This window comes from Rhinoraja longicauda, chromosome 17 (assembly GCF_053455715.1).
Source record: "Rhinoraja longicauda isolate Sanriku21f chromosome 17, sRhiLon1.1, whole genome shotgun sequence".
NCBI classification, from domain to species: domain Eukaryota; kingdom Metazoa; phylum Chordata; class Chondrichthyes; order Rajiformes; family Arhynchobatidae; genus Rhinoraja; species Rhinoraja longicauda.
The window spans coordinates 33,747,539-34,035,896 of record NC_135969.1 but is presented as its reverse complement, the minus strand read 5'-3'; the positions used below and the strand labels follow the sequence as shown (position 1 = coordinate 34,035,896).

The following is a 288,358-nucleotide window of genomic DNA, read 5'->3' as shown; positions in this document are numbered from 1 at the left end:
ACGGACAAACTCCGTACATACAGCTCCCGCAGTCAGGATTGAACCCAGGTCTCTGTCGAGGTAAGGCAGCAACTCACCCACTGCACCACCATTACGCCCCCAATATGTGGAAAAAATTGTGGGTTGAAAGGAACGGGGCAAGGAGAGAAAACTTAGGGACCTGGAGTAGGGAGGGGTGAATGATGAGTAGACATAGGAGGGGAAGAGAACTAGAGGAAGTTGGGAGAAAAGTGGGTGGACAAGCTGGGTAGCTGCCTTTCCATTTGCCAAACTTGAGGCAGCCTCGTTTACTGAGAACCACGCAACAGAAATAAAAGCCAAATAATAACTGGGAGTGCCAGGATCCCGAACACCACAGCAGTGCAAAGAATGTGACCCAGCCATCATACACATACCAATATTTAACAGCTTACTTTAGGGTAACATTAAATAACACCAAATAAATTGTGTGCGGCACGATGGCGCAGCGGTAGAGTTGCTGTCTTATGGCGCCCGAGACCCGGTTTCGATCTTGGCTACAGGTGCTCTCTGTACAGAGTTTGTACGTTCTCCCCGTGACCTGCGTGGGTTTTCTCCGAGATCTTCAGTTTTCTCCCACATTCCAAAGATGTACAGCTTTGTAGATTAATTGGCTTGGTATAAGTACAAATTGTCCCTAGTGTGTGTTAATGTGCGGGGATCATTGGTCGGTGCAGATTTCGTGGGCCGAAGGGGATGTATCTCTAAACTAAACTAACTAAAATTAACCAGTCATCAAGTTACAAAACTTGTATTTGTACCTTTCCCTGAGTGATACTTTAAAAGCTTCTTCAAATTATCATTTATATGAATTAGTCATATTATGCTGAATAATTAGATGTGTAATATTAACTGTTCACATCATTCAGTGCAGTTGTACAATAAATATGACCTTGTTAGTAAAATGTAAATGCTGTAATTCCAGCGGTAGGTTTGTTCAGCAGACAACTAGATAGATCATTAATTTTCTCCTAAATGGATGGGCTAAAACACAGCTTTAATGTTGTGGCAAGTGATTTAATAAATGAAGGGAAAAAATCCTAACAAATAACGCTGAATTCTATTCCATAATGAGGTCTCCAATGGTAGAAACAAGTTGAACACCTATTCCTTGAAGATAGCGCAAAATTAAGTGAGATAGATGAAAATTGAAAACTTGCTGACGTTAGAAATCTGAAATAAAGAGAAATAATGATTGAGCAGTGGCAAAGTTCAAAGTTGTGATGGTAGCTTTAGCGTTGGAAGTGATGAGAAATATGATGTTAGAGCTGCACTAGACTTCAAGAGGGATCCAACAGTGACAAGATAAAGAACATATCAGTCATAACATGAAGAAAATTGTAGGCTCTGCATTGTATGATGCCTGTGGTGAATTTTGCTCAGTTGGAAATCTTGTAGCATTTAAGTCACATCTAAATCGAGCATCATAAATAATTCTACTTGGAAAAACCCTTGGGAGATTCTTAATTGTTTAACGAGCTGATCAAAGCTTGCAATTATAATTAACAGGAATATTCCCTAATGGCACAAAGTAACGAAAGAGCTTTTCATTTGATTAAATAAAAGATGCTTCAGAAACTGGTGATTTGAACAAAAACACTTTATGTCATTGCAGTCATAATACTCAAGTTGCTTCCAAGCTTCAGAGGCTCAATTCACTGACATTAGAAACAATGATCGAATTTATTGTATTTTTAACTGACTGCTAGTACTTTGTCGCGATGATACTTTTAATTTTCAGCCGCATGTTTGCCTTAGAGTTGTACATCTCCCAATTGTTTGCTGCTTCATAAATCCTATGACTTAATTCACCGCATTTTGAATCTGTGCACTGCCATTTTTATTCCTTGTGCACTCAGTGTCATTTTGCTTCCAAGTTTAACCAGCAGCACGAAGGTATTTATTCACAAAGTGCTGGAGTAACTCAGCAGGTCGGGCAGCATCTCGGGAGAGAAGGAATGGGTGACGTTTCGGGTCGAGACCCTTCAGAAGAAGGGTCTCGACCCGAAACGTCACCCATTCCTTCTCTCCCGAGATGCTGCCCGACCTGCTGAGTTACTCCAGCACTTTGTGAATAAATACCTTCGATTTGTACCAGCATCTGCAGTTATTTTCTTATATTAACCAGCAGCACACTTTTCTTAGCTTGACTTGGAGCATTCATCATATTGGGTAGGATATGTGTTGCAAGGATGCAGTTTTAGCTGCAGAGTGATGCCAATTTAATGCTAACCTTGATGTTCCAGCTAACAACATCATAATCATGCATGTAACTACAAAGCTTTTGCCTTCCTAATTGTCTGCGACATGCATGTGCTAGCATCCAGTGACTTATGTACAAGGATGCCCAGATCCCTTTGAGTTTCAATATTTTCCATCTCACTATTTAAAATAAAAAAATAGCTCTGTTACTTTTTCTATTGATGTGACTCAAAGGGATGTACCAAGATGGTCAATTTTTCCTTTCAGGTTGACCAACAATTGGGAGAAAAAGGAAATCCTCTGGCATCCCAGCTCCGTACAACTGTTGACCTTCCAGTCAGAGTAGCAGAGCATTCACATAACAGAAGTATTGGAGATTGCCAAGAGGGCCCTGAAAGAGTCATTTGAAGATTAAAAGGAATCGGGAGGTGCACTGAATGAGGGGTAGAGAAGCAGGGGAGAGAGGGAAGCTAGGAAGTTAAATGCATAACTTCCCATAATGAAACGAAAAGCATGGGGGATGTGCAGGAGACCAGAAATGAAGGGCATTGAGAGGTGGATGTGTCAAACTGCTGAAAGCAGTGATAACAATAGGGAAGAATAAAGCCATGGACCATGACACCAAACAAGGTTAAGCTGTTACATTCATTCATTGCTGTTATAGGAATAAAATTGTTCCGCTTTGCAAAAACCATTCAGCATAATGATCCATGTAATTTGTCATAAAATTATCAATTACTTGTGCATTAATGTGCATCTTTTGGAGCATCTCTGTTCTGAGCTGCAATGTATCAAATGAGGTTTATTTCAGTCGAGAACCTGCAAATTTTTCATTTAGATACAAACATTTGAATTGGGAAGAGGGATAGATCCTCAAGTCTTCTCTGCCTCTTCATGTTATCATTGCTGGTCTTGTTATAGCCTCAACTCCACAATCCTGCCTGCCTTTGGTAATCTTAAGGGCAGGGCTGTTTTTACAGTATTATGGGCCTCCGGGCAAAGCAGTGTACTGGGGCCCCTACCGTTACTCTCCCCCATCCCCCTTTCCCTACCAGCCCCCCCCCCCTGTCGTGCCGGCGAAAAGCACTTACCGAAAAGCACTTAGCGATGGACTTAGGGTGCTACATTGTTGTGAAAAGCACTTACAGATCGCTGTGAGAAGCACTTAGGGACCGAAAATGTTGCGAAAAAAGCACTTTTTGAACCTACATTTTTAAAGTAGTATTTATTTAATGCAAGTCACTTAACATACACAGATCAGCATGGGGCCCCTATGCTCGTGGGGCCCCGGGCAAGTGCCCAGCAGGCCCATGCGTTAAGACGGCCCTGCTTAAGGGCCTGTCCCAGTTATGCGATTTTTAAGGCGACTGCAGATCGTAGCAGATCACCGAAATTTTCTATTACCCCACATCAATGACCACGACAATGCCGAGTCAGGCCGATACAAGTTCCCATGCTTACCTGACCGTCAAACTGTCGTCGCCAATCTACCTGTCAAATGTCCTGACGGTAAATAAATAAATTAAACAAAACTATCTTCTGGTATTTTCAAATGCCTTTTCTTAATTTAATATTACGTGCATCTGTGACAACCTAGCAAACCTGGGGACAGCATGCGACAGCGCCCGCAATAAGCTACGATACCTGGCGACAAGCCAGCTGTCGCCGGGAAATTTCTAGCAGGTACATTTTTTCGCGACTCGCCGAAATCTACCATTCATTGAAGACTCCTCACGATCATGCCCTCGACAACGTTCGGCGACAGCCTAGTCGCTGGCAATCGCCTTAAAATCGCCTAACTGGGACAGGCCCTTTATATCCCTTGCATATCAAGAATCTATTTGCCTCTTCCTTAAAATACTCAAAAATCATCTTCAGAGGTGGGGTAGAAGCAAGAGGTTTCAAGGATACCGAACAAACTGGGAGCAAAATCCTGGCCATTTTCTACCTTATGGGTAACTTATTTTTAAATATTGATCCTTATTTCTAGGTTTAGTTTAGTTTAATTTAGAGCAAAATTTCGTTTAGTTTTATTATTATAGTGCGGAAACATGCCCTTTTGGCCCACCGAGTCTGTGCCAACCAGTGATCCCCACACATTAACACTATCCTAAATAGGGACGTTTTTACATTCATACCAAGCCAATTAACCTACAAACCTGTATGCCTTTGGAGTATGGGAGGAAACCCAAGTTCTCGGAGAAAATTCGCGCAGGTCACGGGGAGAACGTACAAACTCCGTACAGACAAGCACCCTTAGCCAGGATCGAACCCGGGTCTCTGCCACTATAAGCACTGTAAAGCAACAACTCTATCGCTGTGCAACTGTGCCGCCCTCTTTCTCGTATAAGAAACCCCATTCTCTCCCCACTCACCTTGTCAAGGCCCCATGTTCATTCCGATGGCCATATGTCATGATCAATAAATCAAGAGAACAACACGCAATAACCAAAAATACTAAATTTAGTGAAATAGTGAGCACTCAAATCCATCAATTTTGAGCATGGAGCACCTCGGGTCATTGGGATTTTTATGCTGAGGTAATAGGGGAAGTAAATGAATAGTGCAGGTGGACGTGTTCTAATTCCAAACATGCAATTATAAGTCCAAGTTTAACCCAGAAAACACAAAACCATAATCATTATTTTACCGTCCAATTTTCACCAAGCACACTAATGTTTCTTCATGTGGAACAATTTTTATTAACAAGTCGCTCTAAGGGAGTTCTCTTGATTTGGTCATGTTGGGCTGTCAGTTCGGTCTACCATGTTCATTTCAACAAGTCAGTCGAAAAGGGAGCTCAAGCAACAAGGAACATTTCCTGAACATCCAGTTCCTGACTCCAGGCGGGATCCACAGCAAAAGTCACAGAACCAGTCAAAACCTTTTGGGGCAAGAGAGAGGGTGGCATTACAAATTTCAGAAATAGTTCTGGGTACGTTGACATTAAGGCAGAGTCATTCAGTGTGGAAAGAGATTGCTTCGACCCAACTTGCCCACACCAACAAACATATTCCATCTACACTAGTTCCACCTGCCTGCGTTTGGCCCATATTCCTCTAAATGTCCTATCCATGTACCTGTCTAAATGGTTCTTAAATGTTGCTACAGTACTTGCCTCAAGTACCTCCTCCAGCACCTCATTCCATACACCCACAACCCTTTGTGTGAAAAGATTACCCTTCATGTTCCTATTAAATCTTTCTCCTCGCCTTAAACCTATGACCTCTAGTTCCAATTCTCCTACTCTCTGCAATAGACTCTGCGTCTACCCCATCTATTCCTCTCATGATATTGTACAGATGGAGTGGAATAGGGAGATTCTCTGCATGTCGGACACATGGAGGCTGTCTAAGTAATTCACAAAGCATAAAAGTGAGGACGACTTTAATGGATGCAATGCAAGATCTGGCATGTGAACATAATGTTGAGAAATATGAGTGGCCATGCCAGCCCAATGGGCACGTCCAATACTGATGGGTTTGAATGCTTATGATTTCACCAAATGAGGCATTTTTGGTTATTATGTGGTGTTCTCTTGATTTAATGGTTGCGATATGTGACCATTGAAATGTATATGAATGTGAGGAGGATTGTAAAGGTGGGTGTGGAAAAGATGGCTCCACTTGTGAGAGGATCTGGGAGTACAATTTAAAAATAAGGGGCTGCCCATTTAAGGAACAGGCAAAGCTTTGTCATCTCAGAGTTGTGATAAAGCTCAGCAAAGAAATCCTCAAAAATCCACCTCCAACTAGTACACCAGTTGCCTCATAGGTTGGCCCATGCAAACACTCCAATCCTTCACCTCATAAATTTCTATCAATCGTGATTTTTCGGCAGAACTGGGCGAAGTTAAAGTTGGGAAGAAGGCAGGAGAATGGGGTTATGATGAAGGTATAGATCAGCCATGATTGAATGGCGGAGTAGACTTGATGGGCCGAATGGCCTAATTCTACACCTATCACCTATGAATTTATGACAAAGATATTTTAAGATGCAGTGGGATTGGTGGTTGATTGGGAAGAAAGAACAAATGAGAAGATGTTTGATGGTGTAATACACCTTCCACCCAGCCTACCATCTTACCATCAGATGAAGCATAACTATGATTAAGTATGGCGATTTGCTTTAGTCATGTGTTCATGATTTGTGTTCAAGGAGACACTGAAATATCTGTAACAAAAGGGACATAAAGCAACTTTGGTGTAATAGGCAATATTGTTTCTCTTTTCTTTATTCATGATGTGATATTATTGATAGGACAGCATTTATTGTCATTTGTAATTGTTCTTGTGAAGTGAGGAGGAGCATGTTGTTGACCTCAATGTTGTCTATGATAATGATAATGAATGAATGAATGAGTGATACTTTATTGTCACTGTAGTTGCACATTTTGGCCCGGCAACAAGAGAGAAAAACAAGCATATTTTTAAATCGGATTAAAGTGTGACCAGGATATAAACATGCAGATGGCGGTTGCCCTGTGCAATTATTGTCATTACCTTACCGGGTAGCAGAGTTTGCAGGTTCTCCAGAAATTGTCCAGAAATTCTTGATATGGTGCATTTTGTGAATGGAACAAACGGATCTCATTGTGTACTAGTTCTGAAAAGAGTGGAGACAAAGTGGTGGATGAGGTGCCGGTAAATTGGGCTGTTTTACCCTGCGTGCAGCCGAATGTTGCTGGACATGTGCTCGGAAACATCGGGTCATTTAGCACAGACCAGGCAAGTCAAGATGGATTCCTGTTCTTGACATAGCTGCTATGCTTGACTGCAGTATTCCCTCACTGGAGTCCAATGGGATAACAATAGAATAACGCGAACCAGCTAGAATTGGCCAAATAATTTCTTCATACAATCTGCACCAGCTGAAATGAGGAAACAAGGAATGGCAGATGGCATGGACTTGACGCGGCCTACAGTGGTAGAGCAGCGGCGGAGGACAACAACGGCTACGCCTGGCCAGGCCGACATTGCAACGCCGCCAGGACAATGAGCCTTCATGGTCAAGTTAAGATCCCTGCACTTACAACAACTGGGACTTGAAAATGGCACCAAACTGGAGACTCTGAATACTGTCTCAGTGTACTACTGCTATAAGCTTGTGCTGTATCTGAGATGCTTATCTAATATTTATCTAAGTGCTTATGTGTCGTGATACTTGTACTGAACTGTGTACAAAAATGAATTTCACTGTACCGCGGTACATGTGACCAATAAACTACCATACCATACCATGAGTGTCATAAGTTATGGGGATAAGGCAGGAGAATGGGGTTAGGAGGGAGAGATCTATCAGTCATGATTGAATGGTGGAGTAGACCTGATGAGCCGAATGGCCTAATTCTACCCCTATCACTTATGACCTTATGAGTCAGTTAAGAATATGGTAGAATGCGTTTTTAAAAATGTAAAGGATATTCAGAAATAATGAAGAAAAATGACAGATTTGACAGAGATCTTTGTGTATAAAAGATTTATTCTGCAATTTTGAGTGGTGTGTTTGAACTGATGCTCACCGGCCCAATTATGTCAAACCCTGATATGGCTCGCTAGTTAGGTGAGATTTCTTTATGGAGGTAATTGTGAGACCACTGCAGTGATAAAATCCGACCCATTAGTTCTCATAATTTAAACAAGAATTGGCCAAATCACCTTTTATTGATTTGCCGTTTCAGATACAATGACTGCAAGTTTGGCGCTGTCAAGAATGCTCAAAAAGCAATAGGTTTTAACAGATTTTTAAAAAAAGATCAAAATGCACTTTTAATTTAAGTCCGTCACTAAATGCCATGCTTCTGAAATCATGCAATAAATACAGCAGTTATTTATAAACTTAAACTATTTGCTTCACAGAAAAACAGATGACTGCATGTGAAAAAAAATATTGATCAGAAGAAATGGCAGGCTATCATTCAGCCACAAATCTCATCATGGAGACAGTTTTCTTGTCAACATAATTATTATTTCTTCTACCATATGAACTGGAAAAAACATTCCAATTATTTCCACTCAGAATCAGATTTTGAAAGCTAAAACTATCTTTGAGCGTTTTGAAAATGTATAATTTAGTTTTCACGATCTTTCACTTGGGCTGGATTACTCCAGTCTTGCTCTGCTGCCAGAAATCGGCACCTTCACTGTGTGAAGAAGGGTCTCGACCCGAAACGTCACCCATTCCTTCTCTCCAGAAATGTGAGTTCCTGCAGCTTTTTGTGTCTACCTGTGGTTGTGGTCTAATGTGGCTGCATTAAGAGAGAGTTAGGGAGAGCTCTTAATGATAGCGGAGTCAGGGGGTATGGAGAGAGGGCAGAAACGGGGTACTGATGGTGGACGATCAGCCATGATCACATTGAATGGCTCAAAGGGCCGAATGGCCTACTCCTGCACCTATTGTCTATTGTCTATTAACTGGTTGTGAAGGGCCTGTTTTATTGCCCATCTATATCCTTGAGCTCTGAATGGCAAGTAGACGTCAATGGTTCAGCGGTTCTTTATTGTCACGTATACACAACACAGCGAAATTCTTTTGCACGACCCACAAATGCACAGTCGCCATATTTTGGTGCCGTTTACAAAGCGAAAATCCAAAGTGCGGTCCACATGTTGGAAGTACTGGAGAGTCCCCGATCCAGGTCAGCCCAGATAAACCCCAGGCTGCTGCACCCACAACCCAACATTCCTCTCCTCACCCGACCACATTTTGTGTCCTGGGGGCGCCTCCTGCAGCCGGCCTTGGAAGCTCCCTCTCTTACCGGCCCACTGCTCGCGCCCATTGTGGCCAGCTGCCCCCTCCTCAACTCTCTGAGCTCACTGGGCCCTTCATGGTGAACCAGGCCTGCTGGGCCATGTGGCTGCCAGGCCTGCCAGATCTTCATTCTCAGCAGTCTTGTTCTCGTTCCTGTCGGCTGCCGGGTCCGTCCTTGTTCTCGTACCTGTCAGCTGCCGGGTCCGTCCTTGTTCTCGTTCCTGTTGGCACCTGGTCTGTCCTTGTTCTCGGCAGGATGCTGGATTTAGTTTTATAGTTTAGTTTAGAGATACAGCGTGGAAACAGGCCCTTCTGCTCACCGAGTACGCACCGACCAACGATCCCCACACATCAACACTGTTCCACACATACCAAGGACAATTTACACTTATACCAAGCCAATTTACCTTCATACCTGTACGTCTTTGGAGTGTGGGAGGAAATCGAAGATCTCGGAGAAAACCCATGCAGGTCACGGGGAGAACGTACAAACTCTGTACAGACGGCACCCTTAGTCAGGATCGAACCCAGATCTCCAGTGCTGCAAGTGCTGTAAGGCAGCAACTCTACCGCTGCGCCACCGTGCCACCCTGATTGTCAGATGTTGTTGTGCCGAGACCCCACCCATGAAACATTCTTGTTTGTGTGGCAAAGCTAATTGCCATCTCTTATTTTTACTTATATTTTGCAATGCTATTGTAGATAATTTATCATTTTTCAAATAAGATGATGCCAAGTGAAACAGGTTGTAGTTTAATTTAGTAATATATGTAATATATGTATTTATTATTTTTAAAACCATGTTAATGAAGGATTTGAATGCATTTTCTATTTTTGAAGTTTGCAGAAACTTCAGTCAAAATTAAACATAAGCATACTCTGATTCTAATTTTCTTATGCATTATGAATTAAGGAACCCATATTTAGCTGTGTTTTTTTCCCCTTTCATCTGTCGTGTTGGCTGAAGTGACAGATGTGAAAATGGACCCATCACATCTGTTACCAGACCACATGGTGTGCAATGTAATTTTGATAGTTTGATTTTGTAGGCGTCTTAAATTTGCTCAGTGGCGCAAACCAAAATCACTCATTTCTGTATTTACTTAAATGGATAATTCAGCACGACAGCTGGTAAATAACAGACTTGCAGCAGACAGTGAGTTCATTTTGCTGAAGAATGAGAATGTGCAAATGATGACAGCCACAAAATCAAAGTGAGGTAAAGAAATCAAACTGTTTTTCCCTTCTACATTTTACTGTCACAAGTGTAAACATACGCTTAATCTAATGTTATTCACATTTTCACAAATATTATTTGTAACATAGATATGCTGCAATATTCTTCATCATGGGCCACCCACTTCCTTGCACGCTGAACAAATATCTAACATATTGGAGGGGGAAAAAAAACTGACCATAAATTCAGGGTACAGGTTTATTCTGAGCTTTGCTTATTTCATGATAGTGTGCTGCAGTGAATATATTTCTTCTCACAGCTACATTCCAATCAAAAAATGCTGCCAAATTCATTCAATAAGTTGTGAAAATAATTGCCCCATGTAGCAAGCAACAACATGATTGTTATTTAGCTCAGATGTATCACTTTACTTTAGGAGGAAGTGGCAATTTTGTTTGGAATGTTAACACAATGCATCTCAAATTTTGTTTCACAGTTTAGGTTTGGTTGCTAGATTTATTAAACGATTGTATTGAAGATGGAACAAGAGAAAATAAAATTGATGAAACAAGTTTTGGGTGTTTCAGTCTCCGTGTGGTATTTTAGTTTAGTTTAGAGATACAGTGCGGAAACAGGCCCTTCAGCCCACCGAGACCGCGCCGACCAGCAATCCCCGCACACTAACCCTGTCCTACACACACTAGGGACAATTTTACACATACACCAAGCCAATTAACCTACAAACCTGTAAGTCTTTGGAGTGTGGGAGGAAACTGAAGATCTCGGAGAAAACCCACGCAGGGTCACGGGGAGAACATATAAACTCCGTACAGATGACACCCGTAGTCGGGATCGATCCCGGGTCTCTGGCACTGCAAGCGCTGTGAGGCAACAACTCTACCGCTGCACCACCATGCTACCGTTTATAAAGATGTTTTGTGTAATAGAACAAAATTTCTAATGCATACACAATTCACTTCACAGAGGGTGTAGGAAAATTCCCACAGTTCATTTATAGATTCAGTGAATCTGGATTATTTTCAGAAATGGAACCCCAAGTGTAGTGTTTCATTGAAGGTTATTGATAAAATGAAACATGAAGTGATTTATATGCACTCACGTGAATGATTGAGTCTCTCCAAAGAATACTGAATTTGAACCTATGCTCCCACTGGATATATAATGAAATTAGCTAGAATTGACCTAGATTACGCATGGGGAAAAAAAAAAAAAAGTGGTATAATGCTTTCTTTTTCTTTTTTTCAAATATTGTAATTCCAAAAGGCACCATTTGGAAAAACATTAGCTAACATAATTGAACGTAATTTCTAGTTGGTGTTAGTGCGATTCCAATGTGCAACTACTGAGTCAATGTTTTGGTTCTTAATTGAGCTGCGTAACTCTGACAGTTACATAAAAAAACAGCAAATAATGGTGTAAAACTACAGCAGAGTAAAAACTCCTACAATTTCAGAAGGAGTTTTGTAGAATATTAAACAGTGAATACTTCAATATTATTGATACTGATTATCAGCATGGTGTCCATGTTACTTTAGCAGAGGTATTAACCAATTGGAAATACTCCAACTATCAGTAGTTTTTGACTTGAGGACATGACTGCATATTACACACATTTCATCTATTTCTGGGGCTGCTATTTGCAGTTCCATGTCAATCACTTAAAAGTGCAACTATATGAATATGAAAAATAAAGAAAGTTGACGAGCCCTGGGCTCTTTGTGCTTCACACCAGGAGTTGTGACTGAATTGAACAGAACTTGTAAGGTTGGAGCACACATTTCCAAAAGTAGGAAGCTCTCTATTTGGTTAAAGTAACGAAAACAGATTTGAAACATATTACCTTCCTTGTACATAACATTCATTTTCATAAAAAGCTGGAGTAACTCAACGGATCAGATAGCATCTGTGGAGAAAAGGAATAGGTGACGTTTCAGGTCGTGACCCTTTATCAGACCTGTCTCGACTAGAAACGTCACCTATTCCTTTTCTCCACGGATGCTGGCTGACCCGCTGAGTTAAGGGCCTGTCCCACTTAGGCGATTTTAAGGCGACTGCCGGCGACTAGGCTGTTGCCGACAGTTCGCAGGGGTGTCGTGGGCATGATCGTGAGGAGTCTTCCAAGAATCCTAGTGGATCTCAGCGCGTCGCTGAGAAATCATCCGGAGTGAAATTTCTCGGCGACAGCTGGCTTGCCGCCAGGTATCGTTGCTTATTGCGGGCGCTGTTGCATGCTGTCCCCAAGTTTGCTAGGTTGTCTTAGATGCATTTAGAAGCATGTAATATTAAATTAAATAAAGTCATTTGAAGATACCATAAAATACTTGTGTTTAACCAATTTATTTATCGTCAGGATATTTGACAGGTAGATTGGAGGCGACAGTTTGACGGTCAGGTAAGCGTGGGAATTTTTGCGATGTTTATGGCCATCAGTGATCACATTTAAAGTAGACTCCCAACCCAGATATGCAACCCAGAAACCAGATATGCATCTCCCGTACATTTTCAAAGAATGCCCGCACTCCGCACAAAAATCCATTTAACCACTTTTTAAATTACATTTCTTAATACTGCTATTAGTAAACTGGAAGTAAATCCAGTTTATGCCTTGTTACCGTGAAGCTCGGTTTTCAAGTAACCCGGGCAAGATGCTCTCAAGTACTTACCGACTTGTCAGTGATTTCAGTGAAAATTAGGACGCCGGAGAAGAATTGACAGCGTGGGAATTTTCGCGATGTTTCCGAAGACGTTGACCTGACTCGGCATTGTCGTGGTCATTGTCGTAGGGTAAAAGAAAATTTCGCCGATCTGCTACGACTTTGACAGTCGCCTAAAAAATCGCCTAAGTGGGACAGGCCCTTTATTCCAGTTTTTTGTGTCTATCTTTGGGTAGACTAGAGATACCAGAATCTGCAGTAAACGAGCAGCTGCAGTTCCTTCCAACACATTCATTTTCATACTGTTGCTCAGACAGGAAATTGATGTTCAATTCACAATCCCCATGATAAAGGCCACAATTTAATAAATTACCAGCATTATCTCTTTTATTAGCATTCAATGCAACGGTTTTAAGTCTTCTCACATAACAAGATCTTGAAAAATTATTTTGTTTCAATTGATATTCTGGAACTAGTGGGCATCAGTGGACCAGGATTTTTGGCCTCGTCTCTCTGCTTTAAATTCATATGCCGCCTGCTTATTTGTCTAACACAGCATAGAAAATGGGCTAAAATGAATTATAATTGTCAACAATGACAACAGAAATGATTTTTCTTTGTAGTTGCTTTAATTGATATGTGTTGACTGCTATTGCAATAAAATGTAAACAATTGGTCGCATGTGAATATCAAAATCAAATGAATAATTTGAAGCTGTTCGGGTTTTGTCTGGTCACACAAACGATGAATATGAAAGCCTTAATACTGAATGAATTTTTGAACAAGGAGAAAATAAGCCAAGGAAAAAAATAACCCTCCATCAGGATTTGACCCTGTACAGATGACATTGTCCTAAGGCAAAAGATATGATGAGAAATTACTGATAAGAGCAAATGCAATTTCAGAACTGGGGAGATCAGCAGAGACTCCAAAACAGGACCTGTCACCTGAGATTGCACAAATGACAAGGCTGCCTGAATTGCTAAATCTGAATTGTATTGCTCAGGTAGAAAAATCACCCCTTCCCTCTTCTCCCCACCCATAAGAAGAAAGCAACTGCCCTTGAGGAACTTTCTTTGTTTCTTTTAAAATCCCCTTTCTGTCTTTCTTGTTTTGATCATGGAAAAAGACGTAATTAAATTATTTTCTCACCAACAATGGCCACAAGGTTCCAAATTTGCAATTAGTATTTGAGTGCCTGCAATGTTTTGTCAAAAATAGTGTTTTCTTAACATAAGGCAGATCTTAAATAATGGTATCTCACAGTCACCATTCTTGGTAACATTTTGTCTATTGTGAAGCCGAACAGCTTTTTTAGAGATATAATGTGGAAACAGGACTTTGGGCCCACCAAGTCTATGCCGACCATCGATCACCCACCCTACACACTAGGGGCCATTTACAAAAGCCAATTGACCTACAAACCTGCTCATCTTTGGAGTGTGGTAGGAAACCAGAGCACACGAAGAAATCCCACACCATAGGAAGAACTCCACGTCATAGGACGGACGTAAAAACCCCACACAGACACCACCAATAGTCAGGATCGAAGCTGGGTCTCTGACGCTGCAAGGCAGCGGGTTTACTGCTGTGCCACTGTGCTGCCATTTTTGCATTGCAGCTTGCTGGAAAGTTGAAATGGTGCAATTGTGATCGTGATGAATAAGAGGATCGATACTAGATCTTTCAAACCAGCGATTCAAGATTTGAGAAAGAAATAGAAGAAATGGGGGAAAAACATATTTTAGATTAAAAATAAAGTAAGGAAAGAATAAGCAAGAGAGTAGAAAAACAAAGGAAAATTGGGAAGAAAGAATATTTTAAATTTAACATTTTTTAAAATCTCTAACAACCTGCAGGATTGTGATAGAACAGTTAAAATTGTTCCCATTCTGGGTCAGAATGATTGATTGACATTACATTAACATTTATCACATCATTAAAGGGGTGCTTATGCTGTTAAATTCCGTGCTAACAGTCTGTCACGGGTTTAATGGGTAATCTATATGCAAATAACGAAAGTTCTTAAAATGATGGGAAGACTCAGGATGAGGTGAGTTTTTGCAAAGCAAATTGCAGAATGATGTAAATTAACCAATAAGTTCTGGATATTTGCAATTTGAGGTGCATCGCATAATCCTTCAAATTCGCTGATAAATTAACACATTAATAAGAATGTGCATCGTTGAATTGAATAAAATTTATTCAATTCATTAACGTGATGTTATTTTGCTGCAATTTCCAGATCATTATCTTACTTGGCAATCTTCTTGAAAATGCACTTCTTATCATATTGGAATATGCCATATTTTATTCCTGTTCTCTTCAAGCCTCATTTTATTCTTTGATGTGATATGTTTCTCGTCCAGGGATACATCCAGTAGACGAAGAAATCAGAAAACGAGAATGCAAATTTCACAGTGGTGGTTAGAATATTTGAAATTAGTTTAAACCTGGAGATAATCCAAGTGACCATGAAACTGTTCGACTGTATTAAGTCCGCTTGATCATCAATGTGATTTATTGAAGGAAATTTACCAATGAGGAAATCCGGCCATGATGCTGTTTTGCTAGCAATGCCAGTGTTGTAACAACAAACGTTGATTGAATGGAGGCTTTGGTTACCCCCAGTCGGTTTGACACAATTTATGGGTCATTACAGTTGTGCTTTAGTGACAAACATTGATATTGGATATTGTGCTGCAGTGTTGCCTCACACTGCACCATGATTATAAAGTAGGCGCCCCTGGGACACAAAGGTGGCCGGGCAAGGAGAGGAGAGGGACATCGTTTCGCCGGAGCTGCTGCAGTACATCACGCGCGCGGGCCGACCGGACTTTGAAGAATGGTGCCAAAAATGGCGGCGCCCGCTTGTGTAATATATGCAAAATGAATTTCACTGTGCAGTTGCACATGTGACGAATAAAGCACTTTTGACTATTTACTAAAATGAGGAAGGACTTTGCAGACCAAGGGAACAAGCAGCATAGGGTTAACTTACCCAAGACTCACGAGGCTCAAAATACAAGTGTTTATTTGTCTTATTCACCGGATATGAACTGGAACAATGAAATTCTTTGCTTCTGAAGGCTCACATGCACATTGGACTCAACAACAAAATTAAAATAATACCACGATGCATTATAGTTATTCTAAAATAGCAGCATATTCAGTTGCCTCCAGGTTTAGGGTGTGGGTCTGCCGAACCTAGAGAGCAAGAGGACTTTAGACTTTGGTGATACAGCGCATAACAGGCCCTTCGGCCCATCGAGACCGTGCCGACCAACAATCACCCTTACACTATCTTACGCACTAGGGACAATTTACAATTTTTCCGAAGCCTATCAACCTACAAACCTGCACATCTTTGGAATGTAGGAGGAAACCGGATCACACGGACAAAGCCCACGGAGTCACAGGGAAAATGTACAAACTCCAGACAGGATCAAACCCGGGTCTCTGGCACTGTAAGGCAACAACTCTACCGCTGTGCCACTGTGCCGCCCCAAATCAGGATTAACGAGAAACAGGCTGGACCAGAAAGGATGAAGAAAGTAATCTGCATGTAAAAGGTAGAAGACATGAGTGAAGTATCTCAATTAGTTTTTGATTGTCTTCACAAAAGTTGGGGCTGATGTTGATGTTAATGAGTATGAAATATTGGATAGGATTTTTAAAAATAGTTTAGAAGGACGTAGTAAGAGGTAATTTTTTTTCAAAAGGATAAATCACCTTTTAGGCCAAGATGAAGTATCATCACAAACCGTTAAAAGAAGCAATCGCAGAGACTACATCTACCATTTTTCATTCTGCTTGGCGGCAGAAGTGGCACCAGAGACTTGTGACCATTATACTGTTGGTTAAAAAGGAGGAGGCATAAACTGAGTAATTACAGAGTAGTTTGTTTAAATTTGAAAGTGCGTAAATTGTTGGATTCTATTCAAAGGAGCACATATTTTTATTTTGAAAGGCACAATTTAAATGGGGATAATAACTATGGGTTTGTTCAGGGAAGATTGTACATGACTGGTTCAATTGTAATTTTTGAAGTAACAAGGAGTGCCAGTGAGATCAGTACTGCAACCCACATTGAATTTAACCTACACGCTGAACAGGATCTGACATGACAAGCTGGTCAAAATTGCAAAATGCCCATGAGATCCGTGGGAGAGTAGGAAATTGGATCCATCATTAGCTTAATGGCAGGAAGCAAAGACCTATAAATGGACTGAAGCAGACACACTTGGCTGAATGTGTAGGAAGGAACTGCAGATGTTGGTTTACACCCAAAGATAGACACAAAATGCTGGAGTAACTCAACAGATCAGGCAGCATCTCTGGAGAAATGGAATAGGAAACTTTTCGGGTCAAAACCCTTCTTCAGACTGAGAGTCAGGGGAGAGAGAAACTAGAGGTATGGAAAAGTTCAGAACAAATCAGAGCCGGCACTAATGGCCAAGGAAAGATGGAGCCCACAATGGTTCATTGACGGCTGAGAAGAGGTGATAGTGAAGGGATATATGGATGCGAAGAGTGGAACTGGCAGGGCAACTATGGCGGGAGAGGGATAGATAGATGCGAAGATTGGAACTAGTACTCTGCCCTCCCCCACCCCTAACCGTCTGCTGGTACCACTGTTTGCATTCATATATCCCGTCCGACTTAAATCAGAGTTGGATAGGCTGGGACGTTTTTCTCATAGCGAAAGAGGCTAAGGGTGATCTTATTGAGGCCCACAAGATCAAAAGGTGCATGAATAAAGTGAACACTGACAGTTTTTTACCCCGGATTAGAGGATTCTAAAACTAGAGGCCACAGACAATATAAAGAGGGGAGATTTAAGTGGGACCTCGGGTACAACTTTCTCGCTCAGACTGTGGTCTTTATCTGGAACCAACTGTCTGAGGAAGTTCTAGGGGTGGATACAGTTACAATCTTTTAAATACTTCATTTTGGACAGATAGGAAGGGTTTAGAGCGATATAGGGTCAAAAACAGCGAGGAATCTTTGTGATGTTCAGGCTTCAATAGCAACATGTTCATTGAAATCTGTATTCTAAGGACAGAGCAAGAGATTACATGGCGACTGTCTGTAGAGGTGACCTTTTCTATGTTTGATTCCGTCCAGGCTGTAACTGAAGATATTTGTCACCTTTGACAATTTGCAGCCTCGCGCTCTGACAGCAAAGTCACAGAAGTCTTTCATGCCAGAGACACCAGGTGAGGGGAACATGTGCCTTTTCAAGGACTGTGGCCTTTCCTTGATTCTATTGAACTGCTGAAGTAAAAAAGATTTTCTCATGGTGCAAGGTGTCAAACTGCGTGTACGTGGAGTTTGCACATTCTCCCTGTGACTGCATGGGTTTCTTCTACGTGGTTCCGGTTTCCTCCCACATTCCAAAGATGTGCGGGTTTGTGGGTTGATTTGACTCAGTAAATTGTCTTTCGTGTGTAGGGAGTGGATGCGGACGTGGGATGACATAGAACCCATCTGAACAGGTGTTCAGAATGCAATGGATGGTGTGGATTCAGGCTGACGGGCCTGTTTCAACCAGTCAATCAATCCTAATATCATAATCATAAATCATAATCATGCTTTATTAGCCAAGTATATTTTGCAACATACGAGGAATATGCTGTATAAAATGACATTCAGGAGAAATAAGTCAAATGTGGGCAGGTGAGACGAGTGTCAATGGGGCATCTTGGTCAGCATGGACAAGTTGGGCAAAAGAGCCTGTTTCTGTGCTGCATGACTACAATTCTATGAAACACTTTCATCTCAGTCAAATGATTAATTCCAGCACTCTGTCCCTTGAAAAGTAATGTTAGCCGATCCTATCAGTGAACATACTACTGTTTCTGCATCAAAGTCCATTTTAAGTAGATTCATCTTAAATGATTGATGATTTACACGATGAGCATTTTTATCGACATTAGTATCAGATTGTCATAATTTCTGAATGAGATATCTGAGATGTACTTTCAATTTGCCATCATCCAAGTAAATAATTTATTCAGCCTGGAAGGTTATCAGTAATGTTTTTTTTATAAGCTTATTTATTCTTTTTAAAATGTATTTATCAATTTTAAAGGTATGTTTTGATGTTTTTATTAAATCTGTGATTACATGTAATTTTTGGTAGAATGATATTGGAAGGAAAATCATGAAGTGACAAGTCAAAAGCGTGGGAAGACACGGGAGATAAAAGAAACAAAGCTCTTTCTGGGCTTTTACTGTGGCATTTCCTGAGTTTAATTTATGACCTGATTTATTTCTTTGAAGTCAGGTCTTCAAATTCTCACCTGCAAGTGGGCTCTTGTGCCAATTATGAATTGAGTTATGGGGCGCAGTCAATAACATATTGAAATGAAGCTCACAAAATATCAATTTTGCCCATGTATAAATTGCTCATTTGCACATACAGCTTAGCTGCAAAATGGCTTTTACGCCTGGTTCTTTTCCAGATATATATATTAAAAAATGAATGTGGCCAGCAAGGCCAGCATATTTTGCCCATTTGGCGGTTGCTTTTCCAAAAATGTTTGTAAGTCTTCATCTTCATGATGAAGGGCGACACAGAAGAGCAGCGGTAGAGCTGCTGCCTTCCAGCGGCAGAGACTCGGGTTTGATCATGACTACGGGTGCCGTCTTTATGGAGTTTGTACATTCATTCTATGACGGCGTGGGTTTTTTGTGGGTGCTCTGGTTTCCTCCCACACTCCAAAGATGTACAGGTTTGTAGGTTAATTGGTTTGAGGAAAAATTGTCAATTGTCCCAAGTGTGTAATGTATGGGACGCTGGCTGGTTGGCACAGACACGGTGGGCCGAAGGGCCTGTTTCCACGCTGTATCTCTGAAGTCAAAAGTAATGTCTTCAATCAGATCAGTTCATCTAGTGAAGGTAGTCCCATGCAGCTATTAGGTTAGTTGCATGTTTTTTTACGCTCTCACGATGAAAATAGTTCAGTGTGGCGGCTCCCGAGGGTCAGCCTACTTGGCACACTACATCAGTCTATTTCTTTGTTGGAATCATGGGTGACAGGCAATAGAAACCGGTGTTGTTATTCACTCGTGGCTCTTGTCCTCCTTGATGGAGGTATTTACTGGTTCAGAATAGGCATTTGTTGAAGAGTCATAAATTCATAGAGTAACAAAGCAGGCCCTTCAGCCCATTGTGTCCATGCTAACCATCAAGTACCAGCACGTGGTCTATAGCCTTGTGTGTGTTGACATTTCATATAGTGAACTAGATATTCTTTAAATGTTGTGTGAGTCCCTACCTCTATAATCCACTCTGGCAGCGCATTCCAGTGTCAGGCCACCCACTGGTGAAAATGTTCTTCTCAGATCTCCTCTGAACCTTTTGCAGCTTAACCTCAACCTAAGCCCTGTAGTTTTAGACACAAAAGATTTAGTGCCTTGCTGCAGTTTATTTGGGATACAGTAAAAGCTGTTATCCAGCAAGTGTTGGTCTTTATATGGGAAATGATGTTGGGAGGAAGAAGGGAGTTATGGTTAAGAGGGGTATAAGGAATATGAAATGAGATTGTGGAGGCATAGAGTTGATCACAGTGTGAGGAATCTTATCTGGAAGGAAAGATAGGAAGAGATTGGGTGTTTCAACTCAGTAGAAACGTCTTGAGAACTGTTTTAACAAGGGATGCACAAAATAGTTAAGGGACTGAAAAGATAGATCGACATTTGATTGCATGGGAAGAACAAAGGGACAGAGTTTCAGACCTGGAAAAGGTATATTTAAAATTGACACTAAGCTTTACTACGTTAAGTTTTAAAACTGATTATGGAATGATTAGTGGCTCTAATAGGGGTGTGATGGACTGCTCTGCTGGTGACCTGGATTTTTAATTATAGCCTCTGTCATTTGAATTTGGTCGGTGCTTTGACCGCTTGTTGGAGTCACACTTGGGAATATGAATCTTCAGCATTGACTGAGCAAAATATTACTTCTGTCAGTTTTACGTAGCATCATTGCTGTAGATGACTTCTCTGCCAGCTGCAGACAAATCACACTTTGACCAAAGCACAGTGTAAATGAGGAAAATCACTTACTAAAACAAAAATCAATGGCCTTCACTTTTTCCTCGATAGAGCTAATTTTGTTTTGGAATTTCGCAGATTATTTTTGTTCTCTATCAATTGACATAACATTAAATGAAATAAGGTCTCCATAATTAAAAGCAAGTAATTTATAAAATGCACCAATCTATTTGAAAATAAATTCTTTAATGGTGAAATTCAGCATTAATGCCACATTGTACCAATCCCCAAGCAACAGAATCCTCACTTTGCAGCTCCCCACTGGAGATAGGAGAAGATGCCAAATGGTGAACGCTACCTCATCCTGTGCGTTTGTGCTGATTTTATCGGGATGTGTTCAGCAGGTTAATGGAGAGAATCACAAACAGATTTAATTTAGGATCCCGTCACAGAATATTACAGCCAATTTCAATATTCCAAATGTGTAGGAAGGAACTGCAAATGCTGGTTTACACCGAAGATAGACATAAATGTTGGAGTAACTCAACGGGACAGGCTGCATCTCTGGAGCGAAGGAATGGGTGACATTTCAGGTCGAGACCCTTCTTCAGACTTCAGTCTGAAAAAGGGTCTCGACCCGAAACGTCACCACCCATTCCCCTTCTCTCTAGAGATGCTGCCTGTCCTGCTGAGTTACTCCAGCATTTTGTGTCTATCTTTAATTTGCCAAATGCCGCCAAATGATTGAGAGAAGGAGCGAGGCTGTTGGAAAAGCCTTCTCCCCATAGAAGTGCTTCTTTGAACACCATCCATCTTAGCCCCTCTTGGTCTCTCCCTGTCATATGCAATTGATTCAAAACCCTCCAGCCTGGACTCCAACATGCCCTGAATTAGAATAAAGTTGAATGTATTCCTGGAGACACAAGAGACAGCGGATACTGGAATCTTGATCAAAATACAAAGTGCTGGTGGCAAACAAGTCAGGCAGCATCTGAGGAGGAAATGGACAGATGACATTTTGAGCCAGGGCCCTTCTTCAGAATGTGTAGGAAGGAAATGCAGATGCTGGTTTAAACCGAAAATAGATGCAAAAAAATTGGAGTAGCTCAGTGGGACAGGCAGCACCTCTGGAGAGAAGGAATGGGTGACGTTTCGTCTGAAGCAGAGTCTCGACCCGAAACGTCACCCATTCCTTCTCTCCAGAGATGCTGCCTGACCTGCTGAGTTACTCCAGCTTTTTGTGCCCTTCTTCAGAATGATAGGAGTGGCAGGGGAGAAAGCTGGAGAAGAGACAGGGTGCAGGACAGAGCATGGGAAATGATGGGTGAGCATAGATGAGGGGGTAGGTTGACTGATGGCTGGTGTAATTGATACTTGCTCAGTAAGTGGCGTGAGCTATATACCACCCTTATCGACACACTTGGTTACCTCTTTGTAAAATCAGTCAAATTGCACAGGACAAGATGCTGATATCTTTGATTAATTCATGGCTCTCCAAATACAGATCATCCTGTCTTGCAATTCTTTTTCTAAATAGTATCTCCCTGGTGTTAGACTCAACAATTGAACCCGAACCCGAGGGGAACCAATATCCTGGCGGGGAGATTTGCTAAAATAACTGCGGAGACTTTAAACTAGTACGGTTGGGGGGAGGGACTCAAACACAGATAGCTAATAGGCAGTGTGTGAGGCAGGAGGCAGAAAAGGGAAACACTCAGACCCAATATGTAGGAGAGAAAGAAGGGAAAAGAAATAAACTGAGAATAAGAAATGATGGGTCCCTTAAATGTGTATATTTTAATGCTAGGAGCATTGTAAGAAAGGTGGATGAGCTTAGAGCCTGGATTGACATCTGGAAGTATGATGTTGTGGCGATCAGTGAAACATGGTTGCAGGAGGGTTGCGATTGGCAATTAAATATTCCAGGATTTCATTGTTTCAGATGTGATAGAATCGGAGGGGCAAGAGGTGGGGGTGTTGCATTGCTTGTCAGGGAGGATATCACAGCAGTGCTTTGGCAGGACAGACTAGAAGGCTCGATTAAGGAGGCTGTTTGGGTGGAACTCAGAAATGAGAAAGGTTTAGCAACACTTATAGGGGTGTATTATAGACCGCCAAATAGGGAACGAGAATTGGAAGAGCAAATATGTAAGGAGATAGCAGATATTAGTAGTAAGCACAGAGTGGTGATTGTGGGTGATTTCAATTTTCCGTATATAGACTGGGAATCACATTCTGTTAAAGGGCTGGATGGTTTGGAGTTTGTAAAATGTGTGCAGGATAGTTTTTTGCAGCAATACGTAGAGGTGCCTACCAGAGAAGGGGCAGTGTTGGACCTCCTGTTAGGAAATGAGATGGGTCAGGTGACGGAGGTATGTGTTGAGGAGCACTTTGGGTCTAGTGATCATAATGCCATTAGTTTCAATATCATTATGGAGAAGGTCAAATCTGGACCAAGGGTTGAGATTTTGGATTGGAGAAAGGCTAATTTTGAGGAGATGAGAAAGGATTTAAAAGGAGTGAAATGGAAATTGTTGTTTTATGAAAAGGATATAATAGAGAAATGGAGGATATTTAAAGGTGAAATTTTGAGAGTACAGAGTCTTTATGTCCCTGTTCGGTGGAAAGGAAAGAATAATAATTTGAAAGAGCCATGGTTTTCCAGGGAAATTGGACACTTGGTTCGGAAAAAGAGGGAGATATACAATAAATATAAGCGGCAGGGAGTAAATGAGGTTCTTGAGGAATATAAAGAATGTAAAAGGAATCTTAAAAAGGAAATTAGAAAAGCGAAAAAAAGATATGAGGCTGCTTTGGCAAGTAATGTAAAAGTAAACCCCAAGGGGTTCTACAGATATGTCAATAGCAAAAGGATAGTGAGGGATAAAATTGGTCCATTAGAGAGTCAGAGTGGACAGCTATGTGCTGAGCCGGAAGAAATGGGGGAGATATTAAACAATTTCTTTTCTTCGGTATTTACCGAGGAGAAGGATATTGAATTATGTGAGGTAAGCGAAACAAGTAGAGTAGTGATGGAAATTAGGAGGATTAAAGAAGAGGAGGTACGGACACTTTTGAAGAATATAAAAGTGGATAAGTCTCCAGGTCCTGATAGGATATTCCCTAGGACATTGAGGGAAGTTAGTGCAGAAATAGCAGGGGCTATGACGGAAATATTTCAAACGTCATTAGAAACAGGGATGGTGCCGGAAGATTGGCGCATTGCGCATGTTGTGCCTTTGTTTAAAAAAGGTTCTAAAAGTAAACCTAGCAATTATAGACCTATTAGTTTGACGTCTGTGGTGGGAAAATTAATGGAAAAGATACTTAGGGACAATATATATAATTATTTGGATAATCAAGGCCTGATTAGAAACAGTCAACATGGATTTGTGCCTGGAAGGTCATGTTTGACTAATCTTCTTGAATTTTTTATTATTTTTTATTTTTATTTTTGAAAAGCATATGTACAAATCGAAATAAGAAAAAACACATTTGTTACAAAGTTCTTACATAGCTTCAATTTTTAAATTTTTGAAGAGAGAAAGTAAAAATAAAAATATAAAACTATAAACTTGGGGAGAGAGAGAGTAAGAGGGTTAAAAAAAAAGAAAAAAGGATCTAACAATAAAAATTAACGGGAGTAGATCCGGGAGACAAAAACCACAGCTGTACATCCAACCCCCAACTCAAGTTTCAACTTTTTATTTAAATTTTTTTTTTATTTTAGTCCTGTGCCAAGCCCATTTACTTTTCTAAAAATTCAATAAATGGAGACCATATTTTTAAAAATAACTCAGGTTTGTCGATTAAGGCAAACCTTATTTTTTCCAAATGCAGGGTCTCTGTCATTTCCATAGTCCACATTTTAATTGTGGGGGTTATTGGTTTTTTCCAAAATTTAAGTATTAGTTTTTTCGCAGTTATTAGACTGTAATCAAGAAAATGTACCTGACTTACTGTAAAATTTGTAGTATGTTCTGATAATCCTAATATAATTAATTTTGGGTCCATATCTAATTTTTTATTAATAACTTTAGAAACTATTTTAAAAATCTCCAACCAGAAGTTTTGCATTTTTATACAAGTTACGAAAATATGAGTTAAATTAGCTTCTTGAAATTGACATTTATCACACATAGGAGAGATACTAGGAAAAATCCTATTTAATTTCGTCTTCGAATAATGTAATCTATGTATTATTTTAAATTGTATTAGGGAATGTCTAGTATTCAATGAACATTGATGTATATGTTGTAAACTTTCATCCCATATATCTTGCATTATAACTTGATTCAATTCGTCCTCCCATGCTCGTCTATAAGATTCTGATGACGGAATGTCAATGTCAAGGAGAATATTGTAAATAAAAGATATTAATTTATTTGAGTTATAATGTCGATTCAGGCATACATCAAGTATTTCTGGACCTCTAAACTTATATTCTTGCATGTGTGATTTTACATAATCTCTAAGTTGTAAATATCTAAAATAATTATTAACATGTAATCCGTACTTCTGCTGTAACTCCTGAAACGAAAGAAAAGTTCCCTTATGATAAAGATCTCCCACCCTTTTGATTCCATAACTTTTCCATTGAGCAAAGCCTCTATCTAAGACAGACGGTTTAAAAGAAGGATTATTCGCAATAGGAAGGAAAACAGATAATTTACTCAATTTTAACGTAAGCTTTAATTGTTTCCAGGTACGGATAACACTATGTATAATGGAATTACCTCCATATGTTTTTTTATTTAAATTTATTGGAGCTAAGAGGATCGCACCAATATCGAATGGTAAACAATCCTCTTTCTCCATCTTTAACCAATCCGGTTGTTGATCAGAATCATCCAACCAGCAGGTTATATTTTTAATATTAACCGCCCAATAATAAAATAAAAAGTTAGGTAAAGCAATTCCTCCATTAATTTTAGACTTACATAAGTGTCTTTTATTTATTCTATGAGTCTTGTAGTCCCAAATAAAATTAGTAACAATTGAATCAATTTTTAAAAAAAACTTTTTTGGAAGGTAGATCGGAATTGCTTGAAATAAGTATAGTAGCTGTGGCAGAAAGATCATCTTTATAGCATTACTACGACCAACTAATGATATAGGAAGTGTTTTCCAAAATTGGATATTTCTGTGTAATTTAACAAGTAAAGGAGGAAAATTTGATTTAAATAAAGAAGTATATTTCCTAGTCACGTAAATTCCAAGATATTTAAACTTTTCATAGGCAATTTTGAAAGGAAATTGTTGAATTTTTTGAAGAGGTTACCAGGGAAATTGATAAGGGCAAGGCTGTGGATGTTGTCTATATGGACTTCAGTAAGGCATTTGACAAGGTTCCACATGGAAGGTTGATTAAGAAGGTTAAATCGTTGGGTATTAATAGTGAGGTTGCAAGATGGATTCAACAATGGCTGAATGGGAGATACCAGAGGATAACGGTTGACAATTGTATGTCAGGTTGGAGGCCAGTGTCTAGTGGAGTGCCCCAAGGATCTGTGTTGGGTCCACTGTTGGTTGTCATTTACATTAATGATCTGGATGATGGTGTGGCAAATTGGATTAGTAAATATGCAGATGATACTAAGATAGGTGGAGTAGTTGATAGTGAGGTAGATTTTCAAAGTCTACAGAGAGACTTGGGCCTTTTGGAAGGGTGGGCTGAAAGATGGCAGATGGAGTTTAATGCTGATACGTGTGAGGTGCTGCATTTTGGTAGGACAAATCAAAATAGGACGTACAGGGTAAATGGTAGGGAATTGAGGAATGCAGTGGAACAGAGGGATCTGGGAATAACTGTGCATTGTTCCCTGAAGGTGGAATCTCATGTGGATAGGGTGGTGAAGAAGGCGTTTGGTATGCTTGCCTTTATAAATCAGAGCATCGAGTATAGAAGTTGGGATGTAATGTTGAAATTGTACAGGGCATTGGTGAGGCCAAATCTGGAGTATGGTGTGCAGTTCTGGTCGCCAAATTATAGGAAGGATGTCGACAAAATGGAGAGGGTACAGAGGAGATTTACTAGAATGTTGCCTGGGTTTCAGCACTTAGGCTACAGAGAGAGGTTGAACAGGTTGGGTCTTTATTCTTTGGAGCGTAGAAGGTTGAGGGGGGACTTGATAGAGGTTTTTAAAATTTTGAGAGGGACGGACAGAGTTGACGTGGGTAGGCTTTTCCCTTTGAGAGTGGGGAAGATTCCAACAAGGGGACATAGCTTCAGAATTGAGGGACAAAGGTTTAGGGGTAACATGAGGGGGAACTTCTTTACTCAGAGGGTTGTGGCTGTATGGAATGGGTGGAAGTGGTGGAGGCTGGCTCGATTTTATTATTTAAGAGTAAATTGGATAGGTATATGGATAGGAGGGGATTGGAGGGTTATGGTCTGAGTGCAGTTAGATGAGACTAGGTCAGGGAGAATGGTCGGCGTGAACTGGTAGGGCCGGACAGGCCTGTTTCCATGCTGTAGTTGTTATATGTTATTTGTTATATATGTTATAAGCTCGCTAATTCCAGCTGAACTTGAATACAGGTTGTACAAGTGCCAACCTCCAGTTATCTGCCACCTCTTCTGTGGTCAGAGAGGATTTGATGCTTTCTGTCAGCATCTCACCAACTCACTCTCCCATAACAACCTGGTATGCATCTCGTTACACCTTAGAGAATCATCCTCCTTTAATTCAGTTTTGACAACTAATATCTACCCCATGTCATAGATAATTGTTCAAAGAATCTTCTTCCATTAGTCTTTCTAACAGATTGTGGACAACTTCTCGCTGTCTTTAGAATTCCTGAGGCATCTAGAATTTCCTTTCTGGTCACGTACCCTCTTTAGATCCATCCATCATTTACTTCCAACATGGTGTTGGGCACCGCAATTTTCCCATTTCACTTACTCTAATTTATTCTCCTCTGAGCCTGTCAAAATTCCCCATCAAAGTCGCTGAGAGGGGCATTGGTGTTGTTTAACAAACTGATTTGTACCTTGCAGTGGCTACTGTGATGACATTGAGTGTATCCCTTCAAGAGTCTGAAGCTTATATCAATACCTTCAGTCCAATCCATAACAGGGTTGGACAGGCAAATGCGGGAAGATTGTTCCCGAACTTGGGGAAGTCCAGAACAAGGGGTCACAGTTTAAGGATAAGGGGGAAGTCTTTTAGGACCGAGATGAGAAAGTTTTTTTTCACACAGAGAGTGGTGAATCTGTGGAATTCTCTGCCACAGAAGGTAGTTGAGGCCAGTTCATTGGCTATATTTAAGAGGGAGTTAGATGTGGCCCTTGTGGCTAAAGGGATCAGGGGGTATAGAGAGAAGGCAGGTACGGGATACTGAGTTGGATGATCAGCCATGATCATATTGAATGGCGGTGCATGCTCGAAGGGCCGAATGGCCTACTCCTGCACCTATTTTCTATGTTTCTATGTTTCTATTCTGAGGTTACGAGTAACTGTACTTCAGAATATACTACTACCAATACCCTCACTTGAGAGAGATTATCAGGTATCGAACTAGATTTCAAAGACCAATTTGCTTCACAACCTTAGTCTCTTTTCTGAATGGGTTTAACTGTTAATAATCAAGGTCTCACCACCTAACCAAGGAGGAGATACTTCCAGCCAAAGAAGCAAATTAAATACGTTTGAATTATTCTACTTTAAGCATATTTAATTCTGAGGAGCAAATTCCAACAGAGATTATAATCATAAAAGATATTTCCAAAACACAAATAGATTTCTTACAAACGAGAAAAACATATCAATAAGTAGGAAGGAACTGTAGATGCTGGTTTACACCGAAGATAGACACAAAATACTGGAGTAACTCAGCGAGACAGGCAGCATCTCTGGAGAGAATGGGTGATGTTTCAGGTCAAGATCCTTCTTCAAACTTGTATCACATCAATGAGTTGCAGACAAACAAGTCATCTATCAAAGAAAGAAAACTTTAGGGAGAAATCCGTCTGAGGTCGAGGAGTGCATTTTGTGAATTTGTCTCTGTAACTCCGAGCAATTCTTACTGCCGTGTAATATTTATAATATATTGACATCAACATCTCAGTTGACATCATCTGAATGTGACAGTTTGGAACTATCTTGATCCTATTCCTCATGATCAAGTTCAGAGGATGGGCAAGGATACCAGTTAGAGATATGAAATAAGTACCAAGTGGATGGAATGTCTTGATAGGTCTACCTGAACAATATTGTCTCACTTAACCAAGTTATATCTTATTTAAGTCAAGAAGTTGCAAAGGAAAGTCGTGTGAACAATTTAACAATAATCATCTTAAACCTCGGACAGTTTCTTCTACTATGCTGTAAAGCTAAGGTTAGCATGAAGCATTTTGGGCCTGGGCAGTGAATATCCAATCACACTACATCTTTACACGAATACCTATTGAGATCCCTGCGGCAAACTGGGTTTCCTTGACCATAGACAACACTTTTCTACGATCCCCAATTATGCCACAAACCCTTCTCCACCTCAAATCCTTGTTCTGATTCCGTGCTTGTGGCTGTTTCAAATGTCCAGCTTTCTCCTGATGTTTTATAAATTAATATTTCTGAAGAATTTTTGGAAAAAAATTAAATAAGGTGGTCTTTTATTAGACCAGGAGCGATTGGCAAACTGTACAGCAAATACATTGACGTGTGACCATTGTCTTTGTTTCCATTCTTTGGAAACTTCAATAACGGCAATTTTGCAAACCAATCCACACATATCCCAGAAAAACGACACCTCAAATGTGACACCAAATAGTGTGAAGAGTTTTGCAGGTCTAAAGTTGTGCAATATATCACTGGCTTGGAACATTTCAGGAGCACAAGCAACGTTGCAAATTAAATTAATAATAATGCTTGTCTTTGAGGAAAGCAATTTTGCAGGATTGCCAACGCTGTCAGACTGGTATTTTTATGTATCGGGAGTGCATGACCTGATGAAATTTACTTGTGCACATTCCAAACACATCTTTTGTTGCAATTCATCGGTGTGTACTTCAGTTACATGTCCTTTGAACCGTGTGATTTAAGGGGATTTTCCAGATTACGTGAGGCACTTTGAGCTCTAGAGACCAGTTCATGTTCAGCAGCTAACTTTGAAGAAGGTGGACTGTCGATGGATGATTAATTAGTTCTAGGAATGGATTAGAACAATTAGAAAAAATGACAAAACTGCAAACACTCATAGCTTTCACCCCGGGAAGTTGGATTTTAAAACTAGTTGAAAGGGGAGTTTGAAATGAGATCAGTTTAATACACTTGTACCTTCTTTGCATGGCCAAATTCTTTAAGATAAATAAATCAATTTGAGCTGCCCTTAAATAAAGTTTGCACAATTAGTTAGGTTACAGGCGTCTATGTCCTGTCATAACAACAAAGGACAATGAATCTGAAATATTGGTCACTTAGTTCTAGTTTGACAATAGTCATTTGTGGTTTCTGTTAACTGATAACACTTAAGTTTGGTTCCAGATGGGTTCTGACTCCAGAAGGCATTTGAGAATGCTTATCATACCTTACAGGAGGAATGTTTAACTTCACACTTGTTTGAGAACGTAGGAAATGTTCATCTAGTCATCTGAGGAGTGAGAAACAAGGTTAATTATTCATGTCAATGATCTTCCATTGGAACTGGGAAAAAGTAGAAATGAAACAAGTTATAAATTGCAGAGAAAGTGAGGGGGGATGAGAAAAGCAAAGGGAAGATGTGTGCAAAGGCCAAAAGAGAGTGAATGAAACATTGGATGGTGGTGCATCTGAAAGATGGTGATATAGGGGTCTGATGAAAAAGGGTCTCGACCCAAAACATCACCCATTCCTTCTCTCCAGAGATGCTGCCTGTCCCTCTGCGTTACTCCAGCTTTTTGTGTCAATCTTCGGTTTAAACCAGTATCATCAGTTCCTTCCTACACAACAGAGACGTTGTTAGTGTAGATAAAAGGAAACAAATCTGTGTTTAGCAGAAGAAAGAGGAAACAAACCTGAATGTTGAGAATGTGAACATGTCTTGGATGTTTTACGACTTGCATTGAGTCAATTTTTCATCATCTGTAGTCTTTATGCTGACGATGCCATCTCAATTCCTCGAATTTTTCTAAGCCGCTCTAATAGCTCTATAAATGATGCATTTAGTGTAATAGACTCTAATGGGAAAGACTGAAAACCTTTCATTTACTACAGTATGTTACTTCATCGGGGCAAAAGGACAGCACCACGCTGAAAGCTTAAAAATGATATTGGTTGCAGGTAATAGCTCAATTGCATTGATGCTATATTCAAAATGTCCATTACAATCACGAATAGAGATAAGATTCTGACATTTTTGTAATTAGTTTTCTTCATTTTCAAACTCAAACATTTTTTTTTAAACCCTGAAATTTGCATTTTCGAAAAGTGTTGTAAAAAAAATTTGAAACAATAGTTTGCTCCTTTTTAAAACCTTTCAATTTGGCAATAGCAGAATTGGATGGCAGAGTCTGAGAAGCTGCATAGATGATATGATAATATCATTCACATCACAGTCAGAGTCCCTTGTGCTTCAGGGATAGAAAGACAGACCTTTGACCAAATGGTTGCCTTTTATGTTCTTCCAACTAAATGCTGGAAGGGTTAATAGACAATAGATAATAGGTGCAGGACTAGGCCATTCGGCCCTTCGAGCCAGCACCACCATTCAATGTGATCATGGCTGATCATTCTCAATCAATACCCCGTTCCTGCCTTCTCCCCATACTCACTGACTTTGCTATCCTTAAGAACTCTATCTAGCTCTCTCTTAAATGCATTCAGAGAATTGGCCTCCACTGCCTTCTGAGGCAGAGAATTCCACGGTTTACAACTCTCTGACTGAAAAAGTTTTTCCTCATCTCCGTTCTAAATGGCCTACCCCTTACTCTTAAACTGTGGCCCCTGGTTCTGGGCTCCCCCAACATTGGGAACATGTTTCCTGCCTTTAACGTGTCCAACCCCTTAATAATCTTATATGTTTCGATAAGATCCCCTCTCATCCTTCTAAATTCCAGTGTATACAAGCCTAGCCGCTGCAATCTTTCAAGAGAGGACAGTCCTGCCATTCCGGGAATTAACCTAGTAAACCTACGCTGCACGCCCTTAATAGCAAGAATATCCTTCCTCAAATTTGGAGACCAAAACTGCACACAGTACTCCAGGTGCGGTCTCACTAGGGCCCTGTACAACTACAGAAGGACCTCTTTGCTCCTGTACTCAACTCCTCTTGTTATGAAGGCCAACATTCCATTGGCTTTCTTCACTGCCTGCTGTACCTGCATGCTTCCTTTCAGTGACTGATGCACTAGGACACCCAGATCTCGTTGTACGTCCCCTTTTCCTAACTTGACACCATTCAGATAATAACGGTATTGCTGCTGCTTCCTTTGTTGCTTTACTAAATTTACAAGGATTTCACGGTGATACAATTTGTCCAATTTAAAAGTAATGGTTGGCTTTGATCAAAAATTTAACAGATATTGATCAGAATGTACATTATATTGCATCAAAAAGGTTAATGAGGTTTGATTCTGGTACTGCTTGTGATGTAAAGGCTGGATGGTTCTTTGAAATAATCTGCCTGTCAGCCTTTCAACAAATAATGACACAGAACAGCTACACAACATAATGTTCATGATCACTGGCTGTAAATTCAATGCAGTCTGGTGTTCAATGACATCTTAAAATTATTTATTTCAATGAATATAACTATGCTTTCACTTGCAGTAAAATGAGATTTCAGTTTAAAGTAATAGAAAATATTAAATGCATATTATGATCAGCCATTTTGTTGTTTTTTTGTAATCTAAAACTTTGAATTAAATGATTGGTAAAGCAATCACCTCTTTAAATCTCTTAATAATGACATCTATTACTTTAATTTTCCTTCAGAGGAGAGTAGTGGTGAACTGTCCTCTGTATAATAATGTTGCAAAGTAGCAATCTAAACATAAAAGAAAGAAATTTGGTTTGTTCTTTCATCATTTTATCCAGCAAATGACTCCAGTTTATAACGGGCATGCGATGTTTCCATCAATTTCAATAGTGCAGCTGGGTAAGGAATGCATCTGTTACAGGATGAGGAGTAGGGAAATTGTGATACTAATTCTTCTGTAATGTTGTACCGATGGCTGTCCTAACGTTTGTGGCAAGCTCACATATGTGAATGCAAACATTAAGAAATGTCAGTGTGGGGTCTCCACCTTAGCTCTGAAATGGATCCTTAGTCACGAGCAAGTATTTTGGGGAAGAGTGTGTTGGTTGCCTTTGGTCCATATCCCTCCAAACCTGTCTATCCATGTACCTGTCTAACTGTTTCTTAAACGTTGGGATAGTCCCAGCCTCAACTACCTCATCAGGCAGCTTGTTCCATACACCCACCACCCTTTGTGTGAAAAAGTAACCCCTCAGATTCCTATTAAATCTTTTCCCCGTCACCTTAAACCTATGTCCTCTGGGTCCTCAATTCACCTGCTCTGGGCAAGAGACTTTGTGCATCTACCTAATCTATTCCTCTCAAGCTTTTATACACCTCTATAAGATCGCCCCTCATCATCATGCGCTTCAGGGAATAGAGTCCCAGCCTACTCAGCGTCTCCCTCACTTGTTGTTCATGACAGAGTAAACAGTATACACATTCACCAGCTGTCTATCTCCCACCCAGATGGAGGAGAAAGAGAATGTGGTTCTCTTTGCAGAAGGTATTTTGCTAGGAGCTTTTTGATGCAGTTCAAGCTTCATGTTCTCAATGGTGAGAATAATTAGGACCATCCATCTCTTTAGCAAAGAACGGTTTAAATGTAGGCACCAAGTACCAACTCTCCCAGTGGCATCTACGGCATCTGGAGTAGGTTTTTATAACCTCTAGTTTTTAAATTGTCCTCAAATATAATGCTAACAGAAATTGAGACAATGATAATAAACTATCGAAAAATCACCAGGTTCTTTGTTTATAATTGCTATTTGTTTACAGTGGAATTTGTTTTTAATGACTCATTAAAAGAATCAACATTTCTCCTACATCACTCACAGTGACATAACAGTAATGTTTCTATTAAGTTGTTTTATAATGGCACCTATTATAATATTCCAAATTATATTTTCAAGAACCAAGATCAGACTTATTTTTCATCTTTCAATTTGAAGGTAGTTGGTTTCTGAAATACATTTAGTGTTTCTTTGTTTTAATGCTAAAATGTTACATCTTGGCATGATTTGCACAATAAAGATGCCCTTTCTTCCTATTTTGAAAAGCTTATTTCAAACCATATCTGGAAATGCCTTACATTCAGGTGGTAGTTTCGTGATATAGCACGGAAACAGGCCTTTCGGCCCACCGAGCCCATGCTGATTAGCGATCCCCGTACAATAGCACTATCCGACACACTAGGGATAATCGACAAACCTGTACTTTTTTGGAGTGTAGGGGGAAACCGGAGCACTTGGGGAAAACCCACGTGGTAATGGTGAGAACATACAAACTCCACCTGTAGTCAGGATCAAACCTGGGTCTCTGGCGCTGTAAGGCAGCAACTCCACTGCTGCACCACTGTGGCATCCCGTAACTCAAGGACTCTTTTCTAATCTGAGATGCAACAAATGATTTACAATACAGTGGCTAATCCAGAAAGGTGTTATTTTGAACAAATTCTTATAACTGTACCAGTGCCTTGCATTTTTCTAAACCCAACTCAGAATCCTTCTGCAAATAATAATCAATTAGTTAACATTTCAGCCACTGAGGCACTTAAAATGGGAGATCACTTCCAACTGGGTAATTTGGTCTTGACCCCGACTGTAAAATGTACTATCTAAAGCACTATTAGCTTCAATAATAGTCTGCAATATGCACTCAATAGATTCAGAAATGTTCTCGATCAGACCAATAAATTTCAACCAGAATAACCCTGTTCCTTGCCAATTCTTATCTGCATTCCTTGCATTTTTTTAAAAATGACTCAATGTCTTCATTTAGAGTGTGTAAGAATTACACGTCAGTTATGCATCCCATGCAGGACACTCTCACCGCACTGAGTAGCTCCTTCAGTGACAGACTCCTTCACCCCAAGTGCGCGAAGGAGAGATATAGGAGGTCCTTCCTTCCCGCTGCTGTGAGACTGCACAACCAGCACTGCTCCCAGCAGACGAGTCAACAGTAACAGTTAAGGAATGCACAGTAAACTGATGACAGTTTATCCTTGTCTTTACTTTTATTTATAATGAATGATCTCTTGCTATCCACTTTGCTGCTGTAACACTGTAAATTTTCCCGGTTTGAGACGAATAAAGGAATATATTATTATTATTATTATTGATTTAATATGAAAAGTCAAAGCAGAAATTAAGAAGCTGTAATTTTGAGGTGAATAATTAAATTTACCTTGAGTCTGTTCAAAGAAACAGTCGATAACATGCCTTCATGCACACAGCACATTTGTGGAGAAAGTTGTCAGGCCAATTGAACAGTCAAATCCTTTTAAAAGATCATCTTCAAAGAGAAAATTTTAATTATTGGTAAAAAAGTTAGTGTTACCATGTGTTTAGATGCTGAATAAAAGTAATTGCCCAGTTTAATGTTGCCTGGGTAAGATGTAGGTAGCAGTATTAACCTTCGGGGAGAGCAATTTTTAAGAATATCATGCTATTTTATTATATTATTACAGCACACATTACACAGAAAAATTATGCATTATAGTGCATAATTAAGTTATGTTCAGTTTATTGTTAACATGTACCGAGATACAATGAAAATCTTTTGTTGCGTGCTAACTAGTCATCAGAAAGACAATACATGTTTACAATCGAGCCATCCACTGTGTACAGATACATGACAAAGAGAATAATGTGAATAAAGTTTAATACAAGTTAAAGCCAGCAATGTCCAATGAGGTAGATAGTAATTCTACTTCTAATGACACAAAATGAGTAAGCAGTTTAATTTGAGAAGCTGAGTATTAGTTCAAAGTCAGGAATCTGCCTTTTGAAACTTACTTTCAAATTGGGCTCATCTCCAAATAAATTGTATGTCAGTTTTAGATTTCAGAATATATTTGTGAAATGTATATATTGACATCATAATTCAATGTCATCAAAACAATTGCTAGAAAATCACCCAGGAAATGAATATTCACTTTGATGCCACTATAATCCAACATCAATCCTGTCACTTCATGTGAAACCAGACTAATTAATTATTTTTTGCAACGGTGTTAAACCAATGTGCGAGATGTAAAAATTGACATCATACATTTGCTGGTGACAGATTTTAATGTTCGCTATACGTGTTTTCATTTTGGATCATTTCCTTCAGTTCCCTTGGAACACTTGTAGGTCAAGTATACTTTAGCCTAATTGCCACAAATTTGATCACCAGACAAATCTTCACTTAAAACCTGTAAATAGCATCTTAAATTAAAGTGCATACTCATTTGTATTATTAACTATAATTGGTAATGGTTTCTGCATAATGTGTCCTGACTCTTAGTTTATAATATTATATCAGAAGTATAAACAGATATTTTAAATACTCTAAGTATCTTTTATATAGCTTTTTCACTGAATTGAAATACTGCACATTTATATTTCCTTCTATTTTCCCTCTGTTGCACCCTTCCATTGACAACTCAGATCAAGTCAAGTCAACCTTTTCCACAGCTCCAATCTCTTAACTATCTATTAACTGCTATTACAGAAATGCAACATTGAGACCAAGATTGAAATCTCATTTGGAGCCTCATTTTCCACTAGCTTTTACTCTGGATAGCAATAACGCTTCACAAGGATGCCCATTACGATGATATACGTTATTTACAACATAGAATGGGAGGGGTGAGGAGTAAATCAATTAACAATTCTTACTCATTTCATAGTCAGCAGAAATTGACCGCAATTGAATTCCCAGCCGCTGTTACGCTATGGACAGCTTTAGTTTTGACCTTGCACTCTACTTAATGGTGCTCCTCGTTATTAGCAGATATCCAGATATCCTGCATATTGGATATGTAGGGAATGTAGGAATATAGGTTATGTGCAGATAGATAAGTGATGATCTTGGCAACATGTCCGGCACATATATTATGGGCCAAAGGGCCTGTTCTTGTGCTGTGCTATGTTCTATCCATGGCTTGATTGATAAATAGGCACTTTGTTAAAAAAATTATACAATTTTTTTCTTTAAATGTTACAACACATCTAGTCCACCGGTTTCCAGTATTTTTTATCGTGTTCCTAATTGCATATATCTAAGGAAAATGTAAAAATATACTTAAATTGCACATAAATAATTTGGGGGGGGGGGGGGGGGGAATCATCCCAGAATAATTACCCACTCCCTACATTTCCCTTCTGCTTCTCAACAGTGGAGAGAAACCATATATAAAGCATGATTCAACTGCTGGCATGGAATACACTGCTCTGCTATCCTCTGCTAATGAGGAACTCACTCCTTCTTCAACACAGTGGTCCTGATGCAAAAGCAAGAAAATCTCCAAGTTTACGATTCAGTAGACAGTGAATTTGCGTCAATAATCTTGCTGTTTTATATGTATCTGGTGATGTTAAACTTGAGCCGGCTCTATTTTAATGGTTTGTTCTATTAAATTATGCCATGCAATGAGAAGATCTTGCAATAGCTTTATCTGTTCAGAAGCCTGAACAGTGCACAGGAGATAAAATAAATCTCCCTGGGGAAATTTTAAATTAAGGCACATCTTCAGAAGTTTGAACATGATGAATCTGCCATGTTAAAGAGACGAGACCATAAATTAGATTAACATTTGAAGTTTAAAACATATTCTAACTTTATGCATGATAGCTGTTTTTGTCATTTTTACAGAGAGCTCTCATATACTTTTAATTCATTTTCCGTGAAGGGAGAAGATTTAACCTTAAAATGCCACATTCTTCATCTGTACTTATAATTGGGAGAATAAATTATTAAGAAGAAGCACCCAGTTGGGAATCTCTTCTCCTCTGACTGTTGAAGATCTAGTGTGAGCAAAACATCACCCAGTGTTCCGTGGGCGAGTTCAATGGACAGTTAGGTTGCCTCAGCTCGCTGAGGGCAAAAGTAGCATCTGTTGCGTGATTAATTCCCAATTGTCTAATTTGTTGCCTTGTTTTACATTCAACTTAGTGTCACATTAGAATTGAATTCGGCAAATTCAGATGCATTTGGTGTTCGCACTTTGACAATTATCCCTATTGGAGGCCATCTGCTTGCTTCAGGTTGGCTCATTAAAACGTGGGTTTAAGCCTCATTAGTTGAAGCTCGACAATCAAAATAGGGAAGGGAGGCAAGAGAGAAAACCAGGTTCTTGCCTGAGTGAATGAATGGTGGATGGAATAACAAGAATGTGTACTTCTGACAAGTCCATTGACAGAAACGTACAATTTTTGTAATGCAATGAAAAGTGGAAGCCAATCGCAGTGCAACCATGAATCAGGCTTTTTAAACACTGTTCAAACACTCAACAAACCACTCAAATTGAGTAAATGTCAATATCCGTTAGCCTGGTTGTAGAGTGAGTTATTTGTAGCGAAAATTGCTGCATGACAACAAGAAGAAGAGAATAAAAGCAAAGTGATGCAAGTGTAGACAGGCCCCTGGTAAAAGATATTTTGACACTGCAGGTAGTGCTGAAGTCTCACAGCTGCAATGATCCAGGTTTGATCCTGACCTCAGGTGCAGTCAGTATGGAGTTTGCTCGATTTTCCTATGACCATGAGTGTCTTGAGTTTTCTCCAACCTCTCAGGGATGTTCAGGCTGGTAGATTAGATGGCAACGATAATCTACCGGTAAAGTGGGACAATCAGGATGAGTTGATTTGCACATGTGAAAGAATAGACTCCAGGGAAATGATTGGCGTAATCGGTTTCATGGAGGATTTCTCCAAGGAAAGATAACAATATGTAAGAATTCCGGGAAATGGTGTTATTTTTTCCCACATCATCCAAAAAGTTTCCAAATGTAGCAAAATAATGAATTAGTTAATTAAGTAATTGAAACAAAGGACTCATGTTCAAAAAAGGTTGCAAAAGAAAACACACACGTGTACAAAGCTGGAATATTTCAGTAAAATATTTAGCACAAAACAGAAAATGTGCAATTTAAAAGGTCACAATGATATGATGAAAAATTAGTGCGTTGGGACTAATAAGTGAAGGGAGGCCTTGGAGAAAATCTGAAATAAAAGATGATGCTTTATCGGGGGTCTAAGTGGATGAAATATAAAATGATCGAGAACCTCAGGATGTCGGGTGGCTTATGGAGGAGGGAAGTGGAAGGAGAAATGGCATCAATGTTACAGAACAAAGATCTTGCATCGGAACTGGAAAAATGATGCAAGGCCATTAACATGAGCCATCTCTATTTCTCCCTCCATGGGTACTGCATGAACTACTAACATCCCCATAGATTTACTGCTTTGACTTCAGATTTCCAGCAGCTATAGTTTTTGTTTTGCTTTTCAGTTATGAATATAAAGAGAATGACTGCACTCATCCAATATGTCCTTGGATATAAAGATCGTGACAGAGGACTGGAGATTGCAGATGTTACTTCCTTATTTGAGGAAGGACTATGGTGCAGCTGTGAAAAACAGGTAAGTCATTTTATTCTTTTTCACTGGGGTGACTTTTAGTAAATACAATGCGGGACAGAGCGTACAGCTGTTTGTACGAGCATGAAAGAGATTTGCTTGACAAGGAGATTAATAAACTGATTGAATAGTACCAGAATTATTTTTTTGCTGTCAACGTTAGCAAGACCAAAAAGTTGATTGTTGACTTCAGGTAGAGAAAGCTGGAGATCCATGAACCTGTCTTCATCAATGGTTCAGCATGGAGACAGTCAACCGCTTCACCCTCCTGCGCCTGTAAATCTCTGCAATCACCAAGAAAGCTCACTAACACCTCTACTTCCTTTGAAGATTAAGGGGATTTGGTTTGTTGCCAAATGTTCAAACTTCTACAGGGATACTGTAGAGAGCATACCGACAGATTGCATCCAAAGATTGTTCAGTAATCCAAAGGAGGCTAATGAGAGTGTTAGATATTCCTAGTCCATCACAGATGCTGACCTTTCCACCATTGAAGAGATCTATAGGAGGCATTGCCTCAAAATGCAGAAAATATTATTGGACTCACATCACCCTGGCTGCATTCTCATTTGTACCATTGGGAGGAAAGCACAGGAGTCTGAGGGCTGTAGCTACCAGGTTCAGGAACAGCTTCTTCCCAGGTCACTCAATTCCAGCAACTTTCTCTGGAAGTTGTATGACTTACCTATAATTCCCCTTATTCTTTGAACCATTTCACAGTTTTCTATGTTGAATTTAACCTGCTTTTTATGTAATCTTTCCATCAACCCACCTGTGCCCTCTTGGTCTATCAGACTTTTAATGGAATATGAATGGTTACTTTGAATGAGGAAACATGGCAGGGGTGAAGCATACAAAGGGATGAGAATTAGATTGGTTTTCAAAAGTGTTGCACTGTTTAAGTGGGCTAAATGACCTCCTGTACTGCGAGTTTTAATCATGCCGATGATATGCTCTCCTTCTCCATGGCGATATTGCAAAAGCAAAGTTTAGAAGATTCTTGAAATTTGAAAATACTCAGCAGGTGAGTGACGAACAATGTCTCCCATTAAGGCAGAAATGTGGTTATTTTTACCAGGCAAGCAATCACAAGCCAAGGCTAAAGATTTCTGAGATGTGAATTGTAATCCTACGATGGCAATGGATGAATTTAAATTGAGTAAATTAGATAATTTTGGAAAAGTGGTGATGAATAAAATTACTGGCATTACTTTAAAAACAAGCAATCTGTTCATTTGTGTTCATCAGGGAAAGAATCTGCAATCCTTGCCCAGTCGGGCACATGGGGGGGCACCAGGTGCACACCAAACTATTCAGGAAAAATGCAGGTTTGGTAATAAATATTAGACTTGCCAATGGCACCCACATCCTATGGAAAAATATATAAAGAATCATTGGTGTTGTGATACAGGATCATTAAGCTTAATTCACGCCTAGAATTTCAGCATTTTCTGTTTTTATTCCAAAGCGATGTTGTATTTAAAGACCAATCAAATGATGACAGACTCATAAATGCTCATTATAACATGAGCTTTGTAAAATTTCAATAACACAAAAGGTAATGCAGTGATCTTGGCGTCTTCAGATTAAACATGGATCCTGGCTCTCACCTCTCTTAATCAATTAATTATTTGCATGACTGGTCAGGATGCAAATATTGTACTTTGCTCAGGTGAAAAGCTATCACTCGAATTTTGCTGCTTGCATCTCAGTTTTTCACGGAATAGCTTTTGCGCAAGTTTTTGAAGTCAACGATCTTGATGTCAACCTTTTAGTTTAGTTTAGAGACACAGCAAGGAAACAGGTCCTTCGGCCCACCGAGTCCACGCCGACCAACGATTCCCACATGAATGAGTAATTCTATGACTCTATGACTAACACTATTACACACTAAGCAACAGTTTAAGAATTAGTTAGACAGGTACATGGATAGGACAGATATGGAGGGATACGGGCCAAATGCAGGCAGGTGGGACTAGTGTAGAGGGATATGTTGGCCAGTGTGGGCAAGTTGAGCCGAAGGGCCTGTTTCCACGCTGTATGACTCTATTTGTCTATGCCTAGAGATAATTTGCAATTATAACAAGCCAATTAGCCTACAAACCTTTCCGTCTTTGAAATGTGGGAGGAAACCGGAAATCCCGGAGAAAACCCACGCAGGTCACAGAGAGAACGTACAAACTCCATACAGATCCTACGAATCTGAGCAATACGTATTCACTACGTCTCCCAAGTTAACATTTCAAAGTGAAATAAGGTGGGCATTTAAAAGGTGAAAATACTCTGAAGATATCACTAGTTGAATTGGTATTAAGTCTGACATTTACATTTGAATTTCTTGCAAATGGCAAATTGGCACGCAAGATTGAGTCATAAATTCAGCAGAAACGCAGTGATGGGCTCAGGCCAATAAGCATGAGGTAATCACTGCAGGTTTCCTTATGAGTCACTTTATTACCTTTTACTGACTCATTAAAGGCTTTGGTGGAAGCAGCAGAAATTGCAGAACTGTTCAACTGGAGTTCAAAGATTGTCGAGTTAGGAAAGTGAGATACTTTGAATCCTCATTTTTCAAAGAATGCAATAACATTATTTCAGTTCACCTTTTCACTGTGATCATATCTTGAAGATTGTCGTACGGCTTGACTCAATTGAGAATGATGCCCCAGATCAAACTGATACAACTTGCTGGAGTAACTCAGTGGGTCAGGCAGCATCTCTGGAGAAAATGAACAGGTGATATTTTGGGTCTGGACCTTTAATTATCCTATCCATGTTCTCCAGAGATGTTGCCTGACCTGCTGAATTACTCCAGCACTTTGTTTTGTCAACCAGCATCTACAGTTCCTTGTTTCTCCATGTAGTGTGTAAGGAACATGAATTTTGCTTGATTTATTTTTTATATTGAAAGTAAAAGCTTGAAACAACTTTTTCCAAATTAGTCAAAGTAGTCTTTGATAAAATGTATTGTCTATGGTGTTTAAAAAGGAAGGAGTTCAATGGGCTAAATGGCTCTTGATCTATGCTTTCATGTTATATCGAATTTGTTTTTGGAAGTTGTGACAAATTTTACGCAAGTCGATTGCATGCAAAATGTTCTTCAAGATAGCAATTATTATTTTTCTCTGGAAATGTGATACAATATGTAGGTGTCCATTATATTGCTGTATTGTAGATACATAAAAGATAATTATTAGGTTGGGAGGCCCAAGTGCTAGAATTTCAATTAAAGCTTAACTGTCCAAACCTTTTGGCAAAGTGACTAAATTGTCAGCTCTTTAATAGACTGCAAACAGCATTGGACTTTAGAATTAGGAACAGTTGAAGTCTGTGGGAGGAAAATTCCTGGATGTGACAATGGTGGTGGTGCAATGGTACAGCAGTGGAGTTGCTGCCTTGCAGTGCCAGAGACCCGGGTTCTATCCTGACTACGGTTGCTGTCGGTACAAAGTTTGTACGCTCTCCCTGTGACCACATGGTTTTCTCTGGGTTCTCCGATTTCCACCCAGTGTGCCCAAGACATCCAAGTTTGTAGGTTAATTGGCTTTGGTAAAAATTGTAAATTGTCCTAGTGTGTAGGATAGTGCTCGTGTACGTTGATCGCTGGCCAGCACAGACTCAGTGGGCCGAAGGGCCTGTTTCTGCGTTGTGTCTCTAAAGACAGGAGCCCTGGAACTATGGCAGGGCTGCTGGACATTTAAGGACTGGACGTGACTGGTAAATCCCATCTACAAGTACATACCTCAGTGATGGACTGGCACAAACACTGCACACTTCATCTAACTATTCACTGACCTTCACACACCCCATACTTGTGGATCCTTCACTCACACATCTCATCATCTCTAAGGCACCAAACAAACATCATAACACTCTTTCGGGTCTCGACCTATCCATGTTCTCCAGAGATGCTGCCTGAGTTACTCCAGCACTTGTGTTCTTTTGTATATTAACCAGCACCTGCAGTTCCTTGTTCTTACATAGAACCACACTACCAATATATTCATAGGCTTCATTATTATTCTCCTTCCTGAATAAGACCACATGAAACAAAAGGCAACATAACATGGCAATGAGAGAGGAAATTCTCTGTTGTATAGGATTGCTGCCTGCCTGTCAGCATGATGGGGAGTGGAAATGTTGTGCATATGTATTGAATAGGGACTTGATGCCCAGAAAAGATAGAAGGAAGTGTGGGAAAGCTTGGCTTTAGACTTTCAACATACACCATGGAACCAGGTTCTTCAGCTCACCGAGTCTGCACCGATCAGCGATCACCCTGCAAACTAGCATTATCCTGAACAATAGGGATAATTTGCAATTTTTACCAAAGCTAATAAACTTGCAAACCTGCACGCCTTTAGAGTGTGGGAGAAAACCGGAGTACTTTGAGGAAGGACATTCTTGCTATTGAGGGAGTGCAGCGGAGGATCACCAGGTTAATTGTTAGGATGGTGGGACGGTCATATGATGAAGGAATTGAGCGACTGGGCTTGTATTCATTGGAATTTAGAAGGATGAGAGGGGATCTTATAGAAAGATACAATTATGAAGGGATTGGACATGCTAGATGCAGGAAACATGTTCCCGATGTTGGGGGAGTCCAGAACCAGGGGCCACAGTTTAAGAATAAGGGGTAGGCCATTTAGAACTGAAATGAGGAAAAATATTTTCACACTGAGAGTTGTGAATTTGTGGACTTCTCTGCTTCAGAAGGTAGTGGAGGCCGATCCACTGGATACATTCAAAATAGATATAGCTCTTAGGGCTTGTGGAATCCAGGAATATGGGTGGAAGGCAGGAACTGGGTACTGATTATGGATGATTAGCCATGATCGCATTGAATGCCGGTGCTGGTTCGAAGGGCCGAATGGCCTACTCCTGCACCTATTGTCTACTCCTGCACCTTTTGTCTATGTATTGGAAAAGACCATTTGGTCACAGGGAGAATGTACAAACTGTGTACGGACAGCGCTCGTAGTCAGGATCAAACCCGGGTCTTTGGCACGGAAAGGCAGCACTCTACCACTGGGCCACTGTGTTGCCTTAACATGAGCTACTTGTTTAGAAAAAGGTTCCAGAGCATATCTGATGCTTGCGGATCTGAGCTACAATAAATTACTGGGTTGGCTGAATAGGATCCCTGACGTGGTTGAATAGGAAGGTAGACACAAAACGCTGGGGTAACTCAGCGGAAGAGGCAGCATCTCTGGAGAGAAGGAATGGGTGACGTTTTGGTGGTTGAGTAGGAATCGGAGAGCAATGACCTTACTCAGAATGGGAGTTTGCTGCTCTTTTGACCATTAGTCCAACATTTCTCTTGCAGTTAGCCAGGCTGTCCAAATCACAGAAGCTCATGCTTGAGATGGTGTAAGAAAATAACTGCAGATGCTGGTACAAATCGAAGGTATTTATTCACAAAATGCTGGAGTAACTCAGCAGGTCAGGCAGCATTTCAGGAGAGAAGGAATGGGTGACGTTTCGGGTCGAGACCCTTCTTCAGACTTGAGATGGTACTACCTAAATTGGGCCATCACCACCCATTACTTTGTATGCTGCAGTGAACATTTCAGTGAAATCTTGAATAAAACTCAATCAATCTCCATCAAATCTTGTTGGTTGCTGCAAAATTACCCACCGCAATGCTGTAAAGGATCTTCAATGATGAGTACCAGCAGTCAGTTTTTGATCTTGAATAAGCTTTTTCTCTGCAACATGATCATTGGCCATTGTTGGCCCATGCCATCAAAGATTCAGTGATAAAGATATGAAGCTGTTTTCTCAGAAAGCAGCCAGAAGGAAGCTTCCCTAGTTGGTGCTAATGAAGAGTTACAAGATTGTTGTCTAGATGCTAGGTACTTGTGACAGAAAGGTTCTACACAATATTCAACAGATCAAAGTATTCAGAAGCAGATGGCTGAGACATTTGCCATCGTCAGCAAGTCTGCCATGATCACAGTTGATGGCATTTTCACAAGAAAAATGATGGGACACTTGTCATGCGACAAAGGATTTTGCTCTAAACCTATTTCAATTTTACTGCCACAAATGCAAGGACAGAATGTGCAGCAGATAGAACAGCTAGTTCTCAACAGAGGTTTGGTCATCTATTTAATCACTGCTGTATTTTTAAATTATTTGCATTTAAGACCTTGACTTACCCAGAGAAAGGCACCACACGTTTCCGCTTTGAACTTCTGGAGACTTCATGGTGATCTTACTCCACAAGTGTTCTTTTGTTGAGTTTATAAAAAAAAGTAAATCAAAACCTGCTTTCATTAACATCACCATTTAGATTAGTAGCAGCAGGTTTTAATTTGCACAAAAGAAATTTGTTGTGAGCAAGAATTTTTGAATATTCTCGACTCCTTTGATATAATTATGTAGGTATGCTTGTTTACAGTTATTTAATCTCTTAAGATGCATAAAACAAGTCGTTCAAATGCTTTACCCCACAGAAATTAGATCAGTAAACAATAATGTGATACCATTCATTGGTTGAGCAGAGAAATGGACAATAATTAGATGTATTTACAAAGGTGCTTTTGTAGGATAAACGAAAGAAAGAAACTACACAGTAATAGATTATGACTACGCCAATGTTGGTTCAATAAAATGTACTTTATACAACGCTTGCTTTGTTTAACTGATTTAACTAATTTTCTTAAAGACATTTTCAAGCAAAATATGTGTAGTTTATCAACACAATACATTTCTGGAATATATTAATAATAATATTAGTATATGATATACATAAAATAAAATAACTAATGTTGTTGCATTGTATCACTCATTCATATTTCCATTGACTTCTCTATTGGGTGTTAAGTGGAGGAACTTTTCCTTGCACAGACCATCCCTTTGCTAGACTGCTTTGAGGTAAACTACAGTATATCTACAATAATCTGTTTAGAAATCCCAATCTTCTGGCATCTGGTTCACCGGGTCCCCAGTTTCCATGTTCCATATCTCACTCTTCAGGGCCCTGTTCCTGAGCTCCTTGAAATTCGACTGATTCTGTTACCTGCGCTCCCTTTAAATTTATCTGGTTCCATCTTCCACATTTGCTTGAAATCCATTTGGGTCCATTTCCCGCACTCATAAAGTCATACAGCAGAGAAACAGGCCCTTCAGCCCCATTTTCCCATAGCGACCAAGATGCCCCCTCTACACTAGCCCTGCCTGCTTGTGCTTGGTCGATATCCATCTGAAATCTTTCTTATCCATTCTTTCATCCCTTTTCTCCCTTAAAATTCACCTGGCTCTGTTTCCCATCCACCCTTGAAACTCAATGGGCCTGGTTTCTACGTTACCTTTAAACTTACTGAGTTCTGAAAGTTTATTCTTTTATCGTGTAACAACTGAAGAAGAAATGAATTGGAAGTGTTTTGGAGTTTTAACAGGAATATTTTAAAGGAATGTATGGACAATCTGCTAGTCCAGGAACACTGAAGTTCTGAGTGGGCCAGATTAATCAATTTACTGTATTTTAAATTTCTGTGTGATTGGTTCCAACATATTTTAATCCCTACCATGTGTTTTCAACAATCTCACTCTCTTTTACTTAAAAAAAAAATTGGACAAAGCACTTGAGACGTGATGAGAAATTAATTTAATCTGATTTACCTAAACACAGCGACACCTGTTCTGAATGCATTCAAGAGAGAGCTGGCTAGAGCTCTTAAGGATAGCGGAGTCAGGGGGTATGGGGAGAAGGCAGGAACGGGGTACTGATTGAGAATGATCAGCCATGATCACATTGAATGGCGGTGCTGGCTCGAAGGGCCGAATGGCCTCCTCCTGCACCTATTGTCTATTGACAAACATACGTCTCCTCATTCTAATGACTTGGATGTGCACAACAACATTTTACAAATCTGTGTTAGCAAAATGAATTTTGGGAAATTCAAGATTCTGAATAACTTCCTATCTTTTCTCACTGTTCGTTGCTCACAAGAAATTAAATCTAGCAAGGTATTTCAATTAAATCTTTTCCATCAATAATTTAAGCAATAATTGGAATGAGCATTATTAATTATTGCCTATTAAAATTAAATTTACAGGCTTTTGTGTCATTTACAGAGGTAGAAAGTATGAAAGGCTGCCTCATTTTACAAAAAGGAGAATGCAGAGATCTGGTGAAACTCAGAACTATTTTTTTTGCAATGCTGCTAACCTCCATTAAATTGTCCTGCTTTTTATACTGCCCTGCATTCAGGGAAAAGCAGAAATTATTGAACAGAAATATTACCTGGTGAGCTGGGATCTGAACCCATTTGAAATTTTACAATGTCATTAAAGCGCTGACAGTTATATCAAGCTTGTTCAGATGTTGAAATATATTGTGATGGTAGCAGAACATCTTTAATATTAATGTCTAAACAGTTGGCTTTGCACTAGTTACAGTAATCTCTAGATGATCCCTTGCCCGATATTGATTCCCAATGCATGGAAATTCAACCAAATGATGCAGGTTTTATATGCACCTTTGGCATTCCATTTCGGTACAGTTCAATTCCATTTGCGGTTGTGGGATTATACGATTACATTGAGATGTTTCCTCAGCTGCAGGAAGAACTTAGCCATTGCTGCTTTGCCTGGGCTAGTCTGCCTGTGGAGATAATGGCCACAATCTCAATTAACCTATTGTCCTCTGGAGCCACGAGAGCGACTGTGGATACTGGAATCTGGAGTACAAACCGAATTGCTGGAGCAACTCAGCAGGTCAAGCAGCATCTGTGGAGGCAAAGAAATGGTCACCATTTTGGGTTGAGACCTTGTATTGTATCTGCAGGATTCCACACGCAGGGTCTCAACTTGAATCATCGACCATAGATGCTTATTTGAGTTTCTCCAACAGTTTATTATTATGCTCCAGATCATTTGAGGCAGAAGTGGTGGATATAAGCCGCATATTACTTAATGGAATTCTCAAAGGCAGTATTTTGGACCTTGGAATGATCAGGTAGCATCTAGCTGTACACTTGTCAAGGGTGTCTTCTTGGTCACTCACACTGTCCTCAATGCACCAGTACACACACGCATGTACATATGCATACCCGCAAGCACACAAGTACTCTTTGTCGATATCCTGATACAGTCCTCACCACATGTAAAACATCAGGAAGAAACAGAACAAAACAGATTATATGAGGGAGACTCCTTCTCTTTTGTTGCTGTTGATTCTGCTCAATCATCCTGGACTTCAGATGAGGAGGCCACATCATTGAAGGGGTTCAGAGATAGGAACAGCAGATGCTGCCACCCACATCTCACTAAACATTGCGATGGGAGGTTGCAGGTTACCAACATGCACACAACTGCTCCACTTATCACAGAGGAGTTTGGTCACGTGGTCTTGGCCTTCCAGATCATTACCATTTCACAGCTCCTCACTGGGAACATCGTGGGAATTGCCATTGATTGGAAACAGACCTGGATTCTGTCCATGAATTATGTTGACTTGGAAAAATTGCACTGTGCCTCAACTCATGACTTGGCAAAACTTTCCATCTTCTCAACATCTTAAAGTCACATCAGGAATTATGTAAGGTTATAATCTGCATTGTGAGGGCAGGTCCATACATGGTAAAAAATGTTCCCAACTCTAAAATATTTGATTTAGATCATTCAGAGCAGAATATTCTGCTTAGGACCAACCTATCCAGCACCTGGAACATTTATTAGTGTGCATACAGTATATGCACGGTACATCATCTATAACACGAATGTTAACAACTTCTCAAAACCGCCTGCTTGCATGTGGAAAAATCCTAACCTTTGCGATCTAGAAAGATAAGGGCAGCAATTGCTAGGATGTTATCCATTCAATCTGTTGCATGGAGTTAATAACAACAGCAGAGGAATCACACTTTCATGTATTCAAAAGATTCCAGCTTTCTTTGAGTGTGAACTCAATACAAAAGATTGGAGGGAGAGGACAAGTTTTCCACTGCTTTAATTTTGCAATAATTTCCTCGAGAAACTGTTTCTGAACTTACAATAACTTGACGGGTGACAATGTGTTAGTTTCTCACACTAGTGTCCACCCTAGCGTGATCCACCAATGTACTAGTTTACGATGACAGGTGGATGTTTTATATGAACATATGAAGTGGTTTGAGAGGTTTAATTGAGGGTTTCAAAACTTGGATTAAGTTCTGCTAAAAACTCCATCATTTATTTTCCGTTCCACATAGCCTGTTTATGTTTAAGCAGACAAGTCTCTTGGGATATGCGGAGAACGAACTCTCATCTACTTTCTGGTAAACCCTAAACCCAGTTGAGCTTCTGGAAATGAAAAAAGATTGGAGGGAAAGGACAGGTTTCCTCAAGAGACTATTTCTGAACTAACAATAACTTGACAGGTGATAATGTGCTAGTTTCTCACACTAGTGTCCAGTAGGCCTCTGTGAAATATGCAATTTTATGTTTAGGTTAATGTACTGCGACCAATGACAGTTCTATTCCTGATTTTGTGTTCCATTTAACCACAAATCTTAAACGTATTAATAGTCTGCTGTACTTATTGAAGGTATTTATTCACAAAATGCTGGAGTAACTCAGCAGGTCAGGCAGCATCTCGGGAGAGAAGGAATGGGTGACGTTTCGGGTCGAGACCCTTCTTCAGACTGCTGTACTTATTAATAGTCTGCCGTGTGATTCCTCTGATGCCGTTATTAACTCCATGTAATAGCAAATCAGATTGAATGTATAACATCCTAGCAATTGCTGCCCTTAAATTTAGTCACAATTTCAGTCTGAAATAAGATTTGGGTGGTTGGAAGTAGGTAAAATGTACTTTTTATATTTCTCGTATTTTTGCTTCTTTCTTTCAAAATTTGTCATCTCAAAAGTTGTCTTTTTGGTGTTCAAAAAATAACCAAGATGATCTGGGAAACATGCCGACCTTGCAACCAGGTGGGTGACCGGAAGCATCGATCTGCTTTCTCTTTGATGTCCATTGATCTCAACCTTCCCAGGGAGGGTTCAAATGTCCCCATGGTATCAAAGGCAGTGACTTCTTGTCAGCTATTCAGTTCTTGGACAATGTTTGGACACTATTTTACCAGCAGCCATTGCTGATCATTGAGTGTGGTCTGGTCGGATTACAATTAACTGGATTTGATCTGCTTTTGTGCATCAGTAACTTTGTCACTTTGTTAAATATTCAACTGAATCTTTCTCGCACACGAAAGATGATGTTGAAATAGTGTTAACGATGTTGCATTAGTGAATTGGAAACACAAGTGAGAATAGGATGAAGTTTTTCAGAATTCTATGTGGCGGATCAATTTCATTTCTTCACCCAAGGAGTTGATGTATTTAATCTGGAGCTCCAATGACAATCACTGCAATCGTTTGGTCAATTTTAAAATTATTTTTGTTTTATTTTATTTGTTTAAAAAAAATATTGCATTAATGCACTTTTGAATCAGCTTTAAGAAATTATTTTTGAAGACCTTAAAGAGTTTCTTTATCACAAAAAGCACTCCCCTGAAATATATATCTAAAGTTGATGTTGCAATACTGTATAATATACTTCTAGCATGTGGTGTGGATTGACACGTTTTAATACTCTTTCACTGAAGTAATAAGGAGAAATGAACCTGATTAGGCTTGAAATGACTGGCAGGTCTTCAAATACAATGACATTGTTTTGCACAGGCTTCTTTGTTAAAGTTCAGCCATGAGAATGATCAGCCATGATCACATTGAATGGCGGTGCTGGCTCGAAGGGCCGAATAGCCTCCTCCTGCACCTATTGTCTATTGTCTATTGTCTAAGTTAACCAAGCTCTTTGGACAGGTTGTTAATCTATTGTAACCTAGAATGTCAAACTTTAATGGGACCAAGTGTATTTTGGGCATTCTTGGGGACTGTGCAGAACTATGGTAAATTGGCCATGTTGAAAAGGAGGAAGAATTTCCACGCTCACATGATATGTTAGCTTTCTATCAATGGATAAAGGTCCAATCCAGTCTGAAGAAGGGTCTCGACCCGAAACGTCACCCATTCCTTCTCTCCCGAGATGCTGCCTGACCTGCTGAGTTACTCCAGCATTTTGTGAATAAATCGATTTGTACCAGCATCTGCAGTTATTTTCTTATACTACTGGTTGCTCCACTGCGATTTCTCTTCGAGGTATGTCCACTTTGAAGAAGTTCTCCTCCTCTCTTCGACGAGAGTTTAGCAACATGCTCTCTCGCTGCTCCCCCTCTGTGATTTCTCCTGCCTGAATCTGAAGAAGGGTCTCGACCCGAAACGTCACCAATTCCTTCTCTCCCGAGATGCTGCCTGACCTGCTGAGTTACTCCAGCATTTTGTGAATAAATAAAGGTCCAATCCATTATGGATCATCCCCCAAAATGTTTTCACGAACAGAAAAAAAAATCTGTAGCAAGAATTCCACAGTTTCACCACCCCCTGGCTCATAATAATTAAACATGCATTGAGTTGCTGCAAACTTACCATTGCTCACAGATTTCTCTGCTGTAGGATTGCATGCTGGATTTTGTTAACTTTTAATGAACATTTTGAAGTGTACTCACTGCACAAAAATTAAAATTGCACTGAAATTATTTTACTGATGGTGAATTACATTTGAATAGATTAGATATAACCATTAAGCCATGCACAAATTCCTAGGAATAATGAATTACATATTGAGTTTCCAGATGGTGAAAAGGGGATATGAGGTATCAATGCGTTCGTTAAAAAGTCGACAGAAGACTGTTCTTTTTAAGGCTTCAATTAATGTTTCGGAGATGTTGGCAATCACTTGAACAGTGTAATAATTAGGATAATACTTCCATCTGTTATGAATAAGTTGATGCTGAATTACTTTAAAAAAAAGATGTGAGCAGTTCTTTGCACAGCAGCTGTTTTTGCAAGTGTTTACGAAGAATTTTTTGCTTCTGCTCTGTTTTGATTAGGTGTTGATCATCTTTGAGGAATCAAAATAGAATTTTCACAGATTGAGCTGTGTACTCTCTCTGGCAGTTTCAACCTAAACATCCATTTGAAATTTAACAGATTGGTTCTTTGATATAGAAACTGTTCATATTTGAATTGATCAGTGTTGGCCAACACGTTCGTTCATTCGTGTTCTTTGTTCTCCAATTTTTAGTTTAGTTATACCGAGCGGAAACACGGAAACATGGCCTTCGGCCCACTGAGTCCGCACCGACCAGCGATCCCCGCACACTATCACTACCCTCTCCACACCAGGGACAATTTACAATCTTTACCGAAGCCAATTAACTGCAAACCTGTATGTCTTTGGAGTGTGGGGAGAAACCGGATCACCCGGAGAAAACCCACCCAGGTCATGAGGTGTAAATCCCGTAAAGACAGTACTCGTGGTCAGGATCAAACCTGGGTCTCTGGCGCTGTAGAGCAGCAGATCTACCGCTGCGCCACTGTACTGCCCCATATCCTCTCCAAACCTTAATTTCAGGACAATACGTTGACATGTAGAACTTTGTATATCTCACTATACTTTCAGTTTATTTCCCCTTGATTCTATTGTACAACGTACTTCCAAATAATTATTTTTTCATTGGTTTAACATCTACAGTGGATTTATTTAATGGTAAGATTAGGAATGAAGTTTGACAATAATACTATGAAATCAAACTCTTTAACACAACTTATTAAGATGATTGTCAATAGATTATGGAAAGCAACAGACAACATTGTTGGGAAATAATACAGTGAAGAAGCCAAATGATGTAACACTTGGATAAACTGTAGCCTGTGGATTTTGGACATCATATTCATATACTAAATTTTATTCCTTCTTTGTCAATTTAGATGTTTTCTTAACAGAAAATTGTCGCATCTAGAAATCTAACATTCTGAAAAGCAGTTTTGACTGTATAAAGTGAAAAGCATAGAACAAGAAAGGTGATGCAAATAAATATTAACAAATGTTTAAGATAAAATAAAATACTTCTCAATTGAAAGCTTCCTGTTAACTCATACTTGGATTGGTGTAAAAGAATGCTGGAAATACATAAACAAAACATAAATAAAACTGAGATGAGAAAAAACTTTTTCACCCAGAGAGTTGTGAATTTGTGGAATTCTCTGCCACAGAAGGCAATAAAGGTTAATTCACTGGATGAATTTAAAAGTGAGTTAGATAGAGATCTTGGGGCTAGTGGAATCAAGGGGTATGGGGAGAAGGCAGGCACGGGTTTGATTGTGGGTGATCAGCCATGATCACAATGAGTGGCTGTGCTGGATTGAAGGGTCTAATGGCCTCCTCCTGCACCTATTCTCTATGTTTCTATGTTTCTATGAAGGATCTCAACCCGAAATGTCAGCTATTCCTTTTCTCCAGAGATGCTGCCTGACCCACTGAGTTACTCCCGCATTTTGTGCCTATCTTATATTCCACATTTTCACATATTCCTCATGGCTGAAGTGTCTGACAGGAAGATGGGTTTAAGATGAAGAGTGAGGGGTTTACAGAGGTTCTGAAGATTTATTTTTCACCTACAAGGTGGTTGTAACCTGGAATGCTTGGCCCAAGAGGGTGGTGGAAGCAGATAGTTTCACAATATTAAAGAATCGGCTGGGCTAGCATTTGAATCACCAAGACGTTATAAGCTACAGACCAAATGGTGACAAACAAGATTAGTAGATATCACAAAATGCTGGAGTAACTCAGTAGGTCAGGCAGCATCTAGGAGAGAGGGAATGGGTGACGTTTCGGAACGAGACCCTTCTTCAGACAGGATTAGTAGCGATAGGTACTTTGTGGATGTCATGGATGTGGTGGGCTGAAGGGCCTGTCTCTGTGCTATCTGACTCTTCAGCTTCAAATAAAATGCTGGATCTGCTCAATATGTCAGGTAGCATATGTGGAGTGAGGGACAGTGTCTATATTTCAGGCCAAAGATCCATCATGAGAATCCTGGTTTGTTAACTCTGCCTCTCTTTCCACTGATGTTACCTGAATCTGAGTGTTTCCAGCATTTTCTGTACTTTATTTCTGACTTAACAACATTTGAAATTTCTTGGTTTTCCATTGAGCCAGGCTATTCCCAAATGTCAACATTTCAAATCATCCCATATTTATGAGTTGTTTATTACAAGATATTATTTGTTTTGAAGCAATTGACTTGGGGAATTTGCAGAGAGCAAAGGTGTTTGCATTGCACACAGTGCTGTTATACAGAATTGCAGGAGGAACTTGCTCCTCGTTCCTTAATCTCTTTTTAAAGTTGAAGAGATTTAAAGGCGCAAAAATAAACACCTCAATTGTTCAAAACCAAATTTGTACCCAAATAGTGAAAGGTGCATTACAAATGTGCGGTGTCATAATGATGGCTTGTACCTGTTGCAAGTTTGGAATATCCACTCTAAAGTGAGTTTATCTAATTTCCCAAATGACTAATTATTTTTCAGATCTGTGCATGTGCCAAAACATTGGGATTTACTACTTTTACAGCAACGTTCCAAGTCTTTTGATCTGGAAAATGCTAAATGATGAAATTCATGTGTTTAATCTGATATTATTTTATAACACACATGGGACTCATTTATGTTCGCTTCTGGGGGAGTCCCTATCTCAGAGTAAAATCGAGGCGCCAGCTAATTTATTGTATGTCTGGGATTGTAGTAGACTAATTCTTATCCAGCTCGGCATCTTTACCATAGAGAGACCAATTGTGGACAAACCTGATGTTTTAACAAAAATATTTATTTTTACCTTGATCTGTCCCAACTAAAACAAACAATAATATTCATCAGAAATTGAAAATGCAATTTATTGGATGTCTGATCTTAACATGGTTTTGATATGCTTTTTATATCTTTCCAGTCCTAAAAGTTATCCGTGCATGCAAATGCAGCGAACTGCTCCATGTATTGAAAAATAATTAATAAGGAAAAACCACTTAGAACTACCATTTACTTAAATATATCTGAAATTAATTAATATCATTAAGATTAATATCTGAAAAATAAATTAGAAACAATTAGCCGTACTTCAATCATGTTTGAAAACTCTTCCTCCTCAGCACATCAGGGTTTTGCCATGAACTTATTGTGAAGCATCAGCATTAGATTTCAAGCCTCTGTCCACATTGCAAGTTCAGTCTGAAGAAGGGTCTGTACCCATTCCTTCTCTCCTGAGATGCTGCCTGACCCGCTGAGTTACTCCAGCATTTTGTGATACCTTCGATTTGTACCAGCATCTGCAGTTATTTTCCTACACTACATTGCAAGTTTAATTGTAGAGGTACCGAAGTCAGACTTCAGCTGACCTTTAAGATGGGTGTTAGTGGCCAGAGTGTGTGTCAGCCTATTCTGCAGCTGAACATATAATTTGGACTGGAAAAAAAGTGACACTCAGATGTAGTGGGATGAAGGCATCAAAGCATAAATTGGCAGTAATGCACAGGAAGGCAGGTGGTATCTGTGGAGGTCAATGATTTGGTCAATCAATTGAAAACTTATTTTAAAATTGTAGATGCTGGAAATCTGAAATAAAAACAGAAAATGATTTTTTTAAATACTCAGCAGGCCGGGCCACATCTGTGGGAAGAGAAATAGACCTAACATTTCAAGTCATAGACATGTTTTGTTTCACATCATATCTGCTTCCATCATCGTCCACAGCAGTGCTAGACAGCACCCTGTGTGTCTATGCGGAGTTTGTACGTTCTCCCATGACCGGGAGGGTTTTGTCCAAGATCTTTGGTTTCCTCCCACGCTCCAAAGACGTACAGGTTTGTAAGTTAATTGGCTTGGTATAAATGTAAAAACGTGGCCCTAGTGTGTGTGTAGGATAGTGTTAGTGCGCAGAGATCAATGGTCGGTGCAAACTTGGTGGGCCGAAGGGCCTGCGTTCCTCGCTGTATCTCTAAACTAAAAAGAATAGGTGACGTTTTGGGACGCAACCCTTCTTTAGCCCTTCTTCTGCAAACTTTCCCATCATAATCTAGTAGGGATCATGAGAGAGGATAGCAAAAAAAAAATTTTAAATTTATTTCTTCTACACTGGTCAGATGTTTTCTGGAGTAGTCCCTCAACATCTGATATCATTGCTGCTAGTATTAAATATTTTGCTGATCTGTTATTTAGCAGTCAGAAAAGGTACCTCCCCCTCCCCCTCTCCCATCCCCGTCCCTCTCTCTCTCCCCCCTCTTCCTCTCCCATCCTCCTCTCTCTCTCCCTCCCCCTCCCTCGAATCCCTCCACCCACACTGCAGTAGTTTAAGAACATGGTTCACCACCATCTTCTCCAGGGCTGCTTTGGATGGGCAATAGATGTTGGTTTTGCAAGTCACATTCAGAACCTGAACAAACATAGATAGAAAGAATGGAATTAAACCATTGTTCACCCTGCTACAATTTGCAAGAACTTAGATCAGTAAATTTGCACCTCAGGAACATTGTGTAGTGTTGGTGTTTAAATGAGAAATCTAGCCTATGGAAAGAGAAGTATTAAGTTTTTCCCTTTAACAAGCATTTTGCAACATTGCTTCCATGGCAGTAAAGAGGCAGAGAAAATGAGTTGCATTTCAAATGCAAGTGAAAATAGTCAGATTTTATTTCAGGTAGGTAATCCAATCATGAAAAAGAATAAAAGTGCAGTCAGGTGGCTGCCCAAAGAGCCAAGGTACAAATCACTCCCATAATCTTTTACGATGAGGAGTAAGATCGATGGGAGATCTGGAAGCGTTGCATTTCTGTATCTTCTGTATCATGATTAAAGTTGTCTCTGATACTGGGTCACAAACACCTTCAGGATAAATTACGATTGCAGGATACACTAAATCATCAGAATGGCAAGCTTGACATTATCATTTAGATCCCACACCTTTTTGTTAATTAAACTTACCTTGTATCCATCTGGATATGCACATCACAGCAAAGGTAAAGCAAACAATGATGGTTTTAACACTTCCTTTGCTTTCTTGATATTTTTAAGAAGTGTAGGTTCTTGTGCATTGCTTTGTTTTATTTTCCCGAACAAACTATGTGCTTTTCACCTCTTTATCTGTAAATTCCCCTGTGAATTCACTTTATGGAGGAGGTCCCAGTGTTGTAAGGTAACAGTTCGGAGGGAATGGTGGAAGGATCTTGAAAATTCACTGTTTCCTAGCATGATGAATGTCTCAAATCTCTCTTATCTCACCGTAGATAAAATGTGATATCAGATAGCAAGTGTTGTTTAAATTCAATCATCCTGACTCTGCTAGAATCTATTTTAACATCAGTTTATCAAATGTTCCTGGCACTTCAGAATTTTTTGAACCTCTTGTTGTCTTATACCAGTTTTGTAATTTATAAAAGTTGACCTTGGAATACCTCTGAAAAATGTAGGAATTTAGACTTTTAAACAGTCCATTTATTTATTTTTTCTCCACCACCACTCATGTTTCAAGAATATTTCACTTTAAAATAGTGAATCAGATACATGCTCTAACAATGCAGCTGCTGCCTGTAAAAGGATCCAAGCCCTTTTATTTCTTTTGTGCCAATATATTAGATTACCTGCCATCAAAGTCATATTTATATTTCTTTCTCCATATTTGATATATCTTAAAATATTTATGATATGATTGCTGTTTCACGCGCCACATTACGAGTGTTATCATTGCTGAGGTCTCTTTCCTCTAACTTTGAGATGGTATATTCTCTTTGCTTAAATGTTTGAAGTTCTATGCTTAACTGTAATTGATTCTAATTAAAAATGGGGCCATTTTCCAAATGTAACACTTGGAAAGTTTAGATTAATATATAATTTTGTAACAAATAAAAAAATGGTGAGTCCGCTCTTGGAGTACTGTGTTCAGTTTTGGTCACCCTGCCGGAGGTAGAATGGCATCAAGCTGGAAAAAGTACTGAGAAGATATACACGGTTGTTGCCAGGACTTGAGGGGCAGAGCTGTAGGGAGAGGTTGGGCAGACTAGGACATTATTCCATGGAATGCAGGAGGCTGTGGGGTGATCTAATTGAGGTGTACACCATCACGAGGGGAAGAGATAGGATGAAGGCACAAAGTCCTTTACCCAAGGTACAGGAATCAAAAACAAGAGACATATATTTAAGGTGAGAGGTGCAAGATTTAACACAAACCCGAACAGCACCTTTTTCAGTCAGATGATGATGGATATATGGCATGAACTGCCAGAAGAACTAGTTGAGACTGATACCATAACAGCATTTAAAAGACACTTGGACAGGTACATAGATAGGAAACACTCAGAGGTGTATGGGCCCAATGTGGGCAAGTGAGACTAGCTCAGACGGGGCTCCTGGGATGGCATGGACAAATTGGGCTGAAGGGCTTCTTTATGTGCTCTGTGACTAAATGCTCAAATATTTGGTATTTTTGCCATTAAAATCTTTCCGATTGTAAATAGAAATATGTAACATAGTACAGCACAGGAACAGGCCCTTTGGCCCACACTGTGCATGCCAAACATGAAGTCAAGTCAAGATAATCGCCTCTGCCTGCATGTGATTCATATCCTTCCATTCCCTGTGTCATTTCCCATTTAAATGCCACAACTGTATCTTCCTCCATCGCATTCAAAGATGGATTATGTGTGTTGCCAATTAGAGATCGCATCTTCATGTTGCATTCATTGGTAAAAGGTATTAAAGCTGTAAATATCTGAAGACATAATGGACCTCCGCAATCTGTGCTAACTGTATATTTGCAAATTGCTTTCACACTATATGTTCACACATCTTATTATTTCTCTGAGTACTGAAATACATTTTCTTTCCATTCATTGCCAAAATAAATTTGGATTTATTTTCAAGAAGGGAATAAGAGAGTTGTTTTGCTTATTCCTGAACTTGCCCTTAATAATGACCACAATTAATGATCAGTCAGCTGTGGCAAATGTGGAGGATTTGTTTGGATAATTCAGTACAGGAGCAGAAATCAATATTATGCTCACAACTGCAGCTGGGAGATTAATGATTATTTGATAAAACTTCTTACATCTGGCTCAATTACTCTGACAACACATGAAGAAATCAAGGATGCCATTTTCTTCTACATTACATATTAACATGTGTTAATCAATCTGGAAACAAGATATACAGCTTTCATCTCTCCCATCTAACCTAGAGGCATTGGCACAGACTTAAACTCTTTCATAAACTAATTTAGAACTGTGTATTATTAGTTTTGGGGTAATCCCTATTTGTTACCATGTTAGAATAATCAAGTGAAGGCTGTAAGCCTGTGCTGGTTTTGAAATGTGTTTGTCACCAGAAATGCAATAATCTATAACAATAACACATATCAGCGTGTAATTTATGTGACGTCTTTACTGCAATAAAATGCCCCAAGTCACTTCACAAGCATGTTACCAAGACATCCGCGGGCTGGGCTATGTGGAAACGTGGATGATAGCTTATCTCTCCGTCAGACCTGTTTTGTGAGCTGCAGACAGCACCGTTAACTGGAGACCACTGTCTGTTGCTGAGGAAAATCTCAACCCTATCACAAAGGGTTCCAGGTGAAATGTGTAGGAAGGAACTGCAGATGTTGGTTTCAACCGAAGATAGACACAGATAGCTGAAGAAACTCAGCGGGTCAGACAGCATCTTTGGAAAAACAGGAATAGGTATGGCGAGTCTGAAGGCTTGTACTTTGTTAAAGAAGTTTATTGCGGTAGCAATATTCAGTTACAAAGGATAACAACCGGGATCGCAGACGACCATTAAACTCAAACTATTCACATCGAAGTCCTCTTCCCACTGACTGGTTTTGGGCGCCAAAACCACCACGTGACCTTGCTGGCCAATCCGAGGGTTCGACTCTCAGGACCAATCCCTATGGTCGCTACATGACCCCCCCCAGAACCCGAGGTACGGAATCTAGCAGGGAGCCGGATTTCGCGACCAGAACGAGTAAGGAGAGGGGCTGCAGGCACCACAGGAGCAGGGGGTCCCGGGTCAGAAGGAATTGCAGGTTGACCGACCAGGACCGGGCGGTCCTGATCCAAGTGGGAAGGTTTGAGCCTGGACACAGAGACGAGCTCACTCCTGCCCCCAACATCCAAGGTGAAGGTGACCGTCCCTTTACCTAACGGTAATGCCTAAAGTGGCGGACAGCTAAATAGAGAGCCAGAAGTTCCCGGTCAAAGGCGCTATATTTCAGCTCAGCCTGATTAAGCTGTCGGCTGAAAAACGCCAAGGGCTGCCAACTGCCATCAACATGCTGTTCCAAGACCCCTCCCACCGCCACGTCCGACGCATCGACCGTCAGGGCCGTGGGGGCGGAGGTGCTCGGGTGGACGAGCATGGTGGCGTCTGCCAGAGCCACTTTAGCTGCCTCAAAGGCCGTCTCGCCACAACGGACCACTCTAACTCGACAGGTTTGCCCGCGAGACACCGGAAGAGCGGACGCATGATCCGTGCTGCTGCCGGCAAGAACCTGTGGTAGAAATTCACAATCCCTACAAACTCCTGCAACCCCTTTACCGTGGTGGGCCGCAAAAGGCACGAACTGCATCCACTTTGTCCGGCAAAGGAGTGGCACCGGCCGAGGTGATCCGGTGACCTAGGAAATCAATAGAGGAGAGACCAAATTGACACTTTGAGGGGTGAATAATTAGCCCGTGGTCTTGAAGCCGCTGGAACACGGTCTGTAAATGGACCAGATGTTCTTGCTCCGAGCGACTGCCGACCAGGATATCATCCAAATAAATAAAAACAAAAGACAATTCCCGACCGACACGGTCCATAAGCCTCTGGAAAGCCTGCGCCGTGTTTTATAAACCGAAAGGCATACGCAACCATTCGAACAACCCAAACGGAGTGATCGTGGCAGTCTTTGGTACGTCTTCCGGATGCACAGGAATCTGGTGGTACCCCCGCACCAAATCAATTTTGGAGAACACCGTGGCACCTTCCAGACTAGATGAGAAGTCCTGGATGTGTGGTATGGTGTAGCGGTCTGCCGTGGTGACGGCGTTAAGACGCCGGTAATCTCCACATGGTCTCCACCCCCACAGATGCTTTGGAGACCATATGCAACGGAGAGGCCCACGGGCTGTTGGAACGACGGACAATGCCCATTTGTTCCATCTTCTGAAATTCTTCACGCACCACCATTAGTTTGCCCGGCGGCAATCTCCGGGCCCGAGCGAAAACGCGGGGCTCCTCGGTGGAAATATAATGGACAACACCGTGCTTTGCAGAAGGAGCGTCAAAACGCTGAATGAGCAGCTCCGGACCTCAGCATACGGGCCGGAGACCGCGACGACGGCCTGGACGGTCAGGCTGGGCGGGGTGGCAGGCGGTGGAGCAGCGGGCTCATCGCTGCTAGCGGAGGAACGAAGGCCTTTACCTCGGACATCGGCTACTAGCGAAAAGGCCCAGAGAAAATCTGCGCCCAGGATCGCATGACCGACTTCCGCGATGATAAACGACCATTCGTACGTGCAGGTACCGAAAGACAGAGACATTGCCCGCATACCATACGTGCGGATGGTGCTACCGTTGACCGCGATGAGGGTAGGCCCTCTCTTACCCGATCGGGCTTCGAGGTCGGTCGGCGGTACGATTCTGACTATGGCTCCCGTATCGACTAAGAACTCTGTGTCTGTGAATTGATCCACGATGTAGAGGCGTCGGTTCTGGCCAATCGCAACTGCCTCTATGTACGATCGGCCGAGGCATTTCCTGAGAAAGTGCAAGGTGAGCGGCAGTTGCGGGCTTCTCCGCCCCATCTCAGATGATAATAACACCAGCCGCGCTTGTGCGGATCCTTTTGGCGGGGTTTCGGAGAAATGGCGGGAGTCGCGGCACCATCTTGGTGTCGCGGCGGGCTGCTCAATGGTGCCGAGACTCCGTTGATCGAACTGTGCTTTCGCGATTTCGACGCCATGAGCGCATCGGCTTTCTCCGCGTATGCCAAGGGGTCCTCGAAAGAACAATCCGTGAGCATAAGCCTAACGTTTTCTGGAAGCTGCTCCCGGAATGCCTGCTCAAACATGAGGCAATCCTTGTGCCCGCCTGCCAGCGCCAACATTTCGGCCATGAGGACGGACGGCAGCCGATCTCCGAGATCTGGTAGATGCATAAGCCTCTCGGCTCGATCATGCCTACTAAATCCAAAGGTTCGAAGCACGATTACCTTCAGCACCTCGTACTTGCCGTCTGCAGGAGGGGAGATGATGAACTGCATCACCCGCGCGGACGTCTCAGGCGGTAGAGCGCTGACCAGGTAATAATATTTCGTCTCATCCACCGTGATGTTTCTCAGGTGGAACTGCGCTTCATGCGCAAACCAAAGGTGTGGTTGATGCGCCCAAAATGGGCGTTAGAACCGGAGCAGGGGCGTCTTGTCCCTGCATGGTAGGTGATCACGTCGGGGTCACCAATATGGCGAGTCTGAAGGCTTGTACTTTGTTAAAGAAGTTTATTGCGGTAGCAATGTTCAGTTACAAAGGATAACAACCGGGATCGCAGACGACCATTAACTCAAACTATTCACATCGAAGTCCTCTTCCCACTGACTGGTTTTGGGCGGCAAAACCACCACGTGACCTTGCTGGCCAATCCGAGGGTTCGACTCTCAGGACCAATCCCTATGGTCGCTACATAGGTGTCATTTTGGTTTGAGAACCTACTTCGGACTGAGTGTTAGGGGAGAGTCACTCGTTTCCCTCCTTTCCCTCTCGTTTATCTCTCATTTCCCTCTCTCCCGACTCTCTGTCTGAAGAAGGGTCTCGACCTGAAACGTCACCTATTCCTTTTCTCCAGAGATACTGTCTGACCCGCTGAGTTACTCCAGTATTTTGCGTCTATCTTCCTATTTCCTTCTCCATATCATCACCTAACTTTACCCCTGCTTCAGCTGATGTGTTGCTGAAACCCTCAGGGGTGGAGTTTGAATTGGAGAATGGATGCAAATCTTTGATCGTTCCCATATTAAGCAGGAGAACATTTCTTCTTCTTCTTTATTAAATGAGCGATCTGGCAATTAGAAACATTGGAGCCACGCGGTGGTGAGGAAGAGGTGGGTGTCTTATGTTGAAGACAATGGTGCTGTTGGACAATGTCAATGAAAAATAGCTTTGCAAAGTTAGTTTTTTGGGGGGCATCAGAGCAGTGAACAGAATAGGATGCATTTGCAGAGGAATCTCCAGTGATGACTGGATAGTCAAGAATGGCAAACAACAAACTGAAGATGCTGGAAGTTAGAAATAAAAATGCAAAATGTTGGAAATACTCTACAGGTCAGGCAGCATCTGTGGAAAGAGGAACACTGAATATTTTAGCTGGAAGATTTCAAGGGAAGAAAATAAAATCCCTCTTCCTTCTGACCACCACAATTGTTCTCGAGGGCAAATGGTGAAGGTATAGCTGGCTAGGGATGTTTTATTTAGAGATTTCATAATACCAAGAAGGTAATGAAGTGAAGTAGAAAATAAAAATGGATTCACCCTTTTAGAAATAATGGATGGAAATTATTTGTTGGCCGGCAGTTGGACCAAAAGTTTCTTTGTGGTTATTTAAATAATATTTTGTCCTTCAAAAATGCAACCATGGCTTGTCAGCAAATCATCGGTGACAATGCTCCTGTTTGTAGGCAATGCTCCTATTTGTATAACATATTGTGTCTGCCTTAAAAACATTTGTAACAGTATGTTTGCCATTGACAAAAAGGGCAACAATGTGAAAGTGTAGGAATATAATTTTAAACGCAAAACAGTTAAATCAAAATTCAGTTATTTGTGCAGGGAAAAAAACACATTTGCACGGTTTGTGTGTAATATAAAGTTGACTTGATTTTGCCACAATGTGGACAGCTAAAGTGACTTAATGATATAAATACATATATAGAATGTTAATAAGAATGCACTGCAGTCATAGCTGCTAATGTACATATAGTGTCAGTTATTAAACTGAGCATTATGGAGGATGTATTCCACCATCCTCTATTTCTCGAGTTAGAAAATTCCTTTTTCGGGCTTTTTGAAATCAAACTGAGAATAGGATTGGGACGTGGTGAGTGGATGAGAGGAAATGGACCCATGTTTGCTCTATCAGCAGCTCGCAATTCAGAAGGCATTGGTCGGCAAGGGAGAAATGGGGAGAGAGAAGGAAGGGGATGGTAATCATTAAGTGTCATATATCACCATTTCCCATAGCCTCAAAAATTCCTCCTGATGGCTGATGTAGTCTCCACTCCTTACAGATCATGCAACGAATGGGATGAAACAGAGTGCCTCCGGGGGCCATAGTGCAATACAAATGCAAAACATATAGACAGGGGATGACAGTGCAGTACAATACGATACAGTACAACACAATTAGACAGTGCAATGCAATACAATACATATAGACAGGGGATTAAAGATTAAGGACAACAGGCATTTTAGAAATAGAACCAAAGACGAAGAGCATTAATCAAATAATATTAGCAAAGAGAACTCAATGGAAAAATTCAGGGAGTTACAGCTTAAAAGTCCCTTAAAAGTCACCTGAAACCTAGCTGCTTTATTTTGGTGACACTGAGGGATATTTGCACCATGTTACTCAGCGCTCTTTCCTTCCTATGGTCTGTCTTATCATTGGTTGAGATCCGACCCCTGAGGTGGGTTCTCGCTTCAAACTTGTAAATGGAGCAGAATTTGTCAGCACAGTCGTAAGTGTATAGCGGGGATATAGTAAGGGGCTGAGAACACTTCTTTGTGGTGCGCCAGTGTGGAGGAATATCTGAAGGATATTCAGTCAGAAGAAGGGTCCCGACCCAAAACGTCACCTATCCATGTTCACCAGAGATGCTAGCTGAGCAGTTGAGTTACTCCAGGACTTTGTGTCCTTTTGTCAGCTGTTTTAAATGTAATACACTGAAACACAAATCAGCAACTTAGAAATTAGCCGGTCCAATCCAAGACCTGTTATTTCCCACCTAAATTCTCGATTTACTGAATAGTAAAACTCCATTGCAGCATTTTATCATCAATCCCATGCTCCTTTCAGTGCCAGAAATCAAAGTGCACAGTGAGTGAGGCTTTATTTCACATCTCTTTAGTTTACTTTGATCACAGAGAGCATTAACTGCCGTGAAGAAAATGAGTTATATTCAAGATTTTGAGACTTTATTTGTTCAGCATTGAACAGTGCAGTTTGAAGGCAAGATCTGAAGGCAATGCGGACCTCAAGTGGCTGCCTTTGTGATAAAATATCTTGTTTATAATTTGCACTATAAATAAATGGGACAATTTACAATCTCTTATTGAATGTTAAATTGCTTGGACTAAATGCTTACATTGCTAGCTTAACACATTCATTGATTGATATAGTCACAATCAAAGGAATTTGGTGTTGTCAATTTATTCCATCAGGAGAGTTTTGCTTCTAATTTCCTGATTCTCAGCTTTTTCTGAACTTTCAAATGGTGTTTAGTCCCAAATGAAATATACAATTCCAATTTAGTGGTTTTTTTTGCATTGAGTCCTGACATGTTTGGGCACTGCTGCCTTTTCATTGTCCAATGTCCATTATCCATGCCATCACTTAAAACCATGGAGTAGTGGCCATTTACAGAGAATAATTCCAATAATGACCCGCACTCTGCCCAAGTAAACGACTCATTATTGATAAATTTTAGTTACCATCACAGTACAACTGTCAAATCTACTTACTCCCCTTTTCCCTTTCATGTACCTCCAAGCATGTCCCCTCTTCTAAGCATGCAACTTGTCTTTGTGATAGCCATGGTGCCCATTTCTCTGGTATATTTTCCTTCTTTCAAAAACAATTTTTATCATCATTTAATTTTTAAATAAAGCACCCATAGCCTCCCTCCATCCATGCAAAGTACTATCCCTTCTTCCATTGCCTTTTCTCTCCAAAGTTCTCAAATATCTTATTGCCTTCCAAATCTGTCCTCATCTTTCTTGTGGAGCCATGTCCAGATCCCATCAGTTAGGATCATAGCCCCGACACCACTGAAACTTTATGAACCAAGCTCACAAATGGGGATCTTTGTTTACTTTGCTTACATTGAACTGTCTGTGCTGGTCTGTCCCGCACTGATCACGTTGCATTTTGCTCACTGGACAACAAAGTGTGACCGGGTAACAGCTGCTGTCCAGGTAGTGCCCAACACCAGCATTGTTTCTTTAATGTTACCTTACAGAAATAAATAGCAGATTTTGATTCATTGATCTCCATGACAGCAAGTCCCCAGATTTGTTCTTGCTTTTAATGTGTTCTTTTAAAGATCTATAACCATGCCAAGGCCACAGCATTTAGTTTTGTGTGTGTGCTGTGAGGCAGATCTGCTGCAGCTTTGTTGTCCGTTACAGGTACTACATTTCTACGTATTGGCTTAGGTGCCTGCAACTGCAATGCTGTTCCTTCCAGAAAACAAAATACCGAATATCAGTAGAATGCTTATTTTACACTGGCGCTGCCAAATGAAAGGTCTGCAAAATAACCAACCCCATGCACTGAGGAACACACACAGAATTGTCCTAATCACCCACCTCAATGTTCTTCTCCCCCCCCCCCCCCCCCTTAACTGCATTGCTTGAGTACCTGCAGGTCGGCTGATTACTGTTTTATTGCTTTAAATCAACTCGTAGGAAAGCTTCAGAATGTCTTTAAAGTGCTAAGGCAGTGGGCTACCAAAAGAAAACAAAGTCTTAAAATTTGGCAGATGCTAGTTTATAAAAAAAGAGACAAACTGCTGGAGTAACTCAGCGGGCCAGGCAACATTGTGTCAGGACCCTTCTTCAGAAGAATAGAACAGGGTATCATAATGGCATGCATTTAAAACAACATGTGCAGTTAAAACCTATGTAGATCTGTGCAAAACGCCATTTTAATTTCTGCCACAAATCCAATAGGATTATAGCAGAAGATCCTGACATAAAGATTTTAGATTTCTCTTACAATGCAGATTATTATGCTGAGCAGGCTGCTGCAAGAGGGGAGGGGGGGGGGGGGGGAGGGAGGGGCAGATGTAAAGCCATCACTAGGAAATTATCTTAGCTGAGGTCCGTCCTTAAAGAGCAACTTTCCTATGTGCTCCTGAAGGAGCTGTGGACTTAATATGGGTAAATAGGATTGGTGCAGATGGCTGCAGTAGTTAGTATGACCATGGTGGGCCGAAGGGCCTATTTCTGTGATGTGACACTGCGATACAACCAGGTCAATCTTACTAGTGTATATCGCATGTTGCAGCCATAGCTCTAAAAACAGATCAGGGGTAACCTCATCAACGGTTGTTAAGATTGCGGTAGTCATCAGCTTCTATACATCTGCCGAGGTCAACTGTGGTGGATGATTTAACTGCATCAGGGTGTCAGGGGTTATGGGGAGAAGGCATGTGAATGGGGTTAGGAGGGAGAGATAGATCAGCTATGATTAAATGATGGAGCAGTCTTGATGGGTCGGATGGCCTAATTCTGCTCCTATCACTTAAGAACTTGTGTATCTGCACAGTGGCACGCAGGAGAAGAAAAGCACTATTGATTCCACAAACTCTAGACAGAATCATTGCCAGAGACCGGATGAGGATCGCACATTCGCCCCCTCGTACAATGTTCATTTGCTGTTCCTGCACTGATCGCATGCCCGCTTCCCCAGCAAAATGAGGGAGGTTTATTCATGGCTGTCACACAATGTGCATGTGGGCTGCGTTTTTATTGTTAAATAATTGGCTGTGTATACAACTGCTGAAACATGACTGTGAGGCTTAGAGTGAGACGTTGTCACTGAGGGATAAGCATTTGAATGATAGGTCTTGAGTCTTGCTTGACAGATATTGTTGGCTGAATGAAGGAGATTCTGTGCATTAAGCAGTGTGCATGCTCAGTGATGCCTTGGACTGACTGACTGACATTTAAGGAAACATTCACTGAGTTTGTCTATGCATATGGCACCTCCAGCTGTTTGTGATGTTGCACCAAAATCCTTAATGCTTGAATTCACCTCACAACTCTTCTTCCAAAGCCGTTGCAACACATGTGGGGGACTTCATTGAAACTTACCGAATATTGAAAGGCCTAGAGTGAATGTGTAGAGGATGTTTCCACTAGTGTGAGAGTCCAGGACCAGAGGCTCAGAATAAAAGGACATACCTTTAGAAAGGAGATGAGGAAGAATTTCTTTAGTTAGAGGGTAGTGGATCTGGAATTTATTGCCACTGATGGCTGTGGAGGCCGTCAATGGATATTTCTAAGGCGGAGATTGATAGATTCTTAAGGGTGTGAGGGGTTATGGAGCAAAGGTGGGAAAATAGGGTTGAGAGGGAATGATAGATTAGCCATGATTGAATGGTGGAGTAGACTTGAAGGGCCAAATGGCCTAATTCTGCTTCTAGAATCTATGAACTTATGAACATGAATGGAAGATTAAAAGCATAGGATAGCTTCTAGCAGGGCAACTAAGCTTACAACTCTAAACACGCCTGCATTATGAGCCGAAACAATTAATAAAGTGCTAACTGAATGATAAAGTAATGTTAACTGGCATGCAGGTCGTATATGATTGTCTCATTAGGGATCGTGAAACGTGAGCTTGTTTTCCAGCCAGCCAAATTAATCTTAGAGAATGTAGAAAATCAAACCAATTTAGCAGCAGTTACAAATGCAATTTATATCCTTTTCCTTTTAATGGTAATTGGTCATTATAAAACAAGTTATTTATAATACTTAATTAGTGACTAGCTTTTGTTTTTAGAAATGCTTCATGTCTCAGTACTGTGTTGCCCCTCAAAACTTTCTTAACAGCAAAACTTTATTAAAAAGCTTTTGATTTGATTTGCCTCCACTTTCCAAAATGAGTTTGAGAAATTATGATGTTGCAAAGAATAATCTCTGGAATATATTTTACATTCCTCTGTTAATGAATATGTAATCACAATATTTTTCAACACAATTATAAACCGCATATCGTCTTTGCAAGCAGATAAATTATGATGCATAATTAATTATTTAAGTTCATTAAATCCGTGTACATGGAGAGGTTATATTTAGTTAACTGCTATTAATGGTTTCAATTTTAGCAAGTAATTCAATTTACTGTCCAAAGGCACATTGAAATTCATGATAATAATACCAAGCATTTTGAGTGAATTTATGTTGGTGTGAACTTCACAATGTAGTACAACTGTACACTCAATCATATTTTAGGAATAGGTATATTTAATTTATGGAAATGGCATGTATGTGTAGTAAAATCCCAATAATCTACTATCTGACTATTCAGAAATGCTAATGATTTGATATCTTGGTTTAGTTTAATTTATTATTGTCGTGTATTATTGACATGCATTTTTTGTTGCATGTTGTTAAGTCAGCAAAACGACTGTACATAATTACAATCAAGCAGTCCACAGTGTACACATACACAATAAAGGGAATATCGTTTAGCACAAGATAATGTCCTGTAAAGTCTGTTTAAAGATTATTTGAAGGTCTTAAATGAGGTGCATGGTAGGTCAGGACCGCTCTCCAGCTGGTGATAGGATGGTTCAATTTGCCTGACAACAGCTGGGCAGTAACTGTCCCTGAAGGTATGCATTGTCACACTTCTGTACCTCTTGCCTGATGGGAGAGGGGAGAAGAGGGAGTGAGGGGTGAAACTAATCCTTGATTATGCTGGTGGCCTTGCTAAGGCAGCGTGAAGTGTAGATGGAGTCAATGGATGGAAGGTTGGGTTGCGTGATGGCCTGGGCTGTGTCCACAACTCTCTGCAATTGCTTGCGGACTTGGATGGAGCTATTCCCAAACCATGCTGCAATGTATCCCAATAGAATGCGTTCTATGGCGCATCTGTAGAAGTTGGTGAGGATTGTTAGGTCTGGCTCATGAGATGATTGTCACACTCCCTTCCAACTCACCCAGACCCCCTTTCCCGCACTCCCTTCCAACTCATCTGGACCCTGCATCCCACATTCCCTTCCAACCCACTCAGCCCTGGTTCCTGCACTCCTTTCTAATTTACTTGAGCCCCAGTTCTGCTATCCTTTCCAACTCACTTGAGCGCCAGTTCCCACATTCCCTCCCAACTCATCCAGGGCCCCAGTTTCCATTATCTGTTGTGTAATATCTTAAAAATTTGAATTAAAATATGTTTTGGGCGATTAACATGTTTTGGCCTGTTAAGGAATAATCCTAATATTCCAATAAATCTGGTATCGCCAAAATCCTGAGTGGGTTGGATTATCTGAGGTTAAATCTCTCTTGCCAAGGAGAACTACAATTAAGACACCTGTCCATAACATGTATGTTGAATGTATGTGTTACATTTCACAGCATGGCGTATTGACAGAGGGTTTTTTAAAAGGAAGAATGAGAAGTGGGCAGTCACGATTTTGATTTTCTTTTCATTAAAACATTTTGGTAAATTGGTAATATTGAGTAAGGTTGAGCAGTAATGTGTTGGAAACACCCACCGATTTACTAATACACAGATGGAATTCCCAAAGCTGAATTGTCTTCTCTCGATGTGATTCTAGTTGTGCACTTTGTGATTAACCCTTGTTGTTTTTAAGGCTTGATTTATTACGTAGAAACATAGAAAATAGGCGCAGGAGGAGGCCTTTCAGCCCTTCGAGCCAGCACCGCCATTCATTGTGAACATGGCTGATCGTCCCCAATCAATAACCCGTGCCTGCCTTCTCCCCATATCCCTTGATTCCACTAGCCCCTAGAGCTCTATCTAGTTGCCTGAGATACATGGACAAATCTTGAAGAAATTAAAGAAAAAAACAAATTTCTCAAAGACTTTCTAGCAATTGCCAACATTTACAGAAAGAGTACAGCGATAGATTCTTCCCTGATATTAATGTAAGTTCACTGGTAATGTTCTCTGGAATTGGATTTGACTTACGGCAAAGCTTTTGATAGCTTGTGCATGTTGAATAGACCCCCAGATCATTCAAATGCTAATGCTGGGTGGTGTTGATTAATACTTCTGGATTTATTCTTTTGATAGATCACACCTTTACATGTCATTTTCTTGTGGTCTGCAATTGACAGACCTGTAATACAGATGTAATGTTCTAGGGTCGCTTGTGTATGTAATAATAGTCAGTTAATAAATGGAGCTGAAAGGTTGTTGGGGGATGCAGTTCTACATTCAATAAAATTGGAAAAGCTGCAATTAAAAATAATACAAATGGTAGAATTTACATTATTTGATGTAGTTTTATCATTTGCTTCATAAACCAGTCATTTAATGAATCGTGCTGCAAAATATCTGTTTCATACAATTTGTCTCAAGAAAGAAAGATCAAAAAGTTAACAGCAAAGCCAGCATTGTTCATAAATGATGTCTGGTCTGGTCTCAGTTATCAAATGTATGAAACTGGGATCTATCACTACTTCTGCTGTAATACACATTAAAGATTGACCTCATTTAACCTCTATTATGACTACCACTACTAATTGGACATAGGAGCTTATTCCAAGTTGTTTTCAGAAAGTGTCAGTGTCATTGCAAAATGTTTTGTCTTTACTGATATTTTATTTGATTCTGTGGAGCATCTCTCCAGAGTATAGATGACAATGTAAACTAGCACTTTGGGCAGTAAGTCAATATGTGTTGAACAGATGGCTATTGAATGTTACTGCCAAATTTAACATTTACGAACTGTGTTGAGGGATCTTTGTTATGCAGATTCAGATTTATGTTGCATGATATGTTAACAAGGCAACTGAGGCCTTTACTGATGCCGGACCAACATTGTGATGAACTGAACAATGTTTCCATTCATTGCAAAATTTCACGGTTAGATATTCAATATAGTTTATTGCATTTATAGAACTTTATTTTTCTTTTAAGTGATGATTAGTTTAGATAAGCGTGTTAATAATCTGTTGTAAATATTATGTAGAGAATAATGAATGGAAGGCTTGAATGATTATGAGATAATGATGCAAAATTATTGCATAATCTTCAGCAATGCATTGTCATGTAAAGCCAGGTATTAGATTGTGCATTTTGGAATTACTTCATATCCTTGCGCATAGAGAAATGTTATTGTGAAAAATATCTAGGTCAATAGATTTGCCATCCAGTTTGCCTGGGTTCATTAGGTTAAAATTACATTATTATAGAATTTATTCAGAAAATAGATGGGACATTGCATTGATTTTCAATGCAATATTATTCATACAAACTGTGCATCCACAAGCTGCAGTCTATTTAATTGATTTGAATAGAAAAGTGTCCGTGCACACAAATTTGAAGGATTGATTTTCTCAGTATATTGTTATGACAAATATTTGAAGAAATTGTGAAGCCACTTGAAAATGATGATTAACTTTCATTTTTACATGCAAAATTTGAACTGAAGGTTCAACTCAACTAAATTTGGAGAGAATTGTTTTTCCTCAGCACACTATAATTAAAATGAAGCAAATTTCACAAGTGGAGTTTGTGATGTATTTTGGCGTAATCCATGGGTTGAAGGCCTGGTTAATTCCAATCCCAATAAGAACTGTGCAGTCCCAGAAACCCCCAAAATATAAATGTTGTTAAAAGCATTGGTAGATCTTGAGCAATCTAAAATAATTGTGAATAATTCCCATAAAGGAAGAAAGCTCTTTTTCTCTGAATGCTTTGGCCTTCTTGATGAAATTAACACGGTTCAGCTCTGCCTTCAAATAGTAATGCATCACTTCTGCTTGAAAATGGTACACAGAGACTGTTGCAATTTCACACTGTGATGGTGGGGATGGTTCAATATTTCATCCAAAGTACATAGTTTATCTTTGGCACTTTATGTGGTGATAAAATCATCTAGATTGCAGTTATCAAAAGGCCTGAGATATTTTGCTAGTGGTTGATTGAAGGATCATTAGTTGTGGATTTATGTCAGAGTGCAAACCTTTATGCGTATTGATAGCCAAGTATTTACGACTGTTCTCATCCTTCGCTACCTGCACATGGTGACAAATTGAGTTTTATTAAAAATTTCTTGAGTTACTCTCCCTATTATATATGTAGTCCAAGCCATAAAGACAATTTTCCAACTCATAAGAATTGCAGTACGACCTCCAAATTACTGGAGTCACACAATTTGATTTATCTGGTCAATGTTATTAAAGCTGGTTCATCTTACACCTACATCGTACTACAAAATATCACAAATTAATATTATTTCAATAATGTGTTGATGCACTGTTGAAAATGACATCAGAGTTGTATTTTGTCAGATTGGTGGAAGTTATCACTACTGGTTAGTACATCTAACTGAGTCACCATTAACATAAAAACTATTAATCTTTGTGTAGCTTGGTTTAACTCAATACCTTTATACTGTGTAACCAGCATTATGATTTGACTGAGTTTGACTACAGTGTGTTGGCAACTTGCTGTAGAGCCTGTAAATTAGGCTTTCCCCAACTAAAGTGCTGGGTGCTGCATTGGTGGATTGGAGAAGATGTAAATGGCAGATTGTTATTTTTGCCTGTTGTGCTAAAAGTCTTAATTGAACGAGAAATGCATTGATAAAGCAGGGAGTTCTGAAATTCTGTTCTATCTCAAAGTTGTTTGTGGACTGCTGCTATACTTAAAGTAAGTTTTCAAGTTTTGTTGCAAAAAATCTGAAAGGTTAAGCATCTTGGAATGTATTATGGTGAAAGAGGCTTTGTAAAGGGACATTTATTCAGTTCTTTATTTTTTGTTATTAGATCTGATTTGTTACTTTTTACAATGCTGTGATCAATTCATGCAGTGACCTACCAAATAATTGCCAACATGTCAATTGATGATCTGAACATATGGCTGAAATTGTGATTAGCACTGTGAAGCATGTGGGATGATCCCATGGCTACTTAATCCAGTACAAACGGCACATAAAATTTGTGCTCCTGCTTCAAAGCACATTTGAGTCATCCATACAGCACCAATATTAGTGCTTATTGTATTAGTCCATGTGGTACAGTTTCAGAGCAATCAGCTCCAGCTGACACTGGGATATGTTCATTCAAAATTAGCCTTTCACCTTGGAAACCATGGTAGCAGAGGGAACATTGTGTCTGTGATTCACACTTGAAATTGGGCTTAGCAGCTCTTGTCAGGGAGACCATATCCAGACAAGGATTTGTTCAGATATTTGAATTGTGCAATGCAAATAGAGCCAATTCCATTTCGAGAAGGTTGGTTCTGATTTCATTCATGATCTTAAGGACAATCTATATACTAAAACTCTTGTTTGTTTGTTTGTTTGTTCCTGAATGACAACCAAAAGGGTACAGGATGGCGCGCCAATTTTAGGCCCGCCTTACTCAACGTCGTCCCTTTGGTGCTAATGGAAGAAGTTTCATTGAAATCGGTGTTATATTTTTTAAGTTATTCACATTTTAAAATTGAAATCTATCTCCTAGGGAGGGGGGGGGGGGGGGGGGGGGGGCGAGGAGGGAGGATAAGGGGGGGGGGGGGAGGGAGGAGGAGAGGGTGCTGCACCAATACAGGAGAGGTTTGGGCCCAACGGGTCCACTTGGTCTAGTAGCTTATGAAAAGTGAGGAACAGTTATTCATACACAGGATGTGTATGCTGTGATTGAGTTAACCACAATAGCGGAGGCAAATATAGCATGTACAAATACAGGAAATATCAACTTCCAAACGGCATTAGTGAAACAGAAGGGTTCTTACAACAAAACATTAGTTTGCAGTTACCGTTAATGATACAAAACATGAGTTTCCATTTTTTTTACACATACTTCTATGTAAATCCTACAACAGGTGTGGTGAAGCTCAAACTCACACCTGTGGATCAATGATGTAGGCCTGTAGTCCAATAACTCAACCATTGTACTTGCATAAGTGTGCATTAGCTGTTGCTATGTTGATTGAGTCATCTCAGTTATTGAGAGGAACTTCCATGATAAACATTCAGGCATCATGTTGGCCCCCAGAAATGCAAGCCCATCAGGGCGTTGATTTAATGCAATGTTATTTTCAGATACAAATCAAGCAAGACTGTGCAACATATAGTATATACTAACTGGGCTCCTTAGATCATATGACATAGCAGCAGAATTAGGCCATTCGGCCCATTGAGTCTGCTGCACCATTCAATCATGGCTGATCTATTTTTCCCGCTTCCCCTGCCCTTTTCCCCTGAAACCTTTGACATCCTTCCTAATCAGGAGCCTATCAATCTTTGCTTTAAATATACCACATTTACCAGATTTACCACATTTTGCTAAAGAAATTCCTGCTCATTTCCTTTCTAAAGGTACGTCCTTTTATTCTGAGGCTGTGCCGTTTAGTCTAAGACTCTTCCACTACTGGAAACATCCTCTACACATCCACTCTATCTAGGCCTTTCATTATTCGGTAGATTTCAATGAGATCGCCCCTTTATCCTTCTAAACTCCAGTAAGTACAGGCCCAGAGCTATTAAACACTTCTCATATGTTAACCCAAACATCCCCAAAATCATTCTATGAAACATTCTCTGGATCCTCTCCAATGCCAGCACATCCTTCCTCAGATATGGGGCTCAAAACTGCTCACAATATTCTAAATATTAGTGTGTAACAAATTAATAGATAATAGACACAAAATGCTGGAGTAACTCAGCGGGACAGGCAGCATCTCTGGAGAGAAGGAATGGGTGACGTTTCGGGTCGAGACCCTTCCTCAGATTAATAGATGAGATGGGAATGAAACGAGACCATAAAAATCTGGCCCGAAAATCCCGATGCTGTCAAAGACAAAATATGAAATACTGAATGGATAAATGCACAATAAAACTAAGAAAACACTTTAAACAATAATTTGTTACTGATTATGGGCAATTAAAATGTTATTAAATTATTATAACAAAGCAATAATCTTACAAATCATACATTTCAGGCGGTTGAGGTATAAATTTAATTTACTGATTTTAAATAGAAGTCAATGTACTTCATTGTCATTCAAGGTGTTCAGTAAGTCACAGAGCTTAGGTAATAGAAAATGTTCACTGTTGTTTTGAGATGTATCGGGAGAATTAAATCAAATTTTGCAGGGCTCTTCTTGTAATTGGAGCTAAATATTGAACATCTGTTTACGTGAATGCTTAATTTTCACTGAGTCTGAGTTGCAATTTCACATTGAACAATTGTACAAATTATGAAACAACGAAATAATAGATCTCCAATGTTATTGCTCATATCACTTGAAATTGGTAGCTTGTGATGCATTCTATTTCTGTTCCTATCCTTTTAAGTTTAAGCATCGAGTGAAAAATTGGAAAATAGACGGTTTGACTTGACAGTTGGTTCTTTTTGTTTTGTTAACAACATTATGGCAACATTTGGATGGTGGTTAATGTGCAACAGGTGCAGAAGTTCAATGAAACTATTTTTCTCCACATCCACTGTATCCCATAACATGTGCATTGACACTGGAGGCAATTATGTTTAATTGCACCCTGTCTGCTGTTGCAGGAACTTGTTAATGGTTCTTGAATTCATATAAAAATGACTACTGTATTTTATGACAATAAATAAAAAATTTAGACGAGTAATTGTAGTAGTAATCATTTCATCTATAACTCTCTTTCAGGATCTGCTATTAAAGTAGGAATGAGCGTGCACATACAGGTTTGAAGAATCTAGCAACTCAGTCGCGCAGGGATGAGGGGCAGTCCTATGTGAGTTCATGCTGCAGGTAAGATGCTTATAACGATCCTCACTCATTTGGATAGCAGCCTGTGTCCTTCAACCACTTTCTATCTTGCAGATAAGATTGCCTGCTGCTGGTGAAGATGCAGGAGTTTACAAGCAGGTCTTCAACGCCAGGGTTTGTGATTGTTCATGCATGCCTTTGGTTGGAAGTTTATACTTCCCATTATCTGAGGTTGGCTCCGGTAGGAACATCTGCTAGTGCAAATTATGATTGAGACCAACACTTAGATGATCTGTTGTAGTAAAACGAAACTATTTATGATCGATTCCATTTATGTTTTTGTTGTTGTAGCCCCATTTCTGCACCACCATTCAAAATGTGTGAAATGATAGATAGGAGTGTAAAGATCAGTCCTGATACAGCTGTTGCTTTGATAAATCTACACATCCATTTGCTAATGGAACTATTGCTGTTTCTTGCTCGACCAGTGCGGCTCTTGTGCTCCCACATGTGTCATCAGGACATCATGGAAAATTATAGAAATCATCTCAAAATCATTAAAAAAAACAAATCAGGTGTATTCTTCCCTAAATGGTGAAGAATTATTACAATTTGGCTTTCCCGGCCATGCTGGACTGGATTAGAATTCCGACACTAAGTCTACCTTGCTTTACTTTACCCTTCCCAATCTTTGAAGGTTCAGTGAATAAGAAATGAAACACATTTGATTTCTTAAACAGCGAGTGTTACTGGGAAAAGGAAGTCCTGAGAATTGTGCTAAATATGGAAATAATGGTGAATATTTCAGATCTAATTGCTGTAAAAGTGACAGGAGTAAAACTTGTGCAATTGATATTGTTTATTTTAAGTCATACAAGGCCCAGCTGAAATCTAAATATAAAAACAATAAATTATTTTCATTTTATACAAGACATGGAGTGTGTAACTAACTAAATGCTCATTTAGCTGTATTTGTTCAATACGCCAATGCCTACAAAGCACATATTAACTACAAAGTGTGTTCACAATCCCACAATCTTTTGCTATAAACATGAAATTTATATACATGCAAAAACCATCTCGAATTTACGACAGGTTGTAAGTCAGCAAAAAGTTAGGTTTTCATTGGGAAGATCCTGAAAAGTTTGAACAAGTTGCACAGTGAACAGGGGAAAAAAAAGTATAAAGAATGAGATATTTTTGTGTTGCAATTTAACTGCAAATTATGGCATGTAAGATTTCATATATAAAACAGTTGGAGTCTTAAGTTCATAAAAAATTGACAGTGACTAAAGTCTATTGGCACATGTATTTAAGGACCTATTAATGAATAGATCTTAAGCAAAGTGAAGAGCAATTACAGTATTAGGCCTGCTGTTGTTTGTTTTATTGTTGCCTTTGAAAAGGCACATATGGATTAACCTTGTTAGCATTGTTATTTACTGATGGATTCTCCAGTTACAGCTGGAGGAGTGATGTGTTTTATATATTTACAAGAAATGCCACTTTTAACGAGGCAAGATGGCTTCTACCTCAGATGGTAGTACTTAAATTACACCATTGAAAGCTTACTTATACGGTTGTTACTGACAAGAGTGAGTTATATATCCGTGTTCCATCGGGTGATTTAGCCCCATGAGTTAAAAGTTCCTGGATTGTCATCCAATTGTCAAAAATCTTCTTACTCCTTTTCTTCATCATTTTCTTGTGGCTAAGTTCAATGATGTTAACCTCTTTCTTCTCCTGCGTACTCTGCTGCTCCTTCAGACACTCCAACCTGCTCTGCATCATGAATTCACGCCGCTTTCTCTGCTCTTTTGCACGCACCAGATGCTGCTTTCGTTCTTCCTTACTCCAGTAGCGCCCCATTTTCATCTCACTTATGGCGTCGTCGTCAGTCGTCATACCACAACGTTCTTCTTTAATTTTCAGGGCACGTTCCTTCAGAATGCGGTCTCTGGCTGGACGTTTGGTGATGTACCTGGTCCCATCACTGCGGACCTTTACCTTCCACTCCATTTTGGATTGTAAGTGACTTGACGACTCATGATAGGAAGGTTCTTTGCACATACTAACAAGACTCATTTGGCTCTGTGCATACTCCACTGCTGACTTTTGCTGTATCAACTGCATGTAGCTTTGGTAGTGCTGAGCGTGTGCTGGGATATGAGCATGTCTATAGGGCGAGTTATGGTATGAGATTGGACAGGTTGAGCTCTGGGAGAAAGCTTGGCTTTTGTTGCATTGCACAGCTTGATTCTCGTCCTTTCCGTCAGATTGCTGGCAATGGTCGGGTTCTTTTGTAGCGGAGTTGGATTTTGCAAGGCTCACTGTATGGGATAGAAGTGGCATTTTGGCAGTGGTGCTTGGCACCACCTCATTAGTTTGACTGTTCAGATTCTCGACCGCCCTGCACAATGAGTTGTTTGGAGACAGATCTAATGTTAGCGGTGTGCTTCGACAACTCTCACCAGTGTTGTATGCGCTCGAGCTGTCCTTATCTGATTTTTCTGGTAGTTCTGTTATATCAGAGAGTTCACGGCTGCGGCTATCGATGCTGGTGTTGTAGTTGTGAAAACCGCTGTTGTGTAACATCCACGACTCCCTGTATTGCTCTTTCAATTGTTGCATTTTATGGGCTCGTGCAATGTTAAGACATTCGAGCTCAATGTTGTGCAATTCTTCATTCAGCATTTCCAGTTCTTTGTCAACAATTTCCTGGTCATTCTTACTGATACTCACAGCGCTGCCACTGCAGTGAAGACCATACTGATTGTCACTCTGCATCTGATATTTTAGCTCGAGCAGATCACGGAATCTTTCACAGCCATCAGAGGGAATGCAAAGAAAGTCTGGATCTGCGTAGTCCCGGGAAATGAAGGACGCATGGCTGAACTGCAAGTCACTGCTTTCAAGGGTGTCATAGTTGCACATGACTCTCAAGGCATGGGGGGTGGTGTGGTCATCCCCAAGGTTCTCTTGCTCAGAACTCTCATCGTTGCGTGTACTTTCATCTGTGCGTCCAACGCCGCTGTCTTTCTCATGCTGGTTGGACAAAATAGTGGCTGTATCAGTTGTCCCCTCATCATCATCTTGCTTTTTCTGGAAGAGAAAAGAATGGAACATGTAGTGTAAAGAGTAGGGATTAAAGTGATTTGGTGGAGTCTGAAACAGTGAAATGGTTAGAAAATCTCAAATATGTAGTGGTTACTGCATAAATTTTGCATGCTGCATGTCAAGTAAGTCACTAGTTACACTGCATGTGCAATAATACTTCCAATAGGAAGAACAAATAGTGTTTTTCTTTAAAACTGCCTGAATAGTTGTATAGAATCCATGTGTCAGCACAGCGGTAGAGTCGTGTTCGATCCCGACTAGGGGCGCTGTCTTATGGAGTTCGTACTTTCTCCCCGAGACCTGCGTGGGTTTTCTCTGCGTACTCTGGTTTCCTCTGACACGCCAAAGACATACAGGTTTGTACATTAATTGGCTTGGTAAAATTGTCCCTAGTGTGTGTAGGATAACGTTAGTGTGCATGGATCGCTATTCGGCATGGACTCAGTTTCTGCGCTGTATCTCTAAACTAAAGTGGTTACAACATGAATCTTGCGCGATGTGCGCGTCAAGTAAGTCACTAGTTACACTGAATGTGAAATACTGTCAATGGGAAACGGAAGAGCAAGTAGTGTTTTTCTTTAAGACTTTTTGAATGGTTGCATAGAATCCATGTGTCAGTACAGATGTGCAGCAGTAGAGTTGCTGCCTTACAGCGCCGCAACACCTGGGTTCGATCCTGACTACGGGTGCTGTCTGTATGTACTTTTGTACATTCTCCCCGTGACTGCGTGGGTTTTCTCTGGGTGCTCCAGTTTCCTCCCACACTCCAAAGATTTACAGATGTGTAGGTTAATTGACTTCGGTAAAATCGTAAATTGTCCCTAGTGTAACATAGTGTTAGTATACAGGGTGATTGATGCGGACCCGGTGGGCTGAAGGGTCTTTTCCTGTGCTGGACATTCTTACCTCTTGCAGCATGTTTGCTGTAAACTGCATAGCTTGACTATGTTGCTCTTCCAACATGTCCACATGCAAATCATTCAGCAAATCATTTCGATCATCATCCATCCAGCCTTCATCCAACTGCATTTAAGTAAAATAAGCAAGGCATTAAAACAAATTTCAGGTGGCTTCGTGACAGACATGCTATTTCTACAGCAGAGCTTGACGAGGCTCCAACCGATTTATAACACTGTTTTCAAACATGGGCAGTCAAACGCCATTGCACATGGATCTGCTGTCTAGGATTTGAGCCTAGTTGCGAATGTACTTCACATCAGCAGTACAAAGCAAACAAATCTCCGCTCGTATCCTCCTGTTTTCAAAAATGTTACCAGATGCTTTTATTCCCCCATAAATAAACCATTATAATGCCTTAGAATTTCAAACTATTCTCTTGTTTGTACCAACATTCTTTGCTCATGCTCTCTTTTATAGACAATAGGTGCAGGAGGAGGCCATTCGGCCCTTCGAGCCAGCACCGCCATTCAATGTGATCATGGCTGATCATTCTCAATCAGTACCCTGTGTTACTGTGTCAGTTGTTCAAATCTTTACTTTAAATCTGATTTCAGGTCACATGTGGTTTAGTTGGGGTCTGAAGATGCCACAATCAATTTGGCAATGACTCTCTCATTCAGTACAAGCAGGGTGCAGCAGTATCATGTACTTCCATTTCTAACTGAAAATGCGAAGAAGAATTTCACTACTGGTTAAAAATGCTCTTTTCACAAAAATAACAGACCCATGCCCCTATTTCAAAGGGGAGCCAGGAGAGTTTTGAGGCTTGCTATGAGCAAATTCACTGCAGCATTTCATATATTATGTAGACTACATTTTAAAATACTTAACTGATTGCAGCACAAAATGGATTATGTTCATATGTTCCTAAGTGATAGGAGCAGCATTCAGCCCATCAAGTCTACTCTGCCATTCAATCGTGGCTGATCGATCTCTCCCTCCTAACCCCATTCACCTGCCTTCTCCCCATAACCCCTGACACCCATACTAATCATGAATCTCTCTATCTCTGCCTTAAAAATATCCATTGACATGGCCTCTACAGCCTTCTGTGGCAATGAATTCCACAGATTCACCACCCTCTGACTGAAGAAATTCCTCCTCGTCTCCTTCCTTAAAGAACGTCCTTTAATTCAGAAGCTATGACCTCTGGTCTTGGACTCTCCCACTAGTGGAAACATCCTCTCCACATTCACGTTATCCAGACAACTTATGCAACTGTAAGTCCTATTTCTTGTCAATGTCAACACACAGGAATGTTCATCACCCATAGTATTCATTTCCCCATAATACTTTCTACATTTCCATCTTTCTGCCAAAAATTCATTACACATAATGTAACAATTCACAGGACTTTCTTGTTGGACTGCTAACAACTGCGAAACTTTATTTTGTAAACGCACGCTTGCATGCAAAGGTGACCCTGCACTTCCCTTCCACAGTATCATTGTACGTGAAAGAATTAATATTGATCAATACAATTGAACATTGGTCTGTTGTTACAGCTATAAACTTTGCTCTCAACACACATAATAGATCTTGCCCATAAGGGGGAAAAAAAGTTCAGTTACATGTTTACATACATTGGGGGTACACAACAGACCTGATGTTCTTCATCTATTCAATTCCACAGAAAAGAGTGAAATTTCAACATTATCACTACCATATATCAATGTTGTAAAACTATCAAATTCCATGTTTTGATTTTTCCTCCATGTCCCCCTGGTCCTATTTTGTGCTACCATGATAATACAATTGGTGCAATTTGTAATGGGTACATTATTACTATCATAACTTTTGAAGATTGAAAAAAAAAGCTCAATCAGACAATATCAGTTATTGCAATTCCACATTTATAGCCAGTGCCACATGCAGCACAACAGAACTTGATCACACATCTCTAAACCTCGATTCAGAATCAGAAAAGATGAACCATTACATTCTTAGCTTTGAGTACAATGAAAATTTTCAGCTGTCACATCATCCTTTACACCTTTCTTGATTGAAAAATCTGCCTGTTTATTTTTTTAGTAAATTCCAAACTTGATAAACGAAAGTGATCATGAATGTCAAATGTTTACAGCAGAGGAGTTAATCTGACACATGATTTCTGCAGCAACCACAAAAGGACTCATCAGACTATTAATCAGACTATTAATGCCATCATTTCTCCCTCCTCAGCCAATTCAGTGACAATACAGCTCATGTTCATCTACACACTCTTCAAACATGGCAAGCATTTCCACTGCTGTCATTCTTTTAACCGTTAACATCAACACTTCTAACATCTTGTGGCTGAAATGTCTGCTCCTTCAGTTCAGAAACTACTTAACTCTCTGACCAAAGAAAGGCAAAGTGCTGGAGTAACTCAGCGAGTCAGACAGCATCTCTGGAGAACATGGATAGGTGACGTTTTGGGTTGTGACTCTTCAGAATAAATCTGGCGGTCACGGTGCCACAGTGGCAGAGTTGCTGCCTTATAGCGAATGCAGCGCCGGAGACCCGGGTTCGATCCCGACTATGGGTGCTGTCAGTATGGAGTTTGGACGATCTCCCCGTGACCTGTGTGGGGTTTCTCCGAGATCTTTGGTTTCCTCCCACACTCCAAAGACGTACAGGTTTGTAGGTTAATTGGCTTGGTAAATGTAAAAATTGTCCATAGTGTGTGTAGGATAGTGTTAATGTGCGGGGATCGCTGGTCGATGCAGGCCGAAGGGCCTGTTTCTGTGCTGTACCTCTAAACTAAATCTCTGACCTGTAGTTCCTGGCTTGAAGGCACTTAATGACGAAGGGGCATATAACATTTTAAAAATATAATTGCAACGATTCATTGCCGAAGAAATTTCTTCTCCTCACAGCTGCACCCTTCATGCTGTGATCATCAAGACTACTTTTCCCATTTTTTAGCCCCCTAGAACAGCACACGGCCATCACCTCACATCTCCCTGGAGCCTTAACATCAACTTGCAGAAAAACAGCCACATCCCAGGATTCAACTTGTTCTATCGACATATTACAAAATTATTTTTTTTCTCCACACCGGTTAATTTGTGAAAATACTTTCTTACTCTTACATTACAAATCCCTTGCAAATCCCTTTCAAGTTTCCAATGGTGCCTGCACAATTACTTTCTATTTCTCATATTTGAAATAAGCCTTCTCACTATCTAACTATTCCATTGTTCTTATAACCTCAATTGTCCCACCTACTTTGACACACACTTTATTTAACTTGTTTTTGTCCTTGCACAATAAAATGTAGCCAAGATGTTGACACTGTTGGTAAGGCACAGCGTACCAGGGCATGACAGTGCCCAGCCATTTCCCACTGACATTCAATAGTATAACACTCACCAAGTTCCCCTAACACATAATGGCATCTGAACAGACAATCAGTTTCTACCAAGTGACCCAGCCAGTTTCAAGTACAGCAGCAGCAGGAATAGAAAATCTTGCAATTTTGCACTGCTTGGAAATATATTAAACCATCCTATGCAAGTAACTTCTTCACAAATACTAGATTTCAGCCACTGATTTATTTTACCATCATTATTCTCGTGACAATTTTTCTTCCAATTCCATTAAATGTTAATTATTGAAATCTATGAAATTCCTAATGTATCTTCAGTTTTACAGAATGTTAACTGATTTACTGCTGAACTTGGTTAATCAACATACAATGAGGTTCAAGTGACAACTTTAACATTTCCAAGTGAATGAATTATTAAACGACATTTTGAATAGCAAATAAACATTTTTTTACCTGCAGCTCAGGTCTGGCCAAAAGTAGGGAAATGTTCTTGCTTTCCTCACGAGTAAGTAATGCTACAGCTTCTTCTCGGTTTTGGATCTCAATGCCATTTATCTACATAACATAGACAAGCAGAGTGTAATTCACGGAAATATAGTGAACATACCCTAATTGATGTGGTGAGAGGTAATAATCAGCCACAAACTGCATGCTTCATTGTACATGCATTCCACTAATTAGTCTATTCCAAAAAGCAGGATTACAGAATGCCTTCATTAAATAAGAGACATGGACTAGTATCTGTTTTATTTTTCAGAGGATTAGAGTATCATGATATTCATAACACTATTTAATGTGCATGAAAATATAATCAAGAAAGATGTGTCCGGATAGCAGGGCACTCTCGTTGTTGCTCTGTGTTAAGTTACTACAATTTCTAAATCGGTTCCTGGTGATTTTCCCATGAGAAAGAAAAGCACAGGCAAGAATACTGAAGTGTAGAAACAATGAACTCAGATGCTGGTTTACAAAAGAAGACACAAAGTGCTGGCGTAACTCAGCGGGTCAGGCAGCATCATTGGAGAACATGGATAGGTGACGTTTCAGGTCGGGATCCTTCTGTACTGAAGTGGATGTAGTTTGGTGTTTAAAACAGGAAATCATACTTTATAAACACCGAGAATTTGCTGAAAAAGTTTTATTAAGTCACCGTACTCATGAAAGTGCCTCATCACAATTCTATAAATTTAATCAAATGCTGCATGTATTGAGCTAACGTTGGTGCTGACTACTTTGTAAAATACTGTACAGATTGATTTCTGATAAAGTATTGTCACAATTGAACTATGCAACTTAAGATCAATCTGTGAAAATATTAGCATACTGTTTTAAGTTTGTTGGTGCAATAAGCTTAACTTTACCTGAATTATCCGGTCTCCCTCCCGAATGCGGCCATCTTTTGCTGCAATACTGTTTGGATCAATCTGAAAAATCAACATTTTTTGGTTCAATAAATGATATGTTCAGTAACTACCTTTCTGCCTTCTTTGTCAACAATATTTATTCTGCACTGCTTAGATGATGCATGTATTCATATTTCACATATAGCTACTCTATGGCTAGTAAGATAGATTTATCTCTTATTTTCTCATTTTTTAAGTACAATGCTTTGCATCTCCTCATAAATAAATTGCTAAATCAATAAAATAAATTATAGATAGAAATCCAAGGTCTGTAATATTCAGCTGCCACTCAAATAAAGCCACCTCTTGTTTGCATAGAGCATCAGAAATAAAGTTTATGTTGAAGTTCTTGTGCAAACCATCCTATTGCCTCCTGCCAGAAAATGTAAATGTTTCTTCCAATAGCATTTCTTAAAGTCGACTTCATTTGTGAGAAACAATTTTATTTTTCCGGTTAAAATCTCGCAGCGTACGTCGAGGTTAAGAAATTTGCCTGAAACTCACCCATCCCTATTTGAATGTTGTGAAATGTCACTTAAATTCCAGCTTCTGAATATCAAACAATCACATGCAACGCAAGAAATACAGTGACAGCATTTTTACTCCCTTTGTTAAGTAGATAACCAGCAGCTACAAAGATGAGTGTGCAACAGCAATACTTGAAATTGTTCCATTTGATGTACCAGCTAAAAATTGACAACACCTTGGGTATGACATGAATAGCAATTTGTGCACCTGAACCAGGAATTATGACCCTGTAATTGATGTTGTAAAATTTACTCCAGAATTTACTCTCTCCGAAAAAATACAATGTGCTTCTTACCTCACTGACATATATTCCTGTGTCATCTTCATCATCTGTTCTGTAGCAAACTGTGAGACCAAGCTTGTCCTTCCCTGGCAGCCTGTACAGATCCACTTCCTAATCAGTCACAAAGCAGAGAAATTAGCAGGACTTGTTAAAACGTTTTCTTTCTCTCAAGATTTCTTATTTTCAACGTCACTTTACATTTGCATTTTTAACCAACGCACTCGGTAAAGTTTCTTTTAGCTGAGTTTTCAATACTTTTGTGATGTTAACAACACTCAGCAGGATCATTCTACTTAAAACCTTGAGAGCAGAATTTCAATCATTTTGTTCTTAAAGGGCAGTTTCACAGAACGGACAACTTCCATTGAGTTAATATTAAGTTGGCTGTGTGCCCATTTTTAGGAATGATTATGGCAGAACTGTCAGAAGTGCACAGAAGACGCATTTTCTATTAACCAGCTATGGTTGCTATCAGAACTTGACTAGAAATTGAATATTTTGTTCCATGAAAATACATTAATTTTTTTTCACTGGCTTTTCAGGCTCTATTAAAAGATAAGTATGTCATAAATGTTGTGGGAACCTCACAATTTTTGGAAAACTGACCGTGCTTCGACTGTGCGATAAGCTCTTTGAAATGGAATAGATTTCATTTGCTTAACCAGCTTATTCTACAACACACCTCAGGCTTCCAAATGCATTAACTTTGAAATGAAATTTAACTATAGGCAACTAACTCAAGTCTACTCTTTTTAAAAATAAATATTTAAGTATTATTACTAGATTTAATATATTCCCAACACTGTATGTCCAACAAACAACATTGTTGTTCAAATATTGTGACATTTAACTGTAGGCCTCATGACCAAAGGACATTACAAATGCTTGCTGATTCTCTACCTCCCATTCTCCACTACTAGCAATCTTTAAATCTATTTGGGATTCAAGATAATTGAACCTTTAAAAGAGAAGAATCTTTTACATTATTTTAATCCACAAACTGTCTAGTAAGCTCAAAAATCAGTAAAGGTTCATATATACTCTTGACGTTATTCTTACTATTTTAGTCCAAGACTGCAGATCACAATGACCAGACCTTTCACCAATAACTATGTCATTTTAATTCTAGGTCAATTCTGCCCCTAAATCCATGAATCAATATAGCCAGTCTTATATTTATCATCCATCTTTTGCACTACCAGGTCAGCTATTCAAACACAGGCACAGATTGTTAAAAATGTCTGCAGAACAGTCAAGGTGGTCTGGATATTTGTTTTTGGATGAAAACAAAAGTTCTGCTTTAAAGTACAAAAAGCCTTTCCTCAAATGGCTTTGTGTAACAAACCACAATGAGAAGGCAAAGCGAGGATTTCTAGTTAACACCTTTGAACGTATGGCACCTCAGAAGCCTTCCAGCAGTCTGAAGCAATAGAACGCCAGACATCTGATATAATTACATTTGACTGGGAGGCATGTACACAAACTATTGCACTGTGTTCTAATTCAAGTTGACTGAGAGGTACATATATCACTAAGTGCTGGAGAGGTGTTAAGAAAATTGAAAAATACATGATTAAATGAAAACAATGCAGGATAGTAGTTAGGCAGAGCAGACACACCAGCAACACTTGTTAAAAAATGACCAATATTTGTCGCACAGTGTGAGACTGACATTGCTGCTTGCTTTTATATAAGTGCAATTCAATTAATGTTATTTTTATCTAACAGCTCTTTTTACATCAAAATAACACAAAAACTACATGAAATTCAAAATTCAGATATGCAGCCTGTGATATCAACTGCAGAAAGTCAGGGCAGATGGAAGCCTATTAGATCAGATAGACGTTATTCCATTTGTGGTCATAAAATGGTAAATATTACCCATTGCTCGGGGCTGTGGAGTTGTGATTTAGTCATTAATCAATGTTAGGCAGGGTCATGGTGTCATTTGGGTCTCCACTCCGTGCTAAGACTGGTTTACAAAGAATCATGTTACCACCACAAAACAGCTTTAAGCCACTTTTGAGTTAATCGTGAAATAACCAATCACCAATATGCAGACTAACTATTAAGCTAACCAGCCAAAACCATTCCTTGGTTTTGTTATGCTCGTGTATTTTTTAGTACTGTCAGTTTTTGCTTTATATAGTCACTGCTGTGCTCTGGGCACTTTTAACCATAGTTAATGTCACAGCGTTTTCTTTGGAGAGTGCATTCAAGGTAGAGTTAATATCTCATGTCAATAACCAAGTTATTTATTGCCTCAATGCTTATACCAGAAGTGCAATTTCAGCTGATGCTTGTCATTCTTGTAAGTTGACTTACTGGCTCCTCGTAAGGAGAAGTAGTGATCGCCTACAGTTGCTGCTGAAAAAGATTGGGAAGGCTGGTGGAAACCAGAATGGAATAGGACACACAATGAGTATTTTAATTTTCCATTGTGACTGCACAATGGTGCAGGAGGAAGGAACAAGACAGGAGGTTATCTGTACCAACGGCTGCACAAGCCACCAAAGTCCACAATAATATGGCAATAGGAAGAGGTCACCACTCAGGCTAAATACCCAGGTTACCGATTCAGTGCTGGAAACTGGCAGAATATTAACTTCACATGTCTGTTCAACATCAATCAGGAAATCTACCATCCCCCCAAAACAAACAATATTGATCTCAAAGCAATATGTGAGCATTTAGCTGACGACAATCTCAATCAATCCAGATCCAGGACATCTGATCAGATCCTCAGCACACTCAGAAGTGCTGTACTATTCCAAGATCCCATCAAACCGATTAGATATATCTAGCCATTTGAGGTATGTTTTACAAAAGTACCAGTATACCCACTCTATTCTTTAGGGTGCCAATAAATAGCCACTGCTAACAATAGATCAGTGGAGAGACTAGTGGGGGTTGGAAGCATGTGTCCAATAGATCAGTGGTCTAAAGACAAAGGGCGACACGGTGGCGCAGTAGTAGAGTCACTACCTTACAGTGCCACCCTGATTCAATCCCGACTATCGGTGCTGTCTATATGGAATTTTGAATATTCTCCCCATGACCTGCTTAGGTTTTCTCCGAGATCTTCGGTTTCCTCCCGCACTCCAAAGATGTACAGATTTGTATGATAATTGGCTTGGTAAAAATGTAAATCGTCCCTAGTGTATGTGGGATAGTGTTAATGTGCGGGAATCGCTAGTCAGTGCGGACTCGGTGGGCCCGAGGGCCTGTTTCTGCGCTGTATCTCTAAACTAAACAAAGAGCTGGTCATCACTGGGATGCACATCAGAGATTCTATAGTCAGTACCAACCCAACCATTATTGATCTTGCCATTCTACTTGTTCCTTGGATTGAAATCTTCTTGTAACCGTGCATCTCATCTTTACTACCCCTCTCTCCCATTGCCATTTTCTTTTAGACATGAGCAAACCTGTAACTACAATTGCAGGGTTGAATGGAGAACAAAAGAGCAAAGGTGGTATCATGATCAGCCAAATGTAGATGCATCTACCAGCTCAAATGCTGATATTCCACGTATGAGAAAGTAGGGTTTAAATGTTATATTCCAATTTTACAGCTTAAATTTCACCATTTAAAAATTTTTCTTCAAACTAATGATGACTTTGATTAATATAGAAAACAAAATTCTTCTCATTAAATTATTTAAAGATTTAAATCACCATTTGTGAATGAGAATATATATATATCTATCTATATATATATATCTATATATATATATATATCTATATATATATATATATATTTGTGTGTGTGCATAAAATGTCTCTAGGTCTTTCTCCCTAATGGGTATACACACACTCATTAGAGAGAGACATTTTATACACACACATACGTGTATATATATATATAGAGAGAGAGAAAGAGAGTCATATATACAAACACACAAAGTGTGTGTGTGTGTGTGTGTGTGTGTGTGTGTGTATACACACACACACTTAAAACTTTTTGAGCAGCTAAGAGGTACAGAAAGTACAAAAGGGACTTTCTTTATATCCCTCTAACTTGCAATGAACTGGTGAATTGAGATAGTAATTTCACACAAAATAATAAGCGATCTTCAAGTTTGCAGCAATATTAAATTGCAAGCACATCCATTCGTGAAAAGCCCCACAAGACTAATTTGATATTTTTCTGGCACACTTCAACATTTCCATTACGGCAAATGGAACTAGTGTCTCTGTAGTCTGTTCAAATGCATTTATCATCAGACAACAAAAAGTAACTCAGAAAACTATTTCAACTCTCCTTTGTTAGCGCTTTGACCTTACCATTGATCTTAGTCTTCAAGATCTGAACAAGCTTCTTTTGTGGCTGGAGACAGTCAAACAGACCATTAAGGCTTTCCCAATGCCCAGCTGCCCGTGTCACTTTGCTGGTCACCTTTTGGCACCACACAGTACATCAAAGTCACTATTATTAATGGTTTCGCTCACATCACGGCAAAAGAGCCAACAGGAGAAAGCTTCACAATTACCAGCCAAATCTTTTTCATATCACATTCTTTTGTACTTTACTAGTTCATTATTGGAATTTATTTTTAATTTCAACTGGTGCATTGATGTTTGAAATAACTGTTTTGATGCAGTAAATCAAGACATTCATTACCCAAGAGTAGACACGTTTCACCAAATTATACAGTTAATGGCTTTGCAAGATTTAGTAGTTCACTACAAGGGCTGTAAACCACAGGGACTGGATCACAATACAGTGTAAGATGTTACAAAGAGTCAGGAGCAAAGGCCTAACCTCATACTAGAGGATTTGTTTCCACAAAAAGTATCCCAAGAGAAGACTGGAATTCATAAATACTCATCAATTGCCTAATGTGTTATCACTGAACCTATGAGAAAGCCGTGCACTTCAGTGTCAAATGCAATGAATTCCCTCAATTAAAATTCTAATTTCATATTTCTGTTTTTACATCACTTTATTTCAACACTTAAGTAGACCCTTCAACATACCACATCTAGTCCAGCTCTACGGCAATCCCAATTTATTTTCCTGTATCTATTCTTTATCAATGCCCATTCATAAACCCTGTTCTCCAGCCAATCACTCACACCGAGCATAATTTAGAATAGTGAACTAACTTCAGTCCCGGCACATTTTGGGGATACAGAGGGAAACAGCAAACCCCACGCAGAGAGCACCAGAGGTCGCAATCACCCTAAAGTCACTCTACCTACAAGAAAGCTGCTTAACTTGCAGCAAGATTGTGCCATCAACACTGCATTAAGCATTATAGATCAGGTAGAATTCTAGTGAGAACAAAGCAAATGGTATGCAGTGAAAGTGCCATCTAAAACACTGGTAACAAACAATCATAAGTACTCGGTGAAATACAGTGCCCTCCATAATGTTTGGGACAAAGACCCATCATTTATTTATTTGCCTCTGTACTCCACAATTTGAGATTTGTAATAGAAAAAAATCACATGAGATTAAAATGCACATTGTCAGATTTTAATAAAGGGTAATTTTTTTTAAATTTCGGTTTAACACAACTGTAATTTCTACATGGTGAAACCAAAATATATAAAAATACCCTTTATTAAAATCCGACAATGTGCACTTTAGCCACATGATTTTTTTCTATTACAAATCTCAAATTGTGGAGTACAGAGGCAAATAAATAAACGATGGGTCTTTGTCCCAAAAATAATGGAGGACACTGACAGAGCGAATTTGCCTGCAATCATTATTTAATATGTATATGCAAGAATATTCTTAATCTACCATGTGCATGACCACACATAAAATGTTAAGTACACCATATAAATACTTTATAACAAGTCATATAAAGAAGCAGCATTCTCGTGTTTTAAAAATATGCAACATTTAATAGGATTTCATTCTAAATGACCTCCACAAAATGAGCTCACCTCATATTCTAATTCTTCTCTGTCAATTTCAGTTTGTAATCCTTGAAAATAGTCATTTGAATCATAATAGTCCAGTCCTGATGGATGTCTATGCAAAAAAAAAGTTAAGATATTCAATGTATTGAGATGAAAAAACATCAAACACAAAAATAGCATGTAGACTACAGAGGATCCCAATGAAGATACAAATAAAGTATTTCCTGAGCTTGTTTCCTGAGCATCACTGTGCATTAAAAAAATCTGCACATGTGCAATACCGTCCAGTGTTTTAGTTTTGGAGGTACGGTGTGGAAACGAGTCCATGCCGACCATTGATCATCCATACACAGGTTCTGTCCTACACTCTCGGGTCAAATTACAGAAGCAAATTAATCTACAGACCTGCATGTCTTTGGTATGTGGGAGGAAACCGGAGCACCCGGAGAACACCCACAAGACCACAGGGAGAACGTACAAACTCTGTCCAGGCAGCACCCGCTGCCAGGATTGAACCCAGGTCACTGGCACTGTAAGGCAGCAACCCAACCGCAGCGCCAGTGCGTGGCCAGTGACACACAACTAACGTAAGAGTTCCACCGATAGAACTTCTACCTGCCTTGTAGCAGCATGCAAAGTGAATGGTCACTTAACACATGCACTCTTGTACTAAATAGAATGGTTCACAGTTAAAGAAACGGAATGCTGGAGTAACTCAGTGGTCAGGCAGCATCTCTGGAGAACATGAATAGGTGATGTTGTGGGTCGGGACTCTTCCGTCAGACTGGAAGACTTTGGTCTGAAGAAGGGGCCCAACCCGAAACATCACCTATCCATGTTCTCCAGAGATGCTGCCTGACCTTCTGAGTTATTCATGCACTTTATGTCTTTCCTTAGTAAACCAACATCTGTAGTTCCTTGCTTCTACTTGGCTCACAGCATCTGCATGACACTATGTCCATCCACCTCTGAATTTCAGGACTCAATCCACTAAAGCACTGAACACCCCACTAGAACTCTATCCTTAACCCACAATTACATGGTGTGTAACAATTTCTATTGATTTTTGGGAGATAAAACCCCCCCTATCAAAACCATTGAATCCTTAATCATTATAGTGGAATTAATCTAAAAAAATCAGCAATATTTTTGGATCTTCCTCAGATGAGATTTAGACGCAATAAGGTTACATTTACTATGTGCAACTGACACCAGAAGGCAAAAGTGGTTCCTTTTCTTCAAATGCCTTGGTGATTCCAAAGTGCCTGAATGGCATATCAGTTCCTTGGAAAGATGAGTGTAACGGATTAAAAAATATGAGGTTTTGAAATACCATCTACACTTTACAAGTCTACATTAGATATCCCTACATATCATCAACAGGGTTAATAGAAACATAAAAAAATAGGTGCAGGAGTAGGCCATTCGGCCATTCGAGCCAGCACTGCCATTCAATATGATCATGGCTGATCAACTAAAATCAGTACCCCGTTCCTGCTTTCTCCCCATATCCCTTGATTCCGTTAGCCCCAAGAGCTAAATCTAACCCTCTCTTGAAACATCCAGTGAATTGGCCTCCACTGCCTTCTGTGGCAGAGAATTCCACAGATTGACAAATCTAGGTGAAAAAAGATTTCTTCATCTCAGTCCTAAATGGCCTACCCCTTATTCTAAAACTGTGACCCCTGGTTCTGGACTCCCCCAACATCGGGAACATTTTTCCTGCATCTCGCCTGTCCAATCCTTTAAGAATTTTATATGTTTCTATAACATCCCCTCTCATCCTTCTAAATTCCAGTGAATACATTTACTATGTTTTCAATATTTGAACTCTGACAGCACTGACTACTTTTCTGCAATTTTGGCATGAAAATCCTTTACGTTATCTAGTTTTCGCATTCAGATTAATTTTACTTTCCACACTGAACAACAACAAAAAACCACACACAGGGATTTTATCGTATTTTCTCAACATCACCTCGTACAGCTAGAACATTATATACCAACTTCTATACTCAATACTCTGACTGATGAAGGCAATTGTACCAAAAGACTTCCTTATCAGTCCATCTATCTACCTGTGATGCCATTATCAGTGGCTGTCTACCTGCTCTTGGTCATCCCTCTGCTCTACAGCACTCACCAGGGCCCTACCCATTCACTGTGAAGATCCTGCCCTGGTTTGACTTCTCAAAATGCAACAACCTGCAGTTATCTACATTTAACTCCATTAACCACTCTTCAGACAACTTGCCAAGCTGATCAAGATCCTGCTGTAATTTTTGATAACAATCTTCACTGGTTTACAATACCACCTACTCTTGTGTTATTGGCAATCTTACTAATCATGCCTTAAATATTATCATCTAGATCATTGACATAAACCACAAACAGCAATGGGCTCAGACCCAGTCCCTGAGGCACATCATTAGTCACACGCCTCGAGTCCGAAAAATAATCTTCCACCAACATCATCCATTTCCATCCCTAAAGTCAATTCTGTATCCAGGCATAGACACAAAATGACGGAGTAACTCAGCGGGAAAGACAGCATCTCTGGAGAGAAGGAATAGGTGATGCTTTGGGTCGAGACCCTTCTTCAGACTAGAGTCAGGGGAAAGGGAAACAAGAAGTATAGAACAAATTAAAATTATGCAAAAAAAGCAACAATGATAAAGGAAACAGGCCATTTTTAGCCGTCTGCTCGGTGAGAATGAAAAGCTGGTGCGACTTAGGTGGGGGAGGTATGGAGGGAGAGGGAATGCTACTTGAACTTGAAGTTAGAGAAATCAATATTCATACCACTGGGTTGTAAGCCGCCCAAGCAAAATATGAGTTGCTGTTCCTCCAATTTGTGTTTGGCCTCACTCTGACAATGGAGGAGGCCAAGGACAGAAAGGTTAGTGTGGGAATGGGAAGGGGAATTAAAGTGTTTTGCAACCGGTAGATCAGGTAAGTCCAGGGGGACTGAGCGAAGGCCAGTCTACGTTTGGTCTCACCGATGTATAAGAGTATCCAGGCAGCTAGCTCTCCCTGGATGCCACGGGTTATAACCTTCCAGAGCTGCAAACCAAGTGGAATCTTATCCACAGCCTTAACTCCATTGTCTGTGGTTTTAATTCCTTCAGTGCAATGATCACTTTCAATGACATTGAGCCTCCCCTGAATGAGGACACAGTTGCAAAAGGGGAATAACAATGGCAGTGGGAGGTCAGTTCAGTTGCCTAAATACAGGAATTGCTGTGTTCCAAGTGATGTTAAGAAAGCGATGCATAATCTGATAGTGCTTTTTTTGTGTCACCCCTTTACAACATGACCTAACAGCCTTTCTCTGAAATTTAATTTGACTTCCATGCAGAAACTGCAATCCTCAATGTAGAGCCCAATAATGCTGTCACACATCATCCTTCCGTATATTGGAGTGACGTGGGCACGGCGTGCAGCAAATAAAGCAAAAGGCATGTTTCTCTACTAACTAGATTCTCAGCAGCATCATCCTTTCACACCGCTTGATGTTGCACATCTTCCTTTATACGTATGCTAAGTCTTCAACAGTGTGCTATCAACAGCAAGGATGCCCAAAACGTCCACTGGCACTCATGATGGCAAAAACTCACGATGCCCACTGCTGTGTTCCAGATGAGACTTGGAACATGTAATCATTCAGCACTCAATTCAAAAATCCTGAGGAGGCATCATAGTGATATGTGTAGCTTAACAGCATTGCAGGAGACCAATTCAGGCTTAATTACTTTTCTATAATCTGTGGCTTAATATCCAGCACCGTTTTGGACAAAAATATTTCATCATGTCAACACATTGGTTTTTTTTCCCCTCAGCAATAGCCTTGCCATTCACCAAAAACAAATTTTCACTCTCACTTCAAAAATGTGTTAAAAAGATGCAAACATGCATATCATTAAACAGTTCAATGTTAATCTATCATTTAAAACAAAACACATAATGAATTTAACTCATTAATTAGGAGTGTTTCCAAATTGTTAATGGGAAACCTACGGATGTTTTAACAAATCCTCTCCGTGCTGTGCTGGAGAATCCAACTTCTAGTTACTCCGTTTAGCCTTTTCTTACTTTAAGAGATGGACAGGTACGTCAAATAGAAATTGTCTGTTCTCTAAGCATTTAAAAGATTTTACACACGTCATATATATTGGCACTGTGAAATAAATCACATAATCAAGTTTGGCATTTCCTCAGTAACATCAATAGATGTTTGCCTATATCATATTTTAAAATATTTATACTTTTCACATTAGAGAGAGCTAGATAGAGCTCTTAAGGATAGCGGAGTCAGGAGGTATGGGGTGAAGGCAGGAACGGGGTACTGATTGAGAATGATCAGCCATGATCACATTGAATGGTGGTGCTGGCTCGAAGGGTCGAATGGCCTACTCCTGCACCTATTGTCTATTGTCTAAAAGCTAATTGCATAACATTTTAAAAAACAATATTCTATTTCATCAGTAAAGCTTTGACATGTGGCACATTGCAAATCATGCATCCTCACCAAATGAATTTGTTACAATTGGTTGAACATATTAATGTCAAGATCACAGCAGAGAAATTGAGTAATTTTTGTAGTGTAATGTCCAATTTGGAATAATTGGGGATATAATGCACTGTAGTGGAGACCTTTGTAAAATATTGGTCTTCAATTAAACAAATTTACCGGATACATCATGAGGTAGCAGAGATGGAGAAATTAACTCATTCTGCTCCTCTTGATTTTATGGACGTTTTTATTCATAAAACATGTGGGGTGTCGAGATGCTTTGGGGATATGGCCAGGCTACAGGAATGAATGAAGTCCTATCAAATGGACTATAATGTGGAAAAATGTGAGGTTATATCACTGGTGATTTAAGAGTCTTGCACATTGATAGGTGTGGAGTCACACATAGGATAGATATAGGACAGAGTAATGATATTATTTTACTAAGACAACCAGTGGTTGTGTGGTAATCATTACTAATGATTTTATTGTTATACCTGATAGAATTGTAACAACTGAATCTTAAACTTGACATCTGCCAATAGGTTTATTATATTGTCATATGTACTGAGGTAAAGTGAAAAGCTTTTGTTTGCGTGTTATCCAAACAAATCGGATAATACTTTATATGAATATAATCAAGCCCACTGCAAGAACAAAAAGGCAGAGTGAGGAGAAGTACAGCTAGAAATAGCGATACATTTAGATGTGGAAAAGAGTTTTAAAAGAGTGGGGCGATTGTTACGGACGATAGTAAATCCGCTACGATGCCAACTTTTGCACCATTTTGTCCAGGGCCAGGCTTCTGTTTTACAGGATTCTTCTCCTGTTTTACAGGAGGAAGGAATCGACAGGTCAGGTGTTTATGTTTCCGGAGCTACCTTTCACAATAACTTCCTGCAACAGAGGCTCCTAAGTTGTCTAGGTTTTGTACTAAGAAGTTATTTATTTCCACAAAAGTGCTTGTTTTTAAATTTCAATCTTGTCTTATCACTTAAAACCTGCACCATTGGTAAAACTCCAATATAACTTTGTGGAACTCTTCTCCCATATGCAAAAGACCAAAGCAAAGCAACGTAATATAACTATTGAAATTGCACTCTGATTACTTGGCATCCAAGTTAAAACTGTGAACGAGAGCAATTCCTGACCAGAATTCCTTGACTTCTGCACCGCACCACCAACGATAATCACATTAGCCGCTGGCTGTGAACGGAAAGAGGAGGTGGAAACCCCAGTGCTAAATAATTTTCAACTTGTGTTTTTAAAAAAACAAAATGATTAGCGAAGTCTGCAAATCTGAGATTCCCTTTGAAAAAAAAAAATCACATTGTGGACTCTCAAGCATTTGCTGTAAAAGAGGAAACCCTGAAGGCTTACAACATAAATTGTCCAAGTGCAATAAAATTTAATGTAACCAAATATCTGCAGGGCTCCCAAAATTAATTTAGATTTTTCCAACTTTTATGGGACTATTATGGCAGCTGACAACTGATTTAAATGACTTAGAGGTAACAATTAAAATACTGCTGCCCCTGGAAGTATACGTCAAATAAACAAGGGTTTTCTTTGTTTTTGGACTCCATTTTAAGTTTAGAAACAAAACAAAATATAGTGCGGGTCTTTATTTATGGAAAATGGAAGAATATACTTACTCTTCAGGTAAGAGGTATTGCTCCAGCACCACCACAGGTGGAGTAGGTGGTCTTATTTTAGCCAGTGCCATGATGTGTTCAAAGGTGATATCTGTCTGCGTGCCCATATCCACAAGTTGACACTCATGTGATGCATTAAGAACTTTGGCGCGCGGAGTTCTGCGTAGCACCTGCACTACAATGGGTTGTTTGGCTGTTCGAAAGGCTTCTACTGCTTGCTCGTGAGTGACTCTGGATAAGTCCTTGCCGTTAACCTGTCAAATAAAATTGGAAAATCATGAGAATGCAATAAAACCCTTTCTACAATAACACTTACAGTCTCTGTATCATACTATAGTCCCTGTACTATACTGATAGTCTCTGTACTATGCCAATAAGGGCACTCACTGTGTGTACTATTTTTATATGCTTGGTTAGAGATATAAATTATAAATGGTATAACATCTGTGCCCATGGGCACATAGGAATAATCTGACGTGTTACTACCAAAAAACAATTTTGCATCAATGCTTGTGATTTCATACGCTCTGCATAAGTACCCTCTAGCCACGCCAAGAAATAGCTACAAGACTAATTAATAATTTAATGCCAAAATACAGCGAGCAGATCTAACTGATAATACCAGTGGGCCAACAAATTAACTACGGTATAAATGGAGCTAAACATTTGCTTCAGATTAAAAAGGTATTGAAAGAAATAAATAGTGCAACCAAACAGCTGCATCATCACATTTCTTTAGTTTATCTGGAGCAATTCAACAGGCCAGGCAGCATCTCTGGAGAAAAGGAATAGGTGACCTTTCGGGTCGAGATCATTGTTGCTTTTTATATATCTTTCATTCATTTGTTCTATGTACCTTCGATATCTCTCGTTTCCCCTCTACCCTGACTTGCGACCCGAAACGTCACCTATTCCTTTTCTCCAGAGATGCTGCCTGACCCGCTGAGTTACTCCAGCTTTTTGTGTCTATCTTCAGTGTAAACCAGCACCTGCAGTTCCTTCCAACACTCGTTAGTTTATCTGTTGGTCAAAGTGTTGCTGAGTGGAGCTCACTGATGGTAACCTGCATTGAGACTCTTCGAAAATGTGTGGCTTCTCCACACATGCATAGTTATCTCAATGAAAAGGATCACTGTGGAGTTACCTGTTGACACTCAAACTGGTGGCACAGCCATAACCGAGGTCACTACATTGCACCAGTGGAGAAAAAACAAGCCCCATCTATTAAACCTCTCTGAAACATTTTACAAATTGAGACAATCCTAATATGACTTAAACCACAGCATTACTGTCTATTGGAAGTTATCAAAGTTTTGTCTTTAAAGACTACTAGGCGACCCGTTGGGTCCAAACCTCTCCTGTGGGCCCGGCAACCCTCCCCCAACTGACGACCCGTGGACCCACTGCCGGTCGCGGAGTCTCCCCCGGGGCCGGGGGCTGGCGATGGGGGGGAGGAAAGGGGAGAGGGAGCCTCTCACCCCGGCCCCGGGCGACCAGCACCAGGAGAGCATTAGACGACCAGTGGACTTTGGGTCCAAACCTCTCCTGCGGGCCCGGTAACCCTCCCCCTCCATGGGGATGATTCGTGGGCCCGTTGCCGGCCGGGAGTCTCCCCCGGGGCCGAGGGGGGAGAGGAAAGGGGAGAGGGAGCCACTTACCCTGGCCCCGGGCAGCCATTGCAGCAGCCAGCAGCAGGAGAGCGGCCGCAAGGTACTGCCGCATGTTCGTCATGCTGGCGGCCATCTTCATTGACACACTGCCACCGCGCTGCACCATGGGAGGAAGGGCACACTAGGACGGGCGCCGGTCCTCCTGGCGCTGCTGCGCGGGGGGGGGGGGGGGGAGAGTGCATTTATTATAATTTAAGTTAATTACTTTTAAAATGTATCAAAACTTGATCAATGCACACCGCAGGTGAGTAAGGTGAGCCTAAAATTCTTGCACCGTTTTGGCTGTATTTCGGGAACAAACATACATACAAATATATATACATTCATACAAGATGAGAGTTTAGGTAATATATATATATAGATTGCCACTGATGTAAACATTTACATCTATTTTGGCATTAAAAATGAATCATTCAAAACTCCCCAAAAAACACTTTTAAATAAAGAAATCCATTAATGCAAACATAAAGCGACAGGATTCTTACTTTCCTGCCTTATAGACCAAAATCCATCACCGTCTCCATTTAAAAGAATAGACGATGATCCCACCCCAGGTCCAATTTGGAGCTGGAATTGAGAGCAGATTCACCAGGGTAAATGCTGGGGAATTCTAGCAAGCCCTTGGTCGAACAGTGGATTTCATGCACAATCCAATGACATATCAGTCTTCTGGTTTCTGTGCAACACGCCATACCTTGGAAATAAACAATGATTTCACTGTTATGAACCAAATATACAGTAGTTTTTGGCACAAACCGTCTTTGTGTGCAGAACATCCAGAGCACCTGACTTTTCATCTCATCCATAGTTAGTCATTAAGTTTAGTCAATAGTCAATAGTCGTTTATTTGTCACATACACATAAATGTGTAGTGAAATGAAACATTACCCGCAGTTGGACAATAAGACCAATAAGAATAATCAATAAAAAATGCAATAACACATACAATCACAACTAACACCAAACAAAAAGAAACATCCATCACAGTGAGTCTCCTCCAGTCCCTCCTCACGGTGATGGAAGGCCAAAATGTATTTTTTCTCTTCCCTGGCGTCTTCTCCCGCGGTCAGGCTGTTGGAGTTGCCACGTCGGGGCGGTCGGGGCTCCCGATATCGAAGCCCCCGTTGGCCGCGCCGGACGGTGAAAGGTCCGCGGCGGGCTGACCCAAACCCCGCGATTCGGGGCGGGCGAACACGCTGCCTCTGCCGCTGCCGGAGCTCCCGATGTCGGCCCCCACCCAGGGGCCTGCGGGCTTCCGACGTCCACGTGGCCCGCGCCGGAGCCTCCGGAGACGAGTCGCAGCCGCTCCCGCAGCATCCGCAGGCAGCCAGCGCCGCAGGTGGTCCCAGGTGCATGGCCGGTGGTAGGCCGCAGCGGGAACGGAGACACGACACAGAAACAAAGGTCGCGTCTCCGTTCGGGAGAGAGAATTTTACAGTTCCCGTTCCCTCCCACCCCCCCCCAAACATAACATACAAACCCTACACCATATTAAAACTACAATTCAGACAAAAACAACAAAAAACACAAAAGACAGACGTACTGCAGGCAAGCCGCAGCTGCGACGGCAGCGCTGGCTCCTCCTTATAATTGTTCTTCATGGGTAATACTTTTCAGAAGAAGTAGGTTTAAGGTGAGAGGGGAAAAAATTCCCAGGAACCTGAAGGGCAACATTTCCCAAATAGAGGGTGATGGGTACATGGAACAAACTACTACAGCAGGTAGCCAAGGCTGGTACTACAATATCATTTAAAATACAGTTGGACAGGTATATGGATAGGAAAGGTTTAGATGGATATGAGCCTAACGCAGACGCGTGGGACAGGTGGCATGTGGTCATAAGGCTGAAGTCAACACAGAATAAGCCCCCTCTCCGGTAGGATACGGAGTTCAGTGGGATCAATGATCAAAAAGCTGGTCAAACTTGCAAACTTGTGGCTTTGCCAAATTAAATCAGTAAAATCAAGAGTATTGGATGAATAGGACAGAACAAATCAGGGAAAACCATGGACTTAATAAACTAAATAATATTGCTAATTGTGTTTCTTCCTGGGTAAGAACATGCACATCGTGCAGATCATTCCCCAAATACTGAAATTTTTGTTGTTGTTTAGTTTACTTTAGAGATACAACGTGGAAACAGGCCCTTTGGCCCACTGAGTCCATGGCGACGAGCTATCTCCGCACATTAACACTATCCTGCACACGGTAGGGACAATTTACATTTATACCAAGCCAATTAACCTACAAACCTGTCCGTTTTTGGAGTATGGGAGGAAACCGAAGATCTGGGAGAAAACCCACGCAGTCACAGGGAGAACGTACAAACTCCATACAGACAGCACCCGTAGTCGGGATCGAACCCAGGTCTTTGGAGTTGTAAGGCAGCAACTCTACCGCCACGCCACCGTGCTGCCCAAATTTTGTGAACATATTCTCAGTGACAATTTCATCTTAAATAATCGGGTACAATTTCTTCATTAAAGTAAGCCCTCCAATTTGTAAGGCACAGCATTTAATAACAAAGTCCTGAGAAATCTTCGCAATGCACCTCAAATAAATGTATTGTATTTGCAATGAAAGCAGTCCTAGTTATGTAAAACATTATGTTCTTATGAAATCCAAACTCAAACCTAATACTGAATGTTTGAAAAAAATAAAATGCACCGGAGGTATGTTGTGGATCATGTTCGCAATGTTGGCAGGGTCGCTTGCAATACATATTGCTTCCATGCAAGGTGACACCGTGTTGTTTTCTGATGTTAAGAACGCGTAACCCAAACTTGATAGCTGCTTGATGAACAGTACAATCAAATTACATACTCTTCACCTGAGTCGAAAACACCTTCTCATTGCAATCACAGCAGACAGATGACTTCTCTAATTTTGACAGTGTTTCAGAATGCAGTAATTATTGAAGGGGACAATTATCCTGTTCACAAATGCAACTGTTGGCATACCGTGTTCAATAAATGAATAAGAACAACAAAAAAAATACTCAGCCATTTCACATATTTGAGTACTTTCACAAAAAGGCAACCGTTCCATGCTGAAGCATTATTAAAGTGCACCCTCTCATCGGCAATCAATTCTACTAAAAATTATATTGTCAAGCCAGCAAATGTAGATAAAATCAAGTGATAACAAATTGATGCTTTGCCACAAAAGGTGATGGCATGGACATCACATTATTAAAATAAAGCTGGAATAAAAACTTTAAAGAATTAGACCATTCTGAAAACAAATTCTGAATGACAACGCTCACATTCTAGATGATGGCATTTTCTAATTAAACACACTGTATTCAGGGGGACGAATCACGCTAATTTTATTTTTAATTAAAATTTTCAGTTACTCAGTTGTATTTTAATCTTTTGTACCTATTATCTAAGAGTAGCATATAATTTAAAACAAAAATGTAATCTGATAATTTGTACAGGTATTAATATAATGATCATCTTTTCTGGAAATGTGTGATTAAAGCTTCCAGGACAGTAAATGAACAAATTTGAATATGTTATTTTGCCTAATGCTTTAGTAATTAAATATTTTAATTGTATTATGTTGTGCTAGAAATTAATTTGAAAAGAGGACAGAAAAAGGTAATAATTTGCAAATTTGAGAACGTGTTAGCTTTTTATTCCCTCCACATTCACACATTTCCCTCTCTTCTCCAGCTGTAGGAGACGTGGGCGGCACGTTGGCGCGGCAGTAGAGTTACCGTCTTATAGCGCCAGAGACACGGGTTCAATCCTGACAACGGGTGCAATATTAATTGATTCACACAAGTTGAATTTAGTTTCAACTGAATATATTCTCCATTGATATTCATTTCTAAAATGTATTAGGTAGATTCCCACCCTATCGAGTTTGTACGTTCTCCCGGTGACCTGTGTTGGTTTTCTCCAAGAGTTCCGGTTTCCTCCCACACTCCGAAGACATACAGATTTTCAGGCTAATTGGCTTTGTGAAAATTGTAAATTGTCCCGAGTGTGTGTTGCATTGTGTTAGCGTGCGTGGATTGCCGGTCAGCGCGGACTCGTTGGGTCGAAGGGACTGTATCTGTGTTGTATCTCTAAACTAAACTTTATTCAAATATGGCCAGTAGGTAACATGCACCTGTGCAATGCTACACATAACAATTAGAGAGTGATAAGGCACCAATGCTTCCTTTGCAAAATTAAATAGCGCTTGGTCACCTGGTGCCTGCTGCACTCTCCATGGGGTAATGGCCTTTAACTAAAAATACGAATGAATGCAAGTGCTTCATTTTACCTTTAACCTTGATTTATAATATAAATATTAATTGATTTACACAAGTTAAATTTCATTTTAACTGTATATATTTTCCATTGATTTTTTAAATGTATTACATAGATTCCCATATTTTATCGATGTCTCATTGCTACCTTTGTTCAGGAATATCTACAGCAATGGGGCTGACAAGCAATTGGGAGTTGTGAGGCTATGAAATGGAAAACGTTACTACAAGCATCCTGTATGAAGCCAACACCTGGTGCAATGATATCAACACAATTTGTTGCAATCTTTTTAAATCATCAAAAGCATTCAATAAATTGGATCAAATGATAGATTTCTGGTGTCCTGGTGAGTTTCATTGTCTGTATAACTCGTTTTCACTTAGCCCACAGCTAACAATGGACCTTATCATTGTTACTTTTTTGCATATCTTTAATTTCTTTGTTCTATATCTCTCTCTCTCTATAATCGCCTTCTATATCTCTCATTTCCATTTTCCTGACATTCAGTCAGAAGAAGGGTCTCGACCCGAAACATCACCCATCACTTCTCTCCAGAGATGCAGCCTGTCCCACTGAATTACTCCAGCATTTTGTTTCTATCTTCGATAATAAGTTTCTGTTTTGGTCAGCTGTATATATGTAACAAAATTATATTGCCAGAAATTACTGAAAAGAAATATGCTTCAGATAAAAATAATTCAACCGCATGGCTAACGTTAGAAAAAAATAGATCTTTACACAAACACAAATAATAACAACTTAAAAATTACATTTTTAATGTTGAACAGAGCAAAGCTTGGTTTAATTTAGAAATACAGCGTGGAAACAGGCCCTTCGGTCCACCGAGTCTGTGCCGACCAACAATCACCCGTACACCAGTTCTATCCTACACACAGCAGGGACAATTTACAGACGCCAATTAACCTACAAACCTGCACATTCTTGGAATGTGGGAAGAAACTGGAACACCTGGAGAAAGCCCACGCGATCACAGGGAATACGTAGAAACTCCACAGAGAGCACCCATTGTCAGCATCGAACCCGGATCTCTGGCGCTGTAAGGCAGCAACTCCACCGCTGTGCCACGTGTTCTTTCTGCACAATTTTTATTCTCCCAAATGGAAAAGCATTGCTAATTATTTACATTAAAACAATGGATTCTAACCAGCCCATTGGGTCATGCTAGCTCCGAGTATAGTGACCCCAACAGTCCCAATTCCTTTTCCTTGTTTCCCTGTAGCTTCACAGGTTATTCCCTATATACCCCCTTTGTTTATTTTACCACTTACCTACACTAACGGGAAATTTACAGCAGCTAATCAATCTACTAGCACAAAGTTAGGACATGAGAACAAACCAGAGCACCAAGCGGCATCCCAAGAACATTGCAGATGCATATAGAGTTAAACTGCATACAAAAAGGCTCTTTGGCCCAACTCATCCATGCCGACCAAGATGCCCATTCAAACTATCCATTTACCCGTTTGACCTTATCTCTCTAACCTTTCCTATTTGTGTTCCTGTCCAAATAACTTTTAAATGGTGTATAGTTTAGTTTTAGTTTAGTTCAGAGATACAGCATGGAAACAGGTCCTTTGGCCCACCGAGTCCGCACCGATAAGCGATTCCCACACATTAACACTATCCTACACATACTAGGGACAATTTATACATATACCAAGCCAATTAACTTACAAACCTGTACGTCTTTGGAGGAAACCGAAGATCTTGGAGAAAACCTACATGGTCACGGGGAGAACGTACAAGCTCCGTACAGACAGCACCCTTAGTCAGGATCGAACCCGGGTCTCGGGCGCTGCAAGCGCTGTGAGGCAGCAACTCTACTGCTGCGCCACCGTGCCGCCCCTCCCTGTTTCAAATACTGTCTCTGCCAGCTCATTCCACCCTCTGTGTGGAAATATCACCCCTCCGGATCCTATTAGATCTTTCTTTCTCATCTTGAACCTATGCTCTCTAGTTTATGACTCTGCTACCCTAGGGAAAAGACACTCACCCTATCATTCCCCTCATGATTTTATATGTGGGCAGCACAGAGGTGTAGCTTGTAGAGCTGCTGCCTCACAGCGCCTGAGACCTCGGGTGCTGTCTGCGCAGTTTGCACATTCTCCATGTGACCGGGGGAGTTTCTTCCGGGTGCCTCCCACATGCCAAAGACTTGTGGGTTTGTAGGCTAATTGGTCTCTGTAAACGGCGCAGAGTTTGTCGGGAGTGGGTGAGAAAGTGGGACACAATAGAACTAGACTGAATTGGTGGCTGATGGTTGGCTTGACTCGGTGGGCCGAAGGGCCAGTTTCCATGCTGCATCTGTAAACTAAACCAAACTAACCACCAAGTTTGCTGTTCAGGCCGGGATAGTGACAGAAATTCTTTTTGTGACACCCAGACAACATATAATTCAAGCAGATAGACATTTAATAAAAGCACACGCTTCCAAGTGTATCTACAATGATTTTCATTTATGTTCCAACTAAGATTTTTGCACAGCTTAAGGACATTTTGAGATATGTTGATGTCTTCAATGTTCATTTTTTTCCTGATGACATACATCAGATTTGTAATGATTTTGATAGGGGATAATATAAGAAAATAACTGCAGATGCTGGTACAAATCGAAGGTATTTATTCACAAAATGCTGGAGTAGCTCAGCAGGTCAGGCAGCATCTCAGGAGAGAAGGAATGGGTGACGTTTCGGGTCGAGACCCTTCTTCAGACTGAGTCTGTAGATAGGGGATAATGTAACTACTTATCAGAACATACTTTTTTTCTGTACTTTAAACTGTTGCTCTATAGCAATAAAAAAAAAGATTCTCAAGTTATGGTGCCATATTCCTTGAGGCGAAGAAAGCTATCTTTGGAAATAAGGACAGAGAGCCTTTGAGAGTGTATTATGATTGCAATGGTTCTTTAGCCCATAAGCAAGAGTTACACTTCTTTTATTGTTTGACCCTTTGCAATTCACTGAAAAATAAAAGCACAGCACCTTAGGAAAAGGAGGGACAGTCCATGTGACACCAAGATCGCAAATGAGCTATGGATCAGACTCAGCACCCTTTTATCAACAACGCTGAGAATCTTTCTCTGAAGGCAGGGGCTTGGAATTCACTTGAAAAAGCCTTTGGAACTCATTTACAGCAATTATTGAGCTGCAGACCACTTCTTGATCTTCAAGAAATTCTGTTTTACTCCATTTCTCGTTCAATGTTATTTTTTTGCTTCCCTCTCCATTTTGATTTCTGCTCTGGATTTTATTAAATATTACTTTCTTTCCGGTTCCACATCCAAATACCTCTATCAACGATTTATCAGTAGTGAGTACTGCCAGTGCAAATCCAGGGGCATTAGGAAACTTGTCCACTAGGGACAATTTACAGTTTACCAAGCCAATTCGGAGTGTGGAGGAAATCGGAGCTCCTGGAGAAAGCACACACAGGTCACGGGGAGAACGTACAAACTTCATACAGAGAGCACCTGTAGTCAGGATCAAACATGGGTCTCCGGTGCTGTAAGGCAGCAATTCTTCTGCTGCGCTACCCTGCCTTCTTGAGCAGTTAAGAATACATAATAAAAAATGTCTTGACAATAAATATGGCCTTATAAGCAAAGCTCACATCCAGAATAAAAAATAATGGGAACATTTGCGATTACTGCAATGAAGCACTTTCAGTTACTGTTTTCGTTTAGATTTCAGGTGATATCCAAATGATAGTGGAAACAAAGAGGAATTTTATATAAATTCAAACCACGTTCTTAACGCAATACTATCTCGATATCTATTCATTAGTTCTATCAAAAGAGTTAATTTAATGTGCCCTGGTTATCTAAGAATTCATGAGAATGTTTGCAATAATTAATTAAGGGTGTCGCACTGAAGCTTTGTATAAGGAAAGATAGCTGCATTGTTTCTGTGTTCCTCAGTGCTTTTTGGAATATACATTGTTAAGACAAAGTACATCCTTTAAAGAATTCTACAATCTTTAATCCATTTTATCACTTACATTTTAAGAATGTCTCATTTTAGTAGCTGGTCACCAAAATTCCTCCTCACAAAGTACATCTCTATTCTACATAAATGTTGCTTACTTTGTGACACACGTTTGGAGCGATTTCTATACCTTTGGTGCAATTTGTATTGTCTGTAAACTCATTACGGAACAATAAACTGCTTCATAACGTCAGAACCTTTTGTCTTGAGAGATGAATGAATATACAGGAGGAGAGAGAGAGAGAGAGAGAGAGCAGGACAGAAAGAAAAAATAGGAAGGAAGTTTCTTTATCTGCTACCATTGTATTTAACACGAGCTTTTAGTGGTAAGGGAAAAGATATATAATGCTTCATTGATATTTCTCATAAAAATGTCAACTTATTTGTGGGGATGTTTTGTTACTTTGGTCCTAAAACGTTCACTGATATGAATATTTCAATTTTAGTTTCATCTTGGAGGGTCTAAAACAATGAACATATCTGCTACCTGTAACTGCTGATGAAATATCATACTCCATTAGAGCATGGCTGTGTTTTTATTTTAACCTCCCATTAGAAACATTCCAGTCGTAAACCAACAATAAAGTCCATCTTCTCCACTCTCTGCAACCAAATTTATCTGTCAGTGCTCTTGAGGAGCTGATGGAGTTGATTGTTGAATGTAGGCTCGTTGATGCTCTCTATATGGATTTCAGTCAGGCATTTGAAAAGGTCCCCCCTCATGGTAGGCTATTCAAGATGATAAAGACACATGGGATCCATGGTGACTTGTTAGTTTGGATTCAGAACAGGCTTACCCATGCAATACAAAGGGTAGTGGTGGACGATTGATATCTTGCCAGGAATTCTGTGACCAGTGGTATTAGGCCGGGATCTGTGCTGGAACCTCTGTTGTCCGTGATATATATAGTTATTGACCAACCCGTTTACATATATGGCCTGTTTTTTTAATTTAAAAAATAAATAAATATATATATATAATTAAAATTTGGCCATATATGTAAACGGGTTGGTCAATATATATAATATATGATTTAACCATAAATGTAAACAGGTTGGTCAATAAGTTTGCTGATGACACAAGAATTGGTGAAGTTGGAGGCAGAGAAGATGGGCGTCGATGGATATGGCAGGATATGGATAGGTTACGGATATGGGTGGAGAAGTGGCAGATGGAATATTATCCCAGCGGGTATGAAGCATTGCACTTTAGGAAGTAAAATGAAAGGGGTAGAGAGTCAGAATCTTTTTCCCAGGGTGAAAATGTCAAACTCAAGGACATAGCTTTAAGGCTTTAAACTGAGAAGGACAAAGTTTAAAGGAGATGCGCTGAGCAATTATTTAACACAATATGCTGTCAGAGCGGGCGGTGGAAGGAGACATAATAGTGGCATTTAATTGGCTTTTAGGTGGGAACATGAATATGCAACGGATAGAGGGTTACTTCAGAGTGAAGAAGGGTCCCGACCCCAAACATCACCCATCCATGTTCGCCAGAGATGCTGCCTGACATGCCGAGTTACTTTAGCATAGTGTGCCTTTCCTTGGTGAACCAGAATCTGCCATTCCTTGTTTCTACTGTGTTGAAGGTCCTGTTCCTGTGGTATACCATTCAATGCAGTTGAAATATGATCAAGATGCTTGTGTTCCCTCCCATCTCCAATGGAAGAATAGAAAAAAATCTAACATAAAAAATCAGAATGTTACTGAAATATTTATAAATAACAAGATACATTATTGAACGCTGATAGGGTTCACAAAATTCAGATTTCACTGTCAATTAAAGATTAATAACCATGAAGAATTATTCACTTCTGGAATCAGACATATTTTATTTCTGCATGGCTATAACATTCTAATCTGTAAGGCTATGCATCTGATAATAATTGAACATTGGATCCATGAGCAGAGAGCCCATAAATAAGGTTGCAAGGGGGGCAAATATACTGAACCTGCCTGGATGATAAAACACCTGGTTGCATCGCAATGGGTTTGTAAGTCCAGGTGATGAGGAAATATATTCATGCAGCTACTGATTGTCCATAATGGAAATCAGAAAATATAGTAAATCAATAAATGGTCCCTGCGCCTGTAAAATGGCAGCAAGTAAGAATTTCACTGTTCTGTTTCCGCTGGATGTGAAAATTAAAAACACTTGACCTTCTCTTGACTCCCTCAGTATCCCTCCTGTTGACTCAGGTTTTTATTTTTGCATTTTGACCCCAGATTCCTTAAAATCCATGGTTTAACAACATTTTATTGATTTCAGATTTATACTGAAAATGCCCCCACATTTACATCTTTAGGAGAAAGGCATAAAGTCATGATAAATTTGATTTTTCAATGTATGGAACACCTCCCAACTTAAATACCACCTTCATAACTCATTGTTGCGTACTCTACTACCACAAAGTGCAATATATATTTCCTGGTTTGCCATTCGAAGTGGAATATTCAGGACTCCTTGTGGAGCTGATCAAATCTCTTTTGCATTCCAATTACTTGTGATAAAGGTCAACATGATATTGGCCTTTTTTGCACAAATGTATGATCATTCAACAACAATGAATGTAAATACCCAAATCCTTTAGCTTCTCCCACAATATCTCACTTATTAAAATTATCATTAAAGACCAAATGTTCTGCAAACTCATTTATATTTGTGTCATCTTTTATGTGATTCAGTTTGAGATGGAAAACCTGGCTTTTTATGACTTTTAAGGTATAAAATTTATAGCATGAGTTTGCAACCCGAAAACACAGTGCTCCACGTAAAATAAAGATATTTTTGATAGAACATCATAATTTTCTGTGATGCCATTTGCAGTTAAATGCATAATTAGATCAATAATTAGTAATTAAATTATACGTGCTATTGTGCCTCTGGATGGTAGGACTGAACTTATGTAGTGCTTTTATGACCCTCTGGATCGTACCCTCAGGGAAATCTACTTTAATTTCCCTCTTGCAGCATCGTATTGCAGGGCTAATCTCATGGTGCTATAAAAATATTTACCTCCCATAAATTAATATCACTACAATGCATACTTCAGAAAAATTCATTAAAATTGCAGAGTCCAGAAAAGATTTAGGTGGATGTTTCAGGGTCTGGAGGGGGCTTGAGTTATAAGAGGCAGAATAGGCTGGGTCTTTTTCTGGATGCGCAGAAGGCTGTGGGATTACCTTAGACGTATGTAAAATCATGAGGGGCAGAGATAAGGTGAATAGCCGCAGTCTTTTCCCAAAAGCAGGGGAGTCTGAAACTGGAGGGCACTAGTTTAAAGTGAGAGGGGAAAAGATGTTTAAGGGGCCCTGAGGGCAAATCTTTCTCACAGCTGGTTCTGTCAGGAAATGAACCACAAGAGGATGTGATAGAGACAGGTACAATTTGACATTTAAAAAACATTTAGACAGGTCACAGATTGAAAAGTTTTAGAGGGATATATTGGCTTGACTCAGGCAAGTGAGACTAGCTCAGCTAAGCAACTTGGTCACCATGGACAAGTTGGCCGAAGGGCCTGTTTCTGTGCTGTTTAGCTCTAAGATGATATGACTCCCAGCTGCGAGGTGATTTTGCTTCTGCAAACTGCCTTTCCAACAGAATTATTTGTTATATATCAAAAGATTTATTTGAACAATTTATAAATAGGTAAACACTTTTTGACGGCTGAGTATCTTGTATCATAAGACTTCAATAACATTGACTGCAAACCTGATCAAGCGACTGAATTTATTTAGAATTAGTATAAATCATTACATTTTGCTTCAAGGTTCAGCATAGTTATTGAAGATAATTAAAAGATAAACTGAAACACTTATCAAATATTACAATATGTGTTTCCTAACAGCCAAAGCAGCTCATTCTATCAAATTTTTGACTGACAGATTGCACAAAGAAATGATAACTGTGAGTAAACATTGTTTTATTAAACTGCTGACATTTGGCTTTGATGGGTTTTGCATCTGTGCATTTTATTGCTTAAAAGAATAATAATGAGGTTGGTAATAAATCAACAATAGTTCATTTATGCACTCATAAAATTTCACAATTGTCGCGGAAGTGTCAGGGGACTCTATTCACGCGTTGCCTGGTGTTCAGATCACCTCTGAACACACCACATTTAATTAAAGATCTCACTTGCACTACAGTGGTGGAAACAATATTTCCTCAAGTAATCCCCTTATTATTTTTGGAGATTTACATTTAACATTTAACGGAGTATGATATTTGCAGACTTCCTTAAATATATACACTGCCTAAGCATACACGATACCAAGGTTTTTTTCTCAGCGAATTTGAGATTGTTGCTGGTACATTTTCAATGCCTTGCCAGGCTTCCCAATAATACCCAGGAGCAATACCCAGGGCTGCAGCATCAGAGACCCGGGTTCGATCCCGACAATGGATGCTGTCTGTACGGATTTTGTACATACTCCCCGTGTCCTGCGTGGGTTTTCTCCGAGACCTTTGGTTTCCTCCCACACTCTAAAGACGTACAGGTTAGTAGGTTAAATGGTTTAAATTGTCCCTAGTGTGCATAGGGTAGTGTTAATGTGCAGGGATTGCTGGTCGGTGCGGATGTGGTGGGCCGAAGGGCCTATTTCCATGCTGTATCTCTAAACTAAACATACTGTGTAGCAACTGTCCCCTTACACACAAGATAAATGAGGGTTAATTGCTTAACTCAGCAGTGAATACTACTACCACCTTCAATCTCAGTTTAGTTTAAAGATTCAGCGTGGAAACAGGCCCTTTGGCCCACTGAGTCCGCACCGACCAGCGATCCTTGCACACTAACACTATCCTACACACAAAAGGATCAATTTACATTTATACCAAGCCAATTAGCCTACAAACCTGTATGGCTTTGGAGTGTGGGACGAAACCGGACCACTCAGAGAAAACCCATGAAGGTCACGGCGAGAACATACAAACTCCATACAGACAGCACCCGTAGTCAGGATCGAACCCGGGTCTCTGGCATTGTAAGGCAGCAACTCTACCGCTGGGCCACCATGCCACTGAGGTCTGTTGTATTTTACCTCAACTGTTAATTTGGAAGAGACCATTTGGTAGTCATTGCATTGGAATAGTTTTCTTTAGACAAAACTTAGTTGCATACAAATGCTGCCTGAGCTCTTAATTAAACAAAATTGGCTGGAACTACGCAACAATTAAGTGTGTTGATTTAAACACACAAGAGATATATTGACTGGCACTTTGTACAGTAATGCAAGTGAGACAAAGAGCATTCAGAGTACAATGCACAGCAACTTATGGCATGAATAAAGATGGGAATTCTGCAGCTGTTATCAAAACTAACCTGCCCCGCTGCAGGGTGTGTTGTAACATCATTCACTGATTGATTCAGTACTAAAATCAGCACAGTGCCTTGATGCTACGGTGCTCACCAAATCCAACACACCACATAAAGTTGAAGATGAGTGTGTACAAAAAATTTAAAGTAAATGCTTTGTTATATTTGCACATATGCTCCTTTCATCCATCTCTCTCAATTTCATGAGTATTTCCTAATGTTTAAATTTCAGATGTGCATGATTTAATTCTAATCTTTATTCCTGCTTTATTCTTTGTGATTTGGATTCTGCACCTGCCATCTGTATTCTTTAATCTCGCTGTTGAGGACTCCCTTTGACTGACTCCCACATGCACACACGCACCAGAATGATCCCTGAACAGCAGAGCACACTCAACATGAGGACAGTCATAGTCATACAGCGTGGAAACAGGCCCTTCAGCCCAACCTGCCCACACCGAACAACATGGCCTATCTACGGTAGTCCCACCTGCCTGTGTTTGGCACATGTCCCTCTAAATCTGTCCTATCCACGTACCCCATTGACGAACTGTACACTGCAAGGGCCAGGAAGCGAGCGGGTAAGATCATCTCTGACCCCACTCACTCTGGCCACAAACTCTTTGAAGCACTTCCCTCTGGAAGGCGACTCCAGACTGTCAAAGCAGCCACAGCCAGACATAAAAACAGCTTTTTTTCCGCGAGTAGTAGCTCTACTCAATAACCAAATGTCTGTAGTCTCCTTTTGCTCTGGTTCATTTCACTCACATGCTTAAACCGTAATGTTGTATTCTTAATGTTTTAATGTTTTATGCGTTATTCTTAATTGTTTACTGTATGTTCGTGTTGTTACTTGCGAGCGGAGCACCAAAGCACATTCCTTGTATGTGTACATACTTACCAATAAAGTTATTCATTCATTCATTCAATAGTACCTGTCTCAACTACCTCCACTGACAGCTCATTCCATTCACACACCACCCTTTGTGTGAAAGATTTACCCCTCAGATTCCTATTAAATCTTTCCCACCTCACCTTAAACCTATGTCCTCTGGCTCTCGATTCCCCTACTCTGGGCAAGAGACTCTGTGCATCTACCCGATCTTGTACCCCTCTATAAGATTACCCCTCGCCCTCCTGCACTCTAAAGAATAGAGTCCTAGCCTGCTCAACCCCTCCCTGTAGCTCAGGCCCTCAAGTCCTGGCAACATCTTCGTAAATCTTCACTGCATCCTTTCCAGCTTGACAACATTGCTGAGAGCAAATCTGTTCATGAACCTAGGACAATCTCATTCAGTGAGGTGAGTGATTTATTTATTTCTTTCTCAGCTGATTGTACACTGCAGGTCAAAATTTTCGTCTTGTAGTGCCAAGGGAGTTTTTTTTAAATACATTTGGGCCACTTATTTTCATTGCTTCCCCTACCAGCAATGGAGCAGGGCAAGTGATTGAAGTGACTGTGAGCGAGCCTTTTGGGACCTAGTTTTTAAATAGTTCTGGATAAAGACAGGGCGTGCCCAACAAGTTAAAATTGGGGTGAGGCTAACTTTGATGGTATTAGAGTTAGGATCTTGCTAAAAGTGGTTGGAGTCAGTTGTTTGTGGGCAAATAAATGTCTGGAAAGTGGGATGCTTTTAAAATTGCGATACCATGAGTTCAGGGCATGCATGCTCCTGTTAGAGCGAAGGGCAAGGCTGATGGCAATAAGGAAACTGGATGACGAGAAATTCAGTCTCCGATTAGGAAAAAGGCGGCAAGGGATACGCAAAGGCAGCTGGGATCGAGTGTATCCCTGGAAGAGTTTCAGGAAACGAGGAGCATATTAAGGAGGAAATAAGGAAGGCAAATAGGGGGCAGTAGACAGCTCTGGCAGGTAACATTAAGGAAAATCCAACGAGATTTTACATTACGGGAAAGAGAGTACATAATGGGTAACTAAAGAGAAAATAGGGCCCCTCAGAAACCAAAGTGGTCAAAGTGGTCTGTGTGGAGCCGCAAGAGGTGGGCAAGGTCCTCAATGAGTATTTATTCCCTGTTTTTACCGAGGAGAAAGATATGAAGACTGGGGAACTGCCGACAGTAAATGGAGAATTCTTAAGGGCAGTCCTTATTATGGTTGAGGAGGTGTTGGATGTCGTAGGTGTATGAAGGTAGATACATTTCCTGGGCCTTATCAGATATATCCAAAGACACAGTGGGAAGCTAGAGATGAAATTTCATGCACCCTGGTTGAGGTATATGAAGTGATCTAGGAGTGCAGGTGCACAGTTCCTTGAAAGTGGCATCATGGTTAGATGGGGTGGTTGGTGAAGGCGGCTTTCAGTGCATTAGCCTTCATCAGTCAGGGTATTGAGGCTGGAAGTTGGGATATGATGTTACAGTTCTACAAGACATTGATAAGGCCACATTTGGCGTATCGTGATCAGCTTTGGTTACCCTGCTATGGGAACGATTTTGCGAAGATGGAAATGTACAACTTTGAGCTTAGTTTATTGTCACACATACTGAGATAATGAAAGCTTTTGTCGCGTGCTAACCAGTCAGCCGAAAGACAGTACATGATTATAAATTGAGCCATCCACAATGTACAAATACATGATAAAAGGAATAACGCGAGTAACGTTTAGCACAAGTCCAGTAAAGTTCGATTCAAGGGTTATCAGAAGAAATTCCAGTCAAGAACACGCAGTGTAAGGGTTAAATCTGGTTGCTACAACAGCTAATTCCTCTTTTCTTTCACCGTCTAATCACTTGTCAAAAAGCATTTGCCTTTCCGCATGCTTGGTAATGGAATAGCATATATAAATTTATATATATTTTTTTCTTTTTTGGGCCTATTCAAAGTTATCCAGTTAAAACATTTTTTTTTGATGTAAACATAGAATTCTTTCTCAGTTCTGAATGTGCTATATTGTCAAGAACCGATAAACAATATAAAATAACAAGCCAGCAATTCACCAGAATGAATACACATACTGAAGTTTCGATGCACTTGCCTGCGATGGCATTCAGTGTGTGGGATTGAAGCTTAATTTCTGTAGGAATTAACAGCAGGCAAATCCATCAGACCAGATAGAGAATTAGCTTTCATCACAGAAAGAAATGTTGGTCCAAGTGTTAACCGTTACTAATGCAATGTGCACAATGTGGAAAATGACATTTAAATGGATTAAAAGGTTTCCATGACAGAAGAAGGGATCGTTACTTTCTCCCTTCTCTTAATTATTCTGGGAATCCAACTTTTTAGCGATAGGAAAAAGGTTGAGTGACTTAAAAGTTTGGTTTAGTTTAGTTTAGAGGTACAGCGCGGAAACAGGCCCTTCGGCCCACCGAGTCTGCACCGACCAGAGAGCCCCGCACACTAACACGATCCTACACACCCAAGGGACAATTTCACAATTTTACCAAGCCAATTAACCTACAAACCGGAACATCTTTGGAGTGTGGGAGGAAACCGAAGATCTCGGCGAAAACCCACGCAGGTCATGGGGAGAATATTCAAACTCTGTACAGACAGCAGCCGTAGTCGGGATCGAACCCGGGTCCCTGGCACTGCAAGCGCTGTAAGGCAGCAGCCCGACTGCTGCGCCACTGTGTTGCCCATAAAAATGGAGCGGCACGGTAGCGCAGCGGTAGAGTTGCTGCTTTACAGCGAATGCAGCGCCGGAGACTCGGGTTCGATCCTGACTACGGGTGCTGCACTGTAAGGAGTTTGTACGTTCTCCCCGTGACCTGCGTGGGTTTACTCCGAGATCTTCGGTTTCCTCCCACACTCCAAAGACGTACAGGTATGTAGGTTAATTGGCTGGGTAAATATAAAAATTGTCCCTAGTGGGTGTAGGATAGTGTTAATGTGCGGGGATCGCTGGGCGGCACGGACTTGGAGGGCCGAAAAAAGGCCTGTTTCCGGCTGTATGTATATGATATGATATGATAATGGTACAACAAAGTGATATGAATGGGAGAAATTACCTTTTTGCCAATGTTAAATGAAATCGATTGTGAATTTCATTGTAAGAATGTAAAAACTGTCCATAAGTCATTTTTAATCAAAAATGTAATGATGCCACCTACTACTTCTGATTAATTATGGCGGAACTTTTGCCTGAGAAGAATGTGCGGTATTTTGCCATTCATACTTATTCAAATATTGAATTAGATTTGTGAATTTTAACCGATCCCCTGACACTCCCGAAATCTAAAATGCAATTAATTGTATTTGAACAGTGATAATAACTGTCCTGGGGTAATCTCTTATAGAAGATGGGTATTAGAAATGGTTTAAATGGAAACTACTTCAAAAGAAAACTACACAATGAACAGCAATTACATTTCCTGTAAATCAGATGAAAAATCCTCAGTCGTTACAGTTTCCATTTATTCTCACATAACTTTACCCAGCTTTACATAAAGGGCATGATCATCTGTGGAAGAATGACATGCTAACAAAGGTTAACTGGTGCTACTCCAGAGAAATATTTTCTTCTTTGTCTATGCACAACTAATTGTTCCTTTTAAGTTCTTAAATATATTTAGATAACTGTGACATCCTCCGTCACTTCCAAAAGAACAAAGGGGAGAATTAGAATGATATGGATTTTAAAAAAATGTTCAGTTATGTAAAGGACACCAAATGAGAAACCACAATAGATTAAAAAGGAAATAGATTTGTTTTTAAAAGGGAGCATTTACCATGTCTTGGGCAGTAGACAGAGAAATTAAGCAAGTCATTTCACTTTTCTTTTGCAAACAGGCATGTTTCTCCCATTGCTGTCCTTGTATAATAAAATTTGATTACTTTGGAATTGAAATTCTGCAAGCCATTCTTCCTCTACAATGCCATCTTCCTGCACACGGCCCATGTACCTCTACTTACTGCAAAACACAAAGTGCAGGGGTAACTCAGCAGGCCAGGCAGCATCTGTGGAGGGAGTGAACAGGTGACGTTTCAATTTGGGACCGTTCTTCAGACTGAAGAATTGCATGCTGAAATGTTGCTAGCCATTCCCCCCACAAATGCTGCCTGACTCGCAGAGTTACTTTATACACTGTGTTTTGCTCGTGATTCCAGCATCTGCGGTTCCTTTGGCCTCCTACTTCTATTTACCACTCATTCTTGTGTCTATCTAAATGCCTCTCTAACATTAGTATTATATCTATTTCTACAAGCCACTCTTGCTGCGCTTCGCAGGAATGTACGTAGAAAACCTGCCTTATTCATTTTAATGAAGAAAACTTCCCTCTTGCACTATGGGTTTTGGTATTTTCACTCTGGGAAATAGTCTCTGGCTATCTACGCCTCTCATAATTTGATAGAGTTCCACCATCTCGCCTCACAGCCTTCGATGCCCAAGCAAAAACAATCCACGATGTGATTGTATTCATTTGTCATCACTAAACATTGTAGTAACAACATCATCATGGCCAGTTTTGAAGCAGCTGATAATTGTCCACTGTTTGCAATGAAGAAATTATGAGATCCATCAGACTCTTCCCAGCAATAAGCTATCACTCACTCAGGGCTACACAGTGGAGCTGCCAACTAGTAGAGCTGCCACCTCACAGCTCCAGCAACCCCAGTGTGATCCTCACTGACAGTGGATTTTGACTGCATGGGGTTTCTCCAGGTGCTTGGGTTTCTTTCCATATCAAATTCAATTGGCAACAATCGTGAATGTGGATGGAAGGATCCCGGGGGGGGGGGGTTTGATGGGATTGCAGTAAAGATTACAGAAAGGATTAACGTAGGATTAGTGTAAACCGGTGATTGATAGTTGGCACAGACTTTGTTCAGTTTATTGTCATGTGTACCGAGGTACAATGAAAAGCTTTTGTTGCGTGCTAACCAGTCAGCGGAAAGACTATACATGATTACAATCAAGCCATCCACAGTGTACAGATACATGATAAATGGAATAGTGTTTCGTGCAAGATTACGTCCAGTAAACTCCGATTGAAGATAGTTGACCAGTGAGGTAGATAGTAGCTCAGGACCGCTCTCTAGTTGCTGATAGGATGGTTCAGTTGCTTGAAAGCAACTGGGAAGAAATTGTCCCTGAATCTGGAAGCGCGCATTTTCACATTTCTGTTCCTCTTTTGTGATGGGAGAGGGGAGAAGAGGGCAAATTTCAAGCTGCATCAGCCTATAACTAAGATGAAATAAAAATTACTGAAAAGCTTAGAGATGGTTTGGTGGAAGGAAAGTGAAGCTGAACTTGGTTGGGAGTTCTTTGCCGAATTAAGTGAACAATGATGTTTGCAATGAGGTAATCAGGTTGGTGGTGTCGATGTATGTGATGATTCCTACAATGATATCCAGGTGGAAATGAGAAGTGACTTGGATTTGATAGACTAACACCAGAATCCACCTGCTGTCAAAGTAAACGTTTCTGCACCTGTTCTCCATGTTGTCGATCTGCCAATTTTTTACACCTCAATTTCAACCTACTCTTTAGTTTATTTGTGATTTTCTTGGGGTACTGTCCTTCACTGGATTGTAAGTGACACTATTCATCGCTGTGCCACAACCAACAAACATTGGTGAAGACGCGAGAGACTGCAGACGCTGGAATTTTGAGCAATACACTAAAGTGCTAGAGGAACTCAGCAAGTCAGGCAACTTCTAGGGATGGAATGGATTGCTGCCGCTTTGGATCGGGACCCTTCCTCAAACGTTGATGTCAGGTTGCACGAATTTTGTTGAAATGGACTGTGGGTCAAATTACAAATGGTCAAATTGTTCTGTGGGTTGCCTGAAGTTACTATTTGCAGAAAAAAGTGTCAAAATCTGGTGAAGGACAATATCCCCAAATCACCTAAAGAAACCTGACACCGATAGATCCATGAGTGCTACATTGGTCGTCAATTGGCACTGGAAGCCTTTCATAGGTGTCTAATGATGTCCTGATTTTGAACTTTTGTTTCGGCATATGCGTCAGCCCACGTTGCAGAGTTCTTTTTAACATAATTTTGTACCTTCAATTATGTCTCTGTCATCTCTGCTCATCTCCTGAGTAACATTTACAATATCACCAATCCTATCCTTTCAATAGACAATAGACAATAGGTGCAGGAGTAGGCCATTCGGCCTTTCGAGCCAGCACCGCCATTCAATGTGATCATGGCTGATCATTCTCAATCAGTACCCCGTTCCTGCTTTCTCCCCATACCCCGTGACTCCGCTATCCTTAAGAGCTCTATCTAGCTCTCTCTTGAATATATTCAGATAATTGGCCTCCACTGCCTTCTGAGGCAGAGAATTCCACAGATTCACAATTCTCTGACTGAAAAAGTTTTTCCTCATCTCTGTTCTAAATGGCCTACCCCTTATTCTTAAACTGTGGCCCCTGGTTCTGGACTCCCCCAACATTGGGAACACGTTTCCTGCCTCTAACGTGTCCTCTTTCCTGCTCTAAATCCTGCTCACTTGCAGTTGATAGTTCCCAAATTGAATTTATAATACATTGATGAAACACTGCAGCCTGCACTTGTAATCTTATATGCGGTCAGATGCTTGTCCTTTCCCAATTCAGCCATCTGCCTCCATATTCCAGATTTGGTGGTACATCTTAATCCATTCATGAATGAATGAATAAGTTTATTGGCCAAGTATGCATATACAAGAAATGTGCCTTGGTGCTCCGCTCACAAATGACAACACAAACATACAGTTAACAATTAACAATAAAGCATAAACACATCAAAACAATAAGGATACAGCATTACGGTCTAAACATGTGGGTGAAAATAAACCAGAGGAAAAAAGAGACCACAGACTTCATTCATCTTAATCCATATTTTCCACAACCTTTTCCATAAATCCCTTCACCTGACAACCCTCTTTCCCTGTTTCAGTGCATCAAATTGCTCATGTCCTTTTTAGAAATCAAAGATTTTGAGCTCAACTTCAGGATTTGATCACAAAATTTATGCAGAAGACATAGCACAGAACACACATAGAATGCTGCTTTATTGAAGGTACTGTTTTCCAGAGGCAGCTGCAAATTAACCTTTCTGGTGAAAAGGAATAGATGACGTTTCAGGTCGGAACCCTCCTTCAGAGTCTGAAGAAGAGGTTCTGCCCCAAACATCACCTGTTCCTTTACTCCAGAGATGCTGCCTGACCCGCTGAGTTACTCCAGCGTTTTGTGTCCATCTTCAGTATAAACCAGCATCTGCAATTCCTTCGTACACATGTAAATCAACATTGTCAGTCCACAGTTAATGAACCCACAGTAAGCTCTTCAAATATTCTTGTCAATATTTGCAAAATCTGATGATCATTCAACTCTTCCGTTGTTCTGGGACCAAACTGACAATACAGTCTTGGATTTGCCTTCATAACAATAGACTGGTTAATTCGTTTTGAAGCAATTGGGAAAATGTCCTGAATTTGAGACGAGGTACCTGCTAAATGGGGCCTCTATTCCTTACTTTTCTTATCTGGAAAACTCTCCCCAAAAACTCTCCACTTAATTTTCCAAAACAATCCGATGAAGTCCTTTAGGACATTCTGAATACAGTATTTAACTCCCAGTAGATGCATCCTTTCCCTGAATCTGACAGCACCATCTTGTTGCTCAAGCGACATTGTACTGAATATTAAAAATGGAAATGAATACTGGAAGAGCAATATCAGGTTATTGTAATTAAAAACCCAACAAGATGCTAAAAAGGACACATTAATAACATCTAGTGGAGTGTTAAATTGATTACTCATGGAAAGTACAAAATGCTCGCAGTAACATGTGTGGACACTAAAAACTGATCTAATTTGTCATTTTCCTGGCGATTGCCAAAAGACAGATCTAAATACAAGGCATATTATGCAAAGGTTAAGTTCAACACAAATATTTTGCCACGAACATTTCAGCTTCTGAACAACAAGTTCTAAACTATTTTGCATTGTACATTTTGCACATAACACAGCTGCATTAAAACATTATTTTTTCAGCTTCAAGCCATCTCTCAGCCTCCTCTGCTCAAGGTAAAGTAAATCAAACCTATTCAATCTCTTTGAATTAAATGCTCCAATCCAGGCAACATCCTAGTGAATCTCCTCTGCAACCTTTCAAGCACGATCCTTGTGTTTTAAATGCCATTTTGGTACGTCTCAAGTACATTATAAATATAATACACAAACATTGTGAGCCATGATTGCTGTGGCAAGATTGAACAGGAAGCTGTCTGATACATTATTTGAGGGGCCTGAAGATACCGAGCCGTGTTAAGACAATACAGCGGAGTGGATTCCAACAGGTACGTTCCTCCAGGTTGCTCTTTCTCCAGGTAACCTCAAGTCGTCTTCTTTTCCTGGGTGGGTACAAAGATGGTTGGGGTGCAACCATCGCCAATCATACGCCAGGTGCCTATCTCACAAGGTGCATGCCCCAATGGCCACAGCTAAATCTCCTCATGTCTATAACCCAGTAATGACTGAATCAGATGCAGCAAAGGTGTGGGACAAGCAAGTTAAGGCCTATTGTCTGAACTCTAAAACACGCCACACCACTAGCCGAACATGTCCAATACAGTTACATGACTGATATTGACCCAACAATGTAGAATGTTTTCCACACAAAAAAAAACTTAGGTCCTATCTGACTAATTACTGCCATAAAGTCAAAGCTAGCTTAAAGAGTACAGTACTGAAATACCCCTTCACCCCACCATGTCTGTGCTGATTATTATACTTATCTGTACATCCCAATTACCCACATTTGGTCTGGAGCCTTCTAATCCTTGACTATTCAAGTGATTGTCCAGATGCATCTTACACCATTTGAGAGTATTCTAGATTCCAGCTACTATGTATGAGAAAATTATCCCCAGATCCTCTCTAAACCTACTTCTCATGTTATATCTATGCCCTATCATTTTGAACCTCCTCACCATGGGAAAAATATTCTTATCATCTACCCTATTAATCCATCTCTTAATTTGTTTTTGTTTTTCAAGCCAACACTCAGGGTCCTCAGCTCAAGGGATAACAAAACCAATCAATTTAATCTCTTTGAATTGAAAACTTCCAATCCAGGCAACCTATATATCAGTGAGACCAAGCGCAGGCTTGGCGATCATTTCGCTGAACACCTCCGCTCAGTCCGCCTAAACCTACCTGATCTCCCAGTTGCTAAACGCTTTAACTCCCCCTCCCATTCCCACACTGACCTTTCTGTCTTGGGCCTCCTCCATTGTTAGAGTGAGGCCCAGTGCAAATTGGAGAAACAGTACCTCATATTTTGCATGGGCAGCTTACACCCCAGTATGAATATTGACTTCTCTAACTTTGTAACCCTTGCTTTCCCTCTCTCTCCATCCCTCCCCCTTCCCAGTTCTCCGACCAGTCTGACTGTCCCTGATTACATTTTATCTCTATTTGCATTGTTGTTACCTTCTCCAAGCTAACAATGATCTATTCTACATTTTTCTTGATCTCCACCCACTTTGATGTCTCGTTCTCACACCTTACACTTCCTTATCTCGGTATCTCTGCCTTCCCCTTCCCTGACTCTCAGTCTGAAGAAGCGTCGACCCGAAACGTCACCCATTCCTTCTCTCCAGAGATGCTGCCTGCGGGTTACTCCAACATTTTGTATCTATGCCAGTGTATCTCCTCTGTAACCTTTCCAGCATAATCACATCCTTACAGGATCCTCTCGGTTTAGCCCATTAGTCAACTTCCAAACATTAGCAAAGTGATGAAAGTTGTACAAGGCAGCACAATCAAGTGGTGTTTACACACCAGTAATCCGTTAATTGAAATGCACTTTGCGTTTCACCAACACCACTTGGCATGGGCATAAACCAAAGAGCTGAACGGTGAAATGAGAGTGGCTGCACTTGACATCATCACTGCCATCGCTCACCTTCACCTTCTCAAAAGCAATTAGGGGTGGGGAATAAAAGATTAGCAAAATCAAACTGCTGGAAGAATTTACAGGATCAGGCAGGATCTGAGGAGGGAAATGGATAGATGCCATGTTGGGTCAGGACCCTCTTCAGGAAATAAAAAATGGCTTTGTCAGTGATACCCAAAATATAAATAGGCAACTATTTAAAAAAAATCCCATCTCAGATAACATCAAGCTACGGCTGCAATGGTTGTGACAGCTACTCTTTTGTTATTAAGAAATAAAAATATAAATTAACCATAACAGCAAGGAAAACAGATGTCTAGTCACGTTTATTTGTCACATACACATACAAGATGTGCAGTGAAATGAAAGATCACCCACAGTCCAGCAATAGAGCAATAAAAATAAACAATTTCACACACAATCACAACCAACACACAAAAAAAGAAACATATTTCACAGTGAGTCTCCTCCAGTCACCTCCTCACTGTGATGGAAGGCCAGAATGTCTTCTCCCGCGGTCAGGCTGTTGAAGTTGCCACATTCCAGGCCACGCCAGACGGTGAAAGGTCCACAGTGGGCCGACCCAAGCCCCGCGATCCGGGGCGGGCGAAGACACTGCCACTGCATGTCGGGGCGGTCGGGGCTCCCGGCATTGAAGCCCCCGCCGGGCAGAGAAAATCCCGCGGCCTATTTCAGGCCGCGCCGGACGGTGAAAGGTCCGCGGCGGGCCGACCCAAGCCCTGCGATTCGGGGCGGGCGAAGACGCTGCCGCTGCCAGAGCTCCCGATGTCGGCCCCCACCCAGGGCAGGGCCTGCGAGCTTCCGACGTCCACGCGGCCCGCGCCGAAGCCTCCGGAGCCTCCGAAGGCGAGTCGCAGCCGCTCCTGCAGCGCCACCACAGCCTCCGAAGGCAGCCAGCTCCGCAGATGGCAAGTCCGGTCCGCGGGCTCTGCGAACCAGAGCCCCAGGTGGTCCCAGATGGAGGCCGCCAGCTCCAGGTTTTTGGCCGATGGTAGGCCGCAGCGTGAACAGAGACATGTTTCAGGAACAAATTACTGTTTGGTGAGACACTGCATGATAGTTTCCTGCTAAAGCTTCAACTGAAATTGAATAGTTCATCAAAGTATGATCTTTTAATAGAATATTTACTGTAAATGTAATTGAACATTCTGCTTTCTCTGGTTCATCAGATTAGAAACTGATAGCCCGCAGCTTTAAATGTACTTTGCATGGGATATATTTTTTATGGCAATGAAATAGATTCACTCTACAGGATTCTCCTGATGCCAATCTGTTTAATTAAACCTACTTATTCACAAACCAGCTTTAATTACAAAAAGATTTAATGTATGTTATATTTAATCCAAATTGTAAGTATTGATGGAAGTCAAATGCAAATATCATTAAAGGTCACACAAAAGTAGCAAGTTAAATAAGCTTTCACAAACTATTTTTTTTCATTCTTAAGGCTGCTGTGTGGCTGAGCAGAGTCGCCCAAGGACATAAAGATTTTTCAAACAGGAACGCAAGAGAAAAACTGACTTTATGTGAATTGCTCAATTAGATGAACATTTTCTTTTATATGGCTGGGGTGGAAAGCTGGTGGACACCAAATGTGGCAGCATAACATTCCAAAATAGACTCAATGGCATTGGAATTAGCAGGTTCATGGTTTTGTAACTTAATTCTTATGAATTTCAAAGTAAAACTAAGGGATCAGGATTGCCCTTGTGGAAATACATTATTACTTTTTTTTTTAAATTTTGGAATTTTATAAGGAAGTTACAAGGAAAGTGAAATGGGGTGAGATATTTCTAAATTTTAATCATCAGTAAATATGTTTCTCAATCTAACTGTGGCTTAATCCAAGTTTCATATGCCCCTTCCAGGCATTTGGTGGTTTCAGCATCCTTACCGATAGCATAGCAGACTTTGCCTGCTGTAATTTTTCATACAAGTTTACAATGGTCCCCTGAATTCCAAAGCTTTACTAATCAAATTTTGTTCAAACCCTTTTCAAGGAGTCAATTCTAACATGGCAATTATTTGCTTTTTTAAATGTCTGCCCAAATTAATCATGTGTTGTTTCCTATGAATGCAACTGCATTTCTGTGATTTACTTTTATTTGAATAACTAATCAATTTCAACATGGTTAAGTGTGAGATATTATAGTTTGGTCGGGAAAATAAGATCACGCATTATATATAAAAAGAAAAAAGGGAACAATTGGGGGATGTAAAAATGGTTAAAACTGGAGGAGGAGGTTAATAAGGCCATAAGTTTCGCACAACCCGAGCACTTGGTTTCATTTGTAGAGGAAGATAATTGAAAGGTAGGAAAGTTTTGCCAAAGTTAGTTTCGGAGCATCCTATACATTTATTGTTGCAATCATGTACAGGATATACAGGCACCCAGGAGGATGCCAACAAGATGGGCGTGGATGATATAAGAGCACGCACCAACCAGCAGTAGAGGGTTGTTTTTTCTGGTTGCGTTCTCATTCTGGGGTAGAGGGTTGTTGTTCTGATGCAGGAAGCAAAAAACACTTTGAGTCATACAATGTGGAAACAGGGCCTTTTGCCTAACTTGCCCACACCATCCAATATGCCGCACCTACGCCAGTCCCACCTGCATGCGTTTGACCCATGTATACCACTAAATCTACCCTATCCATATACCTGTTCAGATGAATTTTAAACATTGCGATAGTATATGCTTCAACTAGGTTAATTGGCTGGGTAAATGTAAAAAAAAAATGTAAAAAAATAAAAAATAAAATAAAAAAGAATTGTCCCTAGTGGGTGTAGGATAGTGTTAATGTACGGGGATCACTGGGCAGCACGGACTTGGAGGGCCGAAAAAAAAAAGGCCTGTTTCCGGCTGTATATATATGATATGATATGATGATACCTCCTCTGGCAACTCGTTCCATGTACCCACCACCCTTTGTGTAAAATGTTACCCCTTAAGTTCCTATTATATCTTTTCCCCTCTCACCTTAAACCAATGTTCTCGATCCCCCTACTTTGGGTAAAAAGACTCTGTGCATTTACGCTATCTATTCCTCTCATGATTTTGTAAATCTATAAGATCACCCCTCACCCTGCTCTTGAAGCAGTAAAGTCCTACCCTGCTCAACCTCTCCCTAAAACTCAGGCCCACGAATCCTGGCAACATCTTTCCTGCATCCTTTCCAGGTTAACAACATTTATCCTCTAACAGGGTGACTAACACTGAACACAATACTCTAAATGTGGACTCACCAATATTATCTACAACTGTAACATGATCTCTCAACTTCTATACTTGAATCAATGGGAGCAAGGCCTGCTGATATAACAGAATAGTATCATCTACAAATGGTCCTTCAAAATGCACATTGTGCTAACATGACGTACATCCTCCTTCATTTTCAATGGGTCAAAAATCCTGGAAAGCCACGCTTAAGATCACAATGGAAGTGTCTTCATTACAAGGATCTCTCTGCCCCAGTTCACCAAGGGCAATTTGAGATTCGCAAACATTTCTGCTTGTCCAAAACAACAATATCCGTTTTTTAAAGAAGGCGTTTGTGTTGCGGAGTCAACCCAACATAAGAGCCCAGCATTATAATATTAATGTGTAAAAAGTGAAACTTGAGATAAAAGAAAAGCGGTGACAGGAAAATATATGGTTTAAGACAGAATGGACTGAATGATAAAAAAAGAAAATAATCTGCGCAGAGATTTTAAAAAAACAAGGCAAGTGAAAGAAAAATGTGAAGGAAAAGTTATGTAGTCCAGAAAACATAAAGGTATCTTGGAGTTTTAATCACCATTCCAACTGAAAGTAATATTTTTTATGTTCCACTTACTACCCGAATGTGACACATCGTATGGGTTCATTGTTCAAATGGCTGCAGGCCACTGGTTTATAGATTAGAGCTTTATTTCAAGAGTTCGGCCTAAACTGTGAAACAATCAGTGTGCAATGTTCTATCTTTCTAATGTTCAGAGTTGATGAGTCAATAAACAGCTTTGGTCCGTAGTGAGATTCAGGAAAACCTCAAACAGCCATTAACTTAAAGTAGGTCTGTAACTCAATTGCTGCTGCAGCATGATGGCGATACCCGACTCTGAAATAAAACACATTTTGCAGCTATATTAACTATATTCAAGTGCTCAAGTGGAATCCTGAGAAATACCTGCTACATACTACCTGCTGCAGGGATCTGCACGGTGGCACAGCGGTAGAGTTGCTGCCTTACAGCGCCAGGGACCCAGGTTCAATCCTGACCACGGGTGCCGTCTGAGTTTGTGCATTCTCCCCAGGTTACAGAGTTTGTACATTCTCCCCGTGACCTGCGTGGGTTTTCTCCGGGAAGCTTCGGTTTCCTCCCACACTCCAAAGACATACAGGTTTGGAGGCAAATTGGCTTGTTATAAATGTAAATTGTCCCTATTGTGTGTAGGATAGTATCAGTGTGGGGGGATCGCTGATCAGCACAGACTCTATGGGCAGAAGGACCTGTTTCTGCGTTGTATCTCTAAACCTACAGGATATAAAGGGTTTATGTAACACTTTTTAATTTCAGTTCCTCAGGCATCACTTGATTTCTCAGGCGTCAAAACCACACTAATAGGCTTGCCTTAATGGGGAGCAATCTGATAAATGGATCTGTTTATTTTCTACCTGAACATCCTAATTAACGTATTTAACCAATGAAGCAGTCTTCAACCTAAGTCAGACAGTGCTATTATCGTAATTCACATTATATTCAAATCTTTTCATTATGGCAGGGATTTATTTTGTACAATGGAAATAAATATCAAAAAGATGAGATCTTATTTTGTGGATCATAAAAACTGTGTGGGCATGTGTGAATTATTGTGGTAAGATATGGCTTGTAAATTCATTCCCAAATTAAATTCAGTGCATTTGGCAGAAGGGAAGGATTGCTTCACTCCAAAAGCTGGCAGTTGAAGTAATTTATTCTTCATTGTATAATAATTCTATTTTTTGTACCTCCAACCTGTTGTGAAAGAAATAATTGTTCCGAAATCAAAGAGCTAACGATGCTAAATCGAACATTATGACATAATTTATTCGGCATTGTTGAGAATATACACATTTATATGCCAAGCTTCCGAAAAGCCACTTGCACACCTTGACTTCATAAATCCATCAAAACGTTAAAAAATGTACTTCTGATCTTAAACTGTCAATGGAATATTTTGCAAGTTTCTCCAATTTAAAATAATCCAATGTAATTTGAGCTATGGTATAAATTACACGGTTGTGGTTATTGCAAGTCTCATGCCCGGAAACTCAAGAAATTGAACATCACCCCAAACATTTCCTCTTCAGTCCTTTCGGCTCACACCTTTTCTTTCATCTCTGGCCATTGGCCAACTATCTGCCTATCAAAAGCTCTGCTCACCTGTGTTCACATATTACCTGCTACGCTTTGTCCTGCTCCTCCTCTCTTCTAGCTTTCATTCCCCGCAACCTCCCCTCCCCTCCCCCCAATCAGTCCGAGGAAGGGTCCACATCCAAAATGTTACCTATCCATTTTCTTCAGGGATGCCGCCTGACCTGCTGAGTTACTCCAACACCTCGGGTTATTTTATAAACCCAAACATTTACTCCTGCTTACATAGTCCACAACAGCTTCTCTATTGACCATCTACTGAATAAGTTGCAGCCAACCAGCAAGACGACTTTAGAAGCAGCCTACAAACACATGATTACTGTAACTAAGGACAAGGGCTACAGATGTTTGGGAATACTGAAATATAGGCCCTAAATCTCAAAACATCTTTAATGCATTTATTGTCACACACACCAGAGTAAGATGAAATTTGTTATTTGCATGAAACCCATAGAGTGAAGAGTATACATGGAAATGATAGATGCAACAATAAATGGAACGCAAAACAGAATTGTGCAAAGATTACAATACAATCTGAAATAGTGCAAACATTTTTTCTAAAAAGGTGGGCAAGGATTAGTTTTCTAGTGCCATTAAAAATGGGTGGTCTCAGTATTTGAGATGAAGGTGCCCCAGAGATGATGGATGAACAGCAGGTTTGTGAAACATTTGTAAACAGACTTCAAATAATACTTTGCTGAAAGAAGACACAGGTGACATTGTGACTGCTGACAAAGAGGATATTTGATTTTTCACTCAGACCAGTAGTTCCCTTTTTTCCTGTGGAAATTCCTTGTGATTACCATGATGTTTTCGGGGAATCATTTACAGCTCAATGTGGCTTTCCAATTATCACTAAACTGATAAGCCAGTGGCATCAGTACACAACGGCATTGTATATATACCAATCCCTGAATAATATCCACATTGGTCCTATCAAAACAAGACTTAAGGTGTTTTGAACAATATTTTACAATAATACTATTGTAAAAGACATTAATAGGACTCTAGCCAAAGACAATATTCAACTAATGAGGTTGTGTTCACAGGAACTAGCACATTGGTGAAATCCGCCCTTCAAGATGTCTAAAGTATTTAGATGGAAATGTGTGTTATGAACCTTTGTCCCACTGCTTGTTGTGATATCAGCCATCAGCTGGCACTCCCACAACAATGAAATAGTTGAAGATAGCTCATTGCCTCATAGCTCAGCATGGAGAGCCACTGAACCAATGTACAATGGTTGCCTGCGAGGGCTAGTGTCGGTCAAGGTAGAGTGAGCACTGTGTTTGCTCAGAGCTGAGATGCAGGACTCCAGGTGGCACCTGCCCAGTGTAGTACCCATGGGCATTGCTGGGGACTGGCACCAGCTGGTCCATATCTTGACAGGCTGCCCAGATTTTCGGGCTCGCTCCTTGTCTACTAAACCTACACGCCTGTCAATTTACTTTCAGTCTCAACAGAGGTGCCAATCTTGTTGTAAAACCCAGGAAACCAAGAGCCACTCATTCACTATCATAGCTGCTCTTCACAGTTAAGTAGGGACTGCCCAGTTAACTCTGTCATGGGGAGATCAACCCAAAATCATTCCAGTTTTCATTCACTGTCCACCTATGCCCCTCTGCTCTTTTGGGCTAACAAGGACGAGAATGCGAGCTATTTCTTACTCTGTCCCTGACCCGTGAACAATGCTACAGCTCGACGAGATTAACTCACAATTCAGGGTCAAAGCTAAGACGTTCATGAACTGCATAAGTCAGAAGTAGACATGGCGACACATTTAAATGTGTATTCCCAGAGATACAGAAAGTTTTCCCAGCTCACTCTACACTCAGGATACCACTATTCAAGATTCTATAGAAATAAAATCAGATTTCAAGAGTCTAGTGTTTTATGGTTGTATATCCCGAAACAGAACAATGTTTACTTGAAGCAGAATTAAATTTCTAGACAGAAATATAATTTCACAATGAAAACCCTTTTCAAAACACACACAGAATGTATATTTGGGATTTAATTTCCATGGGAAAATGGATGATATGGAATGCAGAAGAGTTAGTGAACCAAAGGAGTAAATGAAAAATTAAGGAGCTACATTATTTGAACATATGTAAGACACAAAATAGTAATTAGGTTCATGAACTGAGATAGTGTTAAATATACCAGCGCATAATGAATATCAAGCAAAAAAAAGGATCAAATCCTTTTTTCTTACTTTTCATGATCGAGTATCTGCCTTAATACTCACCAACTAAATAGATCAAATTGTTTCTTCTCATCATTTTCATCCATTCCTCATTTTTATTCCAATTCCTTTGGTCAATTATTTAAAATTCATGCCCTCTTGTGGTCTGTTTGCTAGAGTACCTTTTAACTGTCAAAACTCCTTATATTAGCATTAGGACCCCCATTTCAATTGGGGGGACCCCCATTTCAATTGGGGGAACCCCCCCTCCCCCTTTCCCCTTCATCCATTTCAGGTCTGAAGAGAATTGCAACTTGCATGCATGCCATTTATCTCCGCCTTTATGCAGTAACCTCCACTATTGAAAACAAATAAAATTGCAGATAATTGAGTCAGAAACAAAAACACAAAATGTTAGAAGAACTCTGATAGTTAAACAGTATGCATGGAAAGAGGCAAACTAATATTTTATAGACAATAGGTGCAGGAGGAGGCCATTCGGTCCTTCGAGCCAGCACCACCATTCAATGTGATCATGGCTGATCATTCTCAATCAGTACCCCGTTCCTGCCTTCTCCCCATACCCCCTGACTCCGCTATCCTTAAGAGCTCTATCCAGCTCTCTCTTGAATGCATTCAGAGAATTGGCCTCCACTGCCTTCTGAGGCAGAGAATTCCACCCAATTTTGGGTCATGCACCTTTCCTTAGAGTTTTGAGGAAGGGTTCCTGACATGAAACATAAAACAGTTTCTCTTTCCACAGACACTGCTTGAAAAGTTATGCTTCCAGAAGTTTGTGTTTTTGTTTCAATCTTCTCTGTGTCCTTGCCGAAACCTTGATATGCTCCTCTCAGTGCAACTCCCAGATGTTGACATAATGTTGAACCTGAGACCTAACCACTGATTTGCAACATTTCAGCATGACTTTGCTGCCTCCGTACACAATATCCTTATTTTCAAAATCAGGGATCTCATATAACTTTTCAAACCATTTTTACCTTGCCATCAAAAGGCTTTCAAGTATGCATCCAATACCCCTCATTCTGGGTACCTTGTAACATATAAAATAATACCAATTGAATTATGCTGTACCTCCCAAAGTGCAAAACGTCACTTCCACTTTCACTGAATTGTGCCAATCTGTGTGTCCTTGCTCAACTCACCAGTCTGTCTATCATCTCCCAGAATTTCTGCTGCCCTTTTTATCAACATAGCTATGAAGTGTAACATTAGCAACAATGAATATTGTACTCCGTTAGTGAAATCCAAAGGAGCAACGATCCTGGTACTGATCTTTGGGCGAGAGAGAATCTTTGTTTCCAGCCACCTGAGGTGTGATTCTGGGAATTACTGCTCTTCCTCTGATGTCACATGAATCTATTTTTGTACAAATAATTTTGGTGAAACTTCATCTCGTGCCCTTAGAAAGTATTTTCTGCATCCCTTCCAATGGCTACACAATTTACAAATCGTTATCCCTTTTGGACTTACACTCATTTTTTTCATCCCTGACCTTTGTCCAGCAATCTCCCGATCAACAAAAACCTTTGCCCGAGTTCACCCATTACCAGCCATGCTCTGCCCTGCCCCTCGTCTTTTCCAACTTTCTTTCCTGACCCCCTACAATCTGCCTGAAGGTGCCGACCCGAAATGTATCCGGAAATGCTGACAGTTACTCCAGAATTTTGTGCCTTTCTTTGGGATAAACCAGCATCTGCAATTCCTTGTTATTACATAGTGGGTTTTTTTGTGTTTAACTATGTATGCATATTCTAGAAGTGGAGGCATAAAGATTCACAGCTAGGAAACAGGCCACTGTTACAAAATCTGGGCCAATACCTCAGACAGTTTAAAGTTACCTTATATCGAAAATGCTAGAATAAAGCATTGTATTTTATGAACTTTGATGTATTGTTTAAAGTATCTTAGCGTGCCCACTTTGGGAGAAGAAAATAATCTCATAAAACAAATTAAAATTAGTGCTGAAACAAAAAGGTGCATGATTGCCTTGGCCTTGGTAACGCTCTGTGTGTTAAAGCTCACTTTGCTGTATACCTCTGGTAAAATAACCAGTCACAAGTAGGTCTTGAATTGTCATGGAGGTTCTGCTAGTCACCTGCAGAAGTTCTGGTGGGAAATTGACAGACTCTCCGGGGAATGAATGAACAGCCGGAGTTACAGAAGAGATTGGTGGAGGCCCCAAGAAATGTCAGATGCAGAGACTTTTCTTCAGTGCTCGGTTGATTTGCTTTTCTGGCAGTCTAATACTCAAGTAGCTGTGAGTGACAGGCTCCAATTTTCCCTCCCTCGTGACCTCTACCACCTGCTTCAGTACATTGGACAGATGTGTAGATGTACCAGCACCATTTAAAAGTGATTGAAATATGAGCCTGCCTATGAAAAAAAAATTAAGATTGATGCGAGGTGGAATTTTTTAATAATCCCATCGATAGTCATAAGCACTATATTTAAGAGAGGAATTAAAACAAGTCAATGCCTCTTAGGCATTGTCAGACAGTTAGGCTGCATTCTTATTCTGATATATTAAATTTAGATGACAATGTTAGTAGATCAATGGGGATTGGTATTTGTGTGTCTTTGTCTAACCTTTCATACAGTTCACAAAATATATCTTCATAAAGTGTGATATTTTAAGTTGCACGACTACAGCAAATAATAACTACATGCAATGTACATTAGGTTCTGTAAAGGTGGAATATTACAGTAATACTGAATAATTTTTGCCAGTGACAAAAACAATAAATTATTTGAAACGAGTGCACAGCAGACTGAAAAAGCCGGAGATTCATTCAAAATATCCAGCAAAATGTTATGATAGAAAATTTCAAACATTCATTCTTTATTAGTCACTAAGTTTCACAGAGTACGTGACACTGATCAAAAACTTGTGATAAACTCTTTCAATTGGTAGCTATCCAACTTCAAATACAGGAATTAATTTTCTTATGCACAACAACCCGAGTTTATGTATGTATGTCAACAGGATCATGACAATTTCTTGCCAATATTTAGCAAACAAAAATGAGATTCACTTCATTTCACTGCATATGTTGCTAAACTAATGAATGCCTTCCAATTAAATACAAACATTGCAGTATTAACCTGAATAGCAAGTTGGAATATATTTGAAGCCTTAAATGAAGTTAATAATCAAAACTAAGCACTTTATCTCTGTATGCCATTGGATCATATAAATTATTCATGGTCAATTCAGGTGGAAATTTTCAATTGCCAGTTTCTCAAAAATGTCCAATTAAGAAGGGGACTTCTGAGCTACAGACAGGCGCCACCATCATTAAAGGGCAGTTTCTGAAGATTACAGGTCTCCAGCCTGTCAAACTGAGTCCTTTCTGGAGCTTAAGTAAATCAGTGGCTGTAAAGTTGAAATTAAATACTCTTTGTAGAAGGAAAGCCCTTGTGAACTATCACCTTGTTTAAACAAATACCTGACTACTTTAAGGAATTGTGCTGCGCTCAAAGTAATACTGGTGGTAAAAGGCAGGATTGAAAATTTCACTTAGTCAATGGTGCTCAATGTATTAGCTCACACACAAAAAAAAAACACTGAATAGGGACACCAGCAAAGTTCCTTTGATTCATTGCAAACATTGAGACTCACTAGTGCCAGGTGAATTGACAAAGGCAACGCCGGAAAACAGAATGAAAACAAAGATGATCTGACAAATCTGTTACAATAACCATCTGTAAATTTAAGAACTTAATGAAGTGGAAATGCACCTGGCCATGTGTGCACCAATTAGGTAGGGCAGGTGGTAATAGCATTAGCCAGCCAACATAGTTAACCTGGCTGTTGATGTGTGTGAAATAAGAAAGATTCATCATTTCACACTTCAAGTATCATGTACATCCACCAGACATTTAAAAAAAAAACTACACTATGCCTAATCATTCTTGCAGCCTAATCCTTATAATGTGTTTTAGATTTGCTTATGCCCAATCGTACATGAAATATTTGATCAACATTACATCTAACGTGTACGGCTGTGCAGGTTTCTTGAGCAGATATACAAAACAACCTCACATGAATGAGATACTGGTGCTTTACAGAACCAGGTTAATGGACCTCACAGAAATCAATAAACAAGAGAATTTAGTACATAATTCAGCCCAGAAGCCAAGAATAATTGGGCAAGGCAACCATTGGAGTTTCAGAGGATAAAAGGTTTCAATGTTATGGCATAAACTGCACAAGGAGAGCAGAGGGCTATTATTTTTTATAAATCAATAGTATCACTAAATGTAAACATTTTCTACAAGATAGCCAACAGCTCTTAATAACTTTTCCTGTTAAAAGAAAGCTAATTTAGTGAGAGTTATGATTCTGTTTCCTGGAAGGACATGAAACGTTCAATTTAGAAAGTTGACACTGGGATCAAACTGGGCAAGAGGTTCACATTCTATTTCAGTTTGGTAGGTTAAAGTTATTTCAAACAGATCCCCAAATCACTCCAGGATGCCAAGCTAAATATTAAAATAGTCCCGAATATAAGAGGAGTCTGGTTGATCAGTGAGAACTAGGTAAAAATAAACTTGCCACTGGAGGTTTTCTGACAAAATACTAAAGCTTTTTTACTGGGAAAGAAATAGCAATGACAGTTCTGCTCGACGCACTGATCTTTAATTCTTCGGAATATGCCACACATAGAGGATCAAATATATAGATCATCAGACTTTGCCACTGCCTTATCCAAAAGTACAGCTGAAATTCTCTTCAATTTATCAGGGTAATTGGCCACTGTAAATTGTCTTTCATTGGTAGGTGGGTGCTTGGCGGGTTGCCTCCCATTTATTTTCAGGGCAATGTGAAGTTCATGGTGCGGAACTATAGTTTTTTTTTCTTGATGCAAGTCATTTGTTGCACTGTTAATCAAATAATACAATTCCAATTAAAACACAGCTGCCTAAATCGTTACAAAATCTTGGGCCCAGAATTGTGACTACAATGGAGACACAGGAACCGCAGATGTCGAGTCTGAAGAAGGTGCCTGGTCAGAAATGTCATCGATCCGTGTTCTCCTGTTTTGTTTCCCGACTTGTTTAGTTTGCTCCAGCACTTTAAAAAAAAAGTCTACGACCATGTTTGCATGCAATGCACATATAATTTCAAGAAACCCGATAGATAAACATCATCCTATACTTTGTTCATTTGAGTTTTGATCCAGGTTTTTGGTGCATATGGCACTCATGTTTTTGATACACAGGATGTCGTTGGCGCGTGTGTATTATGCACCAGACCCAATTGACTCCACAACATTTCCACTCCACAACCTTAACTCCAATGGCTTGCAAGCATATGCTTATCTCCTCTCTCTCAAATTCTGGCTTCCCGACAAATGATTCACTTTTCCCGACCCACGCACCTAAATGCCTCACTGGTACATGCCTCCACAGAAGCAGAGGAGTGGCACAGTGAAACTGTCGGTAGACCAGCTCCAGTGACCTGGGTGTAATCCTGACCTCAGGTGCATTCAGCACGAACATCTGCACATGCTCTGTGACCGTGTGGATTCCCCCAGGTGATGCGGTTTTCTCTTCCATCCCAAAGATGTTAGCAGGGTAATTGCCTTTCATTGGTAGCCGGGTGGTTGCATGCCATATGACTATGTAATTCCATTAAATAATACTTGATCACATTTGGATCTATTACACAGACTAAAACAAATGAGTAGGAAGGAACTGCAGATACTGGGGTACACATTAGATAGACCACAAAATGCTGAAGTAAATCAGCGGGGCAGGCAGCATTTCGGGAGAGAAGAAATTCCTTCCCTCCAGAGATGCTGCCTATGTTACCCCAGCATTTTGTGTCTATCTTTGCCGAGTATTGTTCCACTGCAGACCAATTTCCCAGTAATAAATTGTATCTAGGTGTTTACATTCTCATTCCCACAAATTATTTATACAATACTATTGTGCGAGATACACAACATGGAAACTAACCAGTCGTCACGGAGTTGAGTGTTTTCATTCAAATCTGTCAATGATTTTCTCTGTTCCCTGATGACATCTACAGTGTTCACCAGCCAACAAACCTTTTCTCATTTCGTTGTTAGTCTTGTTAATGATAATCAGCCTTTACATTCCTTAGCTCAATAATACTAAGCCGTACATCAATGCTTTGTACTACTGCTCAACAGGAAGTCAGTCTGTGGAGACACAAGGAACTGCAGACCCTGGAATCTTGAGCACCACGTAAAGAGCAGGAAGAACTCAGCAGATCAGGCAGCATCTATGGAAGGCAATGTTTCTGGTCAGGACTCTTCTTCGTCGACACACATATATCTTTCACACTTTGAATGAACATTATTAAGAGAATTGGTGTGTGGTTTTAAAAAGTGTGACAGGTAATTTCAAACACAAATACAAGATAGCACAATATTGATTTATATGTTGGATGTAACCAAATTTCCAGTTTGGGACATGAATCTCAAACTTCATTGTTTATGGCTATTTTAACCAATTCTTCTTTATGCAATATATTTGTAAACAGAAGTAGTGGTTAACATGGTCATACTCAATTAAGTTTACAACTATGAAGTTTATAAGAATTTGATCTATAAAAATAAAAAAAATCAAGGCTAAACTTTATATTTTGCAGAATGTAAAACCAACTTAACGGAGTTTGGTTCAGTGACGAGATTATCCTCTGAGAAACTATTCAGCAAATGAGGTATGAGGATGATTAGGGGCATGAACAACATATCCAGCAGTCCACCATTTAAAATTCTGGTTGCATGCAGAACTTATGTAATTAATGGATTATTACAAACATGCTTTAGATTAAGTGCAATTCAACGTGTTTTACCATCAAGAGCTTCACACTTCAATTTTTACATAAAAGCTTTGCAAGCTAATCCCAATGCAGAGGGAAATCTCCCTTTCATTAAAGATCAATCAATATTGTGAGCCTGTGTGTGGTATGCAGAGTGCGTTACCTCCATTTGCTGCCATGCATACCAAGAAAAAAATCTTAATTCATCAGTTAAATAGAAATCACTTGTAATAGGCACATACACGCCAGAAGGTAGTTCATGTCCTTATAAATAAGCGATTTTCTGTTATTATTTCTCAGACAATTTCTATGCTGGAACTGCAGTTCAAGTGAAGGATACAGCGCCCAAGTTTTACTCACTGACAAAACTATTTTCTTTTGTGTACCTGCGAAGCATTTGTTGGCAGAAAATGTTTAACAGCAATTCTAGACATCTTCTTGAAGTGAAGTTAGGCTGCAGATAGATCTAAATAAGCATGTTTAATTAAGAGTAGTGCACCTGCACCTGAGGAATACAATAAGCTAAAAAACTCTTAAAGAAAAAAGGACCGATTCATGGCTGCCATATCAGTCAATTTTGATAATTACAAAAGAGCTAGATCTGATTTGTTTCATGTTGCTTGTCTATGTACTGGAAGAGACTTCCATGAGGAAGTTAAACATGTTTCTTCCATTCTGCTCTCAAAACATGCTTAATGAACCTGTGAAACCACCTGAAGTCATATCAGTGGTAGTTTTATGCAGTACCTCTATATATATCAAGAAAAGGGCTGATATCCAAACTAAGCTGATGTGGGATCCATATAACAGCTGCTTATACTGGACTGGGTAAGTCCTCAGAAATTCTAACACATTACATTATCCAGATATCTATCAGAATATCGGTTTAAAACAATAATAGCTTACAGTACTGTTTCCTGAAATCTGATGCCTTTAAACTCTACCATTATCAATCTTGCTTCATGCAAAATGTGGATGCAAATGACTGAATGCAAGATTTGCAACTGCAGTATTACCAAAGGAATTGAAAACTACGTCAACATTGCAATGAGGTCATCTTCTTCCATTCAAATATATTGAAATTATCTTCCCCCCTATGGTCATTCAGACTGATGTTCCTGCTGGCAGTAATCCAATTTTCTGTCTGCCCATAATGTGAAATGGAATCAATGCCAGCTATTTAATTTACCACATTGTCTAACAACCAGAATCAGCAGGGAACTCTTAGAGAAAAAAAACACGTCAGTTGTTCTAATGAGCTTCTTTCTGATCTCCCTTTGTGGGGTTACAGTGCTAGTTTCAATCTTGCTTTCATCAAAATGTGGACATTTCTTTGAGTGACAAAGGTACCTCATCCAATCTCCTTTAGAATGAATGAGCAAAAAAGGCAGCATGTGGTGGCTCAGAGATTGTAAGGTGCATCTTATTTGTAAATTGTAAAAAAATAGATAAGGTGTCTGTCAGAAACTTGTTTGAAAACTTGCTGCAATCAGGGGGCCATTCTAAGCATTTAAATCATGACAGCAATTCCCCAGAGAGGTGATATGAAGGATGTCGTAAACATTGGTGTAATTGCAACACAATCGCTTCAGGATGGAATGGAAATGTTCGAGAAATAAGCATTTGAGAATTGTAAATTATCTTTGCCAACTCAGTCTTGAGGCTCTTTGACAAATTGTTTAACAGAGTAGTACTATGGCTCAGTGCTTTCAATGTCAGTGCTTGCAAATAAAGTGAGCAGAACAACCAGACAATTCATCTGGGAGATATTTTATACATAAACATAGAACAAAACACAAAAGAGGCCATGTAACCTTCAAGTCTTCGCTGGCTCCTCATAAGTGACGCCATTAGTTACCCTACCTCGTGTGTGGGAGAGAACTGCAGATGCTGGTTTAAATCGAAGATAGACACAAAATGCTGGAGTAACTCAGCGGGACAGGCAGCATCTCTGGATAGAAGGAATGGCCGACGTTTCGGGCAGAGACCCTTCTTCATACTGATGGGGTCTCGACCTGAAACGTCGCCCATTCCTTCTCTCCAGAGATGCTGCCTGTCCCGCTGAGTTACTCCAGCATTTTGTATCTCATTCCCCTACCTCACTCTTTTGCATTGGAAAGGCAGCAGAACTTTAGACCAGTGGATAACCCAAGACAGGAAAGCCCAACAGAGAAATATTGATTAAAGATAAAAAGGTACATAAGTTGGATGCCATGGAGAATGCAGAAAAGAAATGCAGATATTGTAAATTGTTGAGGATTTTGTCGCAAATTACAATTGTAGGAATGATCAACTCCGAGAAGCACAGAAAGCATCAGAGGCAAGGAAGACATCCTCCAATCCTAATATTATGCTGATGCCTTATAAGCCAAAGAGGATTCAGACATAGAATACAGAATAGCTTTATTTGTCATTCGTTTTACTGAACGAGATTAATTTGCCAGCAGTACAAAAAACACAAGACACACAACCCCAACACAAACATCCATGTCTAAAGACAAAGGTCTTTAGACTTTAGACATGCAGCATGCAAACAGGCCCTTCGGCAAACTGAGTCCACGCTAACAAGTGATCACCCCATACACTAGCAGTATCCTACACACTAGAGATAATTTACAATTTACAGAAGCCAATTAACCTACAAATCTGTACTCCTTTGGAATGTGGGAGGAAACCGGAGCCCCCAGAAAAAACCCCACGTGGTTACAGGGAGAACGTATAAACCCCGGTTCAGACAGCACCTGTAGGGTCTCTGGCGCGGGAGAGGACAGCAGGGGAAGGGAAAATACATTCTGGCCTTCCATCACAGTGAGGAGGGGACTGGAGGAGACTCACTGTGATGGATGTTTCTTTTTTTTTGTGTGTTGGTTGGGGTTGTGTAATTTGCTTATTTTATTGCTTTTATTGTTGGACTGTGGGTGACTAAATTTCGTCCAAAAAACTTGTTTTTTGGATGACAAATAAAGATATCTTGAATCTTGAAGAAAGCAGCAACCCTACAGTTGCACAATAGGTTATTTTACAGAATATACATCAGCAGATTTGATATGGAATACAGAATGACTGCATGACTTAACCATAGAGGAATACCTTGAGGAAGTGTGAAAAAGCTTTACATAAGTAACACATCCATTCTGCATATGACAAAAAAAAATGCACACTACAATGAAGGCAATTTGAACTTGAGGGAGGAGTCAATTAAGTCATAAATTTGCAAGAGGCAGAGGGCAGAAGTTATTAAATTAGCAAATAATATTTGCAAAAGTGGCAATTAACCAAATGAATATGCTTAAACATAGTAATCTCACTCATTTTTTTAGATTTAGAAATACGGCGTGGAAACAGGCCCTTCGGCCCACCGAGTCCGCGCCGCCCAGCGATCCCCGCACATTAACACTATCCTACACCCACTGGAGACAATTTTTACATTTACCCAGTCAATTAACCTACAAACCTGTACGTCTTTGGAGTGTGGGACGAAACCGAAGATCTCGGAGAAAACCCACGCAGGTCATGGGGAGAATGTACAAACTCCGTACAGACGGCGCCCATAGTCAGGATCGAACCTGAGTCTCCGGCGCTGCATTCACTGTAAGGCAGCAACTCTACCGCTGCGCCACCGTGCCGCAGCGGGAGGAGGGAGGTCTGGGGGTTGGGAGGAGGGGGTCTGGGGGTTGGGGGGGGAGGGTTTGGGGAAAGGGAGAGAGGGTTATCATCACAAGAAAGCTACCAAAAGGAACACATAGAAAATAGAAATTAGGTGCAGGAGGCGGCCATTTGGCCCTTCGAGCCAGCATGTCGTAGGGTGGATGCAGCTTTACTCTGCATCTCCAGAACCGTATTTAACATCAGGAGGTTGAATAGGATTACTGGAACCACAGATAACAGAATGTATGTCAAACAGGATTAGGAACAGGGAATTACATGATGACTGACTTTTGTTCAATACTGTGGTGTGAAGATACCAACAACATTACTCATTTTGAATTGCCAAAACCTCATATTGTGCCAACATTTTAAAATATTCATAGTTTCTTTTGTATTCTACACATCACATCATTTTCTCAATTGAATATAATGGAATATAACCTTAAAAATAGTAAATATTAAAAAAGGATTGCTTAAAACATAGGTATTATTGACAGGAGTCAATAAAATCAGCGAGTTGAATTATCAGTTCAGATCAGCAAAGCAGTTCGCCAAAGGAGGACATCAGAAACCAAACTACAAATGCAATATTCTTGTACAAAATAAAACTTTACACCACTTCAAACAAAGATAATGTCTTATCCACTTCACATTTTATTACTGAAACCTGCTCAATGTCAAAGCTTCAGGGAAAACCTCAATTAAACAAAATCCAACATCAACAGGATAGCTACTTGGGATGATCTGAAAATGATCAGCAGAATAACTCAATTGTCAATAAATCAATTATTGGAGCAGGAGTTCTTAATGAGATTTAATCTTGTCCTCAGAGTGTAGCTAAGGGTTTCCAGGAATCTGATGTCAACTGCAAAAAGGTGCAACATCATCTCACTAAAGGAGGAGGGAAAAGAGGACACTGCCTCTGTCTCCTCCATCTCTGTATTAATGGCAATTCTTGCCTTTTCCACTTCAAAATTGCACCAGACTTCTATTTATTTTGTAACCTTGGAAATATTGTTGGAATAGTAGAAGACTGGCTGAAACTGATCAGATAACTCATACACTTGCATCTATGCAGAATGTCACATTTTAATGTTTTTGTTCAATAAAAAAAGCAAGAAATATCATATTTTAATTACATCAGATGTATACTAACAAAACATTCCTTCTCGCCAGAGATGCTGCCTTTCCCGCTGAATTACTCCAGCTTTTTATGTCTATCTTCGAACAAAACATTATTTTCTCTAGCGCCACTCAATACAAATACGTGCATCATTTGGTGAACTTGCAAAGAAAATCGTGTTTCTGAAAAAGAATAAGGCGTTCAGAAGAGAACACACGTAAATACCTCTGTAATATTTTCAATGGGTTGAAAGCTTTAACCCAGACAATGCAATGCTTTGAACATTAAGTGCCATTGTCACCTACCTGCTTGAGTTGCAGTGCCACCCACCGCTTTTGAACAGACATTACACTTGGTTTGAGGCAGAATAAATTGTACAGATATCTGGAGTAATAACTGAAGACCAACCATTTCTCTCACCAGTTTAGAACTGGAAACAGTAAAGAATTAATCTGTTAAGAAACACACGCGCAAAAATTAAACAGCATTGAGAAATGCTTATTGAGAGTTGATTCAGATTTTATTATTCTCTTGGGATGCGCTCGTATTCTTGGTATGTTTGTAATTCTGCTGTTTCAATGCTTAATCCACATGACAAACTTCATAGACTCCCATACAAAAATATCAAAGCAATGAACCCCACAATGTATGCGTATGTATGTTGATACACTCCACTTAAAATACATTGATGATGTTACGATATACACTTATTAATAAAATCTCAACCAAATGTCACATTCTATTATTATAACACAAGGTCATGTTTCTCCTTCTACACACACAGACAAAAACAAAGGCAGGAGCTTTAAATGAACAGCAAAGACTATAAAAGTGATGAAAATCCTGCTTGTAAGTGCATAAACAAGATACAAGTTAAAATACGTCCAGACAGATTTTCTAGTTCAATTACCTGTTCAATGCATGGAAATTAAAATAATCAACATTACCTGGCAAACTTCATACAGCAGTTTGTACTGTTCTTTTTTCTGCAGTGAGCACAAGTTGCACCCCATGTTGGAAAAGTATTGGGAGAAAGCCTTCCTTGCCCAGTTCTTTTTCTTAAAATGGTTCAGTTAGCTGTCATTCATGTGGGTGTCACTTCAAGTAACCTAGGTGAATCACTTCTGCTGAGACAAATTACACTCGTAGCAGACAGCCCAGGTCACGGAACGCAACTGGCTCCTTCTCTCACTCTCTCAGTTGCTCACTCTAACGCTTCCTACTCTGCTCTAGTCAAGCTGCTGTATCGTGCATCAGCGCACACTATATAGACTGCCGCTCATGCATATTAATCAGCCCTCATTGATTATTCATGACAAGTCATGATACAGAAGGTCATAACTGTTGACTATGATGGACAAAATTTCCCTAATTAAGAATCAACTGCTCTATTTTGGCAAAACATCATGACAAATATTAACACCGTTTATCTATAAAGTCGAGCTTTCACTGGCTGTTAAAAAGAAATGACAGGCTCTTCACTTCCCATTCTTTACTGGCTTTATGATGTTTTAACTGTGCACAATTAAGAAAAGCAATTTACCTGAAAGCATATTTGCAATCAGAAAGTTAACTGCAATGCTGATTTGACTTCATACCATAAAAAAAACATTTTTGTCATGCATATTGTGCTCTACTGTTTTAAAATAAACCACTTGCTCACAAAATATTACGTGTACTGCTGTTAATACAGCAATTCCTGCTTGTAACTGAATGTCTTGCATCTTAGTTTAACTGACCAAGGATAAGTAAGGAAGTCCAGACCAAGTGAATCGCAATGAGGAGACCACCACTGCAGAAGTGCACACAATGAAATACCATTATATCTGTCTGCGTGTCAAAATCTAAGTGGATTTTTTGTATGTACTACTACAGTCCCAATTAACCTTTTTGTTCAAAGCTCAATGGATTTCATCTCGGAAATGGATTACATATAGACAAACCATTAGTTATCCCATTTGTGCTTATTGTATTAATTAACACATAACTTTATTTAGCTCATCATTTCCCGTGAATATCTATTATCATCTATAGTAGTCAACTTCTTAAATCATGCAATGGTGAGAAACTGTAACATGCACTGGTCGTGTGATTCTTGAACAGTCATCATCCAAAGCACACAGGAATGCTTTTGAGAAGGAAGAACAGATTCTCATCAGTCTTCTGCCAGGGAGGGATGCTTGTTCCAGAGTTGGGGGTAAAGCCGCTGCCTCACAGCGCCAGAGACATGGATTCCATCCTGACCTCGGCAGTTGTCAGTGTGGAGTTTGCACATTCACCCTGTGACTGCATCGGTTCCTGCAGGTGCTCCAGTTTCTTCCCACATACCAAAGACATGGTTTGTAGGTTAATTAGCCACTGTAATATTTTCCCCTTGTATGTAGAGAGTGGACGGGAAAGTGGGATAACATAGAACTTGTATGAACGGGTGAGGACACAAAGTGCTGGAGTAACTCAGCAGGTCAGGCTGAATCTCTGGAGAACATGGATAAGAGATGTTTCTGGTCGGGACCCTTCCTCAGACTGTATGGGGGGGGGGGGGGCGGAATTGAAGAAGGTTGGAAGCGAGGAGGGGCAGGACAAAGCCTGGCAGGTAATAGGTTAATACTGGTGAGGAAGTTTTTTTAATTGGCAAATGGTGAAGATGAAATTGAGATGAAATGACAGAAGGGGTGAGACAAAAGGATCGACGAGTTGCTAGTTGTGAAGCTAGGGAAAGTAATGTATGTGGAATGGGAGAAATAGGTGCAAGTTCAGATGGGGCACAGGGGAGAGGGAGAGAGGGGGGAAAGAAGATGGGGAGGGTTATGTAATTACCTAAAATTGGAAAATTAAATGTTTGTACCATTGGGTTGTAAGCTCACCAAGCAGAATATGAGGTGATCCTCCAGTTTGTGTGTGGCCTCACTCTGACAATGGTGGAGGTCCAGGACAAAAAAGTCAGTATGGGAATGGGAAGAGAAGTTAAAATGGTTAGCAACCGGGAGATCCAGTCGGCCTTGGCAAACTGAGTGTGAGTGTTCGGCGAAACGGTTGCTGAGTATATGCTTGGTCTAGTCAATGGACAGGAGGCCACATCGGGAACACCAGATGCAGTCGATTAATTTAGATAAGGTGCGCCTGAACCGGGATGGAGGTGACGGAGGAGATATAGGGACAGGTGTTACATTTCCTGCAGTTGCAGAGGAAAGTACTTGGGGTGGGGGTAGTTTGGGGGGAAGGAATGAGTGAAGCAGGGAGTCAATCTAATACCTGACAGGTTTTGTCCAGCCCCTCCTCTCTTGGTGCTTTCTTCATTCCCCCTCCCCATATCAGTCTGCAGAAAGGATCTGAAACGTCACCTGTCCATGTTCTCCTGAGGTGCTGCCTAACCCACTGAGTTACTCCAGCACTTTGGTCTCCTTTTGTAAACCAAGCATCTCCAGTTCCTTGTTTCTAGTATTAACACGTGATTGATGGACGGCATGGACTCAACTGGCCAAATGGCTTGTTTTTATGTTTATCTCTAAACCATACTAACCACGTATTCTTATTAGACTTTGTCATAAGCAAATACCGAAATTGATTTTTCAAGAAAAAAATTAAATTGTGTGGTACAGCTCCAAAAAAAAATTCATTGTTTATGTGCGGCCAGACACGTTATGGAGTTTGCCTCTGCCTTTTCTTGCAAAAATTTGGCATTTCATGATGTGCTATGTCTGTATGTGAAAGAGTAAGTGTGTCAGTTGATGAGCAGCAATTCATATGCTGTTTTAGTGTCACGTCTGCATTGTAAATCCTTTCAAAGACCATTGCTTTGCATAAGAAAGGCGGGTGTTGATTATGCTCATTAGTACTCTCTCAGGGGACCTAATAATCTGATCCCTTCCCTTTAATTTTACGCGATTGCCTGGATTTAAGCCAAATCAACAGGACACAGAGAAAAGAATGCGGTTGACCCATCAGCATTCCTCATTGATGTCAAACAAGGATATTTATTTTGTAAAAGCCACACAGCAGAAACGTGGGAAGGCTGCTCGAGATTAGGGTATCATAATATACTCATAATCCTTGAATTACAGGGTGTGACGAGAGTTTCAAATTTCCATCCTGTAAACCCACGTCACTGCTGATGGAAGCACTTGCTGTCAATAAAGGCATCCAGCAGAAATACCAATTAACGAACATGACTAATTAGTGCAGCACTTGCAAAGATCTTTCAGCCTTTTTATGACACGTCATAAAAGCACCGTCAACAGGAAACACCCACTGTAATTTCCTCGGGCCGGCCAAATCTTTTGGCCAACCATCTGACACAATTACCAACAACTCTTTCAGAAATATTTGTATTGTGCTCACAGTCACTCGAACTTGCGTCTTATTTTCACATTAGAAGCAAACGCTTTCTGGTCACGGACAACAAATGTATATCAACTGACCACTATTTGACGCAATATAACAAAAGGCAATCTTTCCATTCTTCCTCAAATTAAAATTGCACATTTTATAAATTATGTAAAACCACATTGCAATCATTCAAGGGATTTAATTGCATGAACATTTTCAATATTAATTTACAAGTTTAAAATAATGAAGCAGAGGATGGTTTATGTTTCGTCACTAAGGGACATTAAACAAAGCGATGTAATAAAAAAATATATGGGTTCATTGCTCATTAATGGAGCATAATTTAAACAATAATTGAAATTTTAAATGGAGGTTGGCAGATCATTGATATTAAGATCAAGATAACCTAAAGGGCCTGTCCCAGTTACGCGATTTTTAAGGCGACTGTCAAAGTCGTAGCAGATCGGCGAAATTTTCTTTTACCCTACGACAATGCCGAGTCAGGTCGATACAAGTTACTTTTTTTTGTGAAACTAGCACCTGTCTAAGAGATTACACCGTCTTGGGAAACATTGTGAAATTCCCATGCTTACCCGACCGTCAAACTGTCGCCTCCAATCTACCAGTCAAATAACCAGACGGTAAATAAATTGGTTAAACAAAGCTATCTTCTGGTATCTTCAAATGCCTTTTCTTAATTTAATATTACAACCTAGCAAACCTTGGGACAGCATGCGACAGCGCCCGCAATAAGCTACGATACCTGGCGCCAAGCCAGCGGTCGCCGAGAAATTTCTATCTGGAAAATTTTTCATCGACGCGCCAAGACCCGCTACAATTCTTTGAAGACTCCTCACGATCATGCCCGCGACACCCCGGCGAACGTTCGGTGACAGCCTAGTCGCCGGCAGTCGCCTTAAAATCGCCTAAGTGGGACAGGCCTTTAAAGCAATCTCCTAAGTAATGAGTCACTCCATGCCAAATCCACAAATCTAGTTGTAAACATTGCCGGTTTCTCTCTATTTGTGTCAATGTGGGTAATTTCCCACTTTGCTCTCTGTGACCTGACTGGAAGGGATTGTCCATCATGGTACCAAATGGTTTCAGTGAAATGCAACGGGGTGGCAAATCCTTCTACCAACTTATTGCTAGACAGCGAAATCTGAATAGGACTCTTATCACATCAGTGATCATGAATGCACTGCCAAATTAGAATCTGCCCAACAGCTCTACAGCTTAGCCAGTCAAATCCTGGCAACATCTTCGGACATCTTGGAAAAAATATAATATTAAGTCATTATTAAAGAGCGGCAACTTTTCCACATTGAGGGTATGGGCAAACTGAACGAGCTGATAGAGGAAGTAGTTGAAGCAGTTATAAACACATTTCAAAGACATTTGGACAAGTTCATAGAGCAGATTTGGAAGGATATGAGCCAAACATAGATAAATAGCACTCGCTTCAATGAGGAACCTTGGTTGGCATAGACATGTTGGTCTGAAGGGCCACTTTCCATGCTGTATGACTATATGATAAAAGTTAGGTAAACTGAGACAGAATGACTGGGCAACCCCAGATTCTAGAGATTGATATATTTCAACACCAGAGCAAGCATTTTGATTTTAACGACGCAATGGACACATTCTCACAAAAACTATACACAGTAAATGGCACGATTGTAATCATGTTTTGTCTTTCTGCTGACTGGATAGCACGCAACAAAAGCTTTTCACTGTACCTCGGTACACGTGACAATAATAAACTAAACTAAAGTGGCACTCAAAGCAGTAGGATGTCACTGCAAAAGGAAGCGCTAAAAATTTGGATGAGTTTAAGAGAAGGCAAGACAGAACATTCTTTCAGAAGCTTCTTTCCCTGACTCAGTTACCCACAGTTACGCACAAACTAATCATCATTCTCTTCCACTGTCTAGTGGATATGTTACCAGATGTGGCAGTGGACTGGTGGATGTTATAAATGTTGCAATATCGTGGATTATGGCATTTCCCCAAATTTCAACCATCCCCTCCAAATTGGGACCACAATGTTCTTCTTCTAACCCCCATTCTGTATCCTGTATTTTCTTGTGCAAATAAATGTAAATGAAAATATAAACAGAAGTAAATGCAAAATGATCAAAACCAGTGGTTAACGGTTCTGCAGTTATCTTTCTTTGCTTGTGCCATTCAATAGACAATAGACAATAGGTGCAGGAGTAGGCCATTCAGCCCTTCGAGCCAGCACCGCCATTCAATGCGATCATGGCTGATCACTCTCAATCAGTACCCCGTTCCTGCCTTCTCCCCATACCCCCTCACTCCCTTGACAAATAGTGTTAATGAAAGTTAGTTGGCAGACAGACATATCATACAGACTTTAAATAAAAGTCAAATTTGTGCATTTTGGTTTATGATGAAACATAGAAACATGGAAAATAGGTGCAGGAGTAGACCATTCGGGCCTTCGAGCCAGCACCGCCATTCAATATGATCATGGCTGATCATTCAAATCAGTACCCCGTTCCTGCTTTTTCACCATATCTCTTGATTCCGTTAGCCCTAAGAGTTAAATCTAACTCTCTTGAAAACATCCAGTGAATTGGCCTCCACTGCCTTCTGTGGCAGAGAATTCCACAGATTCACAACTCTCTGGGTGAAAATGTTTTTCCTCATCTCAGTCTTAAATGGCCTACCCCTTATTCTTAAACTGTGATCCCCTGGTTCTGGACTCCCCCCCCACCCCAACCAAATTCAACTATATGTTTCATTACTTTCAATTATAATTGTGAGTTCACTGTATGAATGAAGGTAAAACATTTCAAAAAATTCATTAGACCTCTCGCAGAAGTGTTTAACACTGTACAGGTTTCATGCCCAAATCGCAGGCACAGGTGTTAGCTACGACAAAGGACTGCAACAGCCCCAGTGAAGGAGCTCATAGTACTGAAACCATGTTCCATGACAGATGCACTTCCAATCTCCTCCAGGATAGAAAATACAGCAGCTGTGGAGGTCTCACGCAGCCACAAAGTACTGCGAGTCTCAGCTTCAATAAAATGGCCAGATTACTGCTGATGAAATTCCACAAGGGACACCCTATCATCTGCATTGCATGGGCAGACAGAATAAAAGGCTGCCATCCCCTTAACCTTCCATGCCACAGATTCATCTGTTCAAACACAGGGAGTATTGCAAGAATCAGCCAACTTGCCAAACATTTCTGCATTGAGGACACACTCAAAAAGGCATTTCATTATCAAACCACTTACGTACTCTTCTGCAAAAATTAAAATCAGCAATAAGAGAGGCCACTATATTTTTACCATTTTGCTTTTTTTATTCTCCAAGCGACTAGAAATATTGACTGCATAATCACACATATCTCTTGGTCCAGAATATGGATGATTTGGCAATGATAAATAAACTAGGACAATTTTCCATCAGCATGCAAATTGTGTGCAGTCAGGGCCAGAAAATTACACCTGTCAATGGCCACCTGACAGAGGCGATGTACGACGGTCGAGGCCCAAACTCATCAATTGTATCGTGGCTCTCACAAAAGGTGCAATGTCACTCCTCAAACACGATCCATGTCATGCGACACTGCCCACTGACTCTCTTGCATATGACACACAGCTTGGGTACAGGCACTATAAGAACTGGCCTCAACTACCTTCTGTGGCAGAGAATTCCACAGACTCACCACTCTCTGTGTGAAGAAATGTTTTCTCATCTCGGTCCTAAAAGACTTCCCCCTTATCCTTAAGCTGTGACCCCTGGTTCTGGACTCCCCCAACATCGGGAATAATCTTCCCGCATCTAGCCTCTCCAACCCCTTAAGAATTTTATATGTTTCTATAAGATCCCCCCTCAGTCTTCTAAATTCCAGCGAGTACAAGCCCAGTCTATCCAGTCTTTCCTCATATGAAAGTCCCGCCATCCCAGGGATCAATCTGGTGAACCTTCTCTGTACTCCCTCTAAGGCAAGAACGTATTTCCTCAGGTTAGGAGACCAAAACTGCACACAATACTCCAGGTGCGGTCTCACCAAGGCCCTGTACAACTGCAGCAGAACCTCCCTGCTCCTAAACTACATCCTCAAAAAATTCTAGAAGATTAGTCAAGCATGATTTCCCCTTCGTAAATCCATGCTGACTCGGAACGATCCTGTTACTGCTATCCAAATGCTCTGCAATCTCGTCTTTTATAATTGACTCCAGCATCTTCCCTACCACTGATGTCAGACTAACTGGTCTATAATTTCCTGTTTTCTCTCTCCCTACTTTCTTAAAAAGTGGGATAACATAAGCTACCCTCCAATCCACAGGAACTGATCCTGAATCTATAGAACATTGGAAAATGATTACCAATGCGTCTACAATTTCTAGAGCCACCTCCTTAAGTACCCTGGTATGCAGACCATCAGGCCCTGGGGATTTATCAGCCTTCAGTCCCATCAGTCTACCCAACACCATTTCCTGCCTAATGTGGATTTCCTTCAGTTCCTCCATCACCCTAGGATCTCTGGCCACTAGAACATCTGGGAGATTGCTTGTATCTTCCTTAGTGAAGACAGATCCAAAGTACTGGTTCAACTCGTCTGCCGTTTCCTTATTCCCCATAATAAATTCCCCTGCTTCTGTCTTCAAGGGACCCACATTTGCCTTGACTATTTTTTTCCTCTTCACATACCTAAAAAAGCTTTTACTATCCTCCTTGATATTATTGGCTAGCTTACCCTTGTATCTCATCTTTTCTCCCCGTATTGCCTTTTTAGTTATTTTCTGTTGCTCTTTAAAACAGTCCCAATCCTCTGGCTTCCCACTCTTCTTTGCTATGTTAACTTCTTCTCTTTTATTTTTATGCTGTCCTTGACTTCCCTTGTCAGCCACAGGTGCCTCTTACTCCCCTTAGAATCTTTCCTCCTCTTTGGGATAAATTGATCCTGCAACTTCTGCATTGTTCCCCGGAATACCTGCCATTGCTGTTCCACCGTCTTCCCTGCTATGGCCTCTTTCCAGTCAAATCTGGCCTCATGCCTTTGTAATCCCCTTTGCTATACTGTAATACTGACACTTCCGATTTTCCCTTCTCCCTCTCAATTTGTAGAGTAAAACTTATCATATTGTGATCACTGCCTCTTAATGGCTCTTTTACCCTGAGTCCACTTATCAGATCAGGTTCATTACACAACACTAAATCCAGAATTGCCTTCTCCCTGGTAGGCTCCAGTACAAGCTGTTCTCAGAATCCATCTTGGAGGCACTCCACAAACTCTCTTAAGTATAAGAAAATAACTGCAGATGCTGGTACAAATCGATTTATTCACAAAATGCTGGAGTAACTCAGCAGGTCAGGCAGCATCTCGGGAGAGAAGGAATGGGTGACGTTTCGGGTCGAGACCCTTCTTCAGACTGATGTCAGGAGGGAGGGACAAAGGAAGGATATAAGTGGAGACAGGAAGATAGAGGGAGATCTGGGAAGGAGGAGGGGAAGGGAGGGACAGAGGAGCTATCTGAAGTTGGAGAAGTCGACGTTCATACCACCGGGTTGCAAACTGCCCAGGCGAAATATGAGGTGCTGCTCCTCCAATTTCCGGCGGGCCTCACTATGGCACTGGAGGAGGCCCATGACAGAGAGGTCAGACTGGGAATGGGAGGGGGAGTTAAAGTGCTGGGCCACCGGGAGATCAGTTTTGTTAATGCGGACCGAGCGCAGGTGTTCAGCGAAGCGATCGCCGAGCCTGCGCTTGGTTTCGCCGATATAAATAAGTTGACATTTAGAGCAGCGGATGCAATAGATGAGGTTGGAGGAGGTGCAGGTGAACCTCTGTCTCACCTGGAAAGACTGTTTGGGTCCTTTGATGGAGTTGAGGGGGGAGGTAAAGGGACAGGTGTTGCATCTCGTGTGGTTGCAGGGGAAAGTGCCCGGGGATGGGGTGGTTTGGGTAACTCTCTTTCCTGGGGTCATTACCAACCTGATTTTCCCAGTCTACCTGCATGTTGAAATCTCCCATAACCACCGTAGCATTACATTTGCGACATGCCAATTTTAGCTCTTGATTCAACTTGCACCCTATGTCGAGGCTACTGTTTGGGGGCCTGTAGATAACTCCCATTCGGGTCTTTTTACCCTTACAATTCCTCATTTCTATCCATACTGATTCCACATCTCCTGATTCTATGTCACCCCTTGCAAGGGAGTGAATCGAGGCGCCGCGGTCTCAATGTCTCCCGGATTGCCATGTAGAAGCCCGGGTCGGGGCCCCGCGGGTCGGATGGAGGAGCAGGGCCTCGCGGATCGGAGTCAGGGTCGGCGGAGCGGCCAACGGAGCCTGCAGCTGGGGCCTGGGTCGGCACCACGGAGGCGTGAATTGGGGCCTCAGCGGCAGTGAAGCCGAGGGGGGGGGGGGGAGAGAGGAGAACAAAAGGAGGAGCCGGCGTGCTTTGTAACTTTGTCAGCGCCGTAGGTGGCAACTATTTGTAAACAGTGGATAAGCAAGCAAAACATTTCACTGTGCCTTGTCACATGTGACAATGAAGTATCGTATTCCATCCCAAAGTAACGATATAATACATGCTGCAGGGACATGCCATGAAGACAGACTTTTCCATGAGCTACAGCAGAAAAGCACAAAAGTACAAAAATAATCCGCCAACACTACTAGTCTTGATGGACTGAATAGTCACGTCAAGTTTGTAGGTATGTAGGTTAATTGGCTGGGTAAATGTAAAAATTGTCCCTAGTGGGTGTAGGATAGTGTTAATGTACGGGGATCGCTGGGCGGCGCGGACTTGGTGGGCCGAAAAGGCCTGTTTCCGCGCTGTATATATATGATATGATTTGAAGTGTAAGAAAGTCTGTACAGTGGGTGGACACACCAGCAAAATTAGATGAGATGATTCAACAAGGTAAACGGGTTGTCAAGGGAGTTCTTGTCAAGAGCTTCAGGTGAGGCAGACAGGTCGTTCCCAGTTTACAAGCACCCCAACTTATGTAAAACCCACACGTATGACCAAGTGTTTGTGAGATTAGCGGGGGTGGATTTACAGGCTGTTGTGAGGCTGCAGGCACCTTCTGCCATGTGAGAACTCAGATCACAGCCCCATTTTTAACATGGAAACTGTTTGTATTGAGAATGGAACACTGCAGGACATGTATCCACCATCTTTTTACTGGACAATTAACAATCTGCTTTTTGTTTGACTACAGATGCACACCAGAATGACATATTTACTCAGACTTTTTTTTCCCCCACAGGTGGCACCTCTTCTGCAGAAGAAAATAAAATGTTTATCAAATTAGTACCTAACTTAGTGAAGTGTATGTGCTGTGGACATTTATGTTCTTCCAGTATATCTTTTATGATTCTTGAAGTTATAGTTACTGTCAAGCTTTCCAGCCATCAGTCTTGGCTGAGTAGCAACACATTCACTCGTGTATCAGAAGATGATGGGTATATGCTTCCATTCAGAGGCTCCAGTACACAATCTCACTACTGAGGAAGGATGAACTGTCAGAGATGTCATTGCTCAAATGAAACATTAAACATTGAAAAGGTATCACATCACCTGCGATATGAAGTCTTGAGGATTCTCCTGATGTTTCGGGCAACTTCTATCACTAAATCAATGCTAGTAGTAAAGAATACCTGGTTATTTATGTCTTGTGTGTTCAATAAATCCTGGTATGCACAAACTGGCTATTTCCTTTCCTGATATTACAAAGGTAACTTTACCTGAAAATAACCCATCAAAATTAAAATTCTGAAAAAACAAAAACAAATTGCAAATACGGGAAATCTAAAAGTAAAGCAGAAAATGCAGTAAGTGGTCAGCAGGCCAGGCCTGAAATGTTAACTATATTTCTCTTCTCACATATGCAGTCTGACCTGCTGAGTATTTCCAGTATTTGCCAAAATTAGAGTACTTTTAGACATCCTGGGGACACGATAAATCACGAGTCTGCTCCTCATTGGTGGTCTCTGCCAAAGCTCAAACCAGTTTTAAACATGTACTATTCAGAGAGATTTAAAAGTTATCGGGACTATTTTAAACAGGTGTTTTTTTTAACATGTAAACAAATGCAAAACAAGAGCTTTTCACTGCATGTCGGTGCATCTAACCATAATAAACCTAAAGCAATCTAAACATTACAATAAAACAAGAAAATATATAGAGAAATATATAGTTTCCATTCAAATGAAGGAGCATCAGATGCTGTGTCTAGGCTGACTGGTGTTGGATGGGGAATCCCAGCATGATCATTTCATTTCATGCCAGGTGGAGTTCAGTGTCAAGAGCTGAGCGACAGATGTGTTAGCATCTGTAACAACACATCCTGGACTTAGTGTGTCCTTGTAAATCCAGGAATTGTCTTCATAGGGGTGATTTGAGTATCAGCGGTTCCCTTTGAAAAAGCTGATCACCAGCCAGCAAGGTGTCCCAGGAAGTCTAACAGATCAGCATTGCCACTGTTCCTTCAGACCCATCATGTTGTGTGGCTGTCTTCTCACGAAGCTCAATGAACTGGATTTGTAGAAATCTGACATTTTGTCTCGTAAGAAAATAACTGCAGATGCTGGTACAAATCTCAAGTATTTATTTCCCAAAATGCTGGAGTAACGCAGCAGGTCAGGCAGCATCTCAGGAGAGAAGGAATGGGTGACGTTTCGGGTCGAGACCCTTCTTCAGACTGATGTCAGGGGGGCGGGACAAAGGAAAGACAAAGTTCAGCCCGGCAGTATGAACATTGATTTCTCCAACTTTAGATAGTTCCTCATTCCCTCTCTTCCCCTCCCCTTTCCCAGTTCTCCCTCTATCTTCCTGTCTCCACCTATATCCTTCCTTTGTCCCGCCCACCTGACACCAGTCTGAAGAAGGGTCTCGACCCGAAACGTCACCCATTCCTTCTCTCCTGAGATGCTGCCTGACCTGCTGAGTTACTCCAGCATTTTGTGAAATAAATACCTGAGATTTTGTCTCAGCAAGTTAAAACCATTTATAATTCTTGAAACATGTATGTTCTCAGTGTGAGCTTTATTTGGTTTTGTTTTAATGCAACGCCAGTGCTGAAATAGCACAAAGTGATACCTCGATGGTGCGGGAGTGATGCATTTCCAGGGGCGTTGTCTTTCAAATGAGACGCTGAACAGAAACTTCGCCTTCTTGTCAAAGTGAGGAGTTGCTATGGCACCAGGTGGATATTGCTGCGTTGCCAACATATAAACAGTGACTATGCTTCAAAAGACACAAATTCCCTGTGTGGTCAAGTGAAATAATCACACCTTCTACTGATGCAAGTATTTTTTCATTTATTCGTTGTAATCCAAGGCATTTGTAACATTAAAATGAGCAATTCTTTGCCTATGGTCCACCGAATAGCCTTTGCCTATTACCACAGAATATTATTACGAGTGTGGCTATCATAATGGAAATTGCCAATAGATCTGTCACTGGTTCTGCAGACAGCAGTGCAGACAACTGTTTTCCCATCTGTTCCACCGCTGTGGGTATTGTGTCAAGTTCTTGCTCAACATGGGGTACATGTTGTTACAGTCTCTATTGACAAGAAGGCCTCTTAAGGTATACATCAGCAGATGACAAAAGAGTAGTACTCAATGCATGTAGCATCAGTCCCACATCGTCCGTCCTTTCAATCATTCCCTCCCCTGCTGATGTTGCATTTTCTATTTTCTGCACTTTGCTGCAGCCTTCTGTTCTTTTTGGAATTCATAAAACTTCATACCCAGGCTTTGAGCAAGCGGGAAAGATTAGAAGAGATTGTGAAAACATGGTAAAAGTTACCTGTTAATTTGAGTGAAAGTAATGGGACAAAAAGCACTTACTTTCTGGCAAGGTCCTTTTTGCAGGTTAGTGGATTCCTGCCTGTCACACCTGTGCTACTTACTGGGCTTTGCACAAAGTTCAGTGAGTGAGCTAATAAAGTCAAGATGAGGAGCTGGATACACTTTATATCTGGATCTTCAGCTGTCTAGGGCAGGCATATGTGATGGGACCCGACATGGCCCTGGTTGCCAACCTGGACTGAAAAAGGAAAATGCTCTTGTTTTCTTTATTTCAATGGATGGTTATCATTACGGCAGGCTAATTTGCTTTTCTTTTGACACCGGGATCATGATGGTCTTCTTACAACAGACAGGAAGCTTAGAATGGATAAGGGAGAGGTTAAAGGTGAAGCATATTCCATGAATATAACTTTGACAGAAACCTTCATTACCAGTTTTATTCGATATATTAGGTGCTTGCATATACTTGGAAAATGATGGTCCTTTTTTTTAAAGCATTTCACCAATTTTGTATTCCAATTGAGATTGCAGGTTCTCACTTTGAGTTCTTTGGTCATGGGAAGCATGTTTGTATTTTGGAGTTTACAGAGTCCTTCTAATCTCATGACTTCAAACATAACTACAAATTCCCTAAAATTCCGACCTCCCATGTATCTTCGCATCAGTACAGATTTTCATCTCTTTTTTCCTCCAATATTTTTCAGCAGCCAGAGAGAACAAAGTAGGCATGATCCCATAACGCAATATGCAATTGCGGGAAAATCTCGCTTTCGTGGCAGAAGGTTTGGTAATTCCACGATGAGTGACAAACTGCAAACCACCAAATAGGCATTCACAGGTGATTTACTTACTCTGTCCAACACTGGGCTTTTTCAATGGGTACAAGTCAACACCCTGTAATACCTCAGTATGCAGACTTCTGGTTCTGGTTGATTACTGCGCAATCATCTCATAAGTGGTTACCTAGCGCAGGTCGGAGTGAGTAGTGATTAAATTTTGAAGTGGGTCTTTTTGACCAAGTTGAGGAGATCTAGTTTCTCAATCCCCTTTTTAAATGTCTGAACATCGGTGTGTTGGGTGGTAACATATTCCATTCATTTATTGTCCTAAGGTAAAAGGAATATTGGAATATTGAAATTTAGCGAGTCGATGATGTAGGGATCGGTATTTTGTCTTGTTTCATGGCAGTTGGTACTCTGGCATGACGGAAGATTTGATGGCGTGATTTTGTGAATCTCTTTGTAAATTACAATAAGTCTTAGCCTGATTCTGCTGAGCTCTAGGGTATCCCATCCGAGAGAAGTCAGCATATTATTCACGCTTGATTTGCGCTTGTAGTCACTACATATAAAGCGGGCTGCTTGGCGTTGTACTTTCTCCAGGGTGATCTTGTTGTTGTTGTTGTTGTTGAAAGGCTCCCATACGGCTCCACAATACTCCAATTTGGGCCTGACCAAGGACTTGTCGGCATTCTCTTTGACAGATGTACTACATGCGTGGAAATTTCTTTTAAGAAGGCCAAGTGTTCTATTTGCTTTGTCAGACACTTGACTCCAACAACTGCCCAATAAAACTGGTTGAACCTGATATGGATCCAACCATCCACACATTTCAACAGAGAGGAACAGCCTCTCCCTCTCTCTCGCCATCTCTCTATCACTAGAAAAATGTTTTGAAGCAAACTTATGGGCCACAAGGCCAGCACATTCCTTGGATCTAATGGGTTCCTTGTGTCTAACAAGTTACTTGGGTTTGATGGGCTGCATCCAAGTAGTATAAAGGCACAAAGACAGTAGATGCATTGGTGGTTATTGACACAAACTCCCTGGATTCTGGGAAAATCTCAGAGGGTTGGAAAACAATAAAAACAACATCATAAAGGAAATTGACAAAACAGAAATCTACTGCAGCGTTTCAGGTTGGGACCCTTCCTCACATGGTCTGTATTATGTGATAGTATACAACTAGGGATATCTAGGTGCAACTTCACAGGTTGCTGACGAGATTGATGCTGGAATACTAATATTTAATGAAGAAGGCGTTTACATTGGATAATGTGCAGAGAAGGCTCCTTTGGCTACTTCTTAGAATGAGAGTTCTGACCTATGAAGACATGATGAGCTGGTTGGCCCTGTAATTCATAGGGAAACATCTAAGATTCAGGGAGGGATTAACAGGGCGAAGCTGAGAGGATCTTTCGCCCAGTGGGATATCTTAAGTTTGGGAGCATAGTTTCAAACTAAAGTGTCATGTTGTCAGAAGGAGATGAAGAGGAATTTCCTCTCAGAGAAGTCTGGGAGATCTTTGGAATTCACTTGCCTAGAAAGCTGTGGAGGTGGAAATTTATGGATATTTAACAAAAAGGGAATCAAAGGGTGTGGGGGGGAGGATGGGGCATGGGCCTTATTCCACAACGTAGTCATCTCGAGAGATTGACTAGTCTACACGCGCTCCTCTTTCTTAGGTTTGAAAACAAATTTCAAGTTATTACGGTTTTGAATTAACCAAGTTTTCTTAAAAGTGTCTCGTCATTTGTTTTGGTTGAATTGTTAATCTTCAAATGTTTTTGTGAATTTTAGGGATTTTCACAAAAAATCCCAATCGATTCACAGCCTGATGAGCCAGGGTGCATGTTAAAGCAAACTATTCAAGTCTTCTCTGTGACCAGAATTGTTCAGGTCCCACCCAAGACATCCTATCGATGGTTGGGAAGGCCATGCACTGTGTAAGGCTTTGCCATTCAACCTATGCTGCTTGAATATGTACTCAAGATAAATGGACTTAGCTGGTACGGGAATGGTAAGTACAAGAGTTCACATTGCCAGGAAAATCTAGTTCTATATTTCATGCATGCAATTTAATAATCTCCGTTACACATCTGTTTTTAGTACATTTGGATCAATGCTGTGCAATAATTGCAATAACAGTGTTTGGGTGAGAAGCCCACAATTATCATTAATACTGCTTCATTTGTGCCTGAATGGATCACTGTGTGCACTGCTGAATTCAACCGTTCCATCACTTCCCCTCAGCATGCAACACATGGCCCTCACAGCATCATCCATCATAACGCTCTGCTGCAAACCAGTTTAAAGTTAACCGGCCTATTTTTAACACCCAAGTTCAGCTGTCAGTTGAAGATCAAATGTAAACAAATAGCGTAATTAGCTCTTTAATTCTAGTACGTATCACTTCAATTAACCCTGGTAGACCCAAGAGGGAACTAATATACATGCCTTTTAATGACATGGTTGTTCATATCATGTAGGAAGGAACTGCAGATGCAGTTAAATCGAAGATAGACACAAGATAGTCTGAAGAAGGGTCTCGACCCGAAATGTCACCCATTCCTTCTCGCCAGAGATGCTGCCAGTCCCGTTGAGTTAGTCCAGCATTTTGTGTCTCCCTTTGGTTGTTCATGTATACAGACTGGTTTCCAACTTAATAATTGTTTAATAATGAAGGAAATGCAGACTCAGTGAGAAACCATTTCTCAGGTATAATGTAAATATATCACAGAATGACAATTTTAAAATAGTATTACTCAAACTTCCCAATAGATCCATAGAAGACAACTTAATGAAAGAATATAAAACAAAGTGGAAACATCAAATTTCTATTTCAGATTGATCATTTGAAAAGAAAAACTCTCAAGTGGTTTTGAAACAATTTTGCATCTTGGGGCAATGCAATAATATTCCACTTGCCACACACTGTCAGTATTCATACAGATCATTTAAAATAATCCAACAAATTTAGCTCTTGAACATTCATATTAGCGATGGCATGTTAAACTTACAAATCGCAGAAAATTACTAATGGTTTTTTACAAACATGGAATTGTCTAAAAAGATCTGAGTTACAACATGTTAGCTGTGAAAAGTCTTTAATTGTTAGAAAATGTATATACATACACATATATGCATATGTATGTATGTATGTATATGTATGTATGTATGTATGTATGTATGTATGTATATATGTATGTATGTATGTATGTATATATATATATACACACACATACATATATAGATCCAGAGGTTTTTATTCACAAAATGCTGGAGTAACTCAGCAGGTCAGGCAGCATCTCAGGAGAGAAGGAATGGGTGATGTTTCGGGTCGAGACCCTTCTTCAGACTGATGTCAGGGGGGGCGGGACAAAAGAAGGATATAGGTGGAGACAGGAAGATAGAGGGAGAACTGGGAAGGGGGAGGGGAAGAGAGGGACAGAGGGACTATCTAAAGTTGGAGAAGTTAATGTTCATACCACTGGGCTGCAAGCTGCCCAGGCGAAATATGAGGTGCTGTTCCTCCAATTTCCGGTGGGCCTCACTATGGCACTGGAGGAGGCCCATGACAGAAAGGTCCGACTGGGAGTGGAAGGGGGAGTTGAAGTGCTCAGCCACCGGGAGATCAGGTTGGTTAAGGCGGATTGAGCGAAGGTGTTGAGCGAAACGATCGCCGAGCCTGCGTTTGGTTTCGCCGATGTAAAGAAGTTGACATGCAATAGATGAGGTTGGAGGAGGTGCAGGTGAACCTCTGTCTCACCTGGAAAGACTGTTTGGGTCCTTGGATGGAGTTGAGGGGGGAGGTAAAGGGACAGGTGTTGCATCTGTGCATATATCCGGTGTTTCTTTGCCAGCTGGCAGTGGTAAAAGGTGCTGCAGAGTTCTGACTATCATTCTGCTCCAGTTCGGCTGATCAAATATGGAACTGAACTTCAGAAGTGGAGTAGGGCAGGCTGTTGTTTACTGTACAGCAATTAAACTGCTGACTGTGGATGAATTTCTTGACAACCCATTACTAGGCGTGGTAGGTTTGTATTTGTTGTTAAGTCTCTATAATATTAGTATTTTACAGAGAGGGTATGCCTTTGGTACAGTAGGTTACGAGTAGGTTACTTGTTCAGCAAGTTATACAGAGAAAGCAAACCTGCATATAATGAGAGTTGGAGACACAAAGTGTTGGAGTAACTCAGCGGGTTAGGCAGCATCAGTGGAAGGAATAGATAGACGTCATTTCGCCTTGAGATCCTTCCTGAGACCAGTTCAGCCCTGCTTTAAGTTTGGTATTGGTATATTATTGTCACAAGTACTGAGATTCAGTAAAAGGCTTTGCTTACGTGCTATCTACACAAATTATACGATACACGTGTACAATGAAACCATACAGAAGGACAAAAGGCAGTGCAAAGAGAAAAGTACCAGAGTTCAGAGTATAGTATAGCAGCATTATGTTGTTACAGTTACAGAGAAAAAGTCCAAGGTCCGCAATGAGTTAGGTTGGAAGATCGGGACTCTTTCAGTAGCCTGATAGCTGCAGACAAAAAGCTGGTATGTGCTTTCAGGCTTTTGTACCAACTGCCTAACTGGAGAGGAAAGAAATGGGAATGACTGGGTGCAAAAGGTCCTTGATTAAATTCTGAAGCAGTGCAGTATCGGTGGAGTCAATGGTGGGCAATCTGGTCTGTGTGATAAACAGGATGACATCCACAGCTCTACTATTTCTTGTGATCTTGGGAAGCCCTGTTGCCAAACAAAGCTGTGATTCAACCTAACAGGATACTTTCTACGTTTGCTAAAACAATCTGTGATGCATCCCGACATGATGCTTTCTACAGTGCATCTTGAGAAGTTAGCAAGAGACATGCCAAATGTTCATGACCTTCTGTATATCTGATCTTTTGCCTCCGTTTTTGCATTTGCTAATCTAATGAATATATTTATTTGTGGCAGCACTTGGGGAGGAGGGGGGGGGGGGAGAGGACAGTACTCGCGTCTACCTTCGATTTAAACCAGCATCTGCAGTTCTTTCCTACACAGTACTGGAGGCCTTTGTGGTTCTTCCATAAAGTGGAGGGTGTTGAGAATGGGGGCCAGGTCTCAGTTGGTGAAGTTACAAAAACGTACAGAGGTAAACTTATTTGAAGCCACATTTAAGCTTGATCAAAATCTACAGTGAAAGAAAGCAAAATAAACTAAATAAAACTACCTAAATTAACCTTTTCGATGAAGACCGAGGTCTCCATTTAACTGGCGAGTATAAAACTGGCAGTGAAATACAAGCAGCCCTTTGGCTCAGTACCTCTGACCCCCATCCCATTCTGTTCATCCACTCTGCACTGTGCAGACACAGACAAGTTAGACAATAGGTGCAGGAGGAGGCCATTCGGTCCTTCGAGCCAGCACCGCCATTCAATGTGATCATGGCTGATCATTCTCAATCAGTACCCCGTTCCTGCCTTCTCCCCATACCCCCTGACTCCACTATCCTTAAGAGCTCTATCTAGCTCTCTCTTGAATGCATTCAGAGAATTGGCCTCCACTGCCTTCTGAGGCAGAGAATTCCACAGATTCACAACTCTCTGACTGAAAACGTTTTTCCTCATCTCAGTTCTAAATGGCCTACCCCTTATTCTTAAACTGTGGCCCCTGGTTCTGGACTCCCCCAACATTGGGAACATGTTTCCTGCCTCTAACGTGTCCAACCCCTTAATAATCTTATATGTTTCGATAAGATCCCCTCTCATCCTTCTAAATTCCAGTGTAAACAAGCCTAGTCGAAGTTGAAGACATACAGGGCAATAGAGGACAGAACCGCAGGATCTATCCCGATCCAGCCCCAGGATCTGGTCATCTCTGCTTTTACTCCCCAAGTACCACCGGATGCAGTTTCCCAGAATTAAATTGTACCCAAGGAGCCAGTTAACACAACTTGTTTTTTGTTCTTTTTCCAAGTAACCAAAACAAATCTAGAGGGCACAGAAAATTTAAAGACACATTCCTTACGTCTCCATTCTTCATTAGTCTTACAGAAAAAAACCCAAGTTTATCTATTTTCAATCTTAATTCCTAATCAAATGCCTATTGTCTGGCATTCTTTCCCAGGGGAGAACAATGATTTTTAGAACTTAGAAGCCTTTCTTTCCCTGGCTGAAGCCTAATAAAAATCATGCTGGTTGCAGAGGTGCTTGGCTTGTCATTCTGCCGCAAGGTTAATCAAATGTAGCCGCACAAAGATTACAGTCAAGCTTCGTGACCATTGCCTTGGTTAAATTGTTAAATTGGTTAAATTGTTAAATTGGTTAAATTGAAGTGATTTAGAATGGCGCACCTTGGGTATATCTTAGTAATGGAAGATCCACTGAAGCAAAAACAAGAATTGTGGAGAAAAAATAAAGCAGTTATCAGCCACAGTCCATCTTTATTTCTTTGACATAATTACAGAGTCTGCAGCACTGAAAAAGCCGCCCATAAGGTTCAACTGCACTCACTTCACACAAGGTCAAAACATACAACAGCCATTTTTGCGCCTTGTGCTTACTTCCCTATGATATATATATTTTTAAAAACCAACTTATGTTTCAAGCACAACTGGGAAATTAAGTGATGTGGAAAGGGATGTGCTCTGTATTGTACCGGAAGGTATAGGACATGATGAAAAAGATCTTAAGCTATCTTAAGAACAAGGCTGGCACAGACCTGGAAGCAGACCGCATATCTATGTGCTTTCTTGCCTGTGGATCAGCAAGCAGTCGGGGACTGACTGAAGGAGGAATCAAATCAAACTAACGCATCTGAAGCCAGGCTAAATGAAGCATCAAAAAAAGCAAATTTCAAAAACCTTTGCTGGTTTATTTGTCATAATAAATATAGATCTTTTGTTAGTTTTCATTTTCTTTTGAGCTTTTTACTTCATGCTGTTTATTTATTGCAATCTACCATTATTAATTAAGCAGTCTCTGTTGTCCAAATCCTTATTGTTCTGATTAGTTACTTACATTTTTGCTCTCCCCCCCCCCCCCCCCCCCCCCCGCCTTCAATTTGCAAGATTACACTGGTGTTATTTGACATCGTAAGCAGAAGTTTTTGGCCCTTCAGGTAAGGATGAGCAGGAAGACATTGCAATTAAGTATATTTAAGATTGGGGGGGGGGGGGGGGATCAGTAGACACTGTTAGCTAATTTGACCTTATAGAACACTTATAAATTCAACTTGTTTTCCTTACAAAGTAAAAATAAACAAAAAAAACATCTTGCACTGAGGAAGGTTTACTGAATTGGTTTATCTCACGTCATGCTTAATCATCAGAGCAATTTCTTTTTCAAAAGTAGTGCCCTTTCAGTTGTTCCCGCTGGGATCATTACATTTAAATCTTAAGTGGAAATGATAGGCAAAATGCGGGAAATCCAGCAAAATTGCAACCTTCAATGTTTCCACTTTAGGGAGATAGAGCTGTGAAAATTAGCTTCCATCTGTTACTGGTGAATGGAGAGCAATGAAAACATTGCATGAAAACAGAGCATATTAGTGCATGTTTCTTTCTATCAGGGAATTGTGCCGTCCTGGAACAGAGCAGAGTATGGAATTCACATAGCTGGTAAAACAGGGTGTAAATGGGGAGTAGTACATAATATTGGCCTCATTGTATAAAAGATAAATGGAAAACTGTAATACCATCAGAAACTTAAATATTAGAACACAAAGTTAAATTTAAATTATTTTTCAACAACCTATAATGTTTAACTGCTCAGCTGATGGGAAGACAACTTAGAGCAGTAAACAGATTTTTCAAGACTAAAACAGGTGCTTGTCCAAACTCATTCCTGCTGACCAAGATAATAGACAATAGACAATAGGTGCAGGAGTAGGCCATTCGGCCCTTCGAGCCAGCACCGCCATTCAATGTGATCATGGCTGATCATTCTCAATCAGTACCCCGTTCCTGCCTTCTCCCCATACCCCCTGACTCCGCTATCCTTAAGAGCTCTATCTAGCCCTCTCTTGAATGCATTCAGAGAATTGGCCTCCACTGCCTTCTGAGGCAGAGAATTCCACAGATTCACAACTCTCTGACTGAAAAAGATTTTCCTCATCTCCATTCTAAATGGCCTACCCCTTATTCTTAAACTGTGGCCCCTTGTTCTGGACTCCCCCAACATTGGGAACATGTTTCCTGCCTCTAACGTGTCCAACCCCTTAATAATCTTATACGTTTCGATAAGATCTCCTCTCATCCTTCTAAATTCCAGTGCATACAAGCCTAGTCGCTCCAGTCTTTCAACATATGATAGTCCCGCCATTCCGGGAATTAACCTAGTAAGATGCTTATTTCCATTTGTCTGTATTTGTCCCATATCTTTCCAAACCTTTTTCTATCGATGTATCTGCCCAAAGTCTTTTCAACATTGTAATTATACCTGCTTCTTATGACTTCTCTGGCAGCTCGTACCACAAGCTCACATTTTATAAACATCTTTGAGATCACTCCTCAGCCTCCGATGCTTCAAGGCAAACAGTCCCAGCCGACCTAGTCTTCCCTTATAACTTTATCCCTCTGGTCCTGGTAATATTCTTATGAACCTTTTCTGCACTCTCTCTAATTTAATCACATCCTTCCTATAACATGGTAACCAGAACAGCATACAATACTGCCAAGTGTGCACAACCAGCAATTTGTATAACTGTAACATGTCCAAACTCCTATACACCACGCCACAGCAGACGAAGGCAAGCATACCATACCATAAAGACCTCAGTTACTCTTAAATGAACTAGATAGTCACTTTTAAAATTTACTTGCACAATCCCAAATTCAAACATTGCTATTACGTAAAGAAGGTTTAACCCAGAGCAGATACATTCTTGCACATTTTTAAATGTCATGGGACAACCACTCACGAGATTTGACTTTATGGTGGGATTTTCAATTCCTCCACTACATTTGTTCTGGAATCAAAAAACCTTCCAAAAGATACCAACAATAATGCAACAAGCAAAAGAACATCTGTGGTGAGATTTTCTGGAAAGTTATAATTTTATTTACTCATAACAAAGCCATATTTGGTTACTTCTAAAGGGGTAAAAGTGCACCCTTTCGGCTTGCTAAAGTCTGTGGCTTTGCGCAACCTCAAATACAACTTTTGTCATGAAATATAAATGGCACAATCATGGTCATTTCTCAGCTGCTTGGCTTCTAGATCATTCCTAGCTGCTGCTTTGTATTAAGAGAACTGCAGATAGATACAGATAGGGAGATACAGCGCGGAAACAGGCCGACCGGGTCCGCACCGACCAGCGATCCCCGTATATTGACACTATCCTACACACACTAGGGACCATTTTTACATTCACCAAGCCAATTAACCTACATACCTGTATGTCTTTGGAGTGTGGGAGGAAACCAAAGATCTCGGAGAAAACCCACGCAGGTCACCGGGAGAATGTACAAACTCCGTACAGACAGCACCCGTAGTGGGGGACGAACCTGGGTCTCCGGAGCTGTAAGGCAGCAACCACCGTACCAACGCATGCAGAATATGCATTTTTAGATATTGCCACTGAAGTAGTGAGGAAAGTTTTTTGGATACAGTTTCATAGCGTTAGTTAAAGCAAAATAAAAAAAAGACAACAGGAGGCATCTGAACAGTAACCGTAAGTGAGTGATCTCAGATGTCTCACTCACCATTCATGACAATATCAGTTGAAATAATGACATTGTACAAGATGCATTTGGTTAATATGAGCTTATGCGGGAGCAGTGAGAAAAAAACCCAGGCTCAAATGAAGTGGCAGAATGGTTGCTGCAGATTGCACCGAATGACATAAATACAGCTTGCATTGGCAATTTCCATCACCTTCAAAACTGGTTATTTCGAATGTCATTCGTTAACCTTGACCGGAATTCCACATCAATTTGTCAGAAATACTATAAAATCACCACCCAACCCAAATTTATAGCAGTTGCCAATCAGACTTTCCTTAAATTGTGAGATGAACAGAATGGAAAGTCACCTTTGCAGCATTGCACCTAATATATGAGACATGTACAAAAGAGACCTTTTGATCCACATATTGTGCAAATGACAGGTTTAATCAGGAAAACATTACCCACAGCTCAAGCTCTAGAATGTTAAAAAAAATCTGCCCCAATATTTAGGGGAAGGCATAAAAAAATCAGGTTTATTAATAACTAAACATAGAGTGATACAGTGTGGAAACAGGCCCTTCTGCCCAACTTGCCCACACCGGGCAACATGTCTCAGCTACACTAGTCCCACCTGCCTGCGCTTGGTCCATATACCCTCCAAACCTGTCCTGTCCATGTACCTGTCTAACTGTTTCTTAAACATTGGGATAGTCCCAGCCTCAACTACCTCATCTGGCAATTTGTTCCATACACCCACCGTTCTTTGTGTGAAAAAGTGGTGAGTGTATAGCCAATTTGCGATCCATTCAGCTATCTCTCCTTCGATCCCATGCGATCTAACTTTCCCGACCAGCCTACCATGCAGAACCTTGTCAAATGCCTCACTGAAATCCATGTATACAACATCTGCACCTCTGCCCTCATCGACCATTTTGGTCACGTCTTCAAAAAACTCAGATTTGTGAGACACGGCCTCCCACATACAAAACGATGGTAACTATCCCTAATCAGCCCTTGCCCATCCAAATGCCTGATTAACCTATCCCTTAGAATACTCTCTAGAAACTTTCCAACTACAGATGTTAAGCTCACCGGCCTATAGTTTCCAGCATTTTCCCTGCAGCCCTTCTTGAAAAGAGGCACAACATTTGCCACCCTCCAGTCTTCCGGCACCTCTCCTGCATTTAAGGACGACTCGTAAATTTCAACCAGGGCTCCCGCAATTTCCTCTCTGGTTTCCCACAATGTCCTCGGATATATTTGATCAAGCCCTGGTGATTTGTCTTCCTTCAAACACAATAGTACCTTCAGTACTGGTTTGACAGTAACACTGACTGCTCTCAAGGCACTTCCATTAACTGCCCCCAGTTCCTCTGTCCTACTGTCTTTCTGCTCGGTAAATACAGAGGAGAAATATTGATTGAGGACCTTGCCCATCTCCTGTGACTCCACACAGAGGTGACTGCTTTGATTCCTGAGAGGTCCCACTCTCTCTCTCTCTCTCCAGTTACCCTTTTCCCCCTTAAGTATTTATAAAATCTTTTGGGATTGTCCTTAATGCTACCCGCCAGAGCTATATCCTGGCCCCTTTTTGCCCTTCTGATCTCCTTTTTCAGTTTACTCCTTAGTTCCCGAAATTCCTCCTGGAATGCACTTGTTCCCAGCTGCTTATACCTGTCCCATGCATCCTTCTTGTTTTTGACCAATGCCTCAATTTCCCTCGGCAGCAAAGCTTCCTTACGTTTGCCTGCTTTGCCCTTCACTCTAACAGGGACATACGTATCCCAAGCTTTTGTCAGCACACTTTTAAACGACATCCCACTTGGCCGATGTTCCTTTCCCCTCAAATAACCTGCTCCAGTCAACTTGAGCGAAACCTTCTCTCACACCCTCAAAGTTGGGCTTACCCAGTTGAGCATTTTAACACATTGGCCCTCTGTTCCTATCCATATCTGTCTTAAACCGAATCGACCTGTGGTCACTAGTCCCAAAAGGCTCCCCCGCAAACACCTCATTAAATTGCCCTTCCCAGTTTCCCAATACTAGATCCAGTGTTGCCCTCTCACATGTGGGGGCCTCTACATATTGCTTGAGAAAACTCTCCTGAACACTTGAGGAATTGCACCCCATTTAAACCCTTCACATTATGATTTTCCAAGTCAATATTGGGAGGGTTAAAATCCCTTACTATAACAACTTTATTCGACCTGTAGCTGTCTGCAATCTCCTGGCATATTTGTTCTGCTAATTCCTGTTGACTATTCGGGGGTCTGTAGTACACCCTCAACAACGTGATCATCCCTTTCTTGTTCCTTAGCTCCACCCATATAACCTCACTAGACAAACCATCCGTAATGTTACCTCTGACCATTGCCGTGACATCCTCCTTAACCAACAATGCAAACCCCCCCTCCTCTTTTTCCCTTACCCCCATCTCTCCTGAAGTTCTTGTACACCAGAACATTGAGCTGTCAGTCCTGCCCCTCCCTTAACCAGGTTTCAGTCATGGCTACAACGTCCCAGTCGCTCGTACCTATCCATGCCCTAAGCTCATCTGCCTTACCCATCAGGCCCCTTGCATTAATGTGTGCAGTTTAAACCAACCCTCCTTCCTCGTTCTCCGCCTTTCACCAGCCTATTCGGTCCACTAACCTTTTCCTCACCATCCTCCATACCAACTTCTAACTTGCCTCTGTCCTGTATGAGACCCCACTCCATGGCAATCTAATTTAAACCATCCCGTGTAGTATTAGCAAATCTGCCCACCAGGATGTTGGTAAATGTTGGTGAAAAGTCATTTCAATGTTAGAAATCCCAGTGAGACATGTTCTGTGCATCTACTTGCCCATGAGGTGAGTTGGAAAGCGTATTTCGAGATTGGGATTTCAAGCTGCTGGTGACATGTTTATTGGTGATTTACACAAAATGCTGGAGTAACTCAGCGGGACAGGCAGCATCTCTGGAGAGAAGGAATGGGTGACGTTTCGAGTCGAGACCCTTCTTCAGACTGATATATTGTGGAAATTTATTTCATCAACAATCAACATTTGTTTAATGACTTAACATAGCAAAACATTCCAAGCAAAATTTAAAGTTCAAAATTTGACACCACAACTCAGAGGAGCAATTTGAACAGCAGATGCAACTAGGGAGAAAACATTTAGAAGTATTTTTAAGTTTTATTTAGTGGCTCAAATCTCACCCCTCTTTGGTGAGAAAAGTAATAATTCTGGAGATCTAATACAGTACATTGCTCAAGATTAAACATACTTATTCTTGGATTTATTCTTTCACATCCCGATTGCATATTAATTGGATCTCAAAGTACATCTCAGAGATTTTAAATGCTATTTATCATGGGATTAAGACCAATAAACTCAGTGTAACAACATAATCTAGTTGTCAATACAGAGATCTATAACTGGAAAGTTTTTCAAAGCAGTGCCATGGGACATACTTTGTCTAATTAACTGCTTGAATATTGCAATTGTTACAATCTACATAGATCCAAGTAAACACTGGATAATTCAAGGCTTTTGTGCATTTTTACTCTTTGGAAAATGAGGAATTCTTTGCCCCTCTGATTCAGGAAAATATTTTATTTTAACGGGATTTATCCTTGATCCATGTTGAGAAATTATGACAAAAATAAAATCAGATGTAGCTCTGTTTTTGACAATACATCATTATAGAAAGGTCTTCAGGGACAACTATTGATTTAATATTAATTGCTTACAAGAGTATATTGAAGAAAAGATTACTTGGACCTGCATCAAATACACTGCAAAATATATCTGATTAAAGAGTTGATATCTGGATTGTAACGTCCAGATGCAGTTTTATTCTCTGAAAAGTTATCTTGCAATGTGATGGTGCAAATCCAAAGCTTTCATATTCCTGTTGTTGAGACACAAAATTAGAACTGAGCTATTCCAATTTCAAACTAAATATTGCTAAAATTAGATTTGTTTCCATTGTTTAATGTGATAACATTGAATTTAGCTTTAAAATATCTCTTTACAACATGATCAGTACAGTGAGTTGGCTTTTAAAGTATTACATGTTTGAGGTGCAAGGTTGAATAGATATTAGTATTTAACTAATAAAAGATAGCAGCACATAATTTTCAATGTTAGTTGTGCTTCTGCTCACAATCCTGTGCCTACCATTTAATAATCCGTGTTGACATTTTAATCCTGCCCGAATTTTTACCTTGGTAATAAAATGAGTCATTATTTTTTTATTATTAACACTGGAATTTAAATTGTATTAATTTATCATCTTAACATCTAAGAAAAAAACATTCATATCTCTGATATAATTTGTTCTTTCCTTTCTGAAGAAAGGTTCACTTTTTGAAAACATGACTCAACGGGAATAAAATATAAAGAGATGTGTGCACTCATTATAATTACAGGAAAACATTAAAATACTGTGATATCCCCACGGATGTCTCAGACGACATCGTGTGTCATTGTCTTAACCCCGGAGGAAGATGTGGGATATAATACTATTTAAGGTAATGGTTCTGTGTGAACTGTCCAGAGGGACCACAAGTTCTGGATCAAAATGACACAACTGAGCCTCACGTCTGTCAGTTCAGAGTTTGTTTGATGAAACATCCGCCAATGTACATTCATCAAACGAGAATAAGAAATAGAAATAAATACTCATTTATCTGCTATTAATCAAAATATCAATCCATGCATATCGGGATTCCAAAATTTAAGGTTTTAGAGGAGTATTTTGCCATTTATCATTGTAAACAAAATGTTTAAAAAAAACCAAAGATGAAAATGTGCCTTCTATTCACAAAACAGTATCAAAGCATTAATGGAGAAATAAAAAACTGTTTATGCTTCAAACAATTATTATATAGTGGTTTGAATCATCAAGCACAATTTGGAAGTTCATTATATTTGCAACAAAAAAAGAGATGCTTTGTTGAGAAAGAATGATTACTAAATCAATCATGCTTTAATTGAATGCTTAACACGCCCGGATAAATAGTTTCCAGAGATAACTTTTTTAACGTTTGCAGTATAATTTAATCCTGAGTGGACTTCAAGCAGGAGCGAGGTGACTGCAAAATATTCTCAGAGGACGAAATTTTAAAAGATTATGTAAAAGGAGAAAAGAAGATAAGACTTCTTATTGTCTTCCATCACAATGGGGAATGTGGAGGAACCGCTGTGGTGGATGTTTATGTCAATTTATTATGTGGCTGTGTGTCTTGTTGCTTTTTTGGTATGACTGCATGGCAAATCAAATTCCTCGTTGGCTGCAAAACATACTTGGCTAATAAATTACGATCACGATTTTTATTTCAAGGCAATTTCACTCATTTGAAATTGGCCGGGTGATGGCTGGTTGGTAATGAGAGAGTAAGTTCACAGTAAGGGAGGGCTTGATAAAATAATCACAGAAGGAAAGGAGGGACAAAGGCTATGACTTTCTTTGTGATGCCTGGTGGAAAGTTCGTAGTCTGAAGGGTCCCTGCTGCTGCAGACCATTTTATCCCCCCCCCCCCCAACCTAAAATGAAACTAAAGTCTTTTTAATTTGAAGGAATTCTGATTGACATAAATTCATGATGACTGTCCACTTCAGGCAGCAAAATTTCACATTCAAATTCCTATCAAGATAAAACAAACAGCATAAGGAAATAACAAAAACTATTACTTCCTTTAAACTTAGTGCTTTTAATGAAGCAAAGGATTACCAATCAAATTTTGAGTGCAAGTCGCAAAGATGCTACGATGGCAGATGACAAAAAAAGGGTCTGGATATTAAGGAATGTCTTAAAGGCAGAAAGAAAGACAAAGGAATCTTGTGAGGGAAATCGGAATCCAGGCGGATGAAAACTCAGCTACCAACACTGGAGCAATTAAATTCAGAAATAACCAATAATCTAGAATTAGAATACCATAGATGTTGATGGGGTAGAGGAGGAACAAAATCGTAGCGATATAAAGTATGAGGTGATGAAATAATGTGGACAAACTGGGTGAAAAATTTGAGTTGTGGCTTAACTGAGATTCAATGCGGGTAAATAACAATATTATTGAAATGGGGGGGGGGGGGGGGGGGGGGGGAGAGATTTAGCCAGATGCTGGTGAATTTATGGAATTAATCGCCACAGACTGTGGAAGCCAAGTCATTGGATATTTTTAAAGCGACGATTGATAGGTTCCTGTTTAGTAAGGGGGTCAAAGTTATGGGGAGAAGACAGGAGAATGGGGTTGAGAGGGAAAAATAGATCAACCATGATCGAATGCTGAACAAAGGGCCAAATGGCCCAATTGTACTCCTATGTCTTTTGGTCTTATGGAATGTTGTATACCTCTGGACATCAATATAAACACAGGGGGGAGAGGGTGATTGCAATGGCAGAGGGTGCAGAGAGGATTTAGAAGACTGTAACCTGGCATGGAGTGCTTCATCTTCGAGGAGAGACTGAATAGGCTGGGTTAGTTTTACTTGGAGTACAAGAAGCCGAGGGAGGTGTTGATTGAGGTATTCATATTTATGAAAAACGTACATAAGATACACAATGAAAAAGTTATTTCCTTGTGATAAGAGGGTAGTTTCTGTTCCTTTGAGAAGAACAGATTCCCCCTCCCCAGAGAATGTAAAATCCATCTGAGAGGAAGGTGGAGGCAGAGAAGAATGATTTAAAATGAGCAAATTAAGTGGCATGCATTGGTGCCCATTGACAGGAACGAGATTAGTCATTTTATTCACAAAATGCTGGAGTAACTCAGCGGGTCAGGCAGCATCTCGGGAGAGAAGGAATGGGTGACGTTTCGGGTCGAGACCCTTCTTCGAGATTAGTCATAGTCTGATGGCCAGCGCAGACATGGTGGGCTAAAAAGGATGTTTCCATGTTGTACGATGCTATGATTCTCCCTTCACTCCACAAAAATCAGGCAGTCAACCACTTTCCCTCACCTTTTCCATCATCTCTTTCTACCAGATATTCCCCTTTAATTCATCAAAGAGGCACCAACTCAAAATGTTATCTGTACATTTCCCTCCACAAATGCTGTCTGGCCTATCGAACTCCTCCAGCAGTTTGTATTTTGGTTCAAGATTCCAGTATTTGCAGTCTCCCACATCTATGGCGATTCCTTGTTAGACAATGCCTTGATATTAAAATTTTCATCCTCGTTTTCAAATCCCTTCATCAACTTCATCCGCCACCTCAATATCCTCAAGTTCATTTAGTCCACCAATCCTCCAAAATAACAGTATCTCTCTCATTCCGGCATCTGGATTACAATCACTCTCTAATTTACTGCCAAAGGCTTCAGCTCGAGAACTCACTGCATATTAAAATAATATTCCTTCAAGAGGTCATTGCATGGGCACATTTTGTAAATAAATTGGACAAGTGGCAACGGATCTGTTCAGAACCTTTCCATCAGGTTTGAAAAAGAACCATGCTGGGATGTTGCAAGTTAAACTCTCTCCAACAATAGGAATTCAAATCAACATTTCTCTGTAACTAGGAAATGCAAGAATTATTTCAAGCGATGTATGAACTTGTCGTTACATCCATTTGAGATTGTGGGTGTCATGCTTCAACCAACTTATTACTATTCATGTCTTCAGTTCCTCTTACAGATAAACACAAAGTGCTGGAGTAACTCAGCGGGTCAGGCGGTATCTCTGGAGAAAAAGGATGGGTGATGTTTTGGGTCGGGACCCTTGAAATGCTCAAAGCAGCAATTGCATTTCTTTGTTTTTACCCCTTGCAGGTCAGCCCCTTCTTCCAGCACCCCAGACTAATTTCCCCCATACTTGGGTTTAAGAAAAGAAGAAAAGTCCGCAGTTTATTTGGCACTGCCTGAGTTTTCATTTGATCTGCAGATCACAGAATTACAGGGAACTAAACAGACTTCAATTACAACCCTATTCAAATAAATACTGCAATAAGTCTAATACATGAGCTGAACTTTTTTTTCTACAATCAGTGAACTCTGCTGGCAACTTGAGATGACAGTTTACAATTAGTCTGTTAGCTTAGATATGAATAATAATCTCCCTTTGTAAAAAACTGTCCAATTCTTTTCCTTTTCTCACCGTCTCTTGGATCAAGTATCTCTCCACAAAGGATAGAGACGACCTGTATATTTTATGTCTTTCTGACAGGTAGCTTCAAAGAAATGATTGGTCTTAAAATGTGCAGGCTCCCAATAACTCAGAATAACTTGCAATCACACGTATGCTTCACCAAATCCCATAAAATATTTCAATCTAAATTGAGGCTTCAAAAGAGAGGAGCTCACATCAAGCACCTGCAATGCAGTTAAAAGTTTTAAAAGTTCTAACAAACCAAACCAGGATATGAATAAGTTCAAAAACTGATTTTTATCTTGAAAAAACTTAAGCACCATGTAAGATCTTGGCCATTTTAATTTTGCCACTTAGTATACATTCTTTTGCATCTAGTTTGAGCAAATACAGCAAATCTTAATCAAATGGCAGCATGAGAATTAGATCCTGTGCAACTGAACAAATTTCCACATTTTTTTACGTTTCAGTTTAGTTTATTGTCACCTGTAGCGAGGTACAGTGAAAAGCTTTTGTTGCGTCGCGGATCTTTCACCGTCCGGCACGGCCTGGAATAGGCCGCGGGATTTTCTCTGCCCGGCGGGGGCTTCAATGTCGGGAGCCACGACCGCCCCGACGTGGCAACTTCAACAGCCTGACTGCGGGAGAAGACGGCAGGAGAAGAGAAAAGACATTCTGGCCTTCCATCACAGTGAGGAGGTGACTGGAGGAGACTCACTGTGATGGATGTTTCTTTTTGTTTGGTGTTGGTTTATGATTGTATGTGTTATTTCATATTTTTATTGCTTATTTTTATTGGTCTTATTGTTGGACTGTGGGTAATCTTTCATTTCACTGCACATTTATGTATACGTGACAAATAAATTGACTACTATATTAACCAGTCAGCGGAAAGACAATCCATGATTACAATTGACCCATTTAGGGTGAAATGGTGAGCCACATAAAGTTATTATCATTTTGATCACTAATGTCTTCAAACTGTGAATTAGGAATCATCCATAGGGTTACAATATGTCTCATAATTTTTTTAATCTCAATTGTAAACAATGTGTTAAAACTTTTCTTTCGTGACTTGCACTGCTTCTGACTCTGATTCCAAAGGCTAGTGGTTTTCAGAAACTTTTAAACGGTTTTAGGATTTTTGAAAATAATTTGCATTATCTTACACTGGTGATAATATAAACAGTCTACGGCTATTTCATGCTAATTTATGTAGGATATTAAGAATTAGAGACGGAAATTTGACAGTTCTTGTTTGCTGTAACATGACCCACTGAGCTAATTTTCATTTTATTTTGTAATGGGCGAGAAGAGGTACCACAGCATGTATAATTGGCAAATAAATTAATGAGCTTTAGCAGGATGTTGCTATTCCTTCGAGTCTGTCACACTTGTCAATGTGTTCACCTGCATAATTTATCAGACAGCTGTCAAACGTGAGCTGGCACCTTATTTTCCAAACTCTCCAACTAACAACCGATTTGGAACCAATTAACAAAATAATACTTCTTAATTGAATTGACATTCATAATCTTTATGATTGGTGGCAATAAATAACCAACGTTAAACAACAGAGTTTCAGTTCATTAAACATGATATTGAGCATTTTTGTAAGGGTATATTGTGAGGTTTTTAAAAAAAGTTACGGAACAGCATAATTACTACAGAGCAACTTAGTGTTGCAGTTAGACCTCTATTAGTTTAATAGATGCAAATACTTGGAAACAGCAAGGAGCTTCGTAAGTCTGCCTGGGTGCAAAGAAAATTTGTTACAAAGATGCATTAAAATTTATGGAAAAGAGCAGCAACTACAAAAGTCATGCTTCCTCTCAGCTACAATCTGTAAATGCCTTAAATAACTTTCACAATCAGCTATCAATTAAATAATGTGACATACAAAAAAAGTAACTGCACTCAAGCCAAGTTCTGTGTAGAGATACTCAAAAGAAAAGCAACTATATTTTTCATTAATAAACATACATTTGTTCTGGAATTCCATTTCAAAAAAAATTCTTGTAAAGAAACTAAAAGGAAACATTAAATAATTTTGAGACAAGTGTGATTGAATGTACTTTGCTTCAGAAATTCATTTCCATTGACACTGTAGATTCTGATTTTCAGAAGTGACGTTTAATACATTACCACTGTTACCAGTACATGAGGGGAAATATTTCTACTCAAAGTCTTTTATATTAACTTTAGTAGCAATGATGAGAGGCATTTGTGCTGTGTCCAGGCCCTACATAAATCGAGAACTCTGCCAGAGAGAACATTACCAATTATTTGCGGAAAATAAATGACCAAACCGAACAGAGTTTCACCAATGATAAATGTGTGCATAAGGAATCTATAATAGGACCTCCTGTGCAGTTGGAAGGATATGGTCGGAGTTACACAAGGGAGCATGTTCTTGCCTCGCTTTTCAAATGCTGACAATTACACAAACTGAAATATCAAAAATCTTTTATTTAACATGAGAATGTTCCAAATAGTTTAAAGTTCCCCCCAAACATCTAATTGAACGTATTATTACTGTCAATGCTGATAGTAATTAACAACCTAAAGTACAGTTTACAGCACCAAAGATTACCATTCTTTATCTGTCTGTATTGCGTTCATTAGAATCCAATAAAATACAACAGTCCAAGTCTTTTCCCAAAGCACAGACTCCCAAATGAAATATTTTCTTTAAAAGATGCAGTGGCCTCTCAATCAGTGCATTTAGCAAGGCATTCCATGAGTGGACAGATTTCTTAATTTAAAAATATATATTTTTCATCATATTTTGCACAACTATTTTGAACTATTCAAGATTCGCAATACTCGAACAACAATGAAAAGATTTTCTATATCAATCAGTGGAGTAATGCTATGGAACCGAATGAATGCGGAATTAAAACAATGTTCAAACATCATCCAGTTTAAAAACAAATATAAACACATGATTTTTTCTAGGTACAGTGAGGAGGGGGATTAACAGTCACCAGGGGTCTACACATAATAACACATCATTATTTAAATAAGTATATCTATATGAACATATAAGGGTGTATGAGTATTTTTGTATTAATATCTGATACTTGATAAATATTGATTAGGGAATGGGGGTAGGATTAAATAAGTTCACACTTCTTCCTACTCCTTTTCGCACATATTAAGTAATGGATGAAATTCCTTGTATTTCTTCTGTTTTTTTGTTTATTTTGTTTTTTAATTGATGTCTTTTAACATGTTCAAAATAAAATAAAATGAAATGAAATGAAATGAATCGATTATTTACCATAGACTTCATTCAGAGAAGAGAGACATTCAGAACATGTCCTATCAAAGGTGTTAAACATTTAATTCTGGTGTGCCTTGTTCTGCTGCAGCATATCTCGAATTGCTTAGAATTGTGGTCTGTGGCAATTAAGGGACAGAGGTAGTTTAACTGACTCTAACTCACTGACTACTGAAATGGTGGTTGATCACAGGACTAACTAACCCAGCAAAGATTATTTTCTCCTCCTTACAAAAAGATCATAGGTTCCTTGGTGTTGCAAACCTGAGCAGTAAATGCCTTGTGAATCTTGGTAAACAGTGCTGTTTGTTATGGTTAGCAATACAACAATATTGGGTGGAAGAGTGGCGCAAGATGCTTCGAAAACCTTCAACTTGTTTTGAAAGGCAATGTTATCGTCCCTAAGAATAACAATATTGTGACTAAGCATCATCTCTATGACACCTCGCATGTCATTAGCATTTAGTTTAGAGACACAGTGCAGAAACAAGCCCTTCAGCCCACCGAGTCCGCGTCGACCAACAATCCCCACACATTAATACACACTAGAGACAACTTGCACTTATACCAAGCCAATTAACCTACAAACCTGTATGTCTTTGGAGTGTGGGAGGAAACCGAGGATCTCGGAGAAACCCCAGGCAGATCACGGGGTACAAACTCCATACAGACAGTACAGTACAGGGATCGAACCTGGGTCTCTGGCGCTGCAAGCGCTGTAAGACAGTAACTCTACTGCTGCGCCACCATGCCACCCTTGCAACATTGCATATCACAAAAAGCTTTTGGTTCATCTGAAAACAAAAGCCTAATTCCCCCTGCATGCAGTAACAGATAGATCTATAATACAACACAATATATTTATCAGGACAATGACAGAAAACGTAAGAAACGTTTCAAGTCAGTGCACTAGCACTTCCAAAAGTAAGAATTATGAAGAAATTCATAGCCTAGAAATGTTTAACCAATGAAGTCCCTCATGTATAACATTTTCCTCCAATACTTTTGCAGTGATAATACTAAATTTTAAATGGACTAATGCCAACTTCAAAGTAGTAGATCAAGGAATATTATAAAACACATTTAGGAACCTGTCCATAACTACCGCCCAGTTGCAAGGTTCATCTTGCTAAAGCCAGGTGCATATTCAAATACAATTAGGTAATCGAAATACATTTCAAATTAATCACCTTTTAAAAAACTCAACTCTCCAAATGCACAGTTGATGTAAGCAAATTAAATGCAACATTGGTTCACGTATATCTTCCTGAGGAAGCCATAAAACACAAGTACAGAGAGGCGCACACAGATTTCTTTATGCTTAATCCTTATCAATTTCATTTCACAGCCAGCACACCACCTCCCTGGTTAGTTAAGTGACAAGATTTCTCTGTTACTGTTTCATTCACCATTTAGTGAATAAAGACCATGGGAAGGGAATACACAAGTGTAATTTACTTCAAATTCACATTCAAATCAATTGGAATACCTATCCATATTTCATTACTCAAACCATTTTCATTTCCATCTTAGTGTGAGTAGAAACAGAATGTTGGTAATTCTGCCATTAGGTTAAAAATAAATCAGTTATTAACTCTGTTAGTAGGGAACATCCCATATTAGTCACAAACGTTTACTGAGCAATTATCAGTATATTTAAAATCAGGCTTCCCTGCATTAACAAAGTATTTCTTTCTACAAAAAGATTGGGATGTCAAAATAAATACCAGATGTGTGAATATCATTAAACACATTTTATTCTTCAATTTGTGAAATGTAAACACAATATATAATTAAGATTTACCAATGATTTATGATTCGCATTATCAGCTGTGGTGGAGTTAGGAGCACGGTAGCTTCGGGTCAGAAAGCACCAGGGGCTTAAGCACAACATCCATTCTGACCCCTCAGTGCTGAGATGGGGCTGTAAGTTTGGAGGTGCTGCCTTTTGAAAGAGACCTCCAATTGTGCATACAAACGTATGTCAAAGAGCCAGAACACTCTTGAAAAATCAGCATAGAATTTATCCCCAATGTCCTTTTCAAGTCACCCTCTTAAACAATATTTACAATGGAAAAACGATCAGGTCATTATTACATTGTTGCTTGAGGGCAAACTGGCTGGCAAAAAATATTTAATTGGGTGCAAAGCACTTTGAATTCTTGTAAATAGCATCAAATAAATCAACGCCTCACTCTGCATCTATATGCTCCGCAGGTTTTTTCTTTGCATTTTGAACTGATAACATATTATAACAGTGATTTGATGTGTCCTAAACTCCGTAGAGACAATTTCACACCGTGGCAAATGGATTTTGCTTCAGCAGCAATCCTCTATGTCATAAAGATCCTACATTCAGGGAACTGGCATTATCTCAAAACAGCACACTGGAGGGAGCATATGGGGCTTGGATATTTTCACTGGGATTCCACAACAACACACAACAAACAGTAAACCAGCTGAGTGACACAGAGGAGAAAATATCATTGATGCTGAAGTGCGAGGTTTTCGTCATCTCACACTTCATTCTCTTTTTATAATACATAATAACATTGCGACTATTATACAATCCTATCTACTGATCAAACCCCATCTATTTCTCACACCTCACGGTCAATGGTCTGTGAGGTGATGAAACATATTATTTAACATTTAGAAATGTTAAATATTTTTAATCATACCTCGAAACAATGGAGTCACACTAATTTATGAGGCGCGGTATCAAAAAACATAAAAGTCATCTGCTTCAATAACAGGGTTTTCACACAAACTGATAAAGCATTCGTTGCATTAGAAACGATGAGCAGATTGCAAAAGCCAGATTTCAGTTTCATGCACATATTTCCGATCATTTTCTCATCATATGTTACCACTGTCATCTCAAACTGCAGTGTAGTTCATGTCAACCAGCAGGTAAACCACTGCGCTGAAATCCCTCAAGAGAAGCCCTTATTCAAACAGCTGCCAGCTGAAAATGTACGATTCAGTTTGGCAGGGGCACAACCCTGACACATTTGGCTTTAATTGCCTGATTGTTGTCTCTGAGGCACTCTTGGTTGACAACGTGGTGAAAGCAATGCAGGGTAAAGGAGGAAAAAAAGATGGATAGTCAGAACATTAAGTGTCTACAGAGGACTGAAAATGCTCTCATCCATTTATTTACCTTTTATTCATTAAAACTGCAGATGGAAAACAGCAGATGATGCTTCACAGTACACAAAATATAAACCAGAATCAGACACAAAAGTCCAGAGATAATGTTATGCTTTTTTTTTGCTGTTAAGAGCAGCAGATGCTTCCTCCAAATCATTTATCAAATGTTAAAAGCTCTTTTGTCACCATCAACATCACTTGGAAATTAAAATAGCACAAAGAACCCGTACTAACATTTTCATTGTTTACTTTTGACAATTTATGATTTACAGTCCTTTACCTTAAGTGCTGTCAGTGATGACAACACAAGGTACTGTGTATGGTGCAAATGAAGACATTTATCTTCTGAACCAAAATTGAACTTAGTGCAAGCTGCGTCCAGAGTGCAGCATGTAACAAGGCTAATAACTACTTAATTATATCCTTGCACCATAAAATCTTCACTCGTGACTGGGACTTGATTTCCACAGTACGCTTTCATCTTTACCATCTGGATATTAAAGGCCATCCCTAAGAATGTCAGACAGGAAATTTGAGTGGAAGATATTATGAACCCTTTCAATATATTGTCTGATAATCAAAAATTATCGAGTTATTATGTTTTAAATGCAAGGTGACAACATTCAGAATTTTGTCTCACCCCAATGAACTTCAATTGTTGAAGTATCTGCCACTCACTGTATTTTTTCCTCAACACAGGCAATATCATATGCAAGTGAGATGATCATTTAGTATCGCCATTCTTTCAGTAACAACCCTGTCCACTTTTCACTAGTCATTTCAAGGCCCTATCCGTATTCCTTCTTAATCTATCCACCGTGCAAACTGTTCCAATAAACTTAGAAATTAGGAGTTGGAACAGGCCATTCGACTTCATAAGCAGGTTCTGCCATTGAATTAGATCACAGGTAATTTGATTTGGTGCATTCATCCTATCTATTCTTCTCGTGTTTTATATACCGCTGAAAGATCACCCCCTCAGCCTCCTGCACTTCAAGGAATAAAGTCCAAACCTGCCCGACCTCTCATTATAATTTAGGCCCTCAAGTCCTGACAACATCTTCATAAGTTTCTCCGCACCAGTTCTAGCTTAATGGCATCTTTCATGTAGCAGGGTGATCAGAACTGAATGCAATACTCCTGGTGCAGCCTCACCAACATCTTGTTCAACTGCAACATAATTTCCCAACTTTTCTATTCAATTTTCTCACTGATGAAGGGCAACGTGCCAAATAACTTCACCATCTTATCTACCCGCAACACCACTTTCAAGGAACTAAGTGGGGTGGGAGCTGCTTTATGTCCTCGTCGTCCACCCTGGGTAGTTTTATGGAACTGGCAAAATTTGCAGCAAAGCGTCAACTACGGTACTCTGAAGCACCAATTGCCACTTTTGATTGTTGCAGTTGACATACGAAAGAAAGAAGGAACTATGTAATTGCACTCCTCAGTCCGACTGCTCTCTGCCGGGTCATATCGTTAACTGTGAGGGTCCTGCCCTGGTTTGACTTCCGAAAATGCATAACTCACACTTAATCTGGATTAAACTCCATTATCCATTCCCAAGTCCATTTGAACGGCTGATCAACACTCCGCTTCACTATCTAGGAAACCACCTATTTCAGTGCCATCTGCAAACTTCCTAATCATGCCTCAGCCATTCTCATCCAATTGTTTACATGGATGACAAACAGCAATCAGCTCAGCACCGATTCCTGAGGCATACCACTTGTCACAGGCCTCCGGTCTGAAAACAGTTTTTTCTTTGCAGCACTTTTAAATAGAAGTACATCATTAGCCACTCACCTTCTGGCACCTTACCCATGTCTAATGATGATTCATATGTCCCAGCAAGGAAAATTATAGGTGGACTATTTTCTTAAACAACGAGATACTTGTTTTTGCAGGGTCTTTAAGTCCTTGTACTCTCCAACTTAGTACACAGACATGACAGACAATTGTAAAGGAAAACAGTATGTTGACTTTTATTGCAAATTAGTTTGAGTTCAAGAGTTAGTGTCTTACCAAAATTATCTAGGGAGCCTTGGCGAGACCAGATCTGGAATACTTGTCTCCCAGACTCCAAAATATATATTTTCAATAAAGGTATACAAGATTGATTTGTGGAACTGGGATGTGTAGAGGGTGTGAGATGTAGCAAACTAGGCCTATACTGTTATTGGACTTGACAATGTGGCAGTGGGAGATGGAAGAGGGCAGGCAATGTGAGATAAGTGAATGATGGGGATTGCAGGTCCAAAGATCATAGACTGCAAATAAGGGATTTGCCAAGCAGATGGGAAACTTTCACTCAGAGGGTTGTGGATTTTAGGAATTCTCTGAGTGGAATTCACTGCATCAGAAGGCAGTGGAGGCCAAGTCTCTGAATGCATTCAAGAGAGAGCTAGATAGAGCTCTTAAGGATAGCGGAGTCAGGGGGTATGGGGAGAAGGCAGGAACGGGGTACTGATTGAGAATGATCAGCCATGATCACATTGAATGGTGGTGCTGGCTTGAGGGGCCGAATGGCCTACTCCGGCACCTATTGTCTACTCCAGGGAGCTGAGTGTATTCCAAACAGAGATTGAAAGAATTTTTGAATATTAAGGGAATCAGAAGATATGAAAAAGCACTGGAAAGTGACACAAAAATAATGAATCGGCCATGATATTACACTGCTATGCTGACTTTTCCTTTGATGTAAAAGCTGATCTGTTTGTTGGGTGTTTTCTGCTGTACCGTAATGTTCACATAAAGTTAACTTTTAAACAGAAATGCTCTTTGAAATGGTTTGAAGGATTTACAGATACTAAATTGCATGTATTTGGCAGGGTGAATTAATACACTGATCGCTATTCATTAAACAAAATGTGCACGACCTCTTACTGGCACTGTACAGCAGGCAATGATTGCAGGCAAGGTATCAAGAGATGACGCAATTTCACTAATTACGAGAACCAAAGTAACCACACAGTGGCAATTAAGTGGTGCTTTTGGAAAAGCCAACTGTACAAAATGAAATTCTAAGGCTTGAACTGTTTGAATTCCCACGCTTTCAAGTTGATTCTTACTTTAAAACCTGATTGTTATGATGTCAGTATTGAAATATATTGTTTTACATTTAATGAACTCAAAAAGATGTATGATGGATTCAGAGAACAGGGTAATGACATCCTTGGCTAAAATGGATTGTCATTTCAATGAAAAGCGTGAACGTTTCTAAATCAATCAATCACAACTAATTCCACTGAAATGACTGATGCTTCCAATTGCTCTTCATGCTATTTTTAAGAACAAGGAACTGTGATTAAGTCAGCTAAAACAAATTCTACAATTGCAGGTTTGCAATGGTTGTACATCTTTAGAAGTGTAAGTTATGAACTGACCATTCTTTGAAAATTCCACTTCAATAATAGTTTCGTAATTGTTCAACTTATTCAAAACTACCGTATAGTGAATACTGGATTTTTCATGTCAACATATTAACACTGGTGAGGTTTTTCACTATCTGAACTGAAAAATAACCAGATTTTTCATACTGTTCATCTCCACGTTTCAGTTCAATGATACTTATCTTCATTCAAACAGAATTTTCGTGAATGCTTTTAATGGATATTGGAAGATCCTAATCCCACTAATGCAGAGTAAAGTTTTTGAGACTCGCTGGTAAACTGTCTATTTTGTCACCATTTGATTTGATTGTGGAGACAAGCTAGATCAACGGCTTTAAAAATCTTGTTTGAATGAGTTTTGGGAGTACAAAATGTTGTGAGATTGCAACAATCAATTGCTAAGTGCTATTAATTGAATTAGCTTGTCTGCTCAAAAGTGAAACTGATCTATATGGAAAACTAATAACAATATTTAAAGATGGGATGGATAAAGAAGGCAGTAAATTCTCTAACGTTAAAGGAATGAAAAAAAATACAAAGCAGACTTAAAACTGTCAAAAACAGTGAACATTTGCCATTATTTTACAAATAGGCTCATAACATTTCTATGTACAATCATAACATGCTTAAGCATCAGTATTCAACAGCATCTGCTCAATGCAAATTTTAAGTTGATATGGTTATTTTTTTATTGTCAGGTTTCTTCAATGTGAATCTTATTGAATACACTAGTCACATGTATTGTAAAAAGGTTGTCAGCTCCTTCAGCTAATGGCAATGCATCAAACTTTATGGCATAGGTTTGTCGGTTGAACTGACAGGACAACATGGAAGGAAAAGATAACAGACGAGTCAAGAAATCTCTCTGTATCAGAAAGTGGATTGTGAACTGAAATACCTTGCGAAAATGATTCAAGTTAAGCATACTGAACTGATCGTTGAATGCTTCACTGGTTAAAGTTAGTTGCAGTCACACCTCAACACTTATACAATTCTCCATATTTTTTCTATTGTTAAGGCAACTCAATTACTCTAATTGCTGCAGAAATGTTTCTTTCCAAAAAAACCTATTTTATTTTAAACAATGAGCCAGAAAACAGCCTGTTGAATTTACACTGGCCTCGTTTTGACAAGAACTTCACAGTAAGATTCTAGAAACCAACAATGCTGAAAACAGCATCTCTGAATTAGTGATCAGGCTGAAATACTTTTCTTTTAAAACCAAAATAAAGATTTGTTTTTAAAAAATATATATTAAATAGAATTGAATGCTAACTAGTTTATGTTACGTTAATTAGAAAAGCTCTACATTAAAGTGAAGTGGGCAGGTAAGCCATAAATTCAGAGAATTCTTGTGCTGCTCAGCATGTCATGCAGCATTTGTGGAGAGAGAAACAGATGCACAGGAGTGGCACAGGAGCGCAGCGGCAGAGTTGCTACCTTACGGCGTCAGAGACCTGGGTTCGTCCCTGACCAATGGTGCTGTCTGTGTGGAGTTTGCACGTTTTCCCTGTGACCGCATGCTGCAGTTTCCTGCCACACTCCAAAGACGTGCAGGTTTATTGGCTTCGGTAAATTTGTAAACGGTCCCTAGTGTGTAGGATAGTGTCAGCTTCCATAAGTCCCACTTTTATGTTTCTATGTCTTTGCTGCCTGTTCTGTTGAAGATTGTAGTATTTTCTGATTCTATTTCAGAGTTCCAGTATCAACAGGTTTTGCTTGTCTGCTAAAGCCTTCTGGTTGATTCTACAAATAGCACCTCAAAATGGTCTTACACTTCTTTGCTGAAACTTAAATTTTCATGAATTTTCTGATGTAAATGTGCAGCAAAACTAAAGATGGACAATTTAATAGAGCTATGTAATTAAATAGTGGTGACATTATCCATCTGGGGATTCCGGGTGGCGCCAGCAATGGCTGCCACGCCAACAGTCTTTATGTCCCTTCCTTCTTTGTGTTTTAATAGCATGTGTTAAATGTATGTTCTTTAGCTTGTTTTATGTGGGCTGTGGGGGATGGGGGGGGCTTGGTGGAAACTTTTTCTAATCTCTTACCTCGACGGAGATGCGTGTTGTATCTCTGTCCGCACTGCGGCCTAACATCAAGGAGTTGGCGACCTTTGCTGGAGACCGACCTTTGAGAGCTCCTCGCGAGGAGCCTGTGGGACTTTAACATCGCGGAGCCCTGTGATCCCTTTGCCAGGGATCGACCTTGGAGCTCCAACCGTGAGTGCCTGCAGACTTAACATCACGGAGCTCGCGATCTCTGGTCAGAGGCCGACTTTCAGAAACTCCAAGCTGCAGGAGCTTCGACCGCCCCGACTTGGGAGCTTCGATTGCCCCGACGGATGGTTCGACTGTCCCAACCGCAGAAGAATAAGGAGGAAGAAACTTGGACATTTTTGCCTTCCATCATGGTGAGGAATGTGGGGAATCCGCTGTGGTAGATGTTTATGTTAACCTTTATGTAGTTGTGTGTCTTGTTATTTTTTTTCATATGGCTGTATGGTAATTCGCATACATGTGACAATAAAAGATCTTTGAAACCCATTTACCTCAAGGACATCCTAATGGAACAATAAGTATAGCGGGTCATCTCTGTACAGCTAATTGATGACCCAATATTTGAGCATTGGCACTTGTGAAAGTGTTGAAGTCAAAACATTGCAAAGAGCAAATTGCTTAAGGCTTAGTCAATCAATTTTTGTGTTCTGTGGAGCTGATTGCAATTTATAACATTTTACAGCTTTATTTCCTCAAATTCCAATGGAAAGGTTTAAAAATAAATCTCAAAGTTCATTCATGTTATTATTTAGTTACATTTAGCTCAAGACAAATAATTTTCAAGATGCACAGCAATTGTGCGAATTGTTAACAGCAATATCAAGTTGAATCCCTGTCCAAGGTCATAAATTAATGCTTTTGCACATTTATTAGTTACTGCCAAGATTGTTTGGAACCGTTATCCACATATTTCTCTCTTTGATGCTTAAAATAAAGCATAGGGCTACGTGTAAAACAAAATGCAAGTACTTAATTCAAGTACAGGGACACAACATCGATAGTAGTGATCAAGTATAGGAACATTACAATAGCACTTAGGCTTCCTGATGGGCCGAGCGGCCAGGCGTGACTGTGCAGGCGGGTCTCGATGCCTCCCGGATCGCTGCGTTGAAGCCCAGGTCGGGGACCGGCTGGTGCCTCGCGGGGTAGAAGCCTGGGTCGGGCGAAGCGGCCGACGGAGCCCGCGGCCAGGGCCTGGGTCGACACGGAGGCGTGAAATGGGGCATTGACAGCAGTGAGGCCTTTGCGGCGGTGAAGCCTCGCGACGATGGGGCCTCGGCGGTGGTGAAGCATCACGGCAGTGGCAATGCCTCGAGGGTCAGCCGTCGATGAGCGCGTGGAGGTCCACCGTGAGGGGGGAGGGGATGAACAATAGAGGACCCGGCCTGGAGGACCACCGTGAGGGAGGTGGGGGGAGAACAATGGGGAGGGGTGGACAAAGGACAATGGGGACCTGGCGTTGGGGAACTGTTGAGGGGGTTGGGGGACAAAAGGGGGAGCCGGCGTGCTTTGTAACTTTGTCAGTGCTATTTGTATACATTGTGTGTGCAAGCAAAGAATCTCACATGTGACTATAAAGTATTCCTACACCTTCTTTAATTCTTGTTTACAATGTGTTTCTGGTAATTCTCACACTGAGGGATTACATATTGCAACAGCAATTTGTTATGAACCAAGACGCCCTGGGCAGAGCAGAAATTTATGGAAGCACGAGCTTGATGAATCAGGCAGCCCATTGGGACCTTAACACTGACCAGTCTGCATGCATGTCCTATCCAACATCTTACTAGCTGATTCTTTTAATTGACTCATACCCCAACCGTCATTCAAAATCACTTTAGCCCAAATGCATCCTTTGCATTTAAGCTCCACTGGCCACTATTGACCTTCACCCATTCCCAAACACATGGGTGAAACAATACAAAGGACATTTAGGAAATAAGAAAATTCAATAATCCAATTACATGCTATCAAAGCTAAATTTATCATGCTCTTCGCACTATAGTCCTATTTCTTCTCTTTACATATTTAAATAACAAGGCTTTTAGATGAATGCATAATCAAATTAACAATGATTAAAAAGGGATCTATAACACTTGGCATTATTGGGTATTCAATCTTTATTCAGCAATTTAAAAAGCAATTCTGTCACTTAAATGAATTCTATAAATCTCTGCCAAAGAAATCGAGGAAGCAAAATAAGACATTTAAAAGTATTCATTCAAATTGTATTTGTCTGAAAGCACTTAATGTTTAGTTTACCTTTACACTTAAAAGTACATTTCTTCCATTCGATATCATAGAAATTAAACTCAAATGTTGTACATTTTTTCAAGAGTGACATCATTAACAAGGTAAAGCATTTGAATATAGAAAGTGGTTTCAAATTAATTACTAAAGCTGAAAAATATTTAAAATTGAATTTATGCTTGTTTGAAAGTGCAGAAATATTTCCTTCATAATTGTTTTAAAGGATGGAATAAAAAAATGTTTTGATTCGACCCAAACGGTTGCACATTCTGACAGAATTTGTTTGATGTTGACAGAACCATCCATTTCCCTTATCATTGGGAAAAAAAAAAAGAATCTTGCAAAATGTGCACCTTGCAACATAAAAATCATAGGCATGTAATTTTCTTCCACTCCAAACTTCACTTATTGCAAGTGTATTCAGAAAATACTGTTATTATGGTAGCTCGTCGCTCTTCTGAGAAACAAGGACAGAGGATACAACAAAAAAGAACAGCATGTGGTCCATTTATCTTTATCCCTTGAAAAAAAATAAAGAAAGGCACCTTTTGCCAGCTGACAAAATAGATCAAGCTTCAGGTGCAATAATAGAACCATGCTATGAAATGAAATCTACGTGAGCCCAGCACAGTGTATCACATGCACACATAGTATTGTGCATCAAGCTAATTAAAAAAAGAAATCCACAGGTTTGAATTGACTACAAGACATTGTGGAAGCTTGGAAGAGGTGGCAACTTTTCACGAGTATCAGCAAAATCATGGGAAATCATTCTTAAGAGGAATTTAACACAACCGAAGAAAAACATGTTAAAATTTGCATTTAAAGCAACCGTAACTATTGATAGGAAGGATTTCCACATAGAAATAAAAGTAGTAAATGCTGAAACTACACAGTAGGTTAGGCTTAGGTGGCTGAAGAAGTGTCTTGACCCGTAACGTCACCTATTCCTTTTCTCCAGAGATGCTGTCTGACCCACTGAGTTGCCCCAGCTTTGTGTCTACAGGTTAGGCAAGTTGAGCAGCATTTGTGGAAAGAGAAGCGAAGTTAACACATCAGGATTAAGATCCTTTAGAAAGGTCTTCAACCCGATTAATCAACTATTTCTCTTTCTGCAGATGCCTCCTGATCTGCTGAGTATTTCCAACATCTTCCGTTTAGATTTCCAGCATCTGGAGTTTCTCTGTACACAAAGAGAGTTTTATTTTCTGCTCCAAATATCATAGATTTATTTTCTCTCGTGTCTTAACCCATTGTTAATAAATATACAACTTTGAATATTTTCCAAATTCAAAATGTAAAATAGGCTCTTTTTATCTACAACGTCATTTCAAAATACAGCTGTGGGAGGATAATGTCTGTGATCTTTAAAAATCATTTGACATCTAAGCTTTTCGATGTTTATTTATAACAAGTAATTCTTTAAGAGGATTCCATAAAAAACAATAAAAGATTCCAAACTACACAGAGAAAGGTTCAATGCAAGAGGAGAGACAATGAACAAAAGATGTCATTAATATGATGCACATCAGTCAAGTAGACAGTGGTGGAATAATTGGCCCCAAGGTTGAACAGTAATGAAATAATCAGATGTTTATAATGGACACTTGCTACAAAAGGAGAATCAAGAACAAAAAACATAAGAAAAGCAATATAAAACTGATTTTCTAATTAAATAGCATAGCCTTGTCACACACAATTGTATTGTTTTTAAATCCTGAGCCACTGCATTGAAATTAGATTTATCATGTGAGCTATCACATAGATCTGATCAGGTACATTTTCCTTTTCAACTCTTTAAACTGATTTCAATAGAGCCATTCCTGGCAAAAGCCATTTGCAAATTACAACAAGATAGTGAGCAGATCCACTTACGGAAACACAAATACTACTTTTTTAACTCCGACTGGAATGATTTGATAGTATCCTATGATCCATGAATTCAAACCTTTTCCAGGTTCTGAGCAAATAATCTTAACTGACACAGGTCGGAGCTAACTGAAGACTGGAGGGTGGTTAATGTTGTGCCTTGACTTTAAAGAGGGTGCATAGAAAAACTGGGAACTACAGACAAGTAAGCTAAACATTTGCACAAGGAAGGTTATTGGAGAGAATTCTGAGGGAAAGGATATACGTCCATTTGGAAAGGCAGGAGTTGTTTGGGAACTGTCATCATAGTTTTGTCTGTGGGAGATTGTGTCTCATGAATTTGATTTGAATTTTTCTGAAGAAGTATCCAAAACAGTTGGCATAATTGCAGTCGATATGGACTTCAGCAAGGCCTTTGGCAAGGTTCAGAATAGTAGGCTGTTCCGGAAGCTGGGATCAAATGGGATGCTGGTAGCTGGCTATCTGGATACAGAATTGGCTACATGGTAGGAAGCAGAGAGTCATGATGGAAGGTTGTTTTTCAGACTGAAGGCTTGTGACTAGTGGTATCCCTCAAGGATCGGTGTTAATTGGCATGTATATCAATGATTTAAATGAGAATCTACAAGGTATCTATACACTAAAACTCTCGTTTGTTATCTTGTTTGTGACTGAACTTCAGCCAAAACGGTACACGATAGGGCGACAATTTTAGGCCCACTTTACTCACCATTCTCACTTTAGTCATAATGCAAGTAGTTTCATTGAAATCGGTGTTATATTTTTAAAGTTATTCACATTTTTAAGTTTAAAAGGAGGGGAGGGGGAGGGGAGGAGGGAGGGAGGGGGAGTGGGGGACAAGGGAGAGGGGAGGGGGGGTTGAGGAGAGAGGGGGGAGGACAGGGTGCTGCACCAATGCAGGAGAGGTTTGGGCCCAACAGGTCCACTTGGTCTAGTAATTAGTAAATTTCCAAATGACACTAAGGTAGGTGGTATTATAGATAATGAAAATGGTTATTCCGAATTCCAGGAGCATCTTGATCAGCTGGGTAAGAGAGCGGAGGAATGGCTAATGGAGTTTATTCCAGATAAATGTGATGTGCTGCATTTTGGGAAGTCGAATCAGGGCAAAACCTTCGCAGTGAAGGACAGGGCCCTATGGATTATAATAGAGCAGAGGGATGTGTGAATGCAAGGACATAGTTCCTCTGAAAGTGGCTCATTTGCCTTCACCAGTCAGGGAATTGAATATAGATGTTGGGACGTTATGTTACATTTGTACAAAAAAAAACTGATGAAGCCACATTTGGATTACTGTGTTCAGTTTTAATCACCATGCCATGGAAAAGACGCCGTTGAGTTGGAAAGGGTAAAGAGAAGATTTACGAGGATGTTGCCAGGACACAAGAGCCTAACTTGCAAGGAGAGGTTGAGCAAGCTAAGACTTCATTCCTTGGAATGCAGGAAGCTGAGGTGTGATGTAAAAGAGGTGTATAAAATGATAAGAATAGATAGGGTGAATGAACAATCTTTTTTTTCCCAGGGTAGGAGAATCAAGAACTAGAAGGCATGGGTTTAAGGTGAGAGAGGGAAAGACTTAATAGGAACATGAAGGGCATCACAGAGCATGGTGGATGTAGAGAAGGAGCTGCCATAGGAAGTAGATGAAGCAGGTACAATAACAAATATTTAAAAGACATATGGACAGGTACATGGATTGAGAAAGGTTTAGGGGGATATGGGCCATATGTGGATCAATGGGACAAGCTTAGATGGGGCATCTTGGTCGGCAAGGAATAGTTGGGCCTAAAGGTCTTTTCCTATGCTGCATGACTATGATTACAAGTCCAGCACATAGATAATGCAATAACTTCAGAGTACTGTGTGCAGTTTTGGTCACCAAATTTGAGGAAGGATATTCTTGCTATTGAGGGCGTGCAGCGTAGGTTTACTAGGTTAATTCCCGGAATGGTGGTACTGTCATATGTTGAAAGACTGGAGCGACTAGGTTTGTATACACTGGAATTTAGAAGGATGAGAGGAGATCTTATCGAAACGTATAAGATTATTAAGGGGTTGGACACGTTAGAGGCAGGAAACATGTTCCCAATGTTGGGGGAGTCCAGAACAAGGGGCCACAGTTTAAGAATAAGGGGTAGGCCATTTAGAATGGAGATGAGGAAAAACTTTTTCAGTCAGAGAGTTGTGAATCTGTGGAATTCTCTGCCTCAGAAGGCAGTGGAGGCCAATTCTCTGAATGCATTCAAGAGAGAGCTAGATAGAGCTCTTAAGGATAGCGGAATCAGTGGGTATGGGGAGAAGGCAGGAACGGGGTACTGATTGAGAATGATCAGCCATGATCACATTGAATGGCGGTGCTGGCTCGAAGGGCCGAATGGCCTCCTCCTGCACCTATTGTCTATTGTCTATGACAACTTCTGAATGAGTTATTTAACCAAACGTTTCCATGACACTATTCAAATAAGTGCTGGAGAGTTTTCCCTGTGCCCCATCTCCCAACTAATACTGATAAAAATTATTTTATTGGACATTTATTTCATTGCTGGTGCAAACTGACTGCTATATTTCCTTACTTCAAAATACTAAACATACTTCAAAGGTAATTTATTGATTGTGACATGCTTTGAGACATGCTGAGGTTTTGAAATTTGTACGACATCAGTTTCACAAAACATAATAACAACAGAAAGCACAATAGGTCAGTAGCCTGATGTCTATTCATATTGATTAATAACCTGGAAAAAGAAAAACATGAAGACCAGTATACTATATCACAGTCACTACATTATTAAGCAATTCTAAAGGGAACATCCACAGAAAGATTGGATGTCCAGCTATGGAACTCTAATATACCTTCAAACAAATATTAAGCTTGAACTCAACATAATTGGAACTTTATGGCAGCGATTTTAAATACCGTAACCAGCTTTTATAATAAACAACAAGTGAGAGAACAAAGTGAATCTGCTAATATTAAGTGATTCGGAAAGCAAGTAATCCTCCCTTCCTAGTGAGCATGAATCACTTCATCAAAGCTGATGAAACAGTGATGGAGCTGGCTGGTTAATATCACATCAGAAGCTGCAACATCCACTCAAATCAAGAGCGATTGTACAACTGAGTTTGAAATTCAGTATGTTAAGTACAATATACACTAAGAGGCTAAGCTCGAGTTGCTACAAAGCAGAAATTCTCGCCCCAATCGGTATTGAGCTACATGGCAACCATAAATTTAGACTAGATACTGCAAAACTAATTTAGGTCGAAGTGGAATTAGTTTATGATTAATTCAAACAAAGCAATCTTTCGTGGTGCATTTCACAAGTGTGCTGCATAACTATTTGGAGATCATTTGCAGCACTTATATAGTCGTAAAAAGACTGTTTAAGGAACACATACTACATGATAATGGCATCCAGCACCCAGGATCATTCCAAAAGTGACAAATAAATATTGATCAATTTGCAATCAAAATTAATCACACCTCTGAAATTGCTTTTGCTTACAGCTTTTCTCTTCTAAAAGCCATCCTCTTCACCCCTTTTTTCTTGCTAGATTCCACTAATCGTTGACCCTTTAACAATCACTGCAACACTTTTGCAGTAACATGCCTCTGATAATGTTCCTCTTCAGCCTGAAAGTGTTAGTCAAAATGCATCAAGTTGCAGGTTTTTCCTCTTGATTGTCCCTTGATGAGGTTGTTTGTTGTGATGTGCCTAATATCACACCACATCACAACACACTGGGAGCAAGAGAACAACAGAAATGCCATGGTGACTCGCCCATCGATTTTCCTTGTCTATGGGAGAATTAGAGATTCATTAGATGGAATGTGAAAGACTCAAAACAGTTACTAAACAGTAAAATTGCAGAATGACTGATAAACCCTCTTTCAATGACTCACAGGCACAACTTGGAGCTGCATGGTAGCACAGTGGTAGAGTTGCTGCCTTACAGTGCCAGAGACCCGGGTTCGACCCTAACTACGGGTGCTGTCTGTATGGAGTTTGTACGTTCTCACCATGACCACATGGGGTTTCCTTGGGTGCTGCGGTTTCCTCCCACACTCCAAAAAAGTACAGGTGTATAGGTTAATTGGCTTCAGTAAAAATTGTCCAGAGTGTGTAGGATACTGCTAGTGTACGGGGATCGCTGGCCGGGATGGACTTAGTCGGCTGAAGACCCTGTTTCCGTGCTGTATCTCTAAACTAAAAAAACTAAACTAAAACTGCTAACGTGAATATCTTTTCTCAAGGGTAAACAGGATTAGGTAATCTTTTCCCGATAGGGGCTTCCGGTATAATGCTGATCCCTCCAGCCACCTCACCCCCACAGTGGAATCCCCTGGTTTTTGCTTTGGTGGACAGCCACAAATAATGGCAAATCCAGTAATGCTGATCTGCATTGGTGTGCTTAGAGTCTTGGCATCAATGTGCACACCACAAAAGCATTAATATATTTAAATAAAGCAAGTTCGGGCAGGCAGCCCACCGCTCATGAAAGATAATTCACAGAGAAGTTCCTCGGAATGTAGGGTTGAATTATGGTTGTAAGGAATGCAGATATTATCAAACCCCAATCTCAAAACAGGAACTTTGGTGAAATGCCAAAAGTTGTATAGATCCCACAGAACAATAGGCTCATAGCCAGAAACACTGCTCGCAATTCCAAATCAAAGGTCGCCAGCCCTTAGTTTCCTTTCTCCACTGCATAGCATTTCAAATGTCCTGCTCTACCCCTTTACCCGCACAGAAATTGCATTAGTTATTCCTTGGTTCTTGGTCCTCCAAAATATTCCAAATGGAATTTAAACTGGAGGTTCCCATTCCTAAAAGAGCATGCATTTATCCAAATCTGCTTTATGCCTGTTTTCGCAATACCCATCAAATCAAAGCCTCTGGACAAGAACCTATACTTCTTGTTTCCCTCTCCAAACTCACATTTCCCACAATTTCCAATTCCAATTGTCTAAACCCAATTTGCACTAAACTGATGACCAGCAACCAATTCCTGTCCAATACAAAACAAAAATAATCACATCCCTTGTCAAAAGAAACCTTACAAACCACAGTAAAATATTTCATTGTATATCCTCTCCCAGCTATGGAAAGTTTGCTGTCCACCAAAACGATTTTCTGTGTGATCTATAAATGGTGTTGGGACAATTTACTAATTCACATGTGCTTTACAAATTAAAGATGTTGTTGTGTTAGAGGGTAGAAACCAATGCCCATGTTACGCTGTTCATGTATAATTATTGTAATTTTATAGTAACATCAGAAAACAAATCAGGCAAACCGTGATCAACTGTATAACTGTGACTTGGAAACCAACAGATTTCACAGGGTTTAATTATCAATTTTAAATGAAAAATACTGCACTCGGTACAAAAAGATATCTAGAAATTTTTTGTTAAGATTGCAATAAAATATCCACAGAATGTGCCCGGAAATTTGAGCAAAATATTCTGGACTTTTTTCCTAAAATGATACGTACAAGGTGGAAATTTCCCAAACTGAAACAGCAAAGGGATAAAAAAAATCAAGATATATAATTTGAAGGTACTCAAGCTGAAACATAACATGTTGAAAGACATCTGTGCTCTCTTCAGAGTGAAAGAACAAGAGACCTGTCAAAGTGACTTGTGATCTACTCAAGGAAAGTTAAACATGGATAGGTATGGCTGGTATATCACTACAGGGCACTATTAAGAGCCCCATCTGCAGCTGTCTTTGAATTTGCTATAATTGTGAGAAGCAGAAATGATTGCTGCTCATTACTACAGCCACATGACTGGAAGGCTGCTATCACTGCAGTGGAGATACTGAACGAACAATTCTTTAATGAAGTGTGCAATGGAAAACAGGTAGCTTCAATTCCTCAGAATGTGGCCAGTTGTTGTTGCCATAGTAACTACAGATTTGTTATTGTCTGTTACCATGGAGTTTCATCCTGAAAATGTTTAGTGCTGCATTGAGTGGAGTTTTTGAGATCCTTATCTATCATTTGTAAAGCTTTCAGTCTCTTTCTAAATCATAATACCAAACAATAGCTACCTAACACAGCAGAAAATCAATCCAGAAAAAAAAGTTGGGAATTCAAAATGTTTTATGCCTTGTATTCTTTAACAAAGACAGGGCATAATTTTCCAAAGATACTGATGATACCTGCACTCTATCTCCACATCCTCTTTCAACCCCTCCAATGTCTTGAAACTTTCCTAAATTTCTTCCATTTATATTTTGGGAAGACCGATGGCATCATTTTCATTGATTGAAAGACACAAAGTGCTGGAGTAACTCAGCAGGTGAGGCAACATCTCTGGAGAACATGGATAGGTGATGTATCGGGTCAACGCCCTTCTTCATTCATGTTCTCCAGAGATGCTACCTGCCCTGCTGAGTTACTCCAGCATTTTGTGTCCTTTTGTGTATGAACCAGCATCTACAGTTCCTTGTTACTGTGTCATTTTCATTCTTGCACACATATTCCATTCCTCAGAGCTCAACTCCATTGCTCTCGCTAGAAGAAAACTAGTTGTAATCTTGCCATTGTTTAACCTCGGGATAAGCCTCAGGATGCACAGAGTATTTCACCCAGGGTAGGGGAATCAAAACCAAGAGAACATATGTTTAAGGTGACAGGGGCAATTTTTGACCGGAACCTGAGGAACCTTTTCACTCAGATGGTGAAGGGTCTATGGAACAAGCTGCCAGAAGAGGTATTTGAGGCAGATTCTATTGGCAGGTACACCGATAGGAAAGGTGCTTTAATCATCGTTGGACCCAAACTAATCCTCACACAACTGCCACCAACTTTGCAGCATCACCTTTGAACTCATCCATTTTCACAGTTATATGACATCCCATTCATCCATTACCCCTGTGGTTACTATCAGATTAACAGGTCAATTTTAAAACTATAATCATTTTTCTCCCTCAAATACCAAAATGTATAAAAATGGCCTTTGATAAAATCTGACAACGTGCACTTTAACCACATGTGATTTTTTCTATTACAAATCTCAAATTGTAGAGTACAGAGGCAAATAAATAAATGATGGGTCTTGTGTCCTAAGCATTATGGAGGGCACGGTACCTTCCCTCTTAAGTTTGTATATAGTTGGCAATGACCTATGATTATCTACATGCAACTCCTACCAATGTCAGTTCCTAAGTTTCTTGCTGTACCAACAATGTTATTAATCCCATTTGGAATATCTGGGAAAACTCTATACAATTTTAGGCTTCAAAATGATTCCACCATTGATAGTGAATGTGCACCACAGGATCACTGTTGTACTTTGAGGTGAGCCTGACAATATTTCTGTCTGGCGTTATGTTCTGTTGATCATCCATGTCTAGGGATAAGCGAAAAACTGTAAATTTGAAAAGTGGCAAAAGAAGCAGGTAAAAAACAAAATAACTTTTCCTATCGATGTGATTGAATATATAGAAGTACTGGTGCATGGTAACTGAAAGTCAAAATCAACCCGATGGCAGACACCTGTCAAAGATGTGCCATCAGAAGGGAAATTCAATACTAATTTAGTTTATTCATGAAACATTCTACACTGAAGAAGTTTGCAAACATTTGAAGTAGCTTAATGTCATTCAAGACAATAACAGATTCTGAATCTAAAACATAAGGCAGACTTTTAAACATGTAAAGTCAAAAGACATTCACATCATGTCCACAAAATTCATAACTTAAGATGTTATAAGACAGAATTAGGCCATTCGGCCCATCAAGTCTAGTCCGCCATTCAATCATGGCTGATCTATCTTTCCCTCTCAACCCCATTTACCCACATACTCCACATTGCACCTGACACCTTAACTAATGAAAAAAAAATCACAAAAACTGGAGCATCACTCAAATGTAATGAGGTTGACCATAATTCACAGCATGGACGGAAACAGACTGGTATTTAAAATGAAGTTGGAGTTTCACCCACTTCTCTGAACTAGGAAAAGCTTTGGTAAATCACAGACGCGATAATATTCCATCAAAGTCAGCAGGCTTCTGTATAAGTGTGCAGATTGTTGACCAATGACAGCAAAAGGGGCTCGTTCTGCCACTTGGAGTCGGGGAGTGGTGCTTGTTCCTCCGTCAGGTAACAAGCGCTAGAAACACGATCCAAGGTTTAAAGATGAGGTTGAACAAATTCATGTTTTAATTACAAGTTTCGTTGTGGGCCAGGAGCAGCATGAGCATTCCCCCGGGATCTACAGGGAGAATTCACCTCTTACCTTACAAGAAAAGAATACCCCTGGTTCGAGCATTTGTCTGTCAGCACAAGTTAAGGTAACGAGGGCTGGCTGTGAAAAAATCAGCTGGAGCTGCTGCTGCTGACACCCCTGACGAGCAGGCTACTTATTTAAATTATTTTAAACTGAAATCAACCCTAATATCCCTTGTAAGATATTTCAAAAACAAGTTGAAGGGATAAATGAAGTACACTTTTGACGACTTACTTTGATAAGCACCAACTTTTTATAATACCGATGTATTCAACAACTATGGAGTTGAGACTTTAGGCTTTAGAGATACAGCGCGGAAACAGGCCCTTCGGCCCATGCCGACCAGCGATCACCCCGTACACTAGCACCATCCAGAACCAGGGGCCACAGTTTAAGAATAAGGGGTAGGCCATTTAGAACGGAGATGAGGAAAAACTTTTTCACTCAGAGAGTTGTAAATCTGTGAAATTCTCTGCCTCAGAAGGCAGTGGAGGCCAACTCTCTGGATGCTTTCAAGAGAGAGTTAGATAGAGCTCTTAATGATAGCGGAGTCAGGGAGTATGGGGAGAGGGCAGGAACGGGGTACTGATTGTGGATGATCAGCCATGATCACATTGAATGGCGGTGCTGACTCAAAGGGCCGAATGGCCTACTCCTGCACCTAATGTCTATTGTCTATCCCACTACACACTAGGGCCAATTTACAATTTTTAAACTGACTTTCGGACATGTCTCGTTGTAAAAAAACAGCAGTAGATGCTTGAATTTCTGGGCCTATATGCATTGAAATGTACTAAATAACATGAGGATTAGGAGCAAGAGAATCCATTTGGCCCTCAGTTCTGCCATTAATACATATCAGGCCGATCCTCCCTTAGCTCTATTTCATCACTATGCCCATATCCCTTGATTCCATTAGCACCCAAAAATCAATCTGTTTAAATGGAAAGCCACTAAGTTACCATAGCCCGGTAGAGTTGGCTACTCCATAAATTCACCACCTTTCGAGTGAAGAAATTACTCATCTTAAGCAGAGACTGTGACCATTAACTCTAGACTCTTCAGTCAAGGGAAATATCCTCCTTGATTCCATCCTGCAGAGCTCTACAAATTTTGCAAGTTTTACTGAGATCAATTTCATTCTTCGAGACCCTCAGAAATATAGATCTCCTCACAACGTAAAACTGCATCCCAGGAATCAGTCTGATGAATCATATCTGGCCAATCTTGGGTCAATTTTGACAGAATATATACACAGAGATCAAAGTTGATAAGAAGAAATAACCTATGACAATTGAATTGAAAAGTTGTCATTCGTATGTTGAAAGGCTGGAGCGATTGGGCTTGTATACACTGGAATTTAGAAGGATGAGGGGGGATCTTATTGAAACATATAAGATAATTAGGGGATTGGACACATTAGAGGCAGGAAACATGTTCCCAATGTTGGGGGAGTCCAGAACAAGGGGCCACAGTTTAAGAATAAGGGGTAGGCCATTTAGAACGGAGATGAGGAAGAACTTTTTCAGTCAGAGAGTGGTGAAGGTGTGGAATTCTCTGCCTCAGAAGGCAGTGGAGGCCAGTTCGTTGGATGCTTTCAAGAGAGAGCTGGATAGAGCTCTTAAGGATAGCGGAGTGAGGGGGTATGGGGAGAAGGCAGGAACGGGGTACTGATTGAGAGTGATCAGCCATGATCGCATTGAATGGCGGTGCTGGCTCGAAGGGCTGAATGGCCTACTCCTGCACCTATTGTCTATTGTCTATTGTCTATTGTTTGAAAATGGCTCTCCATGTTTGACAATCTTGAAATAATAAACAATTTGCAGGTGGTAAAACATTGTAAAGTTGTTCTTATGCCATGGATATAGCAAACTTTCCCAGCCCAAATATGCATTTCCAACACAATGTGGTGAGAAAATATAACTCTGGGCAGGAGAGCACAAAACGCTGGTTCCCTCTGCTGGTTCAGTTACGATTTAACAGGCTAAGAATATAAGTGCTCTCCTGTTTAGTTATCCATTGTACAAGAGCAGAGGGTGAAGATCTATCAGCCCAGCTCCACCATTCAACAAGATCAACACCATTTTCCTGATGGAAGGGACTGCAGAGTTGGTTTATACTGAAGATAGACACAAAATGCTGGAGTAACTCAGCGGGACAGGCAGCATCTCCAGAGAAAAATAATTGGTGATGTTTCGGGTCGGAACCCTTCCTCTGAAGAAGGGTTCCGCCCTAAAACATCACCTATCCTTTTCTCAGAGATGCTGCCTGACTTACTGAGTCACTCCAGCATTTTGTGACCATTTTCCTACATTTTGTCAACATCCCCAAACCTCTTCAAAATGAAATCTAATCTAAGTTTGGTTCTGACTAAACTTCCAAGGTCCTGCAGTATAGCAAACTCCACAGATACTCCATCCTTTGAGTGAAGAAACTCCAATGGATTATCCTTTGCTGCTCTGATCACTTTCAACGGTTCCACCACCAGACACGCCTTCCACTCACCTATCCTTTCAGCGTCATGTAGTGGATTGATTTTAATTTTGATTATCAAAGTTATTGAACATTAGCTTCACTTCACTGTGCTGTTTACATCACTTACTTTCAATTACAGCTTAATTAAAAACGTTAGCAGGAGCAGACTGTAAACGCAACATGTGCAACAATTAAATTCCTCTCATTGATGTCACTTGTGGAGTCCCATGGGTTTACATGTATCCTATTGTACTGGGACCATGTATGATTTGCAGCGGTCCAAAGTACTTAAAAATATTACAATACAGAAAGAGGCCATTTGGTGTAACTGGCCCATGCCATCTCTCAGCACAGCAATCCCATCGGCTTCACCCCCTCCGCATTACCTCCCGACAGTCCTGCGATTTATTCGTTCACAGCTGCCCCATCAACTTACCTATTTTCTGGCAACTTATCATAAAGACGACAACCATGCTCTCAACATCGGTAACCACAAATCCATCTTCGCCGACAAAGCGGTGGTGAAGAGTCAAAGGCGTCAAATTCCTGGGCGTGCATATCTCTGAAGATCTGTCCTGGACCCAGCACATTAATACAACCACAGAGAAAGCCCATCTATGCCTACTTCCTGCAAAGATTTGTATGTCAACAAATACTCTCTTGAGCTTCTACAGGTGTACAGTAGAGAGCACATTAACTGGTTGCATCATGCCCTGGTACCGCAACTCCAACGCCCAGGAACAAAGATCATGCTAAACATGGTGAGCACTGTCCAGCCCCACACGGGTACTGACCTCCCCACCATCGAATGGATCTGCAAGAGTCGCTGTCTCAGAAAGGCAGCCAGCATCAGAGACCCACACCAACCTGGACATGCTCTCATTTCACTCCTGCCATGAAGAAGAAGATATAGGAGCCAGGAACCAGTAACGCTCAGGTTCAGGAGCAGCTTCTTCCCTACAACCATCAGGCTATTAAACACGACAACCTCCAAAGAGGCTCCACTGCACGTTTTTGTTGTTGTTTATTATAGTTTTTACAGAGTACTGTTTGCATATCTGTTGTGCTGCTGTAAGTAAGAATTTCATTGTTCCATTTCAGAGCATATGACAATAAAACACTCTTGACTCTTGTGCACAGCACTGATCCCTGAGGCACATTACTAATCACAGGCCTCCAGTCCTAAAACCAATCTTTCATCTCCAACCTGTGTGTCTAACCACAAAGCCAAGTCTATATCCAGTTAGCTTGCTAATCAAACTCAAAAGACACGATCTCCCATGCACAATGCTATGCTGACTCTACCTATCAAGCCTTGTCTTTCCAAAAGCATGCATATATTGTCCCTTGGAATCTTCCCCCAATAACTTTCCTAGCACAGATGTTAGACTCACTGGTAAATAGTTCCTAGGTTTTTCTTTACAGCCCTTCTTAAAAAGAATCACAACATTAGCCATCCTCCAGTATTCCGGCACCTCACCCATGTCTAATGTTGATCCCAATGTCCTTGGATATACCTGACTTGGTTTTGGAGATTTTTCATTCGTGTTTGGACATTTAGCACTTAGAACATTGAACAGAGAACAGTACAACACAGAAACAGGCACTTCGGCTCACAATGTTTGGGCCGAACGTGATGCCGAGACCAATTCTTATCTGCCTGTACATAACGCATATCCTTCCATTCCCCACAATTCCACCTGCATATCCGAAAGGTCATAAGAAATAGGTGTACAATTAGGCCATTCGGCACATCGTCTACGCCATTCAGTCATGGCTGATCTATCTCTCCCTCCTAACCCCATGCTCCTGCCTTCTCCCCATAACTTGACACCTGTAAAGGGCCTGTTCCACTTTAGGCGATTTTAAGGCGACTGCTGGCGACTAGGCTGTTGCCGACAGTTCGCCGGGTGTCGCGGGCATGATCGTGAGGAGTCTTCCAAGAATCGTAGTGGATCTCGGCACGTCGCTGAGAAATCATCCGGAGTGAAATTTCTCAGCGATAGCTGGCTTGTCGCCAGGTATCGTTGCTTATTGCGGGCGCTGTCGCATGCTGTCCCTAGGTTTGCTAGGTTCTCTTAGATGCATTTAGAAGCACGTTATATTAAAATAAGTAAAGTCATTTCAAAATACCATAAAATGCTTGTGTTTAACCAATTTATTTACCGTCAGGACATTTGACAGGTAGATTGGAGACGACAGTTTGACGGTGAGGGTAAGCGTGGGAATTTCGCAATGTTTATGGCCATCAGCCATTACATTTAAAGTGGGCGCCCAACCCAGATATGCAACCCAAATACCAGATATGCATCTCCCGTACATTTTCAAAGAATGCCCACACACCTTTCACAAAAATCCACTTAACCACTTATTTTAAAAAAATTTGTAATACTGCTATTAGTAAACTGGAAGTAAATCCAGTTTATGCCTTGTTACAGTGATGCTTGGTTTTTAAGTAACCCATACAAGATGTTATAGTTTAAAACTCTCAAGTACTTACCGACTTGTCAGTGATTTCAGCGAAAATTAGGACGCCGGAGAAGCATTGACAGCGTGGGAATTTCGCGATGTTTCCGAAGACGCTGTAATCTCGACTTGACTCGGCATTGTCGTGGTCATTGTAAAAGAAAAGTTCGGCGGTCTGCTATGACTTTGACAGTCGCTGGCAGTCGCCTTAAAATCGCCTAAAGTGGGACAGGCCCTTAAGTTCCTTAAATGCCACTATTGTAGCTGCCTTAACCACCACCCGCATCAGCCCATTCCAGGCACTCATCACCCTCTGTGTAAAAACCTGGCTCCACGCATCTCCTTTAAACCTTGGCCCTCTCACCCTAAAGCTCTGCCCTAAAGTATTAGATTTTCCATGATGGAAAAAAGGTTCAGACAGTCTGGTCAATCTATGCCTTGACTAACAATTTACAGAAAAAATATATACTCCTCAAGGGATACACTTGATCGCAGCTGCCTACACCTGGCCCATGCCTCCTTTTTTTCCCCTGACAAGAACCTCAATTTTACTCAACATTTATGCTTCCTTACTCCTTCCTGCTTTGCCCGTCACTCTATCAAGAAAGTACACACCTTCAATTCTCATTATCACACTTTTAAAAACATCCTACTTTCCGAACATCACTTTGCCCGCAAACAACCCACTCCAATCAATTTTAGCAAGTTCCTGTCTCGTACCATCAAAGTTGGCCTTGCCCCAATTTAGAACTAACTTTTGGACCAACCCTGTCCTTATCCATAACTGTTTTAAAACTAATAGAACTACGATCACATAACTATGATCGAACTGATCCTAAATTGTTCGCTCAATGACACTTCAGTCAATTGTTCCGCTCTATTCCCCGAGAAGGTCAAAAATATGCCCTCTATCTTCTTGGCCCTCTACATATTGCTTGAGGAAACCTTCTTGAATATATTTGACAAATTCCACCCCATCAAAGCCATTGGCACTGTGGCAGTCAGTCCATATTGGGAAAGGTAAAATCCTCTATGACAAATCTATTAGTCTTGCAGCTGTCTGGAATCTCCTGGCATATTTGTCCCTCTAATTCCCATTGACTATTTGGGGGCCCCGTAGTACAATCCCAACAATGTGATCATGCCTATGGAAATGTGTAGGAAGGAATTGGTGTTGGAGCCTGCAGTGTGGAAGCTGTGGGCTATGGTCTGTACCTTTTCATACCTCTAGTTTCCCTCTCCCCTGACTCTCAGTCTGAAGAAGGGTCTCCGCCCAAAACATCACCTATTCCTTTTCTCCAGATGTTGCCTGACCCGCTGAGTTACCCCAGCATTTTGTGTCTATGCTAAAATTGATTTTCCATCATGAAATATTTCTGAAAAATAGTTCTATATTTCAATTATTTTATAACATTGAAAGACAAATGTCCATCAGAATAAACAATTTGAATTGTAAAATAATATGTATTTAAAAGTATTCAAATGTAAATAGAAAATTAGGAAATCTGGGTAAGGATTTTCTTCCGCCTGTTTCTAAAACATGACTCTGCTTATCTTTGGATAGGTGTATTGTGGACTATAATCTGGATTAAGTAATTTAATCCTCTTTTTGTTGACAGCTGCTGTCAACACAAAGGATAATAACCTGTACACTGGTTGTCAATGAAGCAGGATGTCTATTGAATGATAAATGCTGCAGCAAAATGTTTGCAAATTCAATAGCGCAAAGACCAAAGCTATCGTCTTTGTTCCGCAACACAGTTTGTTCTCCTTGCGATGTCGTCCTTCTCTCCTTGGGAACACAGGTTTAGCCAGACTGTTTGCACAAGGAAATGCAGGTGGTGGAATCTTGAGCAAAACGCAAAGTGCTGGAGGAACCCAACGGGTCAGGCAGCATCTGTGGAGGGGATGGACAGGCGACTCTTTGGGTCCCGAGCACACTGGCTGACAGGACAAGTTCCTCTAGCACTTTGTGTTTACAAATAGCATCTGAATACTTTTCTCACCTCCGTAACATTGCTGCTTCTGCTTTTAAACCTTCATTTATACCTTCGATACCTCACCATACGACTAATCCCCATGCAAAACTCACAGGTCTTTTTCACTCGACCTTCCATCCATCCATTCGTGGTCATCAAAAGCTTACGTTCCCATGTTCTAACTCATGTTGTCACTTCTTCCCATCATGTGTGTTCTCATTAAGTCTATGGCCCATCCATCTTCCCACATGACCCCAAACTCTGATCTTATTGTCTTCCCCGAAGTTGCATCGATCCATTTGTGGTAAGTGACTCCTCAGAAAATGCTCCCTTTTTTCTGCAGTTCTTATATAGTTATAAAATAATAAGCAAACTGCAAGTGTTGTGGATTATTTTACCACAAGCCGACAAATTAGGTCAGGTGAAAAAAATCTAGGAACTTTTTCTACCCAGTAACAGACTTGGCTTTCAACATTATTAAATAAAATAAAAGCTGAATAAATATGACTATCGTGTAAATCCATGTGTTAAAGCTCATCAATCTTTGTAACTCTTTGATGCTCCAAATGTACATTGCCAAAAAAATGATTTAGCTCCACATGATATATTTTCCCTATGTCACTCTTCTCACCTTTCAGTAAGCCGATATCCAGGTGTTTGCATTGATTAGTAAAGATTAGAATGTACGCTCATGTAACCTGAAGTTCGGAGTGCAGGTGTAACAGTAAGATATCTTAATTGGGTGGAACAATGCTTATGCCCACTTCAGCAGTCGTATAAAAAGCAACATCATTTTTAACAGGCAACCAGTTAAATCATAAACACGCTTTATATTCCAATCATTGTAGTGATTGAAAGTTACAACAACTCTCACCAATTGCCACACAACCTCAATTCTCCTTTACATTTAAAAACAATGTAAGCATCCAAAAATATTAAATTTAGCCCATCCCCAACCTGGTTATTAAATCAAAATGTTTGCACTTGAGCAATTTTCGGATTAAACTAAGTATTGGGATTACATAATGTGTCCGGGCCTCACCTTTCTTTCTCTATCTGAGCATGCCCCATCTCCAGTGTGTGAATCTTGTTTCTTTGCTCACAGGAAATGAGAGGGCTGAGGCCTAACTCTTAATCCTGCCAATCACACCTCATCCGTTAGTCTGCCTGGGGATTGGCCAGTGGAGCTGACAATCAAGTTATCAACCTGCAGACCATTTAAGTGCAAGCCTGAAACATAGAAACTGCTTTAACAAAAGGTTAAACTACAAAAATTATTTCTCCTTGGTTGCGAATGATTTATGGAACCATGCGTCAGCATTAGAGTGGTTGACTTACAACGTCAGATACCCAGGTTCGATCTTGACTATGGGTGCTGTCTGTATGGAGTTTGTACATTTACCCAGTGACCGTGTGTGTTTTCGCCGGAGCTCTGGTTTCCTCCCACACTCCAAAGACGTACATGTTTGTAGGTTAATGGGCTTTGGTAAAGATTATAAATTGCCCCTCATGTGTAGGATAGTATACGGGAAAAGCTGGTCGGCACGGACCCGGTGGGCTGAAGGGCCTGTTTCTGCGCGGTATCTCTGATCTACTCTAACATCTAAACAAAATTACTTCCTTATCGTCTTGGAAATTCATTGAAACTTTCAACAAAATTTCGGAGGAGATCATTAATCTCCAGCAGATGATTACATCATAACTTTGAAACTTTTCTGCCATCAATAAAATTGAAAAGTGGTACTTCTAACTAGAGTCACGCTCAATCTGCTTTGATAGAAATATGAATAAAAATTTCTGAGACTTGACAGCAACCTCATTGATACTTCAAAGCCAATTCCTTCTTACACTGGAAGTTATCAGTTGCTTGAGGTAGTGTAGTGCTTTGGTTACCATTGTTTTCGAGTACATCATAATTACAATTATTCCCATCACAAGTTAATACCAAAGCACAATACTGCGCAATACTCAGTAGATCAGGCAGGATGTGTGGTCAAAATTAGTTAGTGTTTCATTGTTAAGAACTTCCCAAAAAATCCAGAACTTTCTAATAAAAAACGCTGATTGAATTGCTAATTGTTTTTTTTTACTCCATTGAGGTTGGCGAATATATGCTGAATAATACCATCACAAATGAATACCAATTGATTTTAAGATTAATTTGGGGGATTGTGCGGAGAGCAGAATTTTAGAAAAACTATTCCAATGTCCATAATTGTATCATCAAGTTTTTTAAAAATGAACAAATGTGCTTTTAAAAGTCTAATCAAGGATGGGAAGATTGTAAATCCAAATTCCAAATTCATATGGTAACTTTGGATGCATTGTAATGTCTCCGTGTTTGATTAGTTCAAATTATTTTGAATGTGTCTGTACCAAGGACATCCCATTTCTCCAAAACTATTTACTTTTATATTTATTGCACACAATTCAAAGTACCAGAGAAATGTTACTTTGTCATAAAGTGTCTGATTGTTACTGGCAAAAGCAGCATTTATTGGCCAACTTTAGCTGGCTTGACAAAACAGTCATCTTGTTCAAAGCTACTTCACTGTACTTTTAAATCAGTACAAAATTAGTGATATATTGATCAGTTCATTTAAACAGCACATTTCCTTCCCTATAAAACACTGGTAAAAATTGTGGAATTTAATGACAATCCAAACAGATAAAACTGCAATTTCAAGTGCAAGGATTAAAATATCATGAAGGTTAATATAGCTTTAAGAATAATTCTTATGTTTATAAAAAATATATACATTAAGTACAATGACTGCGCTTTGTTGTCAAATCCTCTGTAAAATTTAAGCGATTAAAACATTATATTTTATAAATTACTTTGAAAATCAATCTGACACGCTATCCTGATTGTTCTCATTGTACAATATTGCCATCTACTGGTCAAAAGGTCATAAGTGATAGGAGCAGAATTAGGCCATTCGACCCATCAAGTCTACTCCGCCATTCAATTATGGCTGATCTATCTCTCCCTCCTAACCCCATTCTCCTGCCTTCAAAATTTCCCCATCACTTATTAGCTTAAAAAAAACAAAACGATTAATTATATGCAGAAATGTTCATTGTAAAGACAAATGTGGGTCCCTTGAAGGGTAACAAGGAAATGGCGGAAATGTTGAACAGGTACTTTGCTAATGGCATGTTGGCCTTCATAACGAGAGGTTTTGAGTATAGGAGCAAAGAAGTCCTTCTGCAGTTGTATAGGGCCCTGGTGAGACCACACCTGGAGTATTGTGTGCAATTTTGGTCTCCTAATTTGAGGAAGGACGTCCTTGCTATTGAGATAGGTTCACAAGGTTAATCCCTGGGATGGAGGGACTGTCATATGAGGAAAGATTGGAAAGACTGGGCGTGTATTCACTGGAGATTAGAAGGATGAGAGATCTTATAGAGATGTATAAAATTATAAAAGGACTGGACAAGCTAGATGCAGGAAAAATGTTCCCAATGTTGGGGGAATCCAGAACCAGGTGCCACAGTCTGAGAATAAAGGGGAGGCCAGTCTAAGAATGAAGAGGATGCCATTTAAAACTGAGGTGAGAAGAAACTTTTTCACCCAGAGAGTTGGAAATTTGTGGAATTCTCTGCCACAGAAGGCAGTGGACGCTAATTCACTGGATGAATTTAAAAGAGAGTTAGATAGAGCTCTTGGGGCCAGTGGAATCGAGGGATATGGGGAGAAGGCAGGCACAGGTTACTGATTGTGGATGATCAGCCATGAACACAATGAATGGCGGTGCTGGCTCGAAGGGCCAAATGGCCTCCTCCTGCACCTATTTTCGATGTTTCTATGATAAATGTACTTTCTGTGGATAAGACAGAAGTTTGCACTAGTTACAAGCTCTCGTTCCACATTAAAATTCTTCAGATGAAAGGATAATAACAGGTGGCTCTTCCCAGCTTCTATCACATCCTTCTCATGTCAAATGTGTGATGAAAGGCCAAAAAGAGGTTTAAACGTGACATACTTTGGCTTTTAATCATCTTTCACAATGCTGTTTTCACAGTTTTGTGAAAAAAATCAAGAATCAAATAGATGTAATATTCCCACAGAGAGAATGGTAGACTGTATAATAATTGCAGAAACATGGAGATATCAAAGGCAAGCTACGGTACTCTTCAAGAAATCCAGCTACAACCTTTCTGGTTAACATTTCGATGAAACACAAACACCACATTGTCATTATAACAATACAATACAATACAATACAATATATCTTTATTGTCATTGTACCCAGGGGTACAACGAGATTGGGAATGCGCCTCCCATACGATGCAATAATTTAGGTAATTTAGACAGCAGCATCCCAACGAAACGAACAGTTGTAACAGTTTTGGACAGGGTAAAGTGCAAGTTGATCTATGCGTTGTGGCCATCCGGCTCAGCAGGACCGGTTCATAGCAGCTATGGCCCTGGGGATGAAGCTGTTCCTGAGTCTGGAGGTGCGGGCATAGAAGGCCTTGTATCGTCTGCCCGATGGAAGGAGTTCGAACAGAAGGGAAGCAATAATCATATTCTCGCAGCCAAAGTTGGTGCTTAACAAAAATGGTTTGAAGTATTTCAACATTTGGTGTACACAAGTTATTTGAAAGATAGATTAAGTAACTGCCTTGATAATGTCTCAAAATAAAACTGCAATTTCAGTGCAAGGATTAAAAATATTATAGAAAGTTAATATAACTTTACGAATAATTCCTATGTTTATAAAAAATATAGTTAAAGACAATGTATCTCTGTAAAATTTAATAAGAGACTAAAGCATTATATTTTATAAATCAATCTGACACACTATCCTGATTGTTCTCATTGTACAATATTGCCATCTACTGGTCTTAACCAAAAGTGCTCACTATTTAATAAAAACATCACAACTTTCATTTCAATTAGAAAGTTTCAGCTAAACACTACCATGGTACTCAGAACAGCATGTGTATATTTTCTCGAATGTTATGCTGTCCATTATTCCTGTCAAGTTAATGCGTTCAAATGACCATATCTTTATGTCCTTCGGCTGTGCATGCATAGCGAGTTTTTGTTGGATGCTGACCCTGTAAACCTACTTCAGACATACCACTACACCACCGTCATGTTATAATATACATTGTTATTGCCTTGCTTTTTTAAAAAACTGTTATTTATAGGAAAAGCCCCAACTTCAGGAATTAGGGGTTTATGCTGCTTTCCCACCAAATTAAAAATATACTTTATTTTGATACACAGCACGAAATTGCACCCAAAGTTGCATACCACGTATACCCACAGCCACACAATGCAGCAATATTCCCAGAGTAAAGTAATTCATAGAAGCTGATTACATTTATTACAATAGAAGCTGATTAATGACAACATTTCATCATTGGGAATATTATATTGTATGACATGCAAATTAAAGGGCTCTGTTTTTGTGTAAGGTATCCTAATTTTGGTTTTGCCAATAGGGGAAGAAAATGGCAAATATTTGAAGATACCTTTTCCTGAAATGGCTTAAATATGGATGAATCTTTCAATGGATATTGACCACTAAAGATTACTGATACCCTTTGAGATTTGAACGCCTAAATACTCAACCATCAGCTACATTCAGTTTGTCAAGGCATGATCAGTTACAGCACTGGCAATCAGAAACTTTGGAAAATCACCTGGATATATCCTATTCACAAAAAGCAGAACAAATCCAATCGAATTACTGCCCTATCAGCAAAGTGATGGAAGCTATCATCAACCATCCTATTCAACAGAACTCAATAAACTATTTACTGATACTATATTTTGGTTTTTGCCAGGACCAATTTGCTCCAGATCTCATCACAGCCTTGATCCAAACATGAACCATCATCTTCCAGAAGATGGGCAAGTGAATATCCTTGAATGCAATATTTGACCGAGTATACTGACAAGGAGCCGTAGTAAAACTGAAGTCAAAAGGTATCAAAGAGACAACACACTATAGGTTGGAGATAACTCATACAAAAATGGTTGTCAGAAGTCAATTATCCCAGCCCCATGACATCAGAGTTTTCATTAGTTCATAAGATCATGAGACATCGGAGCAGAATTAGGGATAATTGATTTCTTTTTTTTGTCTTTTTTTTTTTGTCTTTTTCTTTTCTTCCCCTTATACTGTGCATAATTGTAAAATGAATTCTCATTTGTATTTTTGTGAAGCTCAATAAAATATATTTTTTTAAAGTCAATTATACCAGCCCCCTGACATCAGTTTTCATTAGTTCATATAAGATCATGAGACATCGGAGCAGAATTAGGCCATTCAGCCCATCGTGTCTGCTCCACCATTCAATCATGACTGATCCATTTTCTCCCTCTCAACCACATTCTCCTGTCTTCTCTCCGTAACCTTTGACAGCCTTACTAATCAAGAACTTATCAAACTACGTTTTAAAATACCCAGGGACAGCCTCCACTGTCATCTGTGGCAATAAATTCCTCTAATTGCTCAATCATTTCACTGCTTCTCAAAGAGCACCTCGGAGGTTGTTGATATCATGTCAATACAAACAAAACAAAAACACAGATACATTTCTAGGTCTAAATATGGATGTCAAAAGATACAAGATGGGAGAAATGGGTTCAATTGGACCATGATGTACAGACATAATAATGTTGAATTTTTGAAGTCTGTCATTCTGCCTTTATATTCATTTATTTATTTTATCACTTTCAGCACAACTAATAATGATTTGGAAGGATGACAAGTTGTTTGGAGCATGGGAATACCTTGGTAGGATTGAAGACTGGGAAGCATTAGAGTGCCAGTACTGTTGCCGAGGATGTAGTTTCAACAAAGTAGGTTGACAAACAAGGTTTTATTATAGAGAAATGGAAACCTAAAATTAAAATGACAATCTTGGATTTATTCAATTTATTGCCCAGAAAGCAGGGAATCGTTGCTTAAGATGAGCAACAATGATTTTCCCAGGTTGCCGTAATTATCAGTTTGTTCTTGTAGACTTCTGTTTCTGTGTTATCTTAATTATTGTAGTTATGCTTCAAAAGTACTTCAAAAGATCAGGAATACCTCACCACAGAAATCACACTGCAAGTGATAACACGTTGCTTGTTCCAACAGTGAACCAACTCTTGATCCCAGATGCATTCTTTTTCATTCATATTACTTACAAGACAAACAGTAAAAAATTTGACCTTCAGAGACATATCTGTGAAATTGAATCCTATCACCATTCTTTCCATTAAAAATCACAATTTTAATGGTCTCAACATATTCATTCACAGAAATAGTCAATTGAATTAGCCCTGCTGTTCGGATGCAAATATGAATGAGAGATATATCAAAATGCAGTAATTTAATTACTAAAGACCCGAAACACCCAATGACCCCAGGTTACTTCACTGATGATGTGTTCAGAAGCATCAAGACATGCATTTATCAATCAAATGTTCATTTACAGATGGAACATATGGTGAAAGGTTATGCTTAGAATTGCTGTTCCTTCTGAAAAGACTGGTGGTGATGACCTGTTGATTTGCTATGTGCACTAGAACCATTTCCTGCAAAAAGTGAGAAATAAATGTGATTTGGGAAAATCTTGTGATTTTCTGTGAGACATTCAAATCTTTTCTGCTGAAAGATTCAGAAACTATGGGTGCAGAGCTCTCAGATAATAGCAAACATGTACAGGTATGTGGAGAAAACTCACAATTCCTCTGGAAACTTACATTTGTTTTGAAGGTGAAAAGAGTTTCAGTCCACTGTTAAAGAATCTCATTGCTCACTAATGCAAACAACTCTGCATTTATACATCATCTTTCACAACTTCAAGACATCCTCAATGCATTTTACATCCATTGAAATACTGCTGACTTGTTGTATAGGAAGAAACTGCAGATGCTGGTTTACACCGAAGATAGACACAAAATACTGGAATAACTCAGTGGGACAGGCAGCATCTCTGGAGAGAATGAATAGGTAATGTTTTGGGTCGAGACCCTTCTTCAGACTTTGTCATTGTATCAGTTTAGGACGTGCAGCAGCCAAGATGTACAGCAAGATTTAACAAATGTATTATAGTAATGACTAGATAATAGTTACAGAGACGTTGATTGAGGGGTAAATTTCTGACACAGTACTGAAGGAAACACAGAAGCAGTCACCAGATAGGTCTATAGATTTCAATCTACTTTTACCGCTGTTCCAGTATATCTGATCTCCAGCCCCAGAACCACATGTTGCCCTCAGGGCACATAAATTCTCGTAATAATCTTCTCAATTCATTTTTGAATCCCAGAAAAATTGAATTATTTCCAATTCAACAGTATTATCCAATATAATGGATCAACTTCTCGAAGACTTTAAAACCAGCTTAAACCAGAAAGGCTTCAGGAGATACCAAACTTTTGTGAACATTCAAAAATCTTACTGCTTACTCCATAACCACAGTGTATCCTTATGCATCAACTTGGAGATCTTCTAAGACCTGGCTTTTCAGTTCGCTGAGCTGCTTTGAGCCCAGTTGACCCCGTAAATCCAGTTTTAGTCAAACACCTCATTTAAGCACATAAATTGGCATTAAATATTCCCCAGAGGGTTTAAATAGACTTCCATTGCTCCACTGCCTGCTTTCTACATATCCTTTAACTTTCAATGATGTGTCCCAAGTTGACAATGTAATATTTTAGGCAGCATTTTTTTTTTTTCTTCGAAATTCATGTGCATGGATTGACTAAAGGTTATTACTTATATAGCACCATAAATTGTTACTTAACATGAATTTGCCAGTAAAACCTAGTTGACAAGAGAGGAAGATAAAGTAATTCCTGAATTTGTCAGCAAAAACAATGAACACTACTAAGCACAATTTAACCCTTGAGCATTTTGTGCCAAATCGTTCTCCCAAGAGGAATTGAAAGTAGTAGGTAAGGTTAAAGATGTAATGTGAAAAGCCTCCCGTATTTTTGTTGCCACTTAACAAATGAACAGAGCTGATATTCACTGTGACATAGTTTCCGAACGCCAGCTTTGCATTTTTAATTCTTTCTGGTACATGCAATGAATCAAAAATTATACATGCCAACATACAGGCTGCACACAGAGCAGTCAATATGTGGAGCTCAATTCTTAACATATGGTTCTATTTTATAGCAAAGCAAACTCATTATCAGAAAATAACATTTGGTAGCAAACTAATCCCTTGAGTGTTGTGATGTCTAACGCAACCAATTTGGGACCACAACTGAAGAGCAGAAGATCTTTCATTTCATTCAAAAAACAACATGTATTATGACTTTGTAAAAATTCTTTAAATTGTTTACTCTGGGAAAATTGTTATAAAGGATTCATTTCACAATTGGTTCTAGTCATTAAATTAACCTCAAGTACCAATAATATGTTAATCGGAAACAATTTTCATAGATATCAATCATGAAAATAAGAATTAATATTTAAAGTGTATAAAAATGGGCCAATTTCATTTGGAAGCTTTTCAAAACAGATGCCTTAGCCTGGAAGAATAACACATTGAGCTTCACTAAAGCTAGACCCCAAAAATGCCAATATTGTCTTTTGAAGACCATGAATAATTTACTTCAAAATTTACATCAAAATCCAAAATATTTTGCCCATTCCTTCTCTCCAGAGATGCTGCCTGACCCACTGAGTTATTCAAGCATTGTGTGTCTACCTTGCTCAACTTCTGTTGGGTATGAATCACATTTTTGTTGTATTTATTGCCAATACCCAGTGTTCAAGGGGTGGAGTGCTTTCATTCCTCCATGCCATTCCTTGCGACCAGAAATTCGGGAGACGGGAGGCCTCTTTGTCAGCCTTAACATGCCAGTCTTACAGTTAACAGACAGCATGTTACAGACATAAATAAAAAGATATGGAATTCTGGTTTATCATTCATTCTGTCAAACACATAGTTACTACCACATGGAAGCATTGTTTCATTATGCCACTTTGTGAGTTTTACCACTGCTCACTATTTTGGATAAGAAACCATCAGCACTTCTTTAACCTCACTCATTCCTTCTCTCCAGAGATGCTGCCTGACCCGCTGAGTTACTCCAGCATTTTGTGATACCTTCGATTTGTACCAGCATCTGCAGTTATTTTCCTACACTCTTTAACCTCACTGCACATTCTCAGTCTGGATGCAAATGGGGAAATAAACAGCTTGGTTTCAGTTTCCGCTTTGTGATTTTCCATTCTTTGAAAAATAAAATGAATATGCATCTCGATAAAAGCAATCTCTGATCCAATGAAGCCCAATTTAAGCTTGAGGAACAGCACCTCCATCTCGTCTTTAGGCCCACTACAGCCATCAAGATTCAATATTGAATTCAACAGTAACCACCAGCCTTTTAGATTTGTATAAGGACTGGCCAGCTCTGATGTAGGATCTCAACCTGCAATGTCAATTCAGATTTTGTCTCCCCACAGATGCCACCTGATAAGCTAAGTATTTCCAACGTTCTCCTTTTGTTCAGATTTCCTGCAAGATCACACGAGCGCCAGCCTTGCTTACTAGTGAAACCAAACACCAGTTTCGTGTAAGGAAATAGAAAAGACTCTTGTCTACTTATTAATTCCAACCTAAGTTGGTAACTACCTGTGAGTATTAGAACAATTTTATAGCTGAAAAGTACTGTCCCTTAAGGCACATGCATTAGATGAATCATTATTATTTTAAGCATTAAAAACAAATCTTGTTCTTTTCCATAATCAGTGAGACTGCTGGCTCTGACACAAAAGTCACAGACTGGATTAACTAGCATTTCTAAGAGTAAGCAACTGCAATATACTTGCACATGGAGAAAACATTTTCTTGTTAGTAAATTAGAATAGCTTTATGAATAAAATTATATTGTGGAAAACTATGAAAGGTGTTTTGCTCAAAACTTTTATATGCTATAATTTAATGTTCAATGAGACCCAACACCTTCAGAACTAGGGAGAAGAAATAAAAGTAAAGTGGTACTCTTTCAACCAACCAAGGATTAGTGTTTGTCCTGTGTTAAGTAAAACAGGATATTAATAACCTAGTAATAGAATGTAAATTGAAAAGCAAGTGAAATATATTGTCATGCTAACAGCCAATAAACTATTCCCTATACAAATCCTATTGCTATGTTTGGTGGTCACATATTATATCCACCACCTGTGCAAATAAACACTTTAAGTCAGAAAGAATGTACATCTTCCTGCACTTAATTGAAATTTCCATGGCAACTTAACATATTTACAGTGCCCGCCATAATGTTTGGGGGCAAAGACCCATCATTTATTTATTTGCCTCTGTACTCCACAATTTGAGATTTGTAACAGAAAAAAATTGCATGTGCTTAAACTGCACATTGTCAGATTTTAATAAAGGCCATTTTTATACATTTTGGTTTCACTATGTAGAAATTACAGCACTGTTTATACATAGTCCCCCCATTTCAGGGCACCATAATGTTAGGGACACAGCAATGTCATGTAAATGAAAGTAGTCATGTTTAGTATTTTGTTGCATATCCTTTCATGCAATGACTGCTTGAAGTTTGCGATTAATGGATATCACCAGTTGTTGGGTGTCTTCTCTGGTGATGCTCTGCCAGGCCTGTATTGCAGCCATCTCTAGCTTATGCTTGTTTTGGGGGCTAGTCCCCTTCAGTTTTCTCTGCAGCATATAAAAGGTATGCTCAATTGGGTTCAGATCGGGTGATTGACTTGGCCACTCAACAATTGACCATTTTTTAGCTTTGAGAAACTCCTTTGTTGCTTTAGCAATATGTTGGGATCATTGTCTTGTTGTAGAATGAACTGCCGGCCATTGAGTTTTGAGGGATTTGTTTGAACTTGAGTAGACAGGATGCGTCTATACACCTCAGAATTCATTACCATCAGCAGTTGTATCATCAATGAAGATAAGTGAGCCAGTACCTTCAGCAGCCATTCATGCCCAGGCCATAACTCCCCCACCACCGTGTTTCACAGATGAGGTGGTATGCTTTGGATCTTAGGCAGTTCCTTCTCTCCTCCATACTTTAATCTTGCCATCACTCTGATACAAGTTAATCTTCGTCTCATCTGTCCACAAGACTTTTTTCCAGAACTGTACTTTTAAGTACTTCTTGGCAAACTGTAATCCGGCCATCCTATTTTTGCAGCTAACCAGTGGTTTGCATCTTGCAGTGTAGCCTATGTATTTCTGTTCATGAAGTCTTCTGCTCATTGACAAATCCACACCTGACTCCTGAAGAATGTTTCTGATCTGTTGGACAGGTGTTTGGGAATTTTTCTTTATTATAGAGAGAATTCTTCCATCATCAGCTGTGGAGGTTTTCCTTGGCCTGCCAGTCCCTTTGCGATTAGTAAGCTCAACAGTGATCTCTTTCTTCTTAATGATGTTCCAAACAGTTGATTTTGGTAAGCCTAAGGTTTGGCTGATGTCTCTAACAGATTTATTCTTGTTTCTCAGTCTCATAATGGCTTCTTTGACTTTCATTGGCACAACTTTGGTCCTCATGTTGATAAACAGCAATAAACATTTCCAAAGGTGATGGAAAGACTGGAGGAAAGACCAGGTGCTGAGAGCTCTTATACCTGCATTAAGGAGGCAATTGAACACACCTGAGCAATTACAAACACCCGTGAAGCCATGTCTCCCAAACATTATGGTGCCCTGAAATGGGGGGATTGGGGGGGGGGGGGGGGGGCTATGTATAAATGCAGCTGTAATTTCTACATGGTGAACCCAAAATGTATAAAAATGGCCTTTAATAAAATCTGACAATGTGCACTTTAACCACATGTGATTTTTTTCTATTACAAATCTCAAATTGTGGAGTACAGAGGCAAATAAATAAATGATGGGTCTTTGTCCCAAACATTATGGAGGGCACTGTAAATCCTTTCCTCTGTTGCATTACGAGAAAGAAATGCTACAGTATATTTTAACCCCATCCTATATGCCAAGAAAATGCTCTTGCACAAAATATTCTTCCCTTGGATATTCTTAATGTTTCAAGAAAGGATTCAGCTTGGAGCTTTTTAATACTGTTTATCCTCAAGCAGCTTTTCTGCCTTTCCAATTCTTAGCAGTGCATAGCTTAATCCTTTCAGCTATTCCAAAACTCAAATCAAGATCTTCTTCATGCTTTTACATGGTATTATTTTTTTAACGTATTGCATAATGCTTGTCTCTTAGGTTGGTCCTTAAGTTGAAGGGAACAAACTAACGTGCACTGCAGTTATTTTTGTGGCACAGGTGAGATGAAGACCTTGCATACTACACACATAACCAGAGAAATCCACCACCCAGCACATGAATTAGTTCATTTCCATCCTTGGCCTCAACATCCCTTCAAAAGTCTCTTTCCACACAAAGATCCTGCAGCTGAAATTCGGGGTAAATCATCTGAGAGCCCTCCTCTGCTTAGTTCCTTGAATGGTGTTACTGGGTTTAGCCACGTTATGCCCTCTGAAACATTTACACCCTTCAATACAGTCTTTATATCCATTGTTAATGAGAATTTATCACTCAAGAAATCAGAGAGAGAACATCAATGAATGTAGACGATTGTAATGCAAGCTGATGAATAATGAAATTGAACAAAATATCCCTGTTAAAACCATCAAGGTCTTAAAATATAAATTTAAAAATTAGGCAATTTAACTGATGATAGTTGTAAATCTTATCCTAAGCAATTCATTCACTTAAAATAGATTTTGACACCCCATGCTGAACATGACTTCTGATTTTCCATGAAACAACCATATTGGTTCTCTCTTTAGGCTTATTGACCGAAGGAACAAAGATTCTCATGGAAAATAAAGAGGGCAAAGTCCCAGCAAGAAATGAGCATCAGTACGCGGGCGGCTCCGTGGTGCAGCGGTAGAGTTGCTGCCTTATAGCGCTTGCAGCGCCCGAGATCCGGGTTTGATCCCAACTACGGGTGCTGTCTGTATGGAGTTTGTACGTTCTTCCCGTGACCACGAGGGTTTTCTTTGAAATCTTTGGTTTCCTCCCACACTCCAAAGACGTACAGGCTTATAGGTTAATTGGCTTGGGTTTGTATACTTGGTATAAGTATAGATTGTCCCTAGTGTGTGCAGTCTTGTGTTAATGTGCGGGGATCGCTAGTCGGTGCGGACTTGGAGGGCTGAAGGGCCTGTTTCCGCGCTGTATCTCTGAAGTAAACGAAGTTTCTGCCTCACGTCATGTTACTGTTCTGTCAAGAGGCCCACAATACCCTTGCATAATTGTGCCTCAAATTACACCCTATTCCATATCCGTGACAGTGTATGATCAAACGTATGCAGAACTGCGAGATCATGATAGCAATCAGCATCCAACACTAATTTGAGTCAAGCTTTGCCATTGTGGAATGTAATGCTGCAGCTAATATCCAGCTCTGCAGAACCATGTGTGCATTAAATAGCAAGAAAGACCAATCAATCACCAGCATTCACCAGAGACGGTCAACCAAATATAGGTTAGTCGGCACGGCAACTCCAGGAGAATGCAGGGTGTATCACCAGCCACTGCACATGACCTTTTTACTGAGCTCACACAAGGCTTTCGCTCCGACAGTCAGGAGAAACTGATTGGAAGTTTCCACTCACAGTCTTCAAATTCATCACCATTTAATACTTGTTCTACCAACTTTCTTATTGACTCTAATACCTCCAAGAAATCATTCATCAAGCATAATGACAATAAAGGTAAAATAATTTAGCTGGTTAAAACAATCAATATAATTCCGAATGCAGTCTCTCTTTGAAGTTGACTATTTAAGGGGAAAAAATATCAATTTGTAATGATTTCCTGTGGAGTAATTTGAAAACAAATCATTCTCTTAACACAGCATATAAAAGCTGTGAATGTTTCCTGTTCACATCAGAAGTGAGATGGAACAGATGTCATTTTCTTTCTTGCAGGTGCTTCCGATTATGTAGTTTGTGATGACAATCCTGGTACCAATCTTTGCAATGTTATTCCCAAAATGCTCTGGATAATGCTTTGTATTAACATTGTTTTAGAAGCATAGAAACATAGAAAATAGGTGCAGGAGGAGGCCATTCGGCCCTTCCAGCCAGCACTGCCATTCATTGTGATCATGGCTGATCGTCCCCAATCAATACCCCGTGCCTGCCTTCTCCCCATATCCCTTGATTCCACTAGCCCCTAGAGCTCTATCTAACTCTCTCTTAAATCCATCCAGTGATTTGGCTTCCACTGCCCTCTTTAGCAGAGAATTCCACAAATTCACAACTCTCTGGGTGAAAAAGTGTTTTCCCACCTCAGTTTTAAATGGCCTCCCCTTTATTCTAAGACTGTGGCCCCTGGTTCTGGACTCGCACAATATTGGGAACATTTTTGCCTGCATCGAGCTTGTCCAGTCCTTTTATAATTTTAGATGTTTCTATAAGATCCCCTCTCATCCTTCTAAACTCCAGTGAATACAAGCCTAGTCTTTTCAATCTTTCCTCATATATCAGTCCTGCATCCCAGGGATCAATCTCGTGAACCCTCGCTGCACTGCCTCAATTACAAGGATGTCCTTCCTCAAATTAGGAAACCAAAACTGTACACAATACTCCAGATGTGGTCTTACCAGGGCCCTATACAACTGCAGAAGAACCTCTTTACTCCTATACTGAAATCCTCTTGTTATGAAGGCCAACATTCCATTAGCTATCTTCACTGCCTTCTGTACCAGCACGCCAACTTTCAGTGACTGGTGTACAAGGACACCCAGGTCTCGCTGGACCTTCCCGTTACCTAACCTAACTCCATTGAGATAATAATCTGCCTCTGTGTTTCTGCCGCCAAAGTGGATAACCTCACATTTATCTATATTATACTGCATCTGCCACGCATCTGCCCACTCACTCAACCTGTCCAGGTCACCCTGCAACCTCCTAACATCCTCTTCACAGTTTACACTGCCACCCAGCTTTGTGTTATCCGCAAACTTGCTAGTGTTGCTTCTAATTCCCTCTTCCAAATCATTAATATATATGGTAAACAGTTGTGGCCCCAACACCGAGCCTTGCGGCACTCCACTCGCCACTGCCTGCCATTCTGAAAAGGACCCGTTTACTCCTACTCTTTGTTTCCTGTCTGCTAACCAATTTTCTATCCATGTCAACACCCTGCCCCCAATACGATGTGCTCTAATTTTAGTCACCAATCTCCCGTGTGGGACCTTATCAAAGGCTTTCTGAAAGTCTAGATACACTACATCCACCGGCTCCCCTTCATCCATTTTACTTGTCACGTCCTCAAAATACATTACCATTCATCCTTATGCAGGAATCTTATTTAATTACCTTAAAATACAAATGCTGGCATTAAATATCTTCATAACCCTGTCACATCACTACACTGCTGAATTACTGCTACATTTTAAAAAGCAGTAACTCCTTGAAAGCTTGCTAGAGTGAAGTGTGAATAATTTAAATCCAAAGTTTTGAAGTTACTTTAATAAAATTGAGTGAACACACACGCCTGAAAGCATTACATCTAAATATTATTTGCTCTTCATAAATTTGATTTTCAATTACATAAATGTGTCAATTACTCAATTCTATTCCGGGTACAATCAAATATTTTTAGTTTTTTATACTGTTGCAACAATTTTAAATCTAACCAATCTGCAGACATAAGTAGAAAGGGACTGATGTATATTGGAACGACGTCAGTAATTCAGCAACTTGTATTGATAAAGCAATTAGCACATGTTGAAATACATATATGTGGTTCATAGATGTTTGTCAGACAAAATTTGACGTAAAACCTTATAAGCAGATATTGAGACAGGTGACACAAAGGTTGACCATATTGATTTTTAAGGGATGTCTTAAAGGAGATGAAAAGTAGAGAAATAGCAAAACTTAAGGTAAGAACTTGAGTTCTGAGCCTTGACTACTGAAATCAAGAGGCTAGAACTGACTCTGGAAAGAGGATGTTTCGGAGATGAAGAAGAAATTAATATAAAGGGATTTGAAAACAAGGATCGAGCGAGGTAAGGGCGACTCAGATCAGAGAGGACAATGATGAAGGCTGAACAGAACTTGGTGAAAGATAGGATATCAGGAACAAAAGTACTAAATGTAGAAACAATGAACTTCAGATGCAAGTTTACAAAAAAGATACCAGTGCTGAAGTAACTCAGCAGATGCCCGTTGTGCCTTTTGATTTAAAGTACTAAATGCTTGGTTTCACTTCCAGGCCCAATTTCAAATTATAAACATTTCTACCAGATTGTTTGGAGCCTTTCTTCATGAGGTGAAATACTTTTCTAAAAAATGCATCGTATGCTAATTCTGCAATTCCCAGAGTCTGTGCAGGAAGCAGCTGTGGCAGTGAGAATAAAAATGGAGTGCTACCAATGCTTACACAGAACTAATCATCTTTACAGCTAATAAATATTTGACTAGCTGCAGTAAATCAGTAATGTGCTAAATCTTTCAAACGTGACAAAAATAAAACATAAGATTTGCAATCAACAATAAACAGAAAAAAAAATTGGTCCAGAAATTGGATTGGGTTATGCAACGTTAGTATTTGCCACATGATAGAAATTAGTCAAAAACTTGTTCGTAGAACATAGCTGAATATCGTAAAGTGTCAGGAGTGCAACTCTAGACTTTAGTTATGGGTTACGTTCATAAATATTCAAAAAGCTACCAAATTAATGAAAGCTACTTTAAAGTGTTTGGAAAAACCAAATAAAAATCTTTAAAAAACCTTCACATATGTTACATATTAAAAGGGAATATGCTGGAAATTGAAGGCGATGGGAAATAATACAAGCTATGGGCAGAATCAACATGGATTCATGAAAGGTGCATCGTCAGTTTATAAGTTATAGGAGCAGAATTAGGCCATTCAGCCCATCGCCTACTCCGCCATTCATTCATGCCTATCTTTTTCTCTCAACCTGCCTTCTTCCCATAACCCCCGACATCCAATACTAATTATATTGGACGAATCTATTGGAATTTTTTTAGGTTATAATCAGCAGAATATGTGAGTGTGAACCAGTTAAACCAAAAGAACAAATACGTTCAGGTTTGCTAATCGGCTTGGTATAATGGTAAATTGTCCCTCGTGTGTGTGGGATAGCGTTAGTGTGCGGGAATCGCTGGGTGGTGCGGACTCTGTGGGAAGAAGGGCCTGTTTCCACGCTGTATCTCTAAACTAAACTGTACAGCACAAGAACAAGCTCAGCCCATGATATCTGCGCCAAACATGATGCCAATTGAAACTATTCTCCTCTGTCTGCATATGATCCTCATCCTTCTATTTCCTGCATGTTTGTGCACCTATTTAAAAGCCTCTTACACGCCTCTATCTCCTACCATTGGCAGCCTGTATCAGGCACCTACCACTCTGTGTAAAAAAAACTTGTCCCACACATCTCCTTTAAATATTCATCATCTCACCTTAAAGATGCGCCCTCCAGTATTTGAAATCTCCACCATGGGGCAGAAATTCTGACTACCTTTTCTCTGCTTCTTCCAGAGTGTTGTTGAATATTTATGAACATGATAGAACTAGTGTAGGGGGTGATCGCTGGTCGAAGCTGATTCGGTGGGCCGAAGTGCCCATTTCAACACTGTATCTCTAAAAACATTAATTGATAGCCGGTAAGTCTGGAGACAGTACTTCACTAGTGGGTGAGGCAATTTTGGAGTGCAGCAAGCCATATGCATCAGCAAGGCCCTACACAACGCTGTTTGTCCCTGTGCTGGGCTAGTCTTCCAGCAGATGGCCACTAATAAGATAACTCTTGATGAGATAGCAAGGTCCAAGGACATGCAACCACTGATCAAGGTCAGCGGAAGGTCTTACGCCATTGTCTCAATGTGCAGAAAATTAACTGATAGCCGTATCTCGGTAACGAGTGAGTTCAGTTTTTACAGATGTTAGTACATCAATTTTGTCCATAAGTTAGAAAATACACACAATATATTAACCATACTTCCACAGTATATTGTTATAAATGGCATCAAAAACACATCCGAGTGATGAGAAAGAATAATTACGAAAAGTAGAGAGTGAAACTGGCTTTGTCTTTCGTAGGAATGTACATATGTATGAACATCATACTTTTCAAATAATAATAATAATAATAATAATAATAATAATAATAATAATAATAATAATAATAATAATAATAATAATAATAATAATAATAATAATAATAATAATAATAATAATAATAATAATAATAATAATAATAATAATAATAATAATAATAATAATAATAATAATAATAATAATAATAATAATACAAGAGATTTCCATAAATTGACCATTATAATCTGGGGGAGGCTGCTTTCTCAAATCCTGCTAATGTCTAACAATGAGAAAGTATGTTTAAATTATCCTTGCAGGATCTGGTAATGAAATAAAAATAGATTAAAAATAATATATTTAGGGGAAATGTACTGGAGATGTTTTTCCTTTTGTTGGAGCTTAAAGTTTATATGATGGAACATCTAATTGAGGTAAGAGAGCATTTATTGTGAAGGAGAATAGCAAATTTATTTATTTTTGCTCTGCTCGTAATGATAAATTTGCTCAAAGCTTGACTGAAAGTGTTTTCCCAAATTTTCAGGCACCCAATAACGTCACACTAACAAGGAAAATGACCACTAATCTGTTATCGTAATGACGACAGATTGATGAAGATTGGCTACAACGTTATGTGAACTACTCTGCCCTTCTTCAGATAATCTCATGGGATCTTTGCTATCCATCACTGAGAAGATGTGGCCTTAGATTTTTTTTTTTTTAAACCTCTTCTCAGTACAACATTTTCTCATGACTAACCCAAGGTGTTATCTTGAATTATGTGCTCAGAAGAAGTGGCAGTAAAGAGTGTTAACACTAAACTGAATGCAGGTTACATTGTACGACAGTAAAACACTCTCCATGGAGTCCTCAATGCAAGATGCAATGCTGTACATAGCATGATCGGTGCCTTCTTGAGAAATTATCTCCCATGCAAGGAGGATAGGCAATGTAATTTCCTGAAAAATAAATTTACCGAGTGCCACATAAAAAATAGTGTGCTCAGTGGAATTTCTAGGCCAATGATTTAGATGATCAGATGGAGAACAATATGGCAATACAAATATACGGCAATATAGCCTGTTTATTCACTCAATGCAATATGAAAGTATGATAGCAAAATAAAATTGAATTTAATGTTTAATAATATACTGATCACAGAACTGAAAGAAAAATCAGTATGCACATTACAAACCTTTCACGGATTCGCAAATTTCAGTTACAAATGATCCAGAACCATCAATCTATATTTCCTCATTTGAGTTCCCAATAAAGTTACATCATAGAAACATAAAAATTAGGTGCAGGTGTAGGCCATTCGGACCTTCAAGCCAGCACCGCCATTCAATATGATCATGGCTGATCATCCAAATCAGTACCCCGTTCCTGATTTTTCCCCATATCCCTTGATTCCCTTAGCCCTAAGAGCTAAATCTAACTCTCTCTTGAACACATTCAGTGAATTGGCCTCCACTGCCTTCTGTGGCAGAGAATTCCACTAATAAATACAAATTAACATGTCATTATTTTATAACCTTTGAGTTTCATTAATGCAACAATTATTCAGCCATCCTTTTCTGTGGAATATAATCAATGAGTACTTACAAACAGCAATTGATGAAATGATCGTGTTAGACTCTTACCTGTAAATGAAAGAAATACAAACACAGTCAATACGATTCCCAAGTTATTCCCATTCACAATCGCTAATGTTGAATTTATATTAATTGGAATTTAAGTGTTTTTATCTGAAAAATATTTTAAATATCACAGTAAACTTGTGAAAATGCACTGAGTTACACTGGAATCAAATACAGTATGTGATTAATTCAAACGTGACATTTTTTTAAATTATCTGAAAATTAACAAACAAACTGTCAATCTCACTCTGAAACTAGGCCTTCCAGCTTTAAGGACATGCTCTTTCTTGAATTTCAATTCAACAAATTGATTGAAATTAGTTACGCATGAATTCTTGTGGATTACGTCTTTCAAGGGATCAAGAATGAAGAATGATACTTTCCATTGGGAAAACTCAGTTTTAAAATGACTTTGGAAAGAACCAATGTCAAGTTTTTTTTTCAGCAAAGTGAACCAAAAACAAAAGTTTTTTAATGCAAACAATAATACAATATTGTGACTTTTTCAAAATTAGGATTGTACCCACATCAATTCAGGAATGAGAACTGCACTATGAATGTTGCAAAGCTGAACTCCCTCTCCTTAAATTGAGTGTTTCCTAGACAAAATAAAGTGTTGGGGCTATCTGGTTGGGGGTGTGAAGTTTTCGCCAAAGATTGTGTTACTGACAAAAGGAAGCAATAGCGTAAGAGGCATCAGAGGGTTGATCTTTATTTTCAGAAGGAACAGCTTCCAATCTGTCACCTTCAGAATTGACTGTTCCAAAAGCTCAGATATCTATCGTGTCCTGACCATCAGCTACTTACTAATCCTATATGATTCTCATTTTTTAATTCTGCCTTTACGGTCATGATATTCCCACTCCAACCCCGACATTAGAGTCTACCTCATACCTATCATATCATATCATATATATACAGCCGGAAACAGGCCTTTTCGGCCCACCAAGTCCGTGCCGCCCAGCGATCCCCGTACATTAACACTATCCTACACCCACTAGGGACAATTTTAAAAAAAACATTTACCCAGCCAATTAACCTACATACCTGTACATCTTTGGAGTGTGGGAGGAAACCGAAGATCTCGGAGAAAACCCACGCAGGTCACGGGGAGAACGTACAAACTCCTTACAGTGCAGCACCCGTAGTCAGGATCGAACCTGAGTCTCCGGCGCTGCATTCGCTGTAAAGCAGCAACTCTACCGCTGCGCTACCGTGCCGCCCGTACCTGCATGGCAGGGGCAATTTACAGTGCCCAATTAATCTACCAAGCCACGCATCTTTGGAATGTGGGAGTAAACATGGGCACCTGGAAGAAATCCACAAGTTCACAGGGAGAACGTGCAAACTCCATACGTATGGATTCCAAAGCTAGGATTGAGCCTGTGTCTCTACTTCTGTCAGGCAATGGCTCTCCTGCATGTTTAGTTTTAGCCTCATTTAGTTTAGAGATACAGCGTTGAAACAGGCCCTTCAGCCCACAGAGTCCGCGCCGACTAGCGATCATCCATACAGTAGCACTATACTATATACTAGGTACAATTTACAATCTTTACTGAAGCCAATTTACAATCTTTACTGAAGCCAATTTACAATCTTTACCAAAACCAATTAACCTACAAACCTGCATGTCTTTGGAGTGTGGAAGGAAACCGGAGCACCCGGGGAAAACCCACACGGTCACAGGGAGAATGTACGAACCATACAGACAGCACCCGTAGTAGGGATCTAACCCAGGTGTCTGGCATTGCAAGGCGGCAACTCTACCGCTACGCCACTGTGCCCTTAGCCAAAATTCTTATTTTCTTAGCCAATTTCTTAGCCAAAATGATGCTGCTATTCCAGATTCAACCGTAATTCCCATGACGTCACTCTTGATTCAACTCCTCTGTTTTCTCACCCTGTCGCTTCATTTGAAACTATCTTTTCGGCCTCATCCCCGCTCCATGGCTATAACCTTCTGACAACTCCTGGCCAACCTTGCCCCTCCTATAATTCTGCCCTTCCGTGCATTCAGATCACAGCCCACATTATTGTTGGCCGAGTCTTTAACTTTCGAGGTCTCATCGGCATGAAACTCCTCCCTCCGTTTTCTCAACTTTCAGTTCTCATGTCTATTCTCAAGCAATATTTTTACACAGAAAAATATCTGAAATAAATGTTTCCCATTATAAAACAGCAGACATTTCACAAAAGGAGGTTATTCAGTGCATTAAATCCCAAACTCATTTCATTACTAAGTTTCTCTCCTTCGCATGACCCTAGTCAATCTATTGGGTGTATTCTCTGTTACTTTAATGGACTTTTTATAATGAATAGCTCAACCCTACTATCGATATTACCTTGAACAAATTTGTTGTAGCTTCTTACATTATATTCCATGCAAAAATCCACCTGCAATCTCAAATCTCTCACAACATGTATTATCAAACACAGCCCTTTATAATGCTTGCCACCTGTTTTGCAGATGTTTGGTGAAGCCAAGTGCTTACAATGTCCAAAACACAAGCAAATATTGAAGGAAAAAGTGGATTTAGCACTTAGTATAAATATTGCCAATTCGCCCAACACGTACTTAATTCTCTCAATGGATCCATAACCAGGTTTAAAGAAAAAATAGGCTGGATTTCTTCCTCAAGCATAACAACAGAACTGAGATGAGGAAAAACTTTTTCACCCAGAGAGTTGTGAATCTGTGAGATTCTCTGCCACAGATGGCAGTGGAGGCCAATTCACTGGAAGTATATAAGAAAGTGTTCGATATAGCTCTTAGGGCTAACGGAATCAAGGGATATGGGGAGAAAGCAGGACCAGGGTACTGATTCTGGATGATCAGCCATGATCATATTGAATGGCTGTACTGGCTCGAAGGGCTAAATGGCCTACTCTTGCACCTATTTTATATGTTTCTATGAAATGACAAACAGCAGTAACCATTTGGATTGTCACGCCTGCTTTCCCATTCAATATGATTGTAGGTGATCTGACCCTGGCCTCAATTTACCTATCAGATTATGAGAACCATAAGTTGAAGAAAAAATCTCAGTCTGGAAGATAGCCTCCACTATCTGTGAAGTACAGAATTCCAAAGATTCACAACTCTTTGAGAAATGAAATTCCTCAGTCCTAAATAGCAAACGTATTATCCAGAAACCGCCCCATAGTTCTAGATTTCATCAAAGGTGGAAACATAATCTCAACACCCACTCTCTTCACTCTCCTCAGTATCTGATATTTTGCAATAGATCACTTCTTATTCTTATTTCAAAAGGGTGTAGGATTAATTTATTCTTATTTTTCCTCGTAATATAACTGCTGCACATGGAACGTAGAACATGACACCACAGGAAATGTCCTGCAGTCCATAACATCAATGCCAAGCATGATGACAAGTTAAACTAATCTTTTTTTGCCTGCCCAAGATCCATATCTCTCCATTACCTGCATATTCATGTACCTATCAAAAAGTCTCCTAAATGTGCCACTATCATTACTGCCTCCACCACCATCCCCAGCAGCGTGTTCCAGGCACCCACCACTGTAAAAAAAAAACAAATCTCCGCATATACACACAATTAATCTAGTTCTCTACACTGCGTCCAAGATAAGAATATTCTTCTTTAAAAAAGTGTGAATCTCTGCATGGTGTCCTGAAGAAAATGAAATCTTCCGAAAATCACTATGCAACGTATATATTGCTTGCCGTTAAATACACAAATTCTTCACAAAAAAAATATTTTTCTCAAAAATATCTGGACTTTACTGAATCCAACCTGACTCTCCATATACACCGATCAGCCAAAACATTATGACCACTGACTGGTGAAGTGAATAACATTGATTATCTTGTTACAATGGCACCTGTCAAGGGGTGGGATATATTAGGCAGCAAGTGAACAGTCAGTGCTAGAAGTTGATGTGTTGGATGAAGGAGAAATGGACAGGAGTAAAGACCTGAGCAACTTTGACAAGGGCCAAATTGTTATGGCCAGCTGATTGGGTCAGAGCATCTCTGAAACGGCAAGGCTTGTGGGGTGCTCCCGGTCAGCAGTGGTGAGTACCTACCGACAGTGGTCCGAGGAGGGACAAACCACAAACCGGCGACAGGGTGTTGGGCACCCAAGGCTCATCGATGCGCGAGGGCAACGAAGGCTATCCCGTCTGGTCCAAACCGACAGAAGTTCTACTGTGGCACAAGTCACAGAAAATGTTAATGGTGATCATGGGAGGACTGTGTCACAATACACAGTGCATCACACCCTGCTGCGTACAGGGCTGCACACGGAGGACCAACAGCATATTAGGCAGGTAGTCATAATGTTTTGACTCATCAGGTCATCATGTTTTGGCTGATCGGTGTAATTCTAAATGATCATCACATTGTTCTTGATTTATACAGTTGAAGCACTTAAGCACATCTGAGTCATCCAGTTAACTTTACTGCATTCTTATATAAGTAGTGACATTGGCTATTCTGCAAGCAGTATCAGCAGGATTGATCCACCAAGGGTCAGAATCTCTGCTATCCCTTCTCCAAATTTCATCAATGGTCAATGATACATGCCATTAGTTTTGCTGTTCTGAACAAGAAATTATTATTGCATGGCTATCTCTTGTTCAGAACAGCAAATAATTTAATGCCAATGCTATTTTGTTCCATTTCCACACATTGATTTCCTTGACCTTTGTCAGCAATTCTGCATTACAATTCCTTTCATTTTCCATATAATTACAAAATAAATTTGTGGCTGTTGTTTTTGCATATTCTTTTATAAACCAAGCTATTCAAGTTTTCCAATAAACGAAGTTCATAATTAGCTTTAAACTCCCCAGTCAAGAAATTAGGGTCCATTTGCCCATTTCTTTGTGCATTTATTTTATTGAGAATAAAATAAAAGGAGAAGTTCTGAATGTTTGAGCATGTGCAAGTTCCACCCACTGTGAAACTGGACTGGGCGTTTGCCATCGTGATTCATTCTCACGCCAATTTCAATCCCCCATTATATTTTGCACTTGATGTGCATGACAGCTATTAATTACTGTTGTAAATTGCATCAAAATGTCGTGACTCAGATCTTTGTTATTTTAATTCGCAATTTACGAGTAGTGAAAATTGCATGGTTAAATTGTAACCATTATATATTAAAAATCATCTGCCTAATTTTAATTCCTATATTTTATTCCTACGTTATACCTATAAAATGTTGTGGTTCAAAATTCCTGGTATTTATTCAGCCTGCTGCTCATTCGGATGTATCTGAACCATCAAAAAGCTACCGGATGCATTGACTTACTGCATTCTGGTGGATTATGCTGATGGGGTGTCATGCCGTTACCTTTCCCCCCTCCACTCCCTCCTTTATAGACAATAGACAATAGGTGCAGGAGGAGGCCATTCAGCCCATCGAGCCAGCACCGCCATACAATGTGATCATGGCTGATCATTCTCAATCAACCTCCCCACCAAACCCTAACTCCACCATTTGATGCAATTTCCAGCCTGATCATTTCACATGACTGAGAGTGGAACACACAAGTCCTGTTGCTCCCGCAAGCTTAGCAAGTGTGTGTAAAATGCATAGGTTGGGTTTAATATCTCCGAAAAGGAAGTGAAAAAACAAGAATTCTTTCTTACAGGAAGGAAATCCTAGTTAAGTGATTTTTATTTATGGGGGGGGGGCTGATGGGTAATTTCCCACTTACTGTCAGATCTGAATTTGGTACTCGTCCAGTGCATCATCGATGGGTGAAATCCAATCTCAAGGCTCCTATTTATTCACATATCCTGAGTTAAATCCTCTTTTTACCTTGTGAGGATAGGATGGCTTTACATATGTAAGAATTCCTACTTTTTTATATGCTGAGATTTCCCATAGGGATCATGTGAACCAGATCTCTAATCTCCTTGAACTTTGTCTTTTAGCACATATTCAATTCTTTATTTTCCCTTTATATTTAAAATTGAACCAAACGGTGTCAATGCTGACAGATCTTATTTGCTTTCTAAACATTGAACAGTTACCTCGCCTGCTTCCATTCACAACATTAATTCCTCAAGGGACAAGAAACATATTGGTCTATTCATTTGAAAATGCATTCCCCTCTTCGACCACATTGATTGGCCTTATCTCCATTGCAACATTGTTCAATAATATTGAGTGAGTTGAACAATCATTTCTGTAGGTCTTGTTGAAGTCTGCAACATTCCCTTCATCTTATCGTGTTTCTGTCACATTATCCATTTTAGCCATCTATAAATGCAGGACCAAGACAGGCGAAAGGCTGAAAGGCGGCATGGATGGTGATGAAAGCAGGTTTAATGGATAGAGTAGGCAGAAGAAAGGCAAGGAGCAAGGACAGATTGTTGGTTTGAAATGCACTAATTTTAATACTAGAGGGCTGACAGGCAAGGCAGATGAACTCAACCTGCAACCAGTCTGAAGAAGGGTCTCGACCTGAAACGTCGCCCATTCCTTCTCTACTGAGATGCTGCCTGACCTGCTGAGTTACTCCAGCATTTTGTGAATAAATACCTTCGATTTGTACCTGCATTTGCAGTTATTTTCTTACACTGCAACCAAGATTGATCAGCTCAAGTGGACAAATGGCCTGTTCCTGGTCCTATTTTCAATTTGTTATGTTTCTTTCTCACCTCTATGAATGGTTAATTCCATTCACCACTAACTCATTCGAGGTGCAGAGTGATAAACATCTGGGGTGTCTGCATCTTGGCTTCAAGTGAATAAATCTGGAGACTGTCCTGAATCAAATGCATCCTGACTATGAGATCATCCTGTGCACACAATCATTTCTAAAACACTGTGTTAAAAAAAAATCAGTACAAAATCCAAGCTGTTTGTTTAAATGTAAATATTTAATAAGATGAATATCTTATTAGAAAAGAACTGTTATTTTGTTGCAAAACTACAAACTGAAGGCTATTCAAGCCTTGAGGTAAAGCTCCACCAGAATATAAACTTCTCATACTTTTTAATTTCACCATTTTATGGCTCTCTCGCCATTTAAAACAAATCTCCTTCTCAAAGTCAAATTTGTGTGTTTACAAATTCATTCGCTATCACAAGCACAAAGCTTTCAATTGTAACAGTCATCGTGTATATTCTGCCAAAAGGAGTTTCGAAAGAATAACAAGATGATACAACTATATTGTAATATGTAAAGCATCCCGAAATCACGACCTAAAATGTCACCCATCCATGTTCTCCAGAGATGCTGCCTGACTTGCTGAGTTACTTCAACACTTTGTGTCTCTTTATTTTGAAATACCAGCATCTGCAGTTCCTTGTGTCTACATCCAAATAGGGATGGGTTTCTTGACAAAATAATCCTCATTTATGCAGGTGACCACAACCTATTTAGAAAATAAGTGCAGGAGTAGGCCATTCGGCCCCTCGATTTCCCGCCAACTGGTGGTCCAGCAATTTAAATTGGTCAATTAAAAGCAATATTAGTGACAGTAAAAGTTAACAGCTCACCAAAGTGCTTTAAATGCTACTGCTCAACTCCAAACATCTCTGTGTATCTGTGCATGGAAGACCTGGAGAAATATTGTGGACTTTCTGGAATTTAATTTAGTACAAACTCTGTACAGGCAGCAGCCACAGACGGGATCGAACCTGGGTCTCTGGTGCTGCAAGTGCTGTAAGGCAGCAACTCTACCGCAGCGCCACCGTGCTGCCCAATGGTATTATATATTAAGTAAGCTGTATGTGTAATTTTCGAACAGAACTGTAACTATTACATGCACCTGAAATAAAGATTGCATTACTTGATAGAACCTCTTAGCCCTCATTGTTCCACCATGTTCACCGTGCTTTCTAGCTCCAGCATTTTATCTTATTTTTCAATCACAATAATGTTGCCTGATTCAATAATGACCCTGCTTCAGGATTCATTTTCCCCTTTAGCCTAAGTAATTTAGACTGATTTAGTTCAAGGTGCCAATTTTCCCCAAATGTCTTCCTCTATTTAAACCTGTCAGCACAGTGAAGAAACCCCTGGCTCAATTTGGTCACTTCTTTTGTAATACCTTGAAAATTTATGAGGTCACCGACTCATTTTTCTCCCCAAGCTGCAGATTAGCTGAGGTTGCGTGCCAGAGAGTTCAGTTTTATACATGACTGGCGTTTCAAACTGGTGTATTCGAACAATAAAATTATTTTTAATATTGCGCAAAGACACAACACAATGTGATCTGCAAATCAACTAAGACATTTTAAGTAATAAACTGAAGAACATGCAACCATATTAATCCACATTACAAATTGATGGGGATCCAAAAGTATTCAGGAAGGCCTTTTTACAAAGGTCACACTTGGATATGTTTTGAAAAGGTTAAAGACCATGGACCTGGGCACAGACACAAATTGCTGTCTTGACCCAAAATATCTCCCATTCCTTCTCTCCAGAGAAGCTGCCTGTCCCGCTGAGTTATTTAAGCATTTTGTGTCTATCTTTGGTTTTAACCAAGTCAAGTCAAGTCAAATTTATTTGTCACATACACATACTCGATGTGCAGTGAAATGAAAGTGGCAATGCCTGCGGGTTGTGCACAAAAAGATCTGCAGTATCGGCAGTTCCTTCCTTCACATGGATCTGGACATGTGGGCAATTGAATTGCTTGGTTATAGGAGGTAAAGGGTCAGTGTGGAGAGATGTTTTTGTGAATGGAAGCTTAGGATCTGTGATGTATGTATCACAGGGTTTGGTGCTGGTAGCCAAACTGTTTGTTGCACACAGGCGTTTTTTACATCTCGGTTTGTACATCCAAACTTCCAGCTGATTTGACAACCTCACCGTCCGTTCTGAAAAATTAACCTGTGATAATTTCTATATTTCATTGCAAGAAGCTCTCATGCCACTGGTACTAATTCATAAATTCTAGTCCATGACATTAAAACATGCAAAATTTCAGGTCCATTATATTTCAGAATATTTATCTCTTCAAAGATTTATTAGTTATTTTATTGCTAGGTAGATCGCTGCAAAATATGTCTCAACCGCTGTTCAGCACGATTCAAAATTTCTTGAAATGCCCATTCTCCTACTTGAACACCAAAGTAAAAAGTTTAAACTCTCATTCCACTTTTATTGGTACCCAAATATATTCATTCACTTGGGATGACAGCAGATATAAAAAAAAACCAGACATGCTGAAGAACGGTGGCACAGTGGCGTAGCGGTAGAGTTGCTGCCTTACAGCGAATGCAGCGCCGGTGACTCAGGTTCGATCCTGACTACGGGCGCCATCCGTACGGAGTTTGTACGTTCTCCCCGTGACCTGCGTGGGTTTTCTCCGAGATCTTCGGTTTCCTCCCACACTCCAAAGACGTACAGGTATGTAGGTTAATTGACTGGGTAAATGTAAAAATTGTCCCTAGTGTGTGTAGGATAGTGTTAATGTGCGGGGATCGCTGGGCGGCGCGGACCCGGTGGGCCGAAGGGCCTGTTTCCGCGCTGTATCTCTAAATCTAAAAAATCTAAAACTCAGTCAGTCACGCAACTTTAGTGGAATGGAAAAAACAGTGAATGTTGCAGGACAGGGAATCCAGCCTCAGGAGGCTGTAAGAATTGGGCAGGGGGTGGGGGACTGGGGAGTGGAATGCAAGATTATATGGAGATTAGTTTAGCCACATTAGATGATCAGGAGTGTGAGTACTGCGAGTATAGAATCTATGAGATAACCAAACTGAGTTCAGAGATGACTCTTCCAAAATGACTCCTATTGGAAAGGGTATGATGATTATGAAACAAGTGGATTCAATGTGAAACCCACAAAAAGTCAATACAGTTTTAAATAATCACAACTCAACTCAGAGGCAGAGGAGGAATGACCAAGGTGTAAAAAAAGTAATGAGTCTGCCTGCTGGATTACGAGAATTGGGAAAAGGTACAGAAAAGTGAATTAATTTATTTGTAATTAATTCTCATATTTGTAAAACACTTGTCAGAGCTGGTAAAGCAGCAATTATCCCCACAAGTTTTACTGTGAAAAACTAATTGACGATGGGAAATAATCCTCTACCTTATTATAAAGAGTTTTCAAGAGATAGTTAGATTTAGCTCTTAGGGCTAATGGAATCAAGGGACATGGGGAGAAAGCAGGAACAGGGTACTGATTTTGGATGATTAGCCATGATCACATTGAATGGCTCGAAGGGCCGAATGGCCTACTCCTGCATCTATTTTCTATGTTTCCAGACAAGCATTCTCTTTAGAATAAAACAAAATATTAGATTATAGTTCTCAAAGAACTCAAATCGTGAGAAAGACAAACAGCGTTACTAGCTCTTTGATTTACAATTTCCCCACAACTAACAGTTTAATTTAATCTAATCCAATCGTTTGTCATACACCAGTCCTTTGTCAGTTCTCCATGCAAGTTTTAATTGCATCTGGAAATGTTTAAATGGTATTAAAATATGTTTTTATTATCAGCCAGGACTCATGTTTTTGCCAGAATTAGTCATTGTACTAGATGCCATTCGGTTTGGCTGTGGAATTATTTTCTTCTAATCCTTTCCTGCCTTATGGAAGGCCCCACATAAAATATTAAAACCAGCAAACTTTTTTTAAAACAAGAACTAAGTCACTCATTCGATTAGTACTCAAGATGCAAGTTTATTGTAAAGTCTGTTAATACTTTAACATACATTTGCTAACTGAGTCACAATATTATTGAGACTTCTCTGCTAAGATAAACAGGGGCTAGAATAGTCCTGGAGTGTCGTGTCAGTGCATCGGCACAACAGTGATAAAGTTTTCTTAAGTACAGTAACAGAAGGGCAGATTAGAACTATGGGAATGAAATAGACTGTGAATATAATATGTTTTTATAAAGTTAAAATTTTACTTTGTGGTGGCCAGAAGCCAGAATACCATCTGGCTACAGATTTTGTTGGCTACTTTCAAAGAACAGAATGGAGGTCAACCTATTTTGACATCAAACTATGTAAAAATGTTTCTATTTCATTACTGGTAAATATCTTATACCATTTTTCTCAACAAAGAAGCACACAGATAGTAAATTGCTGTGGGAATCACCACACCCTCTATCCTTGCCTTACACCTTTGCTATGGCGAGGCCAAATACAAACTGCATGAAAGAGGGATGTTGAGGTCAATGGTTGGATCAGGTAGTGGGGAAGACATAATGGTGGATGCTTCCAGGACAAGGTCATTCATGTTCCCTTGCATTGATGCATGCTGCCAAAAGATCATGCTATTTGTGTTTCGAAGATGTACAATGCATCAGGTATCTAACAGCGACCTTTGAAATTATTTTGGGGCATGAAGTTGATGTTGCCCCAATGTGACAGCAAGAACAGGAGGTACTGTCTTAAGGCAAGGCATTAGCCATTCAAAATAGAATGGGAAGAAACTTCTTCACCCACAGGGAAGCGTCTGAAGAAGGGTCTCAAGCCGAAATGTCACCCATTCCTTCTCTCTAGAGATGCTGCCTGTTCCGCTGAGTTACTCCAACTTTTTGTATGAATCTTTAGAATTCTCTTTCTAAGATGGTTGTGGAGATTCAGTGGGTGAGTTTCTACGATGCAGATCAATAGAAGTTGAGATATTAAGAGAATCAAGCAATGTGGCTTTGAGAGCAAACATCAACCAGGATTGATGGAGAACTGAAGGTGCCAAATGGCCTAGTTCTGCTTTTACTTCTTATATTCTTATATTAATAAAAAACATCAGTATAGAAACATAGAAAATAGGTGCAGGAGGCCATTCGGCCCTTCGAGCCAGCACCACCATTCAGTGTAATCATGGCTGATCGTCACTCAATCAATAACCCGTGCCTGCCTTCTCCCCATATCCCTTGATTTCACTAGCCCCTTGAGCTCTATCTAACTCTCTCTTAAATCCATCCAGTGATTTGGATTCCACTGCCCTCTGTGGCAGAGAATTCCACAAATTCACAACTCTCTGGGTGAAAAAGCTTTTTCTCACCTCAGTTTTAAATGGCCTCCCCCTTTATTCTAAGACTGTGGCCCCTGGTTCTGGACTCGCCCAACATAGGGAACATTTTTCCTGCATCTAGCTTGTCCAGTCCTTTTATAATTTTATATGTTTCTATAAGGTCCCCCTCTCATCCTTCTAAACTCCAGTGAATGAATAAACTCCAGTATGCAATGAATATTTTGGCAACTATGTGGTATAGCTTATGATGCTTCTGAATGATTGTTTGAACTACATTCTAAAAAGTCATTATGACTTTGATGTTATTCTACTTGTCAGGATTTTTTTTGGCTTAATACTTGATAACTGTATGTATTAAAAGAATACGAGGATTCTTTTATGAAAATTTCCTTTCTGTTTCAGCTTTGTGTACCCCTCTATCAAAAGTATAAAAACGCTCAAGACAATGTTCAGTAGGAACATTGCTGTCCCACTTTACCTTCACCAAGTTTCCCCAGCACATACTACAAAAGCATCTAAGACTTTAAACGAGCGATGCTGATGAGTCTCGCTCTGTGCATGGGAACAATGAAAATGTTAGAAAAACAAATATGCGGTATAACTGCTCAGTAGGTAGTCCCTGAATAAACTACTAACTGTCAACATCTATTCTTTATTTTAAACAAATGTGAAGCGGTAGAGTTGCTGCTTTACAGCGCTTACAGCGCCAGAGACTCGGGTTCAATCCTGGCTAATGGTGTTATCCGTTTTTTTAAATATATACAGCATCTTAGGTGCAAAACTCATTTATTATTTATTAGTTTTTATTGGTTTTTATTGATATTGGTACTTGTGTTGGTTCCTATGTTTGTGCGAATGTTTTTGAAAGATTTGCACCGTCGCACTGTTTCAGATGTAGCACTTCTAATTCCGTTGTACTGTTCGTACAATGACAATAAAGGCATATTATTATTATTAAGGAGTTTGTATGCGAGGGTTTTCTCCGAGATCGTCGGTTTCCGTTTACACTCCCAAGATGCACAGGTCTGTAGGTTAAACGGCTTGGTACAAATGTAAAAATTGTCCCGAGTATATGCAGAACAGTGTCAGTGTGCGGGGATCGCTGGTGGGTGCGGACTCGGTGGGCTGACGGGCCTGTTTCCCCGCTGTATCTCTAAGCTAAACTAAAGGGCATGATTTAGTACACAAGGATACAGTATATAATATTGAATATTCTCAGATCATTTCTCACGTTAAGGATAAATCTATCAGATATTCCTTTTGTGAACTGCAGTTGCAATTTGAAACAGAAAATGACTTCAAAGGGAATTTCAAGGTAAAGGAGGTGATTATTTACGATGAAAAACTGAGGCCTTCAAATTTAACATTGGTCTTCAGTGCCATGTCGAATGAACTCTGACCTGTATTTTTAAGCATGGTTTTGATCTGCACCTCATGTCCTGAGATCATCACAGTTTTGTCATGTGCTTAATCCTATTTGAAACAGTGTCACTTTAAAGATCAGTGTCAAATTAGATGCAAAGGATAAAGTTGTTACTCTTTGATATCAACAGTTTTTACTGAAAAGTATGACTTTCATTTTTGACCAGCAGATATTTAATTTAACAACATCTAACAATCAACGTATTACTTTATCTTCCTGATACACAAGTGTGAGCCAATTTATCAATTCATTAATAGATTGCACTTCAAAATAAATCTTTCCAGCACCACATGTCATAAAGATGATCTCTATTTTTGCAGCAAGAGGGAGAGGTACCAAAACGTCCTGTTTGCATTGACATGCCCTTTTGCAAACAGATTCTCTTAAACAAGCCTCAACCCAAAGAGGCACAAGAGAGGTGTTGGTGAACTGACCATATTCTCCTTAAATAAATGTGCTTTGTGAAAACTTGAATGCCTTCACCTCTAATTATTTTAAGGCCATTTTGTACTGCCAATCAATAGTCTTCATAATAAATGTGGAAGGGTCCCTCCAGAATTCCACTCTGGGCTGGTCCAGGTTCCCAAAGGGTCCAGCCTCCACAGATTGACAGAATGATTATAGCATGGAAGAAGGCCATTCGGCTTGTCACCTGCCAGAGCCATCCAGCTAGTTCATTCCTTTCCCACTTCCCACAGTCCTATTAATCCCTTCCTTCCATAATTATCCACCTCCTTTCAAAAGGCTACTATGAAGTCTCCCTACATTATTGCTCTAGATCCTTAAAAATTACATAAAACAAAATTATGTTGAAGTTCCTTAAAATCCAATAGCCTTCTGGACACTGGTATTTTGATGCCTTTGCTTTCAAACACCGAGCAGAGGAAATTCCAAACATCAAAATATAGTGAAAGGTCTACCAATTGGAAATGCGTTGGGTGCTGTTAATCCCTTCCACAGAGTCATTGTATGCATTGTAAATTAGCTGAGCAAAATGCCTTGGGACAGCGTCAGCATCACCTGAAGCAAGTTTCGAATTTGCCAGTGGAATGCAATTTCTGCTGTATTTTCCTTGTGCTGCATTCCCTGCATCACCAACCACAATCCTGTGGTTCATTTCTATCAAGTTGGGTAGGAAGAAACTGCAGAAGCTGGTTTACACCGAAGATAGACACATAAAGCTGGAGTAACTCAGTGGACCAGGCAGCATCCGTGGAGAAAAGGGATAGGTGATATTTCGGTTTGAGACCTTTCTGCAGACTGAGAGTCAGGGGAAAGAGAAACTCGAGATGTGAAAATGTACAAAGAACAAATGAATGAAGGGTGTGAAAATAACAACTCAAACCCAGCCAGGTGATCAAGGAAAGGTGGTGTCCACAATGGTCCACTGTTGGCTGTAGAGAAGGTGATAAGGAGTGGATACAAACAGTGAAACTAAGCAGGACCACAGTGAAATTAGTCGGACGACTAGGGTGGGGGAGGGACGGAGAGAGAGGGACAGCAAGGATGACATCAAACTGGGGATGAATTGATCCTGAGATCCACCACATTGGCATTGTCAGTAGGGGGAGATGATCGCTGCAGGCTGGCCCATCTGGAAGGGTGGAAGATTAGCATCCTGCAGTCTCTTGCCTGTAACCTTCTCTTCCGTGTGCTGCAGATTCTAAATATGTTGACATCTGGAAATGGAGTAGGGGGCAGGGGTGGTGACAGAGGGTTGGGGTGAAGTTCCCGGTGACCAACTGTAAATGGCTTACTAATACCCTGGTATTTTGGAGAATCGAGATGTAACGCCCTGCTCTAGACCTCTCACACGTTTTGTTTTGGGTTTACATGCATAGCTTGCTCATCGCAGACTGCTGCTCAGAGCATTTCCTCTCGCACAGTTGCTTTCACACACAGCACTGATGCCCTTCTGATCTACAGTGAGAGTTCTGAACTTCAGATACCTAATGATAATTGGCAGGAACAGGAAAACAAAATTAACTCAAGTTTAAGGTTTATTCTTGCAGATCTGATTACTGGCGGAATGGATCTTATTAACTGAAGTCAATGGTCCCATTAGCATTTTGAATTGCACTTCACATGGCAATTACCAAGGATGGAACTGCCAATAAAACAACTTTTATTTAATTAACTGTCGTGATTGGCATATTGTTGGGAATGCACAATTCTCAAAGGTACATTCACATTCAGTTATACACACTAAATGTCAGCACTTAATCATCTAAATGAAAGTTGATTTCCAAACATGCAATGCCAAGTGGGATCCCCCCAATGTACTTACATGTGAAGATAGACACAAAAAGCTGGAGTAACTCAGCAGGTCAGACAGCATCTCTGGAGAAAAGGAATAGGTTACATTTTGGGTCGAGATCTTTCTTCAGACCTGCGAAATGCCAAACCTCACTCTTCACTCTACATCTTGATTAACATGGAAAATAGTAATTGTGCGCAGTTTCACAAAGAACCCTCAGCATAATGTTGGAAAACTACCTTTCAAATGTCTGAAGAAGGGTCCCAACCCGAAACGTCACCTATCCATGTTCTCCAGAGATGAAGAAGGGTCTCGACCCAAAACATCACCATTCCTTTTCCACAGAGATGCTACCTGGCCGGCCGAGTTATTCCAGCACTTTGTGTCTTTTTTTTGTAAACCAGCATCAGCAGTTCCTTATTTCTACCTTCTCAGGTTATGCCAGATTAGACAAAGTTACAATTTCTAAGTTAGCTTACCATTCATTGTCTTTGGTTAGATGTTTTAGTTAACCTCAGTGATTAATTTTTAAGTTAAATATTTTAAGTAAGTTTTAAATATTTTATTATAATATTTTGTACTATTTTACATTATATTGATAAAATAATATTTCAAATATTATTTCAATGTTGACATTTTTTTAATGACTAACTGTCAGTAAAAACAGTAACACAAGAAACAGGAGGAGTAGGCTCAATATTACACCTGCCTCTTCATTCAATACTGTAGTAAGGAACTGCAGATACTGGTTTACATTGAAGATGGACACAAAATGCTGGAGTAACTCAGTGGGACATGCAGCACCTCCCGTTCCTTCTACCCAGAGATGCTGCCTGTCCCGCCGAGTTACTCCAGCATTTAGTGTCTATCTTCATTCAATAGGATCAATGTTGATCTCTCAGCTCACGGACACTTCCTTTCATATCTAAAAACATATAGATCCTGCCTTGAATAAACTCAGTTGCTCAGCCTACTTTGGTTGAGAATTCCAAAGATTCACTACTCTCAAGTGAAGAGCTATTAGCTGATCCCTATTCCTGAATAACTGACTCACTATTTTGAAACCGAGACCTGGGTTCTGCACATCCCAGCTGAGGGGGTGGGGGGTGGAGGGGGAGTTGGGGTGGGGGTGGTAGAAACGGGGGAAACAACAACATCATTATCACCTTCAGAATAGAGATGAGGAGGAATTTCTTTAGCAAGAGGGTGAAGAATCTGTGGAATTCATTGCCACAGATGGCTGTGCAGGCCAAGTCATTTGGGTATTTTTACAGCAGAGATTGATAGGTTCATGATAGGCAAGGACATCAAAGGTTGTGGGGAGAAGGCAGTAGAATGGGGTTGAGGGGGAAAAGTAGATCAGCCATGATCGAATGATGGAGCAGACGTCATGGGCCGAATGGCTTGCTTCTGCTCTGATGTACGGTTTTATCGAGTGGGGTGAAGGAGGGTGGAAAATCAATGAATGGATCAAAATTTGATCCATTGTGTTCTGACCACATGATATTTAACCTTGCATGATCAAAGAACATATGATCATTTTGCAACTGCAAGTATTTTTGCCGTCAATGGCTTATTGAGACTGGCAAAAGCAGCAACTCCACTGCTGCGCCACTCCAATATTGCAAAAGCTGTTTTATAATACCACAATGCTGTTCTTAAATCCCGGAAAACCGCAACTGGTGCCACCTGTAAAAAAAATGGCAGAGAGAAGACCCTGAACTTTGAAGAATTGTTTATACTATAATTAAAGATACAGCAAGGTTATTTAAACAATTTGATGACAGAACCACAAATGCATTCATCATACGACAACATCGCAAGCATAGCCTGCACCAGGTGCTAAAGAGAACTGAAAAACATCTTGTCTCTGAAGGACAAACGCAATGGGATAGCAAAGTGTTAACAAAACTTGCATTAATTCAATTTCGAAATGCAAGTCTGATGTCTAGTATGGAAACACTATCATTTTCAACAATTAGTTCAGTTTTGCAAATAGGCTTGCAAGATTTTTTGATCATACGCCAATTTATATCTAGCATTCAAATCTAATCAAAAGGAAAATAAAATGGCAGTAGAGTTAATTTTGTGAAAATGAAATAATGAAAAACATATTTGCCCTTAAAACAAATTTAAGGTGCCAAATTTAAGCTTCAAAACAACATGCCTATGCCATTACCTTGAAACTAAATATTCCACTTTGTAAGGCTATAAAGAAGTTATGGCTTTTGACTTACTAAAATGTTATTTAAGAAAAGAGAGAGTATATTACTGTATTTTCATGCACATCAGAATCTCAGCTACCAAATACTAAACTTCCAAATGTTGTCACATGACAAGTTACTTCATCTTACCAGAATCAGCCATGAAATAGAAAAACCCCACAGAAAAGCTTCACATATGTTTGCAGAAGAAATTCACACCATTCTGATCAGCACACTTAAGCTGACATCAGGGATTAATTAGTCAAAATTCTTAGCAAAAGATAAGCCTCAGAAGAAACTGTCTCAACTTCAAAATACAGATGTTGCAAGATGCTGACATTTTTAATTTTACAGCTATTCTCAACCACATGCAAGAAACAAAACAAAAAATCACAGAAATGAATCAACAACATTGTGGGCTAAAAGTCTTTATAGCTCCATCAAAATAATTTTGCAAGTATTGTTTGGCAGAATGTCACTTACAAATAACACTGTCTCATCTAAATTATTTTGGTCATTCTAAATAAAAGGTAATTTCAAGGCAAATTTGGGTCTGATGCTCAGCTGATAGGAGGGCCATCCATGCCAATAAGATGACCAAACCACCATAAGAATAATGTCTGAAGAAGGGTCTCGACCCGAAACGTCACCCATTCCTTCTCTCCCGAGATGCTGCCTGACCCGCTGAGTTATTCCAGCATTTTGTGTCTACCTTCACCATAAGAATAGTTTGGCACTCTGAAAATCCATTAAATCATCAAACAGTGGTACAAGACAAATAAAATGTAGATCATATTGCTCAATAAATTGACATTAAAACCAACTTGGTATTAAGACCTTTATCCTGGGGCCAAGGCAAGATATTGCCAGTCTCAATTTTCATTTAAGATAACTAGATTTGATATACCTGAGGTTTCTGCAAAGATTACAATATAAAATATGCATATAAATAATAAGAAAGTTTTATAGTGCAGCAGGGAGCGGAATCAATGTCCTTTGAACATTAAAAAGGAACACGCTAGAACTCCAGACATGGCACTAGTGAACTCAGTCGGGGGTTTCTGAGACACAACCCCCAGCTCTGCCCCCACCATCCATCATTCTACTGAGCCATGGACTAGCCGGGCACTATTCTCCCAGTTAAGGGAGAGACCCTCCCCAACGTGCAGCGAATGTCAGAAACCATGAATGGGTTGTGAAAGAACGAACAGGCATTGATTGGGGAAAGGAAGAGTTGCCCAACTCTGGTCATGACTATAGTTTCTCTTACACAAAAGCCTCGGTATGAGATTTGTAGACCAACTCCGTTTGGCCTGACTCTCCCTGCCTTCTACTCCAGAGATGCTGCCTGATCCGCTGAGTTACCCCAGTCTATCTTCGGTATAAAGAACCATCTGCAGTTTCTTCCACACATTTTGTCTGCTTCACTGCAAATTCTCCTCAAGGTATGCCTACTTTGAAGAAGTTCTCCTCCACTCTCTGACGAGAGTTATGCAACACCCTCTTTCGCTGTACCGCCTCTGTGATTCCTCCTGCTCTATCATTGTTGCTTTTTGCAGATCCTTCATTCATTTGTTCTACCTACCTTCTATATATCTCGTATTCCTCTCCCCTGACTCTCAGTCTGAAGAAGGGCCTCGACCTGAAACGTCACCTATTCCTTTTCTCCAGAGGTGCTGCCTGACTTGCTGAGTTACTCCAGCTTTTTGTGTCCTTCTTCACCTTCTATCTTGCCCTGTATCCTGCTGTGATACAATAGAACTTTACATATCCCAGGAGGGAAATTGGTCTGCCAACAGTCATAAAACACAACAAGATACGTGAAACATGAAATTAAAGTGACGAGAGGAAAGTCCAGGATTTGGAGTGTGTAGAGATTGGGGGGGGGGTGGGGGGGAGGGGCAATGGGAGTCAGTGTACCCCACGACAGAAGGGGGAGGAGTTGTACAGTTTGACAGCCACAGGGAAAAAGTATCTCCTGTGGCAGGGGACCCAGAACCAGGAGCCACAGTTTAAGAATAAGAGGTAGGCCATTTAGAACAGAGATGAGGAAAAACATTTTCACTCAGAGAGTTGTAAATCTGTGGAATTCTCTGCCTCAGAAGGCAGTGGAGACCAATTCTCTGGATGCGTTCAAGAGAGAGTTAGATAGAGCTCTTAATGATAGCGGAGTCAGAGGGTATGGGGAGAGGGCAGGAACGGGGTACTGATTGCGGATGATCAGCCATGATCACATTGAATGGCGGTGCTGGCTCGAAGAGCCTACTTCTGCACCAACTGTCTATTGTCTATTGTGGCATTCTGTGTTGCATCTTAGTAGAACCAGTCTGTTGCTGAAGGTGCTCCTCAGATTGCTCCTCAGCTCATACATGAGAAAATACAGTTTGTAGCTTTAGAAGAATAGTTAGGTATTGCACAACTGGGTTTAGAGCTATGGGTCGTAATGGGTTTATATGGAAGCAGTATTTATGGAATTGGGGAGGTGGATGAAAGGGAAGTGTTGGATTCTGAAATGCGAAGGAGATGATGATTTTATGAGTTTTGAAAATACCGTGCCAGTTCTTGTTAAAACCACAAAATAATTTTAATTACTGAAAATTTGTTGCATAATGAACTGTGACTTGCCCTTCATGGAACAGAATGCTGCTGGAGAAGTTTGGGCCCAACGAGTCCACTTGGTCTAGTCTCACATAAAACCAAAAAGGCCCAAAATCATGATGTTGCAGAACAATACATTTTACTTCACATGCATGCTTGCACAGACTAACTAACAGAGACACACAGACCTTATTATTACTAAAGTTTTTGAAAATAAATCTGATGCACAGTTTTAGACACAAAGTGCTGCAGTAACTCAACGGGTTACACAGTTTTACTCATCTTGGCTTGCCTTGGGAAGAAATTAATTTTTACTCATAAGGTATTTTCTTAGTTAACTTATTTTAAAGTACCTGAAAGTAACATTAACATACTGTGTGAACATTTTCACAAGTGTTACAATAATTCATATTTGCATATCCAACATAAACTGCAACAAAATAGTAGGTAAACAAGATGAAGAATTCTAATAATAGTAACTTTAATGCAAGCTAAACAGTCTGGAAGCCATAAGCTCTTTTCACATGACAATGTTTATTGATTGGAGACTGAAGTCTGGCCTCCTATAGCTCCTGCATGGTACAGAGACACTGATGATTCACTGATGTTGTTTTGCTTAAAGTCAGTGAAAGAGCCAATCTTCAGCAAGAGCATGCTGCAAAATTCGTTTTTAAAATCCAAATTCCAATCCTGTGGGCTGCCATTAATCAATTTAAGAAACACTGAAGCAACCAGACCTAAAGGCAATACTGCTCTCCTCATTTCTGTCATATGTTTTCATAGCTACCTTTGCCAGCTTCAAACTTATCCAAGTCTTTAGTAAATGGTGGATAAAAAGGGTTTCAAAACTCACCAATTCCATTTCTAAATCTTTAATATTTGTCTTTTCGCAAATAAAGATTCATCATAACCTGTCAGCAATACCATAAACATCAGAGCAATTTCTAACCAGCTGAACTCTTTCTGTGCACTTATTTAGTTGGAAGATTTCACAAATAAATTTTATCCTTCAGAATCTAACTTGGTTAATTACTGCCCCCTATTCATCTCCATCCTGTCATCAGCAACTCACAGAAAGCACCATCAACGAACCTAGAACTTCATCCTCGAACTCCAAAAAAGTGCTCTGATTTACATTTTAGATTTTACCCATATCATTTAGTGCAATAACTCTTTGGATGGTTTTTTTGCACACAAAAGCTCAGTGCTGCAGGAAAATCAAGAATAACTTTCCCAGAAATGTGTGGAACTGGTTTAAGCAATGACATATAAAAACAGATTTAGAAACATAGAAAAATAGGTGCAGGAGGAGGCCATTTGGCCCATCGAGCCAGCACCGCCATTCATTGTGATCATGGCTGATCATCCACAATCAGTAACCTGTGCCTGCCCTCTCCCCATATCCCTTGATTCCACTAGCCCCTACAGCTCTATCTAACTCTCTTTTTAATTCATTTTTTTTGTTTTCTGCTGGAAACAGATTTTTGTTCGGTCTTTATGTGCCCTGACATATTTTTCCAGTCTGCAGCCTGCCAATAGAACAACAGTACCATTTTTGGGACATGTGCTGGAGCGCATTACCAAAAATTCATCTCCAGTGACATTTTCAACCACGTTGGTTTTAATCGTGACCGACATTGTTCCCTTACAAAAATAAAGCAGCAGCTTAAAAACTGAATGTAAAGGGTCAATCTTATTTCTCCTAGAACTTCCAACCTTTACTCATTTCTCTAGCCTCAGGATGTAATCCTTAAAAGAGTGCAACCACAAAACAACCAGCTTTCATGTAGTTACCAAGGAGTACTCGCTAAGTGTATTCAACAAAGAGTCAAGCCTGTTTTAATGTCATATGTCCCAGACAGAATATATACTTGCAGCAGCACAACGGAACATGTAAACATAGTACTCTCCAAACAATATGATAAATGAAAAAAGTGATATATATAAACATAAATATATACATACATATAAACATACATACATATAAACACACATACATATATCTACACATACATACATCTATCTATCGCAAAAAGACAAAATCAATGCTCCCAAGTCCATGTAGTTCAGGGCCTATTTGGAGGTTGTAGTGTTTAATAACCTGATGGCTGTAGGGAAGAAGGGTAAGAATGGAAACTGCACCGATACTGAAGTACAGTATGCCCAAGAGGAAAGCCTGTGAAAAATAACCTTGTGGCTTACATTTCCGAGAAGGAGCTTTTCGGAGCAGGAGTGACTTCTTTAAAAGTCTGCACTTTGAAATACAAAGTTCCTTTCAAGTTTGAAAGCTCAAGTCGCCCGGACCAAAAGTAAAATGCTTCCCACACTGAGATTCAGGGGATATATCAGAGGATACAGCATGCAATAATCCTGTGGCCATGTTTCCAAGATGGAGTTCAACTCCCTGGGCAGTGCAAGCATTTCTGTGGGCTTGTTCTGGTGGTTCTCATAGGTCCAGTCATCCCCAAGTACAAAGTTGTAACTGCTGTATTCCTAGTGCCACCTTCCAAGAATTAATACAACAACAATCTCAGCAGTTGCATACCTGTCAATGAGAGGGCAAAACTGTCACTTTGCTAGGTATCTAATCATAGCCTCTTGATCTATTGATAACCTAGCAGTGTAAATTTAGAAAAGCAGTGCATGCCTATGAAGAAAAGAGTGGCACAGTGGTAGAGTTGCTGCCTTACAGGGCCAGAGACCCGGGTTCGATCCTGACTACAGGTGTTACCTGTACGGAGTTTGTACGTTCTCCCAGTGATCGCACGTTTTTTTCCAGGTGCTCTGATTTCTCTGATTTCCTCCCACTCTCCAAAGACTTGTAGGTTTATAGGTTAATTGGCTTCCGTAAATTGTCTCTAGTGTGTTAGATAGAGCTAGTGTATGGGTGATCGCTGGTCAGTGTAGATCCGGTGGGCCAAAGGGCCTGTTTTCATGCTGTCTTTAAACTAAACTAAAACAATACAAGCCAAAAGAGAAAACAGATGAAATCAGGTCACAACAAGACTGCCATTGTCATTCCTGGTGGGAAGGTCAAAGGCTAGGAGGTGCCATCAATCAGTTTAGTATAGTAGAGACTTTAAAGGGCTTTATATATTTATTAACCTGTCCCTTCATGAAGAAAAGTTACATCGACAACATCTTCAAGAAATGCTCTGACAATTCAATTATAATCTGATTGAGAATGATCAGCCATGATCACATTGAATGGTGGTGCTGGCTCGAAGGGCCGAATGGCCTACTCCTGCACCTATTGTCTAAGATCCAGACATCTGGTAGGTTAAACTTCAACTTTACTTCTTGTTATGGAACCTTTACATATTTGGCAGTGACTGGTCTGAAAAATGACCATGCAACTGAACAACTTTGATTCAGACCTCCATCTCAGATCTGAGATATCATCAGAAGATGGATTACTTCATAGGCGCCATCCACCAGGAATAGATGGCCAACACCCAGAGTTAAGGAGTTTCATAGAATCATGCAGCCCTGAAGGTGCCAAACTAACACAGATGGATCTTTGAAACCACAATTCAATTAGTTCCAGCCCTGTATCCAACGCCTGTACTTTTTTTCTTTATCAAGTATATAATTAAAATCTTTTAAAGTTATTATTCTCTCAACCTCTGATTCTCTCAACCTCTTAAGCGATGTATAAAAATATTCTCTTTGTTGCCCTCTTGTTTTTATTTGGCAGTCATCTTAACCATCTTCTCAAATTACTATCCCACGAGCCAAGCGAAAGAATTACTCCCTCTCTGCAAAATTAAAATCCTTTGAGCATTTCTATCTAATTTCCCTTAACTTCCTTTGTTTCAGAATAACAATCGTAGCATCTCAATGTCTAACATATTAAGTCTCCCGTTCCCAACTACACAGAATGACTCCAGTCAAGTAATTTTCCTCGGCACATTCTACTGTTCATTGTGTGGCTTTTCCAACTAGTTTCTACGGGGAATACATTCAGGAAACTGACGACTCTTCAATGCATCATTATGCACACAATTATGGACACAGCTATAGAGAGATATAAAATGGAAACAGACCCTTTGGCCCGGCAAATTCGCACCAACCATTTTAACTCATCCCTCCATGCCATTTCTTGCATAAGTAACAGCCTAGTCTCCTTCACCCACCTCCCCCATGTCCCACCCGGATTCACACTTATTTATTCCCCCCCTCTCCCTTTCCACCTATTCCTTCCTCTAGCTTCACAATTTGCAACTCTTCAATCCTTTTGACTCACACATTCTGTTCTTTGTCCGGCCAACGTTCTATCAACCCCACCTCCACCTCCCCCCCGTGTCTCCCCTCTCCCCCCTTCACCTGCACTAATCTATTACCTGCCAGGCTTTGTTCTGCCCCTTCTCTCTTCCAGCTTTCTCTCCACCCCCCCCTCCTCCCCCTCCCCCCCGACCACCACCACCAAAATCAGTCTGACGAAGGATCCCAAAGCAAAATGCTGGAGTAACTCAGTAGGTCAGGCAGCATTCCCAGAGACCATGGCTAGGTGACAGTTTGGGTTGGGACCCTTGTTTTGTTTCAACTGAACATAAAAAGGAGAATAGGACCTTAAAATTAAGGGTGTGTGCTTGCTTCTAGTCTAATGGTAAGGCACGCCTTGCAAGGTGCTTACATGATGTATATAATGATGTAATTGCCTTTAACACCACATGGCATTTACAAATCATACATAACTAAACACCATTTTTCACTATTGAATGCTTGCATATTATTTTCCAATGAAAGTTGTTATCATACAAGTTGTGAAAGCTGACAGTCAGTTTAAATTGTTTTAACAGACTAATAACCACAAAGTCCAACAAAGCAAGTGCAAAATATCAAGTATCGAGATGACAAGTGAGCCAAAAGCTTCAGGGAAGACAAGAGAGAAAAGGAAAGAGAAAACCCATAGGAAGGGGCAGTTTGTTTTTAAAATTGCTGAAATTAACACTAATAACTTAAAGCAATATTTACAACTGATGAAAACACAACTAGTATTTCTCAGAATGGAATTTAAAAAAACTCATGACTAAATTGGTTTACCACAGACCTCATTTATAACAAAGCTATACATATTTGCATAATACTAGTGTGTGCGAGACTACAGACCTACCAAACCGTGCTTAAGATTATATTTTATAGTCAACAGCTGGTTTGAATAAACTGAGGTAATGATAAATCTAAGTGGGAGGCAAAATGCTCAGCCATCTTGGATTTCCTCCCTTCTGTTCCGCATCCCCCGTCAGTAAGTTTTTCTTCAACAAACAGCTGTCAAGATCTTATTTGCACAGGTAACTGGGAAGAAAGTCACAAACTTTCCCACTAAGTTTACTAAACGAAGAACAGGATTGGAGAGACTTGCCCATGCAACAGTCAGGTGTGTTGTTATAGGGGGCTGTGTAAAATAATATACTTTAAAAAGTAGGCACAGAATAAGCCATTCAACCCAATGGATCTTGCAGTTTTAAGATTCATTTGAACTCCCAACCACTCTTGTTCATCTACACCTATTAATATTGCTTTACTTCTCTCTCCCTCTTGTGCATCTCTAACATTAACCTCAACCATTCATTGTAACAGAAAATTCCACATTCTAAACACTCTCTGGATTAATGTGTTACTCCTAAATTACTCATGGGATTTATTGGAAACGTTTTTATTTCCTGCTCCTAATCCAGGCCTCACCCACTTCCTGACAGGAAGTTAGGTGGACCTATCAACACTACTGACAACTTGAATTTATAATCACCCATATATCATTAAAAAAAAATGCATCAGGACATTTCATGCTTGTGTTAACAAATAAAACTAGACATGGAGGCACACAAAGTGATACTAGGACAGATGACCCAAAGAAGGATGAAAGTGTCAGGTTTTAAAGAACACCTTAAAAGATGACAAGAGGGTTCATGGAAAGAATTCCAGAAATCATTGTCTTGGCAGATGAGGCATAGTTGACAATAGTAAAGGCCATTTTTGGAGAAGCTTTTAGTTTAGTTTAGAAATACAGTGTGGAAACTGGCTCATCGGCCCAACGATATCGACAAGACCATTGTAGACTAGGCGACTGTTTCAGCAATCCCTGGCACTCAGTCCACCAAGGCTTCTCGACCTCCGAATTGCTAACCATTTTAATTTCCCTTCCCATTCTTTCTTTTCTGTCCTGGGCCTCATATTTTGATTATTCTTCATCAAAGGATCTTTTACTACTGGTTAATCATATCAAGCCCAGAAAACTTGGAACAGTGCTTCTTTCATATTCATGGATAGTTAAATGTCTGTGTCATTTTTACCACTCACAAAACACCTAGAAGGGAACAACAAATATGAGGAAAATGTAGGCCGACATGAATTAATGGCAGTATTGCCCTGCTATTCTAAACCAACAAGGGGTAGAATTTTGATCATGCGACATCATGCGGCACGGTAGCGCAACTGGGCGGCACGGTAGCGCAGCGGTAGAGTTGCTGCTTTACAGCGAATGCAGCGCCGGAGACTCAGGTTCGATCCTGACTACGGGTGCTGCACTGTAAGGAGTTTGTACGTTCTCCCCGTGACCTGCGTGGGTTTTCTCCGAGATCTTCGGTTTCCTCCCACACTCCAAAGACGTACAGGTATGTAGGTTAATTGGCTGGGTAGATGTAAAAAAAAAATTGTCCCTAGTGGGTGTAGGATAGTGTTAATGTACGGGGATCACTGGGCGGCACGGACTTGGAGGGCCGAAAAGGCCTGTTTCCGGCTGTATATATATGATATGATCACAATTTTTTGCATTTGTCAGCAATTTTCACCATGATTTGTGATGGCAACTGTGCATTGCCCAAAGCATGCGAGAATGGAAAGATGACATCAATGTTTGTACGATGCTCATTTCACACCCTCATGCCACAATGAGCCACATGTGTTTTGTGCATAATGCAAAATGTGGACCACCTACTGGAAAACAGGATTGAACAGTAGGCAATAGACCCACACCACTGCTACGCAAAGGAATGTTTTCTTACTTGAAGCTTTGTTAATTAGAGTGGAGTTTGTTGGAAGTGGCTAGGCTACACTTGGAAGTGTCTAGCATGCCGATATTCTTTGGTGAGGCAGAGGCTGAATTTTTTTAACCGACAGAGGAGCTTGGAGCTAGCACGAGGCAAGGACAAGGAGCCTTAGAACAGCAAACCAGAATGGCAAGGGGATTTCAAGAGAGAAGGGACTTTGCTCCAACAATTAGACAGGACAAAACTCCTTCTCCACATGTATGAGGAAGCAATTAAAGAGCTGAAGGTTTTCAATACAACCAATTACCGAATAATGCCACCTGCTGCAGGTAGAGATACACCTATGGGCCTGTGCATGGACTATTCTGTCTGTGGCGGCGAAGGTCAACACAACCTGAAACGTGTCACATTTTAGAGTATGCTGTACACCACCATATACTTGAACTTGCACTGGTTCAGAGTTTTATCCAGATAATGATCTTCCCAAAGGTCCAGAGACTGACAAACATCAACTAGTGTTTAGTTTAGCTTTAGTTTAGAGATACAGCATGGAAACAGGCCCACCGAGTCCATGAGACCATTGATCACCCATTTAAACTAGTTCTACGTTATCCCTCTTTTCCCTGCACATTAGGGACAATTTACAGAGGCCAATTCATCTACAGACCCACACGCCTTTGGGATGTGGGAGGAAACTGGAGCACCCGGTGGAAACACACACAGTCACAGGGAGAATGCATCTCACCAACATTTGGACCAATAATCCTACATGGAGGGCTTTCTTTTGGGGAGAGCTTGACAAGGATATGGGAACTTAAGAGAATCAGTCTGAAGAATGGTCTTGAGCCGAAATGTCACCTATCTCTTTTCTCCGGAGATGCTGTCTGACCCGCTGAGTTGCTCCAGCATTTTGTGTCTATCTTTGAGAAAGAAACAAAGCCAGATATTGACGCTAAAAAATGCACAAAGCAAAATTAATAAGCAGCAGAAACAAAGGCAAGCAGCAAATTGAGTTTGTGCATAGAAAGATTTAAAATGCAAGTTTGGAAGCACTATTTCTAAATGCACGCTGCATCTGCCACAAGGTGAATGAATTAATGAAACAAATAGATGTAAGTGGGTACAATCTAAATGTCATTATAAAACAAGACTGCAGATTGGACAGAGACAAGAAATAAATATTCCAGGATATTCAACACTTCGGAAGGGTAGGCAAAATGGAAAAGAAGGTGGGCTGGCACTATTAATAAGACATGACATTAGTATTAGAGCTGGAAAGAATCTTGGCAAGACAGATTGAGAGAAATAACGAGAATAAGTTCAACTGGAGGTAAGGAGCAGCAGGGAGAGAAAACATAAGTGAGAGGCCTCTGATCTATAGTAATAATGCAGGGTGACTGTTGCAAAACTGACTAGGAAACAGGCTATCTATATTTGGTACTGTACAATGAGAAAGAATTAATTGATAATTTAATCAGAAAAGAGCCTCTGAATGAATGACTATCACATGATCAAGTTTTAATTCAAAGGTGATGTCATTCAATCTGAAATCAGGGACGAAACAAAGTTATCTGGGATGGTAAAGTGGTAAGATTGACTGTAATAAAGACTGGGAATGTACGACAGAGAACAGGAAAAGGCCATTTGAACAAATAATACATGATTTGCAACAATATACATTCCTTTAAGGCGCAAAGTTGTTGTAATTACCGAACCGTGATCTACAGAAGAAGTTCGAGAATATTAACTTTATGGAAAAGGTTTATAATGTTGCCAGAGAAACCAGTGAGCCTGAGGATTGGGAGTATTTTTGAATTCAACAAAGATTGACAAGGTTGATAAAGAAAGGGGAAATGTAATACAAGAGTACATCAGTGAGAAGCCTAAAACAGACTGTCGAAACTTAAATAGATATGTAAAGACGCCGAGACTACCAAGGCAAATTTGGTGTACTGCAGACAAAGATGGGAAAGCTTGTAATGGGGAGAAAGTAAATGGCAGAGGAACTGAACAAATGCTTTGTGTTTGTCTACTTGGCAGAAAACACAAAATAAAATTTGAAATATTGGAGAATCAAGGGTCCAGTGGAAATAAGAAAGTAAAATAAATCAATATTGGTTAAAACAAAAGTACATCAAGAGAAGTAAATGAGTCTGAAAACAGAAAGATCCAAAGACCTGATGATCCACATTCCAGAGTTCTGAAAGAGGTGCCTATGGAGATAGGAGTTGCTATGGTTACCGTCTTCCAAAACGTTATAGATTCTGGAATGATCCTGCAGAGTGGAAGGAGCAAACATGACTCAACTATTTAAGAAAAGAGAGAAAAAGTAAACTGCTAAAGTTATCTTCATTTGACAACATACACAGCTCCAGGTATCAGTTTAGTAAACCTCTTCTGAACCATTGCATTCACATTCTTCCTTAAACAAAGTAACTAATACTATACTTGCAATACGCCGGATGTGGCCTCACCACACACCATGTACCTGAAACATAATCTACCTATTTTTCAACTCAATTGCTCTCACAATAAACAATAACCACAGAATGTCACACCGATTCCCCAACAAATTAGAATTCTCTCACCATTTCAATAAGATGCCAAAATGGACAATATAGATTTTCTAGCAGATCACGCCATACACCAGCCCACAGCCCATTATTTAGCCTGTTTACGTCCTTCTGTAGTCCAGTAAAGGGGGAAGCAATATAGTTATGCAAGTCAAAGATGGACACAAAAAGCTGTAGTAACTCAGCGGTCAGGCAGCATCTCTGGAGAAAAGGAATAGGTGATATTTCGGTTCAAGACCATTCTTCAGACGTCTACTATACTTTGTCTATGTAAGTTTATGTGTACCTTTAAGAACTAAGTATACATAGTAATATTACTTTAAAGTAATATTACTTTAATACATTATTGCACCTTGCACTGCTGTTTGTAAGAGCTATTGCTCATAATAAGTGCATGCTGTACAAGACAAAGTTTTAACATTACATTTTTCAAAACAAATCCAATATCAGTAAAATCCTCTTTGGAATGTGAATTTGTGAAGATCAATTCCACTAAAAATATATATTTTAACAGGAAGAATTAAGTATTTTTTGCAGTAAATATCTAATTTTAATGGGGAAAAAAGGTTAGTAATCTATTTAGCTAAGGATCAGATTTGGGTTTTTTTAAAAACACTCTTTATGAACAAATGATTGTCAAAGATTATCATGAGAATCTCTACACCTATTTGAGAATGTCCATTTTATATCAAATATTTGCAAGGATTTAACTGAGAATATAGAATTAGCTGACTCAAAATTATTGTAAACGGACTCAATTCCCAAAGAAAACGTAGGGGAAAGCATGCACATAACGCATATTTCTATAACAAGCACATCAAAATCCGTCGATATTTAACGAATACCATTCATCGAGGGAATGAAGTGTTTTCTTTGTAAACATCAGAGTTTTGCTTGACCAATTAGTGAGTATCAAATACAACAATCTTTTAGAAACTTTGACCAATGATTAAATTCAGAAAACACTCTCCCTGAATTCTAATGACTAGGTTTGAGCACTGGTGCAAAGATACAAACCAGCGAAGGACCTTTCCCAAGACCTTCATTTGGGATTGTAATTTCTGAGAAGGCCTTTGCATATTGTCCGGACGGCGGCTTCAGCAGGCTCTACAATGCTTTACCGCTTCACTGAAAGCTTAGTTTAATCAAGCAAACATTGGCAAATTATCATTTCCTGTTGCCAGTAGAGCGATGGGAGCTACTTTATATTGTTGAACATGTTTTTCATTTGAGGTGCTGATAGTCTCAGACATTATAGACAACACAACATAAAGTTTAATACTCAACGCTTCTAAAGAGTTGTCCTCCTACAAACAAGTCTTAAAATTGCGCAACGACTGATATTTGAATCCCACTGCTCCAATAAGAACTCTGATGAAGTGGTTTGTAATCTAATGTGTTGTCGGAATGATTTCTTAATTAACTTGTAATTTTTTTAATCAGATCTTTGTTCTGCAAGATGCTGCTGAGCCACTGATACCTTAGCTCAAGTTTGAACGTGGGCATTCACAAATTGTGAAATGCGCATTTCAGTTTAAAGTGTGGGATTGTATTTCAGTTTACCCTTTCGAAGGGCTTTCTGCAGCACTAAGTCTCATTCTCTGGGATGGCTGTACCTCTGCTCCATTTTTATGCTACTTCAGTACAGCCAGATGGAAGGTAACCTTCAACTTGAATTATGATAACAATGGCAAAGACCAAGTTAAAGAGAACAAAGGATACCTTTTCATATATTATTCATGTACTATGAGATTATGTAATAAACTAAATAGAACCATAGAAACATAGAAAAATAGGTGCAGGAGTAGGCCATTCAGTCCTTCGAGCCAGTACTGCCATTCAATATGATCATGGCTGATCATCTAAAATCAGTACCTCAGTGCATTGTGTTTTCAATCTGTTTCATAGGTTATTTGTTGTGGTTGTTATTTGGAAAGAACATTTTATGCTGAAGGCGTAATATTATTTCATATTGTTTTTATGAGTCTCCATGGACTAACTGCACACTGTTTCAGATTATAATTTAAAAAAGAGGAAGAGAGATGATTAAACGGCAAGCAATACAAAACGTGGATTTTGTACCATCTATGGCCTGAAAAACGTAGGCTTTGAAATTAACTGCATGTGCACAATCAGCATTGACTTAAACACATGCAGCTGCTTTTGAAATGCTCCTTAAAATTTTGTTCTGGAAGCTTCTGGCATCACACCTGTCATTTACATTCTTAGAGGTCAAGCAGGGGCTGAATCTAAATTCCAAATGGTGCTCTTCAGAATAGTAACTACAATCACCAAATGTGTAATTCCATCAGCTGCTTTCATTTCTTTTGTGGCGGAACAGAAGCCTGATCCTAAGTGGGGGAAATTCCTTGAAGTTATTTGTTCTTGAAACTCAAGTCAAGAAGTGTTCAGCTAGTTAACGGAGGTCTCCTATATACTGGGATGGTATAAGCACAGATATTGCTGCTGTGATATTAATTTACAATTGTATAAAGTGAGTGTCAATATTATTCCACCTCAGAGAGCCAAACCACATACAATTAAAAATAATCCCTGATGATAGAGATTCTACTGAATAGAGTCATAGAATGATAGTGTGGAAACAGGCCCTTTGGCCCCAACTTGCCCACACCAGCCAACATATCCCAGGTATACTAGTCCCACCTGCCAGCATTTGGTCCATATCCTTCCAAACCTGTCCTATCCATGTACCTGTCTAACTGCTTCTTAAATGTTGGGATAGTCCCTGCCTCAACTACCTTCTCTGGCAGCTTGTTCCATACATCCACCGCCCTTTGTGTGAAAATCTGAATCGCTCAGATTCCTATTAAATCTCTTCCCCTTCACCTTAAAGGGAATGATTTTTCTGACAGTCAGCTTTGATGGAGATAATTGAAACCCACAAGAACTTGCCTGCAGACACATCCATTGGATCGATAAAAAGGTTCTCACTGGAAGAGCAATCCACTTTCAACTAGGAATCATTTAAAGCATTGTATTCATCAGAAAAGTATATGTGCTGAGTTAACAGCAAAGGAATGCTGTGGCTTCATGGCATTTGCTTGAGTAAGTGGTTAAATGGCAAGAATAAACTTTTCTCGGTATTTTCCTTACTTTTACAATTTGGCGAGTCCTTTAGGGGATAAGGAGAATGACACTTGGTCTCTGGCAATGTCAAAACCAGGCGAAACCTTTAGCAAAGCTGCAAACACAATTTTTGAGCATCAAAATCAATAGAAACACTTTTGATGGCAGTTCCTGTTCACAACTGAGAGTTTGAGTCCATTTCAAGAGAGAGCTGGATAGAGCTCTTAAGGATAGCGGAGTGAGGGGGTATGGGGAGAAGGCAGGAACGGGGTACTGATTGAGAGTGATCAGCCATGATCGCATTGAATGGCGGTGCTGGCTCGAAGGGCTGAATGGCCTACTCCTGCACCTATTGTCTATTGTCTATTAGTTTAGTTAATATAAATGACTGGACTAAAGAGACTGCCCGATCTCTGGATGCCAATTAGACAATGACTGGAAGCTGATCTGTTGACAAGAATGAATAAGAACAGGGTTGTGACTGTCTCATGAAGATTTTAAAACAATGACAACCAATTATTATTTAAAAAAAAGATGTTTGGTAAAGGCATGGTGGCGCAGCAGTAGAGTTGCTGCCTTACAGTGCTTGCAGCGCCAGAGACCCAGGTTCGATCCCAACTAGAGGTGCTGTCTGTACAGAGTTTGTATGTTCTCCCTGTGATCTCATGGGTTTTCTCCGAGATCTTCGGTTCCCTCCCACACTCCAAAAGCTTACAGGTTTATAGGTTAATTGACTTGGTATAAATGTAAATTGTCCCAGGCGAGTGTATGATAGTGTCGATGTGCGGGGATCCATTTGTCAAATAAAGCTCTGTATTCTGTATCCCTTGTCGGTGCGGAGGATAGGTGATGATTTGAGTCGGTGGGCCGAATGGCCTGTTTCCGCGCTGTATCTCTAAACTAAACTAAAGAAAAATTAGGACCATCTGTCCGGATTGCAGTGCCTGCAGTTTCTCTTCCAGGTTATTTGGATTTTTGACCACAGAATACAGGAGGCCACCAATAAGCATGAAGGGGTGGCCAGCGATTGCTAATGCAAAGCTAGACAGCCACAGCCAAACATAAAAACAGTCTTTTTCCACGAGTAGTAGTTCTACTCAATAACCAAAGTCTGTAGTCTCTTTTTTGCTCTGGTTTATTTTCACCCACATGTTTAGACCTTAATGTTGTATCCTTATTGTTTTGATGTGTTTATGCTTTATTCTTAATTGTTAACTGTGTGTTTGTGTTGTGATTTGTGAGCGGAGCACCAAGGCAAATTCCTTGTATATGCACATACTTGGCCAATAAACTTATTCATTCATTCATTCACCTCCGCTATTTCCAGACATGTATATGTGGCTCGCAGTTGGTGCATGCCTCTCACACGGGTAAAGGCCATCACATGCAAGACCTTCGTTGGCACAACTTGAGGGGACCTTCCACAATAGGTCTCCGCCCACAGAGTTTATGTTAAAAGGTCATCAGTTTAGTTTATTATTGCCACGTGTACAGAGGTACAGTGAAAAGCTTTTTTTTGTGTACTTTCCAGTCAATGAAAAGACTTAACATGATTGTAAGCAAGCCATCCACAGTGTACAGATCCAGGTTAAAGGTTTCATTATTTAATGCAAGATAAAGTCCGATTAAAGATAGTTGAAAGGTTTCCAATTAAGTAGATGGGAGGTCAGAACAGCACTCTTGGTGGTGAGAGGCCAGTTCAGTTGCCTGATAGCAGCTGGGAAGGAACTATCCCTGAATTTGGTGGGAAACATTTTCAAACTTCTGTACCTCTTTCCCCACTTACCATTAATGGGGTTGTACGCTTATAATGTCAGAAATTCATTGTTCCATTATCAGTATATCTGACCAATGTAACACTCGATTCTTGACAAGGACAGGCTGGTGAGCCTGGGAAAGCTGTCGGTGGAGATTATGATCAACAGTATCTACCAGCATTTGCACAGGCAGGGATTGATTAGAAATGGCTTTGTTCATGAAAAGTCATGTCCCTCGAATCATTTCTCTCTACAGATGCTGCCCGACCTAGTCAAGTTCCTTGAAACAAGGAACTGCAGATGCTGGTTTATACCAAAGATAGACACAAAGTGCTGGAGTAACTCAGCGGGTCGGGCAGCATCTTTGGAGGAAAAAAATACGTGATGATGTGTCGGTACCCTTCTTTAGGCAGTTTGAAGAAGGGTCCCGACCCGAAACATCACCCATCCATTTTCTCCAGAGATGCTGCCTGACACGCTGAGTTACTCCAGCACTTTGTGCCCATCTTTAATCAGGTTACTAATCAGGTTCCACCAGCAGTTTGTTTTTTGTTCAAATTTCCAGCATCTACAGTCTCTTGTGTCTTATTTATTTTATAGTCTGTATTATTTTTACACCCTGTATCATCGACACGACAAGCATCAAACGTAGAATGGGAGTTAAATTAACTGAGCTTTGCAGATAAGATGCACTTCGCAGCTCCATCATAGAAAAACAATGCAAGCTTTCTTCTGTTCAAGGTTTTATCTCCAAACCATGAGCAACGACTTAACTGAAGCAGAGGATAAATGAGATATTTCTCAGTCTCTCGACTGCCAAGTAAACTGAATGAATTTGAATTGAACTGTTGATTTCTACTCAAAGTCCAAGCAAATTTGCAATAACAGCATTCTAGTTTCATGCTTAGGAGTTCTCAGTACAATATTCCCAATGTTGGGGGAGTCCAGAACCAGGGGACACAGTCTAAGAATAAAGGGGAGGCCATTTAAAACTGAGGTGAGAAGAAACTTTTTCACTCGGAGAGTTGTGAATTTGTGGAATTCTCTGCCACATAAGGCAGTGGAAGCCAATTCACTGGATAAATTTAAAAGAGAGTTAGATAGAGCTCTGGGGGCTGGTGGAATCACGGGATATGGGGAGAAGGCAGGCATGGGTTAGTAATAGTAGATGATCAGCCATGATCACAATGAATGGCGGTGCTGGTTCGAATGGCCTCCTTCTGCACCTATTTTCTATGTTTCTATGTTTCTATGTTAACCATGTTATAAAGCACACCACTCCTTCTTTGACAAAGAGAATTGAAAGAGAAGAAAAGTGCTTTATGTGTATCCTTACTTAGAAGCTTCAGGGAATGAAGCCGCTGTTGGAATTTGTAAGATTTTATAAGATTCCTTTTAACACCTTTGAATAAGTTCATAAGTGATAGGAGCAGAATTAGGCCGTTTGTCCCATCAAGTCTACTCCGCCATTCAATTACGGCTAATCTACCTCTACCTCTCAACCTCATTCTCCTGTCTTCTTCCCATAACCCACGACACCTGCACTAATCCAGAATCTATCTCTGCCTCAAAAATATCCATTGACTTGGCCTACACAGCCAATGAATTCTACAGATTCACCACCCTCCGACTAAATAAATTCCTCCTCATGTCCTTTCTTCACATACATCAATATTCTCACACTTCAAATACATCACTTTCTTAGTTATGCCACATCACAAGAACAAATTGGCAAACTTTTATGGCACTATAAATATTTGCTTATTCAATAAAGAATACCCCATATTTTTTTCTTTTTTATTCATGTGTCCACTCCTGAAGTGCTGGTAGAAGATACAATGGCAATGCTTAAGAGACTGGAATATGAGATCACATGGGACCCAGGGAGAGCTAGCCAAATGGATACCAAATTGGCTTAGTAGAAGGAGTCAAGGAGTCACAAAGTGGAAGTGGAGGATTGTTATTCAAATTGGAGGTAATGACCAGTGGTCTGCTGCAGGGATTGGTATTGGGTTCACTGTTGCTTGTCATCTATATTAACAATTTGGATTACAATTCCAATTCCATTTCCCACATGTGGCCCATATCCCTCTAAACCTTTCCTATCCGCGTGCCTGTCCAAATGTCTTTTAAATAGTGTTATTGCACCTTCCTCTGGCAGCTTGTTCCATATATCCTGTGTAAAACAATTGCTCCTCGTTTCCCTTTTAAATCTTTCCCCTCAGCTTTCTTGATTAACTTCAGATTTAAAAGGGTACTTCCACATATATATTTCTGCCAGAAATGCAGTGACTTCTTTAAGAAAATTAAAAAAGCAAAGAATTTCTTTAATTGCTCATGTTTAAAGTGGAAGGATTTAAACAGTCACCTGGGGCTGATTGAAAGACCATTATCTCGTTAAGAAGGTTAATTAGGTTAAACAACCATCAATTATCTCAACTAGTAATACCATTGAACCCTGAAAAGGAAGAGACAAACGCAAAAAAATCAGTACAGAACTTATACGGCGATTTGTTTTTTGTAGATTATCAGCATTATATTGGTTAATCTAAAATTATGATTGTACAACATGGAATACTGGATTATTAACCAGCATTTTGGAGGACTCATGTTTAGAAATATGTTCACCCAATTCTTAAAGGAGACAATCTATACAATAAAGCAATTGGCTTATTAGGGAGCCCCACAATTTCATGCACATTTGTGAGTGAGTTAGTATCTGTCAGGAAAATTGAAGTTTTTGTGTCTTTACCCCACCTTTCAAGCACAGAGCTCCCCCAGACAATATGAATCATCAAGCACACAACATTCGTCTTAAGGTTTTACTCTGCCGTTATCTCTGAAATCACGCTGTTTAAATGACAGGTCAGGTTACCTTCTCTGTCCACACCTAGACCTCGCATACAGTCCCGCATGTGGCTTGACTGCTTTGCGCACGGAGATCAGGGTCAAGGGCACTCTCAATTTTCCACTCTGGGTAATTCCAGGTTACTGCTGGCTTACTGTTACATTAAAAGTCAGCCAAACTGTATGATCAAGGTGCTCTAAGACAAAACCTCCTGCACTAATAGGGACTAGTTTCTTTTTCAATTATGTTTTTTGTATTAATGCTTTGTTTTTTGCACCGTCTCTTTGAGGACATATTTGTGTAATTTATGTGTAAGTTATGTATAACTGCTTTGGCGTATTGTCAATGGTATTGGTGATGCTGCTGCAAGCACAATATTTCATTGTATCCGAACCTTACAGTGCCTTGCGTGTGATAATAGACTTGGACCTGAAGGAGAGAAGATCTGATCTACTATTTCCACAACCCATAAAACAGTGTAGAGCAAGCGCCGGGAATGGCTTGCAATGCCAACTCCCCCACAATTCATGCATTTATAGGCCACATTGGTGTTCTAACAATAACCTCCCTGGCAGTCTCCTACCAGGAGGGTCTGTCTATAATCCTGGAGGTTCTCTCTGCTACCGCACAAAACATGTCTCTTGCCAGTACTATTTGTCATCATACTATTTTGGTACCAAATATATGTCCTGGTGATCAATGATCGAAGGCCAGGAAAATGTCTACTGTCATTATTTGTAAGGACCTTCAGACAAGATTTCATAACATCCTCATAAAATGTGAAAGTAAGTGGGTTTAATATAATATTTGGGCACTAACTTGAATATTTGTTGAGCGATGTCCAACAGGGATATATGCTGGGGTCTCAACTATTCATTGCATTAATTAACTCAGCACAGCGGCGCAGCATTAGAGTTGCTGCCTTGCAGCGCCAGTGACCCAGGTTCGTTCCTGACTACGGGTGCTTTTCTGTACGTTCTCCCCGTGACTTGCGTGGGTTTTCTCTGGGAAGCTCCAAAGACGTATGAGCTTGTAGGTTAATTGGTTGGCTATAATTGTAAATTGCCCCTAGTGTGTTTAGGAGAGTGTTAGTGCACGGGGATCACTGGTCAGCGCAGACTCGGTGGGCTGAAGGGCCTATTTCCGCGCTGTATCTCTAAATTAAACCCAGATAAGGGTTGTTCATTATTAACCCAAAAAGCAAAAGAATACAGTTTACTATTTAATACAGTTAATGGCAGGACCCTAAACAGCATTGATGTACAGTGGGTTCTTGGGGTCCATGGTTCACTGAAAGTGGCAACACAAGTAGATAGTGTGGTAAAGGTATATTGTGGTATCCTTGCCTTCATTGGTTGGAGCACTGAGTATAAGAGTCAGGAAGTCACGATGCAACTCTTTTCGAAGACTTTGCTAGGCTATATTTGGAGAACTGCTGCAATTCTGATTGCTCCATTACAGGAAAGATATTGAGGCTTTGGAGATGGTGCAAAGAGTTGTACTAGAATTGTACCCTGATTAGGGGATATAAACAGCAAGGAGTGGTTGGACAGACTTGGATTGTTTCCTTTCATGCACCGGAGGTTGAGGGGAGTCCTGATAGAAGTATATCAATTTATGAGTGGCTCAGATAGGGTAGACAGTCTGAACTTTATTCCCAGGGTGGAAATGTCAAAGACTGGAGGGTATAGTTTTCAGGCGAAAGGGGCAGAGGTTAAAAGAGATTTGTGGGGCAAGTTTTTTTTTTTACAATGAGAAAGGCGAGTTCTTGGAAAGAAAGACTGGGAGTGAGGATGGAAGCAGATATGATAGTGGTATTTAAGTGTCTTTTACATAGGCACATGGATATACAGAGAATGGATAGGGATTATGTGCAAGACTAGTTTATCTTAGACACAGCCAAAAGACCTGTCCCAGTGCTGTACGGTTCTATTTAATTTAATGAGATGGAGAGATAAATTGTCCAGCGCCATTAAAAATGAGCAAAATAGTGAGCAATGCGGAGCATCTGCAAAACCAGTGTAGCTTAAAAATGGCAAAGAACCCCTGTACAAATATCATTAACATCGTATGGGCAAATCAGAGGAACATGGAAAACTGGTCTTGATATTTATAAGGCTGGAATTCAAAGTGTTAGTAAAGCATGTTCCAGATAAACATATGCACATAAGAATTATAGGCACCACCTTTTAATTGACCTTGGAGGACAGGTGACACAGATATACTTGGAGAATATCCCTGGACTACCAAAGGTAAATTGTGAGGAGAGATTACACAAACTACAATCGAGATGGTGCTGAGGATAATTAATCATCTTCAACCGATTGGGCAGAAATAATATCAGACATGATAATATTTTTCCATGAACTGGGGAATCTTAGATCAGGGAACACGCTCAAAGCCAACTCCTTCAGGTTGTGATCTTTGGAAACCGGAGGACAAATGAAGGGCGGTAGATATTTGGAACTCTTTTCTGTACATGCTAAGTCAATTATTAATTTTAAATGTGAGATTTAGAGATTTGTGTTAACCAAAGATTAACCCAGAAAGGTCAGAGGTAAAAGCAACAGTGCATTCACAGTTCAGATGTGATCTGACTGAATTGGAAAGCAGATTCAAGGAGCTAAAGGAATCATTCCCACCCCTGTCTGATTGATTTAAAATCGATCGATAACGATTCAGAATGGTTACTCGATTCTTAGGAACTATTTACCATCCACCACCTGTCAACCACGCAATCCCACACCACTGCCTCACGCCCATATAAACATTAGAAATTGGATTTGAGAATATAAATGATGCGTCATTTTTATGCATCAATCTTGCACAAAGTATATTTTGCACATCTTTTGTAATATTTGCACCCACTTCTGATGGTGAGAATGTAGACCAAAGACTTATTCATACTGAAGGGGATGTTGTGCTCATTGTCTTTTGCATATATGATATTGATACCAACGTGCCTTTCTAACTAACAGGCAGAAATTGTAACAAAGGATCACGATCTTTGTGGCTGACTCATAGTAAAACAAGAGAGCCCCACACAGAAAATCAAGAATAATACCGCAATGAAACCGTTCCCACTTTTCAGCTTGACTGACTCCCCCATAATGATTTCCAAGCACTACTCTTTTGTACATAGGCAGCACGGGCAGAGATCGCATTCAGTGCCAAGATCTCTGGTTCCATTGCTATGATGCAGTCAAGTCATGGCAAAGGAACCCAATCAGGATAGTGCATAATATGGGGGACTCTGTTACCTGCTACCGAGTTGTTTAACCCTAACCCCACTCTAATCTCCCCTTCCTGATTAATCCCCTCCCCACTTCCCCCTTTTTTACTCGTCTAATAGCCACTAAGAGAGATCTTTAACAGTGCTACTGCTTCCTAGCAGGCATTGCATCAATTTGAAAGCATCTGTCAGATCTGCAAACAACTTCTATCTGCGAATTCACTAGACAGCTTCAAACCTTTTCAAACGTGACAAAGCCACGTGACAGATTTCTCAAATGTCCCAACATAATGACCCTAATTTAGTGTTAGGGACATGTGTGGTATCCATTTAGCCTACCAAAAATGGGCGCATGGACTATTTATAGGATTGTTTATAGGACTATTTGGAACTCTAAAAAAACAGGTGTCGTGATTCTTAGATCACAGAAAGGAAAATTATTCCAAAAAAAGCTGTAGGTGCTACATGAATCCTTTTATCGAGACGACTCCAGAATCAAGAAACTGTTAGATAACACAGATTCCAACTAGGAAGTCAGTCCATTGAATAAACTACAATGTTTAAGGTCATTACATGGAAATGGTGAGGAAAGTACAACAGAAACTAGGTAGCAAAGATATAAATTAAGGTTAACATGCAATGGAAACGATAATGAAATACATAGTTTGAGTGGCAGGATAGAAGTGCGATTTGAAGCTTAGAATCAAGCAGAGCACCAAGGTTAGATTCCACCAACGATCTATCAAAGTATCAAGGGACGGAGTCAGGAGTTAAAATGTTGAGCTTTTGTTGAAAAAATATTGATTGTCTTTGGTTTTGTTCTGTACAGCTGTTCCTGATTCACAAATCAATGGCACAGAACATGTACATGTAATGACAGCAAAACGGTCAGTATTCACTTTCACTAGTTTGTGAAACTATTGGTTTCATTTGAACATTAACATTTGAAAAAGTTAAAAGTGGTAATCCAATACATCAGTCAGAGATACTTTGCTTCACAGGAAGTATTGCAGTCTTTTCAGAATGAATCAACATGAAAACAATGATGTGATGTGAACTACATCTTTTCAAAAGTTTAAAAAAATGTAATTGAGTTCTTTATGGTATATGAAGATATAATTATTACAAAATAAACTAGCTGGCACTGGAAAACAACTTTGTGTTTTTAGTTTGTCAATGTCAGAATAACATTTAAAAAGTCTGGTTTAAAAGTGATAAGTTATTCTTAAAATGGTTTCTATTAAATATATTTTTATTTCATGTGCCACGTTATTTTGTTCACTTTCCACAACAGGTTAAATAAAATTATTCTACTTTATTTCTTGGTTTGCTGCTTGTAAAAATCCTTCAATCTTATTGTCCATCAAACCAGCTTGATGCTATCACTGACACAGCACATCAAAGTTCCCCTTCATTTCTGTCGGCTGGGATTGATTGCAAATCACATTAGAAAATGATAAACTTTTGTGGGTGGATTTTTTTGCATTGGAGACAAACACAGTCCCTTTTCAACTTATCTGAAAATCTGGCTATGATAGATCAGGTATGAAATATGGGGTTTTTTTAAACCAAGAAAACACATTTATGTTCAGTTCATCAATTTACTATTCCTAAAACAACTGGAAACCTGATGTGATTGTATAAGGAGAGTGTGGTCAGGACAATACATTTATTTTTGACTAGCCTTAAATTTCACTTCAAAATCCACATTTGCAATATCATTATGCCATCTGGGTAGTGCTCAAATAAAAAGCCTGCTAATTTTGTTTTTCTTTGTCTTTTCCCTCCTCTGCATCAACCGCAAATGTTCCCAATTATTTTTAGAATAGGTAACTGCAATATTAAAAACTAAACCTTATGGTCTCTGCAAATAGGCACACAATTATTTAGCCATTTCCTCTTCAGATTGCTAAAGCCAAACATACATGATGTATTATTGTCATTATTGCACAAACAAATCCTGTGAAAAAATCTGCTTTACATGTTCCTTGCAACTCAGCACAGATTGCAATCAATGTTTTATACCAACTCCGAATCTCACACAGCAATGGTCAAAGCAATACGCTGTTATAACTGTCCTCTGAAATAGAAGAGGGAAATAGAGGTAGGGTCCCACTATTATTGTTTATTTATTATCTGTTGTATATATACTGAACTTTCTTTTGTTTATTATGGGTTTTACAGAGTACTAAGTTTACATATCTGTTGTGCTGGTGCGAGAATTTGATTGTTCCGTTTCGGGACATATGACAATAAACACACACTTGACCCTTGATCGATTCGCAGGCCCGGCAAATGGAAAATGTGTAGTGTCAGAAAATCCTGCTCCAATGACAGTCCTTGGTGGTAAAACTATTCACCAGAGAAATAGCAGCCATGGAACATAATAAGTCACATGGATAACAAGATGGCAATGATGTTGACATTGAAAGAGTGCCAGAATTTACAAGTGCTATTTTGCTACTCAGAATTGCAGCCTATGATGATCCCCTTCAAGCCACATTTACCTAGTCCAAATATGCATTGAATGGTGAGATTTTCACAGGGTTGAGACCTGACATGGTCCAGACCAAACACCCCTAACAAGCACTAGTGAAAAATAAATTTGGAGATAGAGCTTTGCCCTATGTCAAAACTGAAGACTCATCAACCTGAAACATTGTTTTTCTGTTCTAAACTCTGTTTCTCTCCATTGCTACCACCTGATCTGCTGAATAGCTTCACTCTTAAGAATTTTGATCTTCCAAGCAAATGAAACAGTGTTTACATATCTACAACAGTCAGAAACGTTTAAAATATTGAAATTGAAATAATTGATTAAAAATAGCTTTCTATAGCAAATAAAAAATTAAGAACATGCAAACTAATAACTAAAAACAATACTACAAAATAATTGAAAAATCAACTTCCATGTTGCCTCCTTGTTTACTGGCCTGGAATCTCCAAACACAAATGGCATGTCAAATGCTGCACTAGATCTCCCCTGGCAAGGGATCTGAATGAGGATTCCCTCGATGCTGGCGTGTGCCAACAAGACTCAACACTGTTGTCAGACTCCACTACCACTGCCTGTCCTTTAGCAAATGTCAGACGTCTGTGCTCAGTTCCACATGCACAGAGAACCAAATCATATTGAAGTTTGACAACCGAACCTGAATGCTTGGATCAGAACCAGATAAGGCCCAACAGAAAAGAGAAAACTGTCTTTTATGCCAATGTCAAATCAGACGTAAATGACGTCACACTTAAATCTGATCACAACATAGCCAGAAATGAGTGGATTAGGAGATGTGAACCAAACTGCACAATAGTTATTTACTTACACTTCTCTGCATTTTGCAATCTCCACTTCAGAACATAGATTTGACACTGACATCTATAAACCTTGACTCTACATCTCACCCTGTCTCCCACCCCTTTTTCTCAATTTCTCATCTCTGCCACATCTCTTCACAAGATGAGGCCTCTGCTGCAGAGCTTCTAAAATGTTATCATTTTCCTCTGCCACTGTTGATCGAGCTCTCACTTGCATTTCCTCCATTTTGTGCACACTGTCGCATTCCACCTCTCACCAGACAAGAGATAGAGTTCTCTTATTCCTCACTTTCACCCCACCAGCCTCTGTAACCAACACACCATCATCAGCCATTTTGTCAGCTCCAGCATGATCCCACCATCAGTCCATCTTCCCTTTTCCCGGCCCCTTTCTGATTTCCACAGGGATCACTCGCTTTTAACCTGTCACTTGACCATTGCTGTGTGAGATGGTTCACAGTTGGTATAAAACATTGTTTGCACACCTGTCACTTCCCCCCCTCACTACTTTCCAAGGAACCTTAACAGACATTCTCTGCGCTTCTTTCTACTTGGTCCATGAATTCAGTGCTAGTGATGTGTCCTCCGACAGTGGCAAAAGCGTACTTGAAAGTTTTGTGGCGGACCTGTGCTCTGACTGTAATGGCCGTCTCCACCTTCTGGTTACATGTCATTTTAACCCTCCTTCCCACTCCCAATGGCCTTCGCCATTGCTACATAGACCAAATGCAAATTGGAAGAACCAAATCATATATTCTGCTTGAGTAGCTTATACCCCAATGATATGAATGTTGAATTTTCCAAAGAAGGTAGACACAAACTGCTGGAATAACTCAGCCAGTCAGGCAGCATCTCTGGAGAAAAGGAATAGGTGGCGCTTTAGGTTGAGACCCTTCTTCACACTGAATTTTCCAATTTCAGGTCGCTCACACTCCTAGTGCTCTCCTCCCACACACATTCACCTGTTCACCCAGTTTTCTCCTTCCTTTGTTCCATTTATAATGCCTTCAGGGATTTAGTTATTTCCCACTGAGATAAAATGAAGTTGCCTTGCATGAACGATAACACAGTAAAACAAAGCAGCTCTGTAACTGTAATTCATGGCAGCAAACATTATTGATCAAACTTCCAAAAGCATTAAATCAAATATGCCGAGTCCAGTCACAGGGCCTTTGCAAGGACATTAAGCTGTTTTGTTTTATAGTTTGTATCTGCAATGAAATGCTGTTTTGTTTTCTGATTCCCTCTTTTTGCCTACTGCAAGGCTGTGAAATAAAATTAATTTCCTCAGCTTCAAGAGGAAAAGGGTACACCAAGAACTCCCAAGAAACTTAAAAGCATGTACCACCAAATCCAAAACATCTCCAGAGATGCTGCCTGACCCACTGAGTTACTCCAGCATTTTGTGCCCGTCTTTGGTATAAACCAGCATCTGCAATTCATTTTTTACATTATATACTAGCGTACAGTATGATTTGCCTGTACATCACGGATTTTTTTTTTTTTTACTTCATCTCAGTATATGTGCCAATAATAAACCAATACGAATAGCAGAAGAATGTAACACCTTTCCATGTAGGAAGTCCACAATTACAAGCCTGGGAAATTCATCTATTGCAAAGGATATTCATGGGAGTTTTGGCATGAAGTATATAATTAAGGGTGGACAAAGACAAACTGCAATCCAGCTTCCTCCCACACAACCATCAGAGAGATGAAATAAATATTGCCAGAACTGTACACCTCAATTTGCAGTATATCGTGTGAGGGATAAATCACGCTGACTTTGATCCACGCCCCCACATGACTTATAAGTGAATCAACTTCTTATTCAATGATTGAGACATGAAGGGCTGCACCTACCTCTAGAATTCTGTCGTGGATTTGCAGTCCATCTTCTTTGTCTGCCGGTCCATTATCCACTATTTTTGACACAAAAATCCCCTCACACGCCGTGCCTTCTTGATTTTCCTTTTGACAAAATGTCATCACAAGAGAAAAAAAAGTTAATTTAGTTTCTCAGCTGTAGACCACGAAAGAGCATCATACAAAACTGGTGAGATTAATAAGGTGGCATCTACTTGTAATGATCAAGGTGATCTACTTTTCTTTTATACTTCCTCTATTTCAGCAACATTCAAAAAGGTCAGAATCATGTTTCACTTTGACATGTTAAGACACAATTTAACATCACAACTACTTTTCTTGATATTCCACTGCCTCTAAACTATCTGTTTCGAGAAAAGCAAACATTGCATTTGACTGAATATTAGGACTGAAATCTGCATCATGGCTCCCCATCACAATCTCTGTTCCCAAGCCAAACCAACAACTACATATTGCTCACAATCTGAAGCAGCTCTCCGAAACTGAACCAGAGTTAACTCCAAATCTTGGCTGAGTCAAGAGAGCCTATGTGGGTAGGAACTGCAGATGCTGATTTACACCGAAGATAGACACAAAATGCTCTAGTAACTCAGCTGGACAGGCAGCATCTCTGGAGACGGGGAATGGGTGATGTTTCGGGCCAAGCTCCTTCTTCAGGTCTGAAGAAGGGTCTCCTGACCCGAAACGTCACCCATTCCTTCTCTCCAGAGCTGCTGCCTGTTCGGCTGAGTTACTCCAGCATTTGGAGTCGAGTCATTTTATTGTCGTATGCACCGAAATGAAGCAATGAAATTCTTACTCCACATATCTGTGCATCGCTAAGACCAATTATATCCATCTCTAAAATCTCCTCCAGCCTTTAACCATTGTAGATATCTGTCTCCACTGTTAATTAATATCGCTGAATTTAATCACACCAACCCTAGTGACCATGACTTCAGTCAGGTCATCTGGTATTCTGGCATTCCCTTCCCTCCAAGAACATGTTCCATAAAACTCATCCTTCTGATAAGCCTTTTCCCCACTTGCTCTGAAGAGTTAATTTGTTATTTGATAACACTCCCATGAAACCCTTTTGGACCTTCATGCTATGTTCCAGGCACAATATAAAGGGAAGTTGCTGGTTGGTTTAATGGGACATTCTTTTCAAGACAGCAGGAGAATAGATCGGCTGAAGAGGTGGTGGAAGTACTTGACAGTCACCTTGCACCTGAACGAGAGTACCATCCAAAGTCCAGAACAAGGGGCCACAGTTTAAGAATAAGGGATAGGCCATTTAGAACGGAGATGAGGAAAAGCTTTTTCAGTCAGAGAGTTGTGAACCTGGGGAATTCTCTGCCTCAGAAGGCAGTGGAGGCCAATTCTCTGAATGCATTCAAGAGAGAGCTGGATAGAGCTCTTAAGGATAGCGGAGTCAGAGGGTATGGGGAGAAGGCAGGGACGGGGTACTGATTGAGAATGATCAGCCATGATCACAGTGAATGGCGGTGCTGGCTCGAAGGGCCGAATGGCCTCCTCCTGCACCTATTGTCTATTGTCTATTGTATTGTAACCGTTTGACTCAATGTCAAACCAGCAGGGACTGCCAGAGATATTTCCATGCAGTTCCTTTGCTGATGGAAAATATTTGATGACGCTACTAAAAATCCGTGCACAGTTCTTCCATAAGGGGCAATGGAGAGGTCAGACCGTGCAAATCTGACTGAAGATCTCTGACTGAAGATATCTGACTCACGACAGCACACGCAGCAGCGCACACTATTGCAGTGGTAAAAGGATCGCAAATCATACTGATAATAACCGAACTGTAAACATACCGAACAAGGTCTGCCGCCGATAATATTAAATCCCAGGGAACCCGCGTCCCTCTCCATAATGATGGTCAGTGTCTCTCCGCCCTAAAAAGGAAGATCAAATGACAGGTGTTTGGTTGGGTGGCTGGGTCTAAACAACTGGCAGTGAGCGGCTGGCGGCGACTGACTGCCAGCACGCAACCAGGCAAAAGTGGGACATGCCGACTGCAGTACACAAAAATAACGATTGTAGCAAAAACAGCACTGGGAACTCACACCAAACTTGTGCATCGAGAGCATTCAGCGACTGCGAAATCGGTCTACTCTTGCAGCAGAAAACAACCACTGCTTCAATATACTGTCCCCCCCCTTTAAACTCATAAATGCCCACCTTGGACACTTCGGTTCAAACCTTTCACTCCAGGGCGATGTTTCGTAAACTGACCCCTAAAATGGGCAGTATGTTGACCATTACTGCTCTCTTTAAAATAGAAGCTCTCACTCATTTGTCCGGACCACGACCATAACGCGGGCGTGGGCAGGTGAATGAATGCGTGGTGCTCAGCACTTCACATTGGACTGGAGGATTGCGGCCATCCTTTCATAATCAGACGGATGGTTCCGAGTTCCGAACCCAGTAGCCCAACCTGAAGTAGAACTGCGTTGGGGCGGCTCCGTGGGCAATGCCTTCGTCGAATCTCTTCGTTGTCTTTCAGGAAATGTGTGTGTGTGAGCGTGTATTTATGCGCAAGGTGTCCCTTGGAGACACGCTGCGTGTGGCTTCTCTATTTGTTAAATGTTTGAGGTCGTTTGTGTCTGTCTGAGCTACTGACCGCGAGAGACCAACGAGGGTCTATGTTGTGATGGAAACGTTCTGGGAGTGTGAAAGAGAGAGAGAGAGAGAGAGAGAGAGAGTATGAGTGAGTGTGTGAGCATGAGTCTGTAGAGAGAGGTGTAAGAAAATAACTGCAGATGCTGGTACATAGAAACATAGAAAATAGGTGCAGGAGTAGGCCATTCGGCCCTTCGAGTCTGCACCGCCATTCAATATGATCATGGCTGATCATCCAACTCAGTATCCCGTACCTGCCTTCTCTCCATACCCCCTGATCCCTTTAGCCACAAGGGCCACATCTAACTCCCTCTTAAATATAGCCAATGAACTGGCCTTAACTACCTTCTGTGGCAGAGAATTCCACAGATTCACCACTCTCTGTGTGAAAAAAAATCTTTCTCATCTCGGTCCTAAAAGACTTCCCCCTTATCCTTAAACTGTGACCCCTTGTTCTGGACTTCCCCAACATCGGGAACAAATCGAAGGTATTTATTCACAAAATGCTGGAGTAACTCAGCAGGTCAGGCAGCATCTCAGGAGAGAAGGAATGGGCGTGAGTGTGTATATGAGTGTGAGAGTCTGTGTGTGGGTGTGAGAGAGTGTGTGAATCTGTGTGTGAGAGCGAGTCTCTGTGTGTGTTTGAGGGACTGTGCGTGAGCGTTTTTATGAGAGTCTGTGACATTGTGTGTCAATGTGAGTGTGTGTGTGTTTGTGCAAGGAAGTGTGTTTGAGAGAATGCGTGTGTATGTGTTGTGTGAGAGAAAGAGCGTGTGTGCGTGTTGTGCCTGAGCAAGAAGGGCCAATGGCTCCTGTTATCCCGTGTGTCTGCCTATGTGTCTAGTTTGTCCAGAACTGTGTCCTTGTATCAGAGAGACAGAGACAGAGAGAGAGACTATTTCTGTATGAGAACTTGAGACTGTGACTGGGGATTTTTATCGTGTGTGTTAAACAGAGGGGGCGAGAGAGAGCCTCGAATCCGGATCTGTGTGAAAGTCTTTATTTGTGTGCAAAACACAAAGTGTTGGAGGAACTCAGACAGCTACGGGGGGAGGAATGGACAGGCGACGCTTCGGGTCCGGTCTCCACCCGAAACGTTATCTGTCCATTTCCTCCTCAGATGCTGCCTGGCCCGCTGAGCTACTCCAGCGCTTTGCGTTTTGTTCATGATTCCAGCATCTGCCGTCTCCCCGTGTCTTGTTATCTGCAAGATATGGGAGACGCGATGAAGTTTGTCACTCCGTGCTCAAAGGGTCTGATTAGACAGGTTCCCTCCTTCTGGGGTTCGCAACCGAATGAGGGAGTCGGTGTTGGTACATGAGACAGACTCCCGAGCAATCTCCCTGCTTCGTGAAGTTTCTGACTTCGTATCAAAGTTTATGTCGGTGCATGTGAGAGGCAGAGTCTGTGTATGTGCGTTGGATGTGGCTGCATGTTGTGTGTGTTTGTGTTGTGTGTGCATGACATGCATACACAACACACAGCAGACACGCAACACATATACATAACTGACATGTCTGTGTGTTATGTGTGCATCTGTGTGTCGTGTATGTGCGTGTGTTGTGTATGCCTGTATGTTATGTGCGTATGGATGTGTGTATGTGTTTGAGTGCGCGCTCTGTGCCCGACCCTCCACATCCAAGTTCACCTTCACCACGGACACGAGCCCAGGACGCGCGCACCATTCTGTCAGGCTCGCACCCCCCCCACCACCACCACCCCATCCCCACACTCCCCCCCCCACCACCACCCCCTCCCCACACTCCCCCCCCCACCACCACCCCATCCCCACACTCCCCCCCCCCACCACCACCCCCTCCCCACACTCCCCCCCCCACCACCACCCCCTCCCCACACTCCCCCCCCACCACCACCCCATCCCCACACTCCCCCCCCACCCCTACCACCCCATCCCCACTCTCCCCCCCACCCCATCCCCACACTCCACCCCCACCACCCCATCCCTACACACAGACATACACACATATACATACGCACACACTTACACACACATATACATACACACACACGCTTATACACACATATACAGACATACACACATAGACACACACACACACACTTATACACACAGACATACACACATATACATACACACAGACATACACACATATACATACACACAGACATACACACATACATGTACATACACGCACAGACATATATACACACAGACATACACACACAGACATACACACACATATACAGACACACACATATAGATATACGCACACACTTATACACACAGACGCACACACACACAGACATACACACATATACAGACATACACACACACATACACTTATACACACATATAGACATACACACGCACACACACACATACATACACACATATACAGACATACACACACACACATTCCATAACTCACGTTGCATTGAGCAGGGATGTTTTTGGTGAGCGAGCGTATCCTGGCGCTGTACTCGGTGAATTTCTTCTGGCAGCGGAGAGCTGTCACCTGGGCTTCGCTCTGCAGCGCGGACAGCTGCGAGTGCAGTGCTTTCTGCCGCTTGCAGGAGCGGGCTCGCTGTAGTTTGAGCTCCCGCTCCAGTCCGGTCAGACGTCCCTGCATCGCTCCTCCCTGAGCCCTCAACGCCCTCACACAGCAGTGCGAGCCCCGCTGCTGCTCGCCGTGTACCAGCGCCAGCCCGCAGCCCCTCCGGCACACGCCGACCGGCCTCTGCTCGCAGCCCTGCCTCATGTGCAAGTCCACGTCCCTCAGGTTGAGCGACTCCCCGCAGCCCTTGTGGCCGCACACGGCCGGGGAGTAGTCACACATCTCCGTGTGCTCAGCCAAGTGCTGCAGCCGCACCACCCTGTCGCAGCCTCGCCCCTGGTTGTCGCAGCGGATCTCCAGCTTCAGGATCAGGTTTTTCAAGGGCAAGACGTGGTTCAGCTCCTTGGTGGCCACCCGTCGGCATCTGGCCGGGCAGTTGCCTCGCTGCACCACCCAGGGCAAGAGGCAGCCGGCGCAGAAGACGTGCCCGCAAGGAGTTGTCAGCGGGTCCTCCAGCACTTTGTTGCACAAGTTGCATTTAAAGTCGGGGTCCACTTCCTCGCTGAAACGCTCCAGGTCGAAACCCATTGTCAGGAAGACCCTCTCTCCTGCACTCACTCCAACGATAAGCGTTAACTAGCTAGCTGCACAGAAACTAGCTGGTTACACAGCTAGTTACTAGAAAGTTTCGATTTCTTTCACACAATGCTGGAGTAACTCAGCAGGTCAGGCAGCATCTCGGCAGAGAAGGAATGGGTGACGTTTCGGGTCGAGACCCTTCCTCAGACTGATGAAAGTTTCACAGAAAGTTTCACAGCCGCTAGTTTGTTCCCCACAAAGCCGGCTGCTGGGTGGAAACGGACTTAGCCGCTCGTCTGAGACTTCCCTGACAAGGGAAGGGTGCCGACTGCCGAAGGACCGCCTACCGTATCCCATTATCCAAACTGAAAACAAATGCTCCCCTTCCTTTCCATCAAAACAGTTTATTATTTTTTTTTAAAACACCCCTTGCATTTGCAGAGCAGTTTGGATCAGCAGTTCAGGTCACTCCTCGGGCAATCGATCAGTTGGACATTTGCTGTGGTTTGTGTTGCCATCAATAACAATCAACAAACCTTCAGTCATGTGGCGCTGTTGCATGCACGGGGAGGAGGGGAGGAGAGGGGAGGGCATATTTGTCACGGAAATTAGTTCAGACTTTTTTTTAATGTCCAGTTTATTTTTTAGGTGTGAAGAATTTTTTTAGGTTCTTCAGTCTGAAGAAGGGTCTCGACCCGAAACGTCACCCATTCCTTCTCTCCCGAGATGCTGCCTGACCTGCTGAGTTACTCCAGCATTTTGTGAATAAAAACCTTCGATTTGTACCAGCGCCTGCAGTTATCTTCTTATATTATTTTTTAGGTGGAATGGAACCGCCGACGTTCTGTTCCCCTGGTAAAGTCACATTGCATTCAATAATTACACCCGTGGTCAGCTCCAACGTCAAAGTGTGAAGTAGATCGAATGGTGCAGAGTTTCTGCAATTGAATAACCACTCTCAACGTCTCACTCTGCACCAATCAAGACATCGCAAAGCTCGGTAAACTGAGTGCTCGGCTCCAGTTTATCCCCACCACCTATACTTTCAGTCTGAAGAAATGTACCGACGTGAAACGTCACCTACTCACTCCTTTTCTCCACAAATGCTGCCTGACCTGCCGAGTTACTCCAGCATTTTATGTCTCCCTTCGGTGTAAACCGGCATCTGCAGTTCCTTCCTACACTAGATTAACATATCTGTTATGCTGCTGCAAGTGAGAATTTTATTGTTCCGTTTTGGGACATATGACAATAACATACTCTTAACGTGTGGAATAAACATCACAAATTTCATCCAAATTTCATCCGAGACACAATTAGATGGAAAATAAGAGATATTTTTTTCTGAACAGTGATTTGCAACACTAGCAGCCCCATTCATTTCTGGATGGGACATCTTAAATTACATAAACCTTGTGCATTTTGACAACATTTCACACCTGCTAATAATGCTGTGGTATTTTGATTTCTGCTGCCCTTCCTCACTCATTCCCCATCATTTGCTCCTGGGCCTGGCCAAGCTAGCCATCCACGAGTCACATCCACGTCAGGGAGAAGAGGGCTCTCCCCGAGCCGACTGCCTGCCCCTCTTCTGGGGTTACGTCCGCGCCTGGGCGTCCCTTGAAAAAAGAACATGCGTTGCCCATGGGCACCATGGAGGAGTTCCGGGACCACTGGGCGCCGTGGAGGGCAGGGGGGGATATCAAATGTATCCAAGATCACCATTGCAATATGGTCATTCGATGCTTGGTTGTAAGGAATATTTGGCATTTTTTGTATTATGGAGGTGAGCGTTTTGTTATAGTTTGACGTGTAAATATTATTGTAAATAACTGGATAAAATTAATTTTGTGTGATTAAAAAAATCCTTGAAGAAGGAGTGAACAGAGTGACACTGAGCACTGACTGATACCCTGGAATTTAGGGTGGGGGGTGGGGTAGGGGGAAGACTACTGCTTTACTCCCCCATTAAAGTCAGGCTGCCACACCTGCCCGAGTACTGTGACTGCCCACCACAAGAGTCACGGGCTTCTTCTCTGAAATCTTTCAGCACACTCCACCAGTTTTTCCTCGCGCTTTAGGAAAAGACCCATTCATCAGCCGACAAAACCACCACAAATGACCCGGCATCCTCTTTCCTTTTCTAGAACTGACATCCAGAATTGAGAGTGTAAGAAAAATAACTGCAGATGCTGGTACAAATCGAAGGTATTTATTTCACAAAATGCTGGAGTAACTCAGCAAGTCAGGCAGCATCTCAGGAGAGAAGGAATGGGTGACGTTTCGGTCGGGTCGAGTCAGTCTGAAGAAGGGTGTCGACCCGAAACGTCACCCATTCCTTCTCTCCTGAGATGTTGCCTGGTCTGGGCTACTTCCTGCTGAGTTACTCCAGCATTTTGTGAAATAAATACCTCCAGGATTGAGAGAGTCAGCGAGTGAGAGAGAGAAGGTGGGTGTGCAAGCTAATGAGTGAAGCAGTGTTTGAAACTGCAGTAATGTAAATGCTGGTTCACAAAAAAAGGGAACATCTCCAGAGAAACAGAAAGATAGAAAATACGTAATGACCCAGCCAGAAAATCGCATGAGAGGTCTGGTGTCACAGAATCTGCAGTTTAAGCTAGATTGTAATTTAGCTATGGACATAGTCATCATCTTTGCACTTGTTTTCTGAATTCAGCAAGGACAACCCTTGCCTACCCAAGTCCCATTATTCCCAGGGGCTTATCTTGAAAGCCATATCTAATATTTAAATTAAAAAGATGAGGGCCTCATTATCTATTTAGAAGGTATTCTCACAAAACAAATGGTCTCCACCTAACATACACCTTTGAAAAAATCACCAAAATGAATCAAATTGCACCATAGAAAGCATACTGCCAAGTTCATCACAGCTTGGTTTGGGAACAGCTCGACCCAAGGCCACAAGAAATTGCAGAGCTGGGGAAGTAGCCCAGACCACCACACGGACCAAACACCCCACCATTACCTCCATCAACTCCACGTTGCCTCAGGAAAGCAACCAACTCAATCAAAGACCTTTTTGATTTGATTTTAGATTTCTAACATCTGCTTTTTAGATGTTCACATATAAAACATCTGCAATTTTATGAACTTATAAACACAGAGTGGGATAAAAGTAGCAGAGGTTTATTTGTATGAAACCAAGGTCACATTTCCTGCAGAATTCCAGAGGGGTGTTCCAAGATTAAGATTTCAGTGTTTATATTCCATTAGGAACAATGGGAAAATATGCCTGGCTCACCCAGAGAGTTGAGAATCTGTGGAATTCTCTGCCACAGAAGGCTGTGTAGGCCAATTCACTGGATGTTTTGAAGAATTAGATTTAGCTCTTAGGGCTAAGGGAATCAAGGGATAAGGGGAAAAAGCCAGAACGGCGTACTGATTTTGGATGATCAGCCATGATCATATTGAATGGTGGTGCTGGCTTGAAGGGCCGAATGGCCTATTCCTGCACCTATTTTCTATGTTTCTATGCTTTGAAAAAAATAATGTACATGAATATTTTAATAACACTGAGAATGCTTATCTTTATAGAACACTGATAACAGCATTGTACATGATCTTCCAATAAAATATCGAACTCCATTGTTATTCCCAGTTCCAAAATGTGACTTATTTGAAGGCAAATTCAATTTATGTCAGAATCCTATTTAACATGATCTGACTAAACCTATTTGGAAAGATAAGCAGTCAGTTATAAATTTGTATTAGCTGGATTTACATACTACTCCCCAGACATTGTATTGCATTAAGTCTCAAACAATTAATGTTTGTTACAAGTATCGACGCTGATACTTTTCTGCAATACCAATGGAGTGTTGCACTGTTCAAGGGCCAATCGTATGAGTGAGAGATCAAGTATTCTCTCTCTGGAGCAAACCAAATAGCCTTTGGAAAAAAATTAGCGATATTACTTCTGGTGTCCTAATCAACATCTATCTCTCAATTAGTTTCACACAAAAATAGTTACTGCGACTTTTGCTACTTTTACGCTCTCAGTAAGATTTACTTCACACAGAGTGTGGCGGGTACATGGAACTACCTAGCAGAGGAGGTACAGTAGTTGTGGCAGGTACTAAAGCAACATTCATAAAACATTTAGACAGGTACATGCAAAAAAAAAGTTAAAATCACAGTCTTCATGTTATTAAAATCAAATGTTGCTTGAACTCATCTCAAAGCTTGCATCCTGTCAATTGCCAATAAATATTAAAATCAGATCTGAAAAGAGTGTAATTTAACTGAATCATGGAAATACATTGGTCGACAGTTCACTTTATAGAACACTGCTTTTTCCATTGATAGAGTCATGGAGTGATACAGTGTGGAAACAGGCCCTTCGACCCAACTCGCCCACACCGGACAACAATGTCCCAGCTACACTAGTCCCACTTGCCTGCGCTTGGTCCATATCCCTCCAAACCTGTCCTATCCATGTCCCTGTCTAACTGTTTCTTAAACGGTGGGATAGTCCCAGCCTCAACTACCTCCTCTGGCAGCTTGTTCCATATACCCACCACCCTTTGTGTGAAAAAGTTACCCCTCGGATTCCTATTAAATCTTTTCCGCTTCACCTTGATTCCCCTACTATGGGCAAAAGACTCTGCGCATCTACCCGATCTACTCCTCTCATGATTTTGTATACATCCATAGGATCTCCCCTCATCCTCCTGCGTTCCATGGAATAGAGACCTAGCCTAGTCGACCTCTCCCTATAACTCATGGAAGCATCTGGTCCTGGCAGCATCGTGTGATGTTGAACTTTATCCACTTAACATCTTCCGGAAAAACTGAATTCAATTAGTTTTATTTAAAAAATACAAGTACATGTGACAAGCATCTGGTATGATAACTCATTTTGGTGCATTTGTCAGAGGTCAGATTCATTAAAACACTTTTTCACAAAGGGCATGAGACCCTTAATAAAATGCTAAATCTAATCTTGCAAGTCAAATGGGATTTAATATTCTGTGTGCGTGTGTTTGTTTGTGTGTGTATGGGGGGAGAGGAAATAGGTGACAAAATGTACCCATTTCGTTGATCTTGCATAAAGAAATGCTGTGACAACAACACACCTCTTATATGTTAAAAATAATAATAAAAAGTAGATATTTCATTCTTTGGCTTAAATGAAATGGAGAAGTTGATAGAATTTCACAGTTGATTAATATCTTACCAGTGCTCAGATCAAGGATATGCCTTAATTTCCAGTTAATTGATTGACCAATAACATTACTGTTGATTCCAGTTCTCAATTAAATTCAAAGATTTTTAATGGAAAGTCATCATCAGGCTGAAATTAGATTACAGGTTTACGGATAAAGCCAACGCACCGACGAACCTGTACATCCTTGGGGTGTGGGAGGAAACCGGAGCACCCGGAGAAAACCCAGGCGGTCATAGGGAGAATGTTCAAACTCCGCACAGACAGTACCTGTGGCCAAGATTGAACTCAGGTCTCTGTCGCTGTAAAGCAGCAACACAACTGTTGCGCCTCTGTACTGACTTTGATGACATCACTGTCTCAAGGGCGCTTGATGAAATTACTGACGGGTCCTGTAGGGTCTCGATCTGAAAAGTCAGCCATTCCTTCTCTCCAGAGATGCTGCCTGTCCCGGAAAGTCACTCCAGCATTTTGTGTCTACCGGAGTACAAATTGACCATAAATACACCTAATTATTATTTTTTAAAGCAGTATTTTCTTACGTCTACAAAGCAAAACTGGAAAATACGGATGAAATGCAGGTCTGTATTCACACAGCAGATCAGTTGGCGAGAATGTTTAGCCCCTGCGACCATGCTCGGTCAAGATAACAAACTCGCTTATTGATAAACAATTGTTTCTATTGTTACTGATGCAATAATAGTTTATTAAATAACAAATAGCCTTTAGTATTTTTAGTTTGCAGTAATAAAAATAAACTAATAGCTATTAAAATGACCTTTGTTTTTGAAAATCCAGTGAAAAAAACCCTCGTATTTTGAGTCAGAAACTAACCCCTAACCATCTTTTCCCCACTGACACAATTGTTTGTATAATGTGATCAAATTATCATGCAAGGTTTAATTTTGGCGTGCAACTTTTGCAATATAGCAAAATGTCCTGTATAAAGCCACAAACATCTTTGATCAAAAAGTTCAAAAAGTTCAAAAAGTTATGAGAATTAATTATGGCGCAAAATGCATGAGGGTTGAAGGTCTTAATCCCCGAATTTAATTTGTTTTTTTATTGTTAATACCTTAAGATATAGTTTACAACATATTTGGTTGAAATAGAAAAACTGTAAGACACAGCAATGATATGTGAAATATAGAGAAAATTAAAAACTCATAAATCAGGAAGATTGTCCTACTGAGAAAAGTTAAATTTATATCTTGCTCTAGGATTAGCTTGTTTTAAAAAACTAATCGCAGTGTGCACACGTTGGTTTCAGTTTTTGTCGGTAAGGCAGAAATGAGCATCACGTACATTAAGGCACTATGGCATGCCCAAATGGCGCTTGAGAAATGTCAGCGATGTTGAAGAGAACAGCGCCCAGTCCAATTTTACAATGTACAGGATTTCAACGGGTCACTACATGTTAGAATAAGTGCAAAACCACTTTTTGCATCATTTGTAAATCCAATTTCTAGGCTTTTAGTCAATATTTGCATCTTCAATATCCCCAATTCTGAACCTACTTTAGTTAGGATAATTCCACGTTACTTATCATTAACAGACCATAGACAATAGGTGCAGGAGTAGGCCATTCGGCCCTTCAAGCCAGCACCACCATTCAATGTGATCATGGCTGATCATTCTCAATCAGTACCCCGTTCCTGCCTTCTCCCCATACCCCCTGACTCCGCTATCCTTAAGAGCTCTATCTAGCTCTCCCTTGAATGCATTCAGAGAATTGGCCTCCACTGCCTTCTGAGGCAGTGAATTCCACAGATTTACAGCTCTCTGACTGAAAACGATTTTCCTCATCTCTGTTCTCAATGGCCTACCCCTTATTCTTAAACTGTGGCCCCTGGTTCTGGACTCCCCCAACATTGGGAACATGTTTCCTGCCTCTAACGTGTTCAACCCCTTAATAATCTTATATGTTTCGATAAGATCCCCTCTCATTCTTCTAAATTCCAGTGTATACAAGCCTAGCCGCTCCAGTCTTTCAACATATGACAGTCCTGCCATTCTGGGAATTAACCTAGTAAACCTACGCTGCACGCTCTCAATAGCAACAATATCCTTCCTCAAATTTGGAGACCAAAACTGCACACGGTACTCCAGGTGCGGTCTCACTAGGGCCCTATACAACTGCAGAAGGACCTCTTTGCTCCTATATTCAACTCCTCTTGTTATGAAGGCCAACATTCCATTGGCTTTCTTCACTGCCTGCTGTACCTGCATGCTTCTTTTCAGTGACTGATGCACTAGGACACCCAGATCTCGTTGTACATCCCCTTTTCCTAACTTGACACCATTCAGATAATAATCTGCCTTCTCATTCTTACCACCAAAGTGGATAACCTCACACTTATCCACATTAAACTGCATCTGCCATGCATCCGCCCACTCACACAACCTGTCCAAGTCACCTTGCAACCTCATAGCATCATTAATCTTTGATATATTATTCCTCTTGTTATGAACGTGAGGATGCTATTCATAGACTATAGCTCCGCCTTCAACACGGTCATCCCCACCAAGCTCAGGTGTGGTGCTACGGAGCTCTGTCTCAATCACTCGAACGAGTGAGCTCTAAACATCTTTTGGAATTCGGAGGAGGTACAGCGGTACTCTAAACATCCTTGGGTATCGCTGCGACGCTACAGAAATCTTTTTAAACGGTTTCTGTGTGTTTTGGGGCTGCGAGCGGTGTTATCAATTGACTGCTCAGCTCCCACTACTGAGGCTGGCAACCTGCCAGGAAACTGTGGCGCACAAAAAGGGGGAGAAAAACCTGTCTGGACTGATACACCTGCGTCCAGAAC

General features: G+C 40.2%; 1 protein-coding gene across 3 annotated transcripts; it reads right to left on the bottom strand.

The window, feature by feature from the left end:
- Positions 1 to 75,532: 75,532 nt before the first annotated feature.
- On the bottom strand, positions 75,533 to 280,741 carry pdzrn3b (PDZ domain containing RING finger 3b). 3 transcript variants are annotated; one of them, XM_078414491.1, is made up of 11 exons: positions 279,656 to 280,741; positions 276,440 to 276,520; positions 274,599 to 274,706; positions 98,671 to 98,924; positions 92,527 to 92,614; positions 86,638 to 86,736; positions 85,773 to 85,835; positions 84,865 to 84,966; positions 81,048 to 81,164; positions 78,597 to 80,126; positions 75,533 to 76,116 (listed from the first exon to the last, which is right to left on the bottom strand). In XM_078414491.1, exons 1-10 carry the CDS (start codon positions 280,367 to 280,369, stop codon positions 78,597 to 78,599), a joined length of 3,156 nt encoding a protein of 1,051 aa, XP_078270617.1. In that variant the 5' UTR covers positions 280,370 to 280,741; the 3' UTR covers positions 75,533 to 76,116. The 3 variants fall into 3 exon arrangements, with proteins under 3 accessions (XP_078270617.1, XP_078270618.1, XP_078270620.1); XM_078414492.1 differs by lacking the exons at positions 75,533 to 76,116; positions 279,656 to 280,741 and adding an exon at positions 276,692 to 276,775 and having other exon boundaries at positions 77,910 to 80,126; XM_078414494.1 differs by lacking the exons at positions 75,533 to 76,116; positions 274,599 to 274,706; positions 276,440 to 276,520; positions 279,656 to 280,741 and adding an exon at positions 144,912 to 145,007 and having other exon boundaries at positions 77,910 to 80,126.
- Between the last annotated feature and the right edge of the window lie 7,617 nt (positions 280,742 to 288,358).

What these genes read in the sequence shown, in the direction of transcription:
- pdzrn3b (XM_078414491.1), bottom strand. Translation starts at nt 280,369, where the DNA reads ATGGGTTTCGACCTGGAGCGTTTCAGCGAGGAAGTGGACCCCGACTTT. An exon ending in GAGAAGAATTAGAATATGAG is followed by an intron (nt 86,737 to 92,526) that starts GTGAGCTCATTT and finishes GTGACTGATTAG; the next exon opens with GAAGTGGATCTGTACAGGCT. An exon ending in CAGGAATATATGTCAGTGAG is followed by an intron (nt 85,836 to 86,637) that starts GTAAGAAGCACA and finishes TTGATTTTTCAG; the next exon opens with ATTGATCCAAACAGTATTGC.